General features: G+C 38.9%; 1 protein-coding gene and 1 long non-coding RNA gene across 12 annotated transcripts; both read right to left on the bottom strand.

The window, feature by feature from the left end:
• Positions 1 to 17764: 17764 nt before the first annotated feature.
• Positions 17765 to 232326, bottom strand: LDB2 (LIM domain binding 2). 11 transcript variants are annotated; one of them, XM_038135977.1, is made up of 9 exons: positions 232164 to 232326; positions 231902 to 231977; positions 159571 to 159673; positions 70462 to 70634; positions 65215 to 65337; positions 63550 to 63633; positions 29226 to 29349; positions 27988 to 28139; positions 17765 to 19065 (listed from the first exon to the last, which is right to left on the bottom strand). In XM_038135977.1, the coding sequence occupies exons 2-9, from the start codon at positions 231959 to 231961 to the stop codon at positions 18835 to 18837; spliced, it is 1050 nt and encodes a 349-aa protein (XP_037991905.1). In that variant the 5' UTR covers positions 231962 to 231977; positions 232164 to 232326; the 3' UTR covers positions 17765 to 18834. The 11 variants fall into 11 exon arrangements, with proteins under 11 accessions (XP_037991905.1, XP_037991908.1, XP_037991909.1 ...); XM_038135980.1 differs by adding an exon at positions 21778 to 21920 and having other exon boundaries at positions 27988 to 28136; positions 231902 to 232258; XM_038135981.1 differs by adding an exon at positions 21778 to 21920 and having other exon boundaries at positions 27994 to 28139; positions 231902 to 232257.
• Positions 204158 to 213724, bottom strand: LOC119700605. Its single transcript, XR_005256826.1, has 2 exons — positions 211635 to 213724; positions 204158 to 210879 (listed from the first exon to the last, which is right to left on the bottom strand). It is a non-coding gene; the product is annotated as an uncharacterized LOC119700605 (long non-coding RNA).
• Positions 232327 to 288358: the final 56032 nt, after the last annotated feature.

Genomic DNA, 288358 nt, shown 5'->3' on the forward strand with positions numbered 1-288358 from the left:
TAAAAAATCACAGGGTTTTTTTTTTTTTTTTTTTTTTTTGGTTTCTTTTTGGGTTTTTTTTGGTTCTTGTTGTTGTTGTAACAGGAATGCTGTTGCTTAATGCTCAGAGGTCTACGCTAAACATTTAGAATTCCACTAAGGGCAAAATCTCTCCCTCTCATGCAGTGTTCTCAGAAATGAGGTCAGGCATTTCTCAATCCCTGGCAAGAAAACTTTCTGTCTCATTACTCCACCACAATGCATCCATAATTTCCCCTTGGGTCCCAGTCAAATTGTTCAAATGTTTTGGAAAAATTTATCTTTGACATCCCAAGAAAGGGAATATAGAAAAGATGTCCTCCTAGCATGAAAGGATTAGAGTCCTCTTAGATTTGAAGCAGAATTTCTTGCAGTTTCCAAGGTATTATTATTTATTAATTCATGCAATGGGCTTCACAAGCACTGAGGTACTTTACAGAATTACAAATTCTATTGCAAACACACAGATGTGAAAGTCCTGTTGCTACAGACACTGCTGAACCATGACCAGCTTTCTTGTAGGACCCAGATATCATCAGAAATCCCCACTAATTTGGCACTGAAATGACTGAGCTTCTCAGTCTGATTGCTGAGGACTTCCAAATTCCCCAGAGCTTCTTGCCCTGAGTTTAAGACATCAAGTGCTCTTCAAGCACTTTGAAGACCTCCTGTATTTCCCTTAATGATTGAGCCTTTGTAGTTATGTCCTGAAACTAATGCAGCTCATCCAAGCCTACCGGGCAGTACACAGATTTCTGGGAGGTCTGGGATCCATTTCTGAATCATGAAGCCTCACATTCCTTTTCTCATGACTGTCCAAGATCTGAACTGGGCACATCCATTGCAAAAATATGCTGATGCATTTCCACTCCATCACTCCATCCCTCCATCCACACCCAGACTCCAGCAGCTTTGAAGGGAGCTCTGAAGGTCTTCTGGTCCAGTTCCTGCTCAGAGTAGATCCAACTGTGACTCCTGTCTTCTGTTTTTCCAGGGAGCCTGGCTTAAATACTAGCTTGGTTCCTTTTGCCTACTTCAATTTTTTTTTTTTTTTTTTGCCAATAAATTGTTTATATAAAACTCCTGAAAGAATTCTTGTGGGCAGAGATGGGCTTGTGTCTGCCATGGTCATAACCATGCAAGTAACTCAGGTAACTGGCCCTGCTGCACAGCTTTGTCTTTAGACAACCTCTCTACCCTGAGAATGGTTACACAAGAGGTGTCACTGCGAGGGCTCAGGGTTGGAGGTAGGAAAGACAAAGGACAACACTGAGCTGATGAAGAAGTCATATTTCTACATGGATCCCTTTTAAGGAAAGGGGGAAAATGGAGTAAGCAAGGGCCATTCTCACGGTGTTGGACTCGAGAAAAATTAAAACCTACCCCTCAATAAAATGGCAGAACTAATAAAAGTTGATAAACATGCAACACTGCAGTTAGTGAGAAAGCAGGTGAGATGTCCTGCCCTGTTAGGGGCTACAAAGCAGCTGCAAGTCAAGTAGCAAGAAGCAGCTTTCCTGGGAATAGATGCCCCTTGTATGCGTTCAGGGCTGACCACCACTTCTCTTCTTCTGTCTCCTGAATTACTCCTATAAACTGTAACACTGACTTTGGTACTGGAAGAAGAAGGATAAAATGTTTGTAGGATCCCCTGGTGGTCCCAGACACCACACAAGCCTCTTCAAACGTATCTGTACGCCTACATGGTGGAGGTTTCTGTTTAAGCTTGAAGTAAGCAAACATATATAAAAAATCAATTAGAACCAGAACAATTTGTGATCTCATAAATGCAGAATTATCCTTTCACAGTTAGCTGTTTCTGTGCTGAATTTAACAAGGCATGAAGCAGAAGAAAACAGCACTGCTTCACTTCTTGCATAGGACTTGTCCTGGAGCTGGAACCCGAGGGCTCGAGGGCTTCAGGGTGCCTTAACAGCATTTCATACCTGTGTCCCCACACACTGCAAAGGCCAAGGGTCACACATGTTCCCCACTGCTGCCACTTCCAGTAACCACATCATGCAGTCCTGCCTGGAAATTCCTGTCTGACAAAACAATAACTTTTCCACCTCATTGATTTCATACTGGAAAGCAGAAAATTATTCATTTAGCACATGATTTTACATCAAGGGCAAGTGGCAACACGCAGCTTTCGAGAAGGTGAAGTGTCATGCTAACATTTTATATTCTAATCTTTATAATTAGATTTAATATTTAATATGGCTTTTTGGTGTTTAGATAAGGATTCAGCAAGCTTTCTCAGCCATCTCCCACACTTCAGTTTCTGGAATACTGTATGTCCTGTCCCTCAATTCACACAATAGGAAAATACAGCCATGGTGTTGTTATCCTATTTGTGCAAACGTCTCGTCTGCTGCTGGTACATTGTTCCTTCAATCAGCCACAAGAGCACCCATGTGTCACACAATCGGTGTCAGACATTTACAAGCTCAACCCAGTTGCTCTTCAGCATGCACAGACCCCACTGACTGAAGTGGGAGTTTTATATGTTTAAGGGCAGTAGGATTGGAGCAGCTCCAGCAAATGATCCTTCATTCACGAGGACAAAAATGAAAACTCTTGACTTTCAAACAGCATCACTGGGACTCCCTACACCACATTTATCACCACTTTTTGGTTTTATGTAGCCAATGATTATCCTGATCCAGAAAGGGCTCAACTTTTTTTCACTCAAGGTGCCACAAAAACTTTTTTTTTTCCTTCAGTCTACTGCAGAGTGATTCCTGGGAATTCAGCTCCCCCAAGGTTTCCAGGATCAATCCCCAGGTGATATCATTTCAGGAACCCTTAAGAGAAGAAAAACTGGCTTTCTGCCAGAAAAATTGTACACATAGATTTTTTGCTTAGACCAAAAAGATTAGGCCTACTGTCCAGAGCTTCCTGATTAGTTAAAGATGTGCCTCTTCAAAGCACTTTTATCCCAAGGTAGCATTTATATTGCCTCCCTTTTTTACTGCTCTGTTTTTGTCATTAAAAAACCTGGCACATATTTGCTTTCTCTTTCTGAAAGAGCTTTTTCCTTATTTAAAAAGTTTAAAAGTGTGTCCATTATCCCTCAGTCACACAGAGCTGCAGCCCAGGCAGCCAAGCAGTCGTAATCCAGCCAGTGACTCCCTGAGCTCCTCAGCAGACAGGCTGGACAAATCTCTCCCTGTGAGCTGCACTGGTGATGGTTCCTGAGCAAGGTTTGTGGGGCAAAGCCACAAAACCAGGAGCATTGAGCTGTTACACATCTCAGCTGCTTCCCTGCTCTTGCAAAAGAGATTGTTGTTACGCCGGGCACTGCAGAGGGCAGTAGTGATGGTTTGCTGGGCTCACAGTGTTTTTTCTAGCTATTGAGACTTTTCAGAAATTTGATGAAAATGAAACCTCACTAATTACTATTCTGGTTCTGCTACCTCATGACAAATTCATGAGCCATACCACAAGACAGGCACATTACATGTTGTGTTAAAATGGCAGGGCTATTCCTCCCACCTTAGGCAAAAAAGTCAGGTGCTAAAGTTAAAAGCCTCATTTTGCATTTCTTACCCGAGCAATGGATTCAGGCAGATGTCTGTGGGGCACTTCTTGGATTTTTGGGTGGGCTGAATCAGCTAATAGGAAAACCTCTTTTCCCTAACGAAGACATTATCACCTCCTAACTTATTTTTGATGAAAGACTGAATACTTAAAGCTCTTCCCTCATATCCAGACTGAGTTCAGAAGTTTTAAAAGATTGAAGAAAACCAAGGGAAAAAACAGGGCAGATAACAACAGAGTGGCAAATAACAGCCTTGTGTGTACCATTCCGAACAAGGATTTTCTGGAGGCTGTATTTTGTTTTTATGGGGGGTGTGTATGTGTAATTTAGACTTTGTTTAGCTTTTAAACTGCCAGTGAAAGAACAAAACAGGGAGCAACTTAAGAGACACATTAACTTGAGCTCATCTTTCCTTCAGCACTCTTTTGGTGCTGTGTTGCCACATTTTAAGAAGAAAAACTACCATACGGGCATAAAGCTTTGATGTGGAATTGAAATTTCTCAAAGCAGCAGAGTATGTGAGGTGAAAAGTGTTCTTCCGAGCAGGTCAAATGTAGACATCAGTTCTCTCCACATCCTGGCATAGTCAGGGATCTGGGTTTTCATTTAACCCTGTACACATATCTTCAGCTCCTCTCTTCTCTCCTGGGGACGCAAGGAACGGAAGGGTCGAGGGGGAGAGGAGCTTATTTCATTAAAAACCAGAGAGACTTTATTATATCCTTCTGAAGCATCACAAAATTAGGAAATGAATGGAAGGAGCAGTCGTTCTGACATCTCGTCATTCCAACTCTGCCGTTTCTCCGGCTCCCATAGGCTGCCCTGAACGTGCTGCTATCTGCAGATCTGCAAGGGATGAATCATCCCACACATCGAGGTGAAACCTGGCAACTGTTTAACAGCACCGCTGCAACACTGTGGAACATTTTAAGGCAGGAAATTAAGAATACCTGAGCCAACTAGAACCACAGGGGGAAGTTTAGATGGACAGAATTTAATTGCACGTTTTGGAATTTGGCCAGGACACCAAAACTTACACCCCAACCCTCCCGCAAAATGCCGTCGGATCTTTAATACTAACAACTGTTCAAAACATCAGCTTTAAATCTGCTCCAAATGAGAACAGCACTAGAAATCATCCAAGGCCTGTTAGGGTATTCATTTACTACTGACTGACAGGAAGGCTGCAACATACTGATTCACACAAACAAGCTAAAGTCAAGCACAGCAAGCAAAATATCTCTCGTACCAGCACTGGAGGCTTAATGTTTTTAGAAGAATTCAGTGTATTTTCAGAAATGCATCCAGTAAAAAACCAACGTACTTTATTATCTCAGCAGTCAAAACATCCTTGTGCCCCCCTTGCAGAAGCCCCAGATATACGTCAGTGCTCAGCCTCTCGTTTGTTGCCATTTGTAGCATGGAACAGGGACTTGCTATAGTGAATAACAGCAGTGTGTCGACTTTAAAGGGAAGATTAAAGCCTGAAAGTCCATACATTTTCACTTCTCGCATTATTTTTCTAAAGTAAGCTTTATACTATTTAATGTTTATTTGTGGCAAAGATGAAAAATTGTCTCTGTGGGTTATCTTTTCAAGAAGAGTGGGATTTCTACAAATCATGGTTCTTGAAATTCCTTAGGCTGAGGAATTATGTCAGCCCTGAAAAGCATGGGTTCATTATTCACATCGTGTTACTCTGTTGACATAATTCCCTAACAGACTGGGACATGAGGTGTCCCATTTTGATACTTCAACCTACAGCCACTGCTTTTGACTCCTCTGAATAATAAACACTTCTGTTGCCGAGTTCCTGTTTAAAAAAAAAAAAAAAAAAACAAAAAAAACCAAACACTTTGAGCAGTATATCTATATAAAAAAGAAAATCTGGGTTAGCTGTGGTCCACCAGCAATCTATCAAGCAGTATTAGTTATGTCTGTGGGATGTTTTTCATTATCTGAGGATTATTAATAGAGACACTATATACATAGTGATTATTCCTGGACTAATAATTGAGATAATATCAATATGAAGCCTAGTTTCATTAACACCTTAGTAAAGAGACTATAATGTGAGGTTGGTGGGGTTTTTTTTGGTTGTTTTTGTTTTGTTTTTGGTTTTTTTTTTTGTGGGGGGGTTATTCCCTCAAATTTGTAATCAAAAGTTATTTAATTGTAGAATCAGTCTTTACTTATAACTGAGGTTGTGGACTTTGGGAGTTGGCAGAGCCAGCTACTGGGCTGCTGGGAGCCAGACTCTTTTTGATCTTCATATTGAATGGTTTCCTTTGATCACCTAGACAATAGATCATAAAAGAACAGAGCTTTTACCCATATCTCCCTAAATTTGCAGGTAAATAATGAGATGGTCTGAACTCAGGCTGGAGTGTAAGATTTTTAACAAACAATTCTCCCCTTTGAAGTAGACTTAGCAAAATTAGCATATAAATGAGCAATGCTGCTACATGAGGACATGTGGCTGGACAAGAGGGATAATTGCACTGAGGGGGCTAGTTTCCAAATGAGGTCGTTTGCTGAATGGCCGGCAGTCGGACTACAGATGTGCTCCTTTTGTGAGCCGGGGGTGAGACCTGAGTAGGGGCTTTGCTCAAGGTGGGTACCGTGGCCGGTGTGGGAGAGGACTGGAGCTCTGCAACTGGGCTGGAAAGTGCCCAGTTAGGTGGGAGGCAGGGCAGAGACAGAGCTGCCTCTGCAGGAGAGGCATTCTGTTCGGTGCTGTGGGGTCTGGCTGTGTCCATCACACTGACATTCACCTCTGTCACCTTCAGCTGTGCAGTGCTCTGTGATGGGATCCTCCATAGATCTCAGAGCTCACTTTGCTGTGCCCATGAAGAAGGACCATTATGCTGAAATAGCTGCACCAGTGGTTGCTTACAAGAGCTGCATGAGCTGAATTCACTGACCCCAACAGAACAAGGATTTAGTGTGATGGTAGCAGGTTAACATCAGGATTTTGAGCTCCAGAGATTTTTATTTCACCAAAATCAGTGGAATTGCCTGCCCCAGTGGGAAACTGCCACCTTGTTACATGGTACCTTGGACTTTCTCCTCTTTTCATGAGCAAGGAAGCTCCCCTGGTACCAAAACACCCTTGTCCTTCCATGGCAGGGACACATGGCTGGAGATCTCTCAGTAGCACTGCTTTGTAATGTACTAAATGAAAAATAAGTTAAATTAAGTATGGATGTCTTGAGTCAGCTTTCAACAAAAATTTCTCGGCGTGCTTGAAAAAATCATGCTCAGTTGACTTGGTCCTTTATGCAATTTAAGAAAAATTAAACTTGAGATTTACAGATGACAGTAAGATCATGATACTGGTGGCACTTGAATAGCAAACAGGATAGTGTATTCTGTGAGGTACAAAAACCAAGCTCAAATTCCCTGTGACTTGCTTTGGGGACAGATACAGGCTAAGTTTCTGTAGAAGGCATTGGCGCATGCTGGAGGCACTCACTGTCCTCTAGCCCAGATACCACTGACATTCCCTTTACCCTTCCACAGGAGATGAGATCGGCCCCTCTTCAGTGTAACCCTGATGTAACATGGGAGGCTGAAGGCTGAATCCAGCTCTTCTACATCTTAAGTGAGTGTTAAGGGCAATATTTTTTAAAGATATAAGTGACATTTCAGTCTCTTGTGAATTTATACTGAAAAAAGAGTTTCTGTACATCAGATGTTCCCTCATCATAGTACTCCTTTCCTTCCCTTGGAGACTTGCTAGGACAGGACTTTGTGCTGCTAGTGAGCCCAGCACCCTCTGGAATCTTTGGCTTGCTGCTGGAGCACTGTCTGAGGCTTTTTCAGGAGGCAAGGTGAGCACAGTGGGCTGCAGCAGCCAGTGGTGCTGGGGAGAGCCAAGCACCTGCTCTGACACAGAGGAGTGAACCAAGAAGGGGCTTTGGGGAGGATTTTTGGAGGTGCTTCAATGTGGGGAACTCTTGATGAGTTTGGACAAGGGGAATTTAATGCAGAGCTTTGGAAATCTATGGGGATGGCAGGGGCTGGGGGCTCTCCAGCTGGCACCTGGGCAGGCTCATGGAAAGGACCAAGGGATGGGGAAGGTTGGAATGGATAGGTTCAGAAATAGGAGTTTGTCACTGGAGAGGGGGAGTGAGGGTGATGGGCACCAAAGGAAATGGATTTATTAAACACCTCTGACTTAGATGTTGTGTTTGGGGCAATCTCCTGTCCTGTTTTCCTTCTCCTCCCTCCCTGGGTTGTTTTTTGGTTTTGTTTTGTTTTAGTTTGTTTGTTTGTTTTTCCTGCTGGCAAGAGGAGTAGCCTAGCCCAACTAAACAGAGCTGATTGGTTCCAGAAAAACTGATATGAGCTTTTCTTGCACTTCTGAAATCTTTCCGTCCTCACCTCTTATATTTATTACCTCAAAGTTATTCACCAAAAGTTGACCTGAATTCTCAAACTAGTTTTATTCTGGCAAATAAACTCTTCACTAAAAACATATGTGCCCGTCACTGACTAAAAGCAGGCAGTCTATTTACTTGCTGTTTGGCTGATAGCTGGCCCCTTCCCAGCAGCACAGAGGAGATGGAAGGCATTAAGAAAAGCTCTGAATATTGCTGGCTGGATAGTCTGCAAAAAAAGGATAAGGATGACAGGAATGAAATCCTAGCACTGTTAAGAGGCACTTGAAAGATTTTGCTACAGTTTCTATTAAAAAATAAATTAAAAATTCAATGGAAGTTACACAAATAAAAACCATGCACAGGACTTTGAAACCACACCAGTGTGACACCATAAATACATGGGAATTAAACAAAAATAATAAAAAAGGACCTTAGTTGTAGGCAATGCACTTTAATGGCTCAGCTCAGTATGGAATAACCTCAAAAATACATTCCAGAACTGGTTTCTCCATCTCATGGAAGAAAGGGGCAAATGGAACTGCAAATAGAGAGGCACGACATCTGCTAAGACTTCACTGCTTGGCTGCTGCTCTAGCACACTTGCCATCCCTGCTGAGCATCTTTCATGGTGGGGCAGAATCCAGCCTTGGGCTGATGGGTTGATCTGGAAGCTTCAGTCAGAAAAGCTGGGAAATTTGATCACCTTTGTGAAAGCAGGGGGGTGGCAGAGAAGCTGAAAGTGGAGCTGGTGTTCAGCAACCCTGTTGGTACAAGATGTAGGGGCCCTCAATGATTATTGTTATATGGTTATTGTGTCAGTCAAAATATTTTCAGTGGTAGACAAGGGGTGAAGAGAGAGAGCAACAACAGCCTCCAAAAGGAACTGAGCCATTGTCCTGGTTTTGGCTGGGACAGAGTTAATTTTCTTCGTGTGGTACAGTGCTGTGGTTTGGATTCAGTGTGAGAATCTTGTTGGAAACACACTGATGTTCTGGCTGTTGCTCAGTGGTGCTTACTCTAAATCCAGGACTTTTCAGTGTCCTGTGCTTTGCCAGCCAGCAGGTGCACAAGAAGCCAGGAGGGAGCACGGCCAGGAGAGCTGACCCAAACTGACCAAAGGGCTGTTCCGTTCCACAGGACATGCTGACTGTATAAACTGGGGGGAGGTGGCCGGGAGGCACCAATTGCTGCTCAGGGATGGACAGGGAATGGGGTCAGTGAGTGGGGAGCAATTGTAGTGTGCATCACTTGTTTATCTTGGATTTAATTCCTCTCCCTCTCCCATTTTCATTACAATTGTTATCATTGCTATTATTATCATTAGGATTATTATATTCTACTTTTAATTATTAAACTATTCTTATCTCAGTCCAGGAGTTTTATATTTCTTTTCCTTGATTCCCCTCCCCATCTCATCAGAGAGGAAGTGTGTGTGGAAGGGTGGGTGGGCTGTGAGCAGGGAGATTTGTGGTGCTCACTTTCCAGCTGGGGTTGAGCCATGACAGCTGTGCTGTGCTGATTTGGAGACCTCAGCAAGAATTGTGTAAAGGTCTCCTTGTCTTTAGGGTAATGGAGTAGCATTTTAAAAAAGTGTACATCCTCTAAATACATTTCCCAGGAGAGAGACCACACTCAGGCAGGTGACACAGAAGAGGGAGTTTCCAGTCAGGGGGATATGAAGCAGGTGACACCTGCTCTTGGGGCCTCCTCAGAACTGAAAACATATCTTGAGTGTTGATGAAGCATGGAACAGAAAAAGAGCTTTTTTTTCCATACAAGAGGATCCATTTGGTGGCATGGGGAGGGAAATATTTCACTAGGAAATAGGAATAGTCATCAAGGAAAGATATAGGAAACAGAAAAATCACAGGATGAAGTAGGCTTAGTAACAAAACAAGTGGGGGGTTGACAAATTACCAGAAAAGTGATATTCTCAAAAGTACAAGCAATAGCACAGGCTCCACTGAAAATGAGGTTAGTTTTGGAAATTACCATCACATCTGTCTAGTTCCAATAATCCTTGCCCATTTTAAAATAGAGCTCAGGACACAAGATACCTGCTATAAATAATCGAATCCATTATGACCTGGACATATCCTCTACATCAAATAATCCTGCTATAAAAACTGAGAATAAAGGAATTTGCTGGATGACTAGCATTCAAGAAATTGTTCCCTGGTGGGTTATTTGCAGCCTTTTCTCTACTTCAGTAGTTTATGTTGAATAACTCACAGCTGTGGAAATACCTGCACAATGGAATTTAATACTGCTAATAAAGTGATCCAAATTGGCCCAGCTCCACTCAAGACTCACAAATGTTAAGACATACCAATATCTTGGGTTGTGTAAAAGGCTGAGTGGCCTCGGTGCAGGCCTGTGGATGCTCAGGCAGAGGGACTGTGCCTGCTGCCAGGGGGTGGGATGGGGTCGGGAGCGAGCCGGGCAGCGGAGTGCGCTGTGCTCCTCATCAGGGCACTGCTGGCTTCCCATCAGGGACCAAGGATGTGCCACAAGGCCAGGTAAGCTCTGAAGCCTTTTGTTTTTGCAGAGAAAGTGCAGTTCTTTTGTGGGAATTAGAGGAAACTGTGCTTTTTAGGAGGTGCTTGCTGCGCTATATGCACAGAAAGTGCCATAAAGCCACACGTGTACACAGTGGCCACAGTCCAGTCAGGGTTATCCAGTTCTGCTCACATGTAAAGCACCAGCTGGCATAACAGCATCCTGAGACCAGCCCTTGAAACTGGAAAGCCAGAGCTGACAAGTCTTTACCACCTTTTTTTTTTTTCTTTTAATTGCAAGTCTCCTGGATTAGTCTATTTTCAAATATTGAAGGGGACTGGGGAAGAAAGGAGAGGAGAAAGATGGAATAACTGATACTTTGGGTGATCTATATCATTCATATGTCCTTCAAACTATCTCTCTGCAATGTTTACAAGCATATTTCTGCAGAGAGCTGGGCAGGACACAATCTGTCACCTAACATTGTTAAGTGTTGTGGCTTAGTCAGGAGCCTTGAGAAGGGAACCTCATCAGCCCACCCCTGGCTAGTTCAGAGGTATTTGATATTTTACTTCCAGCTCCAGAAAATTTTAACTGTTGCTTTTAAACCGAAAACAAATTGTTGGTGCTTTTAATTTCATGACAATCGCATCTGGAAAGAAAATTATTAAAGTTCAACTTACAATTTCAATATCCAGAAGGAACCAAAAGGAAAAATGCATTCCAAACAAATGAAAAGGTTTTGGTCAAACAAAAAGCCAACCAACCAAACAAAAAACCAAAACAACAAAACAAAATATTAAGGAATCGTGATTTTGAGAAATCATTAATTCTGTACATCTACTCTGAATATTTCACAACAGTCTGCAGTCATTTAGGCAGACATTTTTAAGTGATAGTCAAATCACCACAAACCTTCTCCTAAGAAAGGTGCTGGTCTGGAGGAGATTGTAGGGTACTTGGATGGAGGGTGAGGTGGTGGTAGATGAGTATAACAGTCCCAGAAAAGCTGTGGCTGCAGCCAGGCTTTTAGTGTGACAAAATGATTCTACTGGTTTTAAGGTAGGGCTGTCCCTGTGTTTTCTTTCTTCTGCCTCAAAGGATATTTCAAATTAATCCACCTGTTAATCAGCTAAAGGAGGTTGTTGCAGTTAAGAAATCAGAAGTTTTGGCATTGAACAGCATGGTCACAGATGATTAAAAAATAAAACAAATGAATAAAATTAAAAACATATTAAATAAGATCAATTTTCCATTTTCCCCTTTGAGTCTTGACCTTGCAGCTATGCGCCCATCCTGGTTTGTGGCAGTGCCTGCATGAGGCCCCTTGCTAGAAGGTTTCCTTCATTACTGACTGCAGCTTTCTCCCCCTGCATATGGCCTTTTCTTGGAAACTGCTGTCTTGTAGATTGCCGCTTTCAGAAGCCTCAGACTGTTTGAAGGCAATTATTATACAGACCACTCCTTCCTTCCCCAGCAGTTCCCTTCCCTACTTGAGAACTGGCCATGCTGTGGGTCTCACAGAAAAATCATAGGACTCGACAACTCTCTTTCCATTTGTAAAGCCCATATCCTACTATTACATGGTCTTGAGCTCAAAAATGTTGCCTCCCCGTGGAGTGCCACTGTTCAGCCCCTCATTATAACCTGGCCATTAGTATTTTTTCCTCCCTCTCAGGAATGCAACTGGCATCTACAGTAAAGCCAAATCCTGCTGCGTGAAATTTGAGTTAGGCCCTTCACAAGGAAGTCCTGACTTCTTTGAAAAAGGGGTTATATTTAAAAATAATACATTTTCTGGAAGAAAGAAGGCTGATGCAGGTTTGGGGTTTTTTTTTGTTTGTTTTATTTTTTGTGGGTTTTTTTTTGTTTGTTTTGTTTTGTTTTGTTTTATTTTTTAGGCTGAAATAGCAGCAAAGCAAAGAAAGCCAACTTGAAGCTCCGCATCCCTGTTGACACAAAGAGCAGCAGAGGAGATAGCTGCGATATGCAAAAATGAAATTGCATTACTGCTGCAGAGCTCAGGAACCACAATAAAGGTTCCCGATTGCTGTCCAGGGACACCCTAGCAATAAGCCCAGCTCCTGCAGCACTTCCCACCTGATTCACATTGGAGGAGCTGGTGGTCTAAGCACAGACACAGAGCTGCTGACAAACTGAAATAAAAAGAAAGCTGTCTCAGTAGTTCACCCTTTGTTATCACCCTTTGGAACATGAGTTTAACCTGGAGGGGAGATTTCAAAGCAAACAGCTGAAAATTCCCTTTCAGAATGGAGTTTGCAGTCAAAGACAGACACAAGCCCCAGTATCGATCACAGTTCCTAAATTTCACACCTTCTGTCTGCTGAATTTGATCTCTCTTGGCAAGCCAGGAGCAACCCACCTTGGTTTTGATGGGTTTGTCTGTGTGGAGCACATGAGAGTCCTGTGTTCTGTTTTGCACATGGCCAGAAGAAGAGTTAAAGTTAAAAAACTTTGTGCAAAATGACAAACAAATTTTCATAAGCTATCAAAGAGAGATGGAAAAATTAGAATGGAAAAAAAAAAATCCCCAGCATCTGAAAGCACCAAATACCAGCTCTTAAAAGCTTTTTCAGTACTTAGACCCCCCAAGAGATTACTCAGGGAGGATGAAACTTCATGTGATGAAATGAGAGTCGCAGTTGAATGCAGTAAGGAAGTGTTAAATGCCTGCTTTATATCAAGCATTTGCTAAAATGTCTCCTAATGCATTACAAAGGAGATGCTAACCTTATACATTACAGCTCTTCAATACAAATCTATACATAGCAACTTTGATGAATTCAGAATTGTTGAGACAGAGCTATTAATTAAACTGGGGTGATACACAACTTGAGGATCTCCAGAGATCACACAGAGCTTCTTTTAACATAATATAAAATGCTGCTACACACACACGCCCTAACACGTGCTCTGCATGTCACCGTCCAACTGATGCGGACATCTGAGAAGCACTTACAGGGCACTGTACAGATTGAAGAGGAAGACAAAAAAAGGGCACAAATATTCCCAAATTAAAAATCCCCACCCTGATAAAATCCACACAACCACACACAGAAAAAAAAAAAAAAAAAAATGAACCTGAAGAAATCTGGACTTCAGCCATGAGCACTGACCTAAAGCATCCTAAATTTGGTTGTCCAACCCAAATTTGTTTGTAGAGTCACACTGGGCATTTATCTGGTTCAACTGAAGCACTTTCCTTTGCTAATGTGTAGTAACCTGTAACATGAATTATCAGGAATGGATTCAGTATCCAAACTAAAGCTGATTAATCTCATCCTGATCCCTGTAAAATTGATGGAAACAGAATTGGGAATTTCTTGGGCAGCTGGAGTGTTTGTGCTCTGTTGTAGATGGATGCTTTTTATAAAGTTTTTGATTCTGTACGCATAAGTGAATTATTTCCTGATGTCATCTTTAGTGCATAATGGTGTTTTAAAATGTGCTTATGAATTAAGACTGCCCATAGACCCATTAAAATTATTTCTTGATGTGAGGGATAAAGTTCTTTTATTTCAGAAGTGATTCCCAGGGTCATGGAAGAAATGCTTTTACAGTTAGATTGCTCCATCACTGTTCCTAATAAAACCTCTCCCCTTTAAAGAATTGATACTAGTTGCTGTCAAAATAACATGGTAAATTAGAACAGATTTTAATACAGTGAGCATTCAGTGGAAATGCATATTTTCTCAAGAAATGTATGAGTATGGTCCATAAATTTAGAGACTTGCATAAGTGACTCTCTATCTAAAGGTACCATCTGCCATTCTGCAGTGGGGTACCACCAGGCTTCCTAATAGAGCATAATGACATGCTGGAGTAACATCAGTTCTATGGGATGTTAAATATTCAGTAGCTTCTCTTACATAGTAGAAGATTCAGGCCTTAGCCTTGTATAAAAATATGCTGTCAAAAAGCTAGAAAAAACATACAAATCATCCAGTCCTGCACAGTAAAACCAGCTGCTGGGGTTACGTGTGCCCCAGGGCAGCTTTAATTTGGACATGCAATATATCACCATAGGGCTACTTGATCAGAGTTGCAGTCTCAGGAAATATTTTCAGGACTATTCAATTTCCATTAGCAGTTTCTCCAGGATATATTAGACACAAACTGGGTTTCCTTCAATATCAATCATTCATGTTTTCTCTTTCATCCTGTCTTTGCTAAAATGGGATTTTCATGGAGGCTGTGAAATTGCAAAATTTAGTCTGTTCTATCATTTAGACTCCTTTAATGGTGTTTTGCAGCCATGGCTGGGTAGGGAGCCTCTCTCCACCCTGGTGTTAGAGAACACCCAGTGGTGTTCAGTATTTACTTTGGAAGTTTCCTCCCCCTGTAACCCCTTGGTCTTCCTGCACACTTTGACTGACCATCCTTGCCAGCCTTGGCTCTCTGGCATGGGGTGCTATTGCTCTGTTCTCCAGGGACAGAAGCTGGTTACTTCCCAAATCTTTTAGAGCAGTAACTTCTCCAGGACCAAGGCTAAAAATTAGTAATGGTTTTCACAGAGTCTTGTGATGCTGAAAGAATGCAAATACTAGTTGTACCCTATAGCAAGTTATGCCCTATATACAAGGTTCCTTCCAAATTTAATTATCCTACCACATTATTAGACCCATACATATCAATGCAAAGATGATGAAACCTGAGAAAATCTGCTTTCTGAAGAGAATACAAATTGGTAAATACTGCTTATTTTTGCTTGTTGTGGAAAGAGAGAAAGAAGGAACTTTAGGAACTGAAATGTTCTCACAAGGGGCAGCTGGTGGGACCAGCTGGTGATTCACAGGAGTTGAAAGTTCTCAAAAAAATGGATTTTGCTCAACAAAGACCCCCCCAAAAAAATAAAACAATCCCCAAACAAAGCAATTCAAAGAACAATTAAAGCCTACCGGTGCTTATTACTCTTCCATGATTTAAGTTCTTTGTAACAGCAACCAACAGCTTTGTTATTAGTGTTCATATTTGGTCATTTACTAATTATGTGATTCAGCTTTTCCAAGTAAACTCCTGGAATTTCCTCCCTCTGATTTGTGCGGGTACTTCTCAGGGCCAGTATTTCCCTCCATTTAGCTAAAACAAACAAGATCTTTCTTTTTGAAAGTATTTCAACATCATGAGATAAGTTTCCTTCCTCCTTTTAATAGCTTCAGGGCTCCCCAGGGGGAAGTGCCAAAAACATTATTTCCTTCCAAATTCTAAGAGAGATACAATGTTCTGGTAGGTGGTGAGATTAGATTATAGTAGAATTAACTATTGGTTTCCAGTTTTCATTCTTCAGGCTGCAACCTCAGCTCTCACAAACCTGTTGCTTCAACTCACCTGTGGTGTTTATTCACCTTTCCCACGGCTCTGTGCCAGGCAGTCATGGAGCACATGGAAGCCCCAGTGCCATTTAATGACAACCCACAAACAAAAGCCATAAAATCCATTCGTTCATGCCATCACTGTTCTTTAATCCTCAGCCTGTGGGGGGCATTCCTGAGGAGAGGGCACAAGCTCTTAGGATCAGAAATGGGGTCACAGGCTCTGTCTTGAGTCTACCATGTTATTTCAAAGATGAAATGGAAAGCCCATGCAGCAGCCCAGGCACAGGGGTGAAGGATGTAGCAGTGAGGAGACTGCATGTCCCGCTGCTGTCCATCTCAGCCACTTCCTTGAGCTGGCCTGTTTTGCACATTTCTTTTATGAATAAATAAGTGAATAAATGAAATCAGCTAGCTGGATCTGTTGTTCACCCTAACCACAATAGGGTGGATTGATAGCTTGTAGACGAGGGTTTTGAGGAGATATGGAGAAAGTGTCCTTGGAGATTAATTCAAGGACAGCACTCTAAGGAGTCTGTTGCCCATTTTTCAAGCATTCCTGTGTTTATTTACTGAAACAACAGGAGTAATATGACATCATAAATCTTTTAAAAATGGAAATACTAGTGCCAGTCTTGAAAGATTAATAATAAGGAACGCCTTTTAGAGTGTGCTCATGGAGATGTAATATGAATGATTAGTGTTCTTGAACATTAGAATTACAGTGTATAATTGTGATGTTATAGTGGTTATATAGAAGCCAGAGATTCCCCTAACGGAATACATTGTGAATTTAATTATTTACATGGAGAAGTCAGGGCTGATGCAGGCACTGAATGATAAAACTACAGTTTCCTACTATCTGAAAGGGTTACGAAGGAGCAGCATGGCTATCCACATCTGTTATCCAGCTAGTTTTAAATTCTATAGTTATATCCTCTGTGCTCTAGAGCTTGGAATGTCTTTTAGGCTATCTTCTTGCAAGGAGTACCATAGGTACCAAAATTCATTGAACAAGGATTTTGCTTGCAGGAGCATGAGCCCACATCAGGGGCTAAGGCTGGTTCCTGGGGCAGGGAGGGAGCTGTCTCTCACCAAGAACCAAGTGGCCACACAGGGTGCTTTGCCTTGTTTTCTTCTGCAGTGGTGGTTTCAAACCTGTTTGGTAGAATCGCATCCAGCAAAAGCATGAATAAAAAAACATGTATATATGCTAAGGAGACACATTTCCCTAGGCTGGCTTCTGGGTATATGTACAACCACTCAGAAGAACCTAGGAGTTCTTTAGCTGCTCTTACAATGTCAGCAATATTGAAAGTAGAGTTCCAGGGAAGAACAAAACACCTCTCCCCTGCACAAAAGGCAGGATTGTGTAGATTCAGCATCTCTCTGCTGACAGGTCTTCCTGTGTTTGCCACTCTCAGGGTGCACCTTGCAGGGCTTCCCAGGTGCCTGGGTGTGTGGGCATGTGCCTCAGTGCTCCAGCTCAGCCCAGGGCTTTGCAGGCTGGGCTGTGCTCGGGCTGCCTGCATAACTCCAGGTGTTTCACTGGTGCCTGTGAACAATTGATATGATACCAAAGCAAAGAAAGGAGGGTTTTTAAAATCCTCTCATCACCAGGAGAGAGACTCATCATGAAACTCTCAGACAGCATTCAGCAGAGTGGAAATCCCTGCTCCGATAAGCCCCGGCCCTGGAAGGCGAGGGATGCAAAGTTGAGGATGGAGCTTCTCTGTCTGGATGCCCTGCCCTCCCTCACACTTGGCTCTCACTGCTGTAACTCGCTCACCTGTGGTGCTGCACATCCTTGTTAGAAAAAGAGCAGCAAACCAAATTGAGCTGCAAGCGACTCACACCTATCCATAGGCTTTCCCTTTAGCTGGAAAAAGACTGAAATTCAGTGAAACACGAATTCCAGAAATCCCTGGTGCATGATCCTGAACACGGGTGTGTTGTTGTGCATACAAGGAACTGTAAATGCTGTATAAGAGCACATTTGTTAACACATTTTATTGGCACACTTATTGGCAAAGCATACATAAAATACAGTTGTATTATATAACACACTGACTCACTGTGTCTTTACATGATGAGTTGAACATATTAATATGTAAATGAAAAAAATTAGTTTCTTTTATAAAGTTTCACATAAATACACCGGAATAAAAAACAAAACAAAACAAAACAAAAAAAGTAAAACAAAAAAAAATGAGGGCTTTACAAAAATATTATACAAGAAATATACTATGAAAAGAAATAACAACAAAGCCAACTCAGATACAATAATAAAAACACAAAAGTTTTAGATTTATTAAGCTGCCCACAAAGTTAATGGATTACATGGCTTTAAAATATCTGGATCGACAGCAATTTTACAAAGCATAAACTCTCATAGGACTGGGTGTCTTTTTCCACATAAAAATATTTCTCATGTCTTTGATGAAAAAAAGACATTTCTTGTTTCAGTATTTTTTTATTAAATGATGGATAGAGTATCTACTGGCATCAGCTAAATGTAAATTAAAAATGCTGGATCCTTTAAATGATTAACTGATGAAAGAAAAGTTAAAGAATGAACAGAAGTTACTTTAATTTACTTTTCCTTAAAAGCTGATCTTTTTCTGAAACAAGAAATTTCAGGTGCAAGTTGAAAAGCAGAAAATATATTACAATTGTAAAAAGTTTTACATAGTTATGTTAATGAGATCCTGAGCACTGATGACTTGTAAAATATGGCCATTGTTTGATGAGGAAAAAAACAACCCCTTCCGATAAAATGCACTGTCAGAAATTTGCCATGAGATGCTGTTTAATTTTCAATTGTTTTAATTGAGGTCAGTGCCAGTATCTAGTTGTATGACAATACTTCCAAGGAATGCATATGGAAGCTTATACAAGAGTTTTCCCTAACGAAAAAAGTTGGATAGCTTTAGTTTAGAAATAGATACTGTATCATTTGAAAGGTGTTTCTTTTAAATTTTATTTTGAAGAATGCTGTGAAACAGTAATTAATAACCCACTGAGGTACATTGCAGTGGGCACTGCTGAGAATAACCTATTGGGAAGCTTGTGGTGTGGGGTTTTCAGATTTAGTCTCCTGGTTAGCAGCAGGTTTGCTGTTCCATGGGCTGTTATTTCCCAGTGCAGGTGAATTGTTGAAATCTTCTTCATCATCCATGCCATTTGCTGCATCATACTGTGTATTCTCTAATCTAGTGATAAGCCTTTCGTCTTCATCCCCGAATTCGCCTCCCATCAGAGTTGGTTCTCCTACCACCATCACATCCTGTGAACAGCACCCAATATTTGTTATATGGAAACCTTGAGAGAGAAAAAATCAACTTAAAAAAATTATGTTAGAGAATTCGCATCTCTTTTACTTTGTGACATTTGAACAACAGAGTTAAAAGTTCCCATATAGTAGGAACAAGGAGAGAGGCTTACACTTTATTTCTAATTTAATTAAAAACTATAATTATATATAACACATCTATAATAATTATAATTAATTATAACACATCTCTACAGTTGCATGCTCATGGCTCTGGATCTCAGAAACCCCAGAACTGAAAAGCAGGTAGGCTGCAAAATATGCCTGATTTTAAGCAAATAAACAGGCTATGAAACTGCCTTTAAACTTCTCCTTAAAATATTTAGCCTTTATCCAGTAAATCCTTCCTGAGCCATTTTCTTTGGAAAGGCACCAGGGTGTATCTCAGTTGGAACTTGGTGATATGTGTATTTTAAAAGTAGTTTAAAAGAAACCACATTTCTCATCCTCAGACTTCTCGAACGTGGAGCACAGCACTCTAATAAAGATGGTAACTCTCTTATCCATAGCCAGCCAAGCCCTTTTACGCATCCAATATACTTGACATTCTGCTACTTAATTATGGTAATTAATTTAGGTAAAGTTTTCGATAAAAACAATGTTCACACTGATTTGACAATTTGCATAGCTAATTAAGTCATTAGCAAAAACCTGCTGATTGCCAACAAGCCCTGAATTTACCATCTGTTATTTCATGGTGCCTGTCACCTAACTCCATGTAGGCAACCCTGCCGCCAATCTGTGCAGTAAGAGGACCAATCTGTCCAGCTGGTACCATAAAAGCAAGATGAAGAGTGCTAATTATAATTACACTGATGAAGCTAGTACTCATCAGAAACTAAAGCATGCAAGAAAGAAAGAATTCATCTAATCACTGCTTTAAGTACAAATTGTCCTTCCATGAAAACAAGTAAACCGCCTACTGTACCCCAGTGCATCACAGATTTGCTGCAAAAAAACCTAAGCAGCACGGGATAGAAAGGTGCAAACTTGAGATTGGAAAGCAAAGGTGCAAAGCCAAAGAGCTCTCTTGTTCTCTCTGTTCAAGGGAGAATCAGGCTGCTGTGCTAACAGCTAAAGAAATATGTGGGATGCATCTTTTCATGCAGCTCAGGTGTCAGGGCATCAGATAGTGCTTGGTAGAAGTGCAGTAACTCCAGATGTGTAGCTTTGTTCCTGCTGATTTAACAAGCCCTTCCAAGAATCCCGGTGAACAATGGTTTCATTTTTTAAAGGATCTGTTCCTCCTTATGAATGTTAATAGCAAACAGAAGACAAATGTTTGCATTTAATAAGGTTTCTTTTTAATCAGATATCTACTTCCTTCACCACAAAACAATACAAATTATTGCCTGCAAGTGTTTTCACTATTTCTTTATATCCCTCAGCAAAGGCTGGCATGTTACAAAAGAATGTTTGTGTCACATTTTCAGCCTGTGCTATGTAAAAAATTTGTGAGTATATGAAAATTGTTACATTATTTTTTCTTCACTTTGTCTGTTTTGCTACTCCATATATCCACAAAATATTTGGTTAAAAAAACCTCACACACAGCTTTGTGACATAGAAGTTTAAAAGACAAAGGCGTTCATAAGCAAAAGGTTATCCTAATTTATCCCATCCCTCTAAACAACAGGCAATGTATAGTGTGCACTGCTGGACCAGACCTGATCCCATTAATGACCAAAGAGACTGGGCAGAGGGCAGCGAGTTGGGTGTGAGTGTGCAGTGTTATATGGCAGGAAAAAAGGACCACAGTGGCTGAAACACAGAATCACAGACCGAGGTGGCAACAGCTCCTTTTACTTTGACATTCTCAAGGACAGGCCTCAAGCTCTCTCTGCTGCCATACCAGCAAGAGGTCAGCGACTCGGATGAGACTTAGACAAGAGCATCAAAAGTCACTGTGGGGCTGCAGCAGCTGGCTGGGGAGGCCACGTGAGAGAATTAGATATCTATTACATCCACCAAATGACTGGGAGGGGAAATGTGCTCAACAGCTGCAAGTACTGAAAGGAAGACAATCACTCTAGGCCAATCTGAGGAGATGTAGACTAGGGTACTAAGATGGCATTAAGTAAACAAAAATGTAATCCCCACTCCCAAGACAACATTCCTTTTCCTGGTAACGGCAGGCTGAGGATTAACGATCCCACGGGAACAGTGCTAGTTTTACTGCTCAGGTCACCTAACACTAGGATGGGAAAAAAATCTCAATCTGTGGTAGGAAACATTCGTGCATCAGTGGGGAGATGTTCCATGACCTTGTAAGTATTTCCATCTCTGATTTCTCAGGTTCATTTCAAATATTATTCCTTTCATATAATGACTCCCACTGAGAGAACAGTTTGCACTCGTATTTCCCTCTATGCTATTGAGTCTCTCTCTCTCTCTCTGGGAATTGCACTTCAATTATATTGAGGTTAGTGGAGTTTTCCCTCACTCTATTTGAAAGATAGATATCACAGCATTCGTTACAGGACATCTGAAAAAAAATTCTTGACAATCTTGCCACTTACAGTTATATCAGGCAAAAATAGTGTCTCAGGAAGCGCACATGCTGTTTCCTCCCCAGAGGATTCTGCTCCTCAGACTGAAAGCTGAAGACCCCACCAAGTGCACCCCCTTGAACCTCCACTCACTAGATCCCGTGCAATGACCACCAACCTCTGAGGAGGACTGGAAGTGACTCCTTTTAGAGCCCCTCAATGCTTCTCCTTAAATTGGCCAGTGGGGGTCACTGCTGTTGAATGACACAAGGCTCCATCCCTCCCAGGGTTGAGGCTGCAGCTCTGGAGTGCTCCTAGCTCCTGCTCATGGAGTGAGAAGCAGAATCCAAGAATTAAACCCTAGTCTCTTGCATGGCAGCACACACTGCTATGGCCTAGTTATGGTAGCACATATTTGACTACATTAGTTTAAAAAAGATTTAGACTGTAGTCACTCAATCTTATTAATTTACTCTGTGATTAGAAAGAACATTTTTGGTCAAGGAATGTCTCATGATAGTAAAATATGGCTGTAGTGAAGCACTGTAAATAAAGCAGTGATTGTTTTACATTATGTGATAGAAATGTAGTATTTTATAATATAACCACAAAAGCAGCTTTCATGTATATCATACCTTTCATCTGTAATAACCCTAGTTGCCATCCAAACTTAAATTGATGCATATAAACTACATAAACAGAGATCACTTCACGCAACACTCAAATGCAAGCACTTCTATTTAACAGACTGGTCATTTCTAGGTTTCATTTTTTTTTATACCAAGCCTCAAAATTTAGCTCTGCCCTGCCCAGTTAAGTGACTAAACTTTTTAACTTGGGATCATCCTATGTGTAAACAATGTCCTAGTGAAGTTTGGAGGTGAAAATATCTGTTGGGTCCTGTAGAATTCCCCATCCCCGAGCCTTCCATCTTTGCTGCTGTTAATACGTAGCCTCGCTCAGTGTGTTACAGTGATCAGTTTGTAGCTGTTGTCACAGCCCCCAGAAGTAGACAAACAATGCTTCACAAGCCTAAGGTAATTAAAAATGCTTGGCACTCTCAAATATATCATTCAAGCACATCTCATCCTCCAAGGACTGAAAGTTGCACTAGTTTTAGCAGCTGGCATACCTCTAAGTGCTAAGTCAAAAGCAGAAGGGTTCCTCCTCCTGCTTTCCTTCTTATGGAATTGTGTTAGTGGTAATTATTTTAATAATTGACTTTTTAGCTCCTTGGCACAAAAATTATTAATGACTGAGAGCCCCACTGCTGTCCACACCCATAATGATCACTGCTTCCATGAGAAAAACATCAGACTGACTGGTATTGAATTGATCTTTAGAAACAGAACTGACTTTTTAATTAGGTTTCAGAGTAAACACTTTCTAGAGAAAAATCTTTCACATCTCATCATAATTCTCACTGTTAACTTGACATTCTGTTCTTGTTTGGAATGTTTTTCCTAAAGCACAAAAACTGGAAACAAAGTTATTCTCCTTACTAAATCTTAGACTCTGATTTGCATGGTTTTGAGACATGAGATAATTTCTGACTCTGACTAATAATTTCAAACTAATCTCTGGAACTGTAGCTCTGGTTCTACAACATCCATTACAAACCACCTAAACATACCCTGTTCCTGGCACACATAAGAGACTGTATTGCTCCCTTCCACATTAGCAGGTTTGTTTATGGATTTGGATTCTGAGTTTACAGAGAGCTACAAAGAGAGAGATTATTGAGATACTTGCTTAAAGAGTGCAAGGAGGTTCTACTTTAGACTCTGGATGTAACAAAGAGGGTTTAATTTACTCAGTGGCATGTAGTGGTGCTTTATTCTTTCCAAAACACGGTATTTCACTGGGTTTATGGTTACAGCACTACACTCAATGGGATCTTCATTATTAAATGAAAGCAAAATCCATCTGTTAATTTCTGTGGTGATGACTGGGAGCAGCATAGAGCAATGGTTCTTAGAGTTTGTGAGAGTTGTGGATTGCTCTCAAGTTTCAAATGTATGAAAATGGATCAATGTGCTCTTTTAAAATTAAACTTAACAGAGAGTGATATTTAAGTGAAAATAGCTGTATGGACCCCTTCTGATGACCTTGCTCATAACTGTAATCCACGGATCACAGTATACAAACCACTGCTCTACAATACAAGGGTTTGGGCTCTCAGGAAAGTTTTATTTGAAACAGAAGAATATGATAAATGATAAGGAATATGATTTTAGTCAGTGAGAAGCCTTGAAAACTGAGCAAAGATTTGGGAAAATATTGCAGCTAGCTTCAAATACTAGAGCGAATTATTAGTTCTGTGTAAGTTAGGCAACTAATTTCTTTAAAATGATAGGAAGGCTAACATCAGAAAGGCAGGTTTTCTGTGAACCTTGCAGAAGGACTCTTGCCCATCTTTGCTCTTTGTCTAGAGGAAATTGGTAACTCCAGTTTCTGCCCAATGAGCCTTCAAAAGATCAGATGTGATTGAGAATATGAACAGATCCAAGTTTAAGTTACTGGCATCTGCTGAGACTAAGGCAGCTAAGAGGACTACAGTTTCTGGGTCCCTGTCCTGTCTGTTTCCTTTATGCACTAAAACCAGTCAACACATCTATGGGGAGCACTGGCAGTACTGAGCCTGCACCCAGGAGAGCTTGAGAAAAGAAAACTTCTGGTGAGAAAAATGTTTTTGTATTTGTGCTGACTTTAGCACCACACTACACTGTGTTGCCTTAGCACCTACAGCATTTGGGTCAAAAGCGTCGCTGGACAAGCAATGGGCCAAGCTCAGAATGAGTTGTGTGGTGCAGTCACGTGGCACACTGGCGAACTGCATTTGTATTAGGAATGTAGGAAATATGTAGTACATGGGAAAGGTATTAAACAAGGGACTGAGGCCAGAAGAGTCATGTTGACAAGAGATCCTGAAGAGATCCTGAAGGTCTGCAATCAGTAGCCCGAGAGTCAACAGAATCATAGAAACCACTGTTCACCCCACCATCATAAAAGAAAATGGGTACAATAGAGTGCAAGGGACTGTCAAAAGGACAAAAATTTGTATTTTATTTACCACACTTAAGAAAGTATAAACAGTAGTTAGAGATAAGAGGATGGACTGAGAGTGAACATTTTCAAATTCCTGATGAAAGGGAAGATACCCACCCAATAGCAGAGACCCTTCAGATGCTGTTAGGGATTGTCATTAGAGATGTGTCAGCACTGTGGAAGCGCTAATAAATTTAAGGCAGCACAAGGAGCACAAATGATACTGATTGATTAGGCTTCAACAACTGAGCTTCAGGATGCAGTGCCAATCTGACCCACACATGGAAACACAATCACATCATTTCACTTTCTGAGCTTGGCTCTGTATTGTCCGCACTGTCCCTGCCTGGACAACTAAGCAGAAAATAATGCAGGTGAAGGAAATGGCACAACCTTCTCCTTTTACTAGTAGAAGAATGTCTATCTGGCAGGCAACATTCCCTCATTAATCAAGGCTTGCCCAATGTATTTATCTGAAGAGCTGGAAGGGGCTGTGGGGAAAATGACAAAACTCCGAAGCTTCAAGATTTGCCATAGCTGATGGTACATCCGTTATCTGGACACTATCCTGAACATGGGACATTTGCCTCTCTAGGCATGAAGACCTCATTAAAGAAACAGAAGTTAATGGTGTGAGTGAGAAGTGTGAATGAGGTGTATGGTAAGTTCACATATTTGCCAGACTGCATGCAGTGTTAATGTCAGAGCAAAATGGAATGTTTACTAATGTCCTAAACCAAGAAACATCACATAGAAGAGAGGCTAAGACAACACTGTTTAATCAGGATTAATTTAATATCAAAGTTAAAACAACAGAGAAGCATAAAAGAGACAGGAAATTAGATGTGATTATGATGGAGAGACTGACTTTGCTGGCAGGGAAGAAATCATTGGAGAAAAAGAGAAAGTTGGAATACAGGACTTCATATTAATCCAAGGTTGATATAGATATGAGCTCATTGTGTGGTTCTCCAGAGAGAAGGATGGGAAAAATGGAACTGAAACTAGCTCTGGTTATTTGAGTCATCTGGATAGAAGATGCAGTGATTTCATTCCTTTTCTCTAATAAAGAGAGGGGAAATGCTTTCAACACTGAAATTGAATGATTTCAGTAGGGTGGGGTTTTTTTCTACTGAGAAGGAAGATCCCATTCACAGAAAGCTGTACAGCCAAATGAATATTTCAGTGAATTGAAAACTGCCAAATTGTGTTCAAGGATCTCTTGTCTTCTATTGCATGTAAGGGAAACCAAACATTAACTACTAAATGATACACTTTAAGGTACAGTTATGGGAAAGAAACAGAAAGCAAGTTACTGCTACCTGCAGCTATCTTCAGAAAGCAATGGCAACAAGGTCCACTTCAAAGAATGCATAATTCTGAAGAAGCGTGGGATAACATCTCTTTATTAAATGAAAAGCGTTGAATAGTTTTATACCAAAATACCCTCCTGCTAAAATTATTTTGAGTTGTGTACTCTACAGGGTGGCCAAACCATCAATTCCATCTGGTTTGCTATCTTTGCTGTGGGGAAGATGGGAAGAGCTGTTAGTATGTCAATTTGAACAGCTAAGCATTTTCCCCTTTGCAGATGGAAAGGAAAAGTGTCCTAAAAATGGAACCTGATCCTCCATGCAAAAGACTTTGGACCATTTTCCTACTCTGGTACAGAAAGCAAAGAATATTGAAAAATATTGAGTATGCAACATCCTGAAAGTAAAAGAAGGCTAAAAATCCATCCCTTGTACCATAATAAACTTCACCAATATGTCTCAGATGCTCAACTATCATCTCCATCAGAAGAGCAGCCTTGACTGCTTCATCTGTCAGGAGCAGCCTTCAGCACCTGAAGTCACTTTCAATATCAGTGGGAGTGACAGGTAACTATCAGAGGGCTCAATCACACTCAAACACACATGGCTACCACTGAATGCCACAAAAGTCCTCTCTCCAGGGAGGAGCAGGCTGAAGAGAGGCAGGGGGTCAGATTCTGGTCCTGCTGAACTCTGAGCAGCGTGTAGCTGACAGAAAATATCTACTGTCTTTTAAAGTTGGACACAGCAGGGAACTAGCTGGTTGCTTGGTTTTGTACTTCATTGCAGTTTTTTTCTTAAATATGGTTGAATATTGATCCAAAGGTTTTTCTGGCAGACATCATCAGTGGGGCAGAGTGGTGCCTACCAGGAGATCAGGTAGTCAGCCTTCTGACTGCTTTGTGCTGCCAGAAAAACACAGAGATGCCTATATTAGGGAAAGAATCTGACTCTGGGGATGTGAGCCAATTTTAATATGACAAGGAGGAAATATGAGTTTAATGTACTGAAGCCCAAAGCTGTAAACTAGTGGATTGCTAAACCAGTTGCTAATCAAAAGTCTCCATTTCATTTCTCTGGTGTTAGTCTTCTCTTTTTTAAATCTGGATTTTCAAGCTTCCTAGGAAGTGTCTGCTTTGTGCTAGCAAAACGCCTCTATTCTTTGTCAGGTTTCAGAGGAGACCTAGGCCTTCCTATCTGCTGATCAGAAATCCAATAAAAATACCTGCATGTTATTCCCAGGATATGACTTTATGGTTCCTATAATATCAAATTAATTTCCCGAGCTTTAAAATGCATTAGCTACCTCCTTATTGACTAAGGCACACTTTGTCACAATTTGGGGTCTGAATACCCCTGTATTGTGACTAAGGCAGTAAATGTGACAATATTGAAATGCTGATAGAGTTGTTACTCTGGAAATGACTTGGTGTCTCCCTGTAAAATTAGGATGTCAAGAGTTACAGTTAGGAGGGTGGATAAGCCGAGTACCACATTCCAGGGGATCTACCCTCTGCAAGTGGAGTGACTGGACAGAGATAAGCTCTGCAGGTGAGTTAATCATAACCTGTTCCTGTTCAGCACCTGAACCTGGCACCAGTCAAAGGTAAGGTACTAACACAGAGAGACCAGAGCTTCCTCAGCTCGCCTGCATCACTGGGACACATCCTTGCTTAGCACCTGCAGGTGAACTCTGCAAGGCTCATGCTATGTGTAAAACCACGAGGCCTATTCTGAGTCCCACCACTAGTGAAGGGATTCCTCCTGACAAAAAGGGAAACTGCCCCAGGCCTTTAAAAATTCACATCTGATCCTCAGGACACTTCTGTTTGCGGGTCCTGCATTAAAGCTGCACTGCAGAACAGCTTCTTCACACCTCTCCACTAATTCCCCAGCTTCCACAGCACACTGTGCAAGATTGCCTTTTGCATGTGATAGTTTGGCTCAAGAATGCACCTCCTTTACAATGTATGGAAAGAATTAAAGCACCATAAGTGATTCAGGCCTAAAAGGAAAGTGAGACTTACAGGTACCTGACTTGATAGACTCAGGTTTGCAGCAGCTGACTTTTTCTTGCTGTTGGTACTGTTTGCGTTGTTCCCAGCACTACTGTTGGAAGTGCTGCTGGTTGAGTTTTTCCTTTTTCTCCGTTTGGTTGTTGGTTGTCTTGTGGGTTCTGCTGCAATAAAATGATAAGAAGGAAAGCAAATGGCAGATACTGTAATGCAAGAACTAAAATGATCCATTAGAAGTGGTGCTGAAATACTTTTTCAATTAGTTTAAATTGCTAAGTTTAGTAGTAGCAGTTGTGTTAGATTTAACATACAAACTGTAGAATGATATTTGGAGCCAAACCAATGGAATCTGCTTTCAATTTTTTCTAATGGATTAACAAAGCTTATTTTCTCTGCATTGTCAGTAAAGGTATTCAAAAGCCTTTTACGGATGGGAGTATCATGACAATGATCACTATGGTCAAAGTGACTGTGGAACTTGCTGAAGGTCACACAGCAAGAAACTGTGCTGAATGAAAATGCAGGTCTTACTGTGATGGAGGGTACAGCCTCAAATTCCGCCCTACGGCTGCCATCCATGCAGCAAGCAACCAACCACCCTTTGAGCTCCTTCTCCATCCTGTGTGGGCTTCACCTTTAAAACTGCTGCTCCCAGGAGGACCCATGAAGTGTGCCAAATGGCATTGCCCTGCAAGCCTGCCAACCTCAGACCGAATCAGGACAATTACACAGCTTTGCTTAAACTGGCAAAGCACAAAGGGGCAATTGTGCTTCTCAAAATTTGGCCTGGGCACCCATGTGAACACGCTAAGATATAAAAATCTTTATAATCTGAAAAAGGAGAGAATTATTATTTTGAAGTGTAAGAGGAAAGAGATTAGGTCCAGGCCTGTAAATAACTTAATATTAGTCTCAAAGACAATTAATTATGAATTGTAGCTGTAATTTCAGAGTCACAGCAGGAAGCAGGATTACACAAACAATGAATTCTAATGGAGCCAGTAGGCATTTTGCATTCCATCTACACATATTTTTGTACTAAATTATATCCTAGTCATAGTGCAGCCATCTCAGTGTGCACATCTATAAATCAGTTGTGTCAGACCAAAATCATAAAATATCAGAATAATTTTCAGGCTTGCTTTGGGACCATTGTTAATTTTTATTACTTTCCTTTATAAGTAAGCTTTCCCATTGCTTCTCTATTAATTTTATTATAAAATAAGTAGAATTTTGGAAGTGAAACATACCTGGTGGGGCCACCATTCTCTGCCATTTTTGAAATAAGCAAGTCTTCAAGCAGTCTCGAGGACTTAGATTGTAAGTTTTATGTCTTGACATCAGTTCCTGCATTGGCTCCAGTATAACACACAACTAGAAGAAAAAAACAGAATAGAACAATTTAATCCAAACAAAGCCTCCATTGATCTGTATTTACATAGCTGGAAATTATATTTTTGGATTTTTTTTACTCTTGCTAACAGAGCATGCCTTATACAGTTCAGTTTAATCTGCACTTGGATTGCAAAATAAAAACTCTGAATTGTGAAAACTTCTTCTTGCTATTTATGATCCTAGGTAATTTATGGATATATCAGATAAACTTCAACTCTAGTCTTCCAGGCTACAGAGATTTCAGAAGACTAGAAAATGTTCATGCTTCATTGCCAAAGCTGCAAAGATTAATAAATAATAAAATGCCCATAGTGGATTAGCATTCCCATACAGCAAAATGTGTTCTTCTGACCTGCTGCACACCACAATGAGAACTTATAAATGCTCTTTTATTTTACATTGCATGCAAAATAATCCAGGTAATTTTGGGCTTTTTTTTTTTTAATATGAGGACTATACACTCTCTTCTGATCATATGAATGACCCATATGAGAAAAAAAGAAAAGCATTTTATTTTTCTTTTCTGCTTGAATGCTGAATATATAGGATAGAGATTTCTGAAAATATGGAGTTTCAAACATCTTTTTTTTTAATAGAGTCTTATATATATATTCTACCTGTTCACTTAATAATTAAATATTGTTCACTGCTTTCTACTCCTGTTAGCACAGCAGATCAGCAGAAAGAGGACTATGCTGCTTTCTAGCCTCTCTTGTTTATAACCACAGAATCATTTCCAGTCATTTAAACCTCACTCAAAGCCATAGAAGGCTACAGAATTGCACATGTGTAGCTGAGGGCTTTCTCTTGTTTGCCAGAGCCTTGGTTTTTATGCATCCTAAATGAGGAGAAAAACTCCAGGCTGACCTACAGGTGCTGCCTGAAACTTGCAGGGCTGGCACATAGGAGGAAATGGTTCCTTACTTGCAACTGAGCACATATGATAAGGAAGTAGCTGGCACAGAATAAGCATGGAGCCTGCATGCCATTTTTAGTCACTTTTCAAAGCAGAACTGCATTTAGAAGCAGGGGCAGGTTTGGCTTTTTTTACCAACAGAAGTAGGGCAACAAGTTGATCAAATTATTGGAAGTTAGAATGGCAACTGAAAAAAGGCGTAACTTCAGCCAAGTCTTGTTTTGAATTATTTACTTAATTTTATGAAGTTTTGCTGAAGGAGTGTTCAGGATTTTCTTCAGCACATGTTTTTCCTTCGTTCTTTTAAAATATATAAGACAGGAGACAAATTCTTCTTTCTGGGCTGTAGAGCTGAACAACACTTGCTCCATTCTCCTTAAGTGCACCCTTCTCTCATTCATATAAATGGAGATGCAAAGTATGCAGGGAAAATAGTTGAAAGGGAGCTGCCATGAGGACTGAGACTAATTCAGCATTTAAATATTACTCTGTATTGGCACTGCTGTTTGATGAGCCTTCCATTAATAGCAGTTAAAACAGAGATAACATAAAGTAGCAGGGAGAATGAAGAGCTTGGGTATGAGAAATTATTTTTTTCCATCTGCAGAAATTGAATCTGCAGTTGCCTTATTGACTTTTTTCTTACACAGTTTTTACATTTTTTTTGTAAATAAATATTTGCAAGATAATCTAATAGACGGAAAGCTGCTACCACATAGTACACTCTGGGTTTGGATTTTCATCTAGTTCAATATTCAATAAAAATTAAGATCATCAGGTCCTAAAATATATGCAAGATGCAGTTTGTGCTGTGAAAAAATTGTTGTATTTTGAGTTGATATTCAATTTATTCTGAAACCTGCAGGTGCTTGCTCAAGTTTTATGTCTGTGTGTATGTGAGAGAGAAAGAGATTTGTGATTGTAATGGACACCATTGTTTTGACTCTCAAAAGTCTGGGTTTCTGGCATGGCTGGCTAAATTTTCTCATTATGAGCTGACAGCAGCAAGCAGGAAAAAGATACTTGTGATAATTCTGAACAAACTAGTTACCCTGGGCAGAGTGCTAGACTCACACAGCTCTACTGCTGCTGGGACTAAAAATACAGAAATATATATGTAGGTTCTTCCAACATTTCCTTAAGGACACTTTATTCATTATATACTTACTCTTCCCTGGATATTTATTATTGGCAACAATGAGAATGTTTCTTCTTTATCATCTTGGCAAAGATGTTTGCTATTGTGCTCTAACCATAGCGTGCACTGAGAACTATGCTGTCCCCGCTGCCTGCGGATACCTTGACTGCTAATCCTGTATATAATCTCTTTCACTTCACACACAAGATTAAAATGGAATACAGACCCAATATGTAGAAATGCTTGATAGATCTCACTGGTATGGAGAAAAACATATGGGTATTGAGGGCCCTACTCTAGGACATGGGAAAGTCTCATCTTCTGAATACTCGGGAGTTGTACCCACTCACATGAATTCTTCTGGTTTTTGGGGAATTCACAACCATTTTCTTCCTCTAAAGTCTGAAAATTGTAAGGTTGGCTTTGGATACTTGAGTAATAGCAGGGAATTGAACTCTATAGTTTTAAATGTATCTAGCTCATGTGAATTTGGCATAAGTGTAAAATGAACTGGATTAAAAATGATTGATATAAAATCTCACAGTCTTTTTTTGGTGACCTTTGAGACCTATTTGAAATCTAAAGTAACTCAAACCCAAATCCGTGAAAGAGGAAATGATTGTGCTCCAATTATCTTAAGTCCAAAGAACTTGTCATTGACAATCAGTAACTTGTTTTTTTTTTGGTTTTTTTTTTTTTTTTTTTCAAAAAAGCCAGTTTAAAAATGTGGGGACAAGATGCATTTAAAAGCTTGATTGGCCAAAACCACCTGCTGTCTTTAAACAATGGTGAGCAGATAACTGGCAGGCTGGGTTGACAGAGTGAGTTCTTAAAACAAAGCTAATGAAATGTTTTATTCTCCTGCATTCATTGGCTTATAGAAGCCTGAGGCTTAAACTGTCTATTCCCCACAGATCATCTAGTCTCCCTCTGTGAGATTTCTTCACAACATCCATTTTAACATTTTTTCAAGCACTGGATAATACCAAAATGTACAAGTTTTTACTACAGTACTATATTAATAACATTTGGAACACCAACAAAACCAATCTCTTCTACAAGCAGTTTCTGCACAGCTTGAAATCAGTCACCCAAGAAAATAGCCTAAAGACTTCAAGAATTTAGTGCGGTGACAAGGTATGATTACAGAAATAATTTCTACATTCCTAGGAATACAGAACCTTTAATGGCAATGCTTGACAAGAGAGATATTTCTGAGTTCCACACTTAGGCACCACTAGAGTTGGGATCCATATGCCTGTGCACTGGTGTCCAGTGCCAGCTGAAATGCCCTAGATGATGCTGGATCTGATCCACCAGATCGCTCATGCTGTCCCAGAAGGACACAAAGCTCCTTGTGGATGTTTCAGGCACTAGAATGTGTCTTAATTATGTGTGCAGTTGAACAAAGCTTAAAGTTCAAAGAAAAAGTTATGTTTGTTTTAGCTTTTTGAATGTATTTGGAAAAATGTGTATCATAATAGATGATGTACTTTCCCTCTGCAATATTAAAACTCAGTGAAAGAACTCCACATTATGCTTAGTAACCCAATATTATTAGAATTAGTTTCTAGCCATCTTATCTGAGCTCGTTGTGATGATGTCTGACCATTACTCAGAACCACTGCTGTTTCACTGTCAGAGCTGTAAGGTGGAGCCAGCTCTGGGAATGAGCACAGAGAGATCACTGGCATGAGCAGCCTGTATTTGTGGGGGTCCAGTACACACTGTGACCCATGCACATGGTTTGGTACTATGTACACTGGCAGTGACTTTCCTGGAATTCCATATGGATCCTATGGACAATTCATCAGTTAGGATGGATCCAACTTGACAAAGTGGTAATGCTGTACCCTTGGGGCTGAGGGAAGTGAAAATAGGGAACATAATAACATTAGAGGTTGTTTTTGGTTGTTTATTTTGTTTGTTTGTTTGTTTTGTGTTAGTAAAACACATCTGAAAGAATTTGATTTATTTTTAATGATTTTTTTTTTGGAGGAGAAGACTAGCATTTACAGGTTTCAAAAACCAGTGTTTTTCAAGAAGGGGTTATATGAGAAGATAGTGGTGGCACTGCAGAGGGAGTTAAGGGGTTCTGAGAATATGGATCCATACATAATTTCCTGTAATACCTCAGATATCAGCAGAGCCCAAACTGGCCTTCATCAGTAATGGGTCATATTCAGCTCTGAGATCTGTCCAGTCACACCAAGAATAGTTTTAGCCTTATGATTTTTGTTCTAATGCTGGGATTTTACTCCATTCTGAGAGCAGATGCTCTTTCTGGAAGCAGTGAATATTAGCTAGAAGCACCGATGTGAAAGCTCTCTTTTACTTTTGCATACCATAAGCTAAGGCATTCTATTTCTAATTGAATTAGCGATTACCCTGCTCATGAAGCCTCCTGCCCCCGGGAGGGTGCTGGGGCTGCGCTGGGGCAGGCTGCTGTGCGGGCGGCGCAGGGGATGCGCTCCTGCCCGCGCTGAGCTGCAGGTGGCAGAGCTGCCCCAGCGAACGGGCTCCCCTGCTCCGTGCCAGCAGCACAAAGGAGCGGCAGCCCTTCAGCTCTTCAGTGCTTTTTGCATTTTAAAGAGAAATCCGTGAGCCTCGAGTCTTGCCGTATTTAGCTGGTGACACTACATAATCACCCAGGCAGTTTCTTTAGATCAGGAAACATATCGGGCCAGTAAGCCAGGTGGCCAACAAGTCCCATGGTCTACCAAAACAAGCAAGTTTTAACTATCTTCCTATGGCTGCCCATTTTGTCTGAATACAGAAAACTTTCACTAACTACAATTTAAAAAATGGAAATAGCTAAAATTTTTCATGTAGATGACAGTTAAAAATGTAAATGTATAATGTAACATCAGTTTTTCTGAATGAACCAGCAAGGAACCAGGCAGCAATGACAGTGTTTCCTGAAGTTCTTCTGAAATGTAGTTTTAACTCTTTGATGCTTGAAACTTCTCCAGGTCAAATGCCTGTATTAATCACTTGAAAATTATAGGAACTGTTGCATGTTCAGAGCTCATGTTGATTTACAGCCCTTCCTAAAAGTGACAAAACCCCAATTTGAATGGGGGTATTAATCATTGGATAATATTCAGGTAGGATGTTGACAGTGAAGGTATACCTGGAATACAATGTGCAGCCTTGAAGAGGTGCAGCACTTTCTTTTAGAGCTCATTTTTTATCCTCCACAAAGACTCTGAGTTATCAACCAACAAATCTAAACACAACAACCTTTTATTTCTATGCTGAAATGCAGTCTTCCCTCTGCACACCCTCTATGTGCTCAAGACAAAACAACTCCAGTTCATGCTGCTAGAGAAATTCTGGCCCCAGGGCATTTCCCTGGGAAAGGTCCCATTTCTTCAGTGGGGCAGGATTTCTGAAAAGAACTGAAATGTCTCTGCACGTCCACATCCACTGTTTTATGCCCATCCACAGGTATACATTTCCAGGTATGTCCACAATATGTTACTGATACACCTGCAGTGAGGAAGGGGACACACTAGGGATGTTCTTCCAGTAAAGTTCTTCCTGTAAAAGAGTTATACCTGGAAGTTTGTCTTTCTTGAGGGGTTTCAAAACCCTGTATGAGTGCCCTGGACCGCCAGCAGCATGGCACTGAAACAGGAAAGCATTGCTGCAGTCCTCAATACAGTTCATTTTTGGAGTTAGAACCAGAGAAAGCTTATGGCTGATTTTAAATTTCTCTGCTCATGCTTGTTTTTCAGAATTAATGTAAGTTTCATTCCCCTGCAGAACAGAGGGAGGAATGAAAATTTCCTAGGAACATATTGCTGCTTCTTTCACTGGCCGGCTTGCAATTCACTGCTCAAAATAGCATGTGTTTTTTAAGGATCACATGTGAATACAGAACATTTTCATCTTAAAAACCATCTTTGTTTTCCATTAAAAACATGGAGATATAAATGAGAAATGTTTTGGGGTTTTTATGAACTGAAAGAAATTAGGTGTTTTTTTATATAGTTGTTTTCTAGGGGGAAATGCTTTGGCTTTGTTTTAAGCTTTTGCCTGGTATGTCAAGTCAAATACAAGTCTCTTCCATCAGTACATTTCAGTGGATCAGCTACATCCATGGTCCTTCCCTGCAAGGTAAATTTTAAGCCAAAAGAAGGGGCTTTGAGATTCCCATCACTCAACTTACTATTCTTGCTACCTGCTTTCCCTTTTTGAAGAGCCACTGTGCACTCCTGCTGAGATGTGGAACTAATAAATGTTCATTGTACACCCCATGTAATACATGGAATAAATAAATGTTCAATTTTGACAGCAGTTAGTGTAGCAAGCAGCAAATACAGTAACTGCTTCAACTTAAATTATAAACCCAGTTATTTTAACCTGAATATTCAAAATCCAGTCTGCACAGGGTCATTTATTTTAGTGAAACCTTAGATGATCTTTGGGACAGAATGAAAAGCCAGCTCTTAACCTCAATAGCTTAAGTAGTCCAATACCACAGAGTAATCCCTAGCTTGTTTACTGTGACTACTGTTCTCTCCATATTTCCAATTCCTCCTGTGCCAAAGTTTTTTTTAAATTGGCTGTGTATAAACAGACTGAAGTCCTTGGGTTTGCTACATAGGTAGGAAACAATAGGAGTTTTGAAATCTACAAAGAGGTGGAAAACTGCTTGGAATTATGGTACTGGCACACTTACTGCATTTACTCCTAAATTAAAGACATTTGATTTAAACAGATAGCAATGAAAAGGTTTCAAAACTGTTACTAAAAATAAATTCTATGTCAATTCTTTAATAAATTCTTTAGGCTTTGACTTAAAATTTCATTGACATGAATGGGATCACACCTCTGAAAGAAATTGGTTTAGACTAGCTCAGGGCTCAGCAAGACAGCACTGCATCAGGTTGAACTTGGCTCATATTTTAAGTACATCTCCAAAACCATATGGAATGGATATTTTGTGTTAGCTTTAAAAAATACAGGATGAGTTTCTGCAGCACAATACCATAGCAAAAGCAGATTCTGGGACAAATTCCATAACCTGAGATTTACAGAGTCTAGGATATACTTAATAACCACCACTCAGCATGGGAGAAGGTTCCATGTTTTGTGACGCCATGCTGAGTCAAGAAACATTTGTACTTGCAATCACCTAAGAAGCTAGGAATTAGAATTTCCAGCTTAACAGTCACAATATTAGTGATCATTTGCATCTGCAACTTATTATTTGTACAATGACAGAGATATACATATATTTTACAAAATACTGAGGCCCTGCTTCTAAAGAGGCTCCTATCTTAACTAGATATGAGGTAAAATAATAAGCCAGGAATACTTTGGCAATAGACAGGTATGCACATAAAAACAACAATTTCATGCACCTATCCACAAGTCCCTTGAGGACTACTGATATATATTTAAATGGTTCTCACACATTGACTCTTGAAAATATGGCTGTTTTGCCTGGTGCACGCCATACAAAATGTCATTAATTTTCATTGATAACTTGGTTATTTAGGGAACAATTCTGCCACAAGGCTGCTGGCATTCACTATTCCTTTCATGTGTGTTGCCAGCCCTGGAGGATGCAGTGGGATGACACACAACTGCTGAAGCTCTGTGCTGGAGTCACTAGCAAATACTCAGCACTCAGCAATGTTTATTCATCCTATGCTATGCCCTGAATGCCAGTCTAGGACTCTCCAGTTTCTCACTAACACCCAGAGGTAGCGAATGATTTCTCAATAATGCAGTATTCAGCTGCTCAATTGCTCCCAAGCTACATAGCTCATCATGTTTTTACACTGTTCTGTATCTGCAGCCATTTCAATTCCCAGCAACAGTGATAATGGAAAGAAGCAGCATTCATTTCAGGTAAGACTAAGCTTGAAAAACATGGTTTTTTTCAGGCAAATAACTATGAGTGGATATGAAACAGATTTTAACACAGCACAGCCATCACTAGCATTGCAGTTAATTCCAGTTACTGTTGCACCCCAATTTAATATCTTCCTCCCCTCCCCTCATTTTTTTATTTTCTTCTTTTTCTTTTCTTTTCTTTTCTTTTCTTTTCTTTTCTTTTCTTTTCTTTTCTTTTCTTTTCTTTTCTTTTCTTTTCTTTTCTTTCCTTTCCTTTCCTTTCCTTTCCTTTCCTTTCCTTTCCTTTCCTTTCCTTTCCTTTCCTTTCCTTTCCTTTCCTTTCCTTTCCTTTCCTTTCCTTTCCTTTCCTTTCCTTTCCTTTCCTTTCCTTTCCTTTCCTTTCCTTTCCTTTCCTTTCCTTTCCTTTCCTTTCCTTTCCTTTCCTTTCCTTTCCTTTCCTTTTTTCTTTTCTTTTCTTTTCTTTCCCCCCCTCCCCCCCCTCCTTTACACATCAGCTAGATAACAACTTCCACCACTGTCCTCTCCTCCATGCACTCTGGAGCAATTCAGGTGGCTATGGAAACTTCGTTAGATCTTGTGGCTATTAATTGTACCTTTCCTTGTGGTGGGATCATGACAGCATCAAAACTGTGCACCTGGTCAGCAGGGAACCCAACCTGCTTTACAGTTCACAAAGTTTCTTTCTCCCTCCTTGCATCCCCACAAGGGCTGCAGGTTTCTCACTCCCTGCAGTGTGCCCAGGCTGGCAGAAGGGCTCTGGCTTTAACAGTCCCAGAACCACTCCTGCCAATGTCCCTGCTCCTGCAGAGCTGCTGCTGAAGTGCTGTGCAGATAGCTGAGCACATTCTTCCCTGAAAAGAACCTAATTTGAGGGCCTACTTAGCATCATATCATATTAAACTAAGCATTTCTTACAGTGAAGATGATCAGTCTTAGTCGCATCTTCAGTTTGTAAGTAATGAGTGGTGTGAAGCACCTTTAAGATGCCACATGATGAATGTTGAACTGGACAGATGTGCTCTCCTTTCCTTGTGCACAGGGAAGCTGAGTGCATTTGTGGAGATGACTTTGAAATACACCTTATTTAGTTATCACTTTAGTCAGTACGCTCATCATTACAGCATGTGCTGGAAGGAATTCTGTTTCAGAATATTCTTAAGCATTAAAAGAAATATTTTAGGGCTCTCAGTCATTGCTATAACTATTTGACAACCCTCTTTCCTCAAACTCTGAAAGGCTTTTCCTTGTGATTTTGCTTAATCTTTTTATTTAAGATCCATTGTTTAGAAAGGGCTTAGAAAGGAGGTCCACTGTTTGTAGTTTTGCTTCTCTCTTTGAACTTTCAATACTGTTTTTTAAAATTATTTCTATTTTTTTGATTCTTTGCAAGAACTTTGCAACTTTAAACTCTTCCTGTCATTACCCAGACATTAAAAGAATGTCCTTTCAGCAAATGGTCTTTTTCCTATTCACCTCCTGTACAATGGGGAGATGTTTTGAAAATCCCTTCCTTCAACAGCATCCCACACAAATCTTATGGACCTTTACTTTTGTTTCCACCAGCTGGGCTCACAGTTGTTCCTACAGCAAAGTGAACAGTGAAGGTTATCTGCTTCCTTTCCCTTCCCTTGATGACAAATGAAACAAAGTAAGGGCACTTGGTTTCAATAACATAAGTAGATAATCTGGAATGCCAATGGCAGAGGCAAACTGCTTCCAGTTGCTGTATGTATTTTCAGCTAATGAAAATTAGGATGAGTCTCATCTTCCTCCTGATGGGCTCAGTTCTGAGGACCATGAAAATCTACAATCTGAATCTTCCGAATCTTCTTTAGCATTGTCTAAATCTTCTTTATTGTGCAATTTGGCCTCATCCAAACTGTACAGATCAGTGTGTTCTTCAATGAGGACAACCTACTTGAGCCTTTTCCTTCAGCAGAGATCCTACTTGCAATAAAGGACTAACACATCAAAAAACAAGTCTGTATCATAAAGAAAAGCTTTGGACAGCCCTTCATATTTTGTGATTATTCTCTCACAATTATCTATATAGTCAGTGATCAATAGGAAAGATGTGTGTCTTACACATCTCAGATAAGAATTAAGCTCTTAAATGATTTTAAGAGAGACCATAAAATTTATCTTTGTAATTTAATTTAACATTAGTGTTAAATTACATTGCAAAGTGCATCATGTTGACTGCATGATATGATCTTTTATACTGCACTCTATTGCAATGAGTATCAATTTCAGAGAGCTTGTCAGGACAAAATTAAATTTTAATGTAAATTGTAGCAGATTCATTAATTTTAGTCTATACTAGATTTGGATGGAGTTCCACTGTTAGGTAAGGTTTAAGGCAGGTCTGTAGTAAATAAGAGGAAGAACTAAGCACCAAATTGGTGCTTTACACCAAATTTTTTTACTTAAGCCTTGTCCTGTGATCTAATACCTCCTTTTTAAAGTCCAATTATAGGTTATGAATTGACAGAGAAACACAGTAGCTATTGTTTTACCTCACTGTGTTTCAGTGGCCTGGTGCAAAGCACATGACATTTGAAAGCTTTCTTAATTTCATTTTCTCTAGATACTTCAAAAATCATACAGCTTACAATTTGTTCTCATTTCAATATTATTGCCTCTGCTTCTAACACGAACACCAATTTTATTTCTTACACAGTACCAAGATAAGAACAAAACAAGGGTGACTTTGGAGACTGTCATGCACTTAAAAGAGTTTTGTTGCTCTCTTATTCTTTGCCAAGCCCAGATATTTAATAATCAGAATTGCTTAATGATCCACCATCACAGCCAGTCCAAACAGTATCAGTTGGAAACAGCATGGGAAAGGTCTATTTCCTCGTTTGCCATCTCCCATCACGACCACGTGTGATGTTGCTGCATGACATTTCCTTCCTTTCTATTCCTCCAAAGGCAAACAAGCTCCTATTCAGCTGTTGTGAGTCAAATCCTAACACCTGATATTTCAGATATGCAAACTGTTAGCTTTTTCTGTTTGTGCAACAATGAGACCTTATCAGTTTTGCCACTTTTCATTTTGCCTATGAAATGCATCCACTATCACTCTTCACCTGTATCCCTGGCAGCTCCCTTAGGTTCAGATGGAATCCGGGATGTTGTTTGTCTTGTTCAAACTACTGTTGATTCAAAACAAATCACAGCATTATAAAAAAGATCAAGAGTGTAAGGACTGCAGTTGAATGCTGACAATTTTAGTGTGCAGCTGTATTACAGCTTGGAAATAAGTTTGGAAATGTTTTTGTGGTGAAGTGGTCTGCAGACAGCAAATGCTGACTAAAAGTTACCGAAAGCAGAACAATAGGAGATGCTGTGCCTGGCTGAAATGCAAGTCCAAAAATTTAGTGGTGAGGTTGAAGTTTTTCATTTGCATATGATTTTTGTGGCTACTTCAAAACATGCGCCACAGACGAAGACAGTTTCTATACTGAAAAACAAAACATCACATTCACCTTTGATTTTACAAATTCTCTTCCATACCTTGTTCTATTTTCATGTTTCCTTGTACAAGAAATCATCTCCCTTTCATACAAAAGATACACATAAAGATTCATACAGACTGAGGCAATACAACAACTGTGATTCATCCTTCAGACTAACGTGTACATAGCAACTCTAATTTTATTTACAACCATGAAAAAAGAAAGCTTTTTGCAGAATATAACCAGCTAGCTCTTCTGTGTCATGAATCTCTTCCCCCATCCATATAAAATCCTCTTGTTTCTATACTGCAGCTCAAGCACAAATGCAGTGTTTTTCACATAACCAGTTCTATTTTTAGCCTGAATTGTAGGAAGTCTGCAGCATTAATAAATGGAAGAGAAGTACAGAAGTACACTGCATGGTAATGTGCCAGTGCAAAAGCTACCTTGGCCTTTAGCCAGTGAACTGTGGTTAGATGTTAGAGCAATGAAAGTAAAAACACCGCTTGTAATGGAATGATTAATAAGCTGACAAACTTCCATGCATTTATTTCATACTTTCTGAATGCCAACCTTATTAATACCAAAACATTTTCTTTTTATTAGTGATATCTCTCAGCCTGAAGCACAGAGGAGATAGATATATCTCTCTATATATAGATAGATACAGATATATATATATATATATATACACACATATGTGTATTTTTATACATGCAATTGAGGTTTGCTTAATTCTGTGTTCAAATAGAAAGGAGGATACTTTGCAGTGCAAACCTTGACATAGACATAGAAAAAGAAGGAGTTTTTTATAAACTAATATTGCAACTCCAGTAGGCATAAGCCCCATTGTTTCATGATTTTCACTCCTATTGACTTTGCAGTTCCTTGTTTGGCACCAAAATCCTGAAAGCAAAAATACTCCAAAGCTGTTACACAGAGGACAAAAGTTCACAGTTCTTACAGGGACACAGAGTCTTCTGTAATCTCTTCACTTCTCACCCAATCCACAAAACTTGTCCCAGCACTGCTATGCTGTGGACAGATGGATGTTTATATAAAAGACCTTGCGCCTAAATAAAATTCCATTTCGGGGTTATATAAAACCAGCAATTACTGGGAAATGGAACTTTTTAATTAAACGTATTCGAAGAAAGTAGGGATTAATGACTTTAAAGTAGGGAGTATTTAATGCTTGCAGTCATAGATCATCCACTAGTGAAGCTGTATTATCACCATCAGGCAATGCTGCTTTTAAGTATCGATGGTGTGTGCATTAATAAGGCTTCAAATGTTTTCATGACAATATAATTAGCAACACAACTAATGTATACTATACCTACTATTAAAATAATGCCTTTATAGCCTTAATTCACAGCAACATTTTCAAAATAAATAAGGATGCACTTCAGATAAGGCTAGTTGTCCCTTGGCCCAGTGAAGTGCAAATAAACTACACATTGAAACTTTTAGGCAACGCTGGTGTGGTAGGGTATGGCTCCTCATAATTACACCAGAACAATGTAATAGCTGCCGATCTGATTCGCTGATTTGTCACTAGGAAGGAAATGATTGCTTTGCACTTCAGTTAAATACAGGCAATAAAACACAGGCAAAATTATTTACTGGCTCTGAAATTGTGCCTGCACAGATCAGAGCCTGGGTCGTGCACATCTTAAAAATCAAGCTCTGACTGTGCACCTCCCATGGATCAAATACTATATGGTGAGAACAGAAATCCACACACACAAGTCAAAAGAGAGAAAAACCGAAACACCAACATTAGCTTTGTTTTTCTGTTAAGAATTTTATTCAGGTACAGCAAAATCAATACTTGTCCTCTGACTGTACACAGTGTACTTGAGCTGTTCTGTCAGGATCTATATAGAAAACAGAGATGGAATTTTAGGTGGGTGGATATGATGATCAGGTGGAGGCAAAACACAATCACGTGTGGCCTCTGCTTCCCGGAACGACTGCATCTCGCAGTGCTGTGGGGACATTGTGTGGGGACATTGAGTGGGGACACTGGCACTGCCTTACACCACCTGCTCACGAGTGCTCGTGGTCTGAGTGTCTGTGCTGTGAAAGTCATCCCCAGGGAAACACACAGGAAAGTGTCATGACATGGCAGCTGCATCTGAATGGGGAGAGTCCAGCCTCTCCCCACCCACCCCACCCTGCAGCACAGCATAAGCAGAAAGAAGAAGTACTAACAGTACCAAAAAACTGAGAGTTCCTACATATATAGAAAAATCAGGATGTTCAATCTGCTGGTCACTTAAAAAATTAGATACCAGATCCTTCTGCTGTGTTATAATACATGATGCTGTACCTCAATTTGACCTCCCTGCACTAATCTTCCGAGACATGGAATGACTGAAATCTGTGCTCCCTCTTTGTCCCTGTCCAGAGAGATTTATGCCAAGAACTGAGCCAATAAGCAAATAGGAAAAAACAACATTCTTAACCCTTTCCCTGTTTCTGATTTTCGCTCCCTGGTTTGTGAACCCATATATGGGCCCTGTGGTGGTTACCAGAATCATCACATACTGCTTGGGGTGGCTGCTGGCTGGTCCTGGTGTGTGCCTGAAATATCTGTGTTGAATTTCTGGGTTAGTTGTACAGGTGAGATGGAAAAAGGAGAGAGCAATAACACACAATTGTTTCACAAAAGAAATGTGTCAAATTACTTAATCCACAGACTACTTAGATGAATAACTGAGCTGCCAGCTGAAAAGGAAACGTGTTTTCTGGGAAGTCTTTCAAATGCATCCATTCATTTGAAGTTCTCAGTAACAGCAATATTGAGAAAGGTCTTCTGTGCGTGTATCAGTGCTACCAATTGCACTGCAGCACTGCTCTCAAAGCTGTTAAAGTGTGTGACTAAGGTTGTGCTTCAGCAGCACAGCAGCCCTGGTGTTAAAAGCTCCTGGGTATCAGTGATGAAGACAGCTGTGCTTGTAGAAATTTATTTGACCGGTTCAATGTTTTTCAAGAAAATTTGACAGTTACTTTTGTATCAGCATGCTTCATGGCAAACAAGGGATCATCTGCCAGTTCTATTCCAGCATCAGATCAGGTATTGCCCAACACAGACAACAAAGTCAGCCTCAGTTCCACAATGGATGCTCTGTTAATATAACAGAAATATAATTTTGCTCTAATCTGAGCCATTCTAAATTTATATGGCTTGATGATCCAATGCACAAGGATACATTGCTAATGGGTATGGAACCACTTATGGATACATTATAAAGTCCAATATTCTCAAATGAAGCAGGTGAGGCCCATTCTTCAGCCCTCAGGGAGGGTGCCAGTGCAGCACTGGTATGTGTGCACACAGCTCAGCCCTGCCTGCTCCCAGCAGAGGGTGGCCCCAGTCACACTTACTAAAAACCACCCTCACCCGGGTTGCTCTGAAAAAGGCACCAAGACAGTTGGGAGACAGTGAGGTGGCATGGGATGAATTGGGAAAACATGCCAATGGGTCATTTATATGGGCAGACATTTATGTGCCAGCTCTCAGTGCCATGGGTCTGTCTCATTTGCTACTGGAAATGCAGGCAGGGAGCAGTGACAGGCACAGGTCTGGTGGCTGGAATGTCCTGCTTGTTTTCCCTAATGAGGAGGAACTGGACTAATTGGACAGACTGGATGAGGAAGCCAAAATCTGTGGTCTCTTGCAAATAGCACTGTCCATATATTACTGATGCATGTAGAGAGTGTGCAGTGGTCCCAGTGCTGCTGGGGTCAGTGCAACTCTTTATTTCCAGAGTGGTCACAACGTCTTTGGAAGCTCACAAGACATGGTGCCTGTCGCTGGAAACTGTGACCACAAAAACAACTACAATCTGGCTTTTTAAACTTTATTTATATGAAAAAATATAATTTACACCATCTTACGTGAGCAAGGCAATGTGAATTTCAATTCTGGCACGAGGTTTGGTTAATTTTGCCTATGCTAACACATCTATTTTCTTCAGGCAGTTCAGTGCTTTTAGAGACCAAGGAGAGATTTTGAACTTTTTTTGCTAGTGTGATCACAGTAATGTATCCTCTATCTTCAAAACAGCTTTTTAATGTGTTCCAGCCAGGAACGAAAATATCTCACAAGTCACAGAACAATCGTCAAATTCTCATTATCACCCTTAGCGTCACGAGAAGTCAGTTTTATGGAGAAGGAGTTAGTGAGACCTCAAGATTCCTGTGGTGTTTTCAGGTTTTTTTTTCCATGAGAAAATAGCCTCTTGGTAGAGCATATAGCATCCAGAAAGACCTTTCAATGGTTCCCCAAACTACTCTGTGTCCCATCTATATAATAAGGAAACTAATAATTCCATAATTTGAAATGGGTACTCTGAGGATACTTTCTGCTCTTGCCAAACACCAGTTATGTCTCAGTGAAATTGAAGCCACTAGGCTCAGTTTGGCAGTAATTCAGTGAGGTATAATGGCCTGTGATATACATAAAGTCAGACTGAATTCTATTCTGATGCCTTATGTCCTTTAACACCATCTCTCTATGAATCAACGATGCTTTCATGAGTATTTTTGGGGCGTTCTGACACTATAAGAACTGAAATTTAAAATAAACAATTACTTTTTACTGCATTTTAAAGGAACCTTTCTAATTTTTACAATCATGTTCCAGAATACTGTCCTTTTCAACACCAGAAAAAGAGACACAGAAAATTATTTTCCTTTTTTTTTTCCTTGCAGCTAAACCAGAATTTTTCAAGTCTTTAAAGACAGGACTGTATTTGCAGCTCTTATGTGTCATCTCACAAAAGGAAGCCATTTATCACCAAGTTAAACTTCTGTGCAAATGCCTTTTGACTTTTACAACCATTACCTTTTGCAGCACAGATTGTTAAGTGTAATTATTATCAATTAAATAAGTAACAATTAATTTACATTTCTTGTAGCAATTTATTTTACAAGGCAAAAACTGTAACTTCCAATATTTAAGCAGTCTTAATGAAGAGAAATAAACACATATTTTCAGGGTTTGAAATAGGTTGGTTTATGCTAATACACCATATGACACTTCAGAGACATCCACCAGCACTTCCCAGACTTCTGGAATAATGGGGTATTTCCCCCTATTTTAGTGTTCCTGTGTTTGGCAATGCAGAAATCCAATATCATCTTTTGACTAATACATATATTTTACAAAAGTAACTGAACAACGTAATTTCCCAGCTTTTGATCACGTTTTCTAGGAAAGCATTCTCAGTAACATTATTGATCTGAGGATCAGCTGAAAGGTTCCAAATTTCTCTCACAGGCTCTGGTGAGCACAGAAGATTCTTAGCAAGTGGCTGCAATGTCTAAACCATCTAAACACAGTCAGTCTGTGGCTGTATCCTGGTGGCTATGTCCAAGCCCCAACTTTGCATGTACTCAGTCACAGAATCCATGTACATTTGAAAAATCTGTGTAGGAACCACATGCTTGTGGTTCCTACAGTTAAATAGCAATTCCTGTCTGAACTCGGCTCCAGAATAGATTATATTAAGCTCCACAACCTTCCCCATTTCTAAAAATGGTAAATGAAAAAAGCAAATCTCTGAGGTCTACAAAGTGACATAATTCTTTCTTCCCTCTCCTGGCTGCAGATTTGTAATCACCCAGATTTTTGTTTTCATAGCTTTCTGAAACAATTTTCTTTTTCCAAATCTATTTCAACACACAGCCCCATGCGTCTATTATCTTTTCACCTTCTGATACATGGTTCAGCAGATGGTGCAAATGAACGGGCATACAGAGTATTTGGTTAATCCCATGCTCCTCTGAATTGCTGTTTTGAGACTAATGCAGATACTTTATTATTGTGAATTGTCTGCATTATGTCCTTGCCTATATTGTTTGATTTATCTTGTTCTTCCTGAGTGGGTTCATTCTGGGAGGTGCTGCTGAAGAATCATACAACTTGAGGTGCCCCTTAGTTAGCTCCAATGAAAGGTGGAAACTCTTGCTAAGAAATTTCCTGAAATCTATAAAATGGCACAGGGTATAAAGCACAGCCAGAGACAGAGATTTCCAATCATTAAAAGCATTCTGAGATTGAATGGGAAAAGGATGAGATCATTATAGTATGAGTGAATTGATCAAGAAGTGAGGATAAATTAGTCTGCAGACACCACTGACCAGTAAAGGTTTAGCAGGAATATGCTCTTTCAGACCACTTGTTTTTAAGCTTTTAATTGGTTTTGCAGACTGCAAAAGAACCCTAGTCTGGGTATTCTGGAAAGCAATATGGTATGTGCACCATGAACATTTATGGTGTGGAGAACATAAAAAATTATGGCAATATTTTTATGTTCTCTAAGTATGCCCCAGTGTCCCCAGTCCTTCATTAATCTGGGGCTTAGTGGAGCAATGAGTTAAACTTTTCTTCTGAAAAGAGTGCAAGTACTTGTATCCAACCTGTGATTGAATGGTCCATCATATGTTGAATAAACTGCTGCTTGGGAAAAACTTTAATTCAGAGATGTTAGTACTCAGAGACTGTTTTCTCCTCCTTCTCCCCTTCTTCTGGAAAGCAAGGCCAGAAAATATCTTGTGGAAGGTTTAGAAAGGGACAGGAGCCAAAGGACACTGCACTAAGGCTGGTGTTTCTCAGGTGGCAATGCCAGCTAAAGCAGCACCATGCTGTCCCACTGCTGTGCAAGCACTGCTATTTGTGTGGCTTACAGCAAAACAGCTGGGGCGAGAGATCTGTGCAATAAATAAGTAAGGAAATAGGCAGCATGTGGGCAGAAATGTGTGGCTGAAACTGGGACCAATGCTGCTAAGAAACTGTACAGATGGACAATCTGTATGTGGGTTTCTGAAAGCAACTGGAGACAGTTTTCTGTTTGGTGATAGACAAAGGCATCTTCAGGATTGTGTTCTGAGCCAGATTCTTGCTGGCTTCTTTAAGGAACGCTATCTTGTTTTATCTCTTATTACTGTTGATTGTCACAGCTCCCCAGAAAAGGGTCATTCTGGCACAGAGGATGATGTTACTGTGGAGGCTTGTGGCTCTCAGGTCCAGACTTGGATGAGCTCTTGGGGATCCCCCTAACACATCCATGAGTAAGACATAACAGCTGGGTACCAAATCTCTTTGGCCAGTAGTCAAGAGAGGTGACAATAGAAAAAAAACTACATTTAGTTCTATATTACATTTAAATTACTTTTTATTTGTGTATGACTCTTCTGGTTTTCCCAGTAGCCAAGTAGGGTGAAGAGAAGAAAGTGATATTTGGAAGAACCCTTTTCCTGATGGAAATACAAAGAATGGTCATTTAACTGTCAGGCTGAGCCAAAGCAGTTTTTCTGCCTATTGTTATAGAAGCTGTCCTCTGATCCTGGCAGAGTAGCAACACTGTGTATTCACCTTCACCTAGGGTTTGGTATTAGAGCACCATGTGAAGTGCTAGGGACATGCAAAGATGCCATGGTTGTTCAGCCATTTAAGATTCAAGAGAGTGTATCAGACTATTCCCTGAGCTTTGATACTCTACAGGCTCATATTCTGTATTCAGAATTTAACACACCACTGGGTTCATGCCAGGATAGAAAGAGGCTGCACCTGGGCACAGATGAGGTTAAATCTTTACTTTACATGGCTTTACTTTTCGTGCTGAACCTCAGGTGTCCTTCCTACTTGTTTAGTACCAAGAAGGCAAATTAAAACAGGCTGGCCATGGGTGCAGTGTGGGCATATCTGAGGACACACAAGCTTCTCTCTCAGTCACTGGGATTTACTGCATGCTGCATCCAGTGCAGAGAGGATCAATCCCTATGCCAATACCACTGACCAGTGGAGTAACAGGTTTGCATAGCCCCTTATGTCTGGTAGAGGAAAGTCTATCTCCTGGGAATGACCATGCTGAAAGATCCCTGGGGGAATTACTGGAACCCTTCCTGAGGAGAAAAGGTGTGGTTGTGTGGCAGGGCAGCAACACCCAGCTGACTTCCAGCCCTACTGAGCACTGGGGGCAGCAGGCAGGGCCACAGTCCACCTGCACAGCAGAGCCCTCTGCCAGGAAGGCCACTGTGTGTTTGTCACAATATGTGTAAGGGGTCCAATTAAAACATTCAGAGGAGAATCTAAACTACAAATATCCCCTACCATTTTATGTGGGAAGATCAAGAACCCTCTCTACTGCTCACAAAAGAAAAAAATATATAGAAAAATTGCATGGTCACTAGGCAAGAGTTTGAGCTGTCTAAGAGCCTAGCTGTAAAAGGAAGCACTGTCTTTTCCCCCTCTTATTGACTACAAAATAGCCCAAGGTCACCAACAAGCAAAATGAAGGCTCAAAATACCAACTCCATGTGCAGGCTTGCAACAAAAGTTAAAATTATATCAAATCAACAATTACTCATTCCCATGGTGTTCCACCTGCCCTCATTAGGTTATAAAGAACAAATGTCAGAGATAACATTCAGGAAAAAGGTGTTCTTCTGATAAGGAAAATAGCTTTGTAGCAGTTCCTTTGGGGGGAAATAAATAGTCTTCCTTCCCTCCCTTTAAAAACAGACCAGCTGATCTATTACCAGATTTGTACAAAGTTTCACACAACAGTGTCCTTAAACTGCTGTGTCTTGGTAAAAGAAACGTCATAAGGTCCCAAGATTATTAACTCAGTGATTTCCAGATAAGACTTACAGTTTACATGTACAAATATCTTCTTCCTAATTGCTAGTACTGCAAACTCTTGCTTGGAGTTTGAAAGTCAAACTGTGTTCCTTCTGTTTCATGTATCAACCCTGCACTTGGCCCTTACCCGTTCTGCTGTAAAATGTGACTCAGCAAGGAAGAACCCCTCTAATCTGTGCGAGCTGCCTGACTCTGCAGCATGAACAGAAGACATCAAAAGGCAAATTCTTACTTCACTCAGACAGACACCCAAAGACCAGAGGTATTCAAGAAGGAGCTGTTAATTTTAATTTTTTTTTTCAGATTTTAGCCCCGTTTTGTGTACCCAGATACACATTTCCAAGTGTCATAGGTTCTCCATGGCATTCAGGACTTGTCCTCACTTCCTGGACTCTGTTCTGTTGAACACATTCTCACCAGCTGGCCACTCTGCTGCTTGGCTGCTACATGCCTGCCTTCAGTGCAGGCAGCAGGCCTCTTCCAGTCAGAAAAGTTTCTTTCACTACTAGAAGTGTATATGGGAATAGAGTAAAAAGAGAATGCCATTTCTCCTGCTAGCTGACAGAGAAAATTGTTATTACCTACTGTGATCCCAGTACACAGGAGAAAAATAGTAGCATTTTCCAGTGACAGAAATAAAAGATACACACAAGCATGTGTTTCTATTAATGCAGAAGAAATAGCTGAATGAAATGGTGATAATGATATCTGGAAAAAAATTAGGAGAGCTGGTCTTAAAGCTCATTCTTGGTCTGTGACCTCAGTTGTAGCACTAAATCAAATATCACGAAAAAAGGGATCCCAAAGTACCTACATTTAAGCATTCAACTCCAAGAGTATGAGCCACAAAAGTCCTGTGTTTAACCTGCCTTGGTTGAGGTGAGCCTGGTACATACTCAAACAATTCGGAATTCAAAAAACATGTTTAAGACTGTTAAGACATAGCAACTCCAGTAAATGAAATGTGCCAGCACTGTTCTCTGGCAGTGAGGCCAGCTGGCAGAGACTGTCCTACCTTCACAAAGTTAAGCCTTCTTATGCACCAAGACAGGAGACTACATACAAATTCCCTTCCAGCAGTGGACTGACTATCATGCCAACTCCTGAACTGTACCCAGGAATTCTTTGGGAGTGAGCAAAGGAGGCAGGAACAGCTCTAAAAGAGTACAGACAGTGCATTCAGATACCCAAGAACAGCACTAGATGCTGTTTAATATACAAATATGAACATAACCCAAGGGTCTTGAAAAGGCAAATGAGCACTAAGTCTGACAGACATGGACGGCCTAAGCACACAGAAGTACAAGTTGTGTACATGTACAGAAGAGTGACCACTAGCACGTTCACTCCAGCCTGCTGTTCAGTCACTCTTCAATTAAAAAAAAAAAGAATCCTGAGAGCAGATTGGAGAATATAACTCCTTGTTTCTAGTCAGCCATACTCTCTAGCAGCTGAATCAGCCTGGATCCTTTTTTGACCCACGGAGACATGCCCTCCTGGTTACATCATGACCCTGCTTCAATAAGTTGCTCAGAGCACCCACTATTTTTTTTAGCCTGTTTGTGGTGTATGAGCACACGAGGCTTTCAACTCCCTCAGGTTAAGCAGGATGTTGACCCATATGTCAAGACTTTGGGGCAAGGGCTCTGGAATACCAGAAAAAGGCAGGCATCTCCTCCCACCCCTCATGCTTTGCTGTAAAAATAAACTACACAGTGAGTGGCTGAAACAAGGGTGGCACAGATGTCTGTGGCATCCCAAGCAATGAAATCCTCTAGCTTAAGGCTGCAGTGAAGCCACTCTGTCAGACTGTGGCTTTATGTCCTTCTAAGCATCCTCAGCTCCTCAGCTGTGCAATGAATATAATAGCTTTTACAACAATATTGGTAAAATAAAATAAAATAAAAATGCAAAACCATCAGATACTATGATGATGGGAGTCCAGGTAGATCTAGATTTTCAGAGTCCACAGAAAATGAGAAGGCATAACAAAATTCATTATATGAAATGGCTTTACTATGCTAGAACTTTCAGGCACATTTTAAATGATGACACGGACATATGCTTTAGTAAATGTACACGGCTGAACTTTTTCCCCCTCTCCATAATTATTTCTATTTTATAGTAGTTGCAAGAGGCTGCAGGCAATGCATTTTCTTGTATTTTTGGATGGCTGAAGTCATCTGGTTTTCCTGATGCTATGCTATTTATTCAAGGTGTTTAGGACTGATAACCAAGCAGAGATGCACTCTCTAGACTCTCCCATTGCTGCAGTAACACACTGACTAAAATGGCCAACAAATATAGGGGTGGGTTTTTTCAACTAAATTGAGGAAAACACAAAATTTTATATTCATATAAAAATATCTATATGATAAGCAAAAACCCAAAAAAGTAATGACAGATTAACCCTTTGGGGTTTTGTTTAAGTTTTTTGAGCATTCCCGAGTAGGAAGTTGAGTTGTTCATCACAAAGTGTTTTCTGCATAATCATAATTCCTATGATATTCTAGAATCATAAACCTTATTTATTAAAGTGCAGAAAGTTGAACGTCATTAAATGGATGATTCTAACAGCCCTTGCAGATAGGAATAAAGTGGCTAATGAGATCTGTCCATATTGCCTTATTCCTAAGGCACAGACCATCTTTATACTAGATTGCAATGCCAAATGGTTGTTTCCACCTTTGTACACCTCACCTTCCAGGATCACACATAGAGATGAAGAGCTTTTTGGACTGCATCTATAACTAACCTCAGACATTATTTTAAGAACTTGATTCCAGCCTTACTAGTATGAAGCTGAGCAAAGATGAACTGTATTAATTGTTTGGAAAAGCATCCATTTATGTACCTAAAAGAAATGTGTGTGAACAAAATGAAAGCAGATCACCTTTCAAAAGCTTTGTCAAAGCAAGCTTGAAGAATATTAAATGCATATACTTCTATAAGTTTTTTCCCTGTTTTGACCTGATTTTTTTATAACTTGGTAAAATTCTACTGAAATCAACAAGCCTCTTGCAGCTGATATCCTTTGAAGTTCTTTCTAATCTAATTTTTGTTCCGAAAGAAACTAAGGAAAAAAAAGAATAAAACTTTGAACAATGAAATCAAACACTGGAAGTTAAAAATGTAAGCTCCCTTTAGGTTTGCTTGAGAATATAAATTAGGAATAAAAGCTGGTATGATACATCCATTTGGAGAAGTACTAAGCAATCACAACTTCTACTTACACAAAGGCATTATCAATGACCAGTAACAGCCTTCGTAGCAGATATCAAAAAAGCTGCTTTCCTCTTTAATTTCACTTAAAGGAAAAGGCAAGAAAAAAGCCTAAAATATCATTCCAAACCAATCAGCATTTTAAAAGTATGTTTTATATTATGACCTTTTCAATGATTACTCTCGTATTCTTTGCTCTTTAAGGAAGTGGTCCTCAGCAGAATTTGATGAAAGAAACGTTGGAGGACAGTAAAAGCAAAAAAGTGGGAGCACCTTCATAGACAGCATCCTTCTCAAGTCCCCTGGGGGGCTACAGAGCTTTGGTTTATGTGGGTAGATTTTGTTTCTGCTGTTTCCCCTTGCTTCATATATTTCTTATCTCTCCTCTAGCAGTCAATGAAAAAGAGAGTTCTTGCAGCCTCTGTGGTGGGTTTTTTGGTCTATAAGGAAGGCAGCCTTTTCCTTTTAAACAGGGTTTGTACTCAGAAGAGCCTTGAGAGCTGCTTAACTGGGCCCTGTGTCCTCAGCAGAAGTGGCTGATAGCAGAGACTTTGGAGCAAACCTAGGAGGTCAGACCATGACAGTGTCCACATGTCCTTCGCTGCTGTGATTAGTCTGATGGTCTTCATACCTTGTATTTCTACAGGTAATTAAACATGTAACTACCACAGGAGAATCTTTGCACCCACTTATGTCACTCTGGAGAAAGGTCACTGCTTTCCAAGATGTTGTTCCAGTTTCTATATGTGTGTGATTTAAAGCAGAAGTTTTCCTTAGCATTTGTTATAGCAAACAGAAAGGTGACTTAGGCAGTAAAGCAGCCCATAGTAGGAAATAAATATTAGAATAAGACTATAGGAATCAACCTATCCTTATACTAAACTAGAAAGAACTCAAAGAAACTGAGAAATAAAGAGACCAGATGGTCTTCGAAATACAATTAGACACCAAGAAGGTGCCTAAAAGAAACAAAAAGTACCATGAATATGACATTTGGTGATAACATTGAAAGACTTTAACAATATATGTTTTGTTCTAAATAATTTATCATTCTCCTTACACTGTTAACTATCATAAAGAGCAAGCTACATTTCATGTTCTGTTTTTTACTGCAATTATTTTAGTAAAACTAACTCATTTTTAAATTACATTGTTCAAGAGCAATTAGCAATAGAATATATGATATACTGTCCTTTGTATGACTGAAAATCTCATCTCACACACTGCTAAAGAAAATCAGTAAGGTATCCAAGGAAAATCAGTAAGGTATCCTAGAATACCACCACGGTGTTGGGATAGTTTTAAAATACAGACTTGCTATTAAATAGACTAAAATATTTCAAATGATACCATAGCTCTAATATACCTCATCAAAAGTTAATCAGTGAAGACGTCTATTGTAGTGTTTAGAAGATGGAAATTTACCTCCTTCCTTTTCATATCACTACGGAAAGATTATTCCCTTTTCTATTTCATTTCTTGGACTGGAAAGTCTCTAGAAAGAAACCTCTGCCATCTTGTAGACATGGGACCTACATTCCATTGTGGTATGCAGCAGTATTACTGAAAAGCTGGACTAGTAAAGCACCAGAATGAGACAAGATCTGCTCCAGAGTACAGTGATCTCTGCCTAATCACCAACACCATTTTGTTTAGACAAAAAATATATGTATATTGTATGTATATAAATATATACTGAGTCCAGTACTGCTTTATAAATGAAATGTTATGAAATCTGAGCTAGGGAATACAGCTGTGGAGGTTTTTATCATGTAACTCGTACTTACTTCATGGAAAACCATAAATGGTGCACAGACCTTTAATTAAGTCAGCTCTAAGTTTTGCCTGAATGATTAATAAAATGAGAAGATCCTCTGTCTTGCTATGAAAGCTCAATTTTTCTGTATTCCTCCATTCTTTTCTATGCTTAAAGTCTTTCTTCAAATCTGATCCCCAGGTTGATATTTGTTCCTTTGGGCTCACCTAAGAACTATAATCTGTGGTTAATCAAGCTAATTTTCTTTTGTCACAAAATTTGAAAAGGAAAGAAAAACAAAAAAAGCAATAAAAATAACCATTTGTTGTTGCTGTTCATGAAGCGTGACATTTCATGGTGAAAACTGCCTAAAGGAATAGAGAAATTAATTTCAATAAATTGGATTTTATGTGCATAAAATACCTCCAAACAAATGAAAAACTGTGAGATGACATTTGGATCAAAGGAGATATACCCATTGACTCTAATGGATGTTGAACTGGATCCTTGATTAACAAATTTCCTTATTATCAGTAATCGTTAGGCAGCAACACCAAGTAGAAAGGGTAACAAGGCACAAGACTGTGGAAGCAATTCAGAGTAGGGAGGAATATTTACCACAGCACAGTTTTCTGGCCATGCAGAACACAGCACTAGAAATGACAAAGCTCATGTGTCAAGTCTCAATGTCCTCTGGCCCCCGGTGCTCACAAACCTTATGTGGGCATCAGTACAGGTTTCGTTCAGCACCTTTTCTCATTAGTGCTGCCTATAAATTCTCCACATTACATCCCATGGGTCTACCTGAAGCAGGGTAAACACAAAATCATGGACTTCCATTTATGAATTTGATACACCTGTTGATATTCCCTTTAATATCAACAAAAGGTATGCTTAGAAATCAAAAGGAATGCACAGATCTACACATTCATGATGGACACTAATATTCATGTGTGCATACAGCACGGAAAAATTTTACTGAAGGTTTCCAGTAGGAGAATAGTGACCATTAATTGCAAAGGTAGTGAACAGTATGGTTCACAGCATACCTACAGAAATGGGTGTTCCATTTATGTAGATAAATGTGTGTATATAGACATAATTTTCTTTTTCATTCATAAGTAGTGCAAAAAAATCAAACTTTTCTCTTTTTGCTTATTTTGTTTTCAATTCAAGTTTCGTAAATTATGGTAATCCGTTTTGAGCAAGTGTCTGCTCTAAAATCTATGGTTGAAAGTCAGTGGTCACTCTAATGAAATGAACACATTTAAAACTGTGAAACACTAATGCATCAGACACAATCAGTATAATGTTCCAGATCCAGAAGAATAAAAGGGAAATTTATAGCTTTATGGAATCCTCCTTAATCTGTAGGATTCCCCAGCTCTTTCTTGTCGTCTTCTATCAGTGCTGGCAAATTTGGAGATGAGGTCCAGCTTTGACGGGAGCCAGCTGATATGAACCCATATTGCTTCTCTGTTCTCTGCCCAGCCCAAGTAGCGCTCGGGGAGCTATTAAGGATGGTCATAATTTAGGTGAAAAGGATTAGATTAGCTCTTTTATCAGATCAGTCATCTGACCTGACTCCAACAGTGCTTGCACAAGTACAAGGGAGGTGATCACAAGACAAATTTAGCTTTCTGTGTGCCAGTCTCTAACCCAGACTAATAGTCTCTAAAGTATTTTACTGCTTAGAGTCAGATTTTGGTATTTAGGGGTTCTGTTGTGATTATAAAATGGGGAGATTACAGAGAGAGGTTAAAATAGATTATAAAATGGAAGTATATAGACAGAATAAAGTGACAAAGTGGGTAAGTATCCTCCATAAACACAAGGATCAGGGCACCACACAAGAAAGGCAAAGGCTTTTCAGAAACTTCCTAGAAGTAGAGTCAAACTAAATAGCCCAAGGAAAACCTTCTATTGAACAGTCAAATTTTAGCTTGAGATGCATGAAAGATCTCACTAGGTAAACAGTAATGCTGTTTTACCTATTCAAAGAGTGGCAGGGGAAAGGAAGGGGATAAGCAGGCTAACCAGTAAAGTTAACTATGTATAGAAAATAATTTACAAGGTTATATGAGCTAGCTGCTTGTCATATCACAATAGACAGACTCATGAAATTATCTTGATGAAGGTTAAAAACATGAGTGGGTAGGCTACAGGATTCCTTTTCCAGATGAATATCAGACCTTAGGGTTGCCATAAGCTTTCCACAACAAATATTTTAAGTTCTCAAACAATTCCTTCCAAGAACAAAGGTTTGAACCACCAGCTTTGCATCAAAGCCTTTTTCTTGACCGCTTTGGAGCACTCACTCCTCCCTGCATACCAATTTATACCAAATACTGATGGATATTCAATATTAAACAACTAATTAAAATTTTTGCTGTTTTCATTGCTTTGAACAAGAAGCTGGTTTGGGCATTTTCAGGTCTTCATACAAATTGTACCTCTGCAGGTCTCATTCCTAAACTTAATTAATAGCTATTATTATTTATGACTGTACTGCACACTAGTCCAAATTGGTCTTCTAAAAAGAGAGCCTGTGGCTGTGTTCTTGGAATTTTTTTCATCTTTTTTTCTTTTCTGAAATAACATTATTAGTTCAAATCTTGTAGCTTGTTTTTATATGACTGCTGCTTTGTCTTTGTCTTTCTTTTTCTCCCTTTTACCCTTCTGACATTTTTAATTTTAAACTGCTCCAACCTAACTTCATTCTGATTTCTTACTCATGGATGCTTCAAGGACTCACATTGCTGATTACCATCCCTCCATTAGCCCAGACCTTAATTTCATTTCAAAGGTCATATGGTCTGTATGTCCAGGGAGCACAGTAACTGGCTTGTGCTCGTACACACACATCTTTCTCCTTAACTGATACTCACGAGCCTGTTAGTGCTCTTTGTGTGAAAACTTGCCGTTACCATCTCCAGAACACTGATAAAATCTCCCATTTCTGCTGAAATCCCAATTTGTATTCTGATGTCTGTTGTCTCTTGTTCTTTGTTCCCATTGCCCACTTTTCACTGACTTCTGAAATTTCTGATACTCACAGACACTAAAATCTGTTTCTGAGTCATTAGGAGCAGAAGAGGACACTACTGCACCAGCTCACTGCACTCTCCAGTCTGGCTTAAAACTGTCGTCTGACTTTTTAAAATGCTATTGGGTTTGCTCCATCTTTTTTTCTTTCTCATGTGCTGCAATTTTCCCATTTGCTTTAGCAAAATACTTAGAAATCAAGGGATGACATGCACACCAGTATTATTTCTAACAATATGAATATTATCTTTCCAATCCATGTCCTATCCAGTGATTGCTTCAGATTCCATTTTTGCTTTAGAAAATTCTAAGTTGGTGCTTAATTCTCTACTTGCCCCATCTTCTGCAACTCTCCCATCCCTGTTCTCTCTGATATTTCATGCTTATGATGAATGAACTCCTGATATACGGATTCTGTGATGTTCTGTCTTTATTAACAGTGAAAAGCTAACATTTGACTGTATGAGCAAATACATTTCTTCTCATTTATTATTCTGAAAGTAACATATAACACCATCCCTAAAGCATTAGATGCATAAAAGAGAGGAACAGAAACCACTGTGATCATTACTAAAATAAATGCTAAGAAATTACATTACCAGAAAACCTTGGCAGAACCAGCTAATTATAGCTGGCACAGATAGATTATGGATAGCCAGCTACAGTAATCTGAATCCTTCTGTGAGAATCCTCTGTGTTTGGCTGTATTTTCCTGTGGAGAGGTACCTCAAGATCTATTGGTTTATATTGAAAAATTCCATTTTTTTACAGGAATTAAGACTACAAAATATTGTAGTCTGGTTTCACCATCTACAGCACAGAGGATTCTTTAAAATTTTGTCAGCTTTCATATGAAAGTCACCAAAATGAGTAAATGATCTAAACCCCCTCCTTTGAGTGCTTGAGAGTCCTTAATAGAACTTCTCATTCACATCCAGTAGGGTACAGCACCTGAACACATCCTCAGTTTCCCTAGCACCTCCCATTCACTGCATGGCATAAACGAATGAAGTTCCTGTGTGTAGGCTTCACTTGTAGCTATTGGAGACATGGAACCATGGCAGAAGCAGGGGACTGCAGAACAATAGGCTTTAGAAGAGCCCAGTGCTGCTTTACCAAAGTGCCCTTGTTCCCAAGCTTCACTGTGATACTCAGTCATGGAAAAACAATTTTCCCTAGTGTGTTTCCAGAAAGGCCATCTACTTTTTCAAATACATAGCCAGCCTTAGACAACAGACTGCATCCAATACCAATAGTTTTGTTGTTAGTATATGGGGCAAGATGAAATCCCAAGTGTTATGCAAAATCAGGCCCTTGCTGTCTCAGAAAGGGCACTTCCCTTCAGTTGTCCCCTCAGACTGCCCCAGTGCTCATCCATGTGCCCTAATGCCACGCATGCCCACTGGAATGCAGGCTATGCTTGCTGAGCTGGTAGAAGCCATGCAGCCATTCAGGTTTGCAGCTGAGATGAAATCAGAGAGTCGTTTAGGGTAGGAAACACTTCTAAGATCATTGAGTCCAGCCACTAACCCAGCACTGCAAGGTCACCACTAAAACATGTCCCTAAGTGCCACCTCCACAGGTCTTTTAAATACCTCCAGGAATTGTGACTCCACCACTTCCCTGGGCAGCAGAATGACACTGGGGAAGACCTACCAGGAAATGAGTAGCACTGGAGCACTTGCTGTTGAGTGAGGGCTAGTTAGCCCGTGCACTACCTGCACTGCCTGATGATGCCATTTGATGAGGATGACACAACATAACTCACAAAGGGAAATGAGTTCATATTGCATATGCGACTATAAGTATAGCATTTCTTTTCCCCCAATCACCTGACTTTGCATCCTTAACATGTATGCATGTAAACTTTCTCCTTCTTCACTGAAGGTACACCAACAGCCATAAAATATTGGCCAGATAGCTGCCACAAACTGTTATGGATTAGGAGCAAAACAGCTCCAAAATGAGTTCAGCTCATATCTTTCCCAGGCTTGAAACCATATTTAGAAAATCAAATTTCCCTGCATTAAAGGGGAATGTTACATGTGTGTCTATTTTGCATGTGGAAAAGCAAATTTTGTGTACACAATGGGTATACATACAAACAGCTTTTGATTACACTGTAAGTAGTGTCTTTAGAAAACTGTGTCCCATTAAAAAATTTACATTATCCTCCCAGCAGAAGAAATCCAAAAATGTCTAGTGAGGAATTAAATTAGTGAAAGAGAGGACTTAGAAAATATTGTCCTCTGTGTAGCAATAGTAACACCTCGTTATTGGCTTATACAGAGAACAAACAAATTGGATAATTTGCAGCTCAGATAAGCAAGCCCTGGTTAATGGAGCCATACAGGATGTAAGGGGCAATGGGAGTGTGCATTCCCTGCTTCCACACCTCTCCCGGCGCAGAGCGGGAGTGCTCTGCCACGCTGACTCTGCCTTTGCGAGGGGCAGGTGCACATTTAGCTCCACTAACATCAATAAACTGGCTACCAGAGCAGACCACAGTGTGGGGAGGAGGCCACAGATACATCTGGGGAAGAGCTCTAAGAAATCACCCCAGCCCAGCCAGTGTAAGAAAGCAGAGGCAAATTTTGAAAACCAGCTGGGCAAGGTACAATTATCTTTCAAGGCTCAGGCCAGACAGTCCTGCTTAATGGACAGTAGGGGATGACTTTTTAATAATGTCAGAAATTTTAAGAGAATGAATCATTTTATAGATGGCAACAAGAAATAGCTGAGTTCCGAATTTTCAATAATGCTGCTAGTATGGAGCTATTGTTTTTAGAGTACATTCAAATCCATTATGCATTGAAGATATAGATAAAATAGCTCAGCAACTAAAATGTTAGAAAAAAAACAAGGTAATGTGGGGACTAAATTATTGTAGCTTGGTGGAAACTGTTCTTCTCAATGTTATCTTCACCTCCAAATTCTGTACAGGATTCCTGTTTGTTCCTGGACTCATAATGACTGAGACTAGGTCTTGGCCTTATTATCTGATAGTCTGTAATATCTACTTCTTGATGATTTGATAAGAAATTACATTTTAAAAAGCTTGATATTAATTTAAAACCTACAAGGTTTTGCTTATTATTTCTGAGACAGCCTATTCAGCTTCTAGTCAGCAGCTACAGCAAAGAACGCTGACCCCATTGATGAGGTAATCAATTATGCTGGAACGAAACAAACTCGTAACTAGAAAGAAAGTAAGCCTATGGTTTTATACAGAGCCAGAGAAAACAGAGAGAAAGCCCATTTGGCAATTTACATAGGACAAAATATTTCACTTCCAGGTTCCAAGAAGATAAATTTTAAATTTTTATTATATACGATTTAAAAAATCAATGTTCTTCTATGCTGGACAGTTTTACTTGCAGTGAATGAAGACAAACCAGGGCACACATCCAAAGCTGTGGCTCTACAGCATGTGGCACTCAGGAATGGAGGTTTACATGCCAGCAACTGCAATTATCCCAACTAGCAATGATTTAGCATTCTGTGATATCTAGAGCTCAAAAAACACAGGCTATGCCTTTATATCACAACAGTCTGAAATCCAGGTTTAAATTCTGCCTTTAAAGAAACTGCAGCACAGCTTGCTGCTGTGTGCACGCTGGAGAATAAAAATGATTAATTCCACCCATCACTGAAGTTTTTGCTTATGAGTATCACAAGCCTTTGCTGTGTGAAGCAGAAAAAAAAAAAGAAAATAATTTTTATGCTTAGTTTCTGATCCTTATTCAAAATCATGCAACAGTGCTAATTACTAAACAGTGGGAAGACTGAATAAAATATCATAAAATGCTGACTTAAAACCCCACAAAACAGAACACCTCAAATCTAAGTACATTTACCACATTACTTTAGTACATGATTTTTAGTGCATGAGCTCAGAAAATATTTTCATGTTAAAATTAACACAGGAAAGTAACTGGAAAAGAAGCAAATCAAAATGAAAATACACCATGTAATGCACACTGCCATGATGAGCTGAACATCTGGAAAAAAGAGCAGAATGATCAATCCCTCACCACAAGAAAAAAAGACATGTAAAGATTGGCTCGAGAAAAAAAAGATTTCCTCTTGGAATCACCACAGCAGGAGCCAGAGGAAGCTTTGCACCCAGAGACCTAATGTCGTCTGTTAAGCTCACAAAACTAGTCTGGAAGAAGAAAAAAAGTAAGACTTTATCTTTTCATCCCCTCCCACTTCACTGCTCATCTCCCTAGTGCTTATCTTGATCCCACTTTTCTTTTTCTGAGTTTTTTTTTCCCTCCCTCTCCCTCTTCCTTTCTTAGCTTTTTTTTTTTTTTTTTGATGCTAACAGAGGGAACAGCATGGGTACCTGATGGCAGCTGCCTCCTAACCGGAGCCCTGCCTTTGTCATTTGCATTGTCACACAGAGAGGATGCAGAAGGGGTCAGTGACAGAGGTGATGCTGGGAGCCTTGCAGAGGCTGCAGAGCCCTGCGGCTGCTGGGGCCAGCCCAAGCGTGTGACACACGTCCCGTCACACCCAGGGCAGCGAACACCCCAGGTGTGGTCAATGCCTGGTGCCACCGGACAGTTTGCAAAGAAACCACGGAAATCCCCGCCCTAAGCCAGCCCCTTTCTGCCCAGTTTGCCACAAGCATGTACTGCGTGACACGTAATGCAAAACTTGCCATGACTGAGAGGAATCCCCAGTGGGATTTTCTCGAGGACATGCTCTAGGATGCCCCACTACAAAACACTGACAGCGTGGCTGTAGGGTTGCCAGAGCACAAGAGCTTTTCTCTGTACCAAATCACAAACCAAACTAACCATGAGAATACAATGTTCATTACATGGGCATGTTAATCTTACATTTACACATGGAAAAATCCTAATGCAATGTATTATTCCTCTGAGGTTTTACGCCATATTCTTCTTTCATTTACAAAAGACCAGACCTGCCCTGCACAACTCAGGCTGTAATTTGAACAGTAATTTTTACATTACCACCACATAAGCAGCCATCAGCAATGGCTTATGGGAGAGTAAGCAATGGCTGTTGGGAGAGTAAGCACAAGTACAGGCTGTCAGTAACCTGTAGGGATACAGTGAGAGAGATCTCGCCAGCACTTCGGTTCTGCACACTGTCGCCCTGGAGTTCAAAACACTCTGGGGACAGGACTCCATCCATCCATAGGGAAGGCATTACAAGGTTCATAGCACTGAATGAACTACAGCTAAATTGCACACTTAAGTACAGCTCTACACTAAGCTGAAAATAGCTGCATTTTCTAGTGTTTGTGTTATCTTAAAAAAGAACCTTGAATAATTACTCATAAAATTAAAAAGAATAAAACCAGATAGTCCTGGCCAAGTTAGCTTGATGTATCATTGTGCAATTTGCCTCATTTTATCCACTGATGGCACATCTAGAAAAAGGAAAAATCTGAATTTTAAGCTTGAAATACGAACTCTGCGAATCTGTATTTCTGTGTATGTATTGTAAACCCACATCAGGGAACACTTCCAAAAATAAAAATAAACATCTAAACTTTGAATGCACTTTAAGGGTCAAAAAGCAATGGGAACAAATGCATTATTTAATCACAAAAACCACACTCGATTCAGGGCAAGGCTAAGGAGGAAGCTCAGGCTCCCAGAGGCATGGGAAGTGAGGACTGCTTTGAGGGGCTGCTGCACACAGGGCTGGAGCTGAACCTTCCCTCAGCCCTGACTCTGCCTGGGAGAGGTGGCAAGGTTGAAAATCTGGAGAAGACAGGCAGCTTTTAATAAGAATTAGCTGCCATTTTCTCAGACACAGTGAAACAGAGAGGAAAAATACTGGGAATTTCGTGCTTACAATAAAATAAAGGCATTACTCAAAACCGAGAAGAAAGACTATTAAAAAGAGGGGCTACTCATACAAAGCTTGGAGTGAATTATAAAATTCTTACCCTTTTTAATAGCCCATTGTTATCAGCTACATCTCTACTGCAGTGTCTTTGTTTTTCCTCCACCCACATTAAGGGTTAGGTCAATTTCTTACCTGATCAACACAGGCTCTGCTGTCATTATCTTGACTCAAAGCCAACAGTACCTTTTAAAAATGCTCACAAAAATACAGCTATGGTATGCTTACCCTGAGGTAGTTGAGGGTGAAGTTTGTCAGACCCATTCGAGTGATGTTTTTGGACAGCTGCTCCAGCACCTGAGGGTCTTGTGCCTAAACAACAAAGGAAAAAAGAATTTTCACTTTGCTTTTCATTGGGGTATTTTTTCTATGTGCTTAGTGAAATGTAGGGAGGGTTCCCTGAAAAGCATTGCCACTGCTATGGAAAAATTACACACTGATGCTAAATTTATGTAATAAGCTAGAGTTCCATATGCAAGAGAAAATGTAAAGCATTATGATATTGGAGCAGACTAAAGACTGTTTTCCAATATGTTCCTTTGATCCCTGATCACCCATTCAAAAGATAGACCTAAGAGGTCTGGTCATAGAAGTGACCAAAGAGCTTCCTCAGGGGTTGTAGTACTCTTTGAGCCTTCTGTTTGTTGGCTGTGAGTCCCAGGAGACTAGACAGAAAAAGGCAGGAATAAAAAAGTCTCATTTTCTTTTTTTGGGTAAGAAACTGCAGCAGAAAGACCTCATCAAATATGTGACATTAAGCACAGTCTGGAGAACCCTTCTGATCTAAGTTATTTTCCCAGAATTAAATGGGGGAAAATGCAAATATAGTCCCTCCCTGACCCTAGCCAGGAGCTTTACCTGTGAGACCAGCCTCCTCTTTAAAATTAGATCAATCTCATTACTAACATTAATACCTGCTGGTTGCTGTCTAGCCTGCTTCCACTCTGAATTTAGTAGCCCCCTAAATGCATAATGTCAATCATGGCCATCCTCACTGTCCCTTAATGGGATGCTGTTGAAGAGCTCAGTTGATCAGTTCCCTAAAAGAGCAGATAATCCTGGGACAGAAATGATGGGGTGGGTTTTCAAAGGTGTTTTCTTCAGGCTTGTAATAGCACCTTGAAAAAAGGTCCAGTTTAAGCTATATAAAATTCCTCACTGTTAATATATTTTTATCTGGGGACATCTAAGTAACTTGATGTGAAAATATAGGAAAATCTTTGTGTTTGTGTTCTTACCCTTTATAAAACCATAGTCCTGCAATTGATTTTGTATATCAGGGCGCTACTAGTAGGAGTGGGTCTATGGTGAAAAAATGAAAGTGTCAATAAAAGTATGTTCTTTGTTTCTCTACAATTTACCTTATTATATTTTGACTTTAACTCATAGAATATTTAATACTTTAATGTTTCATTGTGTGTATTTTCATTCAATAACAAAGGAAAGTAGTGAAATGTGAAACAAAAACAAGGTCTGCATTAAAATTCTAAAGGTTTCTAAGTAAATATATGGCAATTTCTTATCTTCTGTCTATGCAAGGGTAACATCAGTTTGCTTCATTTCAAACTTATCATTGGTACCTACAACAGTGAAAATTCACAGACTTTGGTGTAGTTCAGGTCAATAAGAAGAGATTTTGGACCCAAATCATACAGACCACCAAGTGGGATTAAAAAGAAAACTATGTGCTAAAATAGAATGAAAACATAGCAACAGTGGCAATAATAGAGCACTGAGAAACAAGGGAGAGATGAAAGAACTTGTGAATAAATGTAGTTGCAGGCAAACCACAATATTTATACTTAATTGCCTTGGGTGTGAAATTTGCCAGAGTTTTTCATAAACCTAATCTCATCGCTCTGCATTAGGTCAAATGAATAAAGGATTACTTACATGCATGGCTAGAATGCTGCGTGGGACTAATTCTCTGTATTGTCTAATAGTAAAGTGCCATGTTTTTATTCTCATAAGGTCATCAAAAGTAAACTCCAAGATAAGACGTCCTTCTGTGCATACCTAGAATACATAAAATGCATGAAATAAATTCCCAGGAATTTTGTTTTCATTGGTATTGTATCATCGATTAAACAACATTCAAAAATATCAGAGCAGTATTCTATTGTTCATCTCTGCTAGATTAATTGTTTTTCATTCTCTTGGGAAGAAAAACCGAATGTGGGAAAATTACTTCATAGGCCTTACCTCAGAGACAGTAACTTATAATGCTATAGATTTTATTGCATTTTACAAACATAGAATATTGTGTGCTAAATCTTATTTATTGCATCAATTCTGTTTTCCTCATGGTTTGCTACTGCTAATTAATGACTGAACCTCGCAGTGGAGGTGACTGTGGTGCAACTGAGTGCACTTGATGGCAAGTTGCTGAACCACTCAGTCCCAACCTGTTTTAGACTTACTATAGCTTGGCATATAAACCTTTCTCTCATGTCCAGTTGGAGTAGGCAGCGCCCTGAATGCCTGTGGCCAAATCTGTTTTTTTTTCCATCATTTTTCATAACATTTTAATGTTTCTTTTTTCTTTTCCAATAATTTTCTCCTGTTGGGTTTGTTTTTCATGGTGAGGTTTTTGTTGTTTTGTTTTTTTCTTGTTGTTGTTGTTGTTTTGTTTTTATTTTTGGGGGGGGGGGGTTTTATTGTGGGGGTTTTTTTGTGTGGTTTTTTTCTCTTATCAAATTTTATTAACCCCCCCTTCCAAGGAAAGCCAGGTGGGTGCCTGCCATGGGGCTCTATGAGCTGCATTGCTCACAGGTTTGAGATTGAGGGGAGCAGAGGAGAGCCAGACAATGGAGCTACTTCCACAGAAAGTGGCTCACACAGCTTTGTGAGGAATCTTGTCTAAAAAGGACAGAAAATAAGGAGCAATAAATGCAGCAAGTGGGTACTACCTATAAATGGAAAATAAAATAAATTACTGGGCACTTTTAAACAACTCTCCACAATTTTTTGTGGAAAAGGTTCATGGTTGTGGTCTTCTTTAAGGTGAAAAACACAAGCCCAGCATGGTATTTTGACTGAGGGTACTGTGGAGTACTGAAAATTATGTCTGATTGGAAAATTAACTACCACTGTTGATTTAGACTTACAATCCCTGTTCATAGTAAACTTGCAAGTGCAGGGTACAGAGATACTGTGGAAACAGGGTGTAATGGCTTTCAAAAGAGAGGGTTTCTGCAACCTTAATTTTAATACAGTATTTGATTGAAAAATAACCATCCAAGATTCAGCTGAGTCTGTTGAGCCTTTTTAAAAGCTCCAACTCGGACTTGGCCAATGTGTGTCTTTTCTGGTTAACAGTTCACTTAATGTCCTTAAAATTTTTCCTCCTTATTGTTTCTGCTAAAACACATAGATAATTTTAACAGGCATACTATATAGACAAATCCCTGTAGACCTGTGAAGGAGAATCTTGCAACAGGTTCTCATCTGCCCTTTTCAACACACCTTAGTGATGCCTTCAGATATTTAATATGCCTTATGTTTCACCTTTGGTTTTCACATCACTTGTACTATGATGAGAAATTACTCCATACACATGCACACACACAAGGATTCATAGAAGGAAAATATTTTGTGTTAATGGTGCTGTGTTGAAGCCAAAGATCCTGGTTACTGATCAGTTAATGTGAAAATATTTCAGGTTTAAAACAATTTTTTTCATAATAATGCCAGTGGCTTCTCAAATGTTTCTTTTGTTACGCTTACACCACCAAAGCTCTTAGCAGATTTTAGGCACTGGCATTAACAAATTTTAATAAAAAACCACATTCTTCATATTACAGTGGTAAAAATTTATACATCTTATAAAGGAATTTAATTTCCTTATATAAAGTAGAATTTTACACATTGCTTTTAATCAATAAGATTGGCACAGCTCTTATTTTAAAAGGGCTATTTTTTCCCTGAAAGCTGCCTTTTACATAGAATCCAAAAAATCAAAAGGGTCTCCAATTAAGAAAACATTTTCTGTTGTGCTGAATTCATGTTACCGTACTGTGAGCTCTGACATTTTGTTTCTGTGGTAACCAAAATCAGCTGATTAGTTGGCATGGCAACAGAAAAGATGTAATCCCAGCAGACACACTCTAATCAATGCCCCCAGCACAGATGGTCTCCGGAGGATCAACAAGAAAGAGGCTGGCAGGCATTCAGTGTATCACGTGGTTGCTCTAGACTAGGCCAGGAAAAAACTAAAAAAGAACATTTCTCAAACTAACCAATAGCTTTTTAACCCCTTCACTGCACTTATTAATTGTAGGAATTTCAACTGCTTGTGCCTATGAAAACCAACTTCGGTCCTGTGCCTTCTTGCTCACAATCTCATTCTCCTAACACTTTGCATCTTTAAAAGTGTGCCCCCTTTATTAACTACCACTTCTCAAGCATGAGTTGTTGCTTTAAAAGAAACCTAAAGCTTATACAAATCTGGGCAATGCCTGATATTATTAGTAGGGATTAGATTCACTGATTTTTAAGGGCTTCAGCAATAAAATCCAGTTGATGGCCGCACTCCTGGGAGAAGGAAGTGAGTAGTGAGCACATGGGGCACTCACTGCTTTAGTGGTGAAGGCAATGCCCACCCTTGCCATTCCACTGGGAAGCATAATGATTGATCACTGTAGAAAAATAATTTGCCTACACATAAAGTGGAAGTGCCAGAGTTGGAGTAAACACAGTGAAAACAGAAACTTAGGAGGACTCCTAAAACTTTCATCTGCCTGAAGAAAAAAGTGGAGCATCTCCCAGGTAAAAAAAAATTAGTGGTCTTGGCTTCAGTATTTTGCAGCATTTTATTTATGCCATTGAACTATTATAAATTCTTTATACTATTTATTTATATCTTGATGAAACAATTTTCAAGTGTGTGACATTTTAAAAGGACCTTTTAGCCTCTAAAGACAAGCTGGACTATTCATATTCTTACTGCTAGGCATGTTCTGGCCATATTTGTTTCAAAAGAACTGGAAATGCCATTTTATATATTCATCCAATACTGCTGTATGCAGTGAGTTGCTCTAACTAGCAAAATGTTGAAATGAATAAAGTACATTTGATTCTTGATTCTGTTGGATTCTTGATTCAATACATTATGAAAAGTGGTTTAGTCTGTTGTATTAGAAGTTCCTGAATTTGCAGCAAAGAATTTGAGTGTGAAACTGAAACAGCTTGTATGTTTGCATTAACTCCTCCTCCCCACAATAGTTTCAGAGGGTCAAATTCAGGTATGATCCAAGGAGCTACACAGCCCATTGCAGTGGTGCTTATTATGGGATATCTGCTTTGTTCCATCACCGATGCTGTGAGAGTAGGAATTTACCGTAGGTATTCACCTTGGGGTACAAGATGTGTGCCCTAGGTATCTCTGCTAGAAATTAAATAAGCACAGCTGAGACAACATTCAGCTCTAACTTATTTCTGAAAGAGTATTATTTCTTCTCCCCTATTCCATCAACTACTGTGTTTTATTTCAGATTTGCTCTTACTAAAAAGTTGTATTTTAAACACGCAGGCATTAAACCTTCCTAATTTTTCTCCTAGAATCCAAATCAAATCCCCACCTGAACTTTTCTACCGGGACACAGGTTTATACTGGAATCTGCCAGAGAAATGTGAAGGCTGAGGCAAGCTGTGCACTGCCAGGGCTGCAGCAGACAGAGACCCAGTGCACACAACAGGACAGTGCCATGGGAGGCAACTGCGGCCCCCTCACACAAGGAGAGGCACCCAGCCCAGTCCATACTGCTAACCTCCTTTCCAAAATAACAACACTGTCATGTGCTGCCATAAGTAAAATAATCTAATTGAATTGAGAAAAGCATTATGCATTTACTGGTTAAAAAAAACCCCACCAACCCCCTTTTATTTGCTATTGTATCAAAGCCAACACAAAGGGAAAAGACACAGAAATCGCTGTAGGGAGCTCGGCAGTGAAGCAGCTACTGTGTAACTTTGGCACATCTCCTGTACCTGCCAGGACTCACAGCTCCTCGTGAGCAGTGAGGTAGCAAAGAGGTGCCAACAGGAATATCTGGCCTCTTCTCTGTGTCTGTCTATCTGTGTCTGTGTTAGCCACAGGGCTGGATGGGCTCACACGTCCTGGTGCACCAGTGCACCACACACCAGCAGCTTCCTCTCCCTCTGAGCCCCACCCAGGGCAGGTGGCAGAGCAGGACCTCAAAGGGATGGGACTCACACACATGCTAAAACAGCATAAGCCATGTAACCCTGGTCATGATGCTGTCAATAGCCAGGGACTTAAAATTAAAACCTCCACGGTCCTGCAATTCAAGGGCAACACAGATTAGCTACCTTCTCCTGCTGCCCCTTCTCCCTTTGTTCTTTTTTTTTATGAAAAATTAAAGATGAACAGGTACAAAATGGAAAAACAGTATTTCCTGTTATCCTTATTTACTGTTAATGTATTAAAATGTATCCACTTCAAAACAAGTTTACTGATTTTTTTTTTTGATATAAGAAAAATTTTGTTATAATTTTATTTTTCATCCTTTTGGTACTGCTTTTTTATAGCCATATATGGCACCCATTTTAATTACAGGACTGGATGTGCCATATGCATGAAGATAATTCACAATCAATAACAAATATTGAATATTCACTAACTGTTTTATCCAGAGCTTGTTTCAATTGACTCCTTCCATTGACTTCACAGCTTTTGGATTTGCATCCTACTGTATTAAATCAGTATTTTCCTAGAGATTTATAGTCCTTGTACTAGGTAAGTATCAAATGTAATGGATACTATCCCAAATGGTAGGTACCAGCAATGAGGTGAAATCTCCTTGTTGCTTTAAAATCAAACCCAGAGAAAAGGAGATGGGCAGGCTGAATTTAATTCACATAAAACTGATAATTCTGGCAACCTGACATTATGTGTTTCTCTTGCAATCTTTCTGGGAGAATTACCGGAGATACCCACAGAATCTTCCAGTCACATAATGAATATAGAAAACAGTAATTAAATGGCTCCGAGGGTTTTCAGTATTAGAAATAATCTCAGTCTACCAGAAAAATTCAACAGCCAATATTCCTCACCCTTATACACACTGAAAAAGAAAACCAAAAAACCAACAACATGCTTTATTGAGTCTTCCCTGTTACCTTGGTAAACATGGGTTTTCCATGCTGAGTGACCATGGTGCATTGATCACAGTCCACTGTGATGGATGAGTTGTGGTATGACTCTTTTGAGTGCTTGAGAATGTAATACAGGTCTGTTACACCTCCTTCAAAGACAGTGCTAAAATAACGAGGAATGAGGGTTCTTCCAATTGCTGTGAGGAAAATACAAAGCAGAATTCAGCAAATGCTCTAGGTTATAAAATCTCAAACCATTTGCTAACACCACACGAATAATTTTAAGTGCAATGAAATCAAACTCATTTAATGAATATGTGTTCTCTCCCTTTTGTAGAGACAAAGTTGTGCCTGCTCCCACTGAAATCAATGAAAATGGCTGACTCCATTCAGAGGGCGTGGGCTCATCATATTTAATCTTTTTACATTGATGGCAAGTTAGAGTCACTCTTGAAACCATCTGCAAGGTTTTTTTGTCCCAAAGTAATTATTACACAAAAACCCACATGATGTCAATTACTACTGAAAGCTGAATATTACCCACAAGTGTATAAATACAAGTGGTGAGTATTGACAGAAATATACTTCTACACCCAAAAAAGCAAAGCACTTTTATATAAGGGGGTTGTGTACACATATATGTTTTTTTGTGTGTGGGCATGTGTATATTTATATTTAGCCACCCATCCATGTGCACACACACACATGCACATGCACTCTTGATTCAACAGGAGGGCTGCTACTGAGAAATCAGAGTACTGGGGATTGAAGGAGGACCTGAGAGTGGAAAACTAGAATGTTATACAATATATGACTACCCACAGATTTATCTGAGATCTCTCTTTAGACCACTATTTATGTCATACGCTCGAAAGTCTGAGCTGACACCTGGACTCCCTTACATGCACCACTTAAACCCCAAACTATGGACTGAAGGTACCCAATTCAGAATTATTTAGTCAGGCAAAACTCACTGAAGTCACATCTCCCACTTCAGTGGTAGTTTCAGGTAAGTTTTGCAAGGTCTAATTGCAAACATGTAGTACTGAGAGTGAGCTTCTGAGTGGGCTTCAGACACAAACTAGCAGCAGCAGCACTGACATCAAAGGCAATTATCTCATGGGGAACTGATGCTTTCCATCTCCTTCTTTACAGATAAATTTGAATGTAACCACAAGCCTGGTATAAGAGAACATTTCAGTTTATAATAAATGGATACTTCCATACCAAATGACTCATTGCTTTGCAAGCATTAATCAATCCACAGTAATTTTGAGTGGTGGATACATAAAAATTGCCTTCATTTTACAGGGAAAAACCAAGCAATCTAAATGGTCTCTTGGAAGAATGAGGTAGAAAAGTCACCATCCACAGGCAAGATTAGAGTTTATTAGTTCCTAATTCTAATTTTTCTATTAGGACTATGTGGTGACTCATGCCTCCTTCATTTGCTGTATACTTTTGAGAGTGATTTCTAAAAAAACTATTTTCATAGAAATTTCGCCAGCATATGAACAAAGGCTCCTAACGTAAAAATGCATTTGCAAATGGGTATTGCAAATTAAAAAATAGGGAATTTTCACAGTAGTTCTGTGAATACTGTTTTTGTTCTGTGCATTGCAATGTGAAATATTGAATAGGCAGTCATAATGCATATTGTGTAATGAAAATATGCAAATAGAGAAAATTAGGACTTGTAAAAGCTTTTGCTGTAATATCACATATCAATATACTTTAATGTACAAAAATATCCCACACTCTCTGGAAGTGGCTGACAATTCAGTGGATATATTGAAAGACTGTTGTACAACTGTAGATCCTAAAAAACCCCACCCAGTAACCATGCATATAATAATTTTTACAGTCTTTTAATTTAATTTAGAACAGCTGAAGTCCAGCGTATTAGCATAGGATCTAATTCATGGTTTAACTCAAATTTCTTCATATTGGTGTGGTATACAGTAAAAAGTGAAATTTACCCATCAAGTTAATTTCTTGCTCCCCTAAGGCTAATTAGTGCAAATTAAATTTCCTGCTAATCATCTTAAGCAGCAAATGGGTGATATGAAAATCCAGCATTCCTACTGATTGTGATAAACCTCTATTCATATGACTTATGGACTGCATAAATATCTTCAAACCATTTAACTGCAGTTTATATACTGTTCCCAAAGTAACATGGTCATGTGGTGTTGCTTTTTGCCCTGTATTTACAACTATAACACATTAAACAAGGCTAGAAATACATTAAATAACATATTCTTTTTAATAGTAAGCATTTTTTATAAAAGTTATTTCCTGGTAAGTGTTATCTATGCTTGCCACAGGGATATGCTACTGTTGAGAACAAAGTGGGAGACCAAAAGAATGCAGATGAATGGAGGTACACACAAGGAAGGTTCCATGTGCTCCATGGAACCTCATTTTCCATTACAGATGCACGTGCAGACCCTGTCAGTCTGCAGATCTGAAAATAACGGATGCAAATATCCAGTGTAATTGTTTATAGCTAAATATTCAGCTCCAGAAGAAAGAGTAATGGAAACCTGTATTAATGAGCAGACCTCTCCTCAGCTTTGCCACGAAAGACTGAAGCATGTTCAAGGTTTTGGTTCTTTTCCCAAAGCACTCAATGGCTCAAAACAATCATTTCATTTCTAGGATAAACATTAAACTCTACAGCAGTAACAAGGGTTTTTGTGCAGGAAATGGAATTTCCAAGAACAACAAAGGGCTGTGGAATAACTCTTATAAGGTCTTGACATCATCCCAAACTTTGTGCACTTTTTAATGCAAAGGACTATTCCTTGAATTTTTCTCTTCCAAGACATAATTGTGTAGATGAGATGCAAGCACACATGTGTGTGCACTCCCTGCTCTGCTGCATGCATACATACAATCCTTTCCCGAGAAAAAGAATGGGAACATGGCAATGGTGCTTTTCTTTCCCTACTTGCAGTAGGTGGACATGCTCACATGTGGACGCACACACTCCACCTGTGCCTGCTGCTGTACATGTCAACAAGATTCCAGCAGCACCACGAATCTTCTGCTAGAGATAACAGGATACTTTCTAGGAGGACCCCAAACAATGTGAAGGCAGAACTATGGAACAACTGGATACTTGTGGCCACTTCAGGATGTGGTCCAGACATCCTTATGCCAGTGAAATGAACTCACCCCTTGCAGAGCATAGAGCAAGCTGTGCCAGCCTGGCCTTGGGTTTGCAATTCCCCAGTGCCAGTCACAGCAATAATGGAAAGTATAGTCTACAGCACATCCCATTGATGAATGAAGCTTTATGTGCTTTATTGGAATGCCTTCATATTTTAGAGCTTGGCTTTTACTCCACCGGACACATGTTGAAGAACGTGTGTCTGTGCATGGTTTTTTAGGGCTCCTCCCTACCACACCACTCTTCCCTAAAGGAGCATCATATGGAGCCTTCAGAGCTAGCATACAGATCTTAGCTAAAGGAGCTCTGAGCTGAGAATTTGCAGAAGCAGTTTGATAAGAAGTTCTTGTAATTTCCTTTTTCAATGTCAGGGCTTCATTCTTTCTCCAGTCTTTTCCCTCGCCCACCCCTATGGTCCAGTTCTCTGTTTTCTCAGCTTATGGTTGGTTGCTTATCTTCCAAGCTGCCTGTTCAACTCCCAGTACCTCCTTGTCTTCTCCCCCTCCTCAAATGATGTCTCTTTTTGGCTCAAGGAGACCCAATAGCCTACCCTAAATCTTCATGTTTTTTTCATTCTTCTTAATTAAGAAGGCCCAGTTATCCAGTCTCAGTTTCCTCATTTTCCTCCACAGTGTCCAAAATGCCAACTTCACACACACTTTTTCAGTGCCCTTCCTACCCAGCTGGGCTTTCACAGCTGCTTTTCCCAGCCTCCCTGCCTTAGCAGCCTAAGTTCTCCTTCTGGATCTTGACTTTGTGGGTTACCCCTACCACATTCTCTCTCTGCCCTTTTCCCCACTCTGTTTTTTTGTAACAGCAGATTCTTTCTCCAAATTAATCCTATATTTCTTTGCTTCCTTCAGCTTCCTATCAGCCAGAGACCAGTCAAGAGGACCTCTTTCCTCTGTGTACCTTCACCCAGCCAAACATATCCTCATTACCTGTACTTTTCTCATTGACTACCAACCCTCCCTTACTCAAGCATCCTCCGTCTTCTCCTTTCATCTCCCCGTTACTACTTCTCTCTCCTCTATCATATCAATGGCATCTGGTCCTGATTTTTACCCTGCTTTTTCTCCCCCTCCTCTTCCCTTTCCTTTCCTCTACATTCAGGTAAAGTTCCTTCCTCCTTAAAGGCCACCTGGATCCCAGGCACATCTGCCAGCAGTAGAGAAGAAAGTGTTTCCTGCTCTTACATGCACCTGGCTGAGCCTGCCCTGTGGGTTTTGTAATGGAAATGACCATGATTCCACATAGCCGTGACCTGCAAAATATCAAGTTACTCTGTGTAGTTGGCATGTGGATGTCCCACATGAGCTATGTGCCTGGGATGGAAGACCTTGGAAATTGTAGCTGTCAAACTCTAGTAAAGGCTGCACTGAATACCTGAGAATGGGTACCTTTCTTTTCTCCAAAATATGTAGAAATCTGTTAAATTCAGTCAAATTTCCACAAAGAGGTCAAAGATATACCCCTGCTACAAAGGTGAGCAACCCTACTCCAAAGCATATAGATTTTTAAACATTTAAAACACAAACTTGCAATACTTTTTTAACATGGAAAAATTACCTTCATCTATACAAATAATAACAGGCTTTAATGTCCCATTACCCAGAAAAGACCATTTAATGGTGTGAAATGTGACACCCCACATTGCAAGGTCAATTCACTAGAAGGAAAATAGCTCCTCAGCATTCAGGCTTAAATTCCAGATCAATGGAATGCTGCTTTAAATCATCATTTTGTCCTGGGCAGCATTCCTCCCTAGCTGAAAGAGGATTCCTTATGAGAAGTGGGCACTGCCACTTAATCTTTGCTTGATTTTGCTGGCAGTTGCCTAGATAGCCAAGCAAAGTGACAAAGATCAGCTGGATTTAGCAACAAGAAATAGTTTTTTATATGAAAATGTCTATAAGAAAGGCATATCAGAAATTAATATGTTGCACAAAAAAAAAGAGAATTCTATCATCTACTGGCATGATATAACATTCACTTATGTTGTAGTGTGACAGCTTGGCTAAATGTGATTCCATGTAACTTTTCCATGATTCAGAGAGAAAAAAGCAGAATGTGTTAGAATTTGAAGTAAGATAGATTTGTGACAACCCCCCTAAATATGAGTGGTCCAGAAATCAATTAATTCAATCTATGAACCTAGGCGAGAAGCTTTATAGGTCAGTAACAGCTATGGTATATATAATTCCTCAAGTATCACCCATGGGGAATTCTAAAGAATAGAATGAAACCATCTGACATATTAAACAGCCCAAGGCCTGCCTCTCAAGGAGGGATGCACTGATGTCACACTCCTGATTTTTGGCCTAGCCATGCAACAAAGATGATTAGGATGTCCCTCTCTCACCCTGTTCCTTTAGTTTATTTGCCCTTCTAGATATGCTTGCCTGAGCATAAAACACTTAGTTCTGTTAGGAATATGTTTAACTCTAGAATTATTATTCCATCCCAAACTGAGCCAAAAAGTCCAATGATCTCCAGATGGGATTATCCATAACTTGTGAGGTTCAGGGTTTTTCCAAGCCTCAGATGAGCTATGGGTAGAAAGCCAGCTGAAAAAATAGTTTACAATATAATTTTGGTACCACCACACAGCGTGGTGGTGATGATACTGTTGAATGGTTGGGGTTTTTTTCCCCAAGGAAGATTTGAGTAAATTAGAAAGTAAACATGTTTTTCTAGTTCACAGGAAACTGGTATTATTTGTGGGATAGGAATGGTAGAAGAACATTTCCTCCCTTTGTGTGCCAAAGATAGGCTGCTGTCAAAATCTCAGTGCCCCCACTACAGAATGAAGGGTCATGGCCTCTTTGCAGAAGCAGGGCTTGACAGCAAACCCCTCCCTGCTCACTGAACTGCTCATGTGTTGCATTTCCAGCAGAAGCTCTCAGGATCAGACATTTGGATTTAGCAGATATACCATGTAAAATAACTGCCAAGTTGGTGTAGCAGAGAACAATGGAAGTGTTAATCAGTGAAATAAAAATATTGGTTTTATTGCTTTCAGGCTGTTTTTTTTGCAATTTGAATCCTGTCAAGTCCTCTGTCTTTAATTAAAGCTAGGTTATAAAATAAGTAATAAAACAGAAACAAATAAACCCAAAAATATAAAAGATAAAAAGCCCTTAAAAGTTCCACAGAATCAGCAACAGAATGAAAAAGAAACATCCTCTTCCTATAGCTCAAAGGAGCTCTGGAAGCTCTGGTGCAGCCTGCAGCTGATTATCTCATCAACATGCTATAGATGGGTTTGAGGAACTCTGCTGGTTGGGGCTGTGGGGTTTTTTTTGGCTCCCAACACAAAATGTTGAGCTGTCCCATAAAGCTCTAGGCAGACTATGAGAGTCTCTTGCTTGAGAGATTATCACAGTTGGATCTCAGTAATTAAATGGAGATGTAACTAACTCTCCTCAGCCAGATGTAGGGACTAGGGAAGTCAGGAGACAGCAGCCCATTGATTGCAAATAAACCTTTCTGGGCACTGCAAAAGAGAGCATGAGCTTTCTGTTAACTCTTAATTGACATCTGTGGGCACAGCCAACTGACATCTGCGTGGGCCAGGGCTTGGCATGTTCATTTACATATGTTTTTGTAACTGAAGTAAACACACCAGTACACACAGAGCAAACTTCATGGAGTTACATAGTGGTACCACTGCTGTTGCTCTGCCCACACTTCTGTTTGCCCAAAACTGTCCCAGTGAAAGAGCACATCAGCCTAGTTCTCTTCCAGAAGCAGTCCATCTGGCTGGGATGTGCAGGGAGGAATCCCTCTCTGAAGCTGGACAACAGCAAATCTCCAGCTCTGGAAGAGCTGCAAGGTAGGATGCTCATGGGACGGCTCCTCCACCTCTGTAACACCTTATCTGCCGAGCGGATTCAGACCCAAACAACACAAATCTGTCAATTCCTAGGAAAAGCTACTGTCACATTTGATAGTGTGGCATGGAAGGCAGTGAAAAGGCAGTCTAATAAATCCAAATTCTGTCTCAGAGACATGTGGGCCATGTTGATTAAACCACCCACATGTACCCAAGGCAGAATCTGGCACACACAGACCTGTCCTTTTTTAATCCCTATCTAGTGCGTAAGACTGGGCTTCTATCATGTAGATTACTTTTAGAATAAAAATTAGAATGTATGATTAATTTCCACTAATAGAAATTTCTGGTTATTTATACTAATTAAATATTAGGTAAAAGTATGTTATAAAATCTATACAATAGTAATAAGGATAATACTATATTAGAGTACACTTTTAATAGTAATACTTTTAATAGTATTATACTAGTAATATGCTACATTGTTTTGCACATTCTGAAAACATCTGCATAATCTACACACATTATAAATTTTAAACACCATGAGATTTGGAAGAGAGTGGAAATAGTACCTCCATATTGCAAAAGAACACCTTTTGAGGAGTAAAATTAGCATATTACATATATATTCTTCCCATGTACATAAAATTACATTTTTATTTTTAATTATCTACACAGCACTTTCTGGATATTGTGGAAATCTAATGTTTCTAACCAATTTGCCTTTGTTCTCAATTTTGTGTCAAAATTACAAAGTGGGAAGTGCAACACGATTCAGTACTGTTACTGAGTGAATTGAATCCTTCCCACAACCAGAACTCAATGGTTTTGTTTAGATCCATTTCACTTTCATGGTATCTATCTGCAGTATCTTACTCATTTTATATCAACAACAGTCCCTACAGGTAAAGGCTATAACCCAAAATATTAAAGCTTATAAAGTTGCAAATGTATAGATTTTTTTCTTTCCAATTCCTTCTAGCCTGCGTAATTCAATCATTGTGTTAGATCTGACTGTGCCTTTTCTCCAGTATTTTCTAACAACATTTCACCCTGGTGAGGATTTGTGTGTAAAATTTGATTCACTTGACAGTGTATTTCCTTTTCTCTAAAGAGTGTAACCAGCACTTCAATCCTCTAAAACACACTTGAGTCAAGAGCAAGTAACAGAAAATATGACAATGAGACCTCAGCTTTACTCCCTGCACCTTATGACCCTTATTCTCAACAGACACATAATCTGCAACTCAGTCTTAAATCCTTCATTCCTCTGGAGACAATATTTCACTATAATTTATTTTGGTAAAAACATTGAGAAAAGAACTATAAAATCCCCTATACGTCTCAGCATAAAGCTAAACTGCACGAAAGTAATTTTTAATTAAGGTTTGTTGTAGGCCACCCTACAACAAAATCTCCCCCCAACCTTTTTCTTATTACACTGGTAGTTGACCACCAGTCTTTAAAGAACTGCTCAGTACAAAATTCTTTTATCAGATGTCGAGTATTTCAGCCTCAGGCCAAGAGAATCTAGACCAGGGGATGTAGAGAGAAAGCAGCAGAGTCCAAGATCCCTTTCACAGGATAGCACCTGGACTTGGAGAGCACCTCTGGAGATCATCCCACCCTCCACTCAGAGAAGGAGCATCTGCAGTGGCTTGTCTAGGGCTGTGTCCAATTGGGTTTTGAGTGCCTCCAAAGATGAAGCCTTCACAACCTCTCTGGGTAACTTGTGCAAATGTTTGACCACCTTTGAAAAAAACCAGTTTTTGTTGTGTTTAAATGGAATTTTCTCTGTTGCACTTTGTGGTCACTACCTCTTGCATGACACTCCACAATACTGAAAAGTCTGATTCTATGTTCTTTACTCTGTCCCCATCATATATTTACACACATTATAGGCTTCTCCAGGCTGCAGAGTCTCAACTCTCTCAGCCACTTCTCACATTGCAAATCCTCCAAGCCCTTAATCATATTCATGTCTTGTTTCTGGACTCACTCCAGTATATCCATGTCTTGCTTCTAAATGGTGAGTCCAAACTGACTATCCTACACCAGATCTGTCTGTCCGGTGCCGAGGGAAAGACCACCCCCATCATCTCCCTCAAACTCTGCCTTGTGCAGCCCAGGAGGCTGTTGATTTCTTTACTGCAGTGGCACATTGCTGGCTCACAGTCAACTTCCACTCTCAGCTCCTTTCCTGCAGGTCTCATAACCAGTGTCTCAAGCTGAAGCACAAATAGCAGGGCACCAGCCCTGCACAGTTCTGTACCAGCTTCAAGCTTTAATTTTTTTTCTCTGTATCCATTGACAACACTAGTAACTTAGGGAGCCTGCTACTCGATCCTAGAATGAAAACTCAGAGCCCATACAATTTATTGTTTAAACAACTGAATTAGATTTCTAATAGTACAGAACAGGCCAGACCCATCCATGACATTAAAAAAATTCAGAATTTGTCATGGCAGGCAGATTTATCAGGAAGCATACAGTCTAAGCTGATTTTTTTAGGCTGGAGGTGAAAAATGGGTGGGTTACCCATGTTTTTCTTCCATAGACAAAACATTATACCTTAGATGAGGAAGCTCCAGTTTCAACTCGAAAACTTCCATGTCTTATAAATCAAAACCATCACTCCCATGATGAAAATTTGGAAAAGAGAGTATTTGTGTTTGCATAAAAATTCTAGACTCTGAATGCAAATAAAGCCAGAACAAATGGTTTGCCTGCTTGCAGTATACAGCCACTCACACTTCTGTCTGTGCTAATCATTCAGTTTGAAGAAAGAGTAGCTCAGTTAACTTTGTTCAACAACTGCAAGGAAGAAAGTTTTAAAAGCAAACCAAAGAGGTTATTCACAGCTGAATGACAAACCACTGTCAAAACATAACAAACCACAACCAAACTCAAGCAGAAAATGACAAAACGTAAGACTGTAAAAATGATGGAAATTGTGCAGGACAGGCATTTTAGATGAACAAATGCAATCTGTACCAGCATAAAGGACCAACACAACAGAGAAAATGATACCCAGAAAAGTTGTCTCAAGAAATAAAGGCAAAACCATAAAATTCAAATGACAGGACACCAAAAGGAAGGGACAAAAACCAGGAAAACCATCCAGTTGTATTAAATCAAGCACACCCCTGACCCTTGACTTCATCTGACCTAGCAGAATGCTAAACATGGCATGAGAAAAAAATAATTATGTAAAAACATAAGCAGAATGATGTTAAGATAAAATGATATTGGTCATACCCTCACATACTGCCACAATCCTTTTAGGCAGGTACCCAAGCTGGTCTGAACTAGAACCTAGACAGAAACTACAAAACCAAAGCTTGGGTGCTGCAGAACAAAGCTGTCTGCCTTTCTATGGTGTGTTCATGCTGGTGGTGGGTTAAGTAACCAACCCACATATTTCACTTGATTAATCTTTTATTGGTCTAAATCAAACAGGTCAATGAAAATTAGGCAATTCACTAGAACCACATCAATTACCACTTGATAAGAACTTGGTTGTTATGCTGGGGATCTCCCTTCCCTTTTCCCTCCATACCCCCAAATAGTAGAAATATTCCAATTATTGCTATGAAAGCACATAGGAAGATCTGTTGTGCTATTTTTTCTGGAGTCAAATTTTCCTGGAGACAGATGTCTACAAACATAATTCTACCAGTTTCTCATGTCCAGTGTCTGCCCTGAGCCACACTGAGATGGGAAGCTGAGGCAGGAAAAAAAGTCTTACATGCATTCTAGAAATACTGTTAAACATGTGCAGTCTGTATAAGGGAAGACTAAACAACTGAGAAAGTACTGATCTGAAAAATGCACTTTCACCCTTAGAAATGTTGGAAGGGAAGCTGTGAGTGACTGAGACAGAGTACCATGTGTACCATGTGTAGTGGAGGACTTTTCCACTTCTAAAGTTCTTGATTTTCATCCAGGCAAAATCAGCAACATCAGGCACCTTCAATTAGCTGCAACTATGATAAATTCTATTTTTGGTTTCAGTCCAGTTTCTATCCGCCAGAATAGCACCTCATGTCATCACCACCATGCCCGATGAAAAGCGGGGGACACCATTCATGATGTGAAGTCTGAGGACAAGCACAGGCTGCTGGGACCTCAGAGGGTTTAGCTCAAACGGAATCTACTTTTCTTCTTGGATGCTTTCTGCAGCTCTCCACAAGCTCGCTTCTATTGAGAGATAGCAATAATACTACTACTACTACTAATAATAATAATAATAATACTTATAGCAGCTAGGTTAAGCAGTCGAAGCTATTCCTTCACTGTGGTTGCTACAGTGCAAACAGAGCCATGGATATTTCTGAGAAGCATACTGTAGGCAGACACCATTATTAAGTAACCCGAAAGCTACATGTTTGCATAGCTTAGCATCATGTCTGAGGAAGCCATTCCTGTGAAGAAGGAGCTCTGAGAGCTCCTATATTGGTTTGGGCTCTGAGACATGAAAATGGCCACACAGCATCTGGTCAGCTTGGTGTCGGGGGGGAAAGAGGCTCATACAGGCATTTGCCCCACAGGTGCAGCTGACCTCCTCAACACTGTAAGAATTCTTTTCCTGGCAAGACTGAAAGCCACAGACTGGCCACGTGAAGGAAAAAGACATCCTTTCCCCCAACACAGGACTTAGTGCTCAACCACTGTCAGTCAAACTTCACAGCATGGTCCACATTCAGGAGAAAAATATCAGAGGTAAAATGGGTTGATATGTGCATCAAAGAGGAGATAACGTAGTGGGGAGTGTGTCTGGAGAACTGGTGGGAGGTGAGGGGTTACAGTAACATGATAAAAGATATACATGGCATTCTCAAAATCCTCAAACTGCATTGAGCACATGTGGATTGATAACCAGCATGATTTTTCTGGTAATGTTATGCTGTAGATGTATGAACAATATCTCACCAGTGGATAATATCAGCTGTCGGTTATATACATGTTTTATAACAACCAGAACACTCTTTTTCAAAAAGCTGTTGGAGGTTGGCTTTGATTTTTTTTTCAGCAGCAAAGCTTGCTTTCCCACTCTCTTTCTCTTTCAAGCTCATGGAAGCTAACTGCAGAGAAAGTAAAAACGGTATTGAACACAGTGGACAAGATAATTAGAAAAATAATCTACTATTTAAAAATATTTTGTTGGTTTTAAAAGTGTGTCTTGTTTATTACCCTTAAAATGAAGGTAAGTGCCCTGTGTTCACTTACACAAATCAGATGTCTGACAAAACAACATGAAATAATAAAGAAGCAGTTTCAGAAAAGGGCAAGCAATGTAGCAGGTTTATAAGCTTCAGTCAGAACACACATTATATGTAGTTTTTAATAAAATTTTATGCAAGTAATGCAAAATCCTCTTAACTTGAAAAAGGTAATGTTGGTAATAAGTACTACAAGAAATTTGTGCTGAAGTAGAAACAACCACCTTTTAGCTGTATGATACATTTTTTCACATTTCTTAGAGAGTCATTATATTATCTTCTTGGAACAGTTTTTCCACAATGACTCACTGTGATTTCTGGAACTACCATAGGTAAGATACAGTTCACATGCCAGTCTTGAACTGCCACTGTTTGGACAATTTCAGGGACTGCCTGATCACAACCACCAACCAGGATGAACCCAAATGCCCAACCCAGACCAACATCATTGCTTAACAACAGACAAACTAGAAACCTAAGAAAAAAAAAAAGTAAAAAAGAAGTGTGGCACAATCCTTGCCCTGGTCCATCACACCTACTTCCAAAAATAAACAGGTCAGAAGCCACAGAAGTGATGGTTGCCTACAGTTAGACATGGAATTCAGAGCCACTAACAGCTATTGACATGCAAGTACAGGGAACCCCACATTCCAGGTGCCACCCTAAAACCTCTTAATTTAATTACAGGAAAATATATACAGACTTTATCATCTTAGGCTGAAAGCATATGAAAAATTTCTCTTGGAACATGTTTTCCTGCAAAGAAAGAGAGAAATTCTCTCTTTTTCTGAGATAAATTCAAGGTGGGAAGCTCATTTCTAAAGGTAGAGCAACAACTTTTATCTATCAGCAGTGCTTGATAGGTTTACAGTAGAAGTCTCTCAATAAGAATCCCTGTTGAAATTTGAGAGAATGATCCCAGATAAATAACTTGATGTTCTGATATGCTAATATGTATATGACCATGCAATTCAAAGTGCTTCTTTGAAAAATTAAATGTTTTTTTCAAAATCTACCAGATTTTAAAAACGTTCAGAAAGCACCTAATGTGGAAATACTAAGTTAATTTGGTATACTTCAAACTCATTAAGTCAAAGAGGACTCTGCATAAAAAAATAAGATGTTCACACCTTGCAGTGTGAACATGCAAATATACTACTGTATTAATATGTATCTGAAATATCTCCCTGACTTCTAATTAATTTGTACATATCTCACAACCAAGAATATGGTTTTTTTAACTTCAGCATTGCAAACTCAAGTCAGGATCTGGAAACAGATTTGTGTGCCAGTTACTGCAGTGAATAGAGAGCTGGCTGATTTGTGTACAAAACCTAACACCATGTAAGACTAAGCTTGGTAGAAACCAATTCATACTTTTATTATATGACAAATTTAAAAGGTGCTGGAATAAAATGCAGAAAAACACCAGTCCAAAATTGTTCTGTTGTGAGCATCCATTACAGAGAAGAGTAACAGAAAAGAACAATCCTGCAAAGTTGGTTTTTCACCATAGAAAAACATCTTTGCCTAAAGTCAACATTTCTTCACTGCATTAATACACTAATTTATAAATATTTTCAAATTACTCCCTCCCCCACAATAATACTGATCTTATCTCAGGCATTAGTCACAAACATTGGCCTCTCATGGATGTCCACTCAAACAGCAGAAATTTTGCTTGCAAAATGATGAGGAGAATTAAAGAGAATAATTTCCATTTATGTGAAGTTAGTCAGCTAAGAGGAGAGGGCAGAGGAGCAGTGCTGTACTCTGATGCTGGCCAGGTGGCTGCACTGTTTCTGCTCCCCATGCTTCTGGATTATGCCAATAAAGCATGCTGAGCTGAGCGCAACCTGAAAACATGGGCTCCACTCTGCAGCTGCTTTCTAATACAAAGTGAAGGTGGCATATTTTTTAGCAAAATTGTGGATTAATTCAAAACTAAAATGTTATTTAGCTACAAAAAAAAAAAAAAGGAAAAAAAAAAGAAAAAAAAGAAATGGAGGAAAAATTGCCCACAGTGCAGCATAAAGCAATTGAAACAAATAGGAGTTGTTCCCAGACCTCTGCACAAGCCTTGGACTGAACATGACATTTAAAATGTTTTTGGATCAGCAGTCTTGTATTTCATACAGTACTTTAACCACATCACTCCTATCCTCCTGTTCCTAGAATCAGCACAACTACAATTATAAATTAAAAGGCTCTTCTTGCATACCTCACATCTGGTTAGAGTTAGGAAGTGCTAAAAATCATGTGAGGAAGTTTATTCTTTCAGGCTGTTGAGCCTGAAATTCTTGTTGTTTCCTGCTTTTGCAAGAACCTCAGAGGCAAGTGGGCCTTAAAAAAAGATGGCAATTTTGCTTGCCACTGAAAGAGACTGAAATTCCTTAGATGGGCTGAGCTATAGCTTTGAACTTAGAAATAACCCATTAAATATTTGAATGTATGCAAGATAACACATAAAACAATTCACAACAACCAGCGTGATACTACAACCTCTCTTCCCCAGGCCTTGTACCCAGCAGGTGCCCACACTGACTGCACAATGTTCCACAGTGCATGTCACACAGCTGCAGACAAGATGCAGGGGTGGTTTGGTTTTGCCACATCACACAGCTGAGTCTCCCCTGTCACTGCCCTGACACTGGCACGGGGTATAGGGCCCCACATTTCTGAAAAAAGAAAATACGAACCTCTCTTACAGCACGTGCTTTGTGTCCATAATGTGCCCACTTCAGGAGCAATACACATTTAGCAAAGTAATGCTGAATTTCTCCAGGATAATCATCTATGCCTACACACTCATGCAGTATCCTACTGGGGTGGAACAGGAGCTTCCAACCACACACGCATTTTGTCAGCAAAGCATCACGAGTCTGATTTCCCAGAGCTATTCCCACGAGGTGGTGTGCAGCATAGTCACAAACAGTGGCTCTGAATGACTTTTGTCACCTTTAATATCTCCTAAAAATCCCCCACTTCCAAGGCAGATGGCAGGCTACACCCCCAAAGAGCAACTTCACAGGAAGCCTTTGCTCTGCGTGGGGATGCTGCCTAGGGAAGCTGAACTTTTGCTCCTTCTCTTCTATTTCCACCTGCTTTTTTCCCCTTGAGTTTCATCACTTGTATGTCATCCCATTCACATTTTACTCTCCCATGTTGTAAGCTGTCTGCTCCATTCAATGTCCTTCAAAGGGGTACTCACATGGAAGTCACTCACAGGGTCACCCAAAGCATTTCATTGAAGAATTTGTGTTTGCTGCTTGTTTGTTATTTGTGCTCTGTATGTTCTGAGTAGTGATAAATGCACCCAAACCTTCAGAATCATAAGAAAGGTGATGAGAATGGTTGAATTTCAAAACACAGGTTTTCATGCAACTGTGAGAAGATTCAAGAGCAAATGGTAGTATTAACAAAACAACATTTTTGTTTACTGCATCAGTTACAAGTTACACTTGAGGAATGACACTCTTAACAGTGTCAATAAGAAGTGGCATTTATAAGGAGTAAATTTTAACCCAAATAGGATTAGAAACCAAGAAAAATTCTTACTTTTTTCTTTTTCTTCAGAGAAATGCCTATGTTTACACTCCAGTGTCATAGAAAAAATTTATAGTGTCTATGTTGTGGGTGTCTTTTTTTGTCCCCTTAGTGATTCCAAAATTAGGAATATTTTGATATACTCTACAGTCATCTATTTTAAATAAAAATAATCCTTTATATTACTAGCCAACTGATGTTGAATAATCATCTCCTTTCCATTCACCATGCTGCCTGTGCTGACTGTGGTACATTGGGGTGACATGTCCTAGACAAATGCAGCAGTTCGCCCTGCTGCACAGTGAGATGACAATTATAGGGGATTCTTCCAGCTACCTGCCCATCTATGAATCATTCTCTTAGATTTACCAAGAATTTCTACCTTGTCTTTATTAAATGTGACTCTAAGCTGAAGTCTTGCTGAAACACGGAATAAAAACTGTACTGCTGGTGACATTAGGTATGCTGAAGGGAAGAGTCATTGGCCACTTGTCTGCTAACCACAGGAAAACACTACTGCAAGAGGGATTATCCATATTATTGATACCACAATGGTGTCACTGTGATGGAAAACTGTACAGGTTTTCTTTTTGTCTTTTTCACTATTTTTTTCAGAATGCATCACTGACAGTAGTAATATGAAACTGCTCTTATTTGAAATGTAGTGGCCTAGAAAATACATAAACTGATGCCAGTGTGTCTGCTACAGAGCAGAAGAATCCCAGGGGACTGCTGTTACAAGATTAATCCAATACAGGTCAACTGTTGCAATATTCAGCAACCTAAATATCATTAAAGCATTTATTCCCTACTACGTTGTTTCCTATCTAACACCTTTTTGAGCAAAAACTTTGATGTCTCCTCCAATAGATGTTTTTCAATATGCTGATCTGTCTTGTTCTTGCAAAACACATGGCTGATCTGCAGAAATGAATCTCGTGTTTTCAATGCTACAAAGTAGTGGCTTCATGAGGTTCACTCTGCACCACAGTTCTCTTTCCTGACTCCTCTGCATGGGTACAAGAGATAGCTTCTTCATATATTATCTTACTGGTAAAATTAGGATCTTCTTTTTCCCCAAAAGTTCTAGAAATGTAGCCTCACTTTAAGAGCAATTTTCTATATGATCTGGCACGAAGTTTACTGCCATGGAAGGCACTAACAGCAGGGAATGATTCCCTTCCAAAGCTGCAAGACGTGTTTTAAAACCAGGAGATCAACCATTGTGTTTATTCATTCACACTTTTGAAGTGCGCAGTACAGAGCCTTCCCCATCCTCAGCATCACTGGGGACAATCAGTGGTAGCTCTGTCTTTCCTGAGCCTTTGAGCAAACTTTCCTGTAACTCTTACAACTTAGGCTGACTACATGCAATAGCATTTGCTGCTGCAATGACTGTCAATTAACATATGCAAATTACAAATTAAAATATGCAAACCATATGTAGATTACACTTATTTTTAAAAGGCTCACCTAAAGAGGGGGATGTAGCTGTCACTTTTAACAATAGCAAACACCTAATAGCAAACGCCTACATGTAAAACTGCTAAAAAGACACATCCGTGGTGCAGCACTGGAGCACAGCTGAACTTACATCCTCTTTCACGACGCAAAATAAGTTTTTATAGGATTTTTTTTGGCATTTGTTCATGATGTATAGCATGCATATGGCTACTAGCACATGCTTTAAAGCAGGATATCTAGAAATACTGCAACAGATAAGCCTGCTGAGAACAACCTTTCCACCCAATATGTAAGCGAGCACATAATGCTCTATGAGACAGATAGCAAGTACTAAAACCCCTTGTACCATGAATAAAAAGGAATTACTTGGATTGTATTATTAATTCACTGCTTTTCACTGAAAAGTTGAGCCCTGAAATGGAGTCACAAACTCACGAGGAGGTCCAAATTCTTAATTTATCATCATTTTCCCTTGGAAATCTTGAGAGTAAATTTTAAAGCCTCTCTCATGTCCTCTATAATGTCTTAAATCAGGAAGCAATTAATTATTTTCACTCATTTCATGAAGATGGGTACTGAACATGTGGGGAATTGAGAAAGAAAGCCTAAAATATTTTCCCTGAAAATACTGCTCTTACAGCCTACTTCCTAAGCTAGGCACAGTTGGACAGAAGTGCAATTGTAGGACAATAAATGTAACTGTAGTACTTAGAGCAGCAACGTTCCAGGAGCAGTCACAGTAGCACTGGCCAAACACACATCATTTGGGTAATTCTTCTTTGCATACAGGCATGAAAGATGCCATTAGCAACGTACCATCCTGAAAGGGGTTAAGGACCACTTCACGTGAGCAAACCCCCTGAGGCAGAGCGGGAGCAGGGCAGGCAGGGCAGGATGTGACCAGCCTTGGCTGCTTTCTTTCATCCTGCTGGGAGCCACGAGCTCAGCAGGAGACACCACAAGGGCTCCTGAAGGCTCCTGCCCAAACCAGGACTTGGTGGTAGCTGAAGCTGCCTGAGCAAGGCAGGGCATGACAGAGGCCCCTTTCTGATGTCTGTGACCGTCAGAGGAAGAGCAGTAAAAATCACCAGGGATGGTCATTTCTAAAATAACTACAGCTGTTTCCACATGACTGTGCTCTGACAGTGTGGTTTGCAACCATTATTTAATTGTAATTTCAGCTAACCATTTTGCAGTAATTGATGGCTGAATAAGAAATCCAACAACTGCCTATATGTCTGAACAAATTATACTCCGCTTATAATACCTTCCTAACTCAGCCACCCACTATGGCTGAAATATTTGATTGCTAAATTGATTTTTCATTAATTTAATCTTCAAGGATGATTATTATTCTGAAGCTGGACCACACACAATAAAAATAGGCATTTTATTAGTCATATAGTCACAGGGCACATAGGGAAAAAGGCATGAGCCCTGGCTGATGTATAATTTGTTGTTCCAACGCCAACTTGCAGAACACCATTACCTCATCACAGTTGGTCTGACAGAAGCAAAAAGAAATTTGGGTCCCGTAAGTCCTTTTAAAAATTCTTGACCTTGAAAATAGGAAAGGACTTGGAAGAGATTTTTAAATAGCTGCAATAATGAAAAATAATCTCAACACCGAAATTTTAAATTAAGGAAAGCTCTTTTTCATTTTGGAAGAGATTTGTTATCAGGAAGACAGTGTGTCCTGAAAGTACTCAGTAATAGTTTCACAGTAAATAAATGTTTTTAAAACCATGGAATGTCACCACCATAAAATACATCCTTGCAAAAATTTTAATAAATTATCAAAAAGTCTTTAATGGACTCTACAAATACATGTCACTGAAACTACTCACACAAATGTTTCTGGGAGAGCAAGAGGGAGACTGTAACTTTTTACCCATGAAAACTTGCTAGGAAGAAGCTACCCCTACTCCAGTGAATAAAAGATATGGCAAACAACATAAATCAGGGGTGAGTGAAAACCATCTCAAAATTCCTACTTGCTAATGTTTTCTAATTACCTCTTTATTTCTGGCAGTCACCATTTTGTAGATCTTGAATATTCTAGCAGAATACTGCTCAACCTCCTCATCGTCTAGGAGAGGCCAGTTTTATTTCTAAGGTTAATATTCTCCCTTTTGGCAAGATTTTCATTTTACTTCTGGAAGAAACCCAGACCCAAAAGGCTTCACTACATGATGCCCATCAACTAATGAATTAATCATCTACACCAAAATCGCCTAAAGCCTTGAACTGACCTGAAACTAGTAATGTCTCAACCAGATTAGACCCACCAAGGACCTCTCTTTAATACTGGATCCTTAAAAAAAGGGAAATAGAGAAGAAATGAGGAAAAACTAGCTTCTATGTAATTTCTCTCCATATTATGGGAACATAAGAACCGTAACAGCTTGTGTGATGAAGGTGTGAGGAAGGGAAGTGTACTAATACAAAAGATATAGATGGTTCTTGACATATGCTGCTTAGCAACATGTCAGTGTCATGCATTCTTTTTCTGTTTCAACTTTCTGCAAAGAGGATGTTTATACTGGAAGAATTGATTCTCTGCAGAACATATGCACAATCTCCCGCAGACTCTGCAATAGTAAAGCAGTGGATACTGTGCTCTGCAAAGAGCCCAGAGGGTTCTGTAATTGAAATACTAAAATATTTTTCAAACAAGACAAGTACTCTGCAGCAGTGTGAGCCAGGCAAATCCAAGATGCTTACCTCCTTAAGAATTTTCCTCTCCTTTCTCTTAATAGCAATTCTTGCAATTTAAAGTGCTCTTTTAAGACATAATGTTTCCCCTCCCCCACCCTCAATCCATGACTATAAAGGAGTAAAGAGAAGAAACACTTCATGGTTGAAATTAAGTAACCTTTGTTTGCCAGAGCCTCTTTCTCTTCTTGCATGTATTTTTAAAATTATTATTATTTCTTAAGGTTGGAATAGTCCATTACAAGTATTTTTAATCGGAAAACTTTCCTATGTTTTTAATTGTTACTGACAAGCACCTGAGGATCAACATTTTTATCTAACCAGAGCCTTTGCATCCTGATAGAAATGATTATCCTGATAGAATTTCTGCTGGGGGAATTAACATTGCAAGGATCTTAACATCCGAGAGATTCCTTTCATATTCTATGCCAAATTCAATCTCTTACTTCAGTAAAACTTACTACCACACTTTTCCTGTGAAGTAGTTGAAGAAGTTTGCATGCAATAGGGAGAAAAGACACTACTACTTTTTGTATTTCTTAAGATTTGCACTTGTGCCAGAAAAGAAGTAAATAATATCAGTAAATTTTAGTGGTATTAATGGTGGCTTATGTCCTCTTAGAAGCCCAGAAGGGTTGTTTGCACCCATCTTCTGTTTCCTTTGCCAAAATTATAAAACGTAGGTTTCACATAAATAATTCCATAGGTTTTTTTAGACTGTAATGTGGACTTTATACAGTCTATAGTAAGTCTAATAAATACATAGGTATGCTGAGTCTGAGTACTTTTGAGCCCTGCTGCAGGTATGAATGAGAACATCTGAGTACTTTTGAGTAATGTAGTTATGAATACGGATCCTCTTTCCATACCTCTCATGGAGAGTTTGTCTTGCTGTCGAATATCAGTTTGAGGATGAGTAAGCTGACACAATCTAAGCAAGCTCATCACATATGATGCATACACAGGTGATTAAGCAATGAAGAATGTGAGACTTCATAAATCAGCAGATTTAGCTCCCAACTGACTCAGCAATTCACATCATACGAAAATCATACCATATAATCCTTTCCACGACTTTACTGAGCTCTGTCTCAAAACTGGGCCATTCCCCTCCTCACTGCTGCTGCTGATTCAGCCCCTATTGATCTGATCAATAGAAATGTTTGGGTTTTTTTTTTAATTTCCAGCCTATATTCACTCATGTCCGCTTGTTTTCAGTCTCAAGTGCCACTTTTCTCCAACCCTGCTGTTTCCCCCTCAAAGAGCATGTGGACAGCAATCTAGTCTCCTCTCACCCATATATTACTACCCTAAACATGCCACAGCCTTTTACTTTGTTTGCAGTACATTTTGTTTGCTTCTGTATGGTTCTAATCATTCCTATAACCCTTCATAACACTTTCATCACTTGGATTTAATCTTCCTTAAAATCAGGTGTACGTTTTTCAAAAAGCAAGATCTCCAGTGCTGCTAAAACATTAACATTTCCCCATCTCCACAGGAAATATCTCATTTTTGATACTTTCTAGGATCACATTGCTTTCTTCACAGCTTTATCATATTGGTGACTCATAGTTATTCTACAACTCACTGTTACACACAGGTCTTTTGCCTCCTCTGTTTTCAAGTGATAAGTCTCTAGCAGAAATTCTTTCCAGCAGCCCTTAAGTGCCATCAGTATTCTTAAATATAATCTTATTTCTATTACTTTAGTCCTCAAGGTCAGAAAATTTCTCCTGCATAACATTCTGGCCATCTTTTACATCAATGATGCCTCACAATATTTTCAACACACTAAATTCCATTCCTCCAGTTTTACATTTTGTGCCAAAACCATTAATTAAAATGTTAAGTAAGTCAAATACTCTTAGATTGTTCCTTGAAAAATTCCACTGATATGTTCCTTTTAGTGTGACAGTTCTCCATTTGACATAACCTGTTGTGATGGCTTTTTTACTCAGCTCTATTCCATTCTGCATTGCTACTACTTACATCCACCTCATTTAGATGGACTAATAATTTCCCACGTGTGATCCTGTATCAAATGTTGAACTTTGACTAATATCAGGCATACCACATTTTCTGAATGTCTAGTTCCTCAATGTAGACTGGGATAATAACTTTGATAAATCTATGTTGCATTTGCTTGAATGTTCTAATACTGTGGTTGCATAAAACTAATTTAAAGGTCAGACAAAATGAGACTGTACGAAATCACCTCTTAGAAAATTGTCATTAAAGAAACTTTATTTCACAGCAACCTATGAAATAAAGACAACTTATATGCAAAAAATTGACTAAAGCACTTTAAAATTGGCTCTTAACTAGCAGTGATCTAAAACAATTGTAAGAAAAAGTATAATTTATGATGCAGATTTGATAGAGAGCCTTACAATACAATGTGTAGCAAAAAATAAATATTATTTTATGAACCTTTGTTTAAAACATAACTGTTCTCCTATATCTATTAACAAACTAAGAATTCAGCACATTCACAATACAGGAAAAGAATTGAAAAGCACAGATTTGTGACAATCTACGCAGCTTCTTTCTCACTGGCTACAGAGCATAGCAAGAACATAAAATGCTAGGCAGAAAAATTAAAAATTACAAATACATGAATTTTTGCTCTTCAAACAGCAGATTTCCCAGGCTGGTTAGAGACTTCATTAGTGACTGATTAGCACTGGGCTCTAGCAAGGGTTTTGAGTTTGCTATTGCCAGAAAGTAAGTGAACATAGCTGTTAGCCTAAATTCAGTAGTTATTATGTGGCTGTGGAAAGAGTTTTTGGAAAATGTTCTGCACCACTAGACCCATTTTTTCCTGGAGCTTTTTAGATCTTTACTGGGGAACTGAACTTGCCCAGAAGGCAACCACTAAGCACTGATAACAAGGATGTTTCTGAGAGCATGTAACTAAATTAACACGCCTATCCACAGCTGAAAGGAAGGTCTGACCAGGCTGTAACACTGCAGCTTGCCGGAGCTTTAAACACCACATTGAAAGGAACCCCAAACAGTGAATTTGGCAGTATTCTATCTCATTTGAAAGGATGCTCTGAATGAAAGACTGCCCAGGCCCAGACCAGAGGAAAGCTGTGCCTCCTGCCATCACTGGCTTTTCCTGCTTTCTGGAACTTCACAATGTCCCATCTGAGACATGCTGTGGTGCTCCTGCCCTTCCTGATGGGATGGAGGCTGCTGAAATGACCCAGCATGACCCAGAAGTTGAATATGACAGCTGTGTGGCTGCCATATGGTTGACTGCTGATTTACCTGGATCACAGGACAATCACCTCTGTAGTCAGACAGTGGGATGGGGGCTACCAAGCACTTCCCAAAGGAAAGCCTGTAGGGTACTTCAACCATAAGTTTGGAAATACTGCCAAGAATATGTGAAATCACCAGTTCCCTCCAGAATATTACACTAAGGTCAGTTCTGCAGCCTTAGCTCCAAGTGACTTAAAGATCTGGGTGTGGGATGTTTAAAATCCTGTTTAAAGCTCGGGAGTGATGACCCTTTTCCTCTGGTGCTGTGTCTATCATATGAATAAAGTTAGTTTCTGTAAGAACCTTTTTCTCTCACTTACATGCTTTGAATAACAGGTTTTGAATTTATTTCCTTCACCGTGGAATTTATGAATATAAACCTGTAATGTAAAATGTTTCTACAATTTAAATATGATCTCTCCATGATAGTGAATGGGTTCCTGTCATCATTGCACTAAATTTAATCCTGTTTCCCAAAATTGTTACAGAACACTAAGAAATGCTGCTGCCACCTCAGAGATTGTTTGGTTATTGAAATGACTAAGACCTTTTGGTACATGCTGCAGCATACATGAAGGCAAAGTTAGAGCTAAGAGGAGGAATGATGGGAAGAAACAATCTAGCCATCCATTTCTCCCAAGAAGGAAAAATAAAAAAAAAAGATTGCAGACAGCAAGAGAAGGATGACAAAAAAAAAAAAAAAAAAAAAAAAGTGGTCTGAAGACTGAATCAATAATGTTAGTGAAAAGATGAAAATTATTGTTTCCTGAATTAAGTTATTAGTGAGGAATATCAGCCAGAATCCATTTTCCTCTACACTTTCAATACCAGAAATGAAAGTTTAAAGGTATAGTACCAAGTACCTTGGTAAGGAACAGCTGAAAAAACTGAGGAAGATTAGCTATTTCCTAAATTACCACAGTACCTTCTCCTACTTTATGCTAAAATGTTATATGTGTATTACCACAGATACAGCCGAATATAAGAATAACTCATGTGTCTCTATGTGATGAGCTGGCCTGTGCATCATTTTCTAGAGCAGCAACTTACATGACTGTGGTATTGAACTTCTCCACAAGCAGTGCCTTTGCATGGAGCTACAGCAGTCTGAGCAGGAAAGTCAGCGAGGATGGGCCCCAATATTTCGCATTATGGAAAGCAGAAACAAAACAGGTAAAAAAAACAGAGTTCACTACTGCATGAGCTTCTTCTATTACTACAGGAACTGCAGGTGCCAGAATAATTTCTCATCTGCTGTACATATATCACTGGAACTCGCACTATCTCTAATGACAAAGCTGTCCTTGTAACCCGTCATGTGGGCACACGCATTTCACCGACCTCTCTCATGAATGGTAGTACATGCTTGCTCACTCCTTTTAAAATTCCTTTCCTAAAGAAAACCCAAGCAAATAGAAGGAGTACAATTCTGTTCTATCATCTTAAGAAAGGCTACAAACAAAAAAAGGAATCTGTTCTGTATCACGTTGCCTTCAGTTCTGTGACTTCATGAACGAGAGTCTTTCTGCTGGCCTTTCCTCAGTGACTGCAGGGTTTCTGTTCCCAGCACTGCATATCCCCATGCCAGAGCAAGGCAAAATGGCACAAGGTAGTGCTGACCTGGTTCCTGATGAAGCACCTCAGCTGGCCTCAACTTACACGGCTCACATCTGCCAGAGCAGATTCCAACAAACAAGAGGTGCCCTTGGTGGTGGTATCTGCTCTCCTGCGTAGCTTCTAAAGGATGCTCTGGTATGTCAAGCATGCATAGATGCAAAATAATCTACTGGACAAAATCCTATGTTTAGATTAGTTGAAAGCCATAATAACAACTGCCTGCTTGCAGGTATAGTGCAGGAAAAAGTCTGCATGAAATTCCTCCACATTTCTGTCCAGTGGAGTGGATATTAAGTAAATAAAATTTAACTCATTAGAGCGATCTTCTGGTTAACTACTACTTTACCTTTTAATTGTTTTAATTATTTTAGTTATACAGGCTTAGTTTGCTATGGAAGAAGAATAATTCATGGTTTATTCATACAGATATAATGATGTCAAAGAGCATAATGAATCTGCAACCAACGTTTAAGCTTAAATAGCTCACTATTGTATGAATGGTTACCTCATTACTTTATACATATATCTACAGGTGTATGTCTGTGCACACCTGTGGGGTTTCACCCCCGGACTGGGATGACCCCGAAAGATGGAAAAGTCCCTCCTCCAACCCATGCCTTTGAAGAAAGACTCAGTAGTCTTCTGTTGTCTGTTCTCAAGGTTGATTATTGTTGGTTATCTAAAAGATTCTTTTCCCTGAACTGCTGTGGCCCGTTCAGCAGCTCAGACAAAGGCACACTGCCCTCCCAGGGGGCTGGTGCCATCTTTTATATCACACATTACGTGTTACATGTTTATACTTTTTCCCCAATGCCTACTATCTATATTGAATGGTGACTTTCTACTCTAAACCAATCTGTGAGTGCCAACATCACCAAAGACATGGAGGTTAGGAAGGAGAAAGAAAGAGGACAGGGCACACCCAAGTCCCTCCATCTTAGATCTCCTGACCCCCATGTACAAAACTTGGACCCCTGTGTACAAGGCTTAAAACCCCCCTGTACAGCACTCAGAAATCCTACCCTTTACTTTGTGACTGCTTCTACTACAATATCTAAACTTTTGTGTGTGGCTTGTAATTCTTCATACAGAGTTAGTAACTTGCTCCATGGGCTAAGATCAAAACCCCACGTGTGTCTTGGCTGCATGCCAGGGTCTCAGAGCCCCCTGCCAGCGGCTCTGGCCATCCAGGACACCCAGAGGGATGTTCTGGATTCCGACACACACCTACACAAACACATTCCAAATATAATCACCAACAAATCTTGATTACTAAATAAAGGGAAAGCTTTAAAAATCTAACAAGAATTATCACATAACTTTTAGAAAAATTACATACAACAAGCCAACATACCAAATAGCTGTCTTAACAGTTTATGTTTGGCACTCAGATGAGTACCTTGTACTTAATAGTCAAAGATGCCACCTAAACAGAATGCTCTTCAGACATTTTAAACTCTGTAAAACTTGACATACACTTTATAACTTACAGCTTTGTTCCAAGATATGTGACAAATATCTACATACTATAAATAAAGTAATCTCTGCAAATCTAATTTGCAGATTCATCATACACAAAGTTACTCTGAAAATTCTTACACACTGCATTTACCTAGATACATAATATGTGAACATACATATTGTAACTGCCACCAAAATATTTTTATAGGATTTCCATCCCTCCCAAAGGACTTTTCAAATTCAGGACCTGAGTTGTACATCCTCACTTTGAAAAATCTAATGTTCCTTGCCATTTATGAGCTTTTAATTTAAATAATCAAGGAATACATAAATCAAAAATCATACATAGAAGAGTAGCAACATGTACCTTGACATGACCTACAGGACAAATAAAAGTAAAACCTGAAGTATAATCAACACTCTGCACATTTTGGTAAGTCAGTGTTAGATTTTTCTCTGAAAGAGAAGCGGTTCCTACTGGGATGTTATTTAATATGGTAGAACAGATTCTAACCAGCTGCTCCTTTTATATCCAGGGAAACAGAAAAAAACCAACTGGAGATGTCTTACTATTACTTTTGCAAGCTGTTACTTTGAACAAGCTACTTACAATACAGAAAACAGCTATTGATTCTTTAATGAGTGGAGTACATAGCACAGTATTTGATCTTGCACGGAAGGCATTTCTTCTAATGGAAAGTTATTCAACAAGAGAGTACAAAATTAATAAACTATTAACAGGAAAAATCAACAGCACACAGATGCAAAGGTAAATACCAAAAGATAAATAAAGGGATAATACCATTGCTGGTATATTTGTGAAGAACCTTATCTGTGTTATTACATTAACTGCATTAGTCATGTAAATCATAACTAGGTGAAAAGTTTGGATTTTTTTAATACAGTGATAGTCTTTGTATTAAACCATCTAAAAGTCAAACTCCTTTAAATAGAACAGTAAACAATGCGCTGATCCATAGCAGCAAATCTTGATTTCCAAAGCTAAAAAAGTTTCCATTGTAAATATTCAAAATGTACTTGGCTATCATAATTTTCCAAGTATCAAAGATTATTAATTTTATTATTACATTGCCTCTGACAGCCTTACACTCTCAATTTTATCAACCCAATACAGAATTTGCCTCTTACAGTTAGAAGCTGAATATTGTCATAAGTCTCCAGTGTCTCTGCTGACCACCCCCTTGGCAGTTGACCAAAAATTTTCCAAGGAAACCCAAACCCTTCCAGTTTTAATTAGCAGACTGTATTTAGCATTCTTCCTGACAAAGGGTGTAAAGAATCATGTTGAATAGCTACAGCAATCAGATAAAAAAATGGATGTATTGACACTGTTTCCTCTCTTAAAATATCTCTGCTAACAGCAAACCTCTCTCACCTGGAGAAGAGCTAGAAAACCACGTGATAGAGTAGTAATTTTCAATACTTTTATGCACTTACAAGATATCAAATGGTATTAAAAATGGCCAACTACTACACTAATGTACCTCCTCCTGGAAAGACTAAGGCGTTTATTTCCACTTTTCTATCACAGTGGATCTCATGGAGAGTGCTACATGCTTCAATGCTGGATACACATTAGCCCTGCGGCAATTTTCCTGGAACTGGATGTTTGAGAGACTCTTATAGCCTAGAGACAGACTGGTGATTAACTGATATTTCTTATAAAATCCTAGGCTGGACTGGTAAAATGTTGACAGCAAACAGATTTCTACCTAATGCAATGGAGGAGATATTATTTAAATATTTAAACTCTAGGTTTGCACTGTGCTTTTCATCTGCAAACCATTTAGTAGTTTAGGTTTCCTTTAGGAGATGATGGGATGTTCATTGGCATGTCAGGTGCAAACCAGAGAGGCCAAATTGCTGAATGACATATTTGTCTTGTTTCTCAGGGACAGCTCTTACTGGCAGGGGGTTGTGTGCAAAAAGCTAAGTTGAGCATGTTTTTGGGGCACACTGCTCCATTTCAGTGTGTTCAAATTATACCATCTTCCTTCTTCTCTGGTTCCACAGAAAAGTGACACGAGGTTAGTGCGGGTTTACAGATGTTATGACAGTAAAAGTTGTTTGGAAGAAAATATTCAGCTTTTCAAGAAGGTTACATGTAAGTGTGTATTACCTGGTATTAAGTACAAACCCCAACAACAGCAGCATACAGTTCCAGTTCAATTATATGAGGTATCAGGTGTCATTCAAAGGACAAGATCCAGTGTAAAACATGACAAGTTGAATGTGCTGGGATATTCTAGTGAAAAGCTGGGTATATCAATTCGATTTCAGCTCAGGGATGATGAAGGTACTTTCTAATGCTTTTGTACAGGGGTGAAAAATGAGTTAGTAAATGATGGCAAGAAATCCTTCTCCAAACACAAAAAACATGGTGTTAGGTACTAAGGATCCTGTTCTCTTCGTAATAAGATTTTATGACCACTTCAGTGTTTTGTGACTGCTTTACCTTTAATGAGACTTTAAAATTAAATATAATTTCAAAAAGTTAAATACTCTACTGTGGGTTTACATTCTGTGTACATCCAAAACAGCTGTCCTATATATTCCCTCATTAAGCACCTAGGGAATGCTAATATTAAATACAAAACAGACACATTTTCTTTCTCTTTCAACAGTGAGAAGTTCAAAAAAAGAAACATTTTCTATTATTAATTAAACAATATATACAGATATTATTAAAAAAATTTCAAAACACATTGGTTGACTAGAGAACTGCATAGCTGAGTCACACACATCAAGACAAAAGTCAGTAAAAATTACTGCTGTCCATTGTACCTGTGATATCCATTGGGCTGCGATTTAACAAAAAATAGAAATCCCACTGGAGGCCAGAAACCTAGAGAGAAGACTGGACTATAAATCAAGCAAACATATCACTGTTGGACTTTTAAATGACATTCATCCATTTGAGATATCTAAGTAATGGATAGGCAAATTGTGACAATATTATCACAAAATTCTTAAAACACACCACTGAATGTCATTGCAGTTTTTAAGGATATGGTTAACAAGAACATTATATTCATGTGACTTTTTGTGCATGCCTAATTTTAACACAGAGATGCTGGGCTGGATTTTCATTCTGATACTTATCATGTTTGAGATGCACAGTGCCAATAGGTGTCTTAACAAGGGCTGGAACTGTGTCTCGTTACATGAAACTGAAGAGGCTGGTGGGTGTATCTGGCCCATGTGTCACCCATCAGGCAGAGAAGGTTGGAACAAGAATACGTCCCTTAAGGGCAGAGTAAGAGAAGGTTTTTCAGTTTTGTTTGATATGATATGCATGTTCCCAGGGATATAACCTACAAATAGAAGCACCCCTAAAAGAAAGATGGTGCACAGATGAAAAGTTTTATGCCTGCAGTTTAACAGAACCTTAGTTGGCTATTTTTGTGAATTGGTATATGCTCAAACTAAAAACATCTAATGCATTGGCACAATTTTTCCTAGTGGGAAATTAGAGTGTAACCTAAGTGCTGTTTTCAGTTTTAAGCTCCCTAAGAGACAGCAGTTGACTTGACCAAGTCAGAGAGGTATTTCTAATTTTAGGGACCTAATCTGACCCTTTTGTTCCCCATAATCTGTTGGAGATTCTTTGATTCTTATTTCACCAACAAAATTGACCTTTAAGTTAAAAAAAAAGCCAGCAGTCTCCCAAAATTTCTCCTTGTACCATTACAAAATACAACTTGAAGACTGGGGGAATTCAGAAAGGGCACTGGGTTTCCTATGTTGTTGCAGTCTTTGGGCTCTGGCTGAGCTCCCAGTGAAACCCACTGGATTAGGAAGCACTGGCTGTCAGCTGTACATCACACACCTTCACAACTGGGACTTCACAACAGCTCTTGTGTGGGCTGATCAGCACAGGGAGTGCAGTCACCGGGAAGAAGAAAGCTACAAGTTGTTATGCAGTTGAATGGAAGTCAGTTTTCCCTACCAAATCTCTGGGTCTGTGTCAGGTCCTTAAGATTACATTCACGTATATGGCTGATTCCACAAGGTCTCAGCCTGTCCTGTGACTAATCCCAGCTGGATTGTTCCTGAAACACTCAGAGATGACTCTAGCACTGGGGAATGGAGTGGCCAAATAAACCACAGCTTTCCTTTCAGCAGCCCTTTCTGGTTTTTTTCCTTTCCTTTCTGCTTTCCTTGCCTGGGCAAGGTCTCAGCCCTGAAGGATTATGCCAGAGGGGAAACTGGATCCCCAAAGAAACAGTCCTTAGCACGTGTGCCTAGTGAGATGGTTTTTCTTGGGACTTACTTCAAGCGCATCTTCCAGCACCAGCTCTTCTGCCTGAAGGCTGCAACTTCTCCTTGGCAAATTCCGCAATTTACCTCCTGTCCTACCCAAAGGTTGTTTTGTATCATTTTACTGTGGGTAGTGGCTCTGTTTCACATGACACAGCCACATGAGACAGGACATGCCAGGACACTTTCTCACCTTTCTAAGGGTGACCTAGTCAGTGTAATAGATTCAATTGCTACAAGAGTCAGCTAGCAACTGCCTGGCTGAGCGAGAGATCATAACTGCTTTCTATTTTTAAAAAAATAAAAACTTCTTTTTATTTTAAAATAATTTGAGTTATTTTAGTTGTTTTTTGTTGTCAAAATATGTAGGAAATACCTAAATGGCAAGAAAACTACTTCCATTGAGAAACAGATATATAAATATTTCCATTTCAAAAAGACTTCACAGCTTAAAGATCTGCTGTTAGTCCTTATTTTTATGCAATTTCTCATTTCTCTTTTCAAAAACCATAGTATGATTTCAGCATAACCGCAAAATCTCAAAAATTGTATTTTTTGTTTCTATGGAACAAACACTTTTCCCAGTACTCACCCTTTTCTATTTACCTGAAAATGCATTGTACAGAGAATTCAGAGTCACTATGAACTGTGGCATAATAAAGCTCATCTAAGTTTCTTTTGAAAAGTGTCTGGAACTTGTGACTTTCTGAAAATAAGTTTGCTGTTGTATTCTGTATAATTTCAGCACTGAATCCCAGTCCAGGTGGTGCATCCATGCCCAAAGTTGAGTTTTTCCTTTAGTTTAACAGCTGAGAGAGTTCAAACAGATCAGAATCTTGGTCACAAAACATTCTCAGAGCATCTGCTCATGGAAGGCACTTTATGCAAGTAGAGCTAGGTCAACACATGCCCCAAACCAGCCTCTTCAACATCTGCACCTCAGCACAGCAGCAATGGGGACTTCCACCCCACCCTTGCCAGTAGTGAACTCAATGCACCCAAATACTCCCCAAACAAGCAAAATGTACAATCTGTGTTTGCATGTGTAATCCCTTCCCCTTCCAGGGAAAGAAAAAACAATGACAAAAAACCCCTATAAACCACAATAAATTTACAAGCAAAAAAACAAGCCAGGAGTTACATGTTGTCTTCTTTTTTCAATGTACACAACTGTTTTACACACCAAAAAACCATGAAAATGTAGAATGCTAGGATTTCTGATTTTATTGTCAGTGTGTGCCCAGCTGTATTTTTAAAAAGTCTGGATTTTCAGGCAGGTAAATTCATAATGTGAATACCACATTAATATTGTAGGATATGATTCTGCAAAAGAGTTATGCATGTATTAAACTTTACATATACAATAAGCCCCATTGAATTCAGGAGCTGGCTTGAAAGAGTACTGCAAATGATACAGTTCCAAAAATAATGAACTGCATTATTCATTACATGTATAAGAAAATAGCACAGTATATACATATGTATGCTTGCGTACATTTTTATTATAGACAAGAGCTCTGGCTAAGTTTGCCTAATATTTTTTATTATAATACATTGGTTTCAGTTGCTTATGTCTTTGCCAAGCTGTAATTTTTTCATTGAAATTTTCCAGGCTAGATGTTTGCCTCAGATGAAATTTTATCTTTTAACTTTCAACAAAAGTAGCTTCTGTCTCTCCAAAAGAAGAAAGTATGTTAGAAAAACATGTTGTTTGCTTGTGTTAAAAAAAAATATTTAAAAAGTCATACTCTTTTTATTTACTGGGAAGCTTGTATATCTTGATCTGTGAAGCAAGAATGGGAAGTATGGAAGGATGAAGAGAAAGGGTGAAACACAAAAGTTTCCCTAATATCTACAATATGGTTGTATTGTGATTGAAAAAATCACTTCTCAAAATTCTAATTACTAATGTAATTCACAGATACGCTATGACTGTCCTTTTTAAACTCTGTCTATCTTTCTCTCTGTGCCTTTATCTTACAAACACATGGTCCCTTCCTCCGCTTTGCACCAACTCTGCTGCATGTGCAGTCAGGTGGTAAGTAAGTTTAGGGAGCTGCAATATAGTCCTGCTGGCAGGAAAATAATCAGCATTTAAAGTAATTAAGCTTTTATGGACCTGAACTTTGAAAGATGTGATGCAAATGACGCTGGAAGAGGAAATGTGGGAGAAGCAAAAGAACTACTTAATCTAAAAGAGAATGTTGGTATGACCAAAAAGAATAGCTGTAAGCAATCGTGGAGAATTGTAAGCTAGAAATTATAAGAAGAGTTTTTAAGCATTACCACCTTGTATTCTAAAATAATTTTCTGACAGCAGTACTGAGAAAACAATTCTAAATAATGGATCTTGACCAATTTAATAAAGGGATTATATGGCCTGTGGTACCATACCACTGGACTTACTGCACTTCTGTTATACCCCCTTAGTAGTGGCATTCAGAGCAAACTCCCTGGTCACCATAGCAGCGCTCCTTGCTGAGCACCAGTGTGACCTGTCGATGCCCTCCAGAGCACAGCAGAACCTGAGTGGGCTCAGCACAATGTGTACCTGAGTCTGCTGCCAGCTGCAGTGGGAGTGGGTGACTGCAGACATTGCCACCCATCACACGAGGCTCTCTTGCTGAGGAAGTCACAGGTTACCGAACAGGTCACATTTCTGCCCTTCTTGCACTTACCACTCAAGTGCCTGCAATTGCTGCAAATGATGCAGGAGGACTGTCTCAGCATCACATCAGAAACTCAAAAGTTAGAAAACAACTGTGTTACTGTTGGTTTTAACTCTAAATTGAGGTCTCGTCCTTGTGTGCAACTTTTAATTACATGAGCTCTGGTTATTTTTGCCACTGGCATGGGAAAGTATCATTTAAAAACCTTCTGCTAATGTACTCTATACGTCCTGACTTACATGAGAAAGTAGTTACTACCTATGAAATTCATTTCAACACACTTCTTAGGCTGCCACGAAGGTAACTCTCTACTTCAGTTCCTCATTTCACTGCATGCTATAGTTCATGCATTCCCTTAGGACACAATTTTTATTTTTAGAGAAGCCTCTATTTGCTGACTGTTGTGAAAGGAACACTCAGGAGATGCGATTAGCAGTCACTTGTTTCAGTAAACATTGAATGTAACATATGCCTCTCAAGTAATGTGTATCCAAACATACAATTTACAAATAATTAACATCATGTTAATTAGTCACATTAATTTATGCCACTTTGTGGAATTATTTCCTCAGAGTCTTTAGGAATGCTGCCAGCAGTTTGAGCCAAAGAGTGTGAAAATTTGCTTGAAGTAACTGTTGTGACTGGCTGTGACACACAGCTTGAACAACAAGCGACGAGGGGCCACAAAGCCTGACTGAAGAGCGGGGAGGCGCCGAGGTGGATGGTGCTGACAGCGCCGGGCAGCGCTCCCCGGGCAGGGCTCGCGCTTCCCCGCATCCTGCCCCACGCCTCTCTCCAAAAAACACACCCAGTAGGTGCTCAGCAACATCCTGACTGATTCTTGTGATTACTGAGGGTTATTTCAAATGATGCATCTTAGGAAAAAAAAAAAAAAAAAAAAAAGCTGTTGAAATCGAACATAACTTCAGAACTGATAAATGCCAAAATTCAGCTTTAACTTCTCCAAAACAAAAGAGAAGCCATTTGGAATACTGGCACAATCTCAAAAAAATCAGGCATGGCTATTCTTAAATGTGTGAGAATGGAGCTACAAAACACAGCTGTACATTTCAGTAATACAATATGAAATGTGCCTTTCATAGAAGAAGGGAAAGAGTTGCTGTCTGAGCATTGAGATGGCGAGGCCAAACACAGTAAGAAACAAAAGAAGCTATCTGCCATCACTTATGTTTTGTAATCAATATTTCTGCTTGCATAAGTAATGATACATTAAAAATATCTAACATTTGTATTAAGATTGCAACTGTTCAATTTTTAGGAAAAACAAAATTACTCCAGATCAGTAATTCACTGGGCAAAGAACAGCATCACCAATTTCTCCTAATGCACCTGAATTCCAGATTATGGGGATATTAGAAACATCCCAGCTCACACTATGAATTCATTACTTTTCTACAAGAAGAAGAGCAGACTGAAAAAACACCTCAAATGATAAATACGTGCAGCATTCTAGGAAGGGCACGCTATGACTGATAATTAGACACCCAGAGAGTCAGGCAGATACAGGCCCTGAGAAATGTATTAAGAATCTTTTTTATTAATCCTTCTTTCTGTGCCAAGGACCATGAGCTATGATGGTAATACAAACTGACTTATGCAGAGTTTAAAAAAACTAGTGCTGTCCCAGACTTGGGGTTTCAGTGCAGGGAAAATCCCCAATGGTGCCTATCTTGCCTTACTGCAGCACAAGCACATTTGCTCTCCCTCAGACACAATACTTCAGTGAATGACTTTAACTAGTTGCTGAGAAATAAAGATTTTCTGCTGCTGCTGTTTGCACACCTCTTCAGAAGCAACTGCTGGGACTCTAAACAGAAATGATGACGAATGGTAGGGGCCTGATCTGTTGCCCACTGAAATCACTGGACAAAATCCTCTTTTCAAATGATCCACATTTCAGTTTGCACTGTGTACTCCTGCACAGTACTTGTATATATGAGCATATTAGCAAACCACTGCCTCTGCTTCTTAACAAGCCGTATGGAGAGCGACAGATAAGAGCACCATATACAGTGCACATTAAATGCCAGCTGAGATGACACATTAAGTTTTGAAGCTTTCTATCACCTTTTACACACTTGTCCCACATTCAGCTGTAGACAAAAGTATCCATAGACATACCTCTGCATGTATTACAAGAATTTGTTTCCCCAGTCCATAATGGATACTTTCCCAGAAATACAGGAATCATTGTAGGCTATCTGGCACAACTAATTCACCTAGCTACAGAAATAAAAAAAAAGTAAATAAATACTATATAATACACATTATATATAATTCTATATGTATGTATAAATACATGAAACACACTATGTTCCAAGTATTACAAGTTGCTTTGAGGGATGCTTATCTGGCTTATTTTTTCTTTTGTTGTCTTTATACTTTAAAGATAATTAACCAGACTCTTGTAGAACAGTATCTGAACAAGTGAAAAGTACCCAGTAAAGCACAGAATGCCACTAAGGGTTTAAAAGCAGGGTATCTTTCAGATGGTTTACAAGGTTCATTCTGTCCTTCCAAGTGATCAGGAAGAAAGCAGTACAACACTTCTTAATCTAAAAGCTCACTTAGTACATGCATTCTTACTGCAGCTGCATTCCAAATTTATTTTAAATGCTGGGAGATGTATCCTGTCTTTTATTTGAGCCAATGATAAAACATCTTTCACTGCTCAGATACTTTTGGAAGAAGATGTCACAGAACAGAAGTATATGTTTCAAGGCTTTTCAAGGAATAACTTTAATGACTCAACTCAGCTTCTCTAAGAATGCCAACATCCTCTAAAATAAGGATCTTGAAAATATTTATGTAGGTCTATATTCTGTGCAGCTGCCCTCTGTATTTGCAGGGTTGTGGTACCTTCCACTGTTGAGTATGCTTTTTTTGACAATTCATCAAAATTTCCCCCTAGTCATTTTTAATGCTAATTGTGAGTCTTTTGCTAGAGCAGCTGTAAAGCCCCCATAACACATTCAGGCATGTCTGACCATATGGCACCTTCTTGTACTCAACAGAAACCCTTCAGTTCTACTTAGTATTGTACCATCCCTCAGCCCCCTTCAATGGGGATGCTTTGCCCACCTGTTGTGTCTCATGCTTTCTTTTCAGTGTAAGTTCTTTTACAGTCCTTTTTTATATATAATTCATTATATGTGCATATACATCAGCCACACAAAAGGAACCTAAGTACTAGATGGCCACTAAACAGACCACATTAGAAACTTGTGCCATTAATTAATAAAAAATCAATGGCAGTTATGCTGGAGATAGTATAAGAGAGAAGAGTCTAGTGCAGGAGACAGTAAATTAGTTTCTAGTTTGGGTTGAAACATAATTTTCTAAATTAGTTTGAGTTTAATTTATAATTTATATATGCTGTGGCCAAAAAGAACTGCTCTGATCATCTAGTCTAACCTGGTCTATACCGAGAATAGAATTTTCCTGAGATGCAACTCTTCTAAGAGTTATCTCATTTCATTTTAGTCTCCAACTGATGAGTCTGCCACCTTCCTTGGTGAGCTGTTCCCATGCTAAATTACCTCAATACAAGGAAAATCTGTCTCCTTTGAGGCCAAATTTGTTCAAGTTCAGTGTTTACCCAGCGGACCCTCACGTGCTTTTGTTTGCGATATCTAAGCTTCCAACAAGCCTGTCTTACACAGGTAATTATCCATGTCCAGTCCTAGAGTTATGTCTCAATCACATACTGACTCAGCTCTTTCTGCTCTTTGGATAATTCCTCTAAGATTTTAATTGCACTTCTCTGTGCCTCTTGATTCTATGGCATTTAATTATAACAGATACTGTTTCACATTTGCTTTCACTGCAGATGGTAAACTTCTCATTTCATCCACTGTTTCATCTCTTACTTCTCCTTCAAACATTGAACAGAATTATTAACTGAATGTTTCTGTATTTTTTTTCCATTTTTTTATTATTTGATTTCATATTCTTCATCTTGGATAAAGGTGATTTTTATTCCTAATATCCTTTAAAAATCTTTCTTACTATTTTAATTTTATTTCTACTTATATCTCACTGATTTCTTTAGCTCCTCTTCTTTGCTGCCTGCATTTTTAATCTGTAATTTAAATTCAGTGCTTCTACTTCCACTTTTCCCCATTATTTCTATATTTATTTGTATTACTTTTTAAAGATGATTCTCTATGTCATCTATGAGGGACTTTTCAAAATGTTTTTCATGTTTCTAAAGCCATGGCTTTTGGATCTACCAGGACTATCTCTTTCAACAATACCAAAGACTTACAATTCCAAATTTAAATTCAATAGTGCCATCATTTATGCCAGCAGAGATTTCAGCTGTGGTTAAAAGATTTATTTTTTTTTTAAGTATGAAGTGTAGACATTACTTGCTGGTGCAACAATTTCTATTCACATATATAATTGCCATGAGTTGCATATGCAACAAATGCTTTTCATATATTTGGTGTTAACTCCTGGCTCCTCTCAAGAACTCCCTGCCCTGAGCAGTATTTCCTGTGCTAATGAACAAGGACCTTTGCTTCAGGAATTCAAAAGTACCTCTGATTCTGCTCACATCCAAATTCTCCATCATGCTGCAACTTGGGAATACTTATGTTCACTAGGATTTATGTGCCTAATAGGGAAGGCCTTTTCTTAAGAGTGGATCAGGTTTAACAATGAGTGCCTTAGTCGGAGAGAAAGGAAGAATCTGGGATTTCATTTCTGTTATCTATATACACTGAAAAATGATGAGCCATATGGTTCAGAGACCTGGAGAGCTTTTGGCTCATATTAAGATGAATAACTGAGATAAGAATGAATGTATTATTTGGTAATTTCCTGAAACCACGTAAAATCATTCCCTGAGGTACACTTCTCTGACTTTTCTCAACCTCTTATTTACCTAAATTTTAATCCAGCTCAACTGTTTTATTTAACCATTCCACAGTGGAGAGCACTGTTGGGCCGATATGACATTTTCCCATTCCATTCAGCCTAAACCTGCTCTTTTTCATTTTTCCCCCTTTCAAACAAATGGACTTGAGCTTTCAAGCAATGCTGGTCAGTCCACAGCCACTCGATTACAATGTTCTTGAAAAGTCTTCCAGAAGCAGATTCCTTCTTTGTTAAGCAGCTTTATGGTTATGCTGTGGCAAAGAGGAGTTGTGGTAATGAATATGGGGGCAGAGACACAATGTTTCTCAATATTTTGATAATCTAACATCTAATGATCTGAACAGCTAAGAACAAAAAAAACATGTTCTTGGAGAGAACAGCATGGTGTGTAAAGCTAAATGTGTCTCTCAATGTTTACATACAGATGCAGAAAAGATAGCCTTTAAATTCTTATGTAAGCAGAAGTATAAATAAAGCTAGGCACATGCAAGGAATTCTTATGAGACAGGATTCAAACCAGAGATGTGAAATCTCTCATGGGTGTGGGCTTTCATTGTTGATGTGGTAATCTCTCCATCTGATTATCACGGAAACAGGCAGATGCATGCACAATCACAGTTACAAAACAAATTTAATTTACACCGTCAATCCTTGGAGCTGTATGTTTGCAAGTGCAACATGCACTATTTGCCTGGTAGTCAATCACAACTAAACTTGTAAGCCCCTATTAAATATATTAAAAATACAATATTTAAAAGCTTCTTCAGTGCCTTGGTGCAGATGCTCTATAGTCTGTACTGATGTGTTACTAACTATATTAAAGTCCATACTGAATTGAGAGCACAAATTTGTTGTAGACATCATATATTTGTTTCCAAGAAAAATTATAGTCCAGACATGAAATATATTTTTGTGTTCCTAGAATCCTTATGTGTGTCCACATGCAAGTTTTAATGAAATTTTTGTTTTGTTCCACTTCAGAGAGGTTTTTTTTTTTTAATGAAAATTGGAGTCAGTTTCTTTTTAAGAGACTCAAAAATCTGTATAGCAGGGTGAGACTGGAGTCTATGCAGGGGGGTACTAACCAAAAAAGATTCATTCATTTAACAAGGGACTGTGTGTCTATGCGGACAACATGCATCTAGAATTTGAAACAGCCCAAACTTACTTTAGATCTTAGGCTATCAAGCTATCTTTGTACCAACTTACAGTCAAGGATAAATTGTAGGAAATAATTTATAAGAAAGCCACAGGCAGTGGCTGTAAGCATAATCAAAGTGGGCAAGGGTGATCAGCAGTGAACAAGGGAAGCAAAAAACATACAGCCAGATTCTGCCCTACTGATGTGGAACCACACAACCTGGAATCCAAGGTTACTTTTTAATAAATGTCAATACAGAATTAAAGAGGTACTTTAAAAGGCATCTATGCTGTATTTTCCTCTCTTCATACTGTTTTATTAGTACATGAAAAATATACAGTCAATGGAGTGAATACAACAAGGGTCTAAAGGAAACTTGGGTTTTTTTCAGCTTTTTCATCTGCTTCGAAATCCTCCTTAGACATATGTTTTTGCTTAAAACAAACAGAGGTGAATAAATCAGTTGATCAGCATTCCCCCAGAGCTGCCTGCATTAACTTTCTTGGCATGATCTCATCACTTAAGTCAATATGACTTAAGAGTTTCTCTAACAGTTTATTTGCCTCTAATTCTATACTGTTCCTGAATCTAAATTTCAGTCTACTGAATAGAAAAATGGATAGGCCAGAGATTTACTATCACAAGAAGCAGAAGTTTCCCTTGCAGAACTGAAATAGTGAGCTGCTTTTTTTCAGACACAGAAAGTTCTCCATATGGTCAACTTTGTGTTTAGGAGTAAATCAGAAGTATTCCAGAAGGAACATAATCTTTGTACCTGTACCTCAGTACTCCATATTACTAAATCCAATACAACCATCTTTCTTCTCCCCAGTCTTCACTACATATCATTTGGCTGAAAAAGCCAGACAGTCTCTTTGAAAAACTGTATTGTGGGGAAATGCCACGTGGACTTGTTTGGAGACACTGGCTCTTTTTCTCACCACTTGTGAACGCATTCAGGGAACAAGGAGATGCAAATCACCAATTTGTTCACTCAGATGTTTACTTATTGACTTATTTTCCTAAGTGACTACATACTTACAGCCAATAATGAGGCCTCCTTTTTCACCTAACAAAGGCGCATTTGGAAAAGAACAGATGTAGGATGCAATTTGGCAGCCGCCGCCTTGTCCCCAGTAGCGGGTTGTACAAGCAGGCAGAGAGAAAAGAAGAAAAAATGCGCTCCTTCTTTAATCCTTGCATGGTCCAAGCGGGGGGCTGGGGGCACCCACACGAGTGGCTCAGCTTTTGTGGAGACACAGGAGCGTCGCGGCTCTAAAGCGGGCAGGGTCGCGCCGTGCAGCGCTGCCAAGGTGGGCACTGCGGCCGGCGGTGCTGCCAGCAGGGAGGCGCTGAGCTCCAGCATAGCCCCACGGACAGAAGCCGTGTCCCCCGGGCCATGGCCGCGGGCAGCACAGCCCCACGGACAGAAGCCGTGTCCCCCGGGCCATGGCCGCGGCAGCAAAGCCCCACGGACGGAGGCCGTGTCCCCCGGGCCGTGCCCGCAGCCGGGGCCGTGCTGAGCTCCAGCAGAGCCCCCGGACAGGGCCGTGTCCCCCGGGCCGTGGCCGCAGCCGGGGCCGTGCGGAGCTCCAGCAGAGCCCCCGGACGGGGCCGTGTTCCCCGGGCCATGGCCGCAGCCAGGGCCGTGCTGAGCTCCAGCAGAGCCCCACGGACGGAGGCCGTGTCCCCCGGGCCGTGCCCGCAGCCGGGGCCGTGCTGAGCTCCAGCAGAGCCCCACGGACGGAGGCCGTGTCCCCCGGGCCGTGCCCGCAGCCGGGGCCGTGCTGAGCTCCAGCAGAGCCCCCCGGACAGGGCCGTGTCCCCCGGGCCGTGCCCGCGGGCGGGCAGGCCGCGCCGGGAGCCGCAGGCGGGGACACGCTGCAGGCTCCCCGTGGTGCCCCAGCTGCCACAGAAGGAGCCTACAGCCACTCTGGGAAACAAGAACGAGCCGGGGGCACTTCGCGCAAGAAAAGACTTTCTGCATCAGTGAACAGATTCTTTTTCCCCAGAACCACTCCTGGCAAAGGCTAAGCTTTTTCCCAGGTCTGCCTCAGCCTGCTGCTAACTAAGCATGAGCAGGTAACAGCACAGCCTGGCGTGCAGTCTCCAAGGGGCCCTTCCTTCCCACAAAAACTGGCCATCAGCGAAACAGACAGCAACAAATATTTTTGCTCTAAATCAGGACTCTCTGATGAGATGCCTGGTGAAAAGCATTCGCACTGAGGCAGTGCAGCAGTGGGAGCCCACTGGGGCCCCGCAGCCGCAGCAGCACATGGTCCGGCACCCACCTTCCCTCCTGGCACCCACCTTCCCTCCTGGGAGCCCCAGCAGGCTTAGCCAACCTTTCACATATCTGAAAAGTACCTGAAACCGTAGTAAAACATACATTTTAGCATTCATTCAAAGAGGCTAACAGCTTGGTTCTCTCCCTTTGATCAACACTGAATTTCATAAAACAGCAACATTTCAGATCTACACACAGAAATTTAGCTTTCTAGGCACACAGCATTATCCTCTTCTCATATAAATAGAAGTGCTTCTATTATTTTTTGGGGGGGTTCTAGGTTTTGTTGTTTAGTTTTGGTTTTTTTTGGTTTTTTTTTTTTTTTTTTTGGTTTTTTTTTTTTTTTTCTGTTTGAATTACTTTCCCCCTGTTCTCTTCTAATTCACATGTGTTACTCCTGAACACTCCAGTTTTCTTTCAAGAAATAAATCTAAGGTCCTGACCACTGGGGACATTGGAAATCTTATAAAAAAATTGAGGGTAAAGTGTTAGTTTTGCCCAGTTTGCCAAAATCTAATTTGGGTTGGCACATTATGTCTTTGTAACCTTTCCTTGTAATTTCAGCTGGGTAGAGCTGCACACTATTACCATCCTTTGTGTAAAAGCTGCTTTCTGTGCCAGCATTTCTGGTGCAAGCAATTTCAACCTTTTATAAATTGTGTCAGATCTTCAAATTTCCTTTTTGTTCTAGTGAATTCTTTCTGAGACAGAATGTCCACTGACATCAACAACAGTGTTATCAAAATAGTGAACAAAATCTGAAAAGAACAGTAAGAGTACACTTGAGCAAAGTAAGCATGCACAGGCTTAAATTTAAGCATCTCTGTGTTGAACTGCTATACTGAGCAGAACTGATAAAATGTGAATACATGGAAGTGTATTATTGTCTTATTTTGTCTCATCAACTTGTAATTCATATATAAAAAAGAAACCTATTAAGACATGAAAAATAGTAAGAAAATGTATCAGACTACTAGTTAAACAAAATAGAAGCATGGTCTCTTGTTATTCTATCTAGCACAAAAAGCAACCTGTCCAGAGCAGAATATTTGATCTCTTGGGGAAGAAGGGAAGAATTAAGAACACCTTTGAGTTTTGTACAAGCATTTGTGATGAAGGATTACATATAGTTGATTATGTTAACTTTAATATTTCTGAGCAAATTCCCCATTTCCCACCAAGGAATAAAAAAAGCCCACAGCATTCATCTACTTCAGTGATTCTTTACTCCATATTTAACAGAACCAAGATACATATTCCAGACCAATACTCCTTTTGATATTTAGTCTACTTAGCTGGAAATACAGGAGTGTTTGGTAAAAGACTGCTACCAGTTGCTCTGTGGTGCATTTTTGGGGAGAGAGCTGCACTTTGGAGGAGGCTTTCATGAGCTACTTGCCTAATTAAGCTTTACTCTGCAAATCCCATTATGTAGATCAGTATGTATAGCTACAGTTGCATTTAAAATTACCCTTCACTTTGTACTGGAATAAGTACAGGGCAGGAAAAAATATTTTCAGATTGCTTTGCAAAGTTTTAAGGCTTGCATTTTCCAGAGTAAATTGCACAGAAGTCACATAGTTACAGCTGTTACCACACAGAGATTTGCCAACACTCTGCTTAGAATCAAGTTGATCTCACATCTTTCAGTACAAATTTTTTACATTTTTTTAATCTCTACTTTGTTTACAGACTTCATATAGCCAGCAAGACACATTCCTTCAATTTTAAGTGCTTAGAATTGCATTGCATCTGAAACATTATTTTTTTAGGTCAGAAGAGACTGCATGGAGTGGATGGGTCCACAATGAATTAATACAAGAGGAAAACAAAAATAAAAATGGATACTGCTTCCCAACAGCTTGTTTGACTAAATCTATTGCTGAAACAAAAAACACACAGTTCCTCTGCCCATCTTCTAAATATTCCCAAACACTTCACAGTAACAGTTTACAGTGTGTGTGTTTTACAATTCTTACAAACTGTTGAAAGCACTGATGAAAACAACCTCCATTTAATATTGTGCAGTGATAATTGCACAGGAATGCAGGCACAGGACAGAAGCATGATTTGCATGATGCGTCAGCCCACTTCCTCTTGATTGGTATGGAATTAGTAGCCAAGCAGTAAAAGTCATTGGAACCCCCTTTTCACCTAACATGTGCTTTCAGTCTATACCAAAGAAAGATTTATAGTCAGATGAGTAACTACATCCATTTGTGCTGGAGAGAGTGGTGCTGTAACTTCACCTGTCACAGGGGCATGGTAGGTAACAATTTGCATCATGGAAGTCAGGCAAAAGAGCTGCACTTTGTACAGCAGTTCCTCTATCTGCCATCTTCTAGCTGAGCCAACCCAGACCACTTCTGCAATCACACTCAAAGGTATAATGAGTGACAAAAACAATGATAGCTCCTATAGGTGTCAGATACAGCTATATGGACTTCTCATACAGTATATTCTCAGTTTATTTTCCCGTAAATCACATTTAAACATCACAGGCAGCACCAGCATCTGGGCAGGAAACCTGCAAGTGAGCCTAAAGTTGGCAGGAGAGAGACTGCAAATTCAGCAGAGACCACTTCTCCCCAGGAACCTGGACTGCAAGCCTGTTTTCCTCCTGCAGTGCTTTGGGCCATCAAGCTGTTGGACATACTTTTTCAGGAAATGCAGAAGTTACAACTTCTTGAGAAGCCACTCCAGAGAGATCAGGACCCCTTACATGGGGATTTTTATCATGGGATGGTAATGCTACTGCTTTTACTAAATCACTCCAAAAGTTTCTGTGTAAAGAGAGACCTTCCCCAGATGTGCTGGATCCTGCATTGTGCTGTTTTTCTAAGCACATTTTAACAGCTGTTGCAGCTCATTCATGAGCTGGCCACTATGATTCAATTTTTATTCTACAAAAATAAAGAATTCTACCTATTCTCCAATAACAGCCCAAATCACTTCAGTAGCACTAACGCAATCTGTAGCGTTTCAGACCATTACTCTGAAAACAGCAATTGTGTTCTGTTTTATAAGTGCCATCTATGTAACAATTTAAGTTTGTAAATCACATCTGAATCCTTTGTGATGGAAGGTGCTATATAAACTCAAGCTATTATCATTCCTACATTTCACTGCTCCATAAATGAGATGCTACAGCTCCTTCCAGCCATATGTCTGTGATCACATAACCCTCCATCCTCAGTATTTCATTTTTACTGGAATTAGTGATTAACATGAACATCACACTCTTTCCTATATCCCACTTCTCTTTGGGGTTTTGATGTTATGCCTGGCAACAGTGCACTGTCTTTCTGTAAGTGGTTTCATTGGAATCAGAGAAGAGCAATTAAATTGGCTATTAGGATGCAAAGTGTGCAGGTCAGTGCAGCTTCTGCCAGGCAAACACACCTTAAAACACAGCCCTTAGATTCCCACCTGTTTCTGAAAGATTCAGAAGACTATGGCACAGTACTTCCTGAACAAATTGCAGCCAACAGCTCCTTTACACACGAGAAGATTATTTCCATTTTAATTGCTTTAAATGGGCAAAAGTTAAGGAAAACAACTGGTGATTTCTATAAAAAAGTTTAAAATACAAGGCAGTCACTGTCCTGGTCTTCATTCTTCCTGCTTTCCCTACGAGTTTTCTTTTTTGTTTCCACAGGTTTTCTCTCACCAGGGCCCTGCTGAACAGATCCCATTGGAGCAGTTTGTTATTTCTCCTCCTCCTTTTTGACGTGCCACAGCAACCTGAGGGAGCCAATACTCAAATGAGGTAACAAGCTATGACAAGTAATGCAAGAAAAAATGGCAAGGTAAAAGTCATTTGACAGCATCCAGTTGATATTTCTTGGCAGTGAGGGAGAATGAGGTGCACCAGACACACTGCCAAAATTTCTATCACCAGTGTAAATTAAACAACGTGGCAAAAGCAATCAGAGAGTTAAAATAATCTTCTCTTTGCCTCTGTTTGCCTCAATTCTTGTTTTTCTCTTAAACTGCACCACTGGGATGAACCACAAGATTTCCCCTTTCCTTATTAAAAAGGCAAAAATTGCTTATGCAGCAACTGCAGCAGGGCTCTGTTGTTAGCAGATAGAAGGGATGCATGGAGATGAGCTACAAACAGTATCCATATCAGTGAAGACACTTATGGGGAAAAATTGTTCTGTGAACATTACAAATTCTGGCTCTAATTAAACATTCATCTCTCACTCTTCTGGGGGTGGAGAAGGAAATCATTGTCCTTTTATACTGCAGTTAAAAGTGGAAAACATTGCATCCAGAAATACAAAGAAGAAATATTTTTCTATTCTGTGACAGCAATGAATGCTGAGGGTTATGCTGACTGAAGGTAATTACTACAGCTCTTTGCTTGTTCTTTAAAAAAATAAAAAGAACTGTTCATGCCTTAAAATACTGCTTTTTAGAAAAATCTGTAAATCATTCTGTGATATAATTTCTTTAAACAGTTGCAGCAGACATGATTCTCCCCTTGTTGAGCTTCCTGGCCTTAAAAAATATACTCGAAGATACTTATATATGAAGTTGAAAAAAGAGAAGAACAGATAGAGAAGGAGAGGTGTTCCCAGCTGAGGTCAGGTTCACTGAGGGAATTAGACACTCCTCCAGGTCTCTGGTGAGGTAAATGAAAGTCATTACAAGTTTCTTAAGTGTGGCATGAAAAATAATCCAAACATTAGATAGGGAATAACCAAGGAATCAAAAATGACCAGTTTCTCTTGAGACTCTCTTGCTTTTTCTCACAAAAACATTGGATGAAGAGTGTCAAAATGGAGAGTTAAGCTGCTTTATGAGAATAACTTAGTGACATTTTGGAAAGGCTTATAGACTGATTTGGTAGCTTCTCCAGGTTTTTGATGCTTTTTTTTTTTTTCCTCTTGCCTGTTTAAATTCTTTTTCTATTATCTGTGCTTTCTTCCTTTTTTCAGATGGTGAATCCTCTAGGGATTCACTGAAGCCTGAAGTTCTTTCTTGTGGAGGAAAGGGGGATGAGGGGGAGTGGGTTTGCATCTATCTATAGTAATAGAACATTCCACATGCTTGATATAACTGTTTCTGTTTTTTCACATGCACTTGGGAAAGGCCTCAACTGCCCAAGCCCATTGTCCACATTATGCTCCCATTTGGCTTCAATATATAGGGAAGGGGAAGACTCACTCCAGTGTTTTTGAAGATCTGATGGCAATGCACTGGAGCTCACTTCTACAGAAACATGTAGGACTGTCCAAAGCAGAAGAGAAGGAGGAGAAGCAGTCAGTGCAGAGGCAAAGAATCATAGAAGATCCTGAGTTGGCAGGAACCCACAAGGATCATAGAAGTCCAAGTCCTGGCTCTGAACAGGGCAGCCCCAAGAACACCATGTGGCTGAGAGTGTTGCCAAACACTTCTTGAACTCTGTCAGCTTGGTGCTGGGACCACTGCCCTGGGGAGCCTGTTGTCAGGGAATGCATTCAGTGCAGTAGCTCAGTGGGCTGCTGCAGTCTGAGATCTGGGGTTGGAGTCCTGGGCAAGAGGCCATGAACTGCCGACCCTCTGCATGACAAAGGGCACAGGGATCTGTGGCACAGACACTCAGAGACACAGCAGGAGCTGACTACCCAAGTCTTTCACCTGATTGTACTCCAAGAGTATAAAAACACTATTTTTTTAAGGCCTCTCCCTGGAGGCACCCAGCTTGAACTGTTTTCTTATTGCATCATGATTAAACTGTTGAAAGGATCCAGACATCTGAGACTCTGCTGTGGGAAACCTGGGGTCAAGCTGGTAACAAAACCTGGTCTGACTTGTGGGAGTGTGGGGTGTGCAGCTGCAAAAAGGCTTCACTCCTAGCTTAGGTGATGTGAGAGAGACTGCCAGAGTGGCTTCTGGATTGTTAGACAGAGAAGTTTCCTTAACACTATTTCAGTGCCCAACCACACTCTAGGTAAAGAATCTTTTCCTGGTATGTAACCTAAACATCCCCTGACTCTGTTTCATGCCATTCCTTTAGGTCCTGTCACTGGTCACCAGAGAGAAGAGATCAGTGCTTGCCCGATCTCTTGCCCTCATGGGGATGTTGAATGAGGTCTCCCCTCTGTCTCCTCCAGGCTGAACAAGTCAAGTGACCTCAGCTGCTCCTGGTATGGCTTCCCCTCAAGGCCTCTTCACCATTTTCATTGCCCTCCTTTGGATGATCTCTAACAGCTTCTTGTTTTTTATATACTGTGGCACCCAAAACTGCCCCAGCACTCGAGGTGAGGCTGCCCCAGCTCAGAGCAGAGTGGGACAATCCCCTCCCTTGCCCAGCTGACCATGCTGTGCCTGATGCCCCCTGATGGCCCTTCTGGCTGCCAGGACACTGCTGACTTATACTCAACTTGCCATCAACCAGGATCCCAAGGTCCCTTTCCACAGCACTGCTTTCCAGCATCTCATTCCCCAGCCTGAACCTACATCCAGAATTACCCCATCCAAGGGGCAGAAGCTGGCATTTGTCTGGGTTAAACTTCATACAGTTGGTATGAAGTGTGCAGTAAACAAAACTGTTCTCCAGGTCCCTGAGAACCAAAATTTCTATGTTTTCAGATCACCACCATGGACTCTATCTCCTTTGCTATTTTTGGATGGCTCTGCAAAAATTAATCAATACGTGACCATTGAGTCCAAAAGTTAGGAGTAACTGCTTTCACAGCTTCTCACATCTACAGTGCCACTGAGGAGAAACACAGAAATCCAAGTCTGAGAAATGGCTGAAATCTAAAATACTTTTACTGAATTGTGTAATTTCAGATTCAAGACTGAGAAAAAATTTTACTGCAAATCATTGGTGTTCATTGCAGATGATTTGTTCATGGTGCCAAATCACTGCATTCCATTTGATTTCTTTTTCAGCTGTTTTGTCTGGTCAAAAACCTGGTCATCTTGCTTCTTACATGCACTCTAAATTTCTGACCATGGAATTCTAATGCCCAAACAAGTCATATAGCTTCTGTATGGACTAAGACCTAGATGGAAAAATCACCAATTTTCTGCTATTACAGTTGCTGGATGGTATTGAAGCCATCTAGTTTGGAGGAACTAGAAGGACAGAAATCTAGATTTTATTTCTAGCATGTGAGAAGTATGTATTTTAGTGCATATGGGGAGGACAGCTGAACAGAAAGAACACGGGTTTTCTAAGCAGTGGATAAAAGTTGGGTGTCTCATCTCGATTCCTATCTCTGACTGGAGAAATCTCCTGCAGCCTTTCAGATTATTTATCTATAAAATGAAAAGGAACAGTTTGTTTTCCTTCTAGGTCTTTTAGTATTTGTAGCAAGCTGAAGTGTTAATCATACCACTAGTCTAGCAAATTATGCATAAAAAATTATGGGATTTCACTGAGTAAAACTGCTATAATCCAGATTGTGTTATACAATACAGAAAGCTGTGCTTTAAAGACCCACTATTTAATTTCTGGATGAACTGCCAGTTATTTTCCTTTATAAAGGAAAATGGAAGTAAATACATTTTAAAATTAATATTAATAATGAATAGGTTATTTTTGTCACTGAGCAGATCCTAGATATGCGTCTCTCAGAATACCTTTGAACTTTTTGCCTTGCTTTGAGAAAAAGCATTGAGTAGATGTCCTTCAAAAACCTCCAGTAACCTAAATATTTCTGTGATTCACTTGACTGACTAATTTTGGTCTAAAAGGGTAGAAAACCTGTGCCATTTTTCCTTACCTAAAGATGATAATCCTCAGAGTTTGTAAACTGAGCTATTAAATGAAGTATGGGTATTATAATCCCATCATTCTTGAAGTTTCACACCATACTAGGAGGTTAAATTAGCTTTCCAAAATTGACAAAAGTGATTTTTGTGTGTTAATGAATCAGAAAAATACTCAAAAATTATTTCTATAAATAATCAAATTCCATTTAAACAAGAAATCGTAGATGAAAAAAATCTGGTTTTAGTTTAAGGTATAGGATAAAATAATATGAGCTCAAACATTTATTGGTATTGCTAAATTGCAACAAACCTGTAAGTGACATAGTGGAGTGCTAAGAAAAAAAAAGAGCAAGATTTACTAAATAAAATGTCCTTCTGAAACATAGAATTCTGTGTGGCTCTTTACTACATTAGTAATTTTTTGTGTTAGATAACCAACATCACTTGAGTATGAAACACCAAGAGACAGCTATAACCTTCTTCACTTTCTAACTCAGGTCAAATATTTGTGGAAGGAATGTGTCTTCAAATTATAAAAGTACATTTGCATTATAGTTTTCTGTCAGTTTGATAGTAGAATGAAGAAGATGCTAACCTGATTACTAAAATTATGCTTTTATTCAAAATGTTAGCAGCAAAGTTCATTTATCTATCTGTATCTTCTGACATGATAAGCAATTAAGTAAAAAAATTACAATTTATAATTTGAATTATTATTTAATTTTAGGCTAAATATTCAGATAAAGCTCTTCATTATGTAATTTCTACTGGTATTTCAATTGTTTTGATGGAGAGGAATTTGCAAATATAACCCTAACTTTGTGAAAATCTTCAAGGAGAACTACCTCCATGAATAAAGATGTAAATGTGGAGACTCTCATAGAATAAGACTAGGAATTTCTGAAAAACCTAAAAATTAGTCATGACAGAAAAAGATTTAACAGGTGTTATCTTTAATAATAGTCTCAAAGTTACAAAAGCTTCAGTCTAGGTCTGAGCTCAAATCTAGAATTTAGTTGCAATGAAGTGTTTAGTTCCTGATCATTGTTTTAACTTGTAATTTACTGCACCTAACTTTGATATGTATACAGTAAGTACAGTGCTGCTCAGATTTCTAGTAAAATTCATGCTCTGCATGACTGCATCTGGAAAAGAAAGTTCATTAAATTGATTCTCTTTTGGAGCTCAAAACCCCAGTGTTTTGTATTCTCTGTATTGGCTGAAATCTCTCATATTTCTTTCACTCTCAGAAACAATCCCACTCTGACAGATTGCCTTAATCTCAAAAAAAACCCAATGCAATAATAAAACCACTGTTGGTATAACATTCACATATATTCCCTTCCACCATTTTTCAACAATAATACCCAGATTCTTAGATCTTGGGGTTTTGTGTTTCATTTGTTGTTGCTGCTGTTTGGGGGTTTTGTTTATTTCTTTGTTTTAGTCTTTCACTGATAATCTGAAAGGTCTGCCTCAACAGCCTTCAGAATCTCGTTACAGCTTTCTTGTTTCACTGGCAGAAATGTCTCTGGACACTGGGCACGCTGCTGCCTTCTGTGTAGACCAGCTCAGGCAGAGATATGAAAATATGGACATTGCTACTTGTAGGCTACTTAAATACTTTTAAGGAAACCAAGAGCCATGTAATAGGGTGGTCTCATCTCTCTGTAGGGCATTGCACCCATAATTACTTACCAACAGTGTAGTTGTGCCTAAGCCCTGTCACCTGCCTGAGCTACATCTGGAACTAAAACTTCTTTAGCCAGAGGACTAACACAGAAACATCAGAAGAGTTCTAGTTAAGCTGTGGTATAAACAAGGCACATACCCATACAGGCAATGCCATTTGCCCTAAATATGACAAAATGATCGATGAAATGTGGCATTGAGATCTGTTCCAGAAGAAACCCAAATTACAATGTCCACTCTTTCTGAGGTGACTTTGCGAGAGTCTCACTGACTTCAATCCCAGAACAACGCATGTATACTGACCAGAGAGGGTTGCCACAGTCTGTGTTTCAAGCAGCAGCCCAGAGATGTGAAAATCAAATTGAAGTTTGATTGAAAAACTCAATAATTTTACAACATTCCTTGCTGTCCCAAATTTATCACATAGGAGGAATATACTGCTCACACCTGGACTGTATTGTATGTGTGAGCAATCCGTTTCTATTAATGGCTTTCTGTAGTCCTGTATTCACTAAGAGTCCTTTATGGGACAAACATAATTGTCATTATTATATATACTGTTACTGTTTCATTGAACATATTGTTATTACTATATTATTGTTATACTGACAAAATGATTGCTAAACCACATTAGAGCAGTATTTATGGCTTAGCATTCTGCCATTTCTTTCTCCTGAAATCTGCTGGAAAAAATAATGGTAGGGAAGCTCCATTGAAGACTCAAATCCCTTTCAGGCCATCAGGATCTTTACTGGAGGACTGAAAATAAGATTACTATCACAAGTATATTTAGCACATGTGAATTTCTCATCAGATAGTGGTCAGAGGCAAAATTAGCTTTGAAGCAAGTCAATACTTTAAAGAGACAGACATGTTGGAGAATGATTAAGAAATGCCACATAAATTAAATACAAAGCTTAATATATTTTCAAATTGTTGGCCTGCCTGTGATGCAAATGAGTAAAGATATATAAGTTTATCCATAATGGCACAGTTTTCTCAAATATCACTGATTCCTTCTGCAGGAGAGAGAGAGAAGTCAATTTAAAATCCCCAAAACATATAATTCTGTATAAAAAAAACGATTCACTCCTGAAACACTAATGCACAAAAGAATAATTACATTAGGGATGTCCCATCTATGTTAATGCCTGACAATCTAATTAATATGTTTATTTATTTCAGTAGGGTAACATTTCCCAAAGTTATGGGGACATCAACCAGCCCAAAGACAGCTAAAGATTATGAAGAAAATGAAACAACATCATTATTACTGGCTATGAGCAGCTTGCAAAATGAAGACTGGAGGCAGGCACAAAGGTACTAGTGTGGCTGAGGTATTATGCTGAAAAGGAAAAACAGAGTTTGATCCAATGGCTAAATCAACTGGAGTAAATGGAGAAGCAGAAGTGAAGCAGCTTTAAAAAATTATTCAGAGTATCACAAGAAAAAAAATACAAGAAATTTAATGGTAGTCTTTTTGACTTTGGCTTAAGATGGAAGTTCTTCTTAATCATTGTCATCTGGACAGTATAGGTTAAATTACAGACAGATTTTATGTAGGAAGATGTTGCAAATGGATTAATTAAGGACATAGAGAGCCTGTCTGTTGCTTATACAAGACCCAGCAGAAAGCTACAAGCGTGTTTCACCCACAGAGGAAGAATATCTGGGAGTATCTCATCCCCTGCAAGAGCAGTACTTAGCTAAAGTGAAGGTCATGACCGAGTGCGTGAATTCCAGGCAACCTCCAGAGCCCAAGTGCCAGTGCGCTGCCAGCGCGCGTTCCTTGGATCAGCAGGAGAGTCTGCTTTCCTAAACCTCCATTCCTGCTTGTGTGGGTCCTTCAGACTGAGGACATCTCAGCCAAGAAATCTGGCTGCTCCAATTTCCTTCCATCTTATGTTACTCCTCCCAAAGGACCTGTCAGAAGTTCTTCATCAACAGTGAAACAAGACAGCATATTTGTCGCAGTCTTTGAGAAATTCAGTAAAAGTTCACCATCTTCTAAATCCTGAATTCTGCTGCTGCTGCTGGATGTATTTAATATAGACCCAACATTTATGTTGACTAATCTCTAATATTCAGTAAAACTGAAAGAATTAAAACACATCCAAGAATCTGGAATGAAGATATTGGGTTCCATTTCTTGCCTCATCTCTGGCTTGTCAGGGAAACTTGGACAAGTCATTATTTCTCTCAATGCCCTACAGTCCACTACTACAAAACAGATATGCAGAAAACATATATACAAATACCACAAACCTTTAGGAAAGGATACTTTCTCCTTAACAGTGGAACATTTGCCTAAGAATGAATCCTCTCCCCGCAACAGCCAGTATCTATAAAAGGGTTAATTCAAAAACACCCTCAGAAACCAGAGAACTACAGGTACTCTTGATACCCTGAACATGTAATATTTATAACAGTCATACAACTTTAATTTTACTTCTTTGCCTTAGAAAAAAAAAAGAGTGCAATTTTTCTAAGCACAGTACTGCAGAAAAAAAAAAAATGAAGCGCTCGTTAGTTTGGAATTTTCCATTCCTTTCTGCTTCTGCCTGAAAGGCAGAGGACTGTGGGGGTTTCATAGTGGAAAGAATTTAGGCCTGTCTCCCTTTGACTTGCAAATTTTAGAAACAGTGCGCTATCCATCTAACTGGCTGGCAAGGATTTAATATCCCTAAAGCCAGTCATGAAGCATTGTCCTCCCTCCCTCACCCTTCAACTTGTGTATAAAAGCTCAATGCATGCAGAATTTACACTCATAACAGTGGTGGTCACTAGTGTCACTATGAAGTGTCAGGGTAACAGCAGTTAGAGGTCTGGCAGTGATACTGCCATAAACTCTGTATTCCCTTGGGCAAAATGATGTCTCACCTGGTTGAAAATATGGTGCTTATGCATAAATACCACAATTAAAAATGATATTTTCACAATATGGGCTACCAAGTGGTAAGATATTTTCCCATCGCATACTCAGCACTGTATCAGTATGCATTTATATGTCCACTTTTTATATTTTAGTTTAGAGTAGGTGGTAAAATAAGAGACCTAAAATACTAAATAAAAATATGATCAAAAGTGTACTATCATTGAATTCACTTAAAAAGCTCTTCAGAAAAAAAAATCTGAAGCAATTCCACCTGTTATCTTCAAACCATACAGGAGTTCTTCTACTGTGCTCATCACAGCAATTACATATTAAAAAAACATTTGTCCAGTATATGTTTGTGGAGTTTTTTCATTCATTTGCCTGACTTATGCTTTGAAAAGCAGACTTTTCTGGGAAAGGATCTAATTAAAGACACAAGCATGTCTAAGCTAAATTGTGTACATTTCAATAATTGCTTGATTAGTCAGAGGAACAGGTAGGACTGATTGAAAACCTGCATATTTATTGTGTCACAACCCCCCTGTACTTTCAGGGGCAAAAGGTAATGTGTACCTAAAATCCCATTTGTACATGTTGCTCTCTCAACTGGACACGACCTCTGAATGTAAAAAGACAGGTTGGTGCAGACATTATCTCCCACAGGGGGAAACGGTGGGCTGCTTATCATCCCATCAACCTCAAAGCCTAAGTCACATTTGACATCAAACCAATGTCTCTGGAATGAATTACATTCACCCATTAGATGGTACTCAGAACCAGATAAACTAGGAAGGAAAATGGGGCCATAGAGGAAATACTGGCACTTTGTTTAATGGCTACTGTGCTCACTTCAGTCCATATAACTGGAGGAAAATAATATTAATAGTGCAAAATTCATGTGTCATTTCATCAAAATCCATATAAAGGCAATAGGAATAGTTAAAGACATGGTCTTTTCTATTTCATCACTTGTGCTTATGCACTGCTAGAGTTTTGTATACACCTAGTTGTTCCAAAATAAAACAAGATTTTTAGCACAATGATTAGAAGACCATCTGAAATGCACAGCATGTTTTTTGTAAAAACACACTGTGGCTTCATATTAAGTGTCACAAGTCCTCTCTTACAAAGTATCAGATATGCTGCTCTCACTTTTTTTCAGAGGATGAAATAAAAGTCCTCCAGCAGAATCAAACCAAGCTCACAGTCCCATTCTGCAGTCATGTTAATGGACAAAGTATAGCAAATCAGCAACAAACGGATCAGCAGAGCAACCTTATCAGTAAATCACTTGCTACACTCTAAAGAGTTGCCTTTCAAAATGTTGCTTCCATTACTTGAAGAGCTATATTGATTTTATATCTATCCCTGAACTTGTCTGTGTTTAAGTTTAGAGTCTGGAAATAACAGTTAGCTTTTAATAAAGTGCTATTTATACAATCATACTGCAAACAAGGCTGAATTTCACACATACACAAGCGATAACCTGCCTTCCTCCCTTCCAAAGCAAGGAGAGTACTGACAGCTATGAAGGGATATGTCTTTTTTTTTTTCCATTTTGGTGATATTGCCTATGTTTTTATTTCCTGCTATGGATCAAAGAAGGAACACCTCATGGCTTTGTTTCTTCTCTTCTATTAGTGGAAAAGAGTAATCTTTACATAACCAATGATTTATTTACTGACATCATCAAGCTCTAGGGCTAAAATGAGTTGGGCAATTTAATTATGCTTTATTTCTTTGCAGCACATTTCTGGAGATGCTTTGCTTTTGGATATTTTTCCAGTTTTCTTATATTTTTAAATTTTTTTATGCTTGCAGTGGCATACTGTCCTTTTGCTGGAACAGGACTCAAGGCCAGGATCCAGCTGTTGAGCTCACTGTTTGAAGTGGCACCACCCTATTACCATTTTGTGCCATGCTGCCTGTACACCAGGCTGCCAGGAGAATGGTAAGATAGCCAGTTAAGCATAAAAAAATGAAGAGATACCAGAACTACTTACACTCAGTCCTAAAGTGTCTGTGATTTGATTCTAGAGAATGCTGTATATTCAAATAATATTAGCAACACTTTACAACATCTGACTGTACATCATCTTCCAACGTTTTACTCTGAAAAATCTCATTGTCATAATCTGTGCATCTCCATTGCCCAGCTCCATCCGCTCTTGCCAACAAACACATATTAAGCATTTTTTCATACATTCTGCCCTAGGTTAACCAATTAACAACATAATTAATTTAGTAGTGAATAAAATGGCTTTGATATTGTGTTGGTCTGTACTGCGGAAGCCTGGCAGCTAAAGGCCTAAGGAAAAAATGCACCCCTTCTCTGAAATCTCTGGGGATCAAGTCCAATGGGGTCAGGAGCGTTACTGGCTCTGACAGAGCGGGACACGTCAACAGGCAGCAACAGCCTGAGCAAGCGTGAATGATGTGTCTATTTGGCAGCTTTTCTAGGGAAAAGAGCTTTGTAATGAAGACAAGGGAAATATGAAAATCACTGCATCCTTCCACAACAGGTAGATCTGTGATGGATTTGTCCTTGCTCTGTCTCTCTGGTCTCCACTGACATCCTTTGGTGAGGAAGCTCTGGTGAAGGAAGGTTCTTCAGGGAGGGTTTGTACACCTCTCTGCACACCAGAGAGAAGCTGCCTTGCTCCCCAAGCACTGACCTGACTTAAGAATGTAGGCTTGTGGGCAGGGAGTCAAGCCAGAGCTGCTGGAGGGAAGTTTTAGGGAGACTGGATCTGACCCTGTTGGAGGGGGTGTATCTATCAGAGTCTTTCAGAGGAGTTACATTGGGTAGGGCTTTAGACAGTAAAATTGCACAGTGTGAAGTGCTTGGACCTGCCACAGAGCTGGCCTTTTAAGTACATCTTGGGTTCAACAAGATATGGATTCGTGGATGATGGGATTGAAGATCTACTTCTGAAGTGACAGCCAGGTGACATAGCTGCACACGAAAGGAAGCCCAGGGCCCAGTCAGGGAAAAAACACAGGAGGTGCACAGGAGCTGGAGTCATGATAGAACTTTTCATAGCTCAGGAGAGCTGCTCTCTATCCAGGCAACAAAAACTATTCTTGAAGGAACATGCCACAGATTCCTTCTTCTGTCCTACGTCATCTTATCCTGAGGACCAGTTTGAACATTACAGAAGAGAAGCATGCAGAGACCCTATTGGAAACCTAGCTAAATTAATAAAAATATTAAAATTAAGCTTTGGTAAAGGACTGGGTGTAATATATCTTCCTTGGAAAGATGGCTGGAAAAAAACCCAACTAATCTCTGATGTGAGGAAAATTAAAAATATGCAAGATACCCAAAGATGGATTTCAAATACTTAAATGGGGGATTGATGTTATCTAGAAGTGAAGAAACAGAGGCAGAAGATGTGGCAGGTGGTAGATTAGATACAAACCCTGCTGTCTGGGTCATGGTGTGTATGGCAGGATAGATCTGCTGGATTTTCTGTAGTGCAACCATAGTGTCATTTCAAATCCAAAAGACGCTAAAAAAACTTGTTTGAAGTCTCTTCCTTCTTTTGTTTCTCTGGGACAGAGTAATATGACTGTATGTAGGAGAGCCTTCTTGCTTGGCTAGGAGCATCAATAAGGAGATCTCTGAGAGCTGAGAAGAAGCTGCCTTTGCCTTAGCACCTAAAAATTGAAAGTTCTTTCAACATGTCCCTTGTACCTTATGAAGTTCCAGCCTCAGGTGCCTCCACCCATTTTCAGAAGAATGTTGCACTGTACTCTGCCCTTTCACTAAATTAACCATATGCACAGTCTTTCCTCCACTACACACCCTGTAAGCTCAGAGAATAAAATTTTCTTCTACTTCCCAAACGCTTACAGCTCAGTCAAATCAAAAGCAATTCTCTCTAGAAAAACTAATAGCATTCTCCTTCATGAGAGCTATTTCCATGCCAATTTCAAGTTTTTACCTACAGCTGAACAAGCTGTCAGAGTCTACAAATATTCTCTGTAAAATTGGAAAAGCAAGTTTTATCTTGGCTCATACCAGGAAACTGTTCACCCATGTTCAGGCACAGGGGATTCCCGGGTAGGTGTGCAGCAGGAGTATTTTTAGCCTCCAAGTGAACCCTTTGGCAAGTTTTAATTGACTGAAACCAAGAAGTTCATATGAAAACTATGCGAGTTCTATATGCAGTGCAATCCATAAGAAACTACAAATGCATCTGAAAATTTGGTAGTGACTCTTGCTTCAAAAATAATAGCAAACAAAAGGCATTTGAGAAAATGAGCTTTGTTTTCACGTTTGTTTTGCATGCATGGCAAAAGTTGCACATCATCAGTTTTACTCTGCCCTATGCAGCGGCATTCACTCGCTCAGCTCCTGCCATTTGTTCAGGCATTGCAGGCAGTAAACAGGAAGAAAGACATGTTTAAAGGTTCAGGACAAAACAATTTAAAGCCACAAAATGCAGCAGTAAAATGGATGAGTTTTAAAAATCCTGCAGTCCTCGTGGGCCTTGGATTGCCATTGCTTGCTCTGCAGTATTGAAAATCAGGCCACCGACTTGTGTCCTAAAGAGAATTAAAACCTAATTGAGGCATCTTTGCAAAATACTTGCCATCACCTTTAAGTCTGTGATTCTACTCCTTAAAAAGTGAATCAAATCAACAAAAATGCTAACCCTAACCTAGTAAACAGTAAAAACATCTTGTCTTTTCAGAGGCTGCTTGCACTCAAGTCCTGTCTGACATTTACCTCATGCAATGTGGTCTAAGGTGAAGAAAGGAACATTTTTTCCCTCCCTCACAATTTCAAATTTTCATTTTGTGTGGAAAAAAAGTTATACCTACATTTCTGTTTCCATTAAGTGTTATATAAGGCTTTAAGTGAGAAACCAAAGGAGTTAATTTACATCTAAAACCAAATCAGCAAACACAGGAACTAATGCATGTGAGAAGTCCTAAGATACTTGTTTGTTTATGATAATAATTTTATTTATTTAAGTGGTCTGTATTCTTCCTCTGGTAGACAGAGCCAAGACACTATTTATAAATGATGCAGCATGATAGAGTCCATCTATCCTTCTCTGATAAAATAACAGTAAAGCTTCATACAACCTTTTCTGCTTAGTCATTTTCATTATTTCTGATGTTACTGAAAGCCTAAACTAATATAAGCTTCTGTATTAAGAATGGTTATTCCTAACATGGTATATTATACAGCCTTAAAAAAACATCTGAGAACTATAAGCCAGAAATAATTAAAAAACAATGCAAAATAACCTGAGCATTGTCCTGGATTAAGTTGTTTTCTTATATTCAAATATTTAAAATTCTAATATTGAACAGGAATGTGCCCAACTTTAAGAAAATGCACATGTACACATGTGCATATATAATTAAAAAATTAAAATTACATTCCTAAAATTAATAAATCAATCTTATTACTGGCAGTTCACAGAATGTGCTGGACTTGTTCCTTTCAATGGCAAAGCTGAACACACTTTCAGAGTGATAATTTCTAGGGTTAATTGTCATAGTTTCCTTGACGCAATCTTCTCCACCAGCTTTATTTTATCTGCCAGAGTACCAATATGCCATGATTAGCATAAATTAAACTAAATAAATTCAGTGGGTTACTATATTATTTTATGCTAATCCATTTATTTATTTATTTTTAAACATTTCAAGGTTAGGGATGGGTGAGCACTGCGATGGCGAATTCCTAAGCCAGCTTGTTCAAATTCAGCTCAGAAGTGCCTAAAAACTGTGTGATTTTTTTTTCAGAAATGTTAAGGAGAAGAAATTCGGTGTGAAAAATGTCGTCAAGTACAAACTGCTCTATCATTATATACTGACCTTTTAGGGCTGTACTGATGGTACACTACTGTGAGGCAAGGAACTCAATACATGTAACTCAACAGCACCGAGCAAAGGAAAAAGAAATTCCAAGTAAATTTGCTTGCATGACTCAAATGAGAGGCTTTTCTGCTGGTAATAGATATATGCTGAACACCTATTACCCCAAGTAATGGTCTTTTGGATTTTGGAAAGAAGTTCGCACAACTCGAACAGCTGCTTCACACCAGCTGCCCACAGCGTTACTCACAAAGGTCCTTCTTGTGAATCTGCTGCCAACAGGCAAACTGGAGACAGCTGGAGAATGGGCCAGGGGTGCGCACGATCAATCAGCTGAACATTCAGCTGCCTTGGAGCCTCTGCGGTCTGACAGGAAATTCTCTCAGAACACATGTGAAGAGCCCATGTAGCATGTTTATCACTGAGTGACTCTCTCTTTAGGAGATCTAACTCAAAACCACAGTCAACCAATGTTTGAAAAGAGCAGTTGTTCAAGGTAGGTATGCAGTATTCCATCCTATCTGCCAGCAGAGCTTGTGCAAACACACTGTACCACATCATGAAGCAATGAAACCAGCAGTGAGATTCACAAAATGCTTCTTGGATGTGACAGCACAGTAAAGGCATACACTATTCTGGTTTGTCAAGTGTGCATCAATGTAAGAGGTGATGGGTGCAGAAGCAGACCTTAAAGGAAATGGAAAGACAGGATGAGATTTTCATCAGAGAGTTTTAATGAAGTTGGTGGATAGAATAGCTGAAGTAGAAAAAATATGGTGAAATTGTAATTGCTCCAACAGCTCTTGCACAAGCACTTCACTTGTCATTTATTGTAAATATTAAAATTATCTTTGTTCTCTATTATGAAATTTAAAAGTATCTTCTTGTTTGTCCAGTTATATGTAAGACAAATTTTGACTCTTACTTCTGTTCCAAAGAAAATGAATAAAGGGTATGACAGTACAGATAAAGAAGAGACACAGTCCCTGTGTAGGCAGGGACAGAATTAAATACAGGGGTCCATCCACTGCAGGAAAAAAAAAAAGGTGATATCCAGAATGCACAGTTAATATAAGAAAATGCAAATTTTAAGTTCCTGGGATAGAGAATCGACAAATTGATCACTTAAAGTATGTCTTTACAGTCTCTGCCAAATTAACTGATAGCCATAGGCATCTTTGCTTAAATTAAGTGCCAAAAGTGGCAAATGATCTGAATGTGTTCTGAGCATTTCACAGTAACAGAAAACAGATGGAGGAAACATCAAATAAGAACCATGTCCCACTAATAACTTAAAATTTCTACTAACCATTCAAAAACCAGTATTGCAAACTAACTAGTCCTGCTGGTGGACTAGCTGGTCTTACCATATGTTTCCTTTCTGTATATCACAAGAGCTTGTGTTTATAGGGCAGGAAAAATCCATGACACACACACATCCAGAAGTGTGTGCCAGCAAGAATTTGAACTGAAAGCCTTCAGTTTGGAAGTCAGAATGGACAGCAAGGAAGGGTTAGAGCCTTTACTTGGACCTTCTTCATTTTCAGGGCTCATATGCTGGATGCCAAGTCTCAGACAGGTCTCTTGTTTTGCTGTCCATGAGGCTGCTCCTTCCCCAAATCCAGCAGCCAGGTGTGAGCCCTCCCTACTGCCAAGTCAGCGGGCAACTGAGACAAGAGCTCTGGTTAAAGCTGAGGTAACCCTTGTGAGACCAGCACCACAGCAGTCAACACCTTGTAGAACCCAGACCTTCATGACTTATATGAAAACTGTTGTCAGAACTAACTGTTGACTATGGAAAGCAATTTAGAAATATGTATGAGTTTAAAGCACTTGAAAAAAGGGCAGCTAAAAAAAAAAAAAGCACGAGAGCAGATACCGGATGCATTGTATCACATAAATCATAGCAGCTTTCCTTCACAATGATTTTCAAGATGATATCTGAAAGGATCAAAACCTATAAGCATTAAGAAGGGTGTCAGATGCTGAAAGCCATCAGAATCCCTTGTTCTATCACTCTGAATACATTATAGCATCTCCCTTTCTAATGCTGAAAATGGATAGATTTTCAGATAAAAATTAGGAGAAGCTGAATTGAAGTCCCTGTCTGGATTCTTGTAATGTATGAATTTTCATAATGTTTTGTGTAAAGCATTCGGGAAAAAAAATGGCATATATTTATGGTCAAATTACTGGCAGCTTAGCTTTGCAAATGCTGTAATTTAACTGTTTAACAGTAAATTAAATTTACAGTTTGTAACATAAATAAATTCTTTTTAATTCAAATGATAGTAAACAATATGTGTATAATAGAAATTCTCTTTAACAATGACAGACTATTTTCTATACAGATAAAATTTACTTATTTCAGCTTGTATTTATTACTAAACAGTCTCACGATAACAGAGATTGTTTCCCACTATAAATGTGTGTTTAAAAATTTAAGTTTAATAGTGGAATCTTGTCATATTCATGTACAGTAATAGAATGTCATAAAATCCTATTCCAAATTGCAAACTCAAGCACAAAAATTAACTTTATATACTAAGGAGGACAGGTTGAAATTACAGCTATGTGGTCAGAAAGTAATGCACTGGTTAAAATTTTGATTCTGCTTAACATATTTTTAAAAATAAATCCTAATTTTTTAATATATTTCGAAAAGAATCAGAAAGAGTTTAGGCTTCAGTTCTGCCAGGATGATCTCTGCTAACAAATGTTGCTATTCTATCAAGCTGTTCTGACTTTAGTCCTCTAGGGTGTGCAGATGCAGACAAGTTTGTAAGATAAGGGCCCTTATGTTAAAAATTCATAGGAAAGGTCATGTTTCTACCATTTCTGAAGTGCTGAGCAGATCAGTGGAATGCACAAAACAAGACAGGAAGACACAGAAATTGTTTCCTGCAGACTGGCACTCCTGGAAGCAGTACTTGGGAAATACAGAGGGTTAAGTACTGCCACCACTACTCAATTTTGGGGCATTCTTTACTTCTAGCCTGCTGATGATTTGGAAGTGAGGTCTGAAGACAGAGAGTCCCGATGCCACTTGCAGGAGCAAGCACATGGATATCTTCAAAGGCCCCTAATGAAGTCAACATGCTCAACATGGTCAACAGTTTTGTTGGAGCCTTCCAGCGAGCAAGCAAGGGTAAATCTCTGGTAATTCATTCCCTCTGGTGCTGGCCAAAAGCCTTTGTGCCACAGGGAGGCCATGCCCAGAGCAAGGGGTTCCTCACCAGGCATGGTGGGCACAGTTTAAAAGCCCACCCTGACCAACACAAAAGGAAACACTGAGCTGTGCAACACGCCCCTGCTTCAGGTCCTATGGCATGAATGTGGCCATACTAACCCCTGCTTAGTCTTGGGCTGCAGCCAGTCCCACTGGAAGCTTTTCCCTTTGGATTAAGTCCTCAATGTATACCTTTTTGTATCCAGCACAACCTGACCCTGAATTCCAACGGCCAGCAGTAAGAAAGTCACAGCAACACAGGGTTTATCTCACACAATCACAATTACCCTTTTGATACTTTCCTTTCATTTATACCAGAGACTCTTAGCTTGCTTTCTATTTTATCTGCTTCCCAGAGACCAAATTTACCTCCCTTAGCAATGTTTTGCCCCATAAATGAACACTTCATGATAGATGCACTACTATACCTACATGTGACATTTCCTGTAGAGCAAAAAAGGCTCTTAAAGGGACTTTGTGGCTTTACCCTACTGAAGCCGAAGAGGCCCAGATATAATTAAGGATGGCAGTTGGCTGGCAGTCCCTCAACAGCAGCCGCACCACGTCAGTCCTTTTAAAATCAGCAAAATAAAAAGAAGGTCATTCAGAAATGTGTTTTGGGGCCAGGCACTTGCAAGAGAACTGAAAATGATCTAAACTAACAACCTGGTGCCATTCAGAAGTACACTACAAAATAAAGCACGATTATTGATGATTTGGAAGTAGAGGTCACAATAGTTTAATTTCTGAAAGCTCTGAATATTATTTTCTGAGATTTTTTCCCCTTCCCACATAGCCAATGGTTTTATGAAGGCATTTTGTTTAAACCGTATCTATTATATACTCATATGTATTCTTTTGAGGATTACATGAGCTACCTTAACTCATGTTGAATAATACTGCATTCAACACACATCCCTACTGAAACTGATACAGGCTTAGGTACCAGCGAACATGAGGACTGGCATCAGAATCTGACCCTTACTACTGGAAAACTCAGACAGCATCTTAACCTCACCAAGAACCCAAAGTGCTTTACGGATTGAATATGCAGCAATTGATCACTCAGGCTGAGGTGTCCTCAGGAATCTCTCATCAGTTGGACATGAGGTGTGCTAAGACTACATCTAAGATGGCACGTTTTCAAACAAAAGCTGAAAATATGTGGAAGTCTTCTAAAATGAGGGACAGTCTAGCTATTAAGAGCAAAATCAGCTCCCATATTTTAGCTGTTTAAAGTTACTGACAGTTGGTTCAGTCTTCCCACAAGTAGCTTTAGCTTATTTAAGAATACTTCATTTTTTCCGGTACCACCACTTTCCATTTGCTATTTCCTGCTTTAAAAAGAAAAAGAAAAAAAGGTAGCTCATTGAAAATGTAAATTATATAAATCATGTATCAGAAAAAAATAAAACATGAAAGTCCAAAGCATTGCTTTACTTGTGTTACAAATTTTAGGAGTTGAGACCTATGTCTCCACATGCTGCCCCAGAGCTGTGCCGGAGCTCTGCCCACTATATGACAATGCCAGCAAGAATGCTGCTGAGTTACTCCTTGGAGTTTTCTCTACAATGGAAATATTCCTTGCATATTCTCTTTCATTTAGTCAATTTTTAGTCAATTGAATTTCCAAGTGGTCATGTTCTGGTGGATGAAAAAGCTGTTTTCCAAGTGCTGCAGGGAAACATGATTTTATTTCTATATTTGTTTCCCTTGGAATTTAAAAATAAATGTGACCAACGTCTCTATCACAGGTTCTGAAAGAAGCTAAATTCTAGACCAAGCTAAAAATGAATTTTAAAAACATCCATTTCTTCCAACAGTGAAAACAACAACTTTGACAAAATAAGAAAGTGAGCAGTACCAGTAAAGTGATGTGTTGTCCTGCCACTCCGCCTTGCGCTTGCCTGCCTTTCTTCTTTGCATTTAAAAATAACACAGATGCTTTCACACAGAGCATCTCTGTGATGCTTTTCATTTATCTGGTCCTTTGCACTTCCAGCTAACATCTAATGCAGGAGGCCCCAGCTCTGTTGAGAAGGCATCTGGTTCAGCTTCACAAGAGAGCAAGCTGTGAACTGCAGTTTGTGCAGGAGCCACGCTGCTGGACTTTAACAGCAATTTTCACTTTGCTCTCAGCATCCAGAAGCCACTTTGCATTCAAGTGATCCTAACTTAAGCAAAAGGTATACAATCCACAAAAAAAAATAAAATGAAAAAAAGGGAAATGCTATTTTCCCCCAGACAACTTTGCCTGTTCACATTTTTTAGATACAGTGTTCCCATAAACAAAGGGAAACAAAGGGAAAAATGGGAAAAAAAGGGAAATTCTGCCTGGGCTGAGAAATCTGTTGGCAGAGTTGTGCCTTCCGGTCCTGTACAAGAGACAAGGTGGTATGATTTTCATTAAGCTTTCTAACTGTGTCACAGCAAAACTGGAGCCATGCCACTGACTTATATTCAGCCTCCAGCAAAGACTGCAGCTTGCTCCACCTCGTTGGACTTCAAGGATTTTATCCAGAGCAGTGGCATTTTTGCAGTGAGAACTGTGCCTGCTAATGCTATTGTGGTCTAAGTTCAAACCCTGTTTGTGACAAAAGCGAGAGTGTCTAATTGTGACACATTCCTAAATACAGCGAATCAACCACAGTCAAGGAGCAGGATTTGATAAAGTTCTGACACAAATTCTGTTTCAAAACGCCACGTTTTCATGTGGAGTGGACACATGAAAATCAGGCTCTGTGGGGAAAAATTAACAAATCTTTGAAAAAAGCAAAGCTGCATAATCTGTGGTATTTCAGTTGGTCTTTATCCGCAAAATCCCAGATCTTTGTTTAAGCTACAAACAGACTATAAAAATCAGCTTGCTGGCCTCTCTCCTTATTATCCACATCCCTGCACAAATCAAATGAAGCTTTTGCTGTAAAGCTGATAAAAAACACCACACACATGAGCAAGCTGATGTATTTAAAAAGTGGTTATCATTTCTAATCCTTTCCTCTCTCTCCAGGGAATATCATATTTCCAAGGAACACACAAAACTCCACCACTGAGCACACATCAGCACTTATACTTGTTTTGATTAGGGATATTCTAAAATAACAATGAATGAAGTAGCCTGGCATTATCGTTGATTTTTAACACCTAGGGAAGCAGTGTGACAGTCATCCAATTGTTTAAAATCAGTGACTAGACAGGACCAGTTCTGACAAATATTTGTACTCATATAATCTATTTCAAAACCTCACAAAATGAACTACAGTACCTGGTTTGATATCAGGCTGATGCCTTTGCCATTTCTTTGTAGATAACCTTTGTAGAACCCCACATGTAAACCAGAAAAAGAGAAGTGGTCACAGATGCTAAACTTATGCCTGAGCTCTCTTAGCAGGCACTGGGATTTTTTGAGATTGAGGTTATTGACTGAGTTGCTCTGCAGTTCCACTTCCTTGCCAAACAGAGCAAATTGTATTATCTAATGTGGACATATCCAAATGATATATCTAGATCCACTCTAGACAACCAAGTTTAGATTCATGAAGGGTCTAATGCTCATTTCACACAGATGTAAGTCTAGTCTTGCAACTTGCTGCAAGCCAAGGAGTGACAACACTGGGAAACCAAGGCAGTGTAAGATTGAGATCCCACCTCGTAGAACTCGATTTCTCAAACTGATTTGTTACAGACTTGAGCCAAAAACTAGGAAGTGTGACCTAGAACTTGCACAGTGAGGTTTAAATGTCTCTCTTCATGTTGTGCACTGTGGAACTTTATCCACACAAAGACTGTCTTATAAATAAAACTGCAGCCATGAGTTATGACTTTTAGACTCTTGAATATATACACAAACACACACACACAGAGACTATAGAAAAGAAACAAGCACTTAATTTAACTGACAAATTTCTGATGGCTTTGGAATGGAGAAGGTGTTTCTTCAATGTGGGCTTGAGCACAGTGAGTTTTACATTCACAGCAGAGGTTTGTGTGTCAAACACCATTAACATTTCATGTTGTGTGTGATTTTTAACTTGTATAACACACCACATGCATTATGCTACTTAGATTCTATCAATTTAGCCATGTCCTAAGAGCTTCACCTTTTACATGAAGGCCATTTACATTTACAAGCATCATAGGGAGCAGGGTGAGGTAGCAGCCTGGTCCCTGCCAGGCAGTGGGTGACCTTGAAAACAGAAAAGGACAAGGAAATGGAGATGAATCTACTAAAGTAACAAGTCTTTGCTCTTCTTAAATTTTTAAGTGTTGGTAAACAGCAGGAACAGCACCTGAGAACTAGCCACAGAAACTTGGGAATTATGAAATATCAAAATAAAATTTACTCACTGGATTTAAGCCAGTAACATCTGTAGAATTTTCTCCTGTAAATAAGGTCCTTCTGTTTCAATTTTCTCTGATGCTTCCTTTTTTTTTTTTACATTAAAATATATAAAGCAAAATCTCAAGCCTAGTTTGCTTCAGAAGCAGCACAGACAAATAGCTGTTTGAGAAAACTAAATTTAATTGAACATGGATATGTAATTTAAGGAAATGGAAACAAAACTGACATTGGAGAAGGAGTAAGCATGTATTCCATCAAATTCTCCTCTCTTTAGCCAAAGGAAGTTGTCAGGGCTGTTCTGTTACTGTTTTTTAATTTGGCAATTTCTGTTAAATGAATAATCAGATAAAACAAATAAAAACAGAAGTAACACCTGTGTAGTCTGACATGAGCACAGACTTAAATCGGATTCAGCTTTTAACAGCCGCCCTCAGGTGCCTGAGGAATCGTAGCAAGGTAATTCAAACACTGTTAGGCCAGTTTTCAATGGACTTCTGTCAGTTGAACAGCTGATAAAAGCCATCTGGACAATCAAGTGCTGCATAGTTCAAGATACAGAAAGTGGTGAATATATGTAAGCCCAATCAGTCTGAATGACAGATCTGCCTCCTCACTGCCTTGTTTTTTGTTACTGTTTTTGACAGCTATATATATTCCATTTTCAACCGAGTTCAGAAGTCCAGGCCCTATCTATATGGCATTTTTAATTCACATCTACACAAATGTCATGGTATTTCTCTAGGGGGAAAAAAATGTAGAAGCTGATTTTTGTGTCAGCTAATAAAATTATTGTATAGTTCATTCAATTATATTTTCTTAGCCGTGTATCTATAGGGGTCCCTAACAGTTACAAGACAAATGACAAAGATAAGATGATGCAGTCTACACGAGCTGTCACTACTGCCTGAAAAGATATAACTGAAGAAGTGGTACAGGAGAGGCTTGGTCTTTCCCAAGGACCTAACAGGTAACCTCTCCTACCCCAAATGAGAAAGCTATGAATCACTGACAGTTTAGCTACACAAATCCGATGTACAACTGCCATGTGATTTGCACAAGTATTGCCCTTTTCTATCAGATATTTAATAACAGAGAGAGACCAGAATTTATCTTCTGCCTCTAAGACACTTTCTCACCTATGAGAAACTTGGAATTACAGACTGATGGTATCCTAGATGCTAAAAACTTAACGGATGAAAATGCTGGCTATTTGCAGGACCAGTTTTTTCCAGATTTGCTCTTTCAATGTGCTTTGATATACAGGTCTGCATTTTCAACTGCACTAGTAATATCAGCCACTTAATCTTACAGTGGCTTGCCACACACAGGAGGCATTTATGTCCTCTGCATGCTATGACAATCCTCCCCTCAGCCATGCAAGTAACTTCCACTGATTTTGTGGAAAATTAGATGTGTTGGAATTTTGAAAATGAGGCCAATTTTTATAGCCTTAGACACATGTTTTAGAACATATTCAGGACCCTGTGGTGGACACCTTTTGTCTGTGTTCATCATCCTCGCAGTGTAAAGCACTGCCTTGGTAATAAGGATTGGAGATACAAGAACACATCTGAGTAGAACTGCTGTGGGTTGCAAGCAAAGACAAACACTTTATTGCAAACATGATGTCCAAAATTCACACCATCTAATTCCATCTAAGACTTCTGGACTTCTATTTGCAAGAAGGTCAACTGGAAACTTTGCAAGAAGGTCAACTGGTCAGCTTTGCAGTTATTTGTGCAGAAGGTAACTCTGATGAGCCTGGAGGCTCCCAGAACCTGTGGAAAGACAGTTTGAGCTGTCTGATATCCATCTCCCATGTGTGGAAGTGTTTAGGATAGGCAATCAAAAAAAGCATCTGGACTTTTCCAACAGAAAAAAATCTTACCTGAATTAACTGTCACAATCTGAATAGACAAGATTTTGATCCTGTTAGTATCATTGCTTAGACCTACACTTGCTGAGGTGTAACTTCAGTCACAAATCACAGCAGAAGGCAGCAGCTTTATTTAGCACATGCAATATATGTGCTAATACATTGTTTGCACAGTGTTATCTACAGGTTTTGGTTCTGAATTAAAGAAGAAAAAAGTTTGCAAAAGCACAAATTTTCAGGATAGTTACTGGACAGGAATCACTGTGTATAGAATTTTTTAACCTCCCGGACAATAAAAATGTCAGAGACAAAATAAATGAGAGCATGGTAATTTTCCTCATAAAAACTAGAGGTTATATAAAAAAAACAAAAGCAGAAAAAGGCTGTGCTCAAATTGGAACTGTCTATTCTCCATGGATAATATGATACAGCCAGACATACCACAGAAGATTAGAAGTAACCTGTAAGGTTTTATTACCTTTGATTTTTAGCTCTGTGCTACATAAAATTAATTTGTATATTGCCCTAGAAAATGCATGGCATAGGATTAATGATGGCAATGTGGAAGAGAGGAGTTTTGTTCCTCTTATGGAAGATCTGTGAATTCTTCTTAGACCTCAAACAGTACTTACAGCAAGAGAAAAATATTTGCTTTTCAATTTATGGTGCTATACAACTCACAAGAGGCCCAGTTTAGATCCTGCATGCTTTCAAACTTCTGGTTACACAGCTAGAACTCATTGAGCCTGACTTTAGAACCAGATTTGATCTCTTAGAATGACAAGCAACTTAGCACAGGATTTGGCAATTTTCCAGATCCTGAGAAAACAGCAGTTCCCATGCTATTTCAGCACCTTCTATCTAAAATGAGGCAATATGTGCCAAAGGTGACAATACCAAAAAAATAAGAGCAACAAGTAATAGTAAAAGAAGAGGTTAACTAAAGAAATCATTTTCTAACTACACAGTGTCTTGTCTAAAACTTCAGAAGGGGTGATCTAAAGAAAAAATCTGACTTTTTAGTGAAAATTCAGGAATTACAACTCAGAGGATTTGTGTTTTCTTCCTATCATGTATATGTAACTAGAGTAAGACAATTCATATTGTACTCATTATTTCCAGAATTTTTAGAATGCTACTTATCCTGGTCATGTGTTGTCTTTCAGAAGAGATAAGACCTCAGAACACTGAAAAATTAGAAGAAAAAAACCTAAACCCATCTTGATGGGTTTAAAACAAACCCCAGAATATAATCACTATGTTGTTCAGGTGCTAGCTTTCCCTGCATGGCGCTTACTTGCTGTAAGCCAAATTCTGACCCTCAATTTCATCTTAGCAATAAACACACTAAAAAGAGTATTTGTGGTCTGTCCTTCTCCTACCTCCTTCTGCTGCCTTTCCCCCCACCCCGGCAGATACGACAAACTTTTACAACCCCTCATTTTCCCCTCCACCAGATAGCCATCAAGGTCTCAGGTCCCATCTCTGTGGCCAGCCTCAGCAGTGACCTTCTATCTCCAGCTAGAAGAAGACTTTGGTCCTGTGGTAGGGCCTCTGCTGTCTCTTTTCATGCACTGGAGAGGAAGGGATGAAGGAAGTGGCAGGTAATGGGAGCTTGGAGGAGCTCCAATGTCCAAATTCTACAGAAATAAGAATAATACAACTGCTCCCAACTGTCTTAAATTTGTACATCTTGACACTGTCTGAGATTCTGAAGTGTGGTACTCTTTTAATTCCAAAAGACACTTGTCTGGCCACAGAGATGTAGCACTAATGAACACTTGTGTCCCAATAAACTTAATAGAAAAGCAGAGTCTGATCAAACTTCAAATGAAAGGTAGATGGTATTCAGTAAAATTCTGCATAGCAGTGTATTGCTGTTTGAACAGGAAAAGGGCTGGACTGAATCTTGCAGTTTCTTACTTTAACAAAAATTTAAAAAAGAAGAATCCTAAAACTCTAAACCAGACAAATCCAGATATCTTCTAACAGATGGCTCAGTTAGGTGGGATGAATCAGTCAAGTCCTAGTTTCAAAGCATTTCAAGGAACACAGAATCATATAATAGCTACAGTTAGAAGGGACCTTAAAGATCATCTAGGGATCCTTGCAGCTATAAGCCTGAATGCTTGGTGAGGGGAAAGTAGGCTCAACACCTGGAATGTAAACATTCCCAAAGAGGATAAACAGATGGTTCCTTCTACTAAGAGGCAGGGAGCAGCTCCTGGAGCCAGTTCAGATTCCAAGCACTGGGAATTGCAGTCATCCTAGAGGCTGCAGAGAGACACTCCTGTGTGTCACAGAGCATGGTGCTGTGCACTGGCAGCTCGGGAGCTGCTGAGGGTAACGAGTCCTTCACAGAGGGGATCCAGCAAGCCAGAGCCCCTTCCTGCCCTCTCCCACTTTTATGTTCTCAGATTATGCAGAAGGTCAGGATGTGAAAGTCTATGAGGGAACTGGGCACTCAACTGCCATCCAGAAAGGACTGTCAAAAAAGAACTGCCTACTTAAGATGTCATGTTAAGTAAAAGCAAAGGAGGACTTTGAAACGTCACTACCCATCCTCCCATACCTTTTTGTTTTTATTAGACAGAAAATTGGACTATCCTACTCTGCAGCATGTCTAGAGCACTGGCTGGAGCACTCTGATATACTTTTATATATATACATATATAAATATCTTATGACCTTTCACCATCCTGAACTAATTTTCATTGCACCAGATAAAATTGGTTTAATTTCAAACAAAAGGATGCTCTCATGTGGTCCATAGGAAAACAAGAACTTGAGTCACTTTTGACACGTCTTGAGGAATTCAAGGCATCAGATTTAATCATCTTTATTAAATATATTATCTCTGAAATGACTTGTTGCAGTTTTGAAGCACCTGAGAAAATACCGTGGATTGGAAACTTGAGGAGGATCATCTTTAGTGCCACTGCAATTGTAAATAGCAATGACAGCAGACAGATGAAAGATTATCTGCTGTTTTGAAAGATAAATACATTACAGAAATCATAAAAGCATCTTTAGTGACAGCAAAGGAATCTATACAAAAGCTCTGTAAGAATAAACAGGATATTAGCTGAGATTCATTACTGCCACCTTTGTAGATGTCTATATTTAAGCTAGTTCAGCAACAGGAAAAACCTGATTGCTGCTATTCTCAGTGGGCACAAGGCATCTGAGATGTGAAATAGGAAGTTAGATTTTTTTTGGAAGAAAAAAAAAGAAAATGTAACTTTTAAGAAAGGTTTCCTCTGATCTTAGTCTGTTAATGGTTCTCAGCAATCTCACTAAAAAGTCTGAACTACATTTGAAACAGGAAAAAAAAAAGTTCCCTTTGAGGATTTCTAGACATTTTCACATCATCTAAGGAAACATTTACATGTTTTGTTAAGTGATTTTTGTGTTATCTGTCATCCCTAGAACATGATCCATTTATCATTAGTCTGAAAAATAAGCAATGAGTTTAAAAGTTGGTACATGTTTTTCCATTTTTAAAATTGTACCAACCAGAGAGACAATGGACTGGCAAAAAAAAAATCACAAACTCTTTGGTTTGTACAGAGACAGGGAATTCTTGCCATTTGTGTAGGGCTGCTAGCACTGGGCAGAACTCATCCAGACACAGACACCATGATTTACAATGTTGATGAGGAGGGAAGAGGGACTGATGCCATCTGCCTGGACTTGTGCAAAGCATTTGACACTGTACAACAACAACTTTGTCTCTAAACTGGAGAGACATGGATGAGGGGGGTGAACCACTCAGAGGACAAGGAGTTGTCAGGATGGCTGTACTCAAAGAGCTGTGGACAAGTGGCATTCCTCAGGAGTCTGTACTGGGACCAGGGCTGTACTGATAACACCTTTATCAAAGACATGGACAGTGGGATCAAGAGCACCTCAGCACGGCTGCAGATGACACCAACCTGTGTGATGCAGCGAGGCTGGAGGGAGGGGATGCCACCCAGAGGGACCTGGGCAAACTCAAAAAGGATGATCTGGGGGCTGGAGCACTTCTGCTATAAAGATAGGCTGAAATAGATGTGCTTTCAGCCTGGAGAAGGTTCCAGCGAGACCTTATAGCACCTTCCAGTACTTAAAGGGGGCTACAGGAGAGCTGGGGAGGGACTGTTTAAAAGGTGATGTAGTGAAAGAACAAGGGATAATGGCTCTAAACTAAGAGGGTGGCTTTATATGAGCTATTAGGAAGAAATTCTTTACAATGAAGGTGGTAAGATGCTGGAAAAGGTTGCCCAAAAATACCTGTGGATGTCCCATCCTGGAAGTGTTCAAGCCCCCACCCCAGACTGGGTGGGGCTTTGAGCAACCTGGTCTAGTGAAAGGTGGTCTTCATCATGGCAGGGGGTTGGAAGCAGATGATCTTTAAGCTCACTTTAGAAAGAAAACCACACTATGACTCTATAGCTAAATATGGTGCAATTTGAAGTATAATAGTAGAAATAAATAATGGAAAAATAGAGTGGCAAATGATGAAGAGGAAATCTAAGAATGAGCTGCTTACTTCAGTCCAGAAAATCTAAAACTAAGTCAAAATTTCAGACCAATATTTTGATGAAGAGTGCTGGAGCTCTGCCATGAATTAACAAGAAAATTATTTTTGTTTAAAATATACAGAGCTAGCTGGGCACTAGCTTAAAAAGGTAATTATCAAATGAAAGAGAACTGTTGTACTGCTGTGAACCTGCAGAAATACTTTTATAATCACTGATGTTTTGGCCTATTGTTGTTTTAGAAAACCATGCATTTTAATATTTTTGCATAAAATATGTTCAGCTACATTGTCTGGAATAGAAGGTTTACTCATAAATAGTCAATCAAATGTTATCTTTCCTAGACTGCTTTTCAAATAGGAAGGCTATATATGCATGACATTTTACCAAGGTTGTTGTGCCAGAAAAGAGTACACTAATAATTCTTTTACTAAAAAGCAAAAGTTTCATAACTGATGGTGAGATTCTAAACAAATAAACCAATATTTTTAATAATTATTTTTCTTTTCATCAGATGGCTGTATATAATGGCAAGTGTGGATACATTAATGACAGGTTTAAATGAACACTTGTAAAAATGACTGTAAGAATTAGTGACCTCTGAAAATTTTGCTCTGTGTCCTTTTGACTCATCATTGCATAGGTAAGGCACAATATATCAAAAGGTGGAGGTTTTTTTCCAAACACTGTTGACTTGAATATAATTAGTATAGTAGGATGCTATTTTCTTGTTGCTTTTTTCCTTAATAACTAAACCAGCTAGACATATGAAACATCATTTCATAAATTAACAGTGACAAAAATAGTATAACTATGATGTTATAACAAAGGAGAAAAGTAAGACATAAGCAGTTGAAAAGCTTCCAATTTTTTTTTTCAGTGAGAATGAAAATCATATAGTAATGTGCATTTGAAACACTGTATTGTGCTATTGTAACACAGCTGTCTGATGCAGGCTCCCAGCTCTTTTCCTCTCATATTAAAACTGTTCCAAAATTTCATGGTAGATGACTCATGGTTGTCCCTTTCAATCCTGCTGACTTTTGCTTTCAAATTCAAAGCACACAGAAGAAGTACAGTTTAGATCCTATCAACAGGTCTAGAGAAATGTGTCATGGTCTGGTGAGTAAATGTATCAGATTCATAAAGACAAATTATATATATGCTGTGCAATTCCAATAAACCTTACTTTAAAACAGAAGTGACAGAAGGGGAATACTCAATTGGCAAGACATGCAAACCAGAAAATTCTCATATGCCAATATTATCTCATTAAAGCAGTGCTTAAAAATGGTTTTAACATGCTCCCTGTAAACAATATCTTTTGTTTGCTGTCTCTGCTATTAACTCTCACTTTCAGTAGATATGAAGATGTCTTTAAACAATCATTCAACTTAAACAGACTTGAATGACTATTTCATAATACCCTATACAAACAAGCAAAAATAAAATAATGACATTCTTCTGCTTTCTAGTAGGACATCTAGAAGCTGGGTAATGATGAATGCTTGTCCTTGCTAACACTCTAGCAGGCCACTTCATTACTTTCTTGTAACAAGATGCACTTGTGGTGGCCCAGTCCATGGAAAGCTCTACTCTGTGGACTGTGCCACAGCTCCCACTGACTGCTTCTGCTGAGAAGCTACACTGCCATGTCTGTCCTAGCTAATGCTCTCCATGGACATTACCCTCATTTCTAGTACTTTGTGTGCTGCTGATGAGCAGTGCACTGATCAGAATGACCAGGTACACACACCTGTGTCAGGATAGCAGTAACTTGCCAAAGAGAAGCTGGCATTGATCCTCATTCCAGCAGCTACAGCAAAAGCCACACCAAAAGCTAATGTTCCATTGCAGTGTTCTCAGATGCCAGGGGTTATTCAAATTGAAACTGACAGCACGATCTTAATCCTGCTTCCCTGTGCATCTGTATCACAATAATACAGTGTGTAATTACATATCACAAATATTTGCACTAATGAATTTGATAGTATACAAATTTACTACAATGCAAATATATGTGTGTGCACCTTCCTACAATCAAGAGACATATCAAGGTATATTAATACTTATTTGAAATCATGCAGCTCACAATATATCTACTGACATATTGGTTACATTCTGTTGAAAGTTATTGCTAGGAGCAGCCAAAGTTATATTTATTATATCTGAGCTCTCTACTGCAGAATCACATCATCAGATCCTAAATAGGTCTTTTGTCTTTGTTATTATTAAAGAGAACTGATGGGGGGAAAGGAGCTTCAGAAGAAAACATTCTGGGATTTAAGACTGGCTTTCAAAGTATGCCAAGAGCATGCACGATGGCCTTATTCATGGGATGTGGTTTCTACATAGCACTCTAGGACTGTCACATGGGGCTGATTCCTCAACCCAACGTGAGGGAAGTAGGTCTAAGCAGCAAAACCTGCTAACCAGCTGCCAAACACTGGAGGGGCAGCAGAGACAGGGGCAGGTGAGACACAGCTGTAGAGCAAGGCTGCAGACCTCACAAAGACTAAAATAAGCAAAAAGGGTGGGAGATTGTGTGCTGAACAGTCTAACTTCTCCACTGCTCTTGGGCAAAAAAAAAAAACAAAAAAAAAAAAAAACAACCAGAGGTTTGAGGAATTGTCATCAGACCAGAGAAGAGCATTGTCACAGGAACATGACTGGTGCTGAATATGTAGAATAGACTCCTCCAGGACTTGGATGCTTTTCATAGAATAGGTCTATGGTATAAATGATATCAAAAGTAAAATGAAATGAACTTTTTATCCCAGGGTGGCACAGATGGCATCTGGCAGGGTGCCTAATGAAGGCATTATCACAAAGGAATTACTACTCCATACCTAAATTCACACTCACTTTTTAGCTCAGTTAGGGAACACTTTTCTGAAGTCAGTGGCTGAATCACCTCACTTTGGTCCATGATGTAGAGAGAGTAGATGTAGAGTCTGTACAAGCTCACAGACTCTACAGCCTTTGTAAGAAAGGAGTCACATGGACCCCAAGAATGCACTTAATGCATGCTAGCCACCAACAGGCAGATAGTTCACTAGACTGGGCTGGGCCTAGTTTGAAATAAAACCTCTGCCAAACATGAGCTGTGTGGAAGTCCAAGCCCTCAATACTGCAATTCGGACTGCACTGCACTGCCTGCTGATGTCAGTCTAGCATCCAGCTGCCAGCACAACAGAATATAAATTAAATCAACAAGCTGGCCCTGAGAGTACTAGCACTACAAACTCTACCTTTCTGAAGGTGACTGGAATGTATTGTCCAGACTTTTTGTTTCTGTTTAGTCAAGAACCTTCTCCCTACCATAATACAACTCCCAAGTTGTACACAAATTCACACTACAGGCTGAGCACATTTCACTATGCTAAGTTTAACCCTTTTCAGTATAAGATACTCTCTGTTTAATTTGCATTTTAAAACTATTAACTAATTCAATTAATTGTGCATGCATAATGTAGAAAAGAAGAATACTGAACAGAAACAGGAAAGGAAAGACATTCCTTTGTTTTCCAGTTTGATATATCTTTTCTTGGTGCAAATCCATGTTGTGGTTCAAAATCTTTTTTGCCTGGACATTTTTCTTTTTTTTTCTTTTTTTTTTTCTTTTTTTTTCTTTTTTTTTTAAGACCATGACCTGGAGCATCCCTTTGGATTACAGAATTTGATGCACAGCCAGCCATGCATGTGCAACTGTCCCTAAGAGCCAAGCCCCAGTAAAGCTGGTGTGCCTACAATCTTGAAACAAAAATAGCTGTCAAATCAAAGCTAATTTGCCACAAAAGAAAGCACAGACCCACAGTTAGAGAATACCAAACTAGTTTGAGTTCAAAATTGCTTAAAAAAATAGGGACTTGAGTTTATAAAATAGAAGTATATTTTTAATCTCTCTAATATAATTTAATAATGGATGAATTGATTTTCCTTAAGGCTGAAGGTGGGGGTAGGGTTGGGGAAGAGCAAATAAAGGTAATATCAATTCTTGAGAGGGGAAAAAAGTTTTAAAGTCTGTCAGCAACTAAAAGAGGGGAGGTAAACACAAACAGTTATACAGCAGACTGCTGCTATCACATGTGACACAAAAAATAATGCTAGTTTAATGTTCCCTGGACCAGGGTTTCATTTTACCTTATTTTAGTGAATTAAATCATGTACTACAAAGGAATTTGGATCTGAATGAAAGGAGCAAGATTGATATCATGATGAAAAGTAATGCTGTATTAATTCAAGTTCAGACATTAAAGACAAAAATAAAATTGAATTACATAGTGTTCTAATATTTCTGGACTAGATAAAATTGTATATAAAAACCTTTATCACAGCCAAATGGAGCTGGGAGTAATGAATTTTCAATAGATACAACAAAATGGTCAACATCTACTTTCAGGTACCCAGTGAACTGCATGGATGGAGTTGACTCAGAAGCGGCCATTGGACAGACAGCTGTGCACTGGTGCTTCTCTGCACGTATTCCTGTACTATATTCAAAATGGGAAGCTAAGATTAGCCCAAGACACAGATAAAAAGCAGATGTTTGAAGCTGAATGGTGTGCAAAAGGTAACACTGATAATGAAGGAATAGCACTTTCATGACCCTGGAGTCAAGGCACAAGCCTCTTTGGCTGAAGGAGCACTTATGAGTGCAGTTTATTCTGGAGCAGAGCTATGGAAGAGACAACACCCAGACTCTGCATGTGATAGTGCCCTTCAGCAACTGTTGATTCATATGTCTTGGCTGGGTGGCAGCAGGGACACAGCCCTACACAGTGTAACCACAAGGCTGGAGGTAATGCCATGTGCTGTGGCACTCTCTCCTCAGCAGCCCAGAGCTTGCTTGCAATCCTTCTCTTGTCTTTCTCATACTATATAAAACCAAGATACCAACACTTTCAATGACCTTAAACAAGATACTTCAAAGAAGAGCATATCTGGAACAATGGACCTGCATTAGCACTTTTTCCTGCACAGGCAGGGCTGGACAGCAGTGTCCTTCAGGGGCCAGGATATTCCCAGCAGTTCAGTAGAAAAGTAGTTCAAACTCCACAAAAACAAAGGAATATTATAAATCTTAATCATTCCGTTCCAAATACTATACATATACCTATAAAATGTCCTCTCTGATGTAAACTTTTAATAGTATCTATGTGTTAAATTCATTTTTCTTGAAAAAACCTAAGCAAGTATTTCCAAGAGACCTCTTTCTGTGAAAATAAGGGGAGAAGAAACAAGAAATTCAAGGTACTGCTTACACTGCTATATACACCAGAATGAACTTAAAATATTATGGTATAAAACCTATATGGATCAGAAGAGTGGAACAGGAAAATGTCAGCAACATTTTAAAGGTAATATAATTTGGAGCACAGAATTCAATATGATAAAGAATGATAGTCACTGTATAATATCTGAGCATTCCCATACACAGCAGACTTTAAAAAAAAATCATGACTGCATTAATTCAAGGAAACTTTCAATATGGAATTTGGAATAGTATCTCAGTGTCCAGAATCAGCTTTTGGGTCTATTTCTACTAATCATGGTGCTGCAGCTGACCCAGTTTAAATGTATTTCTATAAAGATTCTATAATTTTTGGTGATGTTGCATGTTGTGTTCTCCTAAGCCATTTAAAATATTGCACTACAGTAAATACCTAGTGCCTAAAAATAAGGTACATCATGTGGAACAGCTCTACTGCATCATGGAAATACAATGTAAAAGTCTCAATAAAGTTTTATTCGTACATTAAACACAAGCATGCACATTTTGTGTAATAGAACCTGCACTATATTAGGATTCATGTTTGTGTATTTGACTATGTTCTATTTGTGTGTGCATACAGGTCTGCAAGATTAAATTTGTGGATAGAGGAGCAAATATTTTATTATCTGAACTTAAAAAAGATCATCCACACCTACAAACCCTGTCCTGACAGTGTGCTAAAGCCATGAAGTATTCAACACCACTAACTGCACTGGTAAGAGTAAATGCACAACACAGAATTTATAAATTATTATAAAGTCAACCTAATATGCATAACGTCCCAGAACAATTAGGAATTTTGTACTGGATCACTTATAACTGAGGATTCAAAAAGGGAAGGAAAAATCTGGCCCACAGTTTAGTTATTCAGTGCTCTATAAAAGGAAATTTATTTCTAATACCTTCAGGCAATCCATGTGCTCAGAAGTGTTATAGTTTATATCAATTCTGCATAAACCTACTATACTTAATTAAATGCCTCTCTGTTTTAGAAATGAGACAACAATATGAAAATATCCTCCACTACAAAACTTTCCTATTTTTTATGGTGTTGCTTAGGTAATTCATAAAGTGAGGTGTTTCACTTCTGAAAAAGAAAGAACATGAATGTAACAAAAGAAAGAAAAATGCAAAAAAAAAAATCTTGACTACTAGGGGAAACATGAATATTATCATCCAGTCTTGTTTCTTACAGGAGCTCTGTAACTATGTTAGGACATTTTTCTGAAAGAACATAACATATATTGTCATCCTAAAAATCACTTGATAACATTAAAAGTTGAAGCACTAACCACTGGATATTTCCAATCTCATGGAAAAAAAATCTAGAATACCTCCAGTGGAGCACACTTTTATTTCTCAATAAAAGAAAATTAATTTAATGTACTGACAATATTTGAAGCCAAACACAGTTATTCAGCAAAACAGAAAAAGTACTGACCAATTCCTCACAATTGCCATTACACTATGCAAACAAAACAATTAAGAAATTATTTAACCTGAATTTTAAAATAGTGTAAAATTGGTTTATATTTTGCTGTAAAAAGCTATATTTCCATTATTTAGCATGAGTTTCCATCATTTTATTAACATCACCTCCTGCAGAAGGAACTGAATGCTACATAATTTGGACCAATTGGGTGAACAAAAGCTAACCACAACAAAGGGATTATTTGTATTGAGCAGGGAAAAAGCCCATAAATCACTGTGATTCTCTCATGTTAATTTTGCCTTTATTCTTTCTCCTTCTGAATGGACCCAAGACACCTCTAATGTGTCATGTCCTATGATATTAAGATTTCTCCCGAAGAGGGCTTCTCACTTAATTTGTTTATACAGCAGCAGAACCAATCCGATTGACTGGAGTTTCAGAAATTGCAATTAGAGGCTCCATATAATTGCACAATATTCACATCTGGAGTTAGTAGCCCTTATTACATGAGCAGCCCTTTCCCATGTACCATTTCACAGCCATAGGGTTTCCCATATTGATTTGTACAACATGCGTAGTTACAAGAAGAGAAATCTGAGATCTGCCTTTATAAGATACCTGAAATCTTACATTATTTGTTAGGATAGTTGAGAAAGAGGCTGATTAAACAGTTTTCATGATAAACTTTTCCATGGAGTACCTAACTGATGCTGTGTGTGTGCACACAGGTAACACCCACACACATTGCATGTGGCTGGCACTTTGCAGTGAAGCCTTCTTTTGTATTTTGAAGGAGTTGATGACTCAGAGGTGCAGGAACACTAAGCTGGCTAACAAGACTGCAGCTGGCAGAGGTGAAAGTCTAATTCATACCTACTAATTGCAAATCAGGACCTAGCAGGAACTATTCCTTTAACACCTGTCAGTAATATGGAGAGAAAGAAAAATGCTCTTTCGAAGGAAATTGGTGGAACATGCAAGTGCAAAGTCTTGCTTAGCCAGCAGTATTAGAAAAGCATTATTTCTTCTACTCAAAATTAGAAATAGTAATGTGTTTTTAATCACAAAAAGTTTAGCATCCAAGCTGAGTAAGTTGTTCCAGAACTGGTCATGATGGCTGAGACAGAACTGAATAGGGGACTGAAGGCTGGCACCAGCTCTGGGAATGGTGACTTTAGGGAAAAGAGGTGAAGGTCAGACAGGCCCCTGTGTACAGGAGGCTCCACAGCATCCCTAGGGAATCTCTCCAGGCACCTCATTTTTATCACTGGTAAGAGTGAACCCCTCAATTTATTTTTTTTTTCATATATATACTTCTTTTTTTAAAAAAAAAAAAATTCTTAATGGAATTTAAGGCCTGCATCTCTTCTCTGCTCATCATGGCTATGGAAACAGACCACATGCCTTTTCTTGATATGTCCTGTTATAATGTCCCATTTTCCTCTTCCTTTGTTCCATATCTTCTCTTCTGCAGGCTGACTGACTCAAATTCTTCAATTTTTCTTATTAAGTTTATTTCAAGACTTTTGCTTTGCCCTGGACACTCTCCAATCAGTCCACATGTTTCTGTACAAATGCCATCCAAAACATACATTCAGTACACACAAAGAAAAGGCAATCCCAGTCAGGAGGTGAGATACAGCTGGTGCTTCAGAATACTGGATTCACCATTCCTCAGCTGATGGGGAGGAAATACAGAAAAGAACTATGCGTGAAAATTAAGAATCTGTTAAAGAGACTTCATAAGATATGTAAAAGATGCAGCTAGAAGGTGAAAAAGAAAACAACTTTGGCAAAAAAATTAAGTAGGAAAACGAAGGCAATAATTAGAAGGGAAAAATCCTGATAATTATGATGCCTGTAGAAGACAAAAACAACGATAAAAAAGGGGGAAGTGTTCTGTAAAACCTATTATGAAATATAAAATATTAGAATGAGATGCTGAAGTTGGCAGTGAAAAATTCATATCCATAAAACCTAGAGAAAATAAGACCTTGAAATTATAAAACCTAAATTTAATTTAGGAACAAAAAAACTTTCAATGTATAAGAAGCTTTTTTGTTCTACTCTTGGAAAGAATGTTGATCTTGAGTGAAAAGTGCTTTCTAGTCCTTTGGCAACTAAGATGGATCTTAAATAGTATCTATGAGAAATAAATGTTTTGAAATTAGCAGTTCTAAGGGTTTTTTTTCATATTTCTATCTGGTGTTATAAAATATTATTTACAGAAATAAAGAGAACTACTGAGGGAATTTTAAAAATCCGCTACTGCTGAGCTGATATTTAAGGGACACTACAGAGTCAGGGAACAGCATAACATAACACACTTGCTTGATATCAATCCAGACAAAATAGTGAAAAAAATTATACAGGATTTAACTGACAAAGATTGAAGTGAAAAGGATGTAATTAATGCCAGTCAACATGGGTTTATGCAAAATAGCTCTTGTCAAACAAATCTCATTTTGTTCTTTGATGAGCTTACAAAAGTTTGGGTGATAAAGATAAATGCATGGCTGTAATACACTTAGACACCTGTAAAGCATTGAACTTTCTAGTGCATTACTTATATTCTTACTAAAGTTTATTAATATAAAATTTTCATAGACCATATGTAAAATTGATCGAGAACTCTTTAAAACATCAATTTTAGGAGGTAATTGTTAATTAGAAATCATTAGCTGGAGGATGGAGGGCCTAGTGGTGATCCAGACAATTGTGGACCTTTTACATCTGATTTTAGTGAAATTTTTACCTATGTTCTGAAATTAAATTCAAAAGTATTGCCAAGAAACTTTGAAAAAACCCAAAGCTAGAATAGTGGTATATAAAGATGAATACCAGGGAGTCACACAGAATAAGCTGTCTCACAAAGCTAGGCCAATTTACTGTGTTGTACCTGAATGCTCAAATGATGTTTAATAACTGTGATTTCTTGGGGAAAAAAAATAAAGAGAAAAAAAAAGAAGATATTCCTGGAAATAAAATTATCTTTTTCTCTAGGCAAATTTAATTTTCTCTCTAAGACTTATAGGAGAGAAGCTAGATGACAGTTTTAGAGAAACCTGGGGTGATAATGCAGCATGCTGGCCCCTCAAACCATCTTTTTCAAAATACTTATGCAAGTGGGTAATGTCTAATGAACTTTCCCTGTTTATTCCTAAACTATGCTTATAAGAAATACCCACTAGATGTAGCTTCTCACCATTAACCCCTGCAATTTTTTTTTCAATAAAGGGCTATAAAGTTACCTGCATTGCACAGATTATAAAAACAGGGACAAATTCACAATGAATCTGTTGTAGCTTCCTTGCTGTGTATTAATTGAATAATTTGTAGTAAAATCTAAAATACACTTATGCAATATATTCAAAAGGCACACAAAAAAACTTAGATAACCACTTCAGAGTTGATGATTTTGCAGCTTGGCCCAAAGTTCAGTCTGAAACTATTGCGCAGAAACCAACTCACCCTCCCTCTCTCCCTTCCTCCCTCCCTCTCTCCCTTCCTTCCTCCCTCTCTCCCTTCCTTCCTCCCTCTCTCCCTTCCTCCCTCTCTCCCTTCCTGCCTTCCTTCCTCTAGCCTTCCTTCCTCTAGCCTTCCTTCCTCTTGCTTTCTTGCTCACTCTTTCTTTCTATCTTTCTTTCTTTCTTTCTTTCTAGAAATGAAAAAAAAATCAAACACGGTTCATGAGCCAAGTACAGAAAATGAAAAAAAAAAGGGCATAAAATGCAAAGCATGGTATAGTTACCTTGTACATTCCAAACACAAACTGCAGTAGAAATTATAACAGAAAATACATATTCAATTATCAGCTACAGATTCAGAGCAACAATAAAACTGAAATCACTATATTTTCCTAAGGATAGGGAGAGCAAAGAGCTCAAATTGTTCCTTTTGAAATTTCTACTGTGTAACATTATGCAATGCCATATAAAATTGGGTGATGAAAGCCTATAAAAAGTGCCTGAAATTCGCAATATATTCTACATCTATAAGCTTAAATAAATCCATTTTGAGGACTCCATCATATCTACCACACATGAAATTTTTTTACAGCTACAAATGTAACAGCTCATACTTTTGCTTCCTCACAGTATTATAGTTCCTCCATGGACAGAAATCATTTAGTGACCAGAAGAGAAACGCAGACAAGCTCTAATTTTCTGTACAGTGGCAACTGCATTCATTATGTGTTAAAACAGCACTTTCCCTGAAGGAGTTAACTTTCTAGCTCCTATTCTCTGCAGTGCTGCATAAACACTGCACATTATTCTTACTGAGCATGCTTCATCTTTCCTGTCTCCACAGTCTTGGGCTGTCAATCAGCTGTCAGTCCCTACCACATCAGCACAGTGCGCATCACCAGGCTGTCAGCACAGCAGCTGATGAGACTCTACTAAGAGCTGCCAATCAAACTTGTTTCTCTTATCTGTTCGGGAAATATTTTGTCTCTGAGAAACAAAGAACCTGGGCAACAATGGATCAGAGTCTAGTATTTACTCTTTTACAGGGATAGAAGCCTCTTAACAGGAAATGAATGCTTTATCCACAACAAGGAAACAAAAATTCTGCTTCATTAGGCATATTTTCTTTTTTCGATTTTGTTTAAATCCTATTTATTTCTTGAGCAATCAAATCAGGGCATAATATATGAAAGCAAAATTCTTTTTGCTCTCACTGTAGAATGAACTTCATGTGTTTACGTCCTAGTTTCTGTTGACTATAATTCAGTGCAGAGTAAGACAAGTAGCATCTGTACTTTGGGGAATCTTTCCTTGTTTTTAAGCATTGGAGTGTGTGAGGTTTCTCTCCATCTCAGGGTAGCCAAGCTACCCTGAAAAGCCAGACAAGAGAAATGCATAATTTACACCTTTGTTAACTTAAAATATATCTTTATTTTCTCTAGCATTTTCATTAAAATCTCAACATAGAATTCAGTTATATAAGTAGGGTTCATAGATAATAGCAGACCAAAAGAATAGCTGAGGGGTATAAGCAAGTAGGAGAAAAACATATTTTCAGTGTCTGTTTGAAAGAAGATAGTATCTTCTTTCTGGAACGCTCTGCCAGGGAGAAGGGATTGCAGAAGGTAAAGTTCTTGCATGTACAGAAATCAAATACTGAAGGAAAACAAAAGGAGCTGCAAAGATGGGCACAGCAGCTATTTCTGGTCTGACACAGAATCTCTGCATAAAAAAAAGTTAAGCTGGGCTTTCAAGTCACATCTGTCCTTGGCAGAATATTGTTCTGCACAGATAACTAGGTCTAGGTCTAACAGACTTGGCAGTCAAATTAATTAAAACAGGTGGATCACTGAACTAACAAACCTCTGCTCTGGCCAGGGCACTAGTAAGTACCTTTACATGCTCTGCCATGCAGACACAGGGACATTTAAAGCCAGCTCCAGTATCAGTACATAGTTGCCTGACGTGAAGGAAGGTAAACATAACCCAGTGACTCAAAATCCCCATTTTGAACCATATCTATTTCCCCCTACAAATGAAAGAATCTCAGAGCTGACAGTTGAAGAGAAACATTGAGAACAGCAAAGGGAAGAAAACTGCTTTTCTCAGTATAGACAGGAGTGATGCAAAACATGGTAATATGAATGAAAGACCTAAAAATATTTTGTGTTCTTCACAAAGCTTCAGTTTCGGGCCACGAAAGTAAACAAACAACTTTGTTTTCTGAGACAACAAAAAAAAAAGCGAGTTCACAACCCTTATAATATCTTGGTCAAAACTGTATATTAAAGTTAAACCAAAAAGGGAGGCAAATAAAAGTAATTTTTAAAAAAAAATCTTCTACCACTTACTCAAACACTGATTTACAGGCGTGCTCTCAACATTTACATTGGCTGTGGAATTGAACTGTTCAGGTAAGAGCAGAGGGCAGAGAGAGCCAGCTGGGAAACAGGCTATGATACCAAACTCACAGAAAGAAAAAGTTTACAGCAACCAAAAGAAAAAAGCCCCAAAGAAATTTGGGAACTGCACTCAGGATAGGTTCCCAGCAGTCTCCCGCAACATTCTTGAGGGGCTTTGAAGAAGGAACCTGGGGCAAAACAGAGTGCTTCTTCATGTCTCTGATGGCTTAACATAAGTTCTAAATAGCCCCTGAGAAGAAGGAGGGAAATGGACTGGGAGTTCTCATAACCCAGAGAAAAATTAGGCCATGGACAGACAAAAAAGTTTTTGTCCTTTCCACACACGCGCACATGCAATGGGTTTTTTTGAATTTGTTTGCTCCAAAAGAGAATATTTTAGTTCTCAGAAGAGGGAAAACATTGCCCAAAGGAAGAAAAAAAAATAAGGTGGTGGCCATAATCAATGTCAGAGATGTAAGCAAAGCTCTCACAGGCTGAAGCAAGACAAAGGCAGGCAATTTTGACCTGAATCCTAGAGCAAGAGCAAGAGGTTGGCATCTTTCATCACTTTCAACTTTATAAACAACTTCTCAAAGGATGCCTTTTTCTCTTTTCCTGGGCCTTATCTTGGTTCCCTCCATTACTGTCTGTGCCTGCAAGAGTAAGAACAAACAATTTGTCTTTTCTCTTTCCTCTCTGCCAGTTCCAATGTGTTTAATGCCCTCTCCATCCTAAAGAGCATACACACTAGGCAAGGGGGCAGGTGTCTTGCTGGAGACAGCACAGATGAAGAAAGGGGCCATTTTGTTTCACTGCTTTCAGAACCCCATGTTTGGTGCTGTAACCACGTGCCATACTCGCCCACCAGGAGCCACAGCCCCTGGTCAGCAATTCCACCAGCTTGGAATGGAAGTTCTGGGTGTCATTGTGGTTCTTGGGAAATGCCAAGAGCATCCATAAGAGAACAGCAGAGCATGAGCATGGTTTGGGCAAGCAAAACAGAGAGCTGTAAGGGGAGCAGATTTCTCTGTTCTCAACTCCTGGACATGGTTGTGGACACACAGTTCCCAGCCAGGAAGAGAGAGCTACTCATTGCAACCTTCGCTCTGCAGCTACCACAAGCAATGCTGAAGGTGTCCCCAAGCAGGGACTTGGGCAGTACAGAGGCCTCAAGACTGCTCTCAAAGCCTTCTCAGAAGGCAATGGAAGTCTCAAACTGGAACAGCCACAAGCAGGCTCTTCAGAGTTTCACTGAGTTGGAATACTGCTCATGTCAAAAAGCATCACTAATACTGTAGTTCAGTAACTACTGATTTACTATTAACTATTCACTAGTAAGTAAATATTAACTCACAAAGGAAAGGAAATATTAATTACCAGCAAAGAGCCTTAAATGCGGAGCTTCAATTCCAGATGTTGAGAATAAACCAATCAGTGTGTGCAGAGGCCAGAAATTAAAATCAGAAGAAAAATTCTGTGTACTAGCCACTTTTAAAAGCATGACTACAGTAACTTGATCTTTCAATCATTCTTATCAGCAACAATGCTAAGAATCACAGTATTACCTCATGCCAAACTGTCCCAGTTACAGACAATACAACCATTATCAAGCATTTGTGACAACAGAAGTATTTTACACGTTGACAAATTCTTTCATATGCAGCACTGTTTTCCAGAATCACAACTCCCTCTGATCTAACTGGACATTAATTGCTTTTTTGCTGATGTATCTGTGCCTTCTGGACTGATAACACAACTAGCAAATCTGATATCTGACAAGTTGACTCAACCTAATCAGGACAGATCAGCTGTTACCAGCGTTGCTATAGGCTGTAATTTGAGGACCTTTAGAAACTTATCACTTGCTTTGAAAGGCAAGAAACTGTAATTCTGTCAACACTAATCCCAGAAACGTGCATTCAAAGAGGTTGTTATTTTTTTCTCCAGAAGAAGCTAACACTTGTCAAATAAATACCTGAGATAATTGATAATAGGAATTAGAAGTCTGTGAGTGATAGGCTGACAATCAGTCACTCTCATGAAAAAGAAGAACCTCACAAGATTCAGAACATTAAGTAGAGAGCACAATCTGTCACCATGAAGCAGGGGTCACTCTGAATGGAGTCAGACAATTGGCAATGCAGTTTTTCAATGTTTACTTCTCTCTCTGTTGCTTGGTGCTAAAGCTGAGTGAATTATTCACTTCAAACTATTTGTTCGATGAATTTTATCCCCTTTTGCTGCTCAGTGTGTGCAGGCAATGGATTCCAATATCATCAGATTTATTCACTGCTCCACTTTTATTCAAGCTTTCACTTAGTGCTCAATTGAGAGTATTCTAAACTTCCACTGCTGCTCAGACAGCATCCAAGGCTAGTCCTTAATGTGAGTAAGCAGCATAGATCCACACAGTTGATGGAATAATACTTATCTACATCAGCAAGGATATAGATTTTAATTTGTTGTTTTTCTGATCCCTCTTTAATTTTGGAAGCCCTTCCAGCAATAATACTGATATTTGCTATAAAGTTCCCTTTCTGTGAACAATTTTGCCCACAAGATTCAACACTTGAATTTTTGCAGAAGACAAATTACCAAAGAGTGCAAGCACAGCCACAAAGCACATTAATTAAAAAAAAAATCCAAAGATTATATTTTATTATTTGCTTCATTCCACTAGGAAATAATTTATTTTCATGTAATAAAACTCAGAGGAATTCCATAAAAAAATGGATTCCCAATTCATGGAATTCTTTAATGTAACTTAATAGTCACTGAATATACACAAGTGACTTTGTCATTGCCAGGGTTGCATCTGCCTTGTACAGATAAACTGTTTTTCAAAACTCATACTTAACATGAGAACAAAAAAATATGCATTTCTTACTGTATCGCTTTGGTCCATCTTCCAAACAAAATGAAAGTGTTAAGGTTGCATCATCTTCAAAAAATTCAGTTGCAAAGGCATCCCACCAGAGGTTGTCACTATCCTAGGAAGCAACAGATCATTCACTTAACAGGAGGCAAAATGAAAATATGCTCAGCTGTTGTGAAAGACATTCAACAGGATCACACCTAGTTTGGCTCCTTCACCTATGGTTTTGGGGTACAGATGTCTGTATGATATTTCAAACTAATTTTTCCTAGATAAAGTTCTAGCTCTAATTTAGGAAAAAAAACCTGAAGTGTTTAATTTACTATATAATAAACTTTCATTTATCCAGCATACTAAATATGTAAAAACTTTCTTTTCCATAACATTTTGTTCTCCAAATGTTAGATATGGTTTTATAAATCAGTTGCAAATAAAGCAATTATGAGTTTTTCCTCCTTTTCTGGGCTGTGTGTCTCAAATGCTTGGTCCTGGTAATGAAAAATCCCTCCATACTTAATTCTAAAATGTTACATAACCTCATCATCAGCACAAGATGACAAGAAAGTTATTTAGAAACTAAATATAATGGCCATTCTACTACAAAGCATTTAATATAAATACAATTCTATAAATACAATTCTTCAGGTTGATTAAATACCAGCTGGTTACTAAATGCAATTGTGAGAAATCTTTACCTTAAGTGTGATACAAGAAGGGAAAAAAAAAAAAAAGTTACGACTTGTGCATACTTAGACTCACAGTAATACACATAGCTGGAACAGGACAATTATTAAAATAGTGAACAATGTAAAACACATACCAACACAGCACTACAGGCAGTTTCTTGACTCTGTCAATTGAACCAGGCATTTTCAGACCTGGATGATTAACAACAGGCACCCAAACCTCAATGTCTAGCACCTGAGCAATGGTCTAGCTTGCAAGGGTTTTACAGAAGTTGGACAACACAAAACCCACCAAATGTTTCATTCAAAAGCTACAGATATATTTAATAGCTGGATTATAAATGTTTGGTTCAGTCTCTTCTGCTCCTTTGAGGCCCCAAGACTTGTAGCACACAAGTCAGTAACAAAGCTGGAAATACACTTCTGAAGATGCCCGGGCTGCACTCCTCAGAGCCTCTCTATCCCACTCACAGCACCTTCCTTTCCAGGGAGCAGGCCAGGTACACTCAGCACAGTGAGGTCTGAGCACCTCTTAATGCCTGAGCAATACAGATTTAAGCCAGAGATGAAGCAAACAAATGTTTGCTTCACAGGAAAAAGATCCTGAGATAAAATGCCAATTTAAAAGAAAATATGCATCTATCATATTCATTATGTACACATGCAGAACAATCTGGGGATTTTAGTTCTGCTGCTGTATTTCCTGATGATGTTACTTTTGGATTTAACTCCAAATGTTAAGCAAGGTATATATCCCTCTCAATTTCACTTTGATTTTTTTGTCAAGCATCCAATGGAGAAATGGTAAGGACGGGTTTAACAATCTGGTTCCTTCCAGAGACCCTAGAGAGACTTCTTGTCTGAGTCAGAGCCTGTAATACACTTTCCCTGCCAAGGCTCATCCAACCTGGCAGTGACAGGATCATACAGCCCTGCCATTCAGTCACACAAAGAGGTATCAAAGCTGTCCCCACATCTCAGAAATCTGCTGTCACAGAGAGCTGTTCTTTCCTGGTGTAAACCTGATGAGTGTCCCCACATGCAAACGCTGCTGTGTTGAGTAGCCAAGCAGCCACAAGAGAAAGCATGAAATGCACAGTGGTAAGCATGAAACACACACAGGTGTTCAACACACCTCTGCACAGGGCCCTGCGCTCCGCACAGCCTGGGGGCTGCATTACAAGCCCATGCAAGAGTGAATTGTCCAACAAGTAGCTGTGAGCTCCCACTCTGCCATTTGACTAAAGAGAGGCTGCAGTACCATTTAACCTTTTGGACATACTTGTGGAAGAGTGGAGGGAAGAATTTCAGCAGTGCCACACACCATATCTGCAGCTCTTGTTAATGCAGTAGTTGAGTATCACTGGGGCTACTCCTGTAGCATCCAATGACATGGGAACAAAAAGGAGAGCATGGCATAGCCAGGACTTAACTGCACGTGGGAAAGATAGAGAAGAGCAGGAAAAGTGCAGGGCCTCACCTCAAAACCACAGATATCTGCACTCATGCTGGATCCCAAGAAGTCTTGAAAGCAAGATGAATGTGGAAATGAAATTACTGTGGAATCCCTCATTGGTTAGATGAAATATCCAGACTCTCTCACAGTTTGAACACAGTCCAAAGTCTTTATCTTAAGTTTTTGCATATTTTAGGTGAGGAAGAAAGAAAAATATAAAATGCAACACCCTACCCCCATAAAGAAAACTCAACCTTAAAAAAGGTCAACCTTTGAAATGCTCTGCTGATTAATTTTCTGCCCCACCCTTGTCACAGGTGGGCCCACCTGCTCTCAAAGACAAATGTGAAATAAACCCAATGAGGTGTCCCTAGCCAAACCAAAATAGGATAATAGGATCCAGTTATTAAAAAACCCATTTTTTTTTCTTTTTTTGCCTTTTTTTTTTGCCTTTTTTTTTTTTTTTTGCAAAAAGGGAATGGTGAAGGCAAGGCTGCCCTCAGGCATCTTTAACTTATGCTTTGACAGGTTATGGGGGATTTCACCAGAGTAATTATTTTTCTATTCAACAATAATGAGAAATTACCATGGCAACCTCCCTTTCACGTAGTGCACTCACATGCTCAAACACTGAAATAATGGCCTAAACATAACCAAAAAAATATTAATTCTCTAAAAATATTTTGTATTAAAATAAACTTAAGGAATAGGTCACAGGAGAGAAGAGGGCAGAAACAACCAGCAAGTTGGGTCAGAAGTGAAGATGCCGTGTTGCTGTGGCCAGGTACCCAAGCAGCAAAACGACTTCTTCCTCAACTGTCATTGTTCCCTCTGATCCCCTCCACCCCTGGTATTATTTGTAATTTGAAGCATGGCTCAACTCTGAATAGAGTCTCCAAGTAAATGGAATCCTACTGTTTCAATATTTTTTCCTGACTCTGATTTTCTTTGGCAAAGGTAATCAGATTTTAAGTACAATGATGTTCTTTTTCCCCCTCCATCTAAAAGTCCCGTATGTTCACTGTGTGATCTGAAAGTCAAGCTGGGCTCTTCTTTACACCTTACACACTTACATGATTAAGAGTCTGCAAGCTAAATGAGGCTTTTCCACTTGCCTATGATAGATCTTGCAACTGGAATATGAGGCCAACTGAGACTATGACATTTTCTCCTAATTCCTTTACTTTTCTTTAATGACTTGGAAGGCTGGATGGACTGACGTAAAAAGCCAGTACATGAAATCACAGTTTAAAGGATGCAGACACCTTGCAGGACAGAAGTGGAATTCAAAATTATTTTGATAGATTGGAGAAATGATCTGAAATGAAGATGAAATTCAATAAAGTCAAGGGACAAAAGTACAAAAACTAAATGGGGAGTAACTGACTAAGTAGTATTGTAGAAAATGGTCCAGATCATGAAGCAAATATGTTGGCAATCAATTTCTCTTGGAAAGAAGGGAAATGTCTTAGATACGATACCCTTCCACTCCAGCAAACACATCTCTGGAAAAACTTCAACTGAAATAGTCTGTCCACTTCTGGAGTACTATGGCCAAGTCTGGGCCACCCACTCTTAAAGGAATTAGCTGAGAACCACAGCAATCAATGAGTTTAAAGACACATGCAAACAAACCAACCAACCCCAAAAGACTCAAAGGAAGAAAGGTAGAAGGTAGAAGGATCTAGTTGTCTTTTATAGAAGAAAGAAGAAACTCACAGGGAACATGATGACAGTCCTCAACTGTCATCATGAAAAGATTGCTATAGAGAAGAGTGAGCACTTGTCCTTGGTGGCTAACACAGACAGAAGTAATAATTGGTTCAGTTTGCTGCCATCGCAGGTTAATGGATTAATGCCCTGTTTCAGATTTCTAGGCTAGTGTTCTGCAGAGGGGAAAGAGCTGTAGAGCACCACTGCTGTGTTCCCAAGGGGAGTGGATATAGAGATCCTGCTGCCCACGGGCCTCGGGCAGAGCTGCCCCTGTGCAGCAGCTCCCCAGCTCACGCCCAGTGAGAGCCTGAATTTGGTTTCTCCCTCACATTGCTTTTGGCTGCACATGTCTAACAGGTGAAAATATTATATTCAAACAGAATTACGGAAACAAATAAATACAATTCTGAATACACACAGGAAACACATCTGTTCTGAAGTCAGACTTTTTTTTAATAATCAAATAATCACTTTTTAGGGAAAACCTGAATTTTAAACGTCAATCTTGGCATTGGACAAGGCAAAAATAAAAAGAGAGTGTGCACTTGGGAGCTTACATTTTTCTTCTGGCATCTGCAACCCTTCCCTATTGACACGTACTATTTTCAGAACTCTATACATCTACATTCCTGTTGGCAACATATATGTGGCTCATATTCTTTTAAGTTAATGTTGCACAAGGAACTGCTGTCTCCCTAAGGAAAGAACAGCATTCCTTCCCTCCTCCTGTTCCCAGCAAATTAAACTACACTCGAGCTTTCAAAATGCAGTTCAAGATAAGATTATGCCATTAAATACACCTGGAAAAACTCCACAGCCATTACAGATTACAAAACTCACAAGCATAAAAAAAAAATCTGCCATTGAAGTTTATACTCAAAGCACATGGAAAAACCATGAAAAATAAAATGTCCAAATACAAGAAACCAATAATTTTCCCCGTTAGTTTTAAATTAGACCAATATTGTCTCTACCTAATATATTTAAGATTCTGATATAAATTGCAAATGAGTAACAAATTAATAGGGATCAATATATCTTAATTGTGTAGATTTGGAAATTTGAGTACTCATCTGTAGGTCTGGCCCTGCAAAGCACAATGTTTTTTTAATCTGGCATAGGGCTTTTTGCTATTTGTGTACATTCAGTGTGAACTACAGATACTGAGTCCTAGATTGGTTTTCCTGGAAACAGTATGAACAGAGTGAAAGAGTGGAATGCTCATATGTAGGTAGGTGGGAAACCCGTATATGGCTGTCTGTTATACAAGAACATGCACACCTTTCCTGTTTTCCCAGTATCCTTGCTAAGAATATGTGGTACCCTATAGTTAGTAAAAGTACTTGAGAAAGGGGACCAGTTTGGTTACTCAGGGCTATTTTTAAGAACCTTTTCCAATGCTTTTCCATTTGTTATTCTATCTCATTTATTTTATTTCAAACATAAAGCATATTTTACACAGAATTATATATACCTTTAATCTTGCACCTAGTGGTGTCTTACAGAATCTCCATCTCCCTTTCCCTGCCAGGAATGCCCCACTCTATTTCTTCCATTTGTTATTTCACACATATTCACAGTTTTAATGGTGCTGCTTTCTTTTATTTCACTTACTAGTGTGGCTGGATTCCATCTCTCAAACAATGTGTAGTAAAACTGGCTAAAAGATTTTTTAAGACTTGGCTTTGGTCATAAGTAGTTTTCTGTTCCATTATACACTTGCAACTTCTTGCCAAAACTCTGCTCAATGCCCAAAACATATCAGTCTCTTCAGCTCACTTAATAATTAATTGAACTATTGTTTACATTCCACTTAGGAACTTATCTTCAATTATACAGTAAAGAAACAACACCAAGTTTCTGTTTTATTGAAAAGGCAAAATATAGCCATGCAACAGATCCCCACAGCAATACCTCCTTAGAGAGACTGATTGGGGTGCAAAATGGGGGCAACATCTCTGTTTCTCATGTAAATCTGGAGTAGTTTAAAAATCCAAAGGAATTCCAAGGAAAGGCCCCTAATAGGGAGTTACTCTTACACATTCACTGGAAATGCCTAATATATCAAGAATCCTATTTTTATTGCCTATAAATCAGTACATTATCAGGCAACAGAAAATTAAACATGAATTACTTGATTACAGATACAGCTGGGAGGAAAAAAAAAATAGAAAAAGAGAGAGGCTTTGCAAAATACACAAATTGATCCATGCCATTTTCTTGTTGTACTCTGAACCCAGGCAGGTGAAAATCAGCATCATTTTGGCAAAAACACTGCGCTGTAATGACACTGGCTATACAACTCAGCTTTGCAGATATAGTGCTTTGAGATAATGTCACTTACATGTCACACATAGCAAGTCCTCACTGGGAAATTGTACCAGGGGTTCAGATTAACTGAAACATGCTGACACTGAAATAAGGACAACTAATATTTTTCTTGTGTTCAGAAGGATGATTGACCCCTTCCACTAACATATGCTCAAATTATATACCTTTTGTAGCAGTATCTGTGGGAAATACTCACTAGGCTGGCAAATAGCAAGACCAGTCTACACACAGCTGTAAAAGAACAGTTATTCCACTACATCTAAGCCACCTGATTTTTCCATCTACGCAGATGCTACATGTATAACAATTTGGATATCCTTTTAAAACTGTAGTGCTTAAAATTACAGACATTTTTAACTTAAGTTGTCAGGAAAGGATAAGACAGAGACATGCCTGATTCAGTCTAATAACAGAATCAGAGAGGAATGCTTGGTCGAAAACCTATTATTTGTCAGTCTTTAAATTTTACTGAAGATTCTGGACAAAAAAAAAAAAAAAAAGAATTCTTAAATATCCACTCTCTGTATGTTTGACTATTCACCTGCAGCAGACAGGAGACTGCAGTTTAATACTTGTCTGTAAGCGCTACAGAGCAGAAGGAGTTAACTTGTGAAATGTGTCATTTCACTGGCTTCTTTAATTTGAATTCATTATTTCCATTCCCGAAACTTGTGCACAAGAATGGATAAGAGAAAGAAAGGGGGGAAAAGAGCAGTGAAGCTGGGCTTAAGACACACTCCACTGCCAATTCCTTATTGCCAATGTGGCATCATCCTTGAGATTTCACAGCAATATCATCACTGACCAGCAGAAGATGCTCTTTTGTCCTTTTAAAATATATGGGATAAGATTGCACTTGGTCTCTAAGGAGAAGACCTATATTCTGGCTGTGAGAACAAAAAGACTGGGCATTAACAACCAAATTGTGCAGTTTTTACAGAGCTATACACTTCCACCCACAGCAGATTATCTGTTAGTACTTAGTATATATACAGTGCATACTAAATCCATATTCAAAATTGTTTTAAATTTGAGCCCTTTTTTCAATAGGCATGAAAATATCTCTGGCTGGCTGGAAACAGTAATAGATTTTCTTAGAAGTATTCTCAATCCGTGATCATTCCAGACAAATCACAGACCTGAGTTTTGTGTTTATCAAAAATGAACCACAGTTACATTTCTCTATTCTGCCAGAGAATACCCCACAGCCTCTGCCTTTGAGAATAGTTTCTAGAGATGGAATATTAAGTGTGTCTATTATCTAATGTACTACTGTCAGCCATACAAATGTTCTTATTTTATTCTGACATTTTGACCTGGTTTCTTTCTTACCTTGTTTACTTCCATCTCTATGAGTAAATGGAAGCTGCTATGCCATCTATCCGAATGAAAAGGCAATAACTAGTATTGCCATGAGTGAATATAGAGCATCAAATATTATGTGTCACTAGAGCACAGAAAAAAACTCATATTCCCAGCAAGATTTCTAAACGAGTCTCTCTAGGTCTATCTATCCAACTGCACCAACTCCCAAGACTCTCAAATTTAGTGAACACAAATCCCTTTATCATTTATTACAGTGAAAATAAAATTATTACTGACAGCATCTAAATACTACATTGGAACATGACGAAGACAGTCCTTGACACCTCCATTCCACACTGGGCTCTCCCCACCTCTTCGATTACTGAAGTCTCACAAAAGCACCACGTGTATTGGAGACAAGTACAAAGCTGGGAGCTTCAGAGGCCCCTGATTCTGAAGAACTGCAGTCTAAACTATGATCCAACAGACTGTTCTTTGAGAGGTCATAAATGGCTCTTCAACTGAGTTAAAAGACTTATTCTGCTACATATTTTTCCTTATTCTTGTGTGAATCTGTTGATCTAGGTAGGGAAGGGAAACACAGGAAGACAAACCATCCTCCCAGTTACATTCCAGAGTCTTGCAGGAGTATCAAACAGAGAAAGGGCTAGGTAATGCAGCCACAAAGAGTTGGTTTTATCATAAGAAAAGGTTATATGGATTGAAAATACATATAGATGAGGAGATACATATCTCTACATGCAGAAAAAAAAGTCTGAGAGGGATTATTTACAAGGGCTTATAGGACAAGGGGAAATGGCTCTAAACTGAAGGATAACAGGTTTTAATTAGCACTGCGAGGGAGGTGAGGCACTGGCACAGGTTGGCCAGAGAAGCTGTGGATGCCCCATCCTTCCCAGTTTTCAAGGCCAGGTTGGCTGGAGCTCTGAGCAATGTGGTCAAGTAAAAGGTGGGATTTGGAAGCAGATGATCTTTAAGGTCCCCTCCAGCCCAGACCATTATACACAACTCTAGCACAGTTTTATCCCACAGGAACTTGAGAAAACTCTTGCTAAGACTCAGCAAGAGACTTTTAAAATTAAGGATATGCTTAAATGTTTTGCTCAGCTGAAATCCACCTATGCTTTTGCTAGTCTGCAAGTCTAATGAACTCAAAATTATGACTTCTTATTAAGCTTTGCAACCAGGTAAGAGCATATCAAAATTATGGACCAGCTCTAACCAAAGAGCTGTTATTTCTTGGGAAGGTACAGGAAGTGGAAAAGACCAAGTATATTGTATGTCCCATCTCCTATGGAGGACAGGTAATGTCATGCACAAAAATTTAATTTAGCAACTAGTCAGAAAAAGGGAGAACAATAAATAAAGAAGTATTGAAGAAACCACTCTTTTTAAAACTTACAACCATATCTACACTTTAAATTATATATTGCTGCATTTAATTGTTTAATATTATAAGTGTGGTTTTGGGTGTCCAGGTATCACCCAAAGAAATTGTAAAAGCACTGTATAATTCTAGACAGTACAGAGAAGTAAACATTATGGCACCTTACATAAATTTTGGCAAGAAGCAATGGTAAAGCACAAATATGAGTCCTTTGTTATGTATAGATAATAGAAAAATCCCTCTATATCTTTGCTACATATACAGTGCATATTCTTTAAGCAAAAAACCCCACTGTGGTAATTAACAAATATTTTCATAAAAGAGTTACAGTGACCTGCAAATTATGTCCCTTAAAAGTTCATCCACATTTTTTATTCAACCCATAGCAGAAGCCCCACTCTTGTGAAAATTTTTTAAGGATTACTTCTGTTTTATAGCAAAACTACATTCCAAGTTCATTCCTGTGTGCATTCTTTACTTATTAGGATTGGTAATAACAGTCATTTTTGTCAGCTGGTGATGCCACTCTATCCACAAATATTATCTGTGTTAAATGTGTTTTAGAATCTAAATTCTGCTTAAGAGAGTGATAAGAAAAAAGATAGTGTTGAGGTATTAAGTCAATAAGTCTATATTTTAGACTCTATTTGTTCCAGTTTTCAACACTACAGCATAGTATCATCCGCAGTGGCATTTGAACCACTGGTCAGCTGCATATATCAGATGCTCAGGTATTTGAAAATAATACAGCTACATTTATTGCTTGCAATTTTTAAATATACAAACACATGTGCATTCAAACTTAATCAAATATTAAGGCAGAGATTTTCAAAGCTAATTAAAAGACTTATGCATTCATTTTCCATTAAATTAAGTGGAAATCAGATGTTGGAATATTCTATACAAGGCTCCAAATCCCAGCATGGAAATGGAACTTGTTACATTTGCTGAATCAAAGCTAGAGGGTGACAACAGGGCTGGGATTCATCTCACCCCAAGACAGTTGTCTAAATTCATGTGAGATAAAAAGCCTCCTGCAGATCTCTGTCTCTTCACTGTCTGTAGAGGGAGCCTAGAGAATGGTTCAGTCTAGCCATGTAACTTTTTAGGGATAAAGGTAGGTAAGATAAATCCTATTCTATATATCTACCAAGAATTTAAAAGTCAGGAAGAAAACTGGTTGAGGCTTTGAGAGCTTAGTGAAGGACAAAAATACGTGAAAAGCTGGATGAAACAACTGTATCTACTTTGTCTAGATTTTTACAATCTTGGCAGGAAAACCCATAGATGATGTTCAAGTTTTCTGCTCGCAATTCTCAAAGATCTCCAGGCTGCCAGGTTCCTGCTGTTTCATATAAAAAACTCCAAGTGGCAGACAGAAGTTGGAGAACTGGTTAAAGACTTCTGCCAGTATGAAATACTTTAAATGAAGAAGATGTGATTATTTGCCTGGCTTGCTAACTTTACTCCCTGGCTAGCCACAGTTGCAAATAAAGGCCCTCAAGCTCTTTATCTTAATCTCATTTTTGTATTTGGATACAAAATTACTGCCCAAAAATACAATGAAACTAGAGACAGAATATGTCATCCTATGTCCTGGGTAATCTGAAATATAAGGAAATCCAAGGCCAAGGCAACACAAATGAAATACTGACATTTCTCATGAGTTATCCTGTGATCACTCAGTTGCTCTGTTTCTGTGGGGTAGCACCACTCTTCTCAAGCACATAACACTCACTACTTGGCAGGTACAGCCACATCTGACTAACAAAGGAACATAATCAGGAGTTCAGGTTGCTTTGACAAAGTGAGGATGAGCTGGGCTCCAGACACTTACATATTCTCAGTGTACACAATGGTTCTCAAGTTTGGGTGGTGAGAAGCACAAGGTAGTGCACTTTTTAAACTGACATTTGCATTTACAAATTAAAATTCTGATTCAAATGGAGATGTCTGAATTGCCTGCTTGCCATGAAAAATCTACTTAGAACCAAAACTTCTACTGCTGTTGCTGCTATAATAGTGTAGAACAGTGTAACAGATCACTGACAAGGCTGTTACGGTTGCTAAATCAAAGGATGTACTGTACTGAAAGGCACTGAAAGAAATATAGAGAGAATGAAGCATAGAGGTTGTGATAACAGAGTGGGTTTGTGTGTTTGTTTTAATTATTAACTTTAAATTTTCACTTCAAAAGAAATGGGAGAATTTATGCATGCCAAGAAGCGCTCCCTTTCAAAACTCAGTCTTCACTGAGGAAAGTAAGTAAAGCTTTCTTCTAAATGGCATCTCTTATCTTGTCAACCTCATTTAAAGTAAAAAGGCATCAATAGTAATAATAAAATTGCAGCTTGGTGAACAATTCCTTTACAGAAGCCAGCTACTACATACTGTAACAAATTAAAAACTCCAAAAGTCTATGCAGGTCCCCAGAGAAATGCTATTTAATAAAGCAAACACTGATATTGAATGTGACAGAATTCCATTTGCTTCAGAATCCCATCCAACTGAGTCTGGCTGCAGCTGAAGCAATTAGAGAAAGCTGTGATTTAATGATTATGCTAAAACCCTAGACAAACAAAGCTTTCACCTACCAAGTGGCCACTTAGCTGTATCACTACCACTAGTATGTATAAAAATCCTTGTAGGATTTCATTTGCTGTCAGTCAACTAGTAACAACATGAGCAATTACTTACTAAAAATGTCTATGTACTAGCTACCCTACTGCTTAAACATGAAAAATGTATAAATCTAAATTTAAACAAAGTAAGCAAAGTCAAGTGTGAGCTCTGTATGTCAAGGAAATCACCCACTAAGGTCATCCTTGTAGCTGAGACCTGATACAATCCAGTTGAAAGCTCATAACAGGCAGTATTTTTCTTTTAATATGTCTTTATGTTGTATATGATAATCTACTGGGGCCTCACCCCTGGGTCTGTAAACATTTAATGAAATTTTAAACATCTTTTCGTTACAACAGTAGCCTCCTATGAACTACAACCAATCACTTCAGACTCTGTGGACCGGTTAAATCAGTAAAACTGATTCAGTTAAGATTTCTTAGTTTGCCAGAAGTGGTATTTGGCCTTTCCTGTTTCCTAATGCAGTCAAAATTTCTCTGTGTAAAGTTGCAGTACATAAAGAAGTACAAAAAAGTGACAATTCAGTAAACTTGCTTACAGAAAACATGAATTTGCTTTGAAACTCGGGTCTTTCTTGGAGTGTTCCTGTGACACCTTGGACTGCTGATGTAGATTTTTACCTTCAGTGCCTGCCAGGTGAAGGCATCTCCTGACAAAGAGCAAGCAAAGCTTTTGAAAAAGCAGTTTCCTTCCTCCCCAACTAAGGAAAAGGATCTAGAGACATATGTGTACCTACAGCCTAAAAAAACCTACCACTGTTGATACAAAATGTTTAAAACCAGAAAGAATATGAATCTGTGAGAAAGCTCAAACACACAGAAAACTATTTTAAGAAAGAAAACAGTTTTGCATAACATGGATAAGTATGGACAAAGTTGCTGCAGAGGAGACTGAAATAACTTCAAGAGCTCACAGAAGTGCTCCTATTGAGCAGCTCAGACATATTTTTAAAAATCTAAATCCGCATATATTAACAATAAAATATACTGTGGGCATACCATTGTTTGTCTGTTTCATTACAGTTGTGCATTTCTAACTAAAATATACAATGGTCATGTTCAGAACCCTAATTTTTTTTCTAATTACAGTGTGTTTCCCTAGAGTGCCATAAACCCAGAGCATCTACAGTTTCAGAGCTTTCCTAAAAGATTTGTGTTCATAGTACCAAAGAGCCTGAGATGGCAGCAATAGCATTGACAAAGCCAAGAAACTACACAGTCCCATTTCTGGGAATGTGTTAACTGCCAGAGGAGCTGTCATCTGAAAGTGAGACAGAAAATCAGGAAAGATTCAGTGCTAATGCCTTCTTAGACTAGGAGAACCTTATGTCAAGCTCAGCCCAGAATATATGGATCCACATCAAGCGGCTTGTTTCCTACTCGTGCAATGACAACCACTGTGAGATGTTATCATATTTCTTTGCCCTATGTTTTGTCAGAACCTACAAAATTAGTTGTAGCTGGATCACTCTCTAGGTCCTCAATGAAATATTATATCAAAATAGCACAGATGCTCTTTGGAGGGTGTTGGTTTCAGGGTGCTGACTCTTAGGGATTCTACTACTCTAAATGACTTTCCCAATCACTTGAATTTTACACCTGATTTCTGTCTGGCACACTGAAGGATCACCTCTCTGCTCTAAAACAAAATTACTTACTCTTTCCCCCCCCACCCCTTCTTTCTTAGTTCTACTTTCTGATTTGTAAAGTTTTTTTCTAAAGACAGATGCACTGACAGACATGCACAGACACATTTTTATTGATACTCAGCTTCAGTAGTAGTGTCTCCTGTATTAGGTCATCTGTTTCTTAAAATCACATACCAAGTTATCCCTGGCCTGAGGCATTCTAGAATGAGTGTAAACTTTTTATAATCTCCACATGTGAGATTTGAAAGCTGCAAGAAGCCCATCAGTAACTGCCAGGTCAGCACAGAGCCCACCATGTATCTCGTGGCATATCAGCAAGGACAAAAGAGTGTACTGAGGATCAAATATACTTTGAATTAAGCAAGCAGCTCCTTGTTCAGACTCCTGTAAATGTACTTGTTCAGAAAGGCTCAGCATCTGGCAGTAGTCAGGTCTGGACTGAGTTCCTTCTGACTTGATTCAACCCTCTCCAGTACAGCTGACAATCACAGGCCTTCACGTCCTGAAGTCTCAACAGATTTGCAGAACAAGTACAGAATCAAAGCAGCTTCCCTGTCTCTCCCTGCAAATATTCATGCACCTTGATCTGAAGGGACCACAAGCAGGATTACACTGTCAGTACTCTCCTCATTCCTCTGCCAATATTCCAAGCACTCATTAGAATCAGTCAAAGAGGTGACACCAAACTGCCCAGGGCACATGGCCTAGAAACTGCAGAGATACTGAATATTTTCAGCTGTATTATGTAGTATGCAGCAGAAGAAAGACCCTATGGGTTGTGAGCTGGTACACATTGTTATAGATATAGATGATAAAGTTAGCTAGATAGATAGATATCGATATAGATATCAGATGAATCCAGTGGTCAAGATGGGATATGAAAACAGAAGTGCAGTCTATGTTGTACATGATGAGTCTCACAATAAAGAATGTCCTAGGGAATTATCAAACCTATCATCAGCAGCAGTGCCTTGCAAACATAAAAGAAAACATGGTGTTCCACAATGTTCCTAGGATAACAGGCACAGCAGTCAGGGATAATAAATGTCTCCTTAGGAAATGTAGGGGGAAAAGGTGATACAATATGAAGTAACCATTGCTCTAAGAACTTATGTTTCCTACTTGAAAAGATCTTTTTGCACTCCTAGAAAATGTCCACTTGCCAGGTATACTTCATAGATTTAATCAAGCAATCCTTTTTGTACTTCCAAGGTGTCCATGTTTTAGATTTTAAAAGAGAAATACTCAAAAGTAACTTAAACCCATGGTAAAATAAAGAGAAACAAGCTACAGTTTTTTTCCACGTTGACTACTACTATCATAAACAGCTCTAAGGAAACTACTATGCATTGTGTTTCAGTATAAAAATTAAAAAGTTTTTTTCCATCCATATAATGGATGGACAAACAAAATAATCCTGGATACCTTCCTGATCTACAGGGTCTACCTGAGGTGAGAGGCAGCAGTGTCTGTTCTGCATGGTGTGGTGCTTGGAGCACACAGACAGAATTGCAGGTCTTTGAAATTGTCAGTCTTTAGTATCTGGTTTCTTGATACAAGCTCAGAATAACTCAGTCCTCTATTCTTCTGCTCTAGACTTTGCACTCTGTAGCTTGTCCTATCAAAAAATAACTTGAAATCAAAGCTCTCAGGTCCTCTAGATAGACAATAAAGTGTGTTTTTTTTTTTTAAGAATAGGAGTTTAACCTAACTGTAGACATGGTTGCAGAGAGAAGTTAGAGTGTCATGAAATGCATTTAAACATAAGCAATGGAAGAAAGGAATATCCAAACTCTTTTCTTCTTCAGTAGGATGAATTTCAGCCAATGGCATGATCTTCAGAGCCTGGCTATGCTTTGGGTAGAAGCACAGAATGGTTTACATATTTTAATTGTGTATGTTCATTCTCATGGCCATCCATATCAAATAGCTGGAAGTTCACTCGGAAGCAGGATGTTAAACAGCGTATAAATTTCTCATATGGAGAAGAAACCATGATCATCATTGATATTCTCTCATCTCATTCAGCCTCTTTGATCTGAGTTCTGGTATCAAAAGGAAGTGACCTGAACATATTAAAGGTGATGCAAGTTTCACAATACCCTGTTGTGTATAACTTAAAAATTAACAGTTCATTAATATCCAAAGAGATGTGCTTAGGGGAGACCTGACCAGAATGCAGCACTAGATTCACAAGCATCTGAAAGTACTGCCCGTGTGTCTTTAAAAGGCCCAGAAAGCAGCATGTATTCTACATTTCCATTGCCTTCCCCTGCAAAGGTGGTATCTCTGCTTCAGTAACTGAATAACTAGATAGAAATTTAATTGTTTTTTCCTCCAGTTCTCAAAGGGACTGTATTTTGCACCAATATAAGAGAAAAACAGCTTATTTTATCTAATTCATGACACACTCAGTGGTAGGAAGAGAAAGATGGCAGTTCCCATTTCCTTCATGCTTTGATAGAGAGTCAACAGAGAAGTAATACAAACTGACAGGTTTTTATGACTGACCTCCTGATACCTACTGGTGCATAAACATGTAGTTGTTAGAACTTATCACTAGGGCCAGGGTTATCCCCTCCTGACTAGGAGTCTGCCAAGTCGTAAATAAATAAGCTAAAAATAGAGTTCCAAAATAATGTGTTCTAGTTAGTGGATTCTGCCCCTGAAATATCGTGTCCCAGAAAATCTCGAAAAAAGAAAGCTGAGATTTCAGCATTTCTTGTCTTCAGTTTCCAGATGTTGCACAAAGCTTGGGAGGTAGGAAGGCCATCTAAATGTCTCTCCAGGGCTGAGCAGTGTCCCTGAGGGGTCTCCACTGGGACCAGTACTGTTCAATCTCCATCCGTGACACTCCCCAGGCAGTGGGGATGGGTGCACCCACAGTGAGTTTGCAGTGAAGCTGAGTGGTGCAGCTGACACACCTGAGGGGTGAGACAGAATTCAGAGGGACTTGGACAAACTCTAGAAGTGTGCCATGAAGTTCCACACAGCCAAATCACATGAGATTCCACACAGCCAAATGCAAGGCCCTGCACCTGATCCAATGTCCACAATATATGGATCTTTTAGGGCAAAGGAGAAGGAAGAAATAGTTAAATTTCAATGGGCTTGAGACCAATCTCATGGGCTGAATGGTAAAGAGTAATCAGAGACCTTAAAGTCCAGATCACACACATCAAGACTGCTTTGCAACATGACCCTCTTGCCTTTCCTAGACAAAATCAAGAGGAAAAATAGAGCTCATTTCTGTGCCTGCTTTTTGAGAAGAAAATTTTAGGTCCCTACCCTCAGGGATTTAGACAGACAGCTTTCCCTGAGTGAATCCCAGCTCTGATAGGATGCTGAGCTTCCACAAAAAAAACAGAAAATAATCCCCCTTTCTAGACCACACATTCAGGAGTTTAGTGCTCACCTTAGCAAAGGGCTAGTTTGAAACTCTGCTCTGAGGTGCCTGGTTTTCACACTACACATGGAAGCAGCCAGTGATTTCATTTCATTCTGGGGGCCATGCACCTAGCTGTGAGATTACTAAATCTTACTTTTTTGAAATTTAACTGGTTTTAGCCAACATCTAATCCTCTCTGCACATGAGAAATAATCACCAAAATAAGCAAGAGCTTTTAACTTCGAGTTTATGAGAGAGGAATATAGCAAATGCACAATACACCCACTGCTAAGAGAGATTTGTGGATGATCTGAGGACAATTAAACTAAAGAACACCCTACTGACTTTGGAGGATCCCTGCTCTTCCTGTAACAGAATCTGTGTGACAGAAATCAGAATTTGGCACTTAGGGCAAATTTGGAGCTGACATGGCTCAAAAATGCTTGACAGGTGCTGCCTGTGAAGGGGGGGGTCTTCCTATTAGTCCCTTCCAGGGGGAGAGAAGAAAACTTCTCTGATGCCTTAGCTCTAGAAGTCTCCTTTCCAGGTACCTGTCATATGCCTAAAGGCATTAGAGAAACATGGTTACCTTTATTATCATGAGACTAGCTGGCTTTGTTATAATATCTGACACAAACCCCACATTTTTTAATGGCCTGATTTGTTTTTGCAGAAAGCTGAATCTTGGTATATGAGATGTCATATCAGATTCTATTTTATTCTTTTATGTTTACAGAGTATTGCATAAACAGGAACAGCTGGTGTTGATTTATAAACACGAGAGTTGTCTTAAGAATTTAGGTATTATTTTGCCAACATTTAAGTCTAATCATTTGCAAGCAATTGTGGACAAAGGACCATGGTGGACAAAGGTTTTTCTGCTGCCTAAAGACAAAGACATTTTCTAATAATGCTAATAACAGAATTCTGAATTAGACTTAGAAGAAGGATCTTATGTGCATAGGTCCATCTATTTATATATCTGTGTATGTGTCTTTTTTCATCCAGAATTTCTAAGAGAATGCCACAACATTTGAGGATCTTTTTTGTGAAACACAGACAGTTTTTATCTTATTCTAAGTTTTAATAAAGAGAAGGCTAAGATTTGGTTAATAAATCATTAAAAGATAGCAAACTAAGTAGAAATAACTGGCAAGCTTTTGCAAAAGAGGAAAGCTACCTACCCAACTCCCAAGGATGTGAGATGTTAGGTAGAGTCTTGTAGGACTTTGAAAGAAGACGGATAACAACATGAAAAAAATTGCCAGGCATGGAGAGTCACTCTGGCTAGCTGATCTGAATGCAAAGAGTTGTGGGAAGCTTAAAATACTAAACAACAATAAAACAGCAGAGGGTATTGATGAATGCAAAGTAATGCATATGAGGGAAAAAATCCTAATTAGATCTAAACCACAATGGACCCTAGCTATTATCATGCGGCACAAAAATCTCTGAACCATTATGGATAATTCCATGGAAATCTTGGTTTAATGATATGTAGTAATAAAAGAGGCCAACCACATGCTCTCAGATCAGTAAAAAAGGTAACTGGGGATGGGTACAATGGAGGCTTGCAAGTCCTGAAAGTTCTGGACTTTCTGTGATTAGAGAATGATTATTCAGTCTAAAAATCATCATTGTAATAAATAAATTACAAAAAAAAATCTGAGGACACAATACACAATAAAATTAGCTCACAGTTTTAAACCCAGTAAGAGGAAATAATTTTTCATACAATGCACAAGCTGTAGAATTCATTGCTGCTGGGCTTCAAGTCACAAGCATAAACAAATTTTAAAACATATTAGGTGTATTAGCAGAGGCAGAATACACTGGCAATTCCAGAATGCAGTGCTCCAGGCACAATCTCCCATTTGGGATGAGCTGATATATCAGTAAAAAATGTTTGGTCATTTCCCAGTTTTGCTCACTTTCCCAATCCATCTGCTACTGGTGGCAGGATAGTTGACATCTGACCCTTCTTCCCCACAAATCTTCCCATCTGAAAAGGCTGATTCCAAGGCCTGATCTTCTGTGTGGTAAATATTAAATCCTGTAACTCCCTTTGACTTCCAGGTTTGTGTCAGTGTCTCATCCTCAATTAACTGTCTCTCTGCTCATATCCCTTTCCCCCTTGCTTTCCACCAATACTTCCAAAGATAGAACAATTTCTTTTCTCAGCTGATTCCACTCTCCCACCTGCCTTCATTACACTTTCTCAAAGATTTTTAAGTTCATGCAATGTGATGCTTTTCGTAAGAATTTTATAAGACAAAGAGCACTCTCCTGCCAAATTTCAAATCTGTATTCCCAAACAATAGGATGGGCAGAAGAGGGAGAGAGGGAGGGGAAGCTACAGCTATTCAGAGCAAGGTTTGCCAGGACTTTTCAGTGTGGTCAAAAAAATATATATTCCCATTGCCTAATGCCTGGAAATGTTTGAATCATTTTTTCTGAAATTTTCCAAAACAGATTCAACTAAGAAGAAAAGCAGTGTGAAAAGCTTCACCTCACAGAGAAGCCAAACAGTTAAAGTCTGGCAAAGCTATCAGCAACTGCAAACTGGGTGCTGTCATGGATAACATTATGCAACCTTAGTAAAACCTTATCTGTTGTAGCACCAAAGAGAACAAAACATAGTGCAAAATATGTGATTACTGATGCTTTTGATATAATGTAAGCATAGATTTCAGTGATAGATTTTGGTAATAATTTCATTGCACATTATTTTAAGAGTGAGTTACTTTATTTTGCAAGTTGTCATCAAATTAAAAAAAATTCTTTTTGTCATGGGTCAAGAGGACTTTTAAAACTAGAAGTAATTGTGACACCAGCCCTGGCAATGACTGCAACAAACAATCCCCTGCAATTTTCTTTGTTTGCAAGTATCCACAATTTTTTAAAATTATGACTGATTTTCAAAAATGAGAAACTAGCTGTATGTAAAATGAGCCGTACTGACTGAAGAAAGGGCAGTTTTAAATGCAGATAAATAATGGGATTCACAGCTGGGACTGAGGCTGGGGGCAGTAATTTACCCACTGAGTGCAGAGAAGCCCAATTCCCCTTCTTGGTGGCGGGCAGCAAGCAGCAGCGTTGAGCCCCTGGTGCCAGCCCACGGCGTCACTCGGCGCTGCCGAGGCAAAGCAGGGCACAAACACTGAGGCACCTGGGACCAGAGCTCCTCTAACCCAGGACACGACAGCAGGTCAGAGGGGAATCAGCTGCAAGGACTTGTACAAAGTCCCTGCCCTTTGTCTGGCCTCTCATATGTGACTATCAAGAGGTGCTGTATAGATATCACTCTAATTAAAAGATAGATTTGCGTATGTGCCTTCTGAGTTTCCTGGCTTTTTCAAGCTTTTTTAAAAACAGTGTCCCATTAAGAGTGATATTTATTAATTATATCTAAGGTGATAATTACACTCCTAAACTAAATAATAATGGCCAAGTTCTTAGTTCCTTGGAAAGTGGTTAAAGTGTCTTGTTTACAGCTCTGTAGATCAGAAGAACTTTATTTTTCATTGATCAAGAAGGTCTGATTGAACATATTTGTTTGTTTTTTGAATGTAAACAGAAACAGTTTCCAGATGAGAAAAAGGCTACCACCAGTTTACAAGATCTGACCATTAACAAATCTGCTGTTTTCAATCCAGAATTCTTGCAGGTCATGTTCACATCAGGGCCTCCCTGTGCTCATGACACAGGGACCCTTTCAGAACTTCTCTGTCACCAGCCTAAAGGTAAAGGCAAGCTATGTACCATGGACATCTTCTCCCAATAAAAGCTTCCAAAGGAAATTCCTCAATAAACTTCACTGAATTTTACAGAGATAAAATATTTAAATCTTCATGGATTCACTCCAACTGGACTAATACAGGGGTGATTTGGGCTACTGTAAGAAGATGCAGTGGAAAACTGGTCTCTGACTTGCAATCGAAACATGAGAAGTTATTCTGCAGGCTGAATAAATGACACTGGAAAACAGGTGACAAAAATATTTCTCAGACGAAACCCCAGGTCCTGCCCCACTATTTACAGTCCTGCCTTCCCTATGAACCAGACAATATACTACCATTTAAAAATAACCTTGCACTGTGAATTTGCTGTCAAGTTGCTTCATTTTTTTTCAGCTAGAAGAATTTTAAGTTCAAATACAGCAGAGATTCTCAGCTGGGTTTGATTCCTTTCACCAGAAGGGATTCTGATTCTCAGATTGAGGAGAGAGAATTCAGGTTGTCTGCTCAAAGAAGGCATCTGCTGGACAGGTAATCAGAAATTTTATTCCTTTTTTTGTTGCTTTTTTTCTTCCCCTTTTGAAACAGATCAAATTTCATACAGAGAATCATGGAGAAACAATAAACATGGAAGCCTAGAATAGCATTTTTGCAGAAACAAGTTTCAGGATAGAATAACACTTTAATTTTTTCCAGGCTTCCCACAGTATTGCTGGCAAGCCTTGAAAGCTGTAGAAGAGCAAGCAAACAGATTCTAAATATCTACCATAGGCCAGATTGTGTTCAGCCCTGCATGGGACTGCAAGAAGTGAGCCCAAGGGGAGAGAAAACAAAGAACCTCCTCCTGTGCTGAGGCATAAAACAGCAGGGGAACATGAGCACTGTCTCAGGCAAAGATGAATCATGACATCAGTTTCTCCCAAAAAGGGCTGGGAGAGTTCATGAGTGACTGGCAGTTGTCCCTCCTTGGCAGAGGCCACCGAGCTGTTCAAACATGAGAAAACATCTTTTCAAAGGACTGCTGCATCTCACCTGCCAAATTTCTTTACAACTCCTGAAAATACCTCAGCCAAAATGCACAGAAACATCTTTAAAAGTAAGCCCTTCCTCTTTTAAGCTGAGTCCAGCACAGGCCCCAGCATCAGTCAACTTATGGAAAGGATGTCTGAATCCCAGGAAATAAGAAATTCCCAGGAACAAGCATATAATGTGTGGACTGACTACACATACTAGGCTTCTAAGAGATTTTTGGTGGGTTTTTTTGGTGGGTTTTTTTGGTTTTTTTTTTTTCCGAAGTATTTTACACCTGTGATCCTAGAAGCTGAGGAAATATTATTTCTAGGAGAAAAAAAGTCTTTTGAGTTTTTTTAGTACACTAGCATCATATACTTGGAAAGAAGTAAAATATTCTTCATTCCCTCTGTGCAAGGCACAAAATGAAGAATGGGTGGTTTGGTTTTGTCAGACAACAGTTGAAGGTGAAACCAAAATATGCTTGTGGCTTCTGCATCTAGAAGACTGGTGTGTTTTTACACCTTATCCTTATTTCAGGTAAACAGTTATGCAGCATTTTCAGGACTTCTGAATTCAGCATCTCTACTAGCAGATTTACAAACTAACTAAAGCAATTGATACAGACTTTCTACTGAAATAGAACCTCTTTTTGACAAAACACTGCTAGGCATTTAGCACACGTGCTTTATCACTGTACACGTAAAACTACAAAATAATTAAAGCAAAGAAAATGGTTCAGATTGGAGGGTGGGAATAAAACCATCTTGCTGACCACCAAACAAATCCTTGCCTCTGAAATCCTCTCTCTTGCTTCTTCTCTTTTGTTTGTTTGATCATTCAAACTTATAATTTTGCTCCTAACCCAAATTGTCAACTACAGAGGATAGTTAATAGGATAAGAATAATAAGGAATAATAAGGAAAATTAATTTCTTGATGAGATCTTATGGTCATGCAGAAACACCATACTTTTTTCCACAGATTTCTTCCCCTGCACCTCCTCTGCAGGAAAATCTGATGATGGGTGTAATCAGAAGACCTACAAAATTTTTCCCTGCATTTGAAACAGCAAATGATATTCCATGTAATAAATTATCAATTTTCTCTAATGAAAGAAGTCTCCTTTTTAATTATATGAGCACAAGACCCCTTTATTTTCAGCAGCATTAAAAAATAACAGTATTTTTATTAGTGTTCTTTTAAATTATAGGACTCTGTCTTTTAAAAATAAACACATGGTAAATTAGTTCATCAGCATCAAATGAAGATATGCACAAAATTATTCAAACAGTAGAAATGATCCTTCTGCAATGATCAACTAAAATTTGCAATTCACTCTCTTAAATTATATTAATATTTAAAATGGCTAAAACATCAACACACCATGGTGACACATTTTTATCTTGTACAGCTTAGTTCACAAGTGTTTGACTCTTGTTGTTTTGTTGTGACTTTAAAACACAGGTGCATAGGGTACATGGTACCCTGTAACAAAAACACCACGAGGCAATCTTCCTCTCTCAGCTGAATATATGGAGTTTCCTTCATATATACCAGCTGTTGATGCAGTAGCATGATCATTTGTTATAGCCAAAGAAATGCCAAAATTCTTGTGTGATATAAAAACCATGCAGCCCTTACAATTTTAAAGCAGGATGCATTGATGCATCCTTCACAAACAAACAAACAACTATTCTTGGCAACACAGAACTCTTGACAGTTTTTAGCTTACATCTCTCAGTGAATACTCCTTTCTTTCCCTTGCACTGGCCCCTGGCACGTTTTATATGAGGATATTTAATAGACCCCATCAGCTCACAGTACACAAGGCTCAGAATTGGTTGCCTGTACTCAATAGGCTGGGAAAGCTGCCTCAACAAATCTGTTCATGCTTAAGGTCTGGTCACTGCCAAGTGACGTGCTCAAGACAGCTGCCTTTTCATCCTCTGCTGTTAGTTTAACTCCACATTCACAGCATTAAGGACAAAAGATATACTCTACAACTATGCCAAAATGAGAAGCAAGACTGTTCTTAGGCCCAAAATTCAACCCTGCTGGTGCAGAGCTGGTGTCTAATTTTGACAAGCTCAAGAGATTTGAAACAAAAAAAAAAAGGGTCCGGAATTTCATCAGTCCTCAGGAGTCTGAGAGACTTGAGAAGGCTCAAACTTACTTAGGGATCTTCCTTCTGTTAGTCATAGCAAATATATTTAAGCAATAAATACATGTGAGCAGAGGAAAAAAAAATAGATGCAAGGTTGACAGTGGGGCAAAGCTGAAGAAATTGCTGGAGGATTCTGTCCTTATGTAGAGACCCAGACATGCTGCCAAGGTCGGCTGGAGCATGGGTTATCTGTTGCCTGAGGCTATTCTACCTTGTTTTTCATTCAGGGATCACTGTTCTTCAGTTGTTTACGTGGATTTTATTCCACCCTTCTCTTCATACCGTCTTCCCTTTTCAGCTTGCAGTCCCTGAGGCACACACCAGAACCCCATCCTGGTTGTGCACCAAGAAACCCAGACTACTCTAATGGGAAAGAGCAGCATTAGGTGAGAACAGTTTTCCTCTTTAAAGAAGATAAAGAGACAGAGAGAAGGTATTTAACAAATCCTTTGCGAAAAGTGACAAATTCACTAATTATTTTTAAGGATGGTCCATGTAACTGATGAGGGGATATTATTTAAATATCTTTATTACCATAAACAAGGTAGTTAAACAAAACAGAGTTTTTCCTGTATTTTAATGCCATTTAATACATTACATTTATCCATACTTGAGAGATTCATCAGAGGGAACATGATAAAGGAGAAATGATGGAGGGGAGGACACTAAAGGGGAGAAAGAAAGGCAGATAACAAGGTATACATTATTTCATACACATAGTAGCATTACTGAGATTTGAGAGTGGAGGTTTTAGTCAAGATTTTTACAGTGAAATGTTGTATAGAGTTGGGCAGGGAAAGACCAAGAGATCTGAATCTCCATCATGAGTCTCCATCATTCAACTTTTGCATCACTTAAAACCATTGCAACATAAGCCAAAGCTTTCATATTCCTTCCTTTAGGGTCAGTAGCTGTAGAAAACTTTACAGGAAACACATTCAGTACACTGAACTTTCACAGGAAAAATTGTACCAAAGGGCAGAACCAAACCCTGCCATTAGCAGTGCCAGTTCCCATTGACTGAAGAGGGAATTGGATTTGCTTCTATCAAAGCTGACTTTGGCAGAGGCAGTCCCATAAAGCCATGTATTAGGCTTCCTTATCTTTTTCTCTCTGTGGAATTTGAGGGGTTTTTTAAGCTGCTGCATGACTTACATGCCTCTGAATGCAAGATACAGAACTAATTTAATATTCTGCCCACCTCTGAATAAATTTTTTTAATTTTTTGTGCAAGAAAGGGGCAAAATATTTAAATCAAAAAGAATAACAATTAGTATCATAATGTAGCCACTATTTTCTGTTTAAGTTTTTTTCCAACTATTATTCTGTATTTTAGGAGCATTTCTTTTTTTTCCTTTACTTTGGCTCTGAAACTTTTTACATCCTCCAGGACAATTAGAACTTCCTGATGAAATAAGTAATAAGTATAAAACTTCAGGATAAAACTACTGCATACATTTGGAGGACAGTATGCATAGAAGGAATCCCTACTGGAATCTAAATAATCTGTTATTTAGACATGAAAGATAACCATCACTGGAAGCCTAAGGTGCCTAGACTTTTAAAAGATTCCCTGACACTTGAAATCAGATAGGATCAGTTCAAAGTTCCTCAAACACTTCAGAAGAACCAACCTAAAAAATGGTTCTACTCTTTCTAAATCGTACACTTTCCATTATAAATATATGCATGGAACCTATTTTTATAATGCAATAAAGTTTGTATAGCAGAATAAGTACATAGCACAGCCTTTGGCGATGTGTTGTAGAAAATAATTTAGTGAAACAGAAACATCTGGAAATTTTTTATCAGCAGAAAAAATTTCTTTCTCTTTGAGGAAAAAAAGCACCCAACATGGAACATGGTCTGTGTGCCCACTAAGTTCATTCACTTTCCAAAAAAAAAAAAAAAAAAGAAATGTCAGTAAAAGATTTGAAAAGCATTTTGCAAACAGTTAACCTCATCAGAAATGGTTGTATGTCCTTTATAAGGGATTTAAATTTTTTTTGTGTGTGAACAGCATTAATCAAGGTCACTATTTGATTCAAGATCCATCCCTACACCATGTCAGTTGTACAGCTTTGGGAAAGGATCTTTAAACCTCTGTAGAAAAGACTACATGGAAATAGCTGATAAACTGGTATTGATTTTCACATATCGCCCTTGTCAAAAGGATTTATTGATGTGTCAATGCATGTTGTGGCAAGGATCATAGCAGGATAGCTTTAAAGGATTTATGGTGAATCTACAGGCTTTAATACACTCTGTGGTAAATAACTAACAAGTACTGTGTGTATTGATTCTTGTCGTGTGGTCAATGGAATCTTTAGCCCACTAATTGTTCGTATTGACAAAAGGTTCATGATCTAAATGAGCAACAGAACATCACTCCTAACCAACACTGCCCCAAAGATGCTTTTCTTCACCATGCGCCCCCACCAGGAACAGGGCTTAAGCACAGAAGTATTTATCAGGACTCTGCCTCACTAACTTAACTGGAGCCTGGTTAGTGTTTAGATCCCTGCTCTGCTCCCTGCAGTGCTTCCATGCACCTTTAAGCAACTGTAACCCAATTTAAAATTTGCAGGACAGTTAACTGTGGCTACAACTTTATTCCTCATTAGGACTTATAAGTGGGCATCTTACTCCAGCTTCAGACACTTGAATTCAGAACTATTACTGGTTTATTATTTTCAGCACTCTAAAAATTTAATATTTAAATATATGTGGGTACAAATATCAGAAAAAAGTTTGATATCTGCAAAGAATTTTCTGAGAAAAATATATTTGTGTTTCTATAGGTGTGTGTTTATTCTTGGCACCTCAGTGTCTCAGCTGGGACTTTTAATTTTATTATCTACAAACAAAGAAATAAACAACTAAATAGTTGTAAAAAGATTTATCAAATTTACTGCTAGTGTAAAATCAGCACCCAGAACTAATATAGCTGGTAAAATAATTATTAGTTAAACAATAAGTAAAATTTCCATTCAGACTTAAGCAGAACTAGGTAAATACAGCATGTGTATATAGAGCACTATCAATTTGTTCCATTAGCATTGTGTCTTCCACTGAGTAATAAATACAGATTGCTGTTTTTAAATGTCTGTCAGATCAGCCTGTCTCTCACAGGAAAAAAAATAACAAAAACTCAGTCATAAAACCCCAACACTCCAACACAAACAAAACAAAACAAACAAAACACAAAACAAACAAAAAAAGTAGGCAAGCACTAAAGCTTGCTTTCTTCAGACCTGAAAACTGGTTTGTACCCCTCTTCCTCCTCAACCACTTGAAAGAAAAAAATATAACATTAAGTTTATCAGAGTTGGATTCATTTGTGCCAAAGACAGAAGAAAAATTAAAAACTGAAGATTCTGAAGAGCAAAAGCAGGATTTTTTTCTTCTACAAACCAATCTGTAGGATTCAAGATAGAGATGGGATTTCAAACTTAAGTTTAAATACTGATAGACCATTCTGAAATTTAACATCACCTTCTTTGTCTTTTTTTAAAAATTATTATTTATTTGAAGTTTTAATTGCCTTTGTGTCTTTCGACAGCAATGTTTGCAAGCCCATTTAAAAAGTGCTTTTTCCTGAGCAGTGCAGATTATTACTGCCTTAAGGTTGCTTTGCTTTCCTAAAAGGGCAATTTGTGGCTTGTGAGGAGCAAGTTTGTGGTACAGATGGACTCGGTGTCTTGCCTACTTTAAGGAGCACTGGCTTGAGATGGAACTCATCTTCACATCAGATCTATACTCACCACTCATCAGCTTGACATCTACACAAAAACCAATAACTTCCTAAGTAAATATTTACCAGTTCAAACCATGCAGCCAACCTGATACTCATGCATACATCGAATGCATGGGCAGAGAAACTGCTTCTAGCACATTGCAACAAATGCTAAATCAAGTAATTTTTAGTAAAATGCCTGAAAGTTAAATCTATAAATGTATTTAGTATTTGTGCTGTCTTGAGAACTTGAGCCACTCTATGTTACTGAACTCCCTTGGACTTTTTTTCCCAATGACTTTTAGGTAAAATGATGTGATTGAAAACACAGTTTACTGAATCCACAACAAATCAGGGAAAATGTGCTCATACGTTTCATCTTGACTGAATTAAAAAACTTTCTGATCCTAATTAATAACACTGGGGTATGTGTTTATGTATATGCCTAAATGCCATTTACTTTAGCAGATATTAACAGCTCTGCTGTACAAGGATCCTTTCCTCAAACAGAACCTTCATTATAGGGTCGCGACTGGCTTAATTTCCTTTTCTTATAATTTCTTACTATTATATTATAAAATTATCTTTTTGCCAAGCTGAGGTCACATGTCTTAGAAGCAGTGGATATGAATATAACATGCAGCCTGAAAACCTTATATCTAGGGTAACAACATCAACAAAAGGACAGAAAAGGAAGTTCTTAAATCTTTACAGCATTTATTAATCCAAGGTCTCATTTCAAAAAAACCCTACCTTTTCAATCATACACACTAAGATACCAAGCAATGATTTAGTTATTAATAAATAAATTTTAACCTTAAATAAATTTTCAGTCAAATTGTATTCTTTAAATCACATAATACCTTCATTAAGATCCAGCAATCCTTCTTACATCATAATACATCAGTAAAATAGGAAGTAATTAATAAAGTATACATGAAGGGTAATATAACCAATATGTCCTGGTTTACAGGGTTAGAAGGTATGACTAATTACTGGTATTGTTCTTTACAACCTCCTGATGAGATTAATAATAAAATACCACATGGGACTTCACCATCTACTGCTCAATTCAATATTTAGCTGGCAATTTAGCTTCATCTGAATATAATCTTCAGCAGCTCCTTAGACAGACAAATGTTACAACTAAGCAATACAAGCATCCATTGCAGGCAGTGCTGCATATGCTTTGCAAGAAGCAGGAAAGGGACTAGTTAAAAGTGCTGAAAAGGCAGCACAGAGCAAGGAGATAAGTATCCTGCATCTAAGATGTGGCATTCAGGCATATAAAATGCAGTAAAAAAACCTCAGTTCTTATAAGTTATTTGATAGGCAGAAGTGTAGTTGGAGAAGTCAGCATGATAGATAACCTTTAGCTGGGATTTCTGCTATTATATCATAGCTGTGTACAGTGCCCCACAAACCTCCCCATATTTTCCCAAAAGCACAAGCTAAATAACAAGGAAGTAACAATAAATTATGCCTAAAAGCAATAAAAAAGAAAAGGTTTTAATTAAGAAAGTTTGGGGTGCTTTTTGATACCCAGATTCACAGTAAAGTGTGATAATTCACTTTTTGAAGAAGTAATTTTCTTCTTCATCTTGTTCCACTCCATCAGAGCAACATTGAGTCCTAGGGCACATGGTAGCAACAGGGCAGCTAAAAGGTGAAGATTAGTAATATAATGCTGATCAAGGGGAGCGAGGTTCAGAAAACAGGTTTATATCTGGTAGATAACTAATGTGCCTGCTTCACTCCAGGCCAGAGCCATCACAGCCAAAAGCAACACAGGAAGGATGGGTTTATCCATGTCCCTTACACTTCTCCAATTCCATTAATATTCTGTAAACTTTAATATGTACAGTTGTAGACTATTTTAAAGACCAAGAAAGGGATAAAGTGAGAGTATTTTGATAAAATGCAGTTGGCAATGATGCATATGGTGTTTGCTGGGGACATTGCCTAGGCTGATGACAGAGAAGACACTGAAGCTCCACCATGAGTTATTTTATGTTTTCAGTAACTATCAGCACTGTCAGTAAAGGCTGATCTGCAAGTGTCTCCTGTGTCCAATTATCACTACCCATTTTGGTAAATGACAAGCCATCAGGACAAATCTGTCTTCCAGACTCCTTCTGGGTATTTAAAGATAGCACATTTCCCTGTTACAAGCTAAATCTGTGGGCATAAGCACTATAAATGCAGTTTACCAAATTTATGGTAAGACTGCCTTTCTTCTTTTGAAGAAACCAAAAACCTTTTTATGGTTTGAGTACAATTGCTCTCTTTTTTTTTAATATAGAGATGGTTTGATTCTTTCTACACCACATCAAGTCAGAAAATGAAAGGAGGACTTCAGAGGAAACAGGTAAATCAATCCACTTTCAAAGTGACTGTAATTTGCAGCAATAAATAGGATTCTACTAAATATGCATTTCCACCTAAATATTCATTTTCCCTGCAAATCAGCCCAACATGATAACCCAGTCTCTCCAAACTACACTGTGTGCCACTCTGCTGGCACAATTTGGGATCAGCTTCAGACTAGTTTCTTTGGGCAGGACTGTGAGCTATTTGTTAGGTCTAATAGAAGTAAAACAACAGATTTCCCAAAGAATCCCTAAACCTGGATGCTTTAATGCTGTCTCCACTGGACAGAGAGGCTTTTCCTCTACCATACCAGAGATTTTCCCTCTTCGCCCACTACTATTCCTACATGGGAGAAGAGGGAAATAGTAATGTAAGATTTACCTTCTTAAAGGCTTCCCTGCTGATGACAAATGTCTGTTTTTAAACATTCCCAATGTTACAATCGTAGCTGTAATCTGTAATGCATTCATAATTAGAGGTGCCCTTAAAGATGTGTGTGAAATTCAAGTGTGCAATTAATCTTTCTCCAGCCACTGGAACACACTGCCCTGGGGTGGCTGCCAAGAGCTCTAAGGCTGGTTCCAGGAGCACTCTCATTGCTGCTTTCTGCAGTGGCCATGCTGGGGGAGAGACGGGGCAAAGGAAGGAATTTCTATACAAGCCTGACTGTTCTCAGTTACATGCTCCTGTGTCCTCCAACCAACAGTGCACAGAAGACAAGCAGCATCCTAGAAAGAGTCCCCATCTGTGTCCTCAGGCAAGCCTTCTCTATAAACAGCGAGGCAGGCATCTCAGCTACCTTCTCAGGCTCCTCAAAACCAGCAAGGATCAGATCACTTCACACTTAGACTTCAGTCACATGTTTGCTGTGTATCTAGTCAAGAGACTACAGTCAAAGGCACAGCTCTAGGCAGCATTACCACAAGAAAAGTTGCAAATTTAGCTACCGAAAAATACTCAGGAGGCCACAGAATATCCCCAAAAGGTCATAAAAGTAGTTGAAAGCCTTTAATCCCCAGAACCTCTGGGATGCCAAGTTCTGTGCCATTCCTGCTTAGCTATCCAAGCAGATTGCAATGTTTATTTTTCTTGAAGTACATTTCCAACTGTTTTCAACTTGAAAATATTTTCCAAAACCCTCTGGCCCTGCCAGGAGCAAACGTTTTGGTGCCTGTCAGGATTGGGGCTCAGTGCTCAGCTCCTCTCACTTTCTGGTACTTCCCCTGTGAAATGGGGAGTTACTGCTTCTTCCCAGCCCTGTTAACCTTGTTTATTTAGATGGAAAACTTGTTGGGAGAGAAACTGTCTCTCACCATATGTATGTAGACTACTCCAAACAATAAGGCCTTTGCCTCTCCAGGCACTATCAGCATTTAAGTGAGTAAGCCAAGTGATGATAATTCTTTGAGAAAAATGCAGGAAAAATAACCTAAAATTCACCAGAATTGACATAAAACTCTCCAGCAGATGGGGGCCTAGCACTCCCTGAGGGCCCTGCTTATGCGAAGACCAGTTACTTGTAAACATTTATAAATTCTGGCAAATATGTACAGACTTCCACGGAAGCAATTGCATTCCCCTTCTCTTCCATCAGAGGCAGCTGGTGCTGCCTGGAATACACCCCATCTTTAACTACATACACACACATGTCTGTAAAATGAGTTCTTGTATGTGCTGAAGTGTTGAGGGCAAGGAAAAACTCCCATGAAAAGACGGTTCTAAGAATCATTAATTTTGATTAAAGTATCACCCATGCAAGACACACAAACCAATGCTGTTGTCTTACTCAACTTACATTAGATCTCCCAGCCAACTTAAGTTACACTGTTCATTTACAGGTAGGGGCAATTTATCCTAAAGTTTGCTTGACAAAATAATGAAAATCTGTTCTCCAAAATACAAAATGACAAGTTATAATGTCCTCTCAAGTGTTTCAAGTCATAAGTCATTTCTATTTATAAAATACTGTGGCTACTGAATACTGTAATAAATTAAGAAAAATCAGATTCAAATTAAGAGACTGCAATAAAACCAAATAGCAAATATAACCCTGTCACGGTGCAAAATTAAGATGTTATAGGAAGATAATTACTAAAATTATCTTTATTGATAGCAATAATCACTAAACAAAATCAGTACTTTAACTCACATATAACAACTATTCTAGCAAAAACGACACCAAACAGGATCACAGTTGCAATTCACAAAAGGCAAAGAAATCTAACTGGAATGAGACACCTGGCTCCCATCTGCTGCTCTGAATGGCTCCTGACCTGACAGAAACCTGTGGCAATGAGGTTTTCATTAGGGAACAAGCACCTGAATAAATATGACTTACCTGTAATGGCATATTTCTAGAGAATATAGACAGAAAGAATACAGTGAATACAGATGGTGCACAAAAGTCACCACACAGTCTGAGGACAAAAACTCTGCCTTCATATATTTGGGAATACACATAATAAGGACAGTGGATAAAAGCAATCAAGTATTTCCCTTACACTGCCTAGTGGTGTCTGTCTGTCTGCAGGATGTGAATCCCTGTCCCATGGCTCCCAGAAAAGCCCTCAGCAGTTTGCAGGGCTGCACTATTGAAGCTGGGCTGGCAGCCCCTCAGCTGCAGAGCTGCTCTCAGCATCGAGCACCTCCCGATCAAGCACATCAGCAGCTCAGCCCTTTCTGGCACAGTCAAAAACAAACCTTCCAGCATCACTCTGATTTTCATTCACCAGCCCCCTGCACAACTCACAACAATCCATCAGAACAACAGGTTGTTATTTCCGTGTTTGCATTCCCAGTCCTTGCAGTGTACTGAAGGCTGATGAAGATTTCCTAAAGCATCAACTGTGATCTGAAGAGGAGCACCTTGATTAGAGAGGCACTGAAGAGCAGCTACAGAGTCATACAACTCTGTCACTCTAAAAGTGAGGCCTGATGGCTGTTATCTCTTTTCCCACCAAGATGAAGAGGAGACTCAGTATTTCTTAAGTACAGTTTTGCTTAATTATGCTGTCTGATCACTTTAAAGCCCTATTTGCACACAAACATTGTACAAATTAACTGTAGGAGAACAAGCTTACTGATAAGGGTGACTATGCAGATAGGTTTGAATCCCTTTCAAGACAGAAGGTATTTACATCTGTTTTGAAACACTGGAAGCAGCTGAAGCTGTATGTATCCTTGCCTCCTGTCTGGGTCTAACCTGGATAGTCCCGAGTTCAGGCTTTGCATGAAATTCCACTCATCTCAGACTGCTCAGAGAACAGCCATGCTGCTCCAGAGAAAAGAGCCCCCTCAAAGCCAGGGAGAGCACCTGGTGCTGTCCTGCTTCGTGCCCAGATCAGTCCAGTGGGACCTCCCTAGCAAAAAGTAGCCAATGCAGCTGTAAATGGGGTGTGCTAAAATTGGCATGTAGCTCTTGGGTGTTACTTAACCTGCCGAGGTAATGAGCTGACTGAGAGGAAAGGCAGCAGGGGAGGGTGAGGAAGAGGAGGCAAACAACCACGGCCTCCAAGGTACTGTTGGTACCAGGGGCTGCTGCTCTCCTGAGAAAGATGAAGCACATGAAAACTTGAGGTGAGAGTGGGAAGGCCTGGGGGAGAGCACAGGTAGGAAGGACGGTATAAGAAGCAAGGAAACAGCTATGAAGGCAGGACCAGCCAGAGCAGGGAACACTGCCAGGAATCATGCTGATTACTTATTTTTAAGCAGTCTATGGTTCACAGTTACAAGCTGTGCTTCTACAGACAGGCAGTGATGGCTATTGGAAAGTTCATACTTCAGATATGCAAAAAGCAGAATCCTTGAATGGATTAATGTATAACTTAAAGAATTTGTTTTCTGTGTAACAGTTCTCTCCTGCATGCTAGAATGTATTTCTTCTAATTCAGGTTATTCCTAGTTTTCTTTCTGGGCTACAAATATGGTTTGCTCAGGGTCCAGAGAAGCTCACTCCCTTCCCCCCACCCTCACTCTTATTGCAAGTCAAGCCAGTGTAAGGGATTTTACAAAAAGAGGCAGTTATAACGGAGTCAATATCACATTAAATTTACATTTTAAGGAGTTTTAGGAGAGGTATACAAGAGTATTGTTCATCTCAGCTTGTTCTATTTAGGGAGGCTTAGAATAACATTGCAAATGACATGTCTACTCCGATAAAACACTAGAGGGCTTGGATGCCATCTCGCACTTCGGCAGAACAGTAAATACAAAGAGCCTTACTATGGGAATATGAATATTCACTAGCAACGAGAGAGGTGAATTGTTATGCAAGCGGCAATATCTACTGCATACACTGAAATTCCTCTTGCTTCACTCTACTGCACAATGTTCCTCTGCTTTTAGATGGATGTATCTGAATATATTTTGTGCCGTTAGCATTTTTATAAAATCTGACATGAACTGATTTAGTTTAAAAAAAACCCCAAACAACTGAATACCACATTATTTGTAACACATTACATTAATCAGCTCGTTATAAAGAGCTCAGAGAAGACATGCTCCTCTACAAGCTTAAATACTCTGCCGAAAGTAATAGATGAGTTAAACACAAATAGGAAAGCTTAGTGAGGTGTAAACTATATTAGAACTTCAAGTGATGTAATTTTAAACTGACCTAATACTATCTTAAGTCTGATTATTTGAAAATCTCAATCATAATATTTGTTAAAGTATCTTATGATATTGAAGATCAGAAAGTGGGGTTAGAAATTCTCTGAAATGTGTAAGGGAGGGCCAAGGTCCATATTCATCTTCAGCTTTGATACTCAGCACAGCTATTACCAAGCCTCCAGGAAGAATTTCAATCAAATAACAGTAAAACCCTCTAGTAGATCTGCTGGATAAGTGTCCACAAAAGACATTACTTCATCACTGGGATGTAGTAGGAAAGCCAAGTTTGAAGCCAGCCTATAACCATTGGATGGACTTTACAAACAAATAAACCATTGAGAATGGGCTAATGGAAGAGAATAGTCTGGACAGAGGAAGTAACGCAGGAAAAAACCCCAATCCATTACTAAAACACATTATATTATTAACTGTTACCACATAGTATGACAAGGCAAATAAGGAATAATTTAACTGAAGCATTTAGCCATTTCTCCTGCTTGCAACTGTCTGCAAATAGGCTCCTATTATTATTATTGCTATTACTCTTCAGAGTTGCTCAATGAACAGTGCAATGAACACATCTCTGCATATAATGTTTGCAACTGTTCACAGGGCATATTCCTTAGATAATTTGTTAGAGGCAGTTCAACATTTGCACTGTAGAACAGTCTGTGTAAAGCACAGAATAAAGTTTATGTCCCCTGACTAGCTAATATAAGCTTATAAACAATTTTTACCTGCAATCAATTCCAAAAATATATTTTTTTAAATTTAATCTTGGCTCTATCTTAAAGAATAGAATTTTACAAACCTTCACTTTAGCAATTTCTTGGCAACAGAATTTTTCATTGAAAATCATCACAATGTCTAGAGTTGATAGAAAAAAAAGCCTGCAGGTGCATTGTGATGGACTTTGGTCTCTTTAAATCTGGAATAAAGATAAGCCCCAAGAAAGGCTTCAAGTGTCTTTTTGTTGTGTTAAGAGACAGCAAGGAAAAACACTTGCGTAAGTGCATTGAGCCCCAAAAGCCACTTATGTGCCATGTTCTGCACATGATAGCAAAGCATTCAGAAGTGAGGCAGATAATATTCTACAGAGATGCATTAGAATACTTCTCAATTTAAATTTCTCAAGACCTCCATTACAGCAATAAAGCTCACTCCAGTAATTTTACCCTTCTGAATAGGCTGAACATTAACTAAATCAGAATCAAACCATTGTGTGAAGCTTAGAAAATAAAATAATAAAAAGTAAAACCAAAGCTTCTATGAAGGAACAATTTGTAATAACGAACACAACTTTTCTGTTATTTTTTCCCAAAACTATGACTCAAATACAGGGAAAATTAATGTTTGAAGTTTAATTAATTAAATTACTGTGGTTTTCACCTGTTGCTTCATTATGATTGGTACCACAGTCACTATAAAGCAACTGTCATTTGATTGAAAGGTACGGTAATACACTGAGATATATAAATACAGAATACTTAAATTTGATTTGTTTTTGTTAATTCACTTTATCTGATGTTTTAAATAATGGATAATTGTCTTTCTTAAAACTTCCAGCCCATTTTTGCTGAAATATTACTGTTTCAATGAAAAATGCAAATGTTGATTTTAAACCTAAATTCTGACTTGGAGAATCATATTGATAGGAAAATATCACAGTAAGGCCACTGTTTGTCACAGCCCATGGATAGTCAGTGGAGGATAGGGAAGTCTTTATTTGCCATTGGTATTTGGTCCTGTGTAAACTCTATTGGTATGCCACAATTCCTGACACCAATCTGTCCAGAGCACAGCCACACCTGTTACATGGATATGTATATGTTTTTAAGATATTTGGATGTGAAAATCATTGTATTCTGGGACACGAAGATTCCATCCTGTAATGTATCATGACCTAGTTCCACTAAATTGCTTAGAAGCTGATAGGAAAATTCAGACAATAGAATTTGAAAGTGTTCTCAAAATACTCCTGAATTCCTCAGTTGCATTTTGCAACATTTATGTCAACCAGGCTCCTTTGGTGCAGTCATCTACATGTGGGCTGCTTTTCTAAATTCCTTGCAGTTTGAGAGAAAGAGATCCTCTGAAGCTGCAATTCATCGTGTCTATTTCAAATGTCCACACTGGAAGAAGAGCTGTTTTCTATGCAAACACGTTTCTCTCCAGTGATCATACATGGAGTCTAGAAAAGGGACGCAGAGGTCATCATCCACATTTGCTCAGGTGAATCCCACTTTTCCTGTTTGCAGAAGTCTCCTCTTTGCACATAATCAGAGCTGTGGTCAGTGTGCTGGGAACAGGGCTGAAGCCCCGATTTCCCCACTTCAGGTGAGTGCCCTACTCCCCAGCCTGTGGTCTAGAGCCTCTTCTCCACCCCACCCTGCTCAGTAAGCACAGATGCAGCTCTCTGGGCCCATCATGCTAGCTCAGCATGAGCAAGACAGCTGAGGAACCTCTTCACCAGCACCTTAAGCAAAGAAGTACATTTGGGCCAGAAAGTGATAAATGGGTGCTTCAGGAAGCATTTGAGCCAACAGCCCTAATGAAATGTTTCCCTGAAGACCAAAGCAAAGACAAGATTTACAGGTCCTGGTTTTCCTTCTGTCTTTGTTGGTGACTAGGGTGGCAGGTTCCCTGCAAAGTGTCCTGGATGCCATAAATCCTGTTTTGAGAGTGTGGATAAGCAGAACAGATGAGCCTGTCCAACAGCACCTTGTGTCAAAATGAGCAGCCTTTCAGCCTCCTTCCCATTCTCTAATGGTTCTGCAGGCCCTCCACCTCCTGCTTTGGGTTCATCTAGCTCCTCTGTGTGCCAGGTAAGCCATTCACCCACAAAACACTGCAGGGATTTCACTGTGGGTTTGCTGTGGTAGCTTTCTGTTTCTTCAGCAAGACAAATCAATCCATGGAAGGGTTCAAGATGTGCCATTGCCACTAAAAGAGAGGGCATGGCTGGAGGGAGACCACCTTGACAAGAACCAAGAGCTTAAGAGGTCACTGATGGAATAGCCCAGACAGGAACAGGGCTGAGTGAGCTCCAGCATTCATCCCTCCCTCATTCCTTCACATTGCCCCCCAGCCTCCACTCAGCCCCCTCTCTGCTTCCCCTCTTGTGCTGCAAAAGCACCACACAACCATTGCAGCTGGCTGCTATTTGTTCACTCCAACCCATTTCTGTGAATTGATTCCAGTTAAAACCAAAAGCCATCCTATTTATAAGAGGAAATGGTTTCTCAGAAGGTGTTAGAGACCAAACGCAAAGTTAAATAGGTATAACCTCCAGCTGGGGCTATGGAGTGATCCATTTGCTCTGGATCCACAACTGCAGTCCCAAGTAGGACAGAAAGAAAATGAGCATCACTGGGTCTCCCTCCTGGCTGTCTTCCTTCCACAAGGAGGAAGGAATGATGGAGATACTCAGTGCTATCTATGTAGGACTGAGCTCAAAATAGTATTACCTAGCCTGACCAATTTTGGCATATTTTTCCATTTTTACCACTAGAAACTACAAGTTATCCTCCAACAATTAAATACAGTTAACATGGGAAATTACATATTTCTTGGCAGAGCAAGTACCCTGGAAAGTTACACTGAATTTTATTTCACAGAAACATGCCATCCATACACTTGTTAAAATTCAACTGAACTATAACTAGCTCTTGCATTAGCATTTAGGAACTGACTTAAATTTACAGAAAAGCACCCCTAAACAGAGAAGAATATTATGTGCTGTTTCAAATGTTTTAAAATCTGGTTGAATTAAAAAAAAAAAAAAAAAAGAAAAAACTGTGATGGCAGCTATAAATATCTATTGTGTCATAATTCTGAAATGGGCAGTTACACAGCTTTGAACAAAATATGGTCACCTCAGCTTTTTTGGATGATTTATTTTAGCTCATTACAGACTACTTACACCCTGATCTACTGGGTGTTTTATCATCTAGCAGAAAAACATATTGTTAGCTATATTTATGAAACAGTGTATATATATGCATGAATATATGTATATACACACATACATGCATGTGTGTATATATATTGATCAATCAAAATCTGAAAATTTAACTTTTTGGACCCTTAAATATTTTTATCTGTACCAACTGTAAGTTTTCTGCATAACAATCAAACACTGAATGCATGAAACTACATCAGATACAAAATTATTAAAACACAGTTTTGAAATTTAAGTCAAATAAGCAGACTAGTTTGGATTTAGATGGAAACAACCATGACAACTTTTATCCTGTGTTCTAAATTATTCTTAAAACTACATTGCTAGCTACAGTTGCTGATATAACACTCTGAATAGACCACGTTTCTCATCTTTCACTTACAACTGAAATACTTTCCAAACAGGAACCTTCTGCATGATAGTAACTTTTGTTTCTTAAATGGTGTGGTAAAAACAAAACAAAACAAAACAAACAAAAAACCCCAAACAAACAAAAAAATTATTTTTCTCCTTTTTTTTATAAATTTGTAGCTGATGTGAGATTTCATTGGAGACCTGGGACATTCCCTATGAATCCATAGTTTTGGCAGGTCTCTGGCTACCACAGGAGAACCTGAACAGATGTATAGTGTAAAATTTTGCACACTTTCTCTGGCAGTGCACACTGCATTTAAGTAGTTTTTATCATCACAGAATGCATGAAAACAAAAATTGGAAACAATTAATCGAAATTCCTTAAAAAGAAGGAAAAAAATCAAGCCAAAAATGTTTTCATTTGACACACACAAAACCCAATCAAATTAGTCTTTCATTTTCCCCAGTTGCTCTAACTGAAATATTTTTCTGATCTGGGAAAGTTACACAAATGCTTTTTCTGGCGTAAGGAAAAAAGGCAGTGTGGGCAACAGGGATAAACCCAGAGAAGAAGAAGTCACCATCTTCAGTGAGAGCAGTAGCTAATGCCTGCTAACAGGGTTTCCTGGGAGCTGCAGCTTCTCCCTGCTCTTCCAGCTTCGCAGGCACTAATTTTGTATGCTGTGAGTCACAGAGATGGAAAGTGTGGGCACTGCTCTGTAGCAAAGAGCATGCAGTGGAGCCAGGATTTTATTCTTCCTAGGAATTAAACTGGGACGGGGAAGAGAAAAGCATCCCAAAATTGGAATTTGGAAAGACACAGGCTGTTCATATAGAGGGGAAAAAAGGTGAGAACTGGCAGACAAATTACAGTCAGAAGCTTGAAGATTTAAATCTCTGTGTGAGTGTAGGTGCAAACTACTGCAATTTTTTTGGCTTGGCTTAGAAAAGCAGTGAGTTGATGGATGAAAAATCATAACTGAAAAGACAACAAAAAGATATAAACAGGCAACAAGAATAAAAAACCATCAAAGGAAACCAGAGTGGAAGCAGTCAAGAAGACAAAAAGCAGAGAAAGAAGGTGACTTGGAGTGGTGCTACAAATAGGGGAAGCTAATATGATAGTAACAATTGCTCTCACAGATCCTTTCTCAGGAATCATTTGCCAAAACAAACAACTGAAGATCATTTCTGCGGATTAAAAAAAAAAGGGAAATGAGGATACTACTTGTCTCTCACATATTTAAAGAAAAAATAGAATGACCAGCAGAGGAGGCCACTTCCCTCAAGAAAGACATGCAGGTAGAAAGGAAGAACACGATCCCTATGTCGAGGAAAGGGGCCCACCCAAATCAGGTGACAGCAGCTCCTACCTTGAAATCCATGTTGGTGAGCTCAAGCACTTATGGTCATAAAAAGAAACCTGTCAATACAACCCAGGACACAGCTACCACAAACATACAAGCTATTTTCAAAGACCCTGGTCCACAACATTAAAAGCTTTTCCACCTAGTCAAAATAGCTTGTATTATTGCCTTGGAGGACAAAGCTTATCCGCATACACTTATTTTCAGTAATTCTCCAGCATCTCCTTAATGGTATAAATAGCCTCCTTCAAACTTGTTTAATCCAATGTTAAGGCTGCAGCCAATGCTAGTTGTGTCCAGTATGCTGATACCTGTGATTCCCTGAACAGCCATCCTTAAATGAGGGAATTGTATCATGTCTCATTGTAAAAAAATAAATGAGGGAATTGTATCATGTATCATTGCCTGTACCACAAACAGTTGCTCTGAAATAGTGTAGTATTTCAGACAGAACTGAATTATTGTTTAGCCACCCTGAAAGTAAATGGTGAAATAATGAAAAAACTTCATTTTTTAAGTAAAGATGACCAAACATTCTGCAATTTTGTAGCAAACAAAGACTTTAAAAGGGGTATTTCCTTAGTAGGATTACTTTATAATACTGATGAGTTGATATTTTCTGGACAAAAATAGCATCTGTGTCTGAGAGAATGAGCAAAAAAGCAACTAACTTCCCTCCCCCCACCCCTTTGTTATCCATTTCTAGATCTACAGCCACTGCAAGCACAGCATCTCCTGTACCCTCCTGTACCTTCCTGACTCCATACAGGATATCCACTCCAAGGCAGTCTGCTTTCCTAAAACAAAATGTTTCAAGATTCTTGTATTTATTTTATCTGTCCATAAAATGCCTTTCTGCAAAACAATGTGCTCTCCCAAAGCTGGGACAATGGCCAGGGCATATCTTCAGTACCAGAAAAACACATGTACAGAAACCTACCTTTAAGCAAATACTAGACTGTGTGAGGCTGAGAAGAGGATAGATAGATAGATAGATAGATAGATAGATAGATAGATAGATAGATAGATAGATCAGATAGACAGATATCCTAAAATTTAGTTTTCCTCTTGATCTGGGTCATATACATGAGAAGTCTCTGTTCCCTAATGACAAAACAGGAAATTATAGTCCTAAATCTGGTGCCAAAAATTAGTCAGTACAACCCCCCTTGTAGCCATCAAGAAACTACACTATTACTCTTCCAGCCAGTTTAAACTGCTCATCTCTGGCAGACTTTCCTGTTTGCCCAGGGCCACCCTGCCAGCTCTCTAGAGAAGTTTTGCCAGCCACACTGAGCATGGGCATTGCCGTCTCCAGCAGGACCTTTCAGGGCAGGATTATGCAAGTAGCAACACCAGCATCCATACTGGGATAAACTGCAACTAATCACTTAGTGCTTGCAGATGGATTATGAGAATTAAATAGTTAAGGTTTTCATAGCATTTTCAACATATCTATGGCACTACAGCACTGCACAGAACATCGCAGAAATGCCTTTTCCAATAAAAAGCAATCATGCTGCATGTTTACAAGAAGTCCCCACAAGGCATTCCTCTCATCTTCCTACTTTAATGTATTCAGCATCTCCAGTAACACTGCAAGGCAACACCTTCTTTCTGGATTAAAAAAAAAAAAAAAAAAAAAAAAAAAGCCAAGAGGAAAAATCTGTTTTAGACATCTGCAGTTATACCTACTGCCTCAAACAGTTCTTTCTATCTAAGGTGAGGTATGCTGGATTATGGGTGATGAAAAGCCTTTTGTAGAAAGGCTAAAATATGTAACAGAATCAACTGCATTTTGCCCTGTCTCTACATAATTCAGTAGTATTAAATGCAAGGAAACAACATCACTCAAAGTACAGTATCACAGAATCACAGAATGGGTAAGACTGGGAGGGACCACAGTGGGTCATCTGATCCAACCTCCCTGCTCAAGCAGGGCCATCCCAGAGCACATGGCACAGGGCTGCATCCAGATTGTTCTTGAATATCTCCAGTAAGGGAGACTCCACAACCTCTCTGGACAAACTTTTCCATGTGTGGTCACCTGCACAGTAATGTTCTTCCTCATATTCATGCGGAACTTCCTGGGTTCTGGACATTGCCTCTTTGGCTGTTGCTTGGCACCACTGAGCAGAGCCTGGCTCCATCCTCTTAACACCCTCCCTTCAGATACTGACATGATTACTGTATTCTCTTCATCTACTTGAAAAGAGGTTTTGATAGATTACCTAAGCTCTGTGAGTCTATCAAAAATACAAAGTCTTAAAATCACTATCCATTAACCTCGAGGACAGAACAATTAAGAGTGTTGGAAGGAGCAGGAATACAAAGTCTGCATTTCTTGTTTGCTTAACTTGTAAATATATATTTTTAAAGTCATGACATTTTGCACAAGTAGATACAAAAACATTTGTAAAAATAATCCTTTGTATTAAGATATTAAAAACATATCATCCAGACAATACAAATCATGGCTGGGAAACAACCTTCTGTCAAAAGAAAAAAAAAATCAGTTTATTCTGACAGTTTCTGCGGATCTTTGATATCAAAGTCTTTTTATAAGACACTGACAGTCATCAAGTGGATGTTTGTCAAAGTACATTTTCCAGATGTCTAAATAAAACTGGTTTACTTTGATGAGTTTTATACTGATAGCTAAAGGTAGAATACAGCCATTGCTTCTCTTTGCAGCTCCTTACTTCAATGGCTTGCAAATTTGCTTTAATACTCCATCTATTTTTGTTGTGCTTTTTGACAATTAATTATTAAAAACATCGTAAGATGCTGAAATCCCTCACTGTATACTTCAGAAAAAAAAAACCCAAAACTCTCCTCTGGCTTGCACGCTTCCAACAGCAGAAGCAGCAATTGTGAGGATGAGATGGCACAAGGTGGTCATGCCAGAGGACAAACTCCAGGGCATGTAATGAAGAGTTTAACCCTTTTCATTTGAAATACAGGGAAGCCCTGGCATTGATTTCAACAGGAGCAGGATCAGCCCCTCTGGGAGAGGCTTTGATCGAGACAATCAGCAGCCTCATTCCCCACAGCCCCACGTGCTGAGGGGCAGGAGCTAACCTGCACACCTGCACTGACACTCTTTGCTTCCTGCACATGTTTTGGGTGCACAGAACATCTCCACACATTCCATGAAGTCTCTCCTGTCTGTCTTCTTCAATTCTGTTTGGTATGTGGACAAGTTTTGGCCTGAATGTAAGACATTCTCTTTTTTAAAATCCCAATATATACAATAAAAATTAACCTTCTTCTGACAACTTTTCTCTTTTTTTGGAGGTTCACACATTCTTTTCTCACACAGATCAAATAAAACACAACATTTATTTTAAAACTTAATGGAAGACATTGCTGTACAAAGTAAATCTACTTGTAAAGGTACCAAACTGTGTTATCAATAGTTACATCTCACAAGCTAATCCAAATAGTTTTAAAAAGAGGGTTACTGTGCCCAGCATTTTTTATAAATATTTATCTCAGTTTACATAAACCAGGATTTAGGGAATGGAAAAAGCAAAGCCATCTCCATGTGGTGACATTTTTACTCTGTTTTCTCTGTATTTATAATTTAACTGATGAGGATAAATTGACTTATTCTTCATTAGTAGCCAGTCAGAAAAAAAAAATAACTTGGCTGCTAAGTACAGGCTGAAGCATAAATAACCCTGCAAAATGCCTGTGGAAATTAACTGAGTGAGCTGAGCTAAAAACAAGGGACTAGAAAGAATTCCCTATCTTTAAGGAGAACATGAAATAACTGTGTGTGTGTGTGTGTGCTGATGGGAAGCACAGCAAGGCCCTGTGGATTCCAGCATCACTCACACACACCAGAGAGACCCCTTCTTGCCCAGCAAGAGTTTATTTGTACCCTGATGTCACAGCCAGTTCCTAATCCATGCTGTACCTCCCATAGACATGCTTGCAGAGCACTGCAGTGATGGGGTATTTTATCTGGATACCATTCCTAAAGAGATAAAAGTGGCCTCATTCTAAGCAAGACACCAAGGACCTCTAAAGCTGCAACTCATGCACTGCTGCAGCCTTGGCTGGAGAGCTGCTCCAGCTCCTCCCTACCCAGAGAGCAGAGGGGGACAGTAAAACACACCAATGGATGCACAGAGAACAGGAGGATGTCCATAAAGGTATACAACCCTAAAAGTTCACATGTAGGGGACTACATCTGCATTTCAAACACTGTGAAAGGTCTCCCTGAGTCACATGCACCTTCAAAAGAATTATTGACAAACTGAGCTGTTTCATGAATACTCAAGTCCCAGAGAATCATAAAAGCTAACTTCAAGTAGTTTTTTCTTAAGCAGAAACAGAGATGAACAACCTTCTTATTCAATCACATTTAGTTTATGAAATATGAATTTACTAAATGAAGTAATTTTTCATCCTTGTCCTGCTGAAGTAACACTCACACTAAGAAATTAGGTAATTTTATGGTTACAAAGACATATTTTAGCTGAAGAGCTGTAAAACTGAGTGTCAAAAGAAAAAGGTGTTGTTAAGATTCATTTTTAATCAGACATAAATTTAAAAAAAAAATACTTTATTTTCATTTGGCACAGAATCCAGTCTGCAGCAGTCAGTTATCTCTGTTGCCTGGAAGGAACTCTGGGTAAGCCACAGGAAAAAGGTGGGAGCATTGTAGTGGTTTCCTGATGGCCAGAACACTGCAGTATTGTTTTGCTTTGCTTTTTTCCTTTTTTTTTTTTTTTTTTTTAGGAAGGGGTTATCAAATCATGCCATAATTATTTCTGCAACATCCTCTTCCCATACAGGAGCTGAAGCACTATTTATGGACTTTGAAAACTGCATCAATATATATGTGCAACTCGGTACTGTTAACTCAACAAAGTCTAACCACCCAGTACTGTTGCTTTTTAAAGACACTTCTTGCACAGCTTTGTCTGCTATTTCACTAAAAATTCTGCTTTAGAAGGTTTTATTTTTTTTAAGTAGTATCCTAAAGTTCTGACTATTTCACTTTTTGTTAAGATGTGTTACTACCTCAGTTTTACAGAAGCTCAGAATTCAATCATTTGCCTATAAAAGAGCTGAGGTATTTCTCAGTAAATTAAATATCTCCTGAAGAGGTCCAGGAGACCGTATAAACAGAGTTTACAGAAAGCTAATAGGCATATTGGTTTTACACAAGCTCTGAGCAGATGAGCAGAGACACAGACAGTGCCATGCACTAAACCTGAAAGGATACAGGGAAGGAATAGGCAGTACACGTTATACACAGTTACTGTGGGTCGTGCTGGCTGTTTCTCTCCCCTAATATTTGCAGAGGACATATAAAGCTAGAAGTTAATATAGTACTTTAAGGCACTTTTTCTTTTAACAGTGTCAATGAAATTTTGTCTCAGGCTCTAGGGGTTAATTGAGCTTTGTTTTTTTGGTTTTTCTTTTAAGAACTGAAGCATGGGGAGAATCCATGTGATTCAATAGAATTTCAATATTTTACTGTTGAATTGCAATCTGTGATGAGGACTGCTGTTCTGAGTAGGGGAGAGATCCAACACTTGAGGAGTATAACAGATTCAACATTCGACATATTCCTTTAATGTGTGAAAAACTGCCTTGTTAGCGAGAACAGATTCAATATTTCAGTGCAGTATGAACATTATGGCCAAGATGTTTAAATCTGACTGCTGAAACTTACAACTAAGTCTGAATTAGACACTTCAAATTAAAGTAGCCAGATTTTAAGAAAAAAAAATCAACCAAACAAAACCTCAAATATAAACACAACAGAACACTAACAAAACCAATTAACATGATCCAGAGGTGGCCTACAGAAGGAGGGTAAAGGCCCAGAGACATGCAGTGTAACAGATCTTCAAAGATGATCAACAGGCTGAAGGTTTGGGCTGAAGTTCAACAGGCTGAAGTAGGGATGCCTAAGGGGGATACCATTTCTATAAAAGTTTCTTCCTGCTTTTTCTTTATCACTTCAGATTGCTTAATGAAGGATCATAGCAGAATTACATGGGTGATGCTATCTTCCTCCTTCATAATCTGTCATCCAGTCCTAAAGGAGAAAGCTGAATTTGAAATGCGCCTGTATGGCAGGTGCCTTTCTTGTTTCTGTGGGTCAGATATGTATTCCCTAATTAATCTGGTCACTGTAGCATCAGCATTTATCAACGCTTATCAATACAAACTAAGACAAGCATGTTTAATGAAATTATACACCCAGAATTTTCCTCAGTTCTTTGTGTATTTTAGAATACTAATTTCAAAACTAACAAAACATTATTTATTGTCACAGAAATGGTTTCACTGCATATTCCCCATGTCCAAATGAACAGGTGTTGTTCTACCTGGGGAATGCTAAGTGCTGATTAGTGATCAGGCTTGTTTGTCATGATATTTATGGGTTTGACCTAATACTTATGAGATTACAGCCAATCTCAGAAGAGGAAAACCTCCTGTGGGAATGGAGTGTAGGAAAAGTCCACCACGGGGAGAAGGGTTAAGCTGAATCATGCACAAGAAAAAAAAGCCTGGACTAGCATTTCTATCTATGTTATTTTATACACACACACAAAAATTACTAGTAGACTGTAGAAGACATGTGGCATGTGAGGGAATTATATTTATTATTTGAGAGAATTTCAGTCTGCATGCAGTTTATATGAACATAAATAAATGTTTGCTGAAATTACTAATGCAGGAGAGCTATTTTCTGGATCATCCACCAGAACTATTAAGCCAAAGCTAACATGTAGATAGGGTGAAAATGTCTAGATTGTGTTATTCAGTGTAGCAAATAACTGTCTGTAACTGAGTCACGTTAAGCCTTTGGTACTTTTATTCTTGGTCTCTGAGGCCAAAAGGATCAAGGCAGCATCTCAGTCAACAAGTAATGGCCAACATTGTTTTTAACCCCATGAAAATAGAAGTGGTCAGGAAACACTTCTTTTTTCTGCCATCAGCAGTTTTGCCCCAAATACTGCACAGGTTACTTCACACTCCCATAAGAATTCTCTGCTATCACAGCACACAGAGATGTCTATACAAAGATAAATTGTTCTTGGGCTGTATAAATCAGCTTTCTATTGCTTTCATGCTATCACTTAAAAATACGGAGTTGTAAGATGGGCTGGCTTAAAACTTTCCATTCCAAGTCTCACCAGCACCAGGGAGTTTCAAGTTTGAACAGTGTAGAGTTCAACAGAAAATAGAGACAGGATAATATACCCACAATGTAGAGGATATAACCAAAGTTTGGGTGTGTGGAAACTGTTTAGAGAGTTGCAATAACATTAAACAAATACATATAATGATCAGATAAGGGGCTTTGCCAGCCAGTCAGGCTGTTCTGGTCATGGAGGGGACACAAGCACAGGGAATGATGTGCAAAGAATTGCCTCTGATACTGTGTTCCACTTTATGGAAGAACAAATATGTGAACAAAATCCAAATTCAAAAGGCAAATGGGAGAACAGAGACAAGTCTTGCGTGCAAAAACCTCAGCAAAGGCAAGAGATGACACCACTGAAAAAATGGAAGGCTTTTAGTTCTCTGACAGAAGAAGACTAGTAAGAGGTGGACACCTGTTATTTTCTTTTTTTTTTTTTTAATTGAATGAATTTTTTTTCGCAGTCTGAATCCCAAAATGAAGCCTATAGGAGATATTCTGATTGTTGCATTCATAGTACAGGTGAATAGTTGTGCAAGTTCCCAGGGTTTAACTTCAAGACAGCCTGGCAAATCTGTTCCTTGTGAAAGTTGCTCTCTTTCCCATGGGAAATTCCTGTGGGAATTCAAAGAAATTCAAACTCCATCAGAAAATAAGAGGAAGACAAAAGCCCTTAACCATTCTTTCTCCCTTTGCAGAACTCCCAAAATATCTAAATTTGAAGTATTTTTAAAGCCACAGCAGAGCCAAAGACATTCAGTTTGGAAAACATTGTGTTGTTTAGGGGAAAAGGAAATGAAACACAGTAAGGAAGGGGATGAAGAAAGACAACAAGGTTCAGTACAGGACCTATCAATCACCAGCTAGCACTGGAATATCCTGTGCATTGACAGCTTCTAAACACATCAGCTTTCCTGAACCAAAGGTGAGCAAAACCAAGGAAGGGTTAAAAATAGAAGAAGAAAAAAATAAAAATAAAAACAAATAGAGAGGGAAAGAGAATTCTCAAATGCCAGGCACTTAGCTTCCAAAAAGACATAAAGCAGATATGGACAAATCCTGTACTACAAAAACTGAGAAAGCAAAGAGCTTGTATGGCCAGCTATCAAGCAACATATGTGGCAAATTGGTCATGCATGAGGAAGTCCCTCAAAACTAACGCAGTTCTCAGATTTATTCCAATAGTAAATTTTGACCCCTGGTATTTTTAGCTCTCTGTTGTTTGCTGTTCTAGCAACAATGTGCCTGTAGTTCTGGCAGCAATTCATACTGCAAATACTCCCTGCATTAAGAATCCTGTCAGAATTACTGAGCACAGTGCAAATATCATGTGTAAGGCTGCATTGTTACACTTAGTTGTATGACTCCTGCTGTTTGTACGGAGGGTTGGAGTGGACATACCGTGCACAGACATTTTATCTTCTTGAAGAAGAAATGCAAACCCTCTGCATTTCACACACTCTGGAAAGCCTAGCAAAACCTAGTGTGTGAGGATGCAGCATTTCTTTGATCTGACCATGCAGCCAGCAGGTCTGACATGTTTGAGCCAGTGCTGTCTCCTGCCTTAATGAGGCAGAATGCTCCTGTACTCCACACTCCCTGGGCTCTGAGCTTCTCAGCACCACCCTGTCTTTCCTGTTCTACTTCCCTTCTTCCATCCAAACTATCTTGGAAGATTAATGGATGAAATCTCTCACAGCTGTCATGCAAAGATTACATGGACACTGCTAAAATGTTTTTGAGATAAATAAATAAATATTTATTGTCAGCAATGGATTTTTAATTTTTTACTTCCCTCAAAAATATTTTCAGTCACTTTCTGGTACATGAGTAGCCTGCTAGAGGGATCCTGTAAAATCACTGCCTTTGGGAGAAGAAGGTACTAAACAGCACCCAACTACAGCAAAGCTGAGGCCTGCCCCCAGCTATCCAACTTCCACCTTGCATATTTACCTGTAAGATTCAGTGTATGGCTTCCTCTCCACTGGTTTGTGAGAGAAAACTAACTCATCTCCCTTTGCTATTAGGCCTGTCACATCGTTCTCTGCACTCTAGTCCATTCCTATGGGGCTTCACAAGAGAAAAATACATGACCTCTTTCTACTGCAATAAATCTTTCTCAGCAGGTCTGACTTTAGCCTTCTAAAGCTCCTCTATCTGATCGTGTCATCAAGCCTCTTATCAGTCTGTTTCATACAACATCTCACCTCTCCCTAGCCTCAATTCTGCACCCAGCCACTTAGAGCCTTCCTTTCCTCTTTTGAGTTGTGCCAATGACCAGGAAGGGAAGCTGGCAAGTGAGCATGCAACCACCAGAAAGCAGGAAGAAAGCAACAATGGAGATGAAATCCACCCAGCCAGCTAAGTTACAAAACCATATTGTTAACCATCCTGCCTCCCTGACCCCTTTTGAGTTCCCTTATGACGAAAGAGCAAACTAACTGTTTCCATCCCTGCTGGGGAAGGAAGAGAGAGATATCATTGTTGTTCTGACACTTGGGAAGTACTCACATACAATGCAATGAGTATTACTGCAAGATTCTAGGCAGGCAGATTAGGACATTCTTCAAAAATTGTTTCGCTGTAAGAGAGTGATATGCCAGCCCAGCTTTTATCAGGTGCACAAGAGTAGTTAAATGGGCTGAAGGATGAAGCATGTAATTCATATGTTAAACGTTCACTGCCAGCATTGAGAGCTTCACTCCTTCCATTCATTCAGCGATCCAACTTATTTCTTAAAATTTCATGCAATGAAGAAGACTTGCATGCTTGTGCTAGCTCGTGACACCCTAAAAAACAAAACTGCAAAGCCTTTTCTGACATGCCAGCCTGTGAGAGCACTGACATGTGAGAAACTGTTCAGTCTATAGATGCTCTTTCTGAGTTTCTATGCAGATTTCACTCACTCTCTTTGAGAATTTAAACAGATAATGTCTGGCAGTTCAAGCCAAGAATCCAGCCCTTTTTTGCCTTTTTTTTTTTTTTTTTTTTTTTTGTGGTTGCGTTTTTTGTGGTTGTTGTTGTGTGTGTGGGTAAGGATGATCACTTTAAGTCTTTGTTTACTATTTTTATCAATTAGCAGACAAACTTGGGAGCTACAGTCAGAACTAAAGAAGTTCAATGGATCTGTGTTGAGATCTCTAAGCCTGCATATCAGGTCAGAAGTAGAAGAAAATGTACTGGTATTTTTGTAATCCAGATACTGCACAATGAAGGTAGTATTTAAAATATGATAATGAAACCACAAAATGCATCAGTTTTCATTTTTGTATATGCTGATACCTACAAATTTTAAGCAGAAGATTTGCTAGCATCTGTGAAGCAAATAAAGGCTTCCAACAAGGAGTTTTTCTCCCTGGTTACCTTTTATGAAACCCATATCAGTAGTCCTGCCAACCAGTCAACCAGTTCCAGAAAATTCCTCCAAAAATCCACCACAAACAGGAATTAAAAAAAAAAAAGATATCTATTTTCACTACCAGGTAGAAAACACTATGCAAATTTGAAGAATACACAATAAATGGTGTGAGGTATAGCAGACCTTTTAAAAAAATGTTCTGTTTATGGCACTACTGTCAAGGGATTCTGGTGTCTTGTTTTTTTATATAAAGCTGACAGTATTATTTTTAACTAAAATTTCAAATATTACTCTTAAACAAACTCAAATGGGGACTTTGGATGAAAAAGCAACAACAGAATTTTCTAGGGGTTTGACTCGTGTGTTTTCAAGGGCTCTACATTTTCCTAAGTGATATTAGACTCAACTATGAGAAATTCACAGGACCTGTACCCATACATTTTATAGAGAATTTATTAATTTGCTCTTTTTGACAATATTCTCCTGCTGAGAACACAATACCTATATTATTTTGGTAAGCAAAACTTCCACTTTTTGGCTGAAGATAATGCTAGAAGTTCACATTGTTTTGCTTTTTTCAGGCACATATTCTTTTCTTACATATGGGGGGGCAGAAGAGAACCCTGCAGTATCATCTCCTTTTACAGCTCCTTACATCTGTAAGATATCAGATATATTTGTAGTCTCTGTCCTTCACCTTCTCTTCTCTGTATTAGATCTCACAGAAAATTGTCAAGTAACATATTTCAAGCTATTTACCAGTTTTGTCCTTTGCATAAACATGATGGTTACAGGCGAGTTGTGCATACTCATTTCACTGATGAAAAACAAGTTACTGTATTGATCATCACTAGGTGACCCTTCTTAGCACTTCTGTTAAGTCCAGAGGAATATTCTTCTATGAAGAAAAAGAAATGAGATTTATTTAAAGCAATCCTTAGTAATAGAAAGAGAGCATCAAAGCTGACTAATCTAAATAGCATCTATCAACTATCTTTCCTCTTACTGACTCACAAAAATAAGAGCCTCCAGGCTGTTCTAAACCCTGTTCTAAAGCTGTTACTTTGCCAATGTTTTCCTTACTCTGCTAGCCGGCCCCCAGTACTATTGAGTTTGAATCTGTTTTATCATGGTGTTCACAGGAACTGAGCAAGAGGGCTTATGCCAATCTGTCTTTTCCTGATCTCTCTTTCCAGGCAGTCTGGCCAACCAACACAGAAGAGATGGCACCATATCTTCATGTTTGTGCCCACACAGCCAGGACAATCAGTTAGCTTTTAGCATCTACTTTAGCTTTCAGAGCTTTGCTGACATTCCTGTAAGTGAATTACTCTAGCTAGTTTATACACCTATCATGTGTGATGCCTGAAGTTTAAAAATGTGCTCATTTACTAAACTGACAATCATGTAAATGGCTTCCAAAGAGACCAAAAAAAAAAAAAAAAAAAAAAAAAAGGAGAGAAAAAATTTAGGAAATGGCACAGTCATTTTGATGTTCCATTTTTGTTCACAGTTTCCAAATAAAAGCCTAGACTGGTTGCTACTATAAAAGCAACAGACTGTTGAGTAAATATTTTGTGTTTTCCACTTCTTTTTTATCAGTGCATATTATTGATTGCTAAGTAGTATCAGTTCTGTGGGCTCAAATATTACCTATTGGTGAAGCAGTTAGTCCTGATGGCATTATCTCTTTTTTTCCCCCTCTTTCCTATTTTTTTTTCTCTCCACTTAAGCAGCTTTTCTCTTCTGAAGATCACCAGATAGCAATCCACTCATAAGCAGTCAAAAGATGCCCTAGATAAAAGATTTGGGTTATGATTCACAACATGTGCAATGAATATACTATTCAGGACATTCTTCACTGAGACCATTGTATTGCATATTCATTTTGCAACGCAAGTATATGATGAATATGACAATTATCAGAATCATAGCAAATGAAGTTTCTCATTTGCCCATCATTCAATAAAAAAAAAAATCTACAAAAAAACTAACATCAAAGTTGGAAAATTTAGAATTGTGAATATATTGGTTGGTTGGGTGCTGCTCCAGAAAGGCTCAAAAATGATGCAGAGAAGTGCAATATTCATTACTGAACTTCACTAGTAAAACCATGGCACAGTATTATTAACAATCTTTTCCAAGGCCAGAGAAGAGAGTTAGACCAGAACATGGCACTGAGGAGGTCTGAAAGCAAGTTGGGAAAGAAACAGTCCTGCTTAACAAAGGAAAGACAACCAGCATGGCTCACACGAAAATGGCAGCAAGCTAGAGGGACACACACAAGCCAGACGTATTTTTAGCAGCTGAATCATTAAATAGGTGAGAAGTGAACAAATGAATCTTCTGGTCATGGTCATATTGGCTCCAGTAGCTCCAAGGTCCATTCAGCTTTAATGTGGTCTGTGGTGGAGCACAGCATGTTACAGGTACTGCTTCAGTCTCCCTGGCACATGAGCCAAACTACTGACAGCAGTAGTAAGCAGGTAATTATCTATTATTATTTCATTTGCATGTACAAATGGTTTGCCAGTTCAATGCAGGAGAAGAAATGTAATGGTGACCTTTCAGGCAGGCACTCTGAGTAAGGGGTAATCTAAGTTTGCATTCCGTCACATAACTTATTAAAATATAGTACAAGACTCATGATTATTAAAGTGTTTATTGAGTCTGCATTAGAACCGCAGGAATTATTTATGCAAGAAATAGCAGTCTTGTAGATGTAGACTACAAAGTACCAATTGGATAAGAGAATATATGTATCTTTAAATTAAAGACTGCAACTATAATTTTGGACTTTCTTTTTCATTACAGAAGCAAAATAACATCTCTACTCTGCAAATAAATTCTTATAAATTGAGAATCAGTCAAAGGGATTCCATAAATCACTTTGGGATGACATGCTATAGCAATAACCAGAAACAAAGGGAATGTCACAGAGACAGAAAAGTCACTACAGTCTTTTTCGTAACTCACAAGCAGAATTTTAACAAGGAGATCGTACAATTCATCAGTACCTCCTCCTAGACTATAGACAGATGATCAAGTCTGTGGTACCATTTTTCAGGGCTTTTGTTATTATTATTGTTACTACTACTTCAATACAATTACACTGTGATATGAAAGTACAATGTTTCCAAAACATAATAACGAGAATCTGAAACATATGTTGATGAAGATGTACTAGTGTGCCTTCAACATTTAATTACTGACACTTCATTTAAAAATGTCAACCGTCCAAAATGAGGTTAGTTAATGGCATAGATTGATGGCTAAAAGTACAACCTCAAACCCAAGACTTTTTAAACAAGACTAATCATGGAGGTTAATGATTTCCCCAAATTTTCCCTGAAACATGTCTCAAAAGTACACAGCTTATTGTTCCTTTTCCTCTTCAAAGTACCTAGATTTCACAACATGCTAGCCATGGTCCTACATGTATAAGCAAAACCTCAAAAGTAAGGTTAAAAGTAAGTAATACTCAAAAATCTTTGAGGACAGTTTAGACAGTAAAAGTGTGATGAAAATAAAAATATTTAGGTGTTAGGTTTCTTTTTAACAGAAGCCATGCTTTGGTACTCAGCATGGAGTACATTGAGGAATAGCAAATAACTGTGAAATTATTACATGAAATAGTAGCGCAAGATTTTTTTTTTTTTTTTTTACTATTTTAGTAGAAATTAGTAGACCATGATTGAAAAAAAAAATAACAAATATAAATATTTCATAGAATCATAAAAAAGGTTAGGTTGGAACATTCCAATCCCCTGCCATGGGCAGGAGCAACTTTTACTAGACCAGGTTACCCACAGCCCCATCCAACGTGGCCTTGAACACTTCCAGGAATGGGGCATCCACAGCCTCTCTGTTCCAGCACATCTCCACCCTCACAGGGAAGAATTTCTTCCTCACTCCTAATCTAAATCTGCCCTCTTTCAGTTTAAAGCCATTCCCCCGTGTCTTGTCACGGCAAAGTCTTGTAAAAAGTTCCTCTCCAGCTCTCTTGCAGGCTCACTTTGGGTACTGAAAGGCTGCAAAAGAATCACCCCAGAACCTTCTCTTCTCAGGCTGAACAACCTGAACTCTCCCAGTCTTTCCTTGGCCTTTCCTTTCCTATTTAAACTTTTCTGAGCCTCACCTTTCCTATTTAAAAGAGATCAACTTGCAACGTTGTGGGAATTCCATTTGAGAAAGAAGTAATGCCAAAAAACATCTATACACTAAAAATTTACCAAACTGAACACCACCAATTATTACACACAAGGTTATGCATAGTGGTGATAGTAATAACAATATTTAAGAAGAATGATTCTAAAATGGGAACTTAGAAAGGGACTATGACAGGTATGAAACTTCATGTGAAATTTGGTACTTGATTTCAGAAGAGAAGCCCATCCAAACTCAGATCAAGCAAGGCCAAGTAATGAAAAGTGAAAATATCAAGCTCTGAAAATATACCATTATTCATATGTATTTTTTATGTATTTTTGATGCTTTTATATCTATTTCATTAGCTGTATTCCAGTAGAATAAGATTTACATAAAAAGCTTTGCACTGTTTTTTTCTAATTATGTGAGTTCCTTCAGATCCCCTGCAGCAGCATTAAAATTTAACCATTTCTTGTTACTAATCTAAAGAGAAGTTGGCCTAATTAATATTGGTAATTGATTATAACTAACACAACATAGCACAGTTAATATGACACTGGCGCTGATGCTGGCTCCTTACTCAAAAGAATTACTAAAAAACTAAACACAATGCATGAATGATAGATGGGATTTTCTACAACATTTGTTCTGTTTTATTGTTTGTCTGTTGTGAATCACTTCCCTTAAAATATGCAAGATGTCTAATGGAAGAACAACTTTACAGGGAAAAATATGACAGGATTGGGGAGAGAGTTGTAATGTACTCTACAAGATGTGGTGCATGTTCCTCTCAGTATGTGGAACAACTTGGGGACACAACATGATGGAGAGAGGAAGGCACCAAAGGAGAGATGAAGCAAGAGAACTTGCAAAAACTGAACATTAACTGAAGGCACCATTTGGAGTTACTTCAAAGCAAGTCTATGAGACTCTGCAGACATCACCATCTGTCACATACTTCTAAAGATTTGAACTCTCAAGGGGCTACTTCCTGCAAGACACGAACATCTTCACAGAAGAGATTAGAGATACATCATGAACCATCTCATCCTGACTATTTATCATGATAAACCTGCCAAGTGCATTAAATTTGCATAAAAGGATGTGGTCACCTTTAATAAGCCACCTATTTCTTGATTTCTCAGTGACAAAAACTGAATTGAAACACATTTAGTAGGAGTGCTGCAACTAATCATTGAACAGGCAATCTTTCACAGAGCTGCCACACTATGATCTAGCTCCAAGATTTTGCAAATGTGCTTTTTCATTCATAGCCTAATTTTAAGCTGCTAGGTATTACAACATGCATCTCTCTAAATGAATGAGAAATGCCAATTTAAACTTGTAAAACAATAAATCTCTCTTACAATGTCACTTATAGGGAAAAACCCACAGCACTGGTATTCTGAATGATAATCATCAGTGGAATCATCTGTATTCATTGCAGTTCCCTGTATCAGCAATGCAGAGTCTGGGTGAAACTTCAACAAATTTCATTTTTCTTTAAGTTTTTCTGCTGATGTATCTAACATTTTTATGTGTACTTGTGAAAAGACCCAAAGGGAAATCCTGAAGGGTATTCAAATCTGTGCAACCTAGTTAACATTTGTTGATAAATAATAGATTAGCTTTCCATGAGTTACGGCTTCAGTATACTTTTTGAGATACATCCTAAGCAAGTTTTAAATGTAGCTCATCAAGACAATACAACTAAACTAACTATGTCACCTTTGCTACAGGTTATTATCCAGTCTTGAAATTTCATGTCAGGTCACAAGAAATTTCAAAATGTCCTTTTAAAGACACTGTATGCTACACCAGGAAACCCTTTTGTTTTTATTGTTCCCTTTTGGTTAGTAATGTCTATAAAAATGGTATTTAAACATTTGCCTGTTCATGGTCACTCAGACTAATATATTTGTTGGAAAGTCACTTCTGAAATCCTATCTCTTCCTAAGGCTAACACTATTTACTGCATCAGTCTCTCATTTCCATGAATCCAATAGTAAAGAATGGAAAATTTTGGTAAAACTCACAAAGGGAAGCATACATTGAATGCACCTGTTCTCTGAAAGAATGCATCCTTTTTCCTTCCTCTTCCCCAAAGTGACATGGCTTCCAGTTAATTCTTTCCAGATGCTATTTTCAGAGACTTCAGTGAAATCAGCAAGCCACAGACAAAATCCCAAATATATTTTACAGTGTTTCTGCAGGATGGGGGAGGCTTGGCCTCAGCTGAGGGATCACTACCTGGTACTGCACTTCTCTTTCCATCAGCCACTACAAATAGGATTTACAGTCTTCCTCCAAAATGCCTGTGATGTTCCAGGTTTGTTAACCCAGATTACAAGACCTCCTCCCTCTAGAGACTGGTCCTGGTGAGAATGGGATACAGTCCTCACTGGTGCCCAACTGGCGGTGTGGAGGGCTCCAGCCGCTGCTCATGCAGCCATACTGCAGCCTGCCCTCTGCCAGCACCTCATTAACGAGAGCAGCCCAGGCCATTCTGCAGCTTAGCAATCAGATGCACTGGCTGCAGGAGGAGCAAGGCAGAAAGGTGCATTTAGAAAGCATCAGGAGTCTGCAGGCCCAGACGTTTCGGCCCCAACACAATAGTTGCCTCGTTCAGGCGGAGATGCTGCCTTCGAGGTGCAGGGCTGTCCTGTGGAAAACCTCACTGCATTCTCACTCGGGCCTTTCCTTACCTGACCTCTGAAAAAGCCCAGTAGCTGCACTGCCTGCTGTACATAGGTCAGTCTTTAACTACGTATTTACAATCTGCTAGGTATTATGGTGACAGAGCATCTCAGAGACTGCAACCCCCATGCACCACCCCAGGACTCCAGGGGAACGCAGGAGAGTGGAGCAGATTTAGCAGAGTTTGTGGAAACAGCCTGAACCCCTGGCCGAACAGCCTCCTTCCCAGAGCAAAGGCAAGCTAATAATCAAACACATTGTCCTTTGGTGAGGGAGTGGGCAGGGGTGTATTTGACAGCAACAAAACTTCATGCCATCACCTACCACTGAAGATGCAGCAAGGCTGCACCTCAAATGCATAGCATACAGAAGGGAGATAAATGCAAGGGTGATGCATTTTCTGAAAGAAGTCTTGAGAAAATTGAAGTCTTATCTTTGGGAAGAACTTGGTAAAGTCATTCTGTCACCACAATAAATAGACAAACCTACGCTCACCACAGTCATTGCCTGCCTTGCGATTCCTCTGCAATTACATGGTGGGGTCCCAGCTTTCCAGCCCAAATCACTTCTCCTTGCAACTGTTTGTGTTCTGAGAGTTTTCTTTAATGGATTCATGCTCAAAGTGTAAAAGCCAAGCAGCCATGCACACTTCAATATTTAAAAGCATAAATAAAAATCTTAATAGATCCCAGATGTTTCATTTCCTCCAGCCCTTGTCAGTGATTGAGTTGGTGCTGATGTAGATGATTTTTTAAGATCAGTGGTCAGTTTGATGCTGAAAAAGCTTTAGATGTCTGGGAATTTCAAATGCAATTTCTATAAATAAATAAATCGTTAAGTACAATTGTGAATGCAAGCGGCTGTTATTTTGTAAACTTATTTTATGGCCTGAAATGCACCCACAGGTTTTAAATACAACTGAGTGTGAAACAGACAGTAACATTTTGTCAAGATATATAAAACCTTGTAGGTATAGAATTATTTCAATCTCATTTTCTTAGCAAAAGAACTCAAAGGTTCATGCAAATAGCAAACTAAGGAATCCCTACTTTATATGGTGCTGGTGATATTGAAGCTAATGAAGAACTTGCTATTTATTTGAGCAGAGCTCAAATTTGCTAGCTGCATCCATTTTTCACTTATTAAACCAGCAAGTTACCATTTACCATACCAAGCAAATAAAGCAGTAGACAGAAACCATGTCCACAAAAACAAACTGCTGAGCTCAGTAACTCAGGTCACGCTGCCACACACAAGTTTGCAAGTGCAGTGAGCAGCTCAGTTCTCTCTCTCTTACTTTTACTGGGAGAAGTCCTTAGTCTCCCAAATGAAAACAAATGGGGGTGGGGGGCATAGAGGGGAGGCTGAAGCTCGTATTTAGCTTGTTCAGACCCATGAGGTGTGCATTTGACGTCATAAAAATGCTGTAAGTCTGCCAGGTCAGCAGCCACAAACCCCAAATGCTGCCAGTTGCAGGCTGAGCAGACACTAAAAGGCTGTGAATTTCATTTTATCATCCTTCCCCTTCCTGGTAAAGCAGCAGAAGCTAGCAGTTGCTGGAGAAAAACACTGGAAAATATTAACTATGGACATCCAGGATTTGGTTTTGATCAGCATTAGAATAACCCCAATGACAAATCTTGCAAAATTTGTTTTTATTAATACAGCTAACAATGTGGGCTTTGTAGTCCACTTTCAAAGAGTGTTGATAAGCTCAGCTAAATTATGCACTTCATTTAGCCTGCCAGATCTACCTACTAGTCTGCTAATATATGAGCCATACATTTCTCTCCAGCTAAATTTCTGATTGAGAAAAACTTCACTCAGCTTCTGTTATTTGTTTTGCTACACAATACTCCTTAATAATGACTGCTGCTTGTCCTTAACCATGCTTTCTATTATACCTTTTGCATTTTGTGAAATTTTAAGTGGAAACATAATACAAGTCCCTTAACATGCAGTTTTATTGCAGAGCCAACTATGGACAACACTGAAAAGCTGAATATTTCCAGTCCTTTTGGTAAATCCATTAGACTAGGCAGGTTCCACAAAACCAAGTTTTTGCTGTTCCAGTTTCTGCACCTTGTTCTAACACCTTCATATACAGGACCAAATGCTCATTTCATTGACTTGAAGAAGAAATTTTGCATGGGATAAGGAGCTGCAGTTACAAGACCAAACTGAAGCAAACCTAGGAAGGTTCTGATAGAGAAACATTTTTTTTTAACTTTTTTCCTTTTTTTTTCCTTTTCTTTTATCACAACAGCACCACTGGCCTACAAATTATGTTATTTGCAATTGTGCATCTGTGTGCCATCAATCTCCAAGGAAGGGAAAGACTGCTGGGCTGAGCTCTCAATTTATGTTTCTCAGTTGACTCTTATAATCACACACAGTGTTCTCAACCTTAGTTCAGTTATTCTGGTATCAAAATTTGCACACCAGGTGGGTTTATCCAAGTTCCCTCGGTCCTAATAGTTTTATATATTTCCTAATAATAATCTTGAAAATTATATAGGTAATTGTGTTTCTAAAAAGCCACCTTCAGCAAAATTGGGAGAGTTCTTTCCTCTCAACAGGAAAAATATTTTAATGAAGTAGCTAGTGTATGCCTGTAAAAATGGCAAAAAAAATGCAATTTAAAAATTTTCACCCTTTTTTGATGCCTTTAAATGTGGCATTAAACAAAGCTAAGGGAATTCACAATTCTGGTGATAAAAGGTGTCAAAATAGCATGGTCACAGAGCAGGACCCACCGACAAGGATCCCCTGGCCCTGCAGCACTGCAATCTGGGTAAGGCATTAATATTCACACTCTAGGCTGTGATTAGAAAGAAGGCTGGAGCGCTGAGCAAGGGTGGGCCTAACCCAGCAGAGGTGCAGCAAACTGCTTCACTGCCTTACTGAAATTCAGTCCAGCTAATTGATACTGCAGAAGGCAGCGGCATAATGAAACAGAGCAGAGATCACTTCAGTAGTTTTATCAATCTATGCTCTCCTGCTCCTGACCAATCTATAACCCCACACAGGACTTCACTCTTTCCAACTTCATGCGGTCCTAGGAATGATTTAAGTTTCTATAATATGTTAACCATTAAGATATTTCTATTAGATCACCATTCAGAAATGTATCAAGACTGACTTCATTTGTATAACACTAAAAATGCATTGGATTTGCTTAAGGTAGCCCAGCTTCTTTCAAAATGACATTTTAAACAGCCCATTTTCCTCAGACCCAAAATAAAATACTTATAACTACCTCATTTATTTGTGAGCAAATACAGGTAACATCTGTTAAAAAGCAAAATCCATTAGACTCTGGATAGTTTTGGTACTGTAAGTAGTCTCCAAAAGGCAACAGATGTGGGGACGGGGGAGGGGGAAGTTGATTTTGTCTTTTTAATATTCAAAGTGGGTCTGCTCTCACTGGCTAATTAAATCAGTAGAGTGCAAACAATAAAAGAAAAAAAAATAAGTGTTGCCTTTCTTCCCTAGAACAACCTCCCTGATTCATCTCTACTTATAACAAGAACTTAATTTATTATCAGACTTTACAATATTCCCTCCCCAAATCATCATGAAATAAGATACATATTCCACAGCACCAGTTCCCATCAAAAATAATATGCTTGTCCTGTAGAATCTAAGATAAGATAGTTTTTCCACTATTAAGAAAATGTGAGTTTAGAATGGGCTTATTTTGATTGACATGAAGCTACTGAAGAATCACACTTAAAAAGCAAAAAATTTAATAACAATATCATATGTACAAATCAACCAGCAGAATGCTGGCTTAAATATATTTGTGGTTCCTTAGCAAAACCAATAGATTTGCATGGGTGTGCTGAATTACTTGAGAAGTAACAAAATGTGTTAATAACAATAAATAGTCATCTTTCAAGAACTTAGACAATTATGGTACTTTCTAGTCAGACAATTCTTTTTAGTGCATAAATACATGTAATATCAATTAAAATGTTTTATTTATGACATCAAAATGACAATGGTATATATAAATTTGGGTTTGAAAGTATTTTAAATACTGCTACCAACTTTTAGCCTTTAGTTAGTTTCAATACACAGTGCAATAATAAAAACATGCTGCAGATACAGACCAGAGCTGCATCGTTCTAGCACTGTACAAGAAGAGAGAAGGTGGTTCCAACCCCAAGAACCTCACAGTAAAGGTGCACCTCGTGAAGACAAGGTGGTATGAGCATTAGTAACCACCTAATTTTACAAGCATAAAGCTCAGCAAAGGATCAGTATGCGCATGAAATAAGGCAGATTGCACAACCTGAGTCCTGGGCTGCTATCTTTCCCCACACCATCAAGTTAAATGAAAGTTTGGGCATGTTTGTCTATGTTTTATGCTTAAGTGACAGCACTGTGGACACACCTAAAGATAAGGGACAAAAGAAGGATGCAGACCCTTTGCATCATAAGGGTGTATTCAGCAATAAGGTGGTGTTTGGCAACAGAAGGCAACTACTTCAGCCCAGTTGTTGCCTAGTTTTTGAAAACATCAGAGCCAAGGGAATTGTTACGGGACATAATGCATGAGCTTACAGGCACCTGCCCTCAGATGCTCAGGATCATCGTGGAAGAGAACACAGACTTGCTAATTGAAGATGTAACAAGTGACAATCAAGACACTAGTACAGTACCATGAGGTCCTGAGCATTTATAGATGCAGGGTTCTTTCTAAGCTCCATGCACTATTGGTCAAATTTTAAGTTTAATGGTGATTTCTCAGCAAAATACAACTTCACTGTAGTTAATGAACTATCCACAGCTGAAACATCGATCTACTTAACCCCAGATTCATGGCTGTAAGGAGTTACACGCTCATTGCCAAATGCTAACTCTAACTTAGTTGAAGCGGCTGTTTAGCTACCATTTAAAACATACTCAGTGTCAAAAAGTACTCTTCACCCTTCAAGCATTCTTTTGGTTCACCAAATTAGTGGTCTCAAACAAATAAGATATTTACTCGTTACTGCATCCAAAACCAGGGTTTCTTTATGTAATCTGACTGATGAGCAAACACCAAAGCCATGGAGATAACAGCAGCAGGTCAGACTTAGCAAAATGATGCCTCAGCTTTTGCCACTTAGCAGTAAAATACATGCTATAAAGACACAAACAGAAATGAGCCCACTAGCACCTAATTTAACTGTATATTGAAAACACAGCATAGTAACCGAGCAAAGAGATTTCTATTGGTATTTGAATGGAAGGACATTTGTCAATACCCATTAACCTCTGGCTTTTACCTGTAAGTTTTCTAAAAGATGCTTGTGTTGCTTCACAAGCCACAAGGTGTCACAGTGGCTCAAGTGGTAGGATTCTTGTCAGTCTAGACACGCAGGTTGTGGCTTCAGGTTACATACCAGTGCTAACACCGCTCCCTACGAGGAAGTCTGTGCTACACTGCATATTTAGAAGTGCAGCCCTTTGGATGCAGTTATCAGTCAAGGTGCAACTCGGTTGCCTAAGGATGTTTTTTATACGGGCATTAAATAATCTTACAGCACTGTCAGGGAAGAGAAGTACTTGGTGCGCTGGCATCTTGGCCAACCTTTTTACTTTGCAACCCTGCCAGTGTTAGGAAGTACTGAAAAGAGTTGAGCTAATCATTCATATCAAATAAAAAATTTTATGAATACCACTTAGTTCTACCAAGAGTTCCAAGGAATTAGTAACAATTTATTTGAATGCATTAATTATTCAAATGTATGACATATTTCTGCTCATCCTTCATAACAAGCAATGTGCTCTAAGCATGTCATATTCTGCTAAAACTATATCTTGTAGTTGGTCATATATTGTGTGTTACTGTTTTGCATCCTTGACTGGATGAGCACAGATGGAACTAGAGCTTAAAATGCCAGGAAGCTTAGAAAATTTTTACCATTTTTCTAATGTAACTGCACACTAAGCAGCATTCCGTTCCATGAAAAAATTATGCAGATACATCATATTTACTGACTTGTAATTTTCCCATTGCAACCAGCCATTGTTATTAATTTGCTTTACATTCATACACCAGTCAGTCCTCACTGCAAAGCAATCAGAGATTCTTCTCTGGTGTATTTAATTTCTAAGTATCATGGCTCTATCTGGGAGGTAAGCTCAGAACAGGAAGCACTGCCTCTCAGCTTAGCCCATATAAAATAAGCAAATTCCTTCAGTAATGGTTAATAAATTGAAATTTGCATTCTGCAATTATTTGTAAGAATAAAACTCCACTGATCAAACATTCACAGAAAAGCATAAAGAGCACGAACATAGCCAAAGCAAATTCACTGCTAAACTCAAGTGAATTGTCACGGAAATTTTTCATGTAGTATTTGTTGCACTCAGGTAATGAACATTTACCCAGTGTGTTGGCTTTTCATGTCCCATTATTCATGCCAACACATTCATTAAAATGGGCCTATGCTATTTAACATAATCAGCAGTGTGCATAGGTGTGGCCTTCAAAGAATTATTACCACAGTTTACAGGCATGCTGTTCATAAATACAAGCAGAACCCTGTCACTGCAAAATGCCAAGCTTCCCAAAAAACATATGGTAATTTTTGCTGTGTAAAATGGATAGATGCACTATATAATTCTTAATTGCATCACATTATATCTGAACTTCTAATTGCTTAAAATGATACTTCAAATCACATCATCAACATTATTACCTAATTACCCTAAGGGTTAACTGATATTCCAGTGATTAAGTCTAGGTAGAAGCAATAGAGCAATTGTATTGCCTTCATCCACTACAGCAAAAGGTATGATTGCAACTGCACATCTCAAGTCCATCAGAGATTCTGTAAAATTCTGTGAAATTGACATTCTGTGACAATTCTGTGAATGTTTTCAACATCTTGGTATGGAGAAAAAAGGTGAAGAAATGAGTGCCAAAAGGAAGGAGATCCCTCTTTGCAACATACTGAACAACAAGAATTATTTTCATTTGCTCCAAAGGAACTATTATATGTTCCTTTCACATCATTGTGACACAAAATAGAGTAATATAGTAACATTTTTGGTACTTAAACAGCTACAAGAATTATGGAAGATGGCGAGTGGCATTAATCTGAAAAGGCAAATTCCTGTTAGAATGTGGGGGAGTAAAACAGAGCTGTAGGCCTTCTCCACTGTCAAATGACCCATGCATGAGACTTTTGTAAACTGCAGGAATACAACATAGTGTTCTAGGTGTGAGGTATTTCATCTTCCCTTTTTCCACTTATGAAGGGCTGTCCTGGCTGCCAACCTAGAGGCAAAGCTGGTGTCACGCCTGCTTTGCCAACCTCACCCTGGAGCATGCCCAGCCCATAGAAGATGGTTAGAAATGCTGCTGCTGCTGACTGCCTTCCTAAGGGATGATGTATACTGAAGGTGCTTCAACATAAGAAGAAATAAAATGAAAAAAAATCACTCTATTTAGTTTCCTGTTTTCTGAGCATTTTTCTCTCTTCATGTAACTATTGTATTTGAAGATTTAGAATATTTCTTTTTTTTGTATAATGTAGCCATTAATATCTCAGAAATCTATTTGTAACCTGCTGTAGGACAGATGGCAGCTATTTGTCTGATAAAATCTTCTGCTAATGGCTGAGGCAAAACTACACAACTGGAACAAAAATCACAATAAGGTACATAAAATACTTCAAATGCACAATGTGCTCAAAGTCATAATTTTCTCAATTTACTATTTAGAAAATAACCTAATAAAAATGCAGTTAGGAAAAAAAATGTTTGAAAGTCCAAAAGGAAAGTCAAAATAGTCCAGTGCACATGTAATGTAAGACTACACATATTAATACTCAAACTGGTCAATTACTTTTTCCAGGTATTTAGTTTTTCAAGAATAAGCAAAGTGGATCTATGATTCAATCTATTTTTGAGTCTGCTTTAATCAAGGGGTTCCAAATATGATGACTTTTTTACACACGTAATGTTTCTTTATACTTTGAATGCAACAGATAAGGTCATTCAGCCAGGCAATTCTTTTTGGGTGTTATAGTCTGCAGCTAGCAGTTGGGTAAAATGCATGGGATCTAGACAGATACTGAATCTGCTTTATGTGAGTAATCTGATGTCAGAACTATACTGAGATTAGATTTCTCCCTTCCCTTTTTAATACACATACAAATGATGCTCCTGCTCAGCTAACTAGGCTTGGCAAGCTTAGAACCAGGGAAGATGGATATCAACAGGTACTGCAGATCACGTACGACAGACTTACAGCAACCTTCCAGTTCATTAGGTGCTCCAAAGGATGCAAACTATTTGGTTTTCAGCTGACCCAGCAGTAGATTTAAGCACATTTAGAAACCTACATAAAGCTGTGGGCCTTACTGCATCAGTTCTGAGTTTGCCATTCTGCTCTGGATAAGCACCTGAAAATGAATATTGTCAAGAGAAAGATCTCAGGGAGAAGGTCTAGTGTGCTACTTTTATTTTGGCTCTAGTTCAACCCAAAACCACTACAACCCAAAACCATTCTATGAGTCTGTGATTCAAGTCTGTATGCTGAGGATGGGTACAGCCCCTAGCCAGAAGCTTCAACATGGGCATGCCTCCTTGACAACACTGCAGAAACATCAAGGAGATGGCAAGACAACCTAAGTCTCACAGAGAGGACAGCCTGTTGCTGTAAAATTTATGGCCTTTGCAAAGACTCTTCAGGACCAACAACTCTCGAATCCTGAAGAGGTGATACCTTTAGAAACACACCAAGTTCTACTTCATGTCTAGTTCTGAAAAGGTCTCATTTTTCCAGACCAGTTGGTTTTTCCCTAACCCTTTAAGGCATGTAAGTACTGGAGCTGTTTCCAGAGGTATCAGCTGTTCCCATATGAGGTTCAAGTTCTGCAGATGGTCTAGCTGATTCCATGTTACCTCAGAAGTTCCAAGTGGACTACTCAGCTTAGATCAATAATTTACAGGTTTTAGTTCAGTAGGGCATGGCTGTCAACCACAATGAGATAGAAACACTATTCTGACCATAAAGCGCCTTCTTTCTGAAATTCTGACAGTAACCAAACACAAAAAGAATGCACCAGGGAAAAGAAAGGCGCAGGCTTTGGGGAGAAGATTTTAGCCAGGGGTTTGGCAATGTTTCTTTTAGTACTAATTTTGCGTAATAAATAGGACCATTGAGAACTGGCCAACAGGTCCTGCCCTACCACAGTCTTTTTTGGAGACTAATCATCAGCCTCTTTGGGGCAACCTTGTTCATGTCACAATCAGCCCTCCAAGGCATCAAGTAGCCCGGCAACAACTTCTGGAAAAGAGTACCTGACAAAAGTGGGGATCTATCCTGACCTGTTTACACAGCACAGTGCAGGAAAGAAGGCTCTTCTTATGGAGGAAACAACTGAACAAAGAACCAGCATGGTTGAAATGCATGTTTATAGTAGATACGCAACTTCTGGCAAAGAGATGCAAAAAAAATACCATTTGAAGTAAGAAGTCTAGCTAAAAAAATACTGCAAAGAGTTTAGCAATCTTACCGCTTTTTAAACAAAGAAAATGCATATACAAAACCCAAATTATTTTCTTTTTTATCTGATCTTGCAATCTTACTGCAGGCGAAACTCCAGCTTAAATAAGAGCACAGGACTGGCTCCTTGTTATGATCTCTATTTTGTTCTTTCTCACTAACCAACAGCTTCTATTTTTGAGACTCGATCTGCATAGTAAATCTTGTTTACATCAGGGAAAGACAAAGTTTAGGGGTTTTTCTAAGTGGATTTATGGTTTAACGACTAAAGAAAAAAAAAGAAGAGTTGAAAAGGTTTCTTTATAGAAAATGATCTAGTAAGCATCAGAATGATTGCAGACAAGACCCATTCTTACACTTTTGCAGTGACTCTTTCTCCACCTTTATCAGCCCCTACCCCCAAATGCAGCATGTGTGCAGTTTCCCTTCTATTATATGACTTTTTTGGGGGGGAGGGTGGGCAGGAGCAGCAAGATATCCCTGATCGTAAGCTAAGGATCAACATGTGAAGGAAGTGGAGTCTTTTTTTCTCCCCTGGCCTCATAAGAATTGTTAGTTTGCAACAATTTTAATTGAAAGCAGCTGCAACTGAATTTTTTTTAACGGATAGAAAACATGTATGAAATAAAAGAAAATCAGTAAAAAGAGCCTTGAATCCATTCTGAAGTCAGCGTCTGCCTAAAGGCATTCAAGGGTTTTCTTTTAACACTGACCTTTTAGTTTCAGCAGAGCATGGTTCATAAGTACTCTCAAAATACTTTACTCATGTTCCTAGAATTGCTAAGTATTAGTATATTTGTGGGTGAAAGAATATTTCCTCAAAATGACTTTAAAACAGAAGTTTATGTGTTTTTCCCCTCAACAAAACAAACTCATTGGACAAACTCAGACTTATGTACACAATATGAGAGATCTGTTTGCCACACTAAGTTGCTAGGCGAACAAATGTGATGTCACAACATAGATTTTTATGACTAATCTATTAAAAATGCATCAGGAAGAAGAAGATTATTTCATCAGATAGCAATGTGAGAAAGAAAAATAAGAGACTTTCATTAAACTGCAGAAAATTTGTTTTGCTTTGATTTGCATTAAATATTTGGTTGCATATGAATGTCTGTGTAAGCTTCCAGTTCATTTAGCAGCTTTTAAATGATCATAACACCCTCCTTTATTTTCCTTTTAATTTTCTTTATATATTTTTTCCATCATGAAATCTTTGTTAAATTCACTATACAGTTTAATAGGAGTTTAATATCATTTGATTAAGCTGATTGTCTTTAAAACAAATATGCTACTAATCAAGGTCTCTAGTCACCCTTAAAACCACTGCTCTCTTAGCCAGAGGGAAAGCTGTGTGTTGCATCCAATGGTGATGCAAAGCATAATCTCTTGTAGTGACAAAGAGAGATACAGGTGAATTTAATGTATTGTGATACACGAAAGTTCTAACAATACAGGGGACTAAATAAACAAGTGAAAGGCTTGATACATTTCTTTGATTACTGACAATAAAGCAACGCCTCAAACTTTAAACTGTCAGCAACTTTAAGCGATCTATTCACAGCACTCTGTAATGTTACTGAATAATTATATACAAGATATAATCACCTTTATTTTCTTTTAAGTGTAAGCAATTTCAAATGATTAAAAATTAGAACAGAAAAGGATTTACAACATCAAAGAGGAAAAGAGGTGCCTTTTTAAACATCAAGTTTTATGAAAAACAGAGACATTTACTTATGTTGTGTATTGCTACCTAGAACTTCAGAAAGTGCTGATTATGCCACCACAGGATTCCTTTCTTGAAATGTTAAACTAACACAGATATAAAAAAATTAAGATAAACCAAGTATGAGTGAATGGGAATGAAATCCTGAAAACCACACACAGAGCAAGGAAACAGCTGCATTTTGTTTAACCAGAAGTTAATCAACTATGAGAGAAGTAAGCAAGATTTATCTTTATATCTGCCAGAGATTATTAAACATTCAAATATTCATTTTACTTCTTTAAATAGGGATTGTTGATGCATTACAAAATGGCACTGGATGCTCCCAAAGTATTATTAAGAAAGCATGTATTAATTTAGAAAAAAGTATTACCACATTAGATTTCTTTGAACAACTTTTAAGGAAGGTACAGTTTTCCTCTAGACTGTTTAGTAACTCAGATTCCCTAATTTACTTTAGATCACATAAGAATTAGCTAGGTGGTGGACTTTTGCCAGTACTTACATCATAAAACCACCCCCTGCCTGGGTGTGATTGGAATGCTTCGCCTAAAACTGACCCTGAATTTAAAAAGGCAGTTGTAGGTTCTGTCTGAGGAGCCCATAAAGTTATAAGACGTTTGGAAAGCAAAAGTTTGCACATCTAGCACAAGCTAAAGCTGTTAATTCTTTACTTTCATGACTTCCATTTCTTCCTAAAGAAAACAAGAACAACAAAGATAGCTACGCTGCATCTAAATGACCTTTCTTTATCACGCTGTACTTTGTCTGCTTAATACACTGAGCACATCCTTCACACTGACTGTTATTGCCTTCCACCCAATGCTGACAGAAACTGGAGTGGAAGCAGTGGATTTCTCAGGAAGGGTCCTCAAGCCCTGAGCCCTTTAAAGAACACCTCTACCTTCCCCAACCATCAACCCTGCTGCTGGGAGAGCAGGAGTAGGAATGGCCTGTGGTGGATTCCCCAGTGGTGCTTCTTCCAGCTCATGGCTTTTTTTTTTATTTTTTTTTTTTTAATAATTTCTCACCTACCTGCAAGCTTTGGAGAACTACAATGGGAAGGGAGAGGAGAAAACAGATAGACATGACATACAGATGGACCTTTCATAGGCTCTCCATCCATCCTCTGTACAACTTTATTAAATTATGGATGTTTTGCTCTGCCTTGGAACTTCCACCTCTGCAAGGGACAGTAGAGAATCTGGCGCTACAGGGTTATTAAGAACATTTTCATGTTTTATGAAACCAGAAAAATCCCAAAGGCTTTCCATGGATATATTTGGGATAAAGGCTGTAGTTTCCCCTTTTTTTTAATGCATCCTCATTTGCCACTGTCTCTCTGCACAAGTTGGGTCCATGTGGAATCTGCCAGCTTGCTACCCCCAGTCTTTTGGAGAGTTTCTTTGTAATTCCTTTCGCCTTAAGCTGCTTTGCCTGTGCTCACCTACCCCCTGGGGCTCACAGAGCACAAGCAGCCTCCTTCAGAGACCAGTGCCTACATTATTCCAAAGACTGCCTGAAGAGAAACATTCATGCAGCAAGCCTGTATCACCCACAGCACAAGCACATTCCTTCCATGACATACCAGGCTCTGGATTCAAAAAATTTAGAGCTAGTTATACATGCTCCAGAAGCCTTCACCTACCAATCCCAAACATGCTTGGAAGTGCATAAAATTAATGTGAAACTTCCACTTTCTGACCTGCCCAAGAAGTCAGCAGTATTCTTTACAGACTGTCCACACCTAGTCACTCCAGTTTCCCAGGAAATTAGTTTAATATTTTTTGTTTGCTTATTATGGAGATGGTTTTCATTGGAAGATGAATGAGATGAAGTTAGCTCAAAAACACATTTCAATGAACAACAATGCTTACAGCACAGAGCTCATAAACTGAAAAAACAGAGAACCAGAATGTAAACACTGAACAATCACAAAGCAAAAGAATTTTTATTCTGAGCAAATAAAAGAAATGCTGGAGCATAAGGCCTTCATTAACTAAATACTGACTGTCAAAGTAAAATGCTGCTGAAACCTAGCAGGGCACTCCTAGCAAGAAAGAGTGGGTTATTGCTTTTGCCCACAACAATCCATCTGAATTTGCGCAGCAAAAATTGCAATTAAAGGTGCTGAAGTTTAATTCAGCACACCTCAGCAACGAAGGAGGGGAAAGTTGCTTCACAAGTCCCTCAGAAACTTTTCTAGGGTAACATCCATAAAGAAGCTACAATCAGGAACTGGTCAAGTATTAAAATACCACTAAAATAATATGTAAAAAGTCTAAGTTAGCACTGACAGCTTTAAAAGCAGGTTGTATATAAAACCCTGAAGAAGTCACTCAGTGATACATATTTGCTCTTCTCACTTGAAAAAGTCTATAAGTTATTACATGAGTATGTACAGGAATGTAAGGACCAGAGTTGCAAGACAGTAACAAACAGCCAGCAGCAAACAAACCCTCATTCTAAACGGCAGCAACCCTCTGCAGCCAACAACTTAGGGCCAAACTGACAAACACTTGCCATGATTTTGGGAGCAAAGAACTGCGTGGAGTTTTTAGCCAGCACAAAGTGTATCACCAATTACTCCCCAGCAACGTTTCAAGCCTGGCAGTGGTAACAGTGAGAGAAAAGCAGTTACCCCGTGGCGGTGCCCAATCAGAAAGCAGGTCACATCTCGTTAGCTGTATCATATACATTTAACGTCACAGATTCTCCATGGCTTAGCTGACAATTCAGGCATGTGTGGTTTATTTTATGATAACCTCATGTTGTCCCAAAGAATCACAATACAACAAACAGACCAACCTGAGGTCCTTCACCATGCTGTGTGTCACAAACCTGGCAGATATTTGCTGCTATATAAAGCTGTTTACTATAAAGGATTCATACTTTTAAAAAGTATTTTCAGGGCACCACTAATAGACTACTATGAAAAATTGCAGCACCAAGAATGTTTGCTGCACAAACACAGACACATGGACAGAAAAGCAGCCTGATTCACTTTCACTTCATTAGACTTGAAAAGTGTGCTTTACTTAACCATGTAAATAACAAGATGCAGCCCCCACTGTTTCTTTTTTTTTCATTATTATTTTTTAATGACAGAAGCATTTCCCCCTCCCATTCAGTATGTTCTTTGCAGTGGCTGATCTGGATTTTGAAGCCAGGGTGTATAAACCACTAACACATTTTACAAAGCATAACCAACAGCGAATGTAGTTTACATTACTGGGTACTTTTGACAGCTATATGATAAAGTAGTGAACTGACCATCTCTCTTGCTAAAAGCAACAGCATTCTAAACGTAAACACAAATTTCTCTCGTTGGTTGTCCCAAACATGTGTTCTTTAAGAGTAGCCTAGGAATAAGTTTTTAAAACTCCGCTCCCCTTTTCAGTTATCATGCATTTTTCATTTTAATGAGTTTACAGAACAAAACCAAAATGTTCGTCTCTCCCCCCAGACCTGCAACATTCCAGAATTAATTTTGTGCAAAAGCCGAAGCAATACTTCGCAATATTATAGCTGCAAATGCCAGCAGGACGGATCCTGAACAAACAACACACTAAGGCAAAGAAATTTCCTGAGACCAGCGTTATAATCAATCCTGAAGTGCTGTACTGTAATTTCATGATTGCAGCCTAAGCTGGTATCTCCTCAAAGAGTTGCTCTGCGTGGAAACATAATGAGGGATTACCCAATTAAACTACTAAATTAATTAGGGTCCATGCCTGCATATACTGTACTGTCTAGTGGGACGCTTCAGCTGGAATTCGGGCTGAAACCTACCACGGTCCATGCACAGGAAAACAAGGCTGGGGGACTTACCTCCGTCCGCGACTGCAGCCTCTTGTTCATTTCATATATTCGGTACTCTGGTTGCACCATGTATGGTGTGTGTCTCCTATAAAATGGGCCAAAAGGAGAAGAATAGAAAGGGTCATGTGGTGTGCTGGACATCTTGCCTGCTTGCAGAGATTCAAGCTACACAGAGTATCATCAACATCCATACAGAGCACATGGGCTGTGTGTTCTTCACAGTACAAAGTAGCGGCGCGCACACACACACACACATCCAGGCTGCACGCACTGGCTGGGGACTGCTGTGGGAGCCCGCTCCGGCGGAGACGGGCGGGGGGTGGGGGGAGCGGGAGCGCACAGGCTCCAGACACGGAGAGGGAGGCTGGATAGCTTCAGGCACCGCCGCTCGGTTTTAAAGCAGCAGTTTCTGGAGGGGTCATTTCCTGTCCGCGCTGCCGACTAGTTCAGAAATGCCACCCCCCCCCTCGCCTCGCCGCCTGGCAGAGGTGCGGGTTGGGGTTCGCTGTCCCCCCGCAGGCCCCCGCCGGAGCCGCGGCGGGCTCGTTAGCATATAGGTGGTTTAAAAGCTGCCTGAGCCAATCACCCCGCGGCTAATGTCAGAAATGTGATTACTACAAAATACATAAACACAGGCCACGGCCATCCCGCCGCGGGCAGCCGCCGCTTCCCCCGCGCCCGACGGCTCCCGCGGCGCCCGCTGCCCGCCCGGGGCGGCCGCTCCGCGCTGCCCGGGCCGGGGGGGCCGCAGCCGGGGCACGGCAGGGAGGGCGGCCGGCACAAAGAAATAGCCCCGCACGCCACACTTCACACAATGGAGAGCGCTCGGATGCCAGCCGCAGAAAGCTCCCGGAAAATGGGAAAGCACAAAGGGGCGGGTGGCAGAGCGGGACCCCCGGACGAGCAGCGGCGGTGCCCTTCGGAGGGGGTCAGCCGTACGCAAATGGGTCATTTTAGAGCCGCTGTCCGGCGTAAAGGCGTCGGCAGCTAGGTGGGAGACTGCTCCCAGTTTTTAGGATCATTGCTGGGCATAAATCCAATAGCGGTTAGAGAGCGTTGCCAGTGAATATCTGACATTCGGGAGGGGGGTCCCGAGGGAGGAGAGGAGGGCAAGGGGAGGAGATCACCCCTTGGAGGTGAGGGATGAACTTTAGCTGTTGACTCATACTTGCAGCAAAGTGCTGGGAGCGGACACCACGTGAACGAAAAGTCCTGAAAATATAGAATAAACAAAATGGGCTCGTGTGCTCAATGGGAAAGTGCCAGGTCTAGGAAGGGAGCCTTCAAATTACCTGTACGAAAAAGTCCTCGAAGCACAGACTGTGTCCTCATACACAGCTGTAAAGTATCAGGCATTATTTACAGTACTGAATAAATGTAAAAACAACAATAAACAGCGCTGAATTAATCTCTCATGTAAATTCATTCAAGCAAATGGAACCACTCTAGGAACAGATTTAGTTAACTAATATGATTAAGAGAATAACAATGAGCTGCAGCCACAACGGTTCTCAGTCGGAGCGCTCTGCGTGAACGCTGCGGGATCGCCCATTTCACAGATGGGGAAATCAAGGCACACACCATTACTTTTTCTAAATTTTTGTAATAATCCCGAAAAATATTTGAGCATGGTATGGCTTTACCCACCGTCAAAAATTTAATTCAAATCTGACTGAATGTAGGAATATTTTAAGATATTTGAAAAATTCTAGTTTTCACTGGCATTTGGCTAATTCTGGAAAGTCTGACCTCTCTTTTCAGGATAAAATATGAAATTTCATTCTTCATATTCTACTGACCACTGATCGGAATTATAATTTATCTTTCCCCTACTGGTGGTTGTTTAGCAAAACTATTTCTGAATGTTCTTATGGAATAACAGTTTCCATAAGAAGTGACGTATTGAGCTGTTTTTATAGACTTCCCACAGCTTCTGTCACTAAACACAGGGACAACAGATAATACATGAGGAATGTCACTTCTCTCTTTAAGAGCGCCCCAGCTATGTGGCAATACTACACTGCCACTCCAGTACCATTACTGGAGGTGCTGAGTTTAATAAATAGCATGTGCAACGTTTGGCTCAGCATGCTGCAGTGACTGTGACAGTGTTCTGCCAGGGCTTGCTGACCCCATGAAAACCCTGTAACATGGCTACACACCTACGAGAAAACTTCTCGGCATCTACCTTGTTCTCTAAAAGATCCCAACAAGGCTACCTTAAAACCTAAAACCAAAATGACCAGAAAAAATAGAGTTACAGCGCCAATAAACACAGTATTTATAACCAAAGTATGGCACACTTTTAAAAATGTCAAAAAAACCCAACCAGAAATCTGCCAAGTTACGGATTTTACCTTCTTTGCAAAGCAAATCCAAAATATAATATATTTGCCTAAGAAAGGACACACTGCTTTCTGTAATTAAAAGGGTGGAATTTTGCATAGCTTGTAAGCTATTTCTGTTTTAAGGACTTTTTGATTAAGCTAAAATGCCCTGTTTCACTGAAGTTAAACATGGCAATTATATTGGTGTTTTTATTTTAGCTGAGGTGGTGGGAAAGGAAGGAGCGGTAGGATTTGCTTTCATGAGTAGAAACCCCAGATAGTCCCCTCAACCCCCTTATAAGAGCTTCTGTGTATGGGTCTAGCACAAAGCAAAAATATGCAGTGATATTTTAATAATTCCCATTGATTAACTGGCAAATTATCCCACACCTACAGCCCACCAGCAAGAACCAAGTCCCAGGGTAGGAGCCTGCTAATTACAGGCTCCGGCAGCTCTTCCAGTTGCCTGTTATCATCTAGAGTAGTGTGATGTGCAGAGCAGTAAAACAGAAGGCAGAATCAAAGGAACATAAAGTTACAGGGATCCTGACAGTGTCATCTGGATTCCCACTTGGATCTTCTGCCTTTTAAGTTTTGTGTGTGCTCTGGGGGCGTGGGTTAGGGGGCATGCAGCCAGCCCCACTGCCTGGGCTGCTCCAAACCCCCTGCACCATTGGCATCAAACTGCTACCCAGGGTGGCCCAGGAGTCAAAGGGAAATATCTGGCCAAAGATTTAGGGCAGTCAATAAAATCCATAATCAGGAAAACAAGTTTAATGTGAGCAGAGGAAAAAAAGAGGTGGAGAAAAACAAGAGGAAGAGACTAGTCTTCCCAAATCTGAAAATGAGTCTATTCCTGTGCCTGTGCATAGGCATGGCTACCAACAGATGAGGAAACCATGTGCAGAGCTGTCTTTACGTGGGCGTATGCACATGCAAATCCTGCTGCATCTCAAAGTGGTGAGACTTACACCAGCACCTGGAGGCCAGAAAGGAAGTACTGGGACACATCCTTGCTTCCCCAGTCCCCAGGCCTGCACAGTGCATTGGCTTACCCTAACCTTCCCTGGATGCTGCCCATGAGCACGAAACAAGGCACCAGAGCAGAGAGGGACCAGAACACAGGCTTGTGATTCCCAGCTGGCTGGAAGTGTGCCATTAGAACCACCAGCCGACACCGAGCCACGTTTTGTGTCCCTCTGGCGAGGCACTAACCACCACATGGCCCCTCGGCACCCCAGAGGAGGGCTGGGATAATCTGGCTGCTGCCTGGGTGCTGGATTGCCCTCTCCTGGGCAGAAACAGAAGGGCCCACGCAAGTCAAGGACTCGCTCTCTGACAGCTCAGGAGGACAATTTCCCTTCATTTCGGGGGAAAGCATGGGTCTGGTGGAGCAGAAGGGGGCATGTCCTCTGCCTCTGCACCACCTCTGTGATACCTGTAGCACCTCCGAGTAGCCACGTTGCACTACGGTAGAAGGACCATAAACCAAGAGCAGAAACTTCCAGGACAAAAGCAGGGAGCAAGAAAGGATGAAGCAGAGCAATTTGTTCATCTGTCCATGCTGGAGCACCTGTCGTGCCCAGCCTGCCCCAGGAGGGCTCCTGTGCTGCCACTGCCCCAGCACACCAGGGACAGCCCTGAACACAGCCCTGGAACACAGCCCTGGAACACAGCCCTGCCAGAGGCACAGCCCTCACCTTGCCAGGCTGACAGTCGAAGCAGCTCTGAAGGCTGCACTATTTTTAATAACTGCTTCGTAATAATAATCATAATAACGTAGAAAAGAGATACAGCTGAAAATAGGTGTAATTGCAGTATTTATCCCTAGTATGTGTTGACTGTTCAGTCTCTGTCAGAAATCAGGTTTACAAGGATACATTTAAGGTGGTTTGGAGCTTTTGAAAGACAGTAAAGGAGAGACTGATCTTAGTTAAAGACACATAGCATATGAAGAGATAAAAACTACAAGTACTTGAATATTGAGAATGCTCAAGTAAACAAGATTGGTTTTTTAAAAAACTAACAACACTACATTTTCATATCCTTTGTTTATACAAAAGCCAAATAGTACTGAAGACTTCTGATGGAGTGGCCTTAGGTAAAAGAACAAAACTGTTTTTCCTGTGAATGCTCAAGAGTGACTAAAAGAAATATGCTTATCAAAAGCTGGGATGCACAATGAAGAACCACCAGCAATACCCAACCATCTGTAACATATACTCAACTGCACAGCTCAAACACAGATTTTGACAGGCTTCAGGTTACTTCCATTCATTTCTGCAGCTATAGAATAGAGTGTACCAGATGCTTGCAATTTATAGCAAAAGTAGAACCTGTAATTTGTTTGCATTAAATATTAGTACACTAAAATAAAAATATATTCCAGAAAACAGTGCCCATTCACAGATAATTTGTGGACAGGAAGCCAAATAAATCTGTTCAATCCATTGTTTAATAAATTACTGAGATCAGTGTACACTTCCAGACTTTTTCTATGTAGATTACCTTTTATTTTTGTTGTGATAATTTTCATTTTCTGTCATTAATGAATTACATGATTGTTTTTATCAGAAGAGTTTTTTAAAAATCCATAAGTAGGACCCACCAAAACTACTGTATTTCAGAGTGTGGCAGGAAAGGTTCACATCTTTTAAATGCTTTAGGCTTTTTGCAGACTCAAGCCTACCTTGCATAAATTACATATAATTATAATTCAATACAAATTAAAATTCTAAGAATTCTCTTCCCCTATTTAATCCTAGTAAATTAGAGTTACACCTCCAGCACTCACTAGTGATGCTAGAAGTACTTCTGAATTGATGATAACACAAAAGGGATTTTGAATGTTTTTGAGTTCTTCAGTGTACAGTTCTTCTTTTTACAGTTCTTCAGCTCTTCTTTGTCCTCAGTCAAAATGGATATTTGATTTTGTCTGGAAACTTTATGAATGCTCAGCTAAAAGCAGTTTTTGAGGAGCCTGCCCGTGCCTGACTGAGCAGTCTGTCTGCTTTACTCATCCAGGACCTGCACAGTACCTGAAGGAGACAGAGCAGGAGAAGTAAACATGGAACAAACTTGAAGTGGTGAAAATCTTACCTTGATGTTACATTGATTGGCCTTTTAAATCCACCAAGATATAGCAGACAAACTGACTTACAATCTCTCTGATTAAACTGTGGTAAGCCAGCGCTGTGTGTTTTGAGTGTTCTCCCTTTGTGCTATTGCAGAGGGATACTGGTCTCTAGGAGCTCCCAGCTGCAATCCAGCTCCTCAGCTCACAGGAGACTCTTGCTTTAAGCCTAAGCGGCTTCATTTTGCTCCTCACCATGCTGTCAGTGCAGCTCCTGAGTGGACAGTGGACTTAGGCAGCCTCCAGCTATCACACCTGGGCACTGTAACTACAAAGTACTTTGTGACCATGTGAGGGGGACTACTGTTAGGGGAAATAGGTGCTGGGAGGAGAGTTTGAGGAATAAGTGTGATATATTCAGCCCGTAACCTCTAGGGAAGCTTCTCTGGGCTGCAACAGCTTCAGGAAACCGAGGAATATCTGTGCATTGAAAGCATCTTCTGGACTAGTAAAACAGCAAAGAGATTTAATATAGCTTGGTTTCGTTGAATTTCTGAGGACACAATGACGGCTGCTTTCGAGAATCCAGCAGCTTCAAGCACACTTATGTCTTGTTTTGTTCCATCTCCCCTTTTCCTTCACATTGCACATACCTGCCCATAGTCCCTTTTGGAGCAGAATTCCTTTTCCATGAATCACACCTGCCTTGGTAGCTTCCCACTCTGCCTGCTGGGTTCCCCCTCCTCCACCCCCTGCATGGGGCTGCATGCTGCTGAATTTGGGGTGGATTATCACTGGAGACCGATGCTGGGAAGGACTGTTTGAAGCAACTGTGATTCTCCACTCAAAGTGCTCAGCAAGTTTTGCTGGGAGTGTTTTCCCTGAAGAAAGTATGAAGAAGTGATGCTGAGGATGGTGAATCTAGAGCAGTCAAACAGGGGAAAGAAAGGGATGAAATTCCTGTAATTTGCCTTTTGCAGCCATCTCCCAGCGGCTGAGGAAGAAAACAGCCTTCAGCAGCAGAGACAGTGCTGCGGTTTATAGCACTGGCAGACAGCCAAAAAAAAAATCTCCAAAGAAGTGGGGGAGGCTGCAGGAGCAGACTATGGTCTGGCAGACTGACCCTCCAGCAAAAAATGAAAAAAAATCAGACAGGTCAGGAGAGAGGAAAGGGCCTGAAGCATCTGAGCCCCTTTCTGATATTCTAGTTTACCTTACAGACAAGCTAAATAAGAATTAAATGCAGGTGGCACAGTCACTCAGCTTTAATGTATTAGGCAATGTTTTATTTCAAATTTCGTCAGTCTCAGTCCAAAGCAAGAATCATGGTAACTACCCTTTAATATAGTAAAAAATAGGCAACACCAGGCTTCAACACACTCTTTATGCAACTCTTCCTCCCTAACCTGGGTCTTAGAACAGATATGTGAATATTAAAAGAGATTCTCACTTTGGCTTGTGAATTATCAGAGATGTTCATTTTGGCTGGGTTTTCCTACCTGGAAAAGTTTAGTATTCCTTCTACATAACCAACTCCACCATACCGATTTACCTGTTACACACCTCACCCACTGCTCAACTTCCAGCATATTTCAATTAGTTGAAAGATTACTTTTTAAAGGACTCAACTGGGAGCACTCAGCTTTGGAGGCATTTCAGTTGAGTGCTAATTAGCAACTAGCTGACTGTCAACTTTTCTTCTTCGAAGAGAGGGTAGGGTTGGTGATTCCCTTCTGAATTACCTGGCAATCAAATACATGTTGAAATTTATTCATTAACTTATAATAATCATCCCTAGCTTATTTGGCAATTTTCATCTTCAAAGCACTTTATAAACATTCATAGAGACACTGTGGTGATTAGCACTATGAGAAAACTGTGCAACCTCCTGCATATAGGTCTCTGTCCCTATTTTACAGGAGTGGAAGGTAAGGGAGGGGTGAATAACTGAGGAAGTCAATGGCAGAAATGTAGTTATACCTCAGGAAACTATGACTTGAGGATTTGCATTTGGATCTTGCACAGCAGAGATATACATACTAAGCAGAACAAGTCAGGGATGGGCAGGAGAACTGGTGTGAAAGAGAATGATGCATGGAGAAATTTGTGCCTGGTACCACGGCGGGATTGATTTCAGACCAGTTTGGAACTTGTAACTATGTCTTTACTGTGTAACTGAAACGAGGTCCCACCAAAACCTGGACTGCGTCCACCATGTTGTTTTGAACCAACTGCTATCCTTTACTACAAAACATGCAGTGCCACTCTGTTTTATTTATTCAGTTATTTTAACACAAAGCACCAACCAGTTCCATAAAGAAATTTATATTGAAAAAAATATTATTTGCTACACAGATTTTTTTAAGTCTTTTATTTCATGTTTATAGTTCATACTCAGTTTTTTTGTAAAGATTTGATCATAAGCATTTTGATCTTAATTTGATCTTAGACCTTTGCGCTTGCAAAACACAAGCCCAAACTTGCCAGGAAATGAAAGCATGCAGGATACAATCCATTGAGATTCTGGATATCACTGTTTCAGGTACTCTTTCCACTGCTTTAGACTGTACATTCAACACATGAAAAATGCAATCAGTTACCTGCATGCATATTTTGTAGACACAACATATTTTTTTTTAATTTGGTTTTAAATTTTAAGTACATGTTATCATTTTAAGTTTTATAATTTGAAATGTTACCATGCTCTGCAGTGCTTGAATTTTGCCAAGGCCTTGTACGGCTGCATAAATGTGAGTGAAATAACCAGGAGTTTTGCTTGGAAAATCTGATTATGCTGCAAGAGCAAAATGTTCCAGCTCATGAGGACGAAAGACTGGCTGTGCCTCTCCTTTAAGTGAATAATGAGTTTGCACAGAAAAATAGAGGCTAAGGAAAATATATACTAAATACATCTTTATCTACTGTATCTCATAGATTCTGTTCTTCTGACATCTCATACCTTCCTGGCATGCTACTCAGTGACCTATATGCAAATGATGACCAAAAAAAATGAGCATGTATCTAATTCAGTATTTAAAACACACACTAGATGCATTTTAAACAAGTCTGGCATGCGCATATTGCAGAGAGCATGGAAAGATATTGACATCTCTGGAGAAACAGCATATCTGAGCTCCCTGCGACTTGAAACTTGGCCCACATCAGGGGCCACTGTCTCTCCTGGAGACAGGACACCGCCAGCCAGCTGCTCAATGGCAGCAGCTGCATCTCCCAGTTTCAACCCTCATTGCTAGCTTTGATTTCTGGTTCTAGAGTGCATTCTGCTCTCTGCTGTCTGCTGTCTTCCCAGCATCATCCCATTGCATGTATTCTCCAGCCACGCCATGGTGGATTTTATAGTGGTGCACTAAAATCCCACAATTTTAACAAAAACACAATGTTTTGTGCATGAAGTACAACAGGTTGTGGAATTCTAGTGCATTTTGGAACACTTTATTTTTGCTTGACACCCAGGGAACTGGCACAACACTCTGTAGCATGCCGTCTGCAGTGCAAGTATCTTAGTAAATATTGCCTTGATTTCAACATCTGGTTCACATTAAATAAAACTACAGATGTGAATCCAATAAAGATAGAAATTTTGGAGGGAAGATAAAAGCCTTTAAATTAACCAGCAAGACATTTGTGTTAATTTGCAAAAGCCAAAAAAGCAAGTACAATTATCACAGGACTTGCATGCATGTCTTAGCTAGAAAGGGTAGCACAACAATGCCCATTATTTTAAAAACAACTTTCTAATTGTTTTAACAGCATCTTTAATGTGATATGAAATTCTGGACTGAATTCAGGCAATAAGAATCTAAGTCACAGTATTCTAGGTTTTGCATTTTTAAACTGGTCATCTTAAGATTTGAGGAGAAGAATAAATGAAAGTGTGTGAGAAAGAACATTTAGTCAGCTAAAAAATTATGAACATAACAAGGACAATTATAGGACATTTTTACATTTAGAGCATGAGCACTGAAAATTTTCTGTGTCTTCACACAACCTTTGTATTTCATGTATATACATACACTATAATCACACCCTCTTTAGTAATATGCATTGCATAGAGATCAAAACCAAGGAGGTGTTCACACACCTGGAGTTAGGTCTACACTGAAACTTGCCATTGAAAAAACCCAAACATTTAAACCATTTCACATTTTGATGAACAGTTTCAATTTTCTGAACTTTGCATTATGGGCCGGACCGCAGGGTTTGCCAGACCCAGCTAAGCTCACTGAGGGTGCTTTAGTGAAGTAATTAAAAGAACAGTGGGGTGGGGGGGGTGTCAGGATGAGCACATGACCAATGTGTGTAGTCAAGTTCATGGAAGGATATACCCATGAGTTGAGTCCTTGCTGCTACTATTCCCTCTGCAAGGAAATCACAGGTAGTTTGCCTATGATTTTCAGTCACACTTCCATTTGGTGGCTCAGGTTCTCTATATAGTTTTAGGGAGCACATCTGATGGCAAATAAGTCAAAAGCAATAATAGTTGTTTTAAGTATTCAATACTTAAGCTTCATTTTTATTAACTTGTACAGAGGAAATATTTTAAAATGAAGTCCTGTTGTTGATAACTTGTCCAGACTGATTTCTGTATGTTTACTGCTTTTACCTCATTCACTCTTCCCAGGTCTTAGTTGTAAATATATGTGCTTTGGTACAATTTTAAGCCTTTGACACTTTGGAAATCCTAAAATTCAAATTCAAATTAATGTCCTTGATTCAAAACAATCAAATTGAGTCACTGGGAAAATCTTTCGGGAAAAAGCAGGCTTTTATGTAGGCAGAGATTACACTTGTCATAGTCTCAGTGAGGCAATGAAGCTGTAATATGAAAAGGAGAGACCCCTCTGCCTCATCTTCCAAAATTTTTATTTACATGTATTTCGGGTTGTCATGCATCTCCCACGACAATTCTTCAAAGAAACTGCTCATTATGATAAAGAGTTAAGAGGTGAGACTGAGAGGGGAGACTGGAATGGTGAGCTGAGTGACTGTATTAGCAGCCTTGAATTTTTATAGGGTACGATGGTGCTAAATGAAGTTTAACAACCTAAAATTTAAGTTAATGGTGTTTCTTGTAAGAAACTGGGAGCATATATCATGCATACAGCTTGACATAATTTATTGCTAATTTCAGAATGGCATTTCTGTAGGCATATTGTGTGCAAATCCTATTCCTACACATACCATAAGATCGTGGGATCAGTGGAACCCGGTGGTGTGTATCAAGGCAGACACACTCTCCAGTGTGTTTGTGACACTGGTTGCCCAGCTTTTCAAACTGATGTCTCTCAAGTCACACATCTCAGCTCATGAAGCCAGGTCATGACATGGCAGTGAGGTAAAGAGGCAGGCAGCACATCCTATTGTTCTCCCAACACACAGTTAGAGCATCACTGCAAGGCTCACCCATGGGATCCTATCCTGCCATGTAGACATAATCCTCATCATACATTGGTCAATACTCATTCAGTGATGGACCACAGCAAGGGACAGGCTGTTTGACAAAGGCTGGAAAGTAGAGTTCCGTTCAGCCACAGGCATAGACACAAAAAAACTTATTTTGCTAAATCCTAATGAAGCTGCTTCTTCATCAGCATCATCATCCTGTGCTGGGTGGAGGATCGTCATTCTCCCCATACAAACTCAATGTTTTCATCTATTCTGTTAAATTCCCACTTTTCAGTTCCTTCTCATAGTCCATTTCTTACAACTTATCCTGAACCAGAATACTTCTATTTCCCCTTCAATTTCAGCTATTTCTGAAACACCTACTAACTCTTCCCCCTGCCACTGTTTTTAGACCTCTCCTCCTACCCAACATCTACTCTGTTTCAACACTGTTCCTCCATCCCTCATCAACATTTACTCTTCTTTCTTCATCCCCTTGACAGGTCTCAGCACTTCTGGCAAAATGCTGGGGGAAGCTGCAGCACACAAACCTTGTTTGGTCACAGCAGCCCAATGATGTATTGTGCGTCATCAGTCCCACAGAAACCCTGAAGGACATAAATATGGTAATGGCAGCCAGCCCAGAAGAAGCTATCAGATCTTCTGGTATTCTGCCAGGGTTTTGTGGGAAATCAGGAAAGGTAAGGGGGAGTACATGAGAAATCAGAGATAAGAAACTTGGAATTATATGGAAATCAGTGGAAAGGGGGAAAAGAAGTTGGCCTTTATGGTTTTGTTTAGGTTTCTGAAAAAGTGGTGATTTAAGATAGAATATTTTTATTTTATAGGAAAGCAAAGTGCTGCAGGTTATAGTTTGATACCAGGTTCACTGTCAATGTGAAGATATACTCAAAGTTTACTCTACTGCTGCTGTGATCAATCACCTGAATTTAGGTCACAGTTCTTGAAATATGTTAGTCACAAGTCTTGAAATATGTATTCAAGACTTGGATATATCCAGAGGAAAGAGAGGAGGCAGTGGTGTTCACAGCAGGATGTATGTGGTATGCTCTTTCAGGTGTTCAACCAGCTCCAGCTCTACTCTTAAGCCAAGTGGGTTACAGGCTTCTGTTTCTCCTGAATACAAAAGCTTAGTGGTGTTGAGGGGGGTGTGTCCTATCTTGTATTTTGTTCCTTCATGAGAATTGATCCTAATTTTAGGACCCTTTAATAATTCACAAATAACAATGACTTAATCTTACATCAATGATTTGAATGAATCTTGCATTCAAAAAGATCATTTAACAATATTGCCCAAACTAGAGACACACATGCAGACAGCTCATGAGTTTCAGACAAACACCAAAAGTTTTGAGTTGTGATTTGAGTTTAAAATCTTGCCTTTGCATATTTCCTATTAACTGAACAAAGAAATACCAAAATAAAATGGGAACACTTACATCAAGTAATTAAAACCACACGAGATCGCATAGTTAAGAAAAATACGCAGCGTAAGAAAGTTTTCTGTTGACTGTTGCAAGGCATCAGTTACTTCTGATTCCAGGTACATGTCTCACTGTCCTAAGCCCACTTTAAGATTCAGGTTTCTAAGGGATGTTTCTTATGGCTAGGCTACAAGGTCCTGCTTCCTCTGAACAAGATCAAATGCCGGATGATTGCAAAGCAGGAGAGGACAGGCCTCAACATGGTTTCAGTTTGCTCTGAGCTAGGCTAGCTGGTGCACAGGACAGGATGCATTCTTCTGGTCAGCTTAGACACACTGCATTTACAACTGTCCTTTTTTACAGGTAATCATTAATTTTACACCATCAGTCACTCATTTTCACAATTCTGTGTCTTTTATTTTCCCCTTTTTTTTATTTTCTGCAGCAAATTATGTGTGTATTTTACAGACAGCAGTTGGTATTTTAACTACTCATAATTCAGTTTTGAGGGTTATGAACCTTTAATAAATCACATCTTTTTGAGTAATGTTCAAATTCAGACATTCAACCCCATGTTATTGAAAGTTACACTGTGCAGTATATTCCAGGCAAATGTACTATGTATTGCCTGATTGACTTCAGCAAGTCTTTATAAGAGCATGTTTAAAAATTAGGTCAGGAATACCTTAGACTAGATCTGTCCTTTTACATTGCTTGGTTGGTGTTTTTGTTGTTGTTGTTTTTTCGATTTTCTTTGTTTTCTTTTGTTTCAATTTGACCAGCAGAAACCTGGTGTCCTCATCTCAGCCAGCCATCATTCTCCCTTGGACATTGAATCCTGCTTCTTCTTCTATGTTCTATATTTGACTCTGCAACTTTTCCTGAGGGAAGGGCAGAGCAATGTCCTCTTAAATATTGAGCTATAACCTAGTGTTTATGGCACGCTCCTAGGAGCTGTGAAAGCAGAAGAGGGGGGAAAAAAATTTAGGTTTCCCACTTTGTAACCCAGAGAAATTGAGTAAACAACGGGTGGAGGCAGCACCACTCCATATTTATGTGGAGACAGTGGGACAGTGAAACACATACCAAGAGAGTGTTGAATGTAATAATCAAAACCAACAGTGGCATGCAATAGACCACCCAAAACACAGCTGTAACAGTTTTTCAGCTCTGCCATGGAAACAGTGAATAGAAACAACAAGCAGAATAGTTTCGGAAATAACATTTCTACGTTTCAAAGTAGAATCTTAAACCTTGAACCAACTGGAATGGTAGTTAGAATCTTTTTACAGATACAGTTTTTGGCGCATAAGGTCAGCTGTTCTAACAGCACTGGAGAGGCGTAGACCCTAACAAAGTGATAGGGTAGAGTGCTGTGTAGGAGGTAGTTATGTCAGAGAAGCTGCTTTAACTGGATATTTCCTGGTGTTTAAAGAATTGCATTCAGAGGTAATTGCTATCAATACTTAATCAGAACAACCATTATTTTATATCATACAGACATTATTAAATAAAAAATACATATTTAAATAATTTTGAAGTCTTTCTCATTTTCATTCTGCTCAAGAAATTATGATTTACCTGGTAGCAAAAACACTTTGTTTAAAATCTGTGAAATTATGACCAGAGTAATTTAGTAGAATTTCCCTGGCAGGCCTTTGGTGTGCCAGCCTTTAGTGTGCCAACCTATAGATTCAGCAGATGTACACTAAGAAAAGGTCCAGTTAATCTGCACCCCGGGGTGATCATAGTTGAGATTTCCAGAGAACTTCTGCAAGACTGACCATGATCCCGTAGGGTGACTTGTGGAGCCACCTCCTTTCTACTGGTGCTGAGTGTCAGTGCTCAGGATTTTCTTATCATAGAGGAAGGTTCTTCAGTCCATGTGGGAACTTTGTCTGTCATATAATATTCACTGCGCTTCACTACACAAAGCTGACCAAATAAGAAATTATCTTTTTCTCTTGACCTCTTCTAGAACTTCACCAGTATAATGTACTTCTGAAATGGAGGCACCTCTTTCTATACTGACAAATTCCTCTGCTATATAATAGGGCATGAGTGCTTCTAGTTTTGCATATGAGCTCCAAAATTTGTAAATTTCTCAAGTTTGGAGTGCCTCAGTGATTAGTTACCCAGCATTAAATACATAGACTTTGATTTTCCTGGGCTGTTGATCATCTATCTGCTGCTCCTTCAGATTTCATCGGCAGTGAGAACTGTCAGTGTTTCAGATATCCATACTCTGATTTTCAGAAGCAGAGCCAAGAAATCATATTAAATCTTAATAAAATAAAGTTTTTCCCTTGTCCAGGTTGGAGGAAATATTTGGAAGCATCAGGCAGAAAGACTATCACCATGGGAAATGACTGGGTGATGAAATCCTTTACCACAAAGTGTAAAAGCCTCAGGTGCAAGTTTCCTCTCTAACCAAATCTGGGTTTTAAACCCAGATCTTCTCAGTATTGGTTGCATAAGGTAGTAGCATACCTTTCTCGTACTTAAAAACAACCAAAACAACCAAAAAACCAAAACCACTAAATTCCCAGTTGAAGTGAGACTTTTCATCCAAAACAAGGGTGAATCTAATTCTATTTTAAAAAGTTGTGGTATGGCAGCACTTTCCTCTGACCCCTTTTTTCTCTCCTACTCTACTCAAAATATTTAACAAAAATAATCAAAATCTAAACTAATTCTTACCCTAATCTTGACAGATGAAAAAAGTACTTTCAGAAGACAGTTATCACACAGAAGGAGAAACAAGTTCACTTAAGTGTTGGTGAGCCATATAACCACTAAAGACTATCTGCCATCTTGCTGCTGTCCTTATGCTCTGCAAGAACAGACCACTGCCTAACTATTGACTCTGGTAAGTCATAATGCTGGGAGAAGGGCTCCTAATGCCAGCTTCATTTATTAAAAATCAACATTCCTTCTTCAGAAATCTTCCAGCCTCATCCTCTCGTGAGGTAGAGACTTAAGGGAAAATTAGGCTGCAGGGAAGGGTCTTGAATCCCAGCCTTAGTGGAGCTACTGTGAAAACAGGCAGAGTTTAACAACTCAAGGGTGTTCAAGCTGTTTTTCACATTTGAAGACATTTAATGGTGTTCTAATGGAAAAAAAGTAAAATTTTGGTATGTGATGTATGGCCTTTGTGTGGCACTATGACATTTAGGGACAACAGTGCTGAAGAAAAGAAAAATATATGGTAAACTAGGCTTATTTCTCTAGTAATAGAAATCTATAGCAACAGGAACACAAAGAAGCACAACATTTATCCACAAATTCCAGATTTAATAAAAATGTAAGGGCTTTTCTTCCACTGTAAGTAGAGTGGGGAAAAAAAAGGCAAACTTTCTCTTAAACTTGTGCTCTCTCACCACCACCATCTCAATCTCCAATGTGCACACATAGATCATGTCTGCCTCAGAACATAAATACACAGCAGTGCAACGTAAGAATTAAAATTAACAGATGAATCTAAGGAGTGAAACCAGCTAACAAATGTAGCTTGGTAGACTACTGTCAGAGAACAAGATTTTTATCAGAAATGCTGTTTTTCAGAGGACACCAGGATAATTTCCTTCTAATAAATTTCCATTTTATTGAGAGCAGCTAAAGTTCTGCTGGTCAGAGGGAATCTCCCAAGGGTGTGTCTCATGCAGCTCTCCTACCACTGGATTAGATGTATGGACACGTTTCAAAATACAGTGAGCCCAGAGAACCTCTGAAAGTGCATTTAAGTATTAAAAACACACAAAAGTGGTAGAATTTTGCCTCATTTTAAAAAAGATTCACTACTTTGTTTATTGCAGTCTTTTCCCCAGAATTCAGAGGAAATGAATGTGCATAATTCCACATTCCCTGGAAGGCAAAAGGCAAACATTGGTCTAAATAGTTTGTGGTGCTTTTTTTTTTAATTTTCATGAAACAAAGCTTTTTTTTTTTTTACTGCATCTTCTATAATTTTTTTATAAATCTCTTTCCTTTCCCTTTAAAAATATTTAGAGAAAAAAAGAACCGTGTGTCATAGGGTATTAGCTGATTAGTTCATTCAAACAGTGCTAATTATAGGTTTAATTGCTTAAATGTGAAAGTCATTTATTTAAATTAGCTGCATCAAACATACAGTATGCTCAAAACCTGAAACATTTTGGTGGTGGGAACCAGGGTTATATTCTGTAAACAGAACATGCAAAATATAAGATGAGAAACAATGTGCCTCTATGTACTGATCGGCAAACTCATTTAAGCCCCAAACTCCCTCCTCCCCTGCCTCTGGGGTCAGAAAACAGCCTCATTTGAACAATGACTAATGGAATGCACTGAAATGTGTGAGGGTTGAAAGGAGAAATACTATTCAAGCCAACAAACTCATTTCATTTGTGATTTAGAGGGGCGCTGCACCTTTCCCCTGAACTCCTCCTGAGAAAGAATGAATAGGCATCTCAAGGTTATGTAAAAAATGGGTATTTTGGGTGGAAAACTGTATTGGTTTTTAAAATAATAAATGAAGAAATAAATAAAGGTTTGTTATGTCATAAACATACCGCAGGGAAAAGATGTTTACACCACAACACAAAGGTAGTCAGAGCTATAGTGGCTATAGCAATGACAGAAGGAGTATGTTTGTGAATTAAAAAATATGCTGTGTTAAATACACAGCATGGGAACTATGATCAGAGTGCAAGAGAAGGGCTCAGCTTTTTAATGGGAGAAAAAATAAAGGAAGAAAGCCAAGATAATTTTAAAGACCAGAAAGCATTAGATAATTAACAAATTGAAGAATGCCTAGCTGCCAATCCCTCCATTTTCCTGTGTTGACAAATGAATGCATATAGACATACACATTTATTTTTTAAAAAATATTTTTAAAGGAACAAAGAGATTCAGAAGAGCTAGATTCCCGAGACATATCAGTTTTCATGTTCTATATCTCTGTTTGGTCTGTAATCAAGTTGTATCTGAATGTTATTGCATTTTTCTAAACCTTCAAGTTGATATTAAGCCCCAGTTTTCTCAACAACATTATGGAAGTACAAACAGCAGCAGCAGCAAAGGCTGGGGGATGCAGAAAGCTCCTCTTAATTTAATAAGGGTTTTTAAACCGAACGCTATGCACCATTGACTATGCAGGAAAGCTATTTTTTGCTGCAAAATTTCCCAGCTCATGAATATCCTTGTATGCCTCTCTGTGCACAGCCTCTCTCCGTGCCCCCTTTTCCTGCTGAGAGGGTCATATGGCCACAGGAGAGCCTGACCCCCTGTTTACATTTCACTGTGCAGATTACACAGTGAAGAATAATACTACAGCTGGTTACTGCTTACAATTATTTAATTTTAAAAAACCCCAACCAACCACCACTTTAAAAGCTGAATTTATATAAATCCATCTGTCTCTGTGTCTCTTTCTCTTTCCCCACATGCGACTTGCTATTTATTTTTTACTTGTAAATTTGCTGTACTCATTCATTACAAGCTTCCTTTCGGGTGGGGACAATATTTGTACTTTTGCTCCATGCAATGCAGAGCCTCAGGCTGAAAAAATTAGGAAGTTAAAAACGTTTGCAAAACATTACTGTCATATTTTATGTAAGAAAAGTAATGCAGAAAGAAGGTACAATCCTAACATCATAAAGCAGTCAGTGACAGAGGAAGCAATATGCTCCCATGCATGAGGCTGAGCCAGCGGTTTCATCTCTAATTTTTAGAGACCCCTACCCTCCTGGCACACAGTGGCAGCCCCACAGAGAAACAGGCTTGAGGATGGCTAAGGAAAAATGCAGTTAAGCATAATAACCGAAGCAGAAAAAAAAAGCACCAAAAAGACAGTATTTCAAATTTAGAAAGGAAGTCCTGGGTAGATTTTGCTGAGATTAAATCTAAATTGAGTGGATTTCCAGTGTGATCAGGGAACAGCATGTTAAGGGAGAGAGTTGGAGACATATCCTCGGGGGATTTATGTGGTTATACCTCCAGATGATCCCAGGGCAGTTGGAAAATGAGATACAAAGGGCTCTATTCTGCCCTCATTTGCACAGCACTTAACTCTGATTTTCATGCCGTTTAAACAAGAATGTCATGTAAAGTGTCTTGATCATTGAAAATGGTGCCAAATAGGTATTCTCCCCTCAAGATTACTGCATGCAATTCAGATCATGGGACATTTACATTAGTCGAGCATGCCTTTAGAAAAGAGGTACAGACATTAAAATAGAGGTTGTGAGGAAACTAATCTGAATTGGCCTGTTTCTCAATTACTTAGCCAATATAACCATGTAAATTAGGTTTTTTAGCAGTTTTACATTTGTATTTGCCAGAGCAAACTGGTATTTATATACTAGACATAGTTCGTACATATTTCGAGGACACAAAAGAAGTGCTCAGAATTCCATCTACTTTGCTAACATATGTAGATCTGTAGTATTGCCAGTGAGATGCAGGAAAAGGAAGTGTCACATCTTCCATACATTATGTGATATCATGGTAATATGTCTCCTCATTTTTAGGTGTTTCAAAAGCTTAGGATTTCCCAGTTACAGAGAGTTATGTTGCCCTCTGGATAAAAGACGGAGAAATACATGGCAATGCTGACTTTTAGGAGGAAAATTATTACACAATGTAATAAATACATGGTGTGTTAGTCCCCAATTAGCTCTGCTGTTATGTGCTATGAACAGGCCTGTTTTATCTTATTGCCACTGCTATAATCCTCAGCCACTGCAGTGATCATGGGACAGCCAGCTCAAGGGTGTTATGGTATGGTGTTATACTCACGGGCACATTCAGTCATTGACTAATCTCCTTATTAAACACCATGTGTAAATCAAGGTGTGACATCAGCAGGAATGGTCCTACTCTGGACGGGGCTGTACTTTAAAAAAGCCCATTAGATCCTGTGAAGGCACATGCTACAGGCATTCTTGAAAATCATAGGCAACTATGAGTGCAAAAGGCAAGGCACAGTCACAAGTCTCTTTTCCACCTTTTATTGACACTTCCTCAGACCCAGCTGGTATAAAATTTAAGGTGCCCGGTAAAAGAGCCCAGCAAAAGAATCCAGCAGGTTCCCTTGTCCAGCTTTGTGCATTTGCACATTTACTGAGCTTAGATACTGTAAGCTGACCTGAGGGATGGGCATTACTCTGAAGTTGGGTCAGGCTCAAGTGGAAACACAGCAAAAGCCCTCATTTACAAAGTACGAATAAGAAGCAAAGTTTCAAGGCTCAAACTCATGCTCAGAATGTGAGGAGGAGCCTTTAATTATTCAAGAATTTCTTCAATACATACTTTACTGCATTTCAGTTTATGACTAGATTTTTAAGTACTTCATTGCATATTTGGCGACCAGAATCATGTTCTGTTTGGGAAATATAAAAGGATAATGCAGCAGAACTCAGAACTATGTGTTACAGCATCAGAGAAGTGTTTTTGTGCCCCTCCATTTTCAATCTCTATGAGTAATGCAGCAAATAGATTGTATGATGCATTATAAATTACATGATCCATCATAGTAATCACCATCACTAACCAAATGATATAGAACATAACAAGAAATACTAGCAGATATTCAGTGAAAGCCAACTTTGAAATTGTGAGTCAGCCTATTCTAGGAGTTAGTCCTAAAGTAAAAGAAGAGGAAAAAGTGTCATGTAGTCTACCTATAATCAAAACTAAACACAGCATTTCTATTACATAAGGACTAAAATTGAATGGCAAAAGATCTATTTTATTACAAGATTTTGAGCAGTGTTCGTACTTAAGAAACTAAAAACATGTTTGAAATAATTTACAGAGAAGTGTAAAAAGGAAAAATTACTACACTGTTTATTCTGTAGCCTATGGGATTAACTTTGTAGGAATGTTCAGTGAACACCCTTTGTTGCTATGAATTCTCAATACTCTTCAGACTATAAAAACACAGATATGTGTCAAAGTAAAAATAATGCCCAGTGAGAAGGGATCAGGCATTAGCTTTTCTTCACCAATCTCAATTAATTTTCAATGTTGATTTGCTGCGAGTTCTGTGGGAAAGATGCAGGGGATTCTGGCTGCAGTGCTTTCCCCTGCAAGACACCTCACTGTGTGCTACAGAATGACCAAAAGATGTGTAAGTTTGGAGTGAACAGTCTTTTCCAAATATTGTCTAAGAATTTTGTAAAGATAAATCTCAATTTTTAAAAGCTTTTTCTTTTATAGAAATAGAAAAGTTGGTAAAAACCAAGGCTAGCAAGAGTCTAGTACTACTTTCTTAGTCAGTCAGTGAGTATTGACCTGATTTTTATATCCCTAAACATTATTAACTTTACTGACATCAAAGAAGGCTCATACCCTTAACACAATATGAAGAGAAAAGGTATCTGGTTGCACTGGCCTCATGTTTCATTGCACATCACATCACAGGCTGCTGCACTGATAGAAGAAATCACATATCCTCTAAAAAGAGAGAAGATAAATGTATATATAACAGTCTTTAGACGTTCTGTAAATGCACATGAGGTTCTGACTGCATTTTGCTGGCACATACATGCCACTCTGACAGCAAAGGCACAAAGTCATGCATCTTTAGCAAAGACAATAGGGAATACAGGATTTAAAGTTGCCATTAGGGAGCACAAGTGAATAAGGAGTAGTGCTTCTGATGGGATTCCTCTTTGAATTTTTAAAGCATGATAATGTAACCAGAGTAACAGCTGTTCTCTTCAGCCACACTGAGCACAGGTAGAGTGGTCATTCCTAAAAATATAGAATCCTAGAATCATTAATAGCATGCCTAACTCAATTCTTATTTCAAATACTTGCAAAAGGAAAAAAAAACCCAAAACAATTGAACATTAAAATAACTCTTGCCATTTAACAGAATTGCACTATGATAAGACTGTTGCTGTCACCAGAAAAACACAGTTTTTTGTTCCCATAGTAGTATAGAAGTGAATTTCTGCAGCTGTATTATCCTTTGGGCTGGGAGAAACACTAGCCTTTCTGCTTCTGCCTGCAGCCAGACGCTGGGGCTCGGGGTGAGTTTCAAAGAGCCAGCTTCAGACAAGCAAAAGCTACTCCATTTAGCATTTTAGCAAACTGCATGAGACCTTAACGTACACATTTTCCCTGTCAAGATGGGACAGAAAACATGGACAGGAGATAATTATTTGCATCTAAAATTTGCCTGTAATGATAGGAAGTGGAGGGGTGTGGGATGTGCACACACCCATGGTGAAAAGGGAGATGAGGCTTGGGGTTTTTTTCCCCTAAATGGGACACAAGTCACACATTAATTAGATGAAATCTTAGGTATTGTGATTGTTTTGTTTATGTGTGTAGACATATATAGATAGATATATATATATATGATAACCGTTGTTCCCTCTAACCCTAACAGTTCGGTGATTTTGTGATATATTTTATTGAACAGAGGACATTAGAAGCCATATCACTAAAGGCCTCTGTGTTCCTATGAATACAGCTAAAAGCATGATCCCAGGGTTATGCAATATATTTCAAGTACCTCAGGTGCATATGTGCTATTTCAAAGATTCTATGAGTTTTATTGCTTGGTATAACCTTTCACAAACACTGGACAAACCTGTGTATGTAGGTAGTAGCACCTCAGTGAAATTGGCAGATTTCAGCTAATCTAATAGTGTAATTTGATAAGTCTTTTCTGTTCAATGTGTTGTGAAAAAAATCTAAACACAGTTCAGATTTTTATTTTATTACTTTCATTTTGCCTTTCTTCCAATGTTTTCAGTAGCATGAGCACTGAGAGCTGAACAAAACCCACAATGTGATGTTTAAAACAGTTACCATTTTCCAGAACTATTCTTTAGGAGGTGGTAGAGATTGAGAGATTTTTTTCCTAAATTAAGATTCCAAGATTTATGGGCAGTTTGAGTGGTACCTGAAAAATCAAAAGGAGTGGGAAGGAGAGAAGGAAGCAATGGTGTTGTATTCCAAGGAAGAAATAAAAAGCTTTTGTTGTCAAATTCTTATTACCTGGATTTAGTACTTTTGATTGTTTATTTGAGCAAATACCTTAACTTGTTCATCTCAGTCTTGAAATACAGTTGGAAAAAGACTAGGTCAGGCTGTCAGCTTGACCATTAGTCCCTACTGAGGTAGCAAGTGAAATAAATGTCATGTTCCTTGAGTGCTGCACTCAGATACCTGAAATTTGGCCACTAGCAGGGAGTGGCACGGCATACTAGTTAAAACATGGGTCTTACAACCTCAGTATAAAGGTGAAATAAATATGTTACAAAATCTAAGGGAATAGGACACAAGGTCCAGGCTGCCTGAACCTCCCATCTCCCTGTATCATCTCCAACTGTTCATCCAAATTGAAAGGAGTCTGGGCTGGCAGCTGACTTCAGGGCTAGGCTATTTTCTCTCATAAGTAACCCAGAGCTGCTCTAATATCTTACAGAGGTTTCTGTGGAACAGTCAGTGCTGTCTTGCTATGTATGGAGAAGCAAAGTCATACAGGAAGCACCATCAGTAATACTGTGTCCCCATGGGAAAAGCTTGTGCTTTGCTTGGTAGAGTTTCAGAGTTGTGGTCACTGTTGCTTTTGACATATGTGTATTGTTAAATATTTACATTAGAGAGGACAGGGTCAAAGAAGAGTGCCTCTCAACTGGAGCAGAAGGCAGTGAGGTCTGTGGGGATTTTTTAAATTTCCGGAGTTCATTCCAGTGTGAGATCAGCCCTGGAGAAAGTTATCCCTTCCACAGGGATGAGATTCCCTCTTAATATAGAGCACTCCATTTTTCATAGAAGTGTAGTGAGCAACAAATCCCTTCCACGTCTCTTTATATATCTTGGGCAAGGCAATGAAGTATGCCTTTGTTGGCTTACACTGCTGAATCTAAGCAACGGCTCCCTGATTCTGATTTAAAATCTAAGGGGAAGCCAGCAGAAGCATCTGAGGACGTTTTTTTACATGCTCACAGTAAGTTGCCTCATTGAAAATACAATTTTTTATAAAGCCTCTCTTCTCCAGGGCTCATACGTGTTGAAGACAGCATAACAGGTTTCCTACATGTTCAAAATTCATACAAGAACGTACAAGTATCTGAGTGTGGATCCTCAGCAGGAGACAACAGTGAGAATTCAGTGCATAAACTGCATTCTGGGAGTCCAGCATCTGCAAGGGATTCAATATTAGTGTCCACCTGCAGCCCAAGCTCACCAGGTCTGTGATGTACACATAGGTGCCCACAGCAAAGTAGAGAGGACGTGGGTGTAGATGATGGGTGTGGGGTTGGCACGACAGAAGTACAACACCCTGCCTAGTCCACCCTGTGGAGCTGGGCTGTTTTCTGCTCTCCTGGGAGGCAGGTGAAGCAGAGCACCTTGGGAACATATCACATCATAAAAGCAAACCTACATTTACATTTTTTTCAAAAATGCATGCATGACATTCTTTTTGAAAATTACAGGTTTAGTAGTGTGGAATAGATGCCTTCAGGATGCTATTATTGCTTGGTCAAAGTTACTGATAATCACTCACCCAGCAGGACCCCACTCTTGATACAAATGAATCACTTTTAACATTCTGCTTTTGTCCTTCTTTCCCATGTAATTATTCCTGAAAATAATCTCTCATCAAATAAGTAAAACCTGAGCTCAAACTCAAATTCCATGAAAATGAATATAGCATTTTCTGAAATAAACTATTTCCTTATTTTTTCATGCTTCAATTTTCAACTTTCCTTCAAATTCACATTCCATGCCCCATGCATTTCAAATCAAAGACTTATATTTCATAGATTATGTCTATCAGTCTTGTTATTTGTTCAAAAGTTGTCAAAAATTACTTAGGTAGTCCTTCAGGAAGAAAAACCAAAGTTTATTTCTTTTAAGACATAAAATCTCCAGGAATTTTAAACCATACTTCTTATTTCATACTCACGTCACACAGCATACACCTTTTTTTGTAGTGTTTTAAGTGTAAACATCTAATTTTAACTAAGTTTAAACAGTTTATTTTACTTCACATCCATATATTTGAGAATTTAAATATAAAATATTGAATTTTCATTTACTCAGTATTCGGAGGGAATGAACAGTGTATGAAATGCTTATAGTTGCATCCTAGTAAGAAATCATCAATAACCCTCTAATATTTTCAGATTTTTAAGAGAACATTTCTTGTGAAGAGTTGAATCTGAAAATTTACATCGGATCCCAGAAACTAGCCTAGAGAAGAGAGTTCATCTGCAATATATAAAATAATGCTAAAAACCAGTTACATGAGACCAATTTATTACTTATCACCGTGTTTGGGCAAATAAACTCAGCTGCATTTCACTCGTGAAGTGCAGAGTGTAATTTGTATGAAGCACAGCTTCATGCCTAGTTGGTGTAGAGCAAATGCCTTGCAGTGGTGCAATTTGACAGCGGTACAGCACAAACAGCACGGACAAACAAGCTCCAAGCAGTTGCTCTCTTTTCCTGTCAGTTTTAGAAATGCATTTCATTGTGGTAACAACAACTGTCTATTTCTTTTAGCTGATTGAAATAGTGTATTACTGGCTAATTACAGAAGAGATACTTACAATCTTGAGATACAGTTTTCTAAACAGTTTCATTTACTGTTCAGTACAGTTAAAATTTTAGTACTCTGGATACAGTACCAAATAGGCTTAAACAACTGTGACAGCTGGAAAGAGGCAGACGTTTTTTGTTTGACTATCTTGCAAGATTCAGTTAAATGTCTGCAGTTAAGGCACTCTCATAAAAACTCATAAATTTTTTCTACAATAGAAAATTGAGCCAAAATAATGTCATTTTTTTTTTTTAGAAGAAGTTGCAGGAATGTTTAGACTAATTAAGAACGACCCAAAACAGCCACTCTGTTACAGGTACAGGAATTGTGGCATGGAGACTGGGAGACAGGAAATAGCCTCTTATGTGCAGACATAGACACACCACAAACCTGCTACTACAAATCCTAGCTACACAGAAACATGCACATTAACATCAGTGCCACGGGTATAGCTCAAAGCCTTTACTGAAACCCTATAAGCAGTCCAATGTGTTGGAACAAACAAGAAGATGGGTGCCAATTCCTGTGGGGAAGTGGATTAAGCTGGAACAGTTACAGGAATTCTTGCTCTGTACTCTGTGTCCCACATCTCTCAGTAGTTGGTGTCCCCAGAGCCAGGGCACACAGAAGTTCCGTAAATTTCAACCAACTTTTTAATCTGAACCATAATAGGAGTATTTTTTAAACAAGATATTTCCCCACAACTAGATAAAAGCAGCCAACATGAAGGCTAATACTAGAATTAAAATAAGTTTAAACCTGTGAAAGATCGCTGTCTTTGCTTGCACCACAAGGAATTTGCTTTTCTTGGTGCTTCATCTGCTGAAGAGAACTGTAGAATCTCTGTGCTTACATAGCCAGTGAAAACTGGTTTGGAACACCTAGATTAAGAAGCTTGGATATCAGAAGAGATTGATAAATTATCCTTAGGCCCAAGCACAAAGTTGTTGGTCTAGGTTTGTGTTTGACAAGACAAGAGAGCAGGAACTGTTACAAGGTGGAAACTGCTTACTTTTCTTCCTGTACCTAAACTGGTAAAGTTTTCTTACTTTATATAATCTATGAGAAATGTGTTTGCAGATCAAACATTTTAAATTTTGGCTCCATGTCTTTGCTAATGCTTGTCTTTTCTGAAGTTTCTGCTGGTCAGGTGGAATGGTGGAAAAGGGTGTTCTCAGTAAATAATCAACTTGCTGCAGAATGCACTGCAGTAGGGAAACAAATAGCTTGCAAAGATCAGAGAAAAATGTTTGTGTCTAAAAGTGTTGATTATTCATTCTCAAAATAGTTCTTTTGCTTTGACATGTCTTTTAAAAGGAGTTAAACAATTCAAAACTAAATGCAGTGTTTCATCTTAGGTTCATCTGTCAATTTTAATTATTTGTTTCCCCAAAAGCAGACAAATTCTTTTTTGAATTCTGGAACAGACCTCAGTTGCTTTCCTAACCCAGTTAAAATCTTACAGTCATTTGCATTGAGAAGAAATCTAGCAGCCCAACTAAGAGTGCAAAGAAAATCTATAACTAGACTGCAAAAGAGCATGTCGACAAATAACTGTATGTTTTCCCAATGCTCTTGTGTTGCCACTAGAGGTATCAAGCGCAAGACAAGAAATCAAAGAGCAGGGAGCATGGATCACAGTACCTTACTGAGGAAAGACATCCCTCATTCCTCTCTGGCATAAAAGACCAACAAAAACTGAGCATTCAAAAATATGAATGGGGAGATTTGTAGGAAGGCAGCAAAATGCAAAATACATCTGTTGTAAAAGAAGTGACACTCATCCACTAGTAAATTCCCAACATGTCATTCTTAATTTGCTATATAGTTTTCTACTACATGTATATCAGACCTCTTTCACTGATACATGTTGAACCTAGGACAAAAGTACTATTAAATGTAGAAGGTGTGAATTTGAAATTCAATTTCTATTGCTGCAGTTTACCTGCTCAGTTGTGCTTGGGGAACTTTATGATTAAAATATTATCTTCAAGCTCAAGGTTGCTGTAAGGTTTCCAAAATCTTCGAACGTGTCAAAAACTCCACTCTGTCTTTTTAGGATTCTGTTTGGCAAGCATCAACACAAAGTTAACTTAATTTCAATTTGTACACGCATCTTCTGTAGAACAAAATCGAACCTGCAGTAACCAAAGGGTTGTGAGTAACTTGAGAGAGTCAGTTCTAAAATACATGATGGAAATGAAAATGAAAGTATTAAAACTGTATAATGAAAGGATGTTGTTAAATATCCATTAGGTTTAGGAGTGTTTACTTTCATTATGTCTCTGATACCAGTTTAAAATGGGCCAAATCCAGATGCAGAGGTATATGCCTTCAAGAGGATTGTCTTCAGAGAATTTGCTAATGGGAAAGCTTCAAGAGCCATTGAGTTGGTCTTTGGATTTGGCACTGATGCATCTGCCCTTTGCATCTTTAAGATGCTGCACAAACTACCTTAATTACTAAATAAAAGAGTTCAAATCCCAGAGGAGAAGTACTATGTATTTGGAGAGAAGAAAGGGAATCTTAGGAAGCAATCCAAATGCCTTCAGGTATTGCAAGTACAATTGCCAGTGAGGTATGTGCATGCAATTCAGAGCATATTTGGGCCCATTTGATGCAATTAAGTATTAATTATTTCATTTTTATCCCTAATTGAACAGTACATAAAAAAATAAAAAAAGGCTGCACAAATATGCAGAATTATTGCATATCCTCTCCATCTGCCCCAAAATGAATGGAACTATGGTTAGTCAAGCATAGTCTATTGTGCTTCCCCTAAATAGCATGATACTAGAAAATTATCATGGCCAAAATATTTCTCAACAAGCTTTTGCAAAATACTGCAAAATACATTGTCATGAACACTTCATATACATTGTTAAAACTGTCAGTGGGGTGAAAAGCCCAGAACTGCTTTCTGAAAGAGCCCTGTAAAGATGGATGGCAGTGAGCCATGATGGGTTCTTTTGCAGCAAGTACTTTCAGGCCTCCCCTGTGTAGACAGATGCCTTAAAAGAAGCAGACTGCAAAGTCCTCCTGCTCAGGAGTTCTGTAGGTCAGCAAACAAGTATCCATGAGAAATGCTGTGGCGTCAGTGATGAAGGCAACAAATGTACCTAACAATAACAGACTCCAGCCAAGCAGCAACACTGTTGTGTGTTTATGGGCAAACAGTCAGAAATTCAAGCCTTGCCACCTCTTACTGGGGGTTATTTATCCCGATGTGAAGAATGTAAAACGGCACAAAGCCACAAGGCTTCCTTTCCACCTGCCTTTTCTACAGAAAGTGAATGGGAGACAAATGTCTGTTTAATCATAAAATAAGCTTCAGCAAAGCGAATAAACCTAGGTATTTCAAAAACAAGAGAAGTCTAAATTGACTCCTAAACTCCTTATACTCAAACTTCCAGAACAGTTGCATGCTTTTGTTTCTTCCAGAAGAGCTCTTTTTAATTCCTCATTGCTGTCAGTTTCCTTTTATTTCAGGAGTGAAGCTGTGACAGGGCGTGGGAGCTGTGCAACAGGAGGATGTGCAGGCACAGAGATTGCTGCAGGCGCACCAAAATACCTGTGGCCGCTGGAACAGCCTCGTGGTCACCTGGCCACTGCAGGCACTGAGGCATCCAGGTACCTTCCCTCTGGATGCTGAGCAGAAACATTCTAAAGCAGCCAAATCTCACTTTCCCCCTCAATCCCGCTTTTCCCCTCTCCCCAGAATTGGTAAGGAACGTGCAGTATCTGTTTTTAAAATGCAAATTTACCTAGGGTTTTTTTTTAGCCATGGGGATTTCTTAAAAAGATGAAGAAAAAAAATCATACATTACTAAAGACACCATTTAATGTCTAAAGTAAATCTTTCCTCTGTTCTTATTATGCCAGTTTGTTTGTTGGCTTGCAAAGTCGCCAGGCTGTGTGACAAAGGAAGATGAAGCACAGTCAGGTCTGCAGGGACAGCCAGCACATGGCAGCATGATGCTGTTGAGGAGAGGGAGCAAGCAAGGGCAGGATTTTCTTTTTTTAGGTTGGTGTCTGGGACCTCATTTATCCTAAGGTAGGCTGGTTTGTTTGCTTGTTTATTTATTGAATGCATCTTAGTCTAGTGAAAAACCATCATGATGCTCCCAAAGCTGCCCCTCTGGGTTCTGCAGGAATCCATTCTGGCAGAGAGATCTGCAGACTTGGAGGAAAATCAAGTATTTTCCAGTATATCAACAAATATGACAAGAAATCCCAATATATTCTGAGTGATGCCATAATAATAAGTGAGGAAGAAAGTGGTAACATTAGATAATCCCCATAGAAGACTAACTCTTTGATCTCTAGCATTTACATGCATGCCTTTACACTTGGTACATTGTAAGCATTTGATTTCTTACCAATAAAATACAGCTACAAACTCCTCTTGAATGTTCCAGAAATAAAATTCTCCTTGATCCAGTTACATGCCTTCTAAGCAGTGAGGAAGAAAACTGAGGCCTCAGATGACCATGATGAGTAAATGAACAAGTTATCATCCAAATGCCAACAACTAATAATGTCTATTTAGTTTAGCTGCTTCTAAATATTAAGTCAGTGATGGATCTGCTTTTTCTACAAGAGTCAATTATCACGATTTTAATTCTTTATCTCCCAGCACATAGGCAAGCCTGATACCAGAGCTTGTGTAGATAGGGAGCATTAATAAAAACATTTTCATAGCCCCATTTTTGTCTCTGGTGGTAACTAAACCTAATTTTGCAAACAAATTTTGCATCAATTAAAGTGAAAAAAAATCCATACACCCTTGTGTCCTTGACCTCCCTAGGCCTGGAACCTTTTGATTTTATTCTGTCCTGGAAACATTCACATACTTGAGCAAATGTGAAATAATGAGCTATGACCTCTCGCGATACTGCTTGTCTGGTTACATCAGTGAATTTTCAGCAAGGGAGCTATTTCAATGGGTGTCAGAGTAAAGGAAATGACTCACTGGGCTGGCTTATAGCTGCTTGTAACTACAGAGACTGCTAACTAAATCCTAAATAAATAGTGATAAATAATGGAAAATAAATAATATTTCGTTGCTAGCATTAAAATCCAGTACACGCATTAATAAAATTAAAAAGGATGGCAATAGTCAAAAATCTCTGAGAAACTTTTTTTAAATGAAAGAATTGAAATTTTTTTATGACTATCAAGAAGAGTGAGGAAGAAACAAAGAGAGAGAGAAATCTAAAAGGAAGACGTTTTCTAGGCTGTAGTGCCAGAGTCATTCTTTCACAGGCTTTACATCACAGAAAGCTCAGATTCAGATGCTGAAAATGTATATCTCCAAAATACGCCCATCACATTTCAGGATTTCAAGCAGGGTTTATTCATGGCTGGGAGCAGCAGTGGTAAAAGGAAGCAGTTAAAACCAGGACACATTCCTGGGACATTATAATGCATATTATGCATTGTCTCAGCTTGACTGTGAACAACGCACTTGAAAATGAACATCAGCTAATTAGTTGCATACCATAGAGGAAGCTAGAGCCTATTTCATTTACTGCACAAATGATTTCAGACTTCGTTCTTCAGCTCAGAAGATGCATAGCCCTCCACTGCTTTCTTGGACGTGGAATTTTACATGTGACATGGCAATGCAATCTGGAAGAAAACAGAAACCCTGGAAAGCCACAGTCATAAAAATAGAGATAGGAGAATTTTAGCCTCCTTTCTGCTTAAGCAAGTGTTTGAGAAACTGAAATCTGGATCTTTCTAAAGAAGTTTGCATCCACGCCACAAATGGCACGGCAATGTAGATATACCCTAGGCAGCAGCAAAAAAAAAAAAAAAGGCAGCTCACTCTAGTACCACATACTATTTAATTATAACATCATGCAGCTTAGCTGCTCATCCATATGGATACTCCACACTGAATTCTGTGCTGCTGTGGGTACTCACTCTGAGCAACCTCACTTAAAACCCATTTAGTACCTTTACATTGCAGTGAAGTCTGCAATAGATGTATCTAAGGCTTGTGCTTTTCTATGCTCTACTCCTGTCAACCCCATGCAAATGATATCACCACTTGTGAAATATAAGTACTCCAGTTTCCCCTCTGACAGACTACAAAAAGTCCAAATTTGAAGTCTAAGATGGTGAGGGCAACAGCAGTCTTCTGCTAGCTCTGTGCAATAGCTCACCTAAGAGGCAGCTGGCTACTGGGAAGCTCTGTGAGCATTACAATATAAATGTAATGAAATGACAAGGTTCTGCCATTTCTCATCCTTGTCACTAATTGCATACTTTCACAGCTCTCTCTGAGCCTTAAACTCTAAACAGCAGAAATGTGGAAGTTTTAGAAGATGACTAACAGCCTGAGAAAAGTTGGAGTTACAGACTGGGAAGGCATAAAAGGGAAATAACTTGTGACTGCAGAAGAGGCCTTTTTTAGTTACTCTTACCACTACCATATAACTTCAGCAAAGTGCACAGTGACGTTAAGCACAGTGGACACAAGCTAACTGGTTGTTCGCAGGGCTGAGCCAAAAGCCCCCACATTCTTTGGTCACCCTGTGGTGAGCACCTAGACCACTTATCTCACTCCTAAAGAAGAAATAAAAATGTCTCTCCACACTCTAGAGTGTGAGGTGTATGCCAAAAGTTGGCTACTAAAGCAGGTCTCTTGTTCTCACATGCACACTCAGAGCTTTTGAATAAACAGTGCTGACCATCACAGTAATTGTCTCAAAAGACCCAGCATTTGAGTCCTTTCATGATTTCAGATGTTTAGGAAGTGATACAACTAACAAAAGCAGTCCAACAAGGCCAGTGTGTGACTGTATGTCATATTAGCGCTTCAAGGACATGACAGCATCAGCTTCACAAGTTCTTTTGATTTTGCACTTGAAATTTCTTTTTTTCCCCCCATTTCATTCATGGACTAACAATACAAGACTTAAAGTCTGAGAAAAAAATTAACTATTGCTGAAATTTGACTACATGAATCAAATATGACCACCACATTTATGCCACTGATCATCATTTATGAAAAAGTTGAACCAAATCATAGATGTTACTGACAGGAGGTGTGCCTAGGGAAGAGGGCTTCCAAACAGAGGGAGATGCCTCCTTTGCTGAAGTGAGTACCTATCCAGTTCTTGGTTAAACTCTCTGGACAATTATGCTGCTTTTGCTTCAAAAGGAGCTTTCTGTCAAATCAGGATGGTGTTTCCTCACGAGTAGGTGTACAACAAATACAGTGTAAGCTGTTCCTGGCTTTGTCATTTATGTATTTGATGGGGAAAAAATGCTTATATTTAATGAATTTCAAAATTCTCTTCCTACTTCTAAAACTATGGCACCCTTTGACATCAGAGCTATGTCACTGTTTTTTCCCCCCAGGAATAAAAATACATTTTATAAAACTACATTGAAGTTTTCAGTTTGAATTTTTTTGTAGATCTCTAAAATAAAATCTTTCAAAGATAGAAAATAACTTCTGATTTCTCTCCCTTTGCTAATGCTCTCAGTTTTGTTGTCATGAGAACATAAACAGTAAATCCTCTAGAGTGAACCTTCCTTCTAACTTTTTTGATACATAGATTGGGTATTTCTTATTTTATCATTCAATTTCTGAAACAGTTTGTTAATTTTTCCTCCAAATAAATGTTTTTATTGATTGCTTATATGGCTGTGAAACATATTTTCTACATTATAGAAATGTTTCCATTTTGTCTTTGGGAGTTTAGAGGTAGAACTCGAGTAACAGAATTTTATTTTTTCTTCCATCTAATGTCTATATCAAGGCTCTCCTAACCTTTAAGGCAAGCAGGTTCAAATCAATTAGGTTGTTTTTCAAGAGGAACACTATTGAGGAATTAAGACTTCAAGTTAAATTCTATTTACTCTTTCACAAACATTGACACATTTACAAGTGATCAGCTAGGAAAGGTCTGGACAGAGAGAACTCAGTAATTGAGAGTCTGAATCAGAAAAAAAATTAGAGGCACTGTATAAAAATAATGATAATGTCTAATGGTGATTTAGCTGTTGCAGTATTGTTGTAGTGCACATGAGAAATAATGCATAAATATCTAATATAATTCAAAAGTGATAGAAATAGAACACCAACAATATTATCTATTGCATACTAATGGAATGAGAGAACTGGAAAGTAAAATATTGAGTATTTTTCTGTATTGTTTATGTTGGATAGGAAGTTAGGAAAGGTCTCAAGAAGAATTTTTCCCATATAAAGAAGTCTCAATGATTTCAGCATTTTATGGTTGCCTGTGACTTTGTAATCACTAGAGATTAACAGTACTGACATTCATTAAGGAAAATTCAAATAAGTTTCCTGGGGGTAAGGAATGAAGGACTGGACTCATGATCGATCTTTTGAAAAAGTCCCGACAGAAGAGCAGTTCATGTTGATAAGCTGTGATTTTTGCTTCCTCAGTAATTGTGTCCAGCAGAACATACCTTATTTGAGATTTGCACACATATAAATGTCATCAGAACTTGGCTTAATACTGTTACTAAATCTTCTCAAAGGAGAAGACAAATGAAAAGTGAAAATGCAACACTTTTGCAATGTTTCTTTGTCAGTTATAGAGCAACTTAGATTAAATAATTTCTTTTCAGAGTGAGAGACAAAGTTAAGGATTCAGTGGGTGAGATCCAAAATGACAATGGTCACACCTCCACAGCTGGGGGAATAAGCCAGGAGAACCAGAGCAGTGAGGTCCTCAACTGGTCCCCAAGATGTAAACCAGAAACAAACCCTCTGTTGAATACCCGTTGAGAGCTACAAAGGTGTTGCTGGGGTGTAAGAGATGCTGCTAGACAAGAGAAATCTCAGCTTGAATTGAAATTGTCCAGAGATGTCAAAAACCACAAGAAAGGGTTCTTCAGGCGCATAAACAACAATCAGAAACAGAAGGAAAATACACTGTTGAACAGGAGAGATGAATTAATTTCGCCAACCATGCTGAAATGGCAGAAGTTCTTAAAGCTTTCTTCACCTTGCTCTTTGCCAGCACTGTTGAGCCTCGGGCCTTGGGAACATGAATCCAGGTTGATGTAAACATAGAGCCAAAATCAGTGGCTTGGTGCGAGCTAAGCTTGACCTCTAGTAATCACTGGTCCCTGATAATATTCACCTGAGGTGTAACAGAGCTGGCTGGTGCTGTCCTGAGGCCCTTCTCAGGCAGTGGGAGCCACTTGACAGGCGTTACAAGAGCAATATGCATAATTCTGTATATTCTGCTCATGAATGGAAGATTGATCCACACCTGGGTGTCAGACAACAGTTTCAGGTAATCTTAGGTGAGTGCGGTCCTACGTAAGAAGTCTGTGGTATCCTCATGCGACAGAGAGATTTTCAGAAGTATTGTTTACTTCAGGCTTAGACTTTGATAGCACAATATTCTGTAAAAGTAAAAATCCATAGCATGCACGTCTGACCCACATAAATTCAGAAAAGAAACCAACCCCAAAACCCAGAAGAAAGCAGAAATAGAGCAAGGATTTTAAAAATATTTTTCCTCCAAGGAAACTCAGAAAATCACTGGAGACATAAAGTGCATTTGAGCCCCCTCCAAGTTCAAGTTGCCTTTATGATAATTTCAAAAAAATAAAAACTTGTTTTGTGGTAGGAATGAGGGCTCCCTAGTGAGAGTTTTAAAGACATGAAGACATTAGAAACATTTGCAGCCACTTCATTGATTTTTAAAAGAAACCTAAACAATGTAATTCTGTCAGCTAATTAAAATGGTTCTCTCTAGTTGCACTGAATTTCTTTTGGAGGATCATTACTCGCCTTGCAGCAAATTTTGGTGCTTTTTTTTTAAGGCTTCAGATTAATGGAAGGAAAGTTGAGGGGAGACAATAAAGCCATACAGCAGCACCAGGTACGCAGGAGCACAGACCTTTTGGTAGGGCTGGTTAAAGCAAATAGCACCGATTGAGCCAGGACTTGAATGCTTTCTGATTAAAAAGTCTTATAGTCTAGTATTTCCAGAAAGAATAATATCATAAACTATACAAAAACTATACAATATCATAAACTATACTAAAGGAAGTGATATTTATCTTTCTTCTTATGTCACATATTAAAAAGAAATAGTTATGAAGGACAAAGTTTACTGTTCCTCTTACCCGCTCGACAGGGGACAGCTTCTGACCCTGTCATCGTGCAGTACTTGTTAGTGTTATTTCTTACTGGTATTCCCTGGGCACAAATGTGATTAAAAAGACTTCTCAAAGGTCACTGGACAGAACGTCTATTATCTGTCCTAAGACATGAATTACAGAAAAATACAGCAGCAAAAAAGATGACTGACCCAGTGACTAAGCAGAAGTAAAGGACTTTGCAGACCTGACCTCCAGACCCTTCTCTCCTCTGGCAAGACAGGCAGATGGACATAAATGTCTTCAGTAAGTCTTCAACATACCTAAGCATTTCAGCTTTTTTTCTAATCCCATTTGATATTCCTCTGCTTTCTCAAGTGTCTAGACATCTCTGAAAACCTGTTAGCTAGTCTCCTGAAGGGATAGTGTTACTACCTTATTTAGGTGCTCAGTCTCCTGAACAGTCTTTTCAGAGACCAGGGTACAAGCCAGCCAGGCTAAGTTAACAGCCTGACCTTTTTTATAGCCTGTACTGGAATCAAAGGCAACAAAGTGAGGCCTAACTTAGACAATTAAAGCTGGATGGTATGAATTACATTCAGTTTTCAAAATGTAGCTAATGTCTTCACTTATTCAGAGAGGCCTGGGGCAGATTCACACATTAAAGGATATGAAACTCGTATATTATGGTAATGGGAACCATGAAAATAGATGAAGATAAATAACCACATTTGAAGAGTGCGCCCCATGAATCTCCTGAACATAAAGGCAATTATTATATTACAGTATTTTAAAAAATATATTAAAAAGTTAACCTTATAAATAGCATCAAAAATTCTGGTATTTTAGGGTATTGAGATGAGAACCATAGATTGGAACTGAATTAATTAATACAATAACAATCAGAAGAATCAAATTTCTGTTATTCCTAAGCACTGGGGCTGAACAAATAAACTCATTCATAGCTACACCATTCCCCAGTGCTCCCTCATTTCATGCAGAGTTATTCAGGAGTCTCTACCTTGCACTCCTGGGTCAAGCTCTGCTAAGGTAGTGTAGAGGCAAGGAGTCTGTGTCCACACCTTTGTCAGTGCTCATCCACCAACCAGATCATCTTCCTGCTGGTAATGGACAGTTGACTATAATTGCTGGGGTTTTTATAAGTGTATAAACCAGAGACAGCTCAAATGAGACAAAGGGAATGTCTCAGATGAAATCAGATGTGACCTTTTCAAAATGAGGAGCATTTCAGTGATTTTAATTAGAAGCCTAGGAACAAGAGTTAAGTAAACTTGAAGATGTCTGCTCTTTCAACTGGGCCTGGTGGGCTGGTAGGAAACTTTGTCTGCCTGCTTTACAGCACATAGGTTTTATAGCCTCTCACTCCATTAAAAAAAAAAAAAATTAGAAGCCCCAAGGCAGCCACATATTTGGAAGCTAAATGAAAACCCAACCTGTCTACCTCTGAAGCATTTAAAGGGAAATGTATTTGGGCTTACAACCCAGGAATGAAAGCATAGCAGAATGAATTAAAACATTGTGACTTCTCTGTAATCTACATTGCTGCTCATGGCACAAGTCTGAAGATCCCAAATTCATTCTGTGTTTCTTAATATTTCATAGAAATAAAGAATCTTAGTGCTAACAAAATTAACATTGTGAACAAACATATCTCATTACAATGTCAAACCATGTAAAAGCACAATGGACCATTCCAGGGGAGTCAAAACCAATTAGTTGTATCAGAAAATCTACCAGACTACAAAACAGAGGGGCCTGTGAACTTCTGCAACTGCTTCAGAGATTAAAGAAACTGCAACACAGCATGGGGACAAGAGATAAAGTGAGTGGGTTCAGAAAGACTCCAAGGGAGCTGAGAAGTTCATGCCCAGTTTCAAAACATACCAAAGTTTAGAAATTACTTTCTGAGCAATTTTAGACTGTTTCTCTTTTTAGAACTGAAATAATGCTCCCAACCCATAACTTATAGCTCATTTCCCTAAATTGACCACCAATACAGGACTCTGCCAAGAGAGTGATCTCTTCTTTCACCCCTTTGTGTCCCTGTTCATACTTTTATTCCCCTTGTGAATCCTGAAATGGGAAGATGATAATCTAGTCTGAAAGCATAGCATTTTTCTGGCCTTAATGGTAGCTTGAACCACTCATTAAAAAAACAAAACAGAGCAAAACAAAACAAAACAAAACACCATAAAAACCTAAAAAGAACCAACCAAAAGGAAAAAAAAAAAACCAAAACAAAACAACACAAAAACCGAACAACTAAACCAAAACAAAAATCCCTATAAAATATTTCTCTACCTCTTTGTTTCCATGACCATTCCCAGATGAGCAGATAGGTCTCAAGCTGCAAGTCAGACAAGGAAAAGGTACTGTTTTTTAGTATGCTCATAATATAAAGCACAAGGCATGGATGATCACAAAGTAAACTTGGCTATAGACATTTTTAATAAACACTAATTGGAGAAATGTGTCAACCCAGGACTGTATGCAGTCTTGAGCTCACGCAGTGCAACTTGAATCACTTTCATCCTAGAAGTACTACGTGAATGAAAGATTAAGCTAAAACAAGGTAGATCACTACTAAACTCAAAATACAGAAGCTTTATGTACCTGTCTCCCCATGTGCATTTTTAAAGTGGATTTATGTGTGTATTAGTTGCTGTCTTTCACTCCTGGCAAGCATCCAGCATTGGCTGGCTGTAGGAAATGTTAAGCAACCCCCGCCCCTGAATAACTACTTGGCATAGAAGGATTGCTTGTAACTTGTGCAACATGCTTCATATTAAGGACTCCTCAGCTTCAAAGATACTCTTGAAACAGGGAATTAAGCACTTACATTGCATGCTTTGCAAGTTTAGCTCTGTGCCTCTTGATCATCATCAAAGTTGCCCTACAGAAATATTCCTCCCTCAATTTGATACCAGTATTTGAATTAAAAAAGATTCTGTACAGTATTTTAAACACATTAAAGGGAGCACTTCCTAGCGTAAAATCTGGCTTGCTGTCATACTGGTTTAGTGGCCCGCGATTCTAATAATAATCATAAGCCTGTTTACTGAGGATGAGGAAAGAAAACATCGTGGGGCAATGTAGCTTACCATGCCCTTTATGGGCACTCTTTTGGATTCTCTTTTCTAACTTTTTTGAGATAAGTATCTCATCTAATCAAAATATTAAATCTGCTCCACTGCTTTGCAAATAAAATGCAGTTTCTTGTGTCTCGTGCCTGTCATTTTCACCCTTGTCCAATTTGTTATCAAATGAAACTTCCACATCAAAGAACAAACTTTGTGGAGGTTCAGTTTTGAATTTCTCCCTCCCTCTTCTTTCTACTGTCTCTACATGAAAAGGAGAGGGGGGAGGAATATGAGGAGGCATCTAAACTACGTTAGAAATACTGAAGAATTAAAAGACATTTAATGGCAATGAAAATACGAAGGAACTCAGTTTTCCAAGGTAGCATTTTCCCACAAGACTTGTGTTCTAAATGATGCATTTTCTATAGCTTAGAGCAGAAATGAGTGTTTCTATTAAATTTAAGAGAAAAAATCCCTGCTTTTTGGGGTCTTGACATAAGGAGGTATTTACTTGGATCATGTATGCCAAACATAATTGAAAGATAGCTATTGGTGTATTAAAAATAGATTTGCAAGGATGGCTAATTAACAGAAAATAAAGGCATGCACTTTGTGGGATTTACCAGAAGAGATTGTGTCCAATATCCAGTGGAGTCAGAGTTCGACATCAAGCCTGGTTTTATTAATCTCATCTTAAGTACTCCTTGCTAGGTTTTATCAAAACACACATTGCCCTACATTTTTGAAAGAAAATCCTTGGGGTCCATTTTCCAAATTTAGGGTGAATTTTGCCTCAGTAGTTTGCAGGATTATGAATATCTACTAAATGACATTGTCTCTATTTTCAGTAATGGAATTCAATAAAATATATATTCTGCATTAGCTGCAAATTTATGCAAAGGGATATAGAAGAAAGCCAGAAATGTCACATTAAAACTCTTCTAAGCTAATATCTAATCTGTGCAACTTTCCAAAAAATGCATCTGAAAAAAAAATGTCAGTGTTATTTAGCTTAAGATAGGAAACTGAACAGAAATTTAAATGACAGGGGTCTTTTTACAAAGAGATAGTGCCATTTTTGAGCAGAGACATTTCTCTTCACAGGTTTTTCAAATTATATGTTCTTGTGAAGGATGTTAAATGTCTGGGTTGTAAATTTCAAATTGTCACTGCATGATGAACTCCAAGATGAGGAAGAAAGGAAAAAATTACTTGTTTTTAATTCAAGCTGAACATAAGCTATTGAAAATTCATATTTCATTTGTGGATTTTGCCCAACATTCACAGGAGCTGGAAGTGCTACTTCAAGGCTAGCTGGCAGAAATGAATCAGAAAAAATCTCTGAGTTGTGCTGCTGTTATTTCACCATCTTGAGGTAAAAATTAGAGCTAGATGACACCAGAATTTTCACTTTTAAAGAAAATTTTAATAAATTTTTTACATCTCCTTATAATTAAAAATATTCTTTAGTGATAAACTTCAGCTATTTATTTCAGTTTGACTTTCGCACTGTGCATAGTATCCAAGCAAATTACTGTGTTCTAACCCAAGAAGTTTTACACATTCTGCTGTGATTCCATCAAAAACTTTTAAAATGAAACTTCATCAGAAATGGCTAATTTCCCATGCAAAGTTTCATTCTGAGAAAACATTCATTTCCAAGAGAAACTGTTTTGGTCAGCTCTGGAAAGGATGCTATGCAGCCATGCTGACAAAACATAGTAAGGTTCTACGTAAACTTTTATGTCTGTAAGGAACATAAAGAGCACATAACATTAGTATCTCAAGGATTTTCTTCAAAATTCTGAGTCTTGCTTGGTTTTGCAATAGTTTAATTTGCAGATATTTGAGAGGAAAATGAGGAGGACAGATTTTTCTCCAAGGATCATGAAGATATACTTGGTTAAAATGGATGTTGGGATCTTGCATCAACGGGATCAAACTTGAAATTGTTCAGAGAGCTGTGATCCTCTGCACCACTATGTCAACTCACACAGCTTTGGGCAGGCACAATCTTTTTGTACCTCAAGCTACCCACAAGCTGTTCCTTCTAGGGCTGCTGCAAAGCTCATTTAGCTCTTCCAAAGGACTGAATCTCCTGAAAAAAAACCCCATGTAAGCTATTGCATGCTGTCCAAATCAGTCTTGGCTCAAGAGCTGTTTGTCTTGGAAACAGTGAAGTGTCCAGGCATGTTACTGCAAAAGCCCCATTTTTCGCAAGAGATTTGAAACAAAGTGCTGCAGTAATATGGAGAAAGCAGCTAGTTTAGCCCTTGATTGTCTTGATAAGAGGATTTGTAATTATTGTGCCAATAACAGGAGTGGATAGAATAGAGAAAAAAAATATTTGCCATCAACAAGAGAAATAAATCCCAATTTACCACCATAGGAGAGAGTAGTTGAAAGGCTACTGATGGATTAACCAATGCCTCTTTCCTCTCACTCTTCTTAGACAAAACACACACTGATGTGGGTTTATATATTTTTAAACAGAATTGTTATGGATGTTTTATGTGGTGGAAGTGTTGTGTACTCTAATACAAAAGGGAGTTAAGGAAACCAAGTAAAACTGAACAACTGAGGTGGGGAGGGAGGGAAAATAAACTTGAACAAGTATTTCTGTGTACATCAGATTCTGAAGAGCATAGCAAGTAGTTTTCTCCTGAAGTGAAATACAATTTTTATTTATAGATGTGTTCCCCATGTGTTCACCTGTGGAATACATTCCAGTGTACCAGGAAAAAATACTGTAGTGGCTTCATAGCCACCATTTGCTGCACACTCCCGGCAGTTTCCAAAATGTCTCGAAAGAGAATGCATTCCAGCTGTCTCCTGCACTCATCCTCTGCCTGAGATGCAAACATAACAATGCAAAGAGAAAAAAGCTACTCCCCTAACAAAGGCAGCATTAAATACTGGCAAAGAAATAAGAAAGAAAATATTCTTTTCAAACATAGGGAAAGCACACAAGTTCACATTTTTTCTTCTGCTTGTTTCCTTAGTAAGGGTTTGTGTATCTCAGAGATTAAAAATGTAACACATACTTGCTTCAGTTGCTATGGTAATTCTGTGGGGTTTGGGTTTTTTTTTATTATTATTATTATTTAACTGAATAGCACTGTAAATAGCTATATAAATGTCCAGAACACAAAACACAGCTTTGCCCCAGGCATCTCCTATTTACACACCCCTCTTTTTCGGCAAAACTTCATTATTGTTGCTTTTAATGAATATGCACACTCTATGCATTGAAGCAAATCTGAAGCAGAGAGGTGCAGGAAATTGAATCCCCACTAATGAACAGCATGGTATTTGAGACTGTTTCAGAACCCAAATGTCACAGGTGTTCAGGTGGAAATTATTTGTCATCTTACAAATTCAGAAAAGGAAGGTTATGAACAGGACTCTCAGAGTGATCATCTTTTCTATATCACCAACTCACCACTGGTGGAAAGGAACCTCTGCGGTGGATGTTCTGGAGAAAGTTAGGACAGACTGAAAGGTTTGAAACCAGCATTTGCCGCTATGTCTCTCTGAGGGGAAGAAAGGGATATTCCCATGCATCAGAAAACTTTGCAAATTAAAACTACCCAAAATCCTAAGCATGCTAGCAGTTTTATGACCCAAATTATCTAACTTAATAGGGCACTGACAGTACCTGTAAAGCATCATTAATAGCAGAAGATGTGCTTTTCTGAGGGATTGGAGAAATGCAATTGAAAAAAAAAATAAGAGTCAGACATGTGTCTGATGAGGAAGGAACATCTCTCCAGAACTGGTTTTGATAGCAAGACATGTTCAAGCACAATCACAGAAATGCAAAAGCACCACTGCAGGTCCAGCCAGATCCATGCTCCATGTTGTACTGAGTGGGGAAGCGCCAGTGCTGTGGGCAGGCAGCGCTTTGCAGAGAGCAGGGAGCGGTAACTTACAAACACCAATCCATCAAAGTGTGGGTGGAGCAACGCTCTGGAGAGCAATTTTAGCATGCAGAAAGATGCAGAGTACTAAAGCCGCAGGTTATGGAAGAAGAGCTGATTAAAATGAATTGTTGGGGCTATGCAAGGAGAAAAGTAAAATATGAGACAGAAAACAGCAGGAAAAAAAGAAAAGGAAAGTAAAGAGGCAATGAAGACATAAAATGTCTTTGTTAAAGGACATGGGCATTTGTTAGAGGGACATTGTACTTTTTTACTTTTTTACCCTTTTCTGATAAGTGCTATCCTAGACCTTGTACATCTGGCTTTTCTGAAGAAGCTTCAAATAAATTTGGTCTTCTCAGAAGAGTCCCTAGACCACAGTATTTTGACTATGTTCTGAGTCCCTTATGCAGACTGGTTCCCTGGTGCCATCCTCCACAACTCTGCACCAAGTGGGATAAATAACAGACTCCTCAGCAAAAAAATAAAGTTATATTTAACAGAAGGAATGATTCCCTTAAGGAAAATGGGGGTGGGGTGGGGGGGTGGGGTGTGTGTTTAAATATCAGTCTATCTGTATATATACTTATGTGCCTTATCTAAAGGCAAACCACTTCCTGAAATAATTGTATGTATGTCAGTTTTATCCATCCACCTCGTGGATTCTCCAAAAACTAATCCATCTCTCTCCTCAAAAAGTCAAATTGCCAGTTTATCCTTCTGCCTTATTGAATTGTCCCACCTGTTTTCATTTCTGAAGTTGAGTGAAACAAAAGGTAAAATTGACCAGCCTGTATAACCAGAACTGTCCCTGAAGGCCAAGGGTTTAAAAAGTGGTTAAGATGTGGCTCAGCCTTTTCATTCCTCTCTCTTTTCACTTTTGCTCTAGTATGCTAAACACATAAATCTTTGTTACAAATAATCTATAGCTAGTATTCCATTTAACATAAATACATCAATTCGGATTAGCAATATAGTGTGCTCTTTGAATAAAAGCAATAGGGTAGATATTTTCAGAGCAGTTAAAAGATATAAAAAAAAAGCAGTTTACTTTCTCCCTTCTCATGAAGTAATGCAGAGTTTCTCCATCTCTCAAGCTCTATCAAACTGTAAAAGAATTAAAACACACTTCTTTATTGCTTCCTCTTCAAGTGTTAGTTATTCAGTTGCCAGGGTAACGTGGAAAGCAACTACATAGCTCCAAAGTACCAAGGTTCATACTGCCTGATAGGAGTGATATACAAAACCAGCATGCTGAACAATGGGAAATACATTCCAAGGCAAATAAAAAGTAAAAATAACTATTCTATATATAAAAGAAACCCAAGACTTTTAAAGTTATTACAGACCCTCTTGAGCAGCAGTGCTCTCTCTATTAATTATTAATTTTCTGTAACCTTCCCTTGGCATCACTTCTTCCTCTCTACTCAGGACCACTTTGGAAGACCTGTGCTGATCAGATGCAAGGAACTGACCCAACTGTGCTCAGAACCTGCACACTCTGATCCCAGCTTCCCATGATTATGGTTTTATTGATTACCTGCTACACCCTCAGGCATTAGCCCTGATCTGATCTTTGAGATACCTTCTCTCAACCTGGCTGCTGTCCTATCAGTAACTACAGCTAGAGCTCCCCTAGCTGGGTGCAATTTTACCCCTCACCAGCCCCGTGGAAAGCAAAACAGAGTAGATGAACTTAGAATTTCTGGCCAAACTCTAAATATGAACAACTGTTTGGTTTTGAAAATTAAATTTACTGTACTTCAAATATCAGTTAGTCTTCAGGCCAGGAATACTGCTGTTTGAAAGGCAGTGTGAGCAAGGATGAGTTTTTCAAGGCAGAATGGAAGAAAAATATGGAGGACTTGCATCTGTGGGCTCCAAACTCGATTTTAGTATAATACATATTTGTAATTTGGCAATGTGGTCAGCTAAGTGGAAGACACAAGAAGACTGAAGTTTAAGAAGTCTCAAAGAAATAGCATCCAAGGCCCACACTTGCTCATGCCACTACAACAAATGATCCAGACTTTTGAGTATATGCACATATGCTCATAGGAGGGATGCTGATGGCTTATTATTGATGTTTATTGCTTTGGGTCTTTTAAAAACATCTAGATTTCAGGGGAGATTTGAAACCATGTTCCTAGCAAGTATCCCAAGAGCTAGTAATGCTAATGGCAAGGGCAGGCTAGCTGAAATATACCTTCACTATATTTGTTTGTGGTTGAAATTAATGAAAGGAACTTAATATATTCTTATGTCTGTTCTTTCTTAATTGAGCATTGGGCAAACAAAAATAAATCTTATCTGTAGAAATCTGTAGAAATTAATTCTTCACCAAATTCATGGTATTTTACATTTTTTGCTCTTTTTTTTCTTTTTCTTTTTTTTTTTTTTTTTACTTTTATTTATCTGCTGTTGAGAAAACCTTCTTGATAATTATGGATACTTTTTTTCAATGTACAAGAATTCAAACACTTGTTAAAAAATTTGAAGGTACGTCAGTTAGAGTTTAGATGGCACTACCAGCCTCTCTTCAGGATTTTCAAGCTTTTTAAGAAGGATTACTATTGCTAAGTATAAATACATTGAGATAATAATTTAAAAATTAAACATAAAATTTCTTATTATATACTTAGCAGGAATTTTGCTTTGATTTGTTCTTCCTAAAAAAGTTCATGTCCTCTCAGTCAGAAAGAATACAAGAGAAATATTCATGCCTGTACATTAAGGAAGCAATAGTTTAACAGTCAATTAATCCATCCATAATATTTAGATGAAGTAAAACATATTAAGTGATGTTAAGGAAATACATAATTCATAAAAATGCTGTTATGAAATAATTTTATAATTCTGTTTTACAATATTTATGCTCTTATGACATTGATTTCTAAATTAGTTTTGGTGTTAATTACAAAAGAGTAAATTTATACATGTGTGATAAGCAAAATATTATATTGATCATATCCATATAAAGGCATATTTTCAAATTAGCAGCATTTTTTAAAAAGCTTATGGAGACCCACAGTCTTCCTAGTCTGTTGGTTTGGGGTGTTTTGTTGAGGTTTCTTGCACTTTGCACTGTGTTTTTTTTGGCTTTGAAATCATTACTTAGATAAAGTTTCCAGTACAATAACCCAAGTTAATGTCTGATGCTTTCACTTTTCTTCTACATCTCTGTTGTTCAAATGTCAGTGATTTTAGCACTGAATTTAACCTTTACACATTTTTCTCTTGCTCCTGAAACCTTTCTAGTTCTTTCCTCTGCTGGATTTGGCTGACAGTAGACCAGAATGCATCATGCGCATACACACGCTGCTCCTCAAATTCCTCCAGGCATTTCATGGCAAGTCTATTGAATGACGGTGTTCTCTCAGAGCAGGCACACACAACCTCAGATGTGAAGCCCCTTGGATCTCTCAGAGGAATGTTCCAAACAAGGCAGAAGCCCACCTTTGAGGACTGTGATGACCTGGAAGGTCCTCAAACATTTTGCTGTTTCTTCACATGAGTTTCGCTCTTTCACAAGAGTGAAGTGGAGAACTTGTAACCCTTGTGGTGCAAAAAGCTGCATTTGTTACCAAACTAATACTAAAACTTAGAAGCACAGGTTTTTAGAAGCTCTCTCTTGTGAGTCATTCCTCCAATGGATAACCCCAAGCAAATTCTAAGACACAAAACTATATTCCCTGTATTAAAAAAGAAAGTTGTCTTTACTTAATAAAAGACTATTCTGCAGTTGAGTATCTCATTTATAATGTCCATCTTACCCTGGGTAAAGCTGACCCTTTTTAGGGACTTAAAGTAGGAACCAGATGTGGAATGAAGTATTCAAACAGTTTCATGTTTTCAGTAAATGTTAAGTAGAGATAACATGAAGACATTTGTGATTCATTTCTAGTTAACTATGGAACAACTGTTCTTTTTCAACACCTTTTTTATCCTCATAGCCTAATGAATCTCACATAAATGTTCATTCTGTTTTGTGATAGGGAAAATGAGACAAAGATAAGGAAATTAAGTGGCTTCAAAAAATTAGAGATGTACTGTAGTAATGCAGTGCAACTGTTCTTATCTGTTGTTTTACCCTTTGAGTCATGTTGTTTCCTTCAAGAACTGAAATATTAATTATTGACCATGCATGGCAGGGTGAGTGCACTGTTCCTGATCTCTGCCTATATGGTTGAATTTGCTTTTCTTGAATACAATTACGTATCACTGCCTCTCTCCAATAGGGAGCACACACCTGGTTTCTGAGTTTCTCTGTTCTCTTTGCTACAGGATTCTGATAAAAACCTCAATAAAAATTACAGTTTATCAGCTGATGCATTCCATAGTGCTAGCAAACAGCATAATTCTTGGTGGTAAATGGTTAGCATGGATGTTTATTTAAACCTGGCCAAGCCTCTCTGGTTCTGGAAGCTGTAAAACTCCTAAGGCTAGGCTTATGAAAAAATTGTGTGCTAAGAGGATGAGCATAAATTCCAGACAATAGAAAGAACTTTTCTTAATGTAAAAGACACAGACAAGTTACAAGCCTGGGTCCAGTCTAAAAATGAAATCGTTTGAAAGGCGATTTTCTTACAGTGCTGCCATCTATGAGTTTGGCTTGATCTCAGAAAAGCCAAAAAGAGTCTTATTCACATTTTGATTATTTCCACTGCTAGTTTTCTTCCACTCCCAGGAGGCAAAACTACAAAATTCAACTTTTATTACTCATGGAACACAGTATAAGCCCCTAAAATGAAAAAAGAAAAATGCAAATGACCAAGAGTATCCTTTTTTTTTTTTCCCTGGCATCTTATTCATTATAGCCCCACATTTAAATGTTTTGGTACCTCATCCAACCAGGTGCTATCAGCAGTTCTATGAGAATTTCTTGGAATGTGCATCACCAGGAAACTCTTACTTTGGAGCTAGACTCTAAAAAAGACATGATTCTGGTAAAGTTTTAGTTCTCTCACACTTTCTCAAACAGTAGGTTTTCAGTGATATTGCTTAACTGACAGAACTGTATTAACATTATCTATTTATATATACATATATATATCTACACATATGTAGGCATGGCACACATTTAGAATTCATCTAAGCCTCCATTGAAAGAGAGCAAGTCTCTTCTGAATTTAATGCAAGGGGGCTCAGGCCTTTCACATACTTATTCTGCAGTTGGCATTTATATGCCTTCATCCTGATCCAAGCCTAGTGAAATCAATAGAAAACGACATCACTTGACTTCAGCATAAGAACAGTTGGTCATTTAGTCAAAACTGGTAGCTTGAGATCATTTCAACAAATCATCAAAAACCAGGGTGGGAGAAGTGAGAAGCCATCGAGTCTATTCTCTGCTTCAGCAGAGTATCAAATATAACTACCATATTCCTGACAGATGTTTACCAATCTGGTCCTGAAATCCCCAGTGACAGTAATTCCATTATACTGTTAGGCAATTTCTTCCCAAACTAAAATATTCTGATAAGAATCCCTAATATCTAGCCTGAATCTTTCTCTCTGCAGTTTGTGACCAATATTTTATCTATCTACTGAAGGAAAAGAGTTTCTCCAGTTGATACATATCTTTCTCAAAGTGTTTTGCTTGTAAATAGACGCATTTCTCCAGCTGAGGCAACATCTGTCCCAAGTAGATGAAAAAGATGGACCAGACAATAGTCACGTCTCCATCCCAGTAAAGCAGCTGACCTTTCCCCAGCACTGTGCCATTGCTGATCTGTGTTACCCACTGACAAATGTTCAGTTTCCAATGTGCTGTGCCTCCCAGACCTCCAAGACCATATCTGAGTCCTTTGTCCCTTATCTTATCTTTGTACAATTGTTCATGCCTAACCCTCTACTTCTCTTCCTTGAACTCCATGCATTTTTTCACATGGTTTCTAAAGATTTTTGAATTGGATCTCTTCCTTCCCAGGACTTTTGTTTTTTTCCCAGGTAGGCACTGTGAATGTAGTACCTATGCTCTTTCTCCTGCAATGCACTCCATTGCTGACAACAAGCAATTCACCACACCCATGAGAGCTTCTTGCAGAGTCCTGCTCAGTATCTGCTCCTGGCTCAACACATAACCTGCCAGAGCTCAAGAAACATTTGGACAATGTTCTCAGGCACATGATGAGACTTGGAGTGACCACTGCAGGGCTAAGAGTTGGACTTGATTATCCTTGTGGGTCCCTTCCAACTCAGCAGACTCTATGATGCTACCATAGGTACTGCTTTCTAACCAGTGTTTTATTCAGTTTATAGGGATTTGATCCAGACTGTGCCATCAGACAATGACAAAAGCCTGGGTAGAAACTAGATGTATGACATTTATTTACTTAATATTTATGCTGTTTTATTACCTTATTAAGCAAAGAAATTAAACTAGTTTGACACATTCAGTTTATAAATCCATGTTAGCTGTTATTCTTTTCCTTGTTACTCAGTTGTTAACAAATCTTCATTATCTGTTCCAGTGCTTTTCCAGTGACTGTTGCTAAGCTGGGGGGTGTGTAAGTCCCCAGCATTGCTGTTGCTGTGTTTCACTGGTAGACAGTGCCTTTTTCTGCCTCCTGTCACCACATCCATGAATGAACTGCTTGCTCAGGGCTTGACACTGCTGACACCTATTCTGCAAACTTCATCAGGTCCAACCCAATTAAAATGGTCATACATTCCTTTCAAATTCATTCATTTATTATTGTTTTGTCTTCCCAGTGTTTGTATAGTTGGTTTTGTTGATTTTTTAAATTCTAAACTAATCTTCAAAACATTTTATCTTGTCTTACCAGGATACCAAATACAATATGAAATGGCTAATACATGCTCTGATTATTTCCTGCAGCACTGTCAACATTACACTGACTGACACATCAGCAATAAAATGCTACACTGTAAAATAAGTCACTAAAAATCTAACATGTTAATTACAGAGCCACTTCTTTGCAATAACCCTAAAAAGAAGACAGATTGTGAAAGAAGCCACTAAAACAAATGTAAAATTTAGAGTATTTATTCTTTGCCTTTTTAAAATTTTCTTTAATTGAAAAAGGATGTTCTTCAGTAATTATCTATGAAAAACTAAATATTCTAGGTCTTCTTATTTCTGTATTTTCCTGTTTTGCTAATAGTCATCTAAATCTCAAACACAATTATAAAAACATGAGTGGTAAAGAAACTCAAAAATATTTTTGTGCCATGATATTAATTCTTTTAGTGGTTACTTGATAAAAAAAATTAGTATATAATTGTCTTTAGTTCCAGGGACTGCTCTTTATTATAGATTTTATTTCTTTTAATTATTCATGAGATATGCCCTGATGATGTAAAATACATTCCAAAACCTACATTTTTTTAAATACCATGGACTGCAAGTAAATTGGTAGCCCATAGTAACAACATATGTTTATAATTATGATTACCATCAGGGAATTCAACCTTACTGAAGGATAGAAAAGAGGCCCAAGCAGGGAAACCTCAAAAAAATCTATGGAAAAAAAAAAAAAAAAGGGAAGGAGAAAGTTGAAATGGGAAAACCACTCTTGAATAATGGAAAAGACTCAGTTGTAAAAACAAGCACAACTTTCAACTGACTCTGCTGCAGAAACTCCAATATTTTAGTGAGCAAAAAATATTTAGTAACTAATTATTTTCACTATTCAGCTGATCTGTGCAATGTTCTCCTTCTAAGCCCTAAGCATAAATTCCCTGAATTTGTCACAAAAAACTTGCTAACCATTCAGCTACCTGACAGCAAGAATAAAATGCTGCAAAATGCTGCTTTATGTTATTAATATGTATGCATACATTTAAAAGTGCCATAGCTAATGCTGAATTGTTTCCATTACAAAACTCATTTTATGAGTGCTCAATAACTCAGCTGTTTGAAATCACACTGAGCTGTAGTTGGCAAGCTTCACTTGTGTGTGCACAGAAGATACGACTTTTACAGCACATAAGTGAAAATCTCTAAGTTGTGGATGAATCCTGGAAGATTCACATTTAGAGTTTAGGCTGACTGAGAAAAGCCCTCAAACCTCTTGGATCTGATGCAATAAAGGAAAAATATTCCAGAATTGTTACTGTTCTATTAAATTCAGCAGCTTCAACACATGAAAGTTCCTCAGGGTTATAGGTCCATATTTATCAAGATATTTTTTAATCTGAAAAAAATCTAATTCAGTAAATGGATAAGATATATTACTTTTATTAGGAGGTGAAAAATAATGAAAAATTAATTAAAGGTCTTTCAGATAAATCCCATTTTGATAATTTTTTTTGAGATTTTTCTTTACTTTTCCCTTAGATAAATGATTTTCTAAAGAAATTTCAGACTAGGCAAGTTTTGCAATTTTAAAAACAGATGAAATTCAAATAACAAGTATCTTACATGATCATACTTTTTGAGGTAACTTCAAAATGGTGCTGGACTTAATTCACAGTGACTTTTTTTATGCACCTTGTTTTATGTAATTGCAAATCTCTTTTCATGTTGAAAAATGACTGAAGCTGTAATATTTCTGCACCTCTTCACACTGTTAGAGTGGATTAGAACATGAAGTTCGTGTAACATTGTTGGAAAGCATCTCTCTCACCTGGCTCCAGCCTTATTCAAAATGTGATTCAGCCCTGAAGAGGCCACACTGTCCTGAAAAAAGCTCATCAGAGCTAAGGGAAGGAGAACGATTTGGCAGTTGTATTGCAAAAACAAAATAACCTGAAATTCATTATACCTGAAGGGCAGTGCCAGCTCGCAGGGCTTTAAAGGTGTGTATCTTCTAGCCCCAGCTTCAGGATTCACATGCTTATGATGGAATCTCAACTTTCTTTCTTTTATTTTTTTCTTTTATTATTTTTAAGAACTGCATTTCCACACTTCATGGTTGTAGGAAAAAATGTCTGATAAGGAAATTGTTTCAAAGCTAGTGAACAGTAAGAATTCAGTTCAGAAACTGGAAAAAGCTGCAAAGAGGCAGATCTTCAATAACATAGTGCACATGTCCTCTGGAGTGTTAGGTACTAGGAGCTCTAAATTAAGTTAGTTTCTAGTTGAACTAATGGTGATTTTGACGCTTAATTGGAATGCAAAAAGATTAAATAATAATAAATAACAAACCTCATCGGAAGCAGTGTCATGCACTATTGGTCAAACATGTTCATTAATTCTCATACCCCAGGGTTTACACTGAAGAGGAAAAGCTATGGGCTGAAGTTTTAGGTATTTTATTAAGTGGTCACGTTCTCCTCTGAAACACAGTAACCTATCTACAAATGTGTAACTTCATCTAGAAATACTATTGCTGCATTCAGCCGAAATAGTCATTGCCCTTTGCCCTTTGAGTCATCCAAAGCTCTGAAAGGCCCTGGACATTGGTTCTCCAGCAGGCAGTGATGTAACAAAAAGACCCCTACAGGAAGAAGTCCCATTGATCCAAAAACTGACTGCACTTAGATGGAGGTGTAAGACACAACTTTGTGACAGAGCCAGGAACAGCACCTGTAAATAATTTTCTGTCAAAAGAAACTTTTGACCACATGAATTTCCTGGAAAAGAGGAAACTGGTACAGAAAAAAAAATCCTCCCTTTGAATTCTTATTTCTTGATTTTGCTTGGGACCTGAGTCCTCAAACTTATCACTGTGGTAATTATTGGCTACTTCTGGCAAGTGTGAGGCTTTCTTTAGACTTTATAACCCAGCTTTCAACTTTTTCCTTTAGTCTCACAACAAAGGTAACATTCCATTACTACATAATAAATAGTAAAGCCGGTCTTAGGCCCTAAAAATCTATTCCCAGTAGAAATTACTGACTGGAGGGCCCCATGTTTCTTTGAAATGTCTTTACATAATAGTTACATGGGAAAATCTTATGAAGATCTTTCATTCTTGCCTATATAATGCTGACTTTATCCCTGCACCTTGGATCTGAACTAGCATTGCATGATCACTAACAAGATGAAAGCAAATAGCCCTTCAGGCTTTGAGAAGTGGGAACTGATCACAGTTCCAGTTGACTTCAATGGTTCTTTGTGTGCCTCACATCCCTGTGAACCACATCCTGAAGTACTGAGCAGGTATGTCTTACTGAGGATTAATAATCTCAGCAACACATTTTTCTTTCTGAAATCAGCTCTCAGAAGATAAAATGCTCAAAATTGTTCTTATATGGGAAAAATTATGTATGTATGTGAGGAATGTGTGGCTTATAGCCTTTATATCTAAGAACCGACTGGCTTGTTTCCAAAATATCTGATGGATTGATTGATTGACTTGAAAATAAATCTGAAAGATCTTTTTCACCATATTTATTAAACTGTAAGTATTTTATCCCCATGCCAATAATAATTGGCATGTTTACAAAATTAACATATTGTTATACATATAAAAAAATCATTACTGCTTCAGCTTCATGAACTTTCGGGAATTTAGTGATTGGAAACTGTGACCAAAATCATAAGCACTGTTTAAGAATTTAAATAAAGAGTATTTAAAAGTCATTTTAGCCAGACCCCTTATATTGCTGCTGAGTGATGAAACAATCAGACTTGAAAACTGTAGTAATCACATAGTAAGGAAATAGTTTGGAATAGGAATATTGCAGGGAATAATACTTCATCTGGGGGTAGAAGTCATTATGCAAATGATAGGAAGACATAGAAAAGGTCCCCAAAACTTTAAAAGTCCTCAAAATCCTAACATTATTTCAGTTGTGAAGGTGTGAATGCACTCCAAGGACTGATTTCCACTGTGTGCTTGTTGTTTGATACTTGTGGTTTATAAGCAACTGAAACTTTTTGCATTCTTTTGGCTGGTTCAAGCTTTTTATGACTTGCTGTGTCATAGAGTTGGGACAAGATTTTATTTGAGTTCATTAGCCCATGGACCCCTGACGACAGAGGATTTGGGTCTGCTTCCTGACATAAGGGTACACCTTTTATTTGATATGGGGAGAAAGATATTTTGTATTTCTGTTTCTTCTGACATATATACAATAAATTTCTGTTTAAAGTATGCATTACAGATGTCAAAGAAAAAAAGAGAAGTGTTTAGAAGAGCTTTTGCTTAGGGATCCAAGTTCTTTATATACAAATACTTTCTTCAAAATTATATTGCTTCCACTTCATCTTGAGAAAATGATGGGCAGTCACTGAAACCTGGGATGGTCTGAATGACTGCAGTATTGAAGTATGATTACACACCAGGTGCATAGGTGGCAATGGAGGGGCACTTACCCCTCTGCAACTAAAATCATAGGGTGACACTCTGTGCTGAAGATAATATTCATTTTAGTGCTCAAAGGCAAAGGATCTTGAATGGAAGTAGACCGATGTGCTATGTGACAAAGCCCACAGCAAGGATCTGATTTAAAAAAACAAACATACACCCACAAAATATAAAACAATAAATTAAACCAAAACCAGGATGAAGTACTTCTTAACTTTCAAAAGTGTGGAGGAGAGATATATTATGGGGTACTTCCATTTGGAAGGCAGATGTGGAAACTCTCACCTAACAAATAACAAACCTCTTTTTTGCAGTTCAGCCAATAGTAGCAGTAAGTTGAACTCAATATGAGATAACTATTTTAGATTGTTCTTTATATTAAGAAAGGTCAAAATATAAACTATAGATAGGATGTATAAGCATGATCAGTTGATTTCATATAGACAGAATTTGAAATTACTAAGAACAGATGCATTTGAAATTTTTGAACAGCTAGTTTCCCAAACATGCAGAAAGCTGTAAGCAAGACTGACTGGGCAGGAAAGTTAAAGACAACAAATAAGTAGAAATAACTGCTTTTTAAAAGCTTACTCCCTAGGAAAAAAAAGCACAGTTCTTTAATCAAAATCCAAGGAAGAACTGAGCAGAAAGTTAGAGGCATTCGGGAAAATCCAGGGCTGACAGGGTTTTTTGTTTCTTTATTTTTTTAGGGGGTTTTGGGTTTTTTGCTAAGCATATTGTTATACAAAAAGGGATTTTTAGCAATACATTGACTATTTCAAGAGGACAAGTTGCTAAGACATAGAAAAACTTGGCATGTTCTTTAGCTATGACAAAAGGTAATGTACACTGGGATTATATTTTTTAAAGCATTAGTGACAGAGTTGGGTGTTAAAAAAGTGACTTGGTATAAATATTCAGAAGTCAGTGGATCTCAGTAATCTTCACCCAGGTATATTAAAGGAATGGCCATAAAATGTACTGATGCTAATCCATAATAAATCTTGTTCCATTAAGGAAATTCTAGATGATTTGCAGAGTGCCACTGTGTAAATACTCAAAAAGTACCAAGTGATAAAATCAGATAACTATTGCCCTAGGTTTAATCCAGTGTTTAAACCAATGGGATATCACATACAGTAGTAACCTGAATAAAACTTAACATTAAGACATCTCAATAATGCCAGTTAATCAATTTTACTGATAATAAATTTCATCAAATCTGACTTATTTTTAATAGATTACAAGTCTGGCAAAAGTTGAAAAATTGATATATATAATTTAATTGAATTCAATATACTTAACCTTTTAATAAGGCACGAATTTGTAATGTGTAACAGTCCAGTTGAAACACGAGCACTCTACAATATCAAGAATAGCCCATATTACATGAATTAAGTCCTGAACAAACTGACCAGGAGCACAAGGAGTTTGCAAGGAATCCCTAAATGGGGATATTTGTATATCCCACCCTATTCTGTTTGGCTTTGAACTACTTATCTTTTTTTTTTCTTTAATGATAATTTGGAAATAGTATTACGGTCACTACTTGTCATATTTCAAGCTGAAACTAAAACTAAGGTGTAGGAAAGATCTAGAATAAAGCAAAATGATGGCCATTCTGGGTGCCAATGCTAATATCTCCTAGAGAGCAGACATCTCGCGTTTAATTCTCTGCCCTCTGTGACTAGTGCCTGCACTCCAGGATCCATGGACATGTCCCACCTATTCCAGTGTTCAATCCTCTTCTCCATTCTTTTTCAGCAGCAGAGAGCTGAAGAGGTCTGTATGGAATGTCCACGCAGGGCAGGGAAGATCAGAGGTGAATGGACATGCTGGGGTGAAAACAGCTGATGATGTTTGGGACCCAATAGCAAGGCTGGACTGACACACGAGTGCCAAGGCTGGACTGCACAGTGCTGTACCACACAGCACTGGGAATTACCTGATGATCTTACTCAAGGGAATTCCCTGTCATGTTCCCCTGGGCATCAGAGGCACACCCATAGATCCTCAGAGGTCAGGCCACAACCCCGCAGGTAGTGATTGAATCCAAGCCCCCATATACTGAAAAACATGGAATGTCATCATTTTTCTGCTTCAGAATGCAAACAATCCTTATTTATACAGAGACAGAAAATGAGGATTTGCAGGAGGATTTGCAAAACTGCAATGAAAGTCATAAAAATCATCTTGTAGTAACCACTACTTTTGCCCAAAAATAAGCTACTTTGTGCATTGAACTGTGTAACTGTTAAAAACACCTCACCTTCTTTTGTTCCATAATTCACCACTCTTTCCAATATATGAACTTATTTTCTCAATTCTTCTTTTAGCAAATGTCCCCCCACCTTTTTTCAAATGAAGGACTCAATATCTGTAATTCTAATATTTTAGGGTTTATTTTTGCAAGAAACTTTTAAATGGATAAATAATGAACAGAAGATAAATCAACCTGCAAAATAATGGTAAATTGAAAGAGACAATAGTTTACCAATGAATACCATTCAGCAATGTCTGTAGTTGTGACACTGATGGGTTAGTGTATTTGGATCCTGGTACTTTCTCTAGGAAAGAAAAGTGAGTAGACAGCAGAGACCAAATTACTAAATTATCCTATTACACTTTTATTTAGAAATGTAAAATTCATGCAGACAGACTTTGAATAGACTGGATTTTAACAGCGAAGTAGTGCAATTCAAGCTCAGGCACCAGCTAGCAGCGAAGATATTTTTCACCATCTGCTTTTGGAAAATCCAGATTCTTGTTCCCAGTACAGCTCCCACACATTTTCTCTATGAGTGTTCATCTTCCATCCTAAAAGATTTTTAATCTGGTAATACTTCTGAATTCAAAACCCTGTGTAAATTCATGTCCCTTCCTGAAATCAATGGCAAAGCTCGCTTAGACTTCAATAAGCCCAATAAATTGCTCTTTAAATTTTAGAAGTCTGAAGTTGGCCATCTGGCTCCAGATGGTCTGAAACTACTCTTTTGGGACTGATTCTCCAGAGATATCTTAGAGAGCAGATTCCATTCCTGCTGGGATTGGAGCCATCAAGTCTAGGGTCACTTCACCAACACAAATGTGAAGCCACTTCTACCAGTGAACAGCCCACCTGGTTTCAGTACTCAGGGTACTCCTTACCCTCCCTTTCAGCAAACTGCTGACATTTCTTTTATCAGCAATTATACATACCCTCCCCCATCAAAATAGCAGTGCCCTAAGCTAGACACAAATAGCATTACTGGCCATTCTAGTTTTGTGTATCTCTGCATTATTATCAGTGTATATTCTGAATGATATTGGTTTATATTCTGTATATTT

Source organism: Motacilla alba, chromosome 4 (genome assembly GCF_015832195.1).
Source record: "Motacilla alba alba isolate MOTALB_02 chromosome 4, Motacilla_alba_V1.0_pri, whole genome shotgun sequence".
Classification (NCBI taxonomy): domain Eukaryota; kingdom Metazoa; phylum Chordata; class Aves; order Passeriformes; family Motacillidae; genus Motacilla; species Motacilla alba.

Coding starts and splice junctions, on each gene's coding strand:
- LDB2 (XM_038135972.1), bottom strand. CDS start 232,033: ATGTCCAGCACACCACATGACCCTTTCTATTCTTCTCCTTTTGGCCCA. Junction 159,674..231,901: donor GGCTGCAGTCGCGGACGGAG/GTAAGTCCCCCA, acceptor GTTGCTTCCTAG/GATAGTGACAACCTCTGGTG. Junction 70,635..159,570: donor AGATGGACCAAAGCGATACA/GTAAGAAATGCA, acceptor TTTTCCTCACAG/CAATTGGAAGAACCCTCATT.